This window comes from Desmodus rotundus, chromosome 1 (assembly GCF_022682495.2).
Source record: "Desmodus rotundus isolate HL8 chromosome 1, HLdesRot8A.1, whole genome shotgun sequence".
Taxonomy (NCBI): Eukaryota; Metazoa; Chordata; class Mammalia; order Chiroptera; family Phyllostomidae; genus Desmodus; species Desmodus rotundus.
Genome location: NC_071387.1, coordinates 11,676,550 through 11,964,907, shown reverse-complemented (window position 1 = coordinate 11,964,907; position 288,358 = coordinate 11,676,550). Strand labels below are relative to the sequence as shown.

General features: G+C 46.6%; 2 protein-coding genes across 3 annotated transcripts in view; both read right to left on the bottom strand.

Moving 5' to 3' along the window:
• Positions 1-65,566: 65,566 nt before the first annotated feature.
• Positions 65,567-233,133, bottom strand: CDK5RAP2 (CDK5 regulatory subunit associated protein 2). Of its 2 annotated transcripts, XM_024562182.3 has the most exons (37): positions 232,907-233,133; positions 223,457-223,524; positions 220,363-220,430; positions 209,170-209,280; positions 205,630-205,706; positions 198,873-198,996; positions 196,118-196,272; positions 192,560-192,722; positions 191,386-191,439; positions 190,424-190,543; positions 188,660-188,752; positions 181,254-181,472; positions 163,194-163,370; positions 159,738-159,878; positions 151,665-151,762; positions 146,145-146,275; positions 144,501-144,610; positions 142,332-142,460; positions 137,626-137,721; positions 135,554-135,741; positions 125,844-126,273; positions 119,632-119,863; positions 110,815-111,391; positions 108,879-109,111; positions 99,706-99,754; positions 96,893-97,065; positions 91,862-91,981; positions 87,832-87,948; positions 85,740-85,929; positions 84,580-84,701; positions 83,274-83,519; positions 80,561-80,638; positions 79,359-79,624; positions 76,837-76,980; positions 70,489-70,615; positions 66,066-66,112; positions 65,567-65,658 (listed from the first exon to the last, which is right to left on the bottom strand). In XM_024562182.3, exons 1-37 carry the CDS (start codon positions 232,960-232,962, stop codon positions 65,602-65,604), a joined length of 5,586 nt encoding a protein of 1,861 aa, XP_024417950.2. In that variant the 5' UTR covers positions 232,963-233,133; the 3' UTR covers positions 65,567-65,601. The 2 variants fall into 2 exon arrangements, with proteins under 2 accessions (XP_024417950.2, XP_045052714.2); XM_045196779.2 differs by lacking the exons at positions 159,738-159,878; positions 163,194-163,370.
• A 12,101-nt stretch (positions 233,134-245,234) lies between these two features.
• Positions 245,235-288,358, bottom strand: part of MEGF9 (multiple EGF like domains 9) — a 91,126-nt gene continuing 48,002 nt past the window's right edge. Inside the window, exons 3-6 of the mRNA XM_053921219.2 lie at positions 268,140-268,279; positions 253,573-253,716; positions 252,770-253,039; positions 245,235-250,974 (exon numbers count right to left, since the gene is read on the bottom strand). Coding sequence (XP_053777194.1) covers positions 250,523-250,974; positions 252,770-253,039; positions 253,573-253,716; positions 268,140-268,279 — 1,006 coding nt within the window. The 3' untranslated portion in view covers positions 245,235-250,522. The remainder of the gene's footprint in view (positions 250,975-252,769; positions 253,040-253,572; positions 253,717-268,139; positions 268,280-288,358) is intronic.

Here is a 288,358-nt window from a genome sequence, read left to right as displayed (position 1 = left end):
ACTTATTCATACAACCCGTGCATCTAAAGCAATTAGAAGTCTTTTAAGGAAGGTTAAGTTGGAGGGTCCAAGAAATTTGACAACGTCCTTATGAAAAACATTCTTCCCATCTCCTTGGGTAGATCAGACTTCATGAATTCCATCCACGTACGTCAGAGCCACCGAGGTCAGCTCTAATGTCACCCACTCCTCTGTCCTCGAGCTCCTCCCGGCACACCACTTCATGCATCTTTTATCGCCACCTTAACACCTTTATAAAATATTGATTGCTCGTTCCCATGACCCAGCCGAGGGCCCCCAAGTGAGCTTGAGTGCTAATGTCTGGGGTTTGGGGCACGTCACAGATGACAGAAGCCACTGGAGTGGGGGACTAGGAAGACCTGTAGCCCCAGCACGGAAGAAATACCTGGGAGTTAAATGAACACCGTGTTTACTAATAAGAGAATGAGGCTCTGGGCGGAGGGCCCATGAGAAGGGAGATGAGACAGAAAGGTCGGGAGGAAGGAAGAGGAAGTACAGAAGTTGATGGCGGGGCCAGGCTGAGAGCTGGATGGATCGGCAGCCCCATTTGCTGTTAAATTTAATGGGCTGTAGGGCTGATTGCTCAATCTATAAAATGAGCTATTAATTTGCTGTTCTAACAGGATGGGACCTATCTTATGCAAATTGATTTGAAAGCCAGCATCAATTCTAAGAGAATGGGTCAGACCTCTCCACGCCAAAAGTTTTGCAGACCTTCTTCTCGGTGGGTGCTCAGTCTGCTTGATGTTATGCTGAGGGAAGGCCCCTGAAGTCAGAGGACCTGGGTCCCTTGAGGGTAGGCCTATATCTGTTCTGTTCACCCCTGTGTCCCCAGCACCCAGCACAGTACCTGGTACCTGAAAGAACGAATGTGTGAACTCCAGTGGTCGATCTGCCGCAGCTCTGTATGTGACTTCGGGCCAGTTACTGCCCTTCGCTCAGCCTCTGGCTCCCCCATCTATAAAGGGGAGGGTCTGGACCAAGTGTTTTCATGGGAGCTCCACCGTCCAGGTCAACAGTGAGTTCCGGGCACGGCCTGCAGGCGCTGCGAGTCTCTGAGATATGAGAGGGACAGGCTGGGAGACGGCGGACAGGCCTCCATGGAACTGTCTTCAAGAACAGGGTCTGCTGACCCAGGTTTCAGGGAGCCATGGCCTGAGAAGCCTCACCTCCCATCTTGCTCTCATGCTGACTTGCTGGGAAACAGTCACTTTTCTTCCATGTGAATGATGACTTTGACCTCACAGGCTGTGGGGAAGTTCAAGCTGAAACAATGGAAGAAAAACAATTTTGGTTTTAAAACCAAAATGTTCTACGAGCCCGTCGGGTGAAGGAGAGTGGGTTTTGGGGACCATGCGATCAGGGTTCATATCCCAGCTCCACCCCATGCCAGATGTGCAAATTTGGGCAATAACTGAACCTCTCCAAGCCTCCGTTTGCACATCAGTAAGTCCAGAATAATAATTCCTACCTCCCAGGGTCGTGGGGAGAATTAAATGAAATGCAGTGTGTACAGCGTCTGGTACCATGATGCCTGAGTACTACAGGACTGGGTACACAATTTGCAGGACCCAGAGAAAAATGAAAATTCAGGGTCCCCCGGTTCAAAAATTATTACGAGTTTTAAGGTGTGATCGCAGAGCATTAAAGTGCAGGACCCCTCGTGGTGCAGAGCCCCTTGTGACTCCAGGGGTCACACACTTGAACCCAACCCTGCCGGCACGTAATAGTTGTGATCCGTGGGGCTCTTCTCTACCTCAGCCCCACCCTCCTGGGAATATATAAATAGGGTTTGGAAAGTTTTGTTAGAAGGAACTCACTATTATTATTCCTGAGGCAGCTTCACTTTTCCTCGTCTGAGCAGAGCCGACTCACCCATCCTGACAGACATTGGATAAAGGTGGAAAGAAATCAACTTTCTGGCTGCTGGCAAATGCTGTGGCCAGAGTAACAGGTTTACAGAATAAGCCAGGAACCACAACAGGGGAGACGTGACCAGCAGTGTTGTCCCGCACGTGGCAGGAAACTTGGAGCAGCTGTGATCCTCGTTCCTGAACCTTTGGTGGCTCCTCCTGCAGCACCTTCAAGGTGAAGTTTATCATCCCTAGCAGAGCATTCAAGGCCCTCCATGGTCTGATTTTCCAACTGGCTTCCCCTGTTCCCTATTGTGGTGCTTCAGTTAAAGCTCTTTTCTCATTGTCCTCATGTGTTCCAACATTCCTTCCCACCTTCACTTTGTTCTCTCAGCTTCTACCTCCTGGGATGCACGTCCCCCATTTCTCAGCCGCATAAAAACTTTTCCCAGTCTGAGCTCACATTCCACCACTTCCAGGAGGCACTGCCAAAGAGTCTCCAGGACATGGAGACTGGATGAGTTAGCTTTTGCTGCAGTAATAAGCAATCCTGAAATCTCAATGCCTCATGAGTATAAACGTGTGTTTCTTGCAGGTGAGCTCTGTGTGTCTGTCTGCTGTTTTGCTCCATGCGTTTTCTCATTCGGGCACCCAGGTGGAGGAACAGCACTTGTCGGGGATGAGCCATGTGACATGGTTTTCATGGCAGAGAATAGGTGTGCACAAGAGGCAGAGCCAAATCACAGGAGTGTCTTTAAAGCTGCTGCTCGGACATGGTGGCCCACACATTCCATTGGCCAAAGAAAGGCACATGGCCAAGCCCAAAGTGAATCGGGTGGGAAAGGGCACTTCACCTAAGGAAAGCATTGCAAGAAAGGGAGTGATTGTGAGCAAATCACACAATGTGCTCAGCAATCAGAGAGCTGATTATCTGATTCAAATACTTCTGTTCTGAATCCCAGTTCTTCCGATTTTTTGTTGAGTATGCTCAGGCAAGTTCCTAAACCTCCTGCTCACAACTTCAGGATCTGCAAACACAGGGAAATAAGACCTCGTTTAAAGGCGCCTAAGAGGGATTGAAAAAGGTAGTGGCTGTAACATGTTTAGCACAGTCTTGGGACACGGTAAGCACTCGTGAATGATGTTTTTATCAACAGCATTTTTTAAATTCATTTTTACTGATTTCCTATTCACTCCTTTGTCCATTTTTCCTTCCTTTGTTCTACATCCATTTCCGTTGCACCCTCTGGCATCCACCTGACTCTCCACCACACTTGCCTCAGTCCTGAGGAACTTGGGCTCCACTGGTAAGTCCTGCAGTCCCCAAACCGAGGCTCGGTGGGCATCTCCAGTCACCCCCCAACTGCACACACAACCCCAGCCTTGCAGGAGAGCCCCGAAGGCTTTCCCCTCTTGGTCTGCTTCTATTTCAATCTAAGGAACCCAAGCAGGATCAGTCGAGGAAAGGAATGGAGGCACATCAAACTTTAATTAGTTTCCTGAAGTTAAAATTGCTTTCACGGGAGGAAGGAATAAGGTAGGGGACGTTGAGACTGAAAAAGAGGAAAAAGAAAAGGAAAATATGGTCATAGGGAGCAGGAGGAGATTCTCCCTTGAGGCTGAAATAAACTGCATTTTGCTAGAAAGGCTGCAAATGGCACCTGATTCCGCTCAGGGATTGTCTTTGTAAATCACTCAGCTTTTCAAACGAAAGAGAAGAAGGGGGTGTGGGGGGCCTGAGCTGGATGGTGATTTAGGTCTCAGCCCCAAACAGGGGAGCAGACAGTTCCCTTAAGAATGAATGAGAAAACAAGCCCAGGCACTTGCTCTCCCACAAATTCCTCCAGCATCTCCCAGACAGTTTGATTTAATAGGAAACCCACAAATCCCAGCTCTGCCTTTACCATCTGTGCAGCCTTAGGCAATCCGCTCCCCTGCTGTGAGTCTCAGTTTCCTCCAGTGATGGGAGGCAGCGGCAGGACCACACTCCCAGGGCTGTAGGGACAAGGAGACAGGAACCTGTGTGCCTGGGACAGAGTGGCCACAGAGCGGGTGTTAGTTCCCTTTCCCTCACTGTGTAGAGAAGGCAACTCTGCTTGCTTCAGAGAGAGAGAGAGGCAGAAAAAGAGAGAGCTGTGTTATAAGAAATTGGCTCACACAAGTATAGAGGCTGACGAGTCCCACAATCTGTCATCGAAAAGCCGGAGACCCAGGAAAGCTGACAATGTGTTTCCAGACATAAGACCAGCGGGCCCAAGACCCGGGAAGAGCTAATGTTTCAGTTTGTGTCTTAAGGCAGAAAAACCCTCCTGTCCCACCTTGAAGGCAGTCAGCCCAGAATAATCCCCCCTTACTCACAAGAGGGTCACTGTCTCATTCCATGTAGGCCTTCGACTGATTGAACGAGGCCCACCCACATCGAGGAGGGCAATCTGGTTTACTCAGTCAACTGATTCAAATGTTGAAATCATCCAAAAACACCCTAACGGAAACAGCCAGTATAATGTTTGGCCAAATACCTGGGCATCCTGTGGCCCAGTCAGGCTGACACATAAAATTAACCATCACAATTCCAAAGACTGTTCTCTGATGCCAAGAACTTCTAAGACGAGACACTTCTAAGACACTGCCACATCTTTCACAGAAGTAATCGCCATCTGATTACTTCCTATCTGAATCTCAGCAAGTGAAACCCAGGCAGCACAGCACCATAGTCATGTGCTGCGAGTCACTCCCTGAGCCTGTTTCCCGCTCTGTGAAAAGGAGACATCAATGTCTCTGGCACCAACCAGATGCTGGCAAGGGTGAAAAGGAAGAATGTGGTATGCGTGTGTGTGAGGAACAACTGTGGGGTACACATATATGCAGGGAAAATCGGGGCATGGCCCCTGCACCAACTGTAGCAGTGGGTATGCATTCAGCTGCAAGGAACAGAGTAAGTCAATGAGCAAATACTTGAGTCCTAAAATTATGGAATCATCTCACATGACAAGAACCTGGATTTAGGCCCAGCATTGGCTTATTTAGAAGCTCAGTGGCATCAGCACACCGAATCACCCCCTCCACGGTTCTCAGAGCCTTCCTGTTGGGCTCTTCAAAAGGGCTGATGTAGCCCACAGTCCTCACAGGACAGAAGTGGGAAGGAGGTAACGAGAGTGGAAAGCACTTTCTCCTCCTTCCTATCTCTCTTAAGACAGGAAAACCTTTCTCAAAATCTCCAGCAGACTTCCCCTCGCATCTCATTCCCATGACCTTTGCCAAGAAGCACAGTATCTCCGTGAGGATCTTGCACCAGTCCTGATGTATGCCCTGATGCTGGGCACGTGGCCCCCAGCCAAAATCGAGACTCCATCACAAGAAATAAAAGGGGAAGTGTGGGTGAGCGGCCCACAGTGCCCACCTTGCTTTCCAGCCGGGCGTCAGCTAAGAGCAGCAAGTCAGTTCGAGGCAGTGTCAGCAAGGCTACGAAAACAAACCGGACGGGGTGGGAGGAGAAAGTTCATCCCCAGACCACACGAGCTATTTTTTGTTTAAGAAATATGTCTCCATCTTGAGCCAAAATGGCCTCAAAAAGCATCATGCCTCAAGGAAAAAAAAAAAGTGAAGGCAGTGCGAGCTAAGGAGAATCTGGTTTCAGCAACAAGAGGCCCCTCTGAAGTGATATCAGGATGATATCATATGATCATCGAACAGGCTTTTGGGGGTGGGGGGAGTTGTATTCTCAGTAGTAAATAGTGCTTTATTATTAATCCCTTTACTTTGCTCTAAAAGGAATGTCTTATTAATTTTGTATTATGCTTACTTAGTTTTGCTATTTGCTCATGAATAGTTTATCTTTTGTTCATAAACTTGGAGAATCTGGAGTTCCTGCTTCCCTCATTTCTGAATCAAGTATCCACATTCTTTGAGCTATTTTTTTCCTAGACTCTTCGATCATCAGCTGTCAAGCTTCTGACACCTGTTTGCCCCTGAGCAGTACTCACAAAATAGAGGTAAATCTCTGGCAAAAATCGGTAAGGCCGAGTAAAAAGCTGGTGCTCATAGTAGGTGCTGAAAAAGTGTTTGTTGAATTAACTAATTCGCAATCAACTACAGATGCAGTAAATAAACTGCAGCAGAAATATGGCATCTCCCTCAGTTCCTCCCTGGAGCAGGCCTTAGATCTGGTCGCTCGGTTCCCGCTGTGTGTAAGGAGCTCTGCTCAGTGCTGGTCCTCACCAGGCACCTGGCGGGGGTGGGACATGCAGACTAACCCATCCATCCACCCCCTCACCTTCTCTAAGACAGAACCTGCACTGGGCCCGGGGCGGGGGGCGGGGGGGGGGGGGCGATTGAACATAGCCTCAGCAGGGTGAATCAGTGCTGGAAACAAAAGTGATACAAAGAGGTAACTGTCAGCAAAGAGAGAAAGAAGCGTCCTGAGAAAAGGCAGTAGATTGAGTGCTTGGGTGTATGGGCTCTGGTGTCCTATGCTTGCTGAGTCTCTGCACCACCACTGGCTTGCTGGGTGGCCTTCTGTAAGGCACTGAGCCTCTCTGTGCCAACTCATGGAAGGAATTAAACAGGAAATGCACACAAAGTGTTTAGCACAGGACCTAGCCCAGAGCAAGGTCTCTAGACATACGAGTTCTTTTCATTATTATCGGGAAGGTCAGAGGACAGAGATGTGGGCGGGGTAGGGCTGAGCTGCAGTGGGAGCGGAGGTTTGCCAGGCAGGGCGCTGGGGGCACTAGGGAGGGTGCAGGCAGGGGCAGAAGAGTGGGAGAGCACAAGGGGTGTTTAGCAAACTGCAAGGGTCTGGGGGTGAATGGAGATGGGGCTGAGCAGGATGGCTAACTAAAATGCTGAGTTAACACCACAATGGGTGGCCCCCCCACCCAGGCCAGCACTGCAGGACCTAAAGCAGGGAGACACCAGGCAGCAAGGGGGCAGTGAGAAACCCCTGACAAGGGAGGAGTCCTTTGTAAATGGGTTCAGGAGTGATTGTGGCCACAGGAGGAAGCAGCCCCACTAGGTTGTGGGCAGATAAAAGAGGAAAGACCCTGATCACTTCCACTCTTCCTTCTGGGTCACCGTTGTCCTGGGACACACAGTGCCTCTCCTACACCTTCAGGGACTTGCACCTGAGGCCCAGGAACCCTCAGGAGTAAAGTCAGGAATACCCTGGAGCCCTGTCTGAGGAAGGCTGAGAAAAACAGGGGCAGGAGCAGACCCTCAGGCAGCCCTTTCCCACCTCGTCTCATCCACACCTGGCGCTGGGGATGTGGCCAAAGGAGGACCCACTCCAGATGCTGCTTTTCTCTGGAGCAAACAGTGACACTTCGCCATGACACCTTCCGGGTGGCACGAGGGTGACTGGCTAAGGCTTTACGATGTGATGACCTGTCCACCTCCCCACCCTGCCCCCTGAGCCCCCCTGGGCCTGGAGCTGGGCTTCCCCCACACACGTGGCCTGACTCCAGCCCACCTCCCTCGGGAAAATACATGTACAGGGAAACACGACTCCAAATTTAAAAGCACAGCTAAACTGAGAGAAGGAAAAAACAAAAACAAAAAAACAGCACCCTGGAATACGAGTTCCCTCAAGAAGCAGAAATATGAGACCAGAAGGAATAAGAATGTAAAATTAGCCTAGTCAACATATAAAGGAAGATAAAGGGAGATATTAACAATGTAAAACATGAACAACAAAACAAAAATTAAAGGAACAAGTAGAAATATTGCATGTACAAAACAGAATCGCTTATATTATGAAGAGAGTGGTTGGGATAAATAGCAGAAGAATGAATTAGTCAATGGGGGGAAAAATGATGGAGAAAATTTCCCCAAGGAAAAAGAATTAACGAATTAATTACTCAATTAAAGGAAAACAACTAACCGAACTGGGGAGATGCTCAAGGGCACAGCCCTGCAACTAGCCCATGAATGAGGCCCGAGACCCGATGCACAGCGTGGAGACTGAGGACAACGGTACTGCGTCACACACTTCAAAGTTGCGAAGAGACTACCTCCTAATTGATCCCGCCCTGAAAAAGAAACGATCGTCACGCGTCATGATAGCACTGTAATCCTCTTGCAATATATAAATGTGTCAAACCAACGAGTCATCAACCATAACGTACACAATGTTATGTCAATTATATCTCAAAAAAAAAAAAAAACAAGGAAAGGAAGAAAGGCGGGAGTGGGGAGGGGGAGAGAGGGAGGGAGGCTGGTCCAGACGGAAGGGAAAGGTGAAAGCATTGACATCTAGACAGGAGATCCAGAAAAAAAGACATGAAAATGCAGACAGAAAAAGGAGTTGAGAGAATAATGGAGATAAATGTCCTGCGGTTTAAAAAAGAGAGAAAGAATTCAGAAGGAAAGGGCTGAGAGAAGCCAAGAGGTGAGGAAACCCTACCCCAGGCGCCTCGTGGTGAAATGTGAGGGGTGTCCCAGATGAAGGGGAAAGCAGGAGGAAGCCAAGATGAGCTGCAGGGAGTGGAGAGAAAAACTCCGGGTTCCAGACCTAAGTCTGACCCGCGCCTCCCACCAGTCCCCAGAGGAGAGAGCCCCACCCTCTGCTTTATGGTCTCATAGAACCCCGTGGTTCTCCTTCAAGTTGAAGTTTGTCAGGCTGGTGTCTTCAGTGATTACTAATTTCAAGTCTCCTTCTCCACCGTAAGCATCACAAGGGCAGCGACTCCAGGTCTTTGTGCCCTGGGGCGTGTTGAACACACATGGTTGCCACTGAGTGCCTACTTGTTGATTGGACACCATGAGTGTCTCACTGCCCAGTGACTATTTCCTGCCCATCTCCTTCCATGTGGGCCTGGCCTGCTTGACTGTCCCTGACATCACAGCTGACTGTGGCCACCCCCTCCCCATCAGAAGACTAGACCCAGCCTCCCCCAGCCCCATGGAATCAGACAGACGGTCCACATCAGGAATCTGCTCCTGCTCCCGCCGTCCCCTCCCCAGCTGCACACTCACTCTCCCTGCCCAGTCTCAGTACTGAACTTCACAGCTGCAACACGTGCCTAAACCTGAATCAGAGGAAGGAACAGACTTGCCACGGTCACATGGCACCAGGGTGAGGACCTCAGGTCCCCTGATCCCACACCAGGATGCTCTGTCCTGCTCCACGTTGCCTTCAAAGGACACCCATGAATGCAAGTTTTCCAAACGAGGCCACCTTAAAGCTCTAGGTCTGGGCAGTGAGGGAGCCCAGAAGCTCAGGAAGCCAGACAACCGGGTCTGTCCTCTTCGCATCACCCCTGTGGCGTCGGTTCTACAGTCAGACGGGCCGAGGCTCCTGTCGAGTTCTGCCACTGACTCGCTGCATGACCCTCAGCAATTCTCTCTCTCTCTGAGCTTTAGAATCCTCCTCTCTGAAGGGCAGGTATTACTCCCCGAGTCCCAGGTGTGAGGACAAAAGCAGAGCATGCGTGTAAATACGTAGCACCATCCACGGCACACAGGAGGCATTCATTAAATGTACCTCCCCGGCCAGCTTTCTTCCCATGGCTCCATGGGTAATTCCAGGAGCACCAAGATCATGGCTCGCTAGCTCATCATTGCGTCTCCACGCAGTGTTGTAGGTGTGGGAAGTGCCCAGTAGATATTTGTAGAGTGAGTGGGTGGATGGATGGGTGGATGGACAAAGGAATGAGCAAATGAATGAGTTTTCCATTCATTATGCTGAGGAATTGATGGGAGGTGTTAGGTTAAATGATAGCCTTTGTTCGTGTAGAATAAGTCACTAAAATGAGGCAAAGGAATCCTTTCTGTCATAGTACCAAACTCAAAACAATCCTCACCCAGGAATCTATTGGGCCAAGCTCTCTGTGTCGGGAAAATGCTCAAATTCTCAGGAGAAGAGTAGTCTGTTATGTCACATAATCTCAGCCTCTAATACTTAACATTATAAGCTCTGCTAATAACTCCAGGTCACTTGTCTGGGGAAGAAAGATAAGGATTTGAAAATGATGCATATTAGCATATGTAATCTACTGCCCAATATTGTTGACTCCAAGACCAAGGTATTTTAATTCATTCCCCCCACCCCCCACTTGCTCTCTGACAACAGTTGTTTCAGGAGATATAAATGGAGAGGGATGATTGCTATATGGTTCTATTCCTGGCACTTTATGTCTTTCCACGTAGAGCTGGTTTCCGCACATATTACCAAGATAAGACCCTTCCCTGGAGGGAGAAAACTTTATGGAACTAAGTATGAGCAATAAGATCCCAACATTTAAGTCTGAGCTCTCCTGGTGATCTGCTGTGTGGCTTCCTGCATACTGTGTAAGTTCTCAAGGCCCACTCATTCACTCATTCCCTGCCTCCTTCCACCCCCTCAATCCATGATAATTTATCCCTGGACTATAGAGGCATCTTTCGCAGCAGATTCAAGACAGCTGTTAATTCTTTGACCCTCGTCCAATCAAGAGGTGAGCTGTGTGTGCCCTCCCCTTGCACCTGAGCACACTCTGTGGCTGCTTGGACCAACAGAACACAACAGAAGTGGTGCTGCGCCAGTTTTCAGGCCCAGCTTTAGGAAACCAGCAGCTTCTACTTCTTGGAACTGGGACTGCTTTCTCTTGGAGCTCTGAACATCCTGGAAAGAAGTCCAACTTCCCTGAAGCCACCAAGCTGAAGATAATACATGCAGGTGTTGTTGCCACCGTCCCAGCTGAGCCCAGCCGTCCAGCACTCACCCCTCTGGGCAGCGGACATGTGAGGGAAGGAGCACCTTGGAGGTGGACCCTCCAGCCCTGCTGCCCCGGCAGATGCCACATTGTTCAGTGACTAACTGCCCAGCTAAACCTTTCCCCAATTCCTGACTCAAGTATCACTAGCAAAATAAAATGTTTGCATTAAGCCACTAAGTTTTGGAGCAGATTGTTACACAGTGACCGATGACCAAAACATCTTTGCTACAGGGAAGGACTCAGTGTACTGGGATTCAGTCTCAGCCGTATTTGTTCATTTGGGGGACTCGTGTCTGTGGAAAAATCCAGAGAGAAAAGAGCACCTGGAAAGAAGGGGCTGATCAGACTTGAACAATGCAAACAAGAGGAAATACAAATAGCTAGTAAATACTATAATACGTATTTATTTGACCACACTACCAATGAAAGAAATGCAACACGAAATAAGATGGTATGAAGTAGGTATTTGCACCTCCCCAAGTAGCAAAGTTTCTGTTTAATGGTAACAGCCTAGGCTGCTGGAGGCTGGTAGGGCACGGAGTGTCTTCATAGGCTGCTGGGAAGGGTAGAAATTGGGCATGATATGCCCAGAAAGCAAATTGACCAGTAAGTTTTCGATCTGGGTATCTCTCTTGGAAAAATAATCTGACACGTAGAAAAAGATTTATGCACAAAGTATCTTCATCACAGTATCACTCCTAGTAGTAAAATATCCTGGGTAAAAACAACTTAAATGTGGGATTTGGGGGAATGGCTAAGTAAATTGAACTGCCCACACAAGATGGAATAGCACGCCACTATTATAAACGATGCGTATGAAGTGTCCTTAACGACACAGAAAAATGCTTAATGCTGTAACATTAAGTCAAAGAGCAAGCGAGAAAAAGGTTATAAAGTATGATTTCAACTACTTTGAAAAGCATAAACGGGCTGGAAGAAGATTTAATAAAATGTTACTAGTGTTTTATCTATGAGTGGCGGAATTATGAGTGGTTATTTTTCTTATGTATTCTTCACTGTGTTTTCAATGTGGGGAAGGCATCGCTTCTACAATCTGACTTTTTTCAATAACAAAATGGATGGTCAACAGTGGTTAATCATCAGTCCACTCTGAGAAGCATGAAAATGGAGATGGGTGTTGGGAGGGGTTTTTTGAGAGGTGTGGGGGAGTCCCTGGAATTGAAAACTTGAGCTAATACAGACCTTTCAGGGTGAAGTTTAATTCTGCCCTTGTCTGCGATGGAAACAATGTTTGCTGGGTGCGTGAACCGGGTAAACACAAAGTCTGCTTCCCCAGCGGGACTTGATTCGAGCAGTTAACCCCACATCATTCCCCAGAAGCAGCCCTGGGCTCCCCGCCCGAGAACACTGTGAAACTAACTGCCACTGAGCACATGGAAATAGCTCAGAATCCAAGTAAACTGTCCTCAGACTCAAAGTGACGGAATCCTTGGATTTCAGACCCCAGGAACCTGCTTCTGTGGCCACTTGGGCGCCTGTTTTTTGGCTTTCACTTGGTGTTTATGAAGAAAGGAATGAGAAAGCAGAGCTCCTTAAGGACTTAGAATGAGAAAGTGTTGGGGCCAGAGGAAATTTCAAGCTCACAGTTCTAGTTCAAAGCTTTGTTGCACTAGTGGTAAACAGAGGCACAGGGAGGTAAGGTACTTTGCACAAGGTCCACCAGTGAGCCAGTGCGGAGGTGGGACTGCAACCCAGGGCTCCTGACACTCGCTGTACCACTTCTCGGTACGACCTTCCCCTGGGCCTCGGCGGCATCGACTTGGTGGGTCACATTCAGCTTCTTTCTGTTTCTTCGATTGTTTCTTGTCTGTATCTCTCCCTGAGGGCATGGGCCTTGTTTACCTGGTACACAGAGGGTACTAAATAAATATCTATTAAATGGGTGGGTGGATGGATGGACAGATGGATGGTTAGATCAACATGAAAACGGAAGGACAGATGTATGGACAACCTGCGACAGATTTGTATCATGGAAAGGCCATGGTTTCAGGAGCCATGTTGACCTGAGGTCAAATCCCAGCACCGCCACTTACTGGTTATATAGCCTCAAGCAGGTCATTCAACCCCTCCAAGTCTCAGATGCAGGCGGGGGGGGGGGGGGCGTTATTCCTCAACAGGGTTTCTGAGAGTTCATTGAGATAATACATATGGTATCTAAAAGTTTTTGCCAAAGTCCTGACACTTCAGTACTTGCTGATTAATTGTTATCTTCCCTTCTCCAGCTCGTGAAACCAAGTCTGAGTCATAGCTATTGTCTCCTGAGTCTTAACATGATGACACCCGTCTTGTTTGACTTCCAATGCCCATGTGTGACGAACTCATCTAAGTATGATGAGAAAACACCTTCACACATTATGTCCACCAAAATAGGAGAGCAAGAGTCAGGTCCACCCAGAGGAATTAATTAAGCATCTATTAGGTGGCCAGGTTGATGCTATGATTAGGGAGGACACGAAGAAGAACAAGGTGTGGTCTTCATGGTCAGGTTGTACAGAGGAGGAAGCCATACGTGTTCAGCCAATGAGGATGTCTATGCCTCCAAGGCTCCCCAGGTCAGAGGGGGGGTGACAATGGCCCCACAGCAGGCATAGATGGTTATAAGGCAAGAGCTGCAGCCCTGCTCAAAATCTTCCCACGTGTACAGACATCCCCACCGACTCAAACTCAGGCCTCCTGGCTGAGATGCAGCATCTGCCATCTCTGCCTCAGACACTCTGGGTCCTAGCACGTGGATTCTCCTGCCTCCAGATTGAGTGGTGATGGCAACACTCACAGAGCTTCAAAAAAGAGAGAGTCCCCGGTGTGATGAAGGAGTTAAGGATATCTCCTGGGAGAGGTGACCATTGGTGTAGGACAAGGGTGGCACAAACTCGCCACTGGTGCCTCCACGCGCCCCCCCTCATCCCATCGATCACAGAACACATCCCCACTGAGCTCAGGATTCACTCAGGCCTACCACCATCACCAGCAGATCAGACTGGCAGGTCCGAGGATACTTCCTTGTCACCCCGAACCAATCACTGATCTGGGGTAAGATGTGAGAGGCAGCACGATGCAATAACAGAAGTCAGACAGGCCTGGGTGTTGCTTCTAATTTTCCCACCAACCTGTGATGCGGCATTAGCTGTGTCCATTTAATCAGGAAATAGTCCCTCTCTGGGCCCCAGTTACATATTTCTCTAACAAACATTTTAAACACTTACTCTATGTCAGACACTCTTCTAAGCATTTTATCCATTTTAGCTCATTTGTTCACAGCCACCGGCTAAGGTGGATGCTATTATTATTCTCGTTTTACAGATGAGGAAATTTGGACACAGAAAGGCTGAGCAGCTTTCCCAAGATTGAACAGCTAAGAAGTGGTGGAGAAATGACTCAGATCCTGTTCTTAACCCATATCCTGTGATTCTTTAGCTCCTGTACCTGAAAAGGGAGTCTTTGAGATGACCCAGGAAAGGCAGCTATGAGAATTAAGTGAAGTGAGACAATGCAAGAAAAGAGAGCAAAAGCGAACCAAGTACAAGGAAGCTCGTCAACAAAGCTAAAGGTTGGCTCTATGGTTGCCCTAAATTAACCACATCCTGGTCTATAATGCAAATCTGAACAAATTTCAAGAACTAAAATTCATGTGGACAAAGTGCTCTGAACACAGTGAAAATAAGTTAGATATTAACAGCAAAACAAAAAGATTGCTAGAAAAGTCTCTCTACTTTGAAATAAGGAAATATATTTTTAAATAACTCTCATGCCAAAGAAGAAACAACATTGGAAATTGGAAAATATTTTAACTAAGTGATAATGAAAATACTACCTTTCAAAATTTATGGGAAAATTGTAGCTTTAATTGCATAGATTAGAAAAGAAAAAGGTTGAAAGCAATGACCTAAGCTTTCATCTCAAGGAGGTAGGAAAAAAAACAGCCAAATAAAACCAAAGGAAGCAGGAGAGAGGAAATAAAGAACAGAAATTAATGGAAGAAAACAGAGTACAACAGAGTTGATTAATAAAGCCAGAAGTCGATTCTTTGAAGACTGTTCATATTGATAAACCCCTGGCAAACTGACTGAGGAATAAGAGAGAGCGAGAGAACACTAATAACCAATATCTAATGTCAGGAGTGACAAGGGGAACATCACTATGAGGAGTGGTGTTCCCAGGATTATATAGAAATTCAAAACATAATAAGAGGCTTTAGGCCAATAAATTTGAAAATATAATCAAAACTGACAAATTCTTAGAAAAACACATCCTACTAAAATTGACACCAGAGGAAAAATAGTCTGATTACTATCTCGTATCTATCAAAGAAATTGAATTCATAAGGGAAACCTTCCCACAAAGAAAACTCCAGGGTCCTCCAAGTGGCTTCACTAATGAACTCTACCCAGTACTTAAGGCGGAATGCCACTTACACACACTCCCCTGGAGAATAGAAGCTCCACTCCCCTCATTTTACTTTATAAGACCAGCATCATCTTGATACCAAAACCTGAAAAATAAATTAGAAGAAAATGACAGACTAATTTCTCTCATGAACCCAGATGCAGAAATCCTCTGCCAAACATCGACAAGCAGCATTTACTGAACTGGTTGATCCTTTTCCCTCGTCCGAGGCATCTCAGAACAGCCAGGTCCTTCACGGCACCCGAAACTCAGAATTAGGGGTAAAATGAGTTCCCTTTTTTCTATGAGGAAGCTGGGGGCCCTGGAGTATCAGAGATGCCATATTCGATATTCCTGAGTGAATGGAGAAAGAAAGAAAGAGAGTGAATGGACTGAGGGACACCCTGTGTTGTTTATGGGAAAGGGAAGCGCCTGCTTTCAAAAGTCATCTGCTCTTGGTTTAATTCAGCCTGAGAGAGGACACCGTGTAACTGGAAGAAACAGGCGGAACTCGTCCAACAAGCTTCCTAGGAGCCTTGACATCTTTGTGGTTTAAAAGCGGGAGGAGTCAGCAGGAAAGGAGTAAGGAAGGAGACTTCAGGATTCAGCATTTCCATATCTGATAATGGACTCTAAGAGCCTGGGTTATAATGGAATCTAATACCCACGCACCCTCCCACCTTTTTTCTCTACCTAAACAGAAAAATGCCTCTACTCATGGCAGAGTGAATGAAATGGTCTCGTCCCTTCTGAGCTCGTCAACTGCTGAGATAATCAGGGTCCTGTTGGAGAGAAATGAGGGCCATACTCTGACCCACTCCCTACTCCTCTGCTCTGAGCTCTGGTAAGACCGGCACAGAGTCAGTCTCTATGGGAGTTCGTGGAGACATTCACGGTAATTGAGAGAATGGTAGTGGAGGGGGGAGCTTCTAAGACAGAGGGTCCCACCTTCTTCTTCCCTTTGGGAGTGGTTTGCCCAAGGTCACTGGGAATGAAGAGCCGGGCCCTTGCCACCCCTCCAGCCACTATCCAGGGGCCTGTGTTATAAAGGACACAGGCAGACCTCCCACGTTCAGTTCGTCAACAACGTCATTGATTAAACAGATTTTTCCACCTTTCTTTCTACCTCCTCTCCCATCCTGAAGTGGGAGAGGTCACAAGGACTCCTCTGAGCCTCCTCCGTCCCCCTCACTTTCCATTCATTCATTCACACGTACATGCTGCAAGCACTCACCTGGCTAGCTGACGTGCAAAGGGCACACTTTGGGGCTCTGCCACTTATGGTCAAGTCACTTCCCTCCCTCTGAGCTGTGTTCTCACCGGTAAACGGTAAACGGGGCTGACTTGAAACACCAAACCTGAGGGGAAGTAAGGATTAACTGTGAACGTACTTATAAAACCAATGCGGTAGTGACTGGTATTTAATTCGTGGTTAATACACGCTCATTTATGTCCTTCCTATGTACAGGCACTGGGATGACAATGGTGAGTCTGACATTTGTCCCTGACATCGAGAAGCTCAAGATATAAGAGGGGAGATGAACTGTATACAGGGGAGGGGCGAAGGACAGCCCATCGGTGTACAATGTCCCCGAGGGCTAGGAGAGGATGGACAAGAGAGGAAGACCTGAGCTGCCCAGGTCGGAGGCAGGAGAGGGGTGGTTCTGCTCATCAGAGGGTCCCACTGAGGGGGTACAGCAGAGCCTGAAGCTGGAGAAGCCTTTGGACCAGCCCCTGGGAGGTCCTGAATTCCAGGCTTCAAGTCTGGGTCACATTCTGGATGAACCATGATGTAAAAGGCGGGTGATGAGAGCCGCTTAGGATCTGCTGCCCCTGAGTCTCTTGGGCCACAGCTTCCCTTCTTCCTGGACTCAGAGTTTACGGTCAGAATGCTGGAGGATCTCTGGTTGCCTTGCTCTCATTTTGAATCCTTAACCCACCATCCTTCCCAGAGTTTTGACTCCTCAGTTCCCCAGGGATAATGACTCTCGGCTGTATGTCACCACCAAAGGGTCTGGCCCAGGGAGGTGAATGGGGCCAAGAATGTGCTCACAAAACTCAGTGCCAGGCTCTTCCTGGGGCCCCAGACCAGAGGCCCACGCAAAACGTCCTCCTGGTGCCCCCATTTTCCTCACCCCTCCCCAGCCAATGCATCAGGAGGACCTGCTGAACCCCACTCCTACATGGGGTTCAAACCCAGCTGCTCCTCTCCCTCACCAGTGCCTCTCTGCTGGCCCAGATCCCAGAGTTCTACCCTCACCACACCCTTGTGTCAAGGTCTTCAATGGCTCCCCACTGTCCTAGGACAAGCTGCAGACTCCTCTCCCTGGCCTTCCAGATTCTCCAGCCACCAGAAGAGGAGAGAAGCATTGAACAGATCTCCCTCACAGCCCCCAGAAGGAACCCACCCTGGCGACACTGTGACCTTGGACTTCTGGCCTCCAGAGTGTGAGACAACACGTTTCTGTTGTTCAAGCTGCCTGGTTTGTGGCCCTTTGTCAAGGTGGCCCTAGCAAACTGATAACCCATCAAGTCCTAATCAGACATCGGAGCTCATCTTAGAGATCCTTCCTCCAGGAAGTCTTCCCTGACCCCTATGTCCCCAGAGCATCCTGTCCTTCCTCATATGGTAGCACCCATCACGGTCCCTGCATGGGTGCTTGTCTCTTTCCCCAGCCAGCGTGAGCACCTCGAGAGCAGGTCACCATTGGTCTGGTCTCCACTGTGCTCCATAGCCCAGCATTCTACCCAGGGCAGGTAAGACTATGTTTCTTGGATGGATGGATGGATGGATGGATGGATGGACTGATGGATGGATGGATGAATGAATGAATGAATGAGCAGAGGCTACTGGGAGATAATATATCCAGAGAGGGATGACCAGAAACTCAAAAATCAGTGTCCACAAATGTGTGGGAGCCGCAGGCTACACCGGAGCAGCTCTGAAAGCTCACAGCAGCTGGGGTGGGAGCCTTGTTCCGTCAGACAGACCCTGGCTTGGCTCAGGGTGAGCTCTGGAGAACAGCACAAAGCAGTTTCCTAGGCCATGGGAGGGCGTGGGAAGATGGAGCAGGGGTCTGCCAGGAGCCAACTCCTGAAGGCCGGGGACCTCTGAGAGCTGGGTGTGCTGCTGGGTCCCCCTTGTGCTTAGAAATCTCCAGCACGTCCTGATCTCCAAACCAGAAAGAGGTGCCCCCTGGGCGCCCCCCCAGGGTTCCCTCATGTGTGGGTGCACTCACGCTCAGTGCTGCGACCTGCTTGCTCACCACCCTCTCTCTGTCTCTCTTTTCTTTCCGTGCAATCTTTGGCTGATGACACCAGAACATCAGTTCTGTCAAATGTCCCACAGTCTGAATTTTGCTGATCCGAAGCTGAGCTTTGAATTCAGAAGAAGCCAGTGTGGCCAGACCAAAAAAGTCAGGAGGAATTGTCAAGACGAGAGAAGTGGCCAGGTGCCAGGTCGCACGGGGCTTCAGCTCCATGGGGACTCTGGACTTTACCCAGAGAGGAGGGATTTCCAGCAGACGAATGTCAGGTGGCTATGGGCAGAGCTGGTGTCCCGAAACACGCAGATGCTCTGGAAACCCCTCTGGGTGCACACTTCTGCTCCTGGGCAGCAGAATCCTCGAGGTGGGGAACTTGGCAGGACTTAACTGCCTAGCTTCGTCAACAAAATACTGCCAAGAAAGAAAACAGAGATGGGGAGGGAACCTGCAGATGGAAATAAAGTGAAGCCACATATCAACTTACAGCCACGTGCGGTCCCAATTCAACCCTCAAACCAGAAGCAGGCGGGGAGAAGAGGACACAGTGAAGACTTGATATATTAAGGAGTTATTGTTAATGTCAGTGAGGTGAGCTCACAGTGTTTGTTTTTTTCTAGTTCTTATCTTTTAGAAATACAGTCTGAAGTATTTAGAGATGACATCACTCTCTTTAGCACACAGCTTGACTGTTGGTGTGCTGTGTGACATCCGAGAGGCACTTCAACTGTCTGAGTCTGTTTCTTTATCGTTATAAAGGGCATTTTTACAATCTTCAGAGGGACGGTATTGTGCTAAGTGAGTAAACAGGTCAGGGAAAGACAAGTACCGTGTGATTTCACTTACATGTGGAATCTAATGAACAAAATGAACTAAGAAACAAAACAGAAACAGACTCACAGATACAGAGAACAGGGCAGCTGTCAGAGGGGATAGTGGAGCTGGGGGAAATAGGTGAAGGAATTAAGAAAAGAAAAACTTCATAAAATACAGACCACAGTGTGGTGACTGCCAGAAGGAAAGGCAGGTGGGGGCAGGTGGAAGAGGGTAAAGGGGGGGTAAGTGGTGACGGAAGGAGACTTGACTTTGGGCGGTGAACACACAATGCAACACACAAATTGATGTAACATAAAGTCGTACACTTGAAACCTATGTAATTTCATTAACCAATGTAACCCCGATAAATTCAATAAAAATACATACATGTATGCAACGGGAAAGTGCCTGGCACGTGGTGGGCTCTCAGCAAATAAATGGCAGGGGTTATGGAGACCCGTGGCAGCCTGGGGGACGTCTCATTGCCCTGGCAGCCCCTGGGACAGCCTGGAGGGGTCTCAGAAGATGAAGGAATCTGAATTTCCAAGGTGTACCTGCCGATCTCTCTCCAGAGCAGATTCCATCCCCAGGGTAGCCCCAGGCCAAGGCCGGATGAGCCTCACTCTCAGAAGGTAGAGGCAGGGAGGTGGGGTCAGCTCCTTAGCTCCCCAGAGCCCCGTACAGAGCCTCAGGGCATAGTGCATGTCCCCAGGCTGGGCAGGGCAAGGACATTCCTGAGCAGAGGGTTTCCCATGGCCTTGGGGACTGCTCTGCCCTGTCCCTTTTTGGTCATCTTGCTAATCAGAGAGTCCCCCCAGGGTTTTAACCATTTCTCAGAATGGTCTTTGATTAAAATCTGAAAACCAAGCCAGATTCACAGGAGACAGAAACCTCAGCCACTACCTTAGGGAACACAGTTTAATTCATTTTGAACCAGGGAAAGGTGGCCCCACAGGTGGGCTTTGACCCGGGCCGTACTGGTGTCTTCCAGCACCTTCCACGCACCAGGCCTATGAATGACCTTCTCTAACTTGTTTTGCATGGGTCAGTGGTCTTTCTATGAGCCCCTCTCTCCTTGGAGCCGCTAAAGTCCAAACAGAACCCAGGCTTTTGCTCCCTGAGCCTGGACCTCAATCCACTGCTCATCGACCCTGACCGTTACCATTCCACAACAGTCAGACGGGACTGTCCCCAAAGCCAGCAGCATTAACACTTCTCTTCTCCCACCACCCATGTCCTTACAGCACTCACCACAGGGCACAACAATAAGCAACGCCCACGCCTACCTCCCCCCACCCACTACCACGTCTTTGAAGGGATTTTTACAAATGAAAAATGTCAAAGGAAAACCGGGATGGTGGTGGCCTGTGAGAAGTTGGAGGATCTGCGGTGGAGCAAACGAATCATAACAGTAATAATCGCAAAGGTTGTGTGCCTCCCACTTCTGGGGCATGGGGCCAGGTCTTTGGCCTTGGGAATCTCACCCTTGAGCTGCCTTGTGCTACAGATGCGGACACCAAGGCTTTGTATTAAAGACATTCCTCCTCCTGCACCAACGCTCCCACCAGAGACGGAAGCAAGAGCCAGCGTTTAGTTAGGGGCACAGCTGACCACGCAGTCCCCTTCTCTGATGCCATCCCAGAACAAACCAGCAAGCTGGAAGGAAACCAACTTCCATCAGGGGACCTGCCGTGGTCTCACTAATTCTCTTGCCTAAGCGGGTAGCAGCTGCCTTTTTTTTTTTTTTTTTAATTGTTAGACACACGTTGATTTTGATATGATACATACAACGTGTTGTTTAGATTTTAGTCTTACGATTTTAATCCACCAAATTGTTATGTAGAGGCACCCTGAAAAAAATAATCTTGAGAGCTAATTTTAAAAACTCCCTTGTGATTTAAACTCCTACAAGAAAAGAACTAATTGTGAGTTTTAAATGTCTTAGCCCTACTCCCTTTTCCTCCCTCATCAAAAAAGAAAATGCTTCTAAAGTGCAAGCTTTGAGAATGCGAGGTCTATTGGGAGCACAGCTGTTGTGTGGGGCTGCGTCAGTCCCATTTGCAGGTGAAGAGAGCGGCAGCAGGCTGGGTGACCACATAGGGTCCCCACTGAGGTGCGTGCGAAAGTAAGATCATCTCTAGCATATCCCTAGGAGCAGAACTCCTGGATTCCTCAGAAAACTAAAAGTAGGTACACCATACAACCCAGTCATCTACTTCTGAGTATTCACCCACAGAAACACGAACAGTAATTCGAAAAGGTACGCACACCCCGTGCCCGTTGCCGCATTATTCGCAATGGCGGCGATATGGACGCCACGCAGGTGTCCGTCAATAGATGAGTGGGTGAAGAGACGTGGTGCATTTACACAGTGGAGTACTACTCAGCCAGAAAAAAGAACGAAATCTTGCCATTCGTGACAACTTGGATGGGTCTAGAGGGTGTCCCGCTAAGTGAAAAAAGTCATACTGTATGACATACTATATGGTTTCACTTACATGCAGAATCTGAAAACAAAATAAAACAAGCAAACCAAACAAAAACAGACTCATAGAAACAGAGACTGAAGGGATGTTTACTAGGGGGGGGCGCGTGGAAATGGGTGGAAAGGGGACAGGGAATGTAGCTAATAATGTTGTAATAAGTCCACGCAGTGACAGACGGTTACTAGAATTAGTGGGGTGATCACATGGTAAGGCATAAAAATGTCAAATTGCTATATTGTACACCCAAAACTAATATAACCAATATAAAATTGTATACCAACTACACTTAAATAAAAAATAAAGTAAAAAAAGGAAAGAAATAGAATTCCTGGGCGTATGAGACATCGCAAATTCCCCACGTAAATCAATGCACCACTACACGACCGACAACGTAAGTTTTCCAGCTTCCCCATTCCTGTTTAATATATGCCAATCGAAATGCATGAAAAGCAAGTTCGCTTTTACCGTAGATCTTATTTCTCTAGTTATAAGTGAGGCTGAGTGTCTTTTCAGATATTTATTCCTTTTTTTTTTTTTTTTTCTGGAGAGAGCTTGTTAATACCCTTTGTCCATGTTTCTCTTTCGCTCTTCCATTGGAATCTCTGAGAACTTTTATTAATACGGAAACTTTCTCTGTGTCACTTGCTGCAGATGTGTCTGCCAGTTAAACGTTTGCCTTTGAGCCTGTTTGTGGCGCTCTTGCCGCACAGAAATATTTGAAGTTGTGCGAAATCCGTTTGTCTGTCTGTTTTGGCTTTATGATTGTCTGCGATGTTTAGAGCCCTGGCCCATCCAATGTTCTTCCCATTCCACCCCCATCCACTTCTGGTGTCTACGGTTTCCTAATGTACATTTAAATCTTCGTTGAATTGCAGACTTACTCTGACTTAGTGAGTGAAGTAGGGATGTAGTTTGCCCCGCCCGCTGCCACGAATGGCCGGTTGGGCGGCCTCACTCACGGCAGGGACTGCAGGAAAAACCCCTTTGGCGATGTCTGCACAGCGGGCACTTAAACCGTTTGAGAAGAAACTAGAAAGAACCTTAAGAGCTCCCTGGGAGAGGCTGTGGAGAGGACACGTAGTCCCCAGAGAGGACACAGACTATGGCACCAGGTTGCTTTTTTCTCAATACCAAGTCACGTCTCCACCCCAAATCAGCCCACGTCATTAAGTCGGGCCCACCCCACGTGGGCCCAGGGCAGTTTACATGGGTTTTGCTTGGCCTTGCATGTTGCCTTCCCTTCTGCAGACATGTCTGACATTCACGGCTTCTATTAACTAAGAAGATGGGGGGAGCAGAAGCGGGAGTGGGAGATGAGGGGGAGACAGAAAGATCTTTTCTGGAGGGAAAGAAACGCCACTCACGGGACAGCGCCAGGCGTCAGCGTCGCAGGGACCCCTGGGATGGGGCAAATTAAGCAAATGTTCCCGCGAGGAGCTGTCTCTGGGCAAAGTCCTGTGATGGTAAATCTGGCTTGAGTGGCAGCCCCGTTAACAAACTGGGGAGGAGATTGATGTCCTTCCGCGGTCGGGGGCAGGTACCCGGTGAAGAGCTCTTTCAGGCCGGCAGCGTCACCGGATAAATATGTATCACTGGCTTCTGGAGTGAGTTACGCTTTCACTCTCCTCCTGGTACCTGGGATGTAGAGAAGGCATTTGTCTGGTCTTTGTGGCAGGGGTGACAGCTATGGCAACGTGGTCACACAGGGGCGATAGCTGCCTGGCAGATAAATCAGGCGCCGGGAACAAACCAGTTGTAATCAATTTGATTTTGGGGGGTGAAAGTCCTCCCCCTATGCGGAGCAGGTCTTCCCTCTACTGAAGTGTTTGCGGGTGTTGCTTCCTCCAGCCTGTGGGGTCTCAGGATGAAGTGGCCTGGAGGCATCTGTCCCCATGCGTCACACACGGCACCATCTGCCTTGCCCACGAGAGTGTGAGCTCTTTGAGGACAGATCCCTGTCCCATGCCTCTGTGTCCCCATCTTGAGCACCCAGGCAACCATTGTCTGTTCATTGAAATGAACAAAGAAGCCAAGGCTGAAATTTGCCCTCCACCAGCGGAGGAAGAGACACTGACCTAAAAGCGCTGAGCACAAGGGATTTCCCTTTGGCGGTCTCTTTCACATGGCCCGTGACTTCAGTGCCTGGGGCTCACTTCTTCTCATTCTCTTCCCTGTCATCAGGCAAGTTCAGCACCTTCTGGGCTTTCTGCCTGACCACTGGATGCCACATCTCCATCTGCAGGCCAGACCATTCTCCTGGGCTCCAGGCCTGTGTATCCAGCCTTCTTGAGGGCACGTCAAACTCAGCCTGGCCGAAGAGGAGCTTAGCATCTGCCCCCTTCTCCCCGTGTCCTTCATCTCAGCCAGTGACACGTCACTGTCTCCGCTGCTCAAGTCAGAAACCCAGCTGTCGTTCTTGACTCCTCCCTACCGTAACCTGATGTCCAGCGTGAGTGGATTCTAGCAAGAAGCTAGATTTTTGTTTGGGCGGCATGAGTCCTGATTGGGCATTCGTCAGAGCTCACGTCGATGGGGTTTAATTTTCCCCGTAGGCTGACAGAGTGGACTTGGCAAGAATGACAAATAACTGTGACTCCATCCATCTCCATAGAAGGAAAGAGAGGGCTGCACCGGCTGAGTGTTTCTAAGCCAGCTCCATAGATCTCTTTGCAGGCAGGCAGGAAACCCTCTCACTCTGAGAAGGGCTGTGGACCTCCCCTCTGCTTCCTAAGGCAGGCTCCCAGCAGGGATCCTTCCAGCGTTAAGTGCTCCCTCACTACCGAGGGCTGGAAACCAAAAGGTAACCCTGAGAAGGAACCAAAGGGAAGGAGTGAGGGAGGGAGGGAGGGATGTCCCACACGATATCTTTTGGAAAATTTGAGCACTGCCCATTGGGGTCAGTGGGCACGCAGACAGAGAGTTTCCTGAACCCCTTCCTCTTCTCGCAAGGGAAGCTCATCCAGCCAGCACGGAGGTTACGATGCACAGCGGCTTTGGAGCGGGCAGACTTGGGTCAAACCCCAGTTCCACTGCTCACACACTGTGGAAACTTGAGCAAGCCATTGCATCTCTCTGAGCGTCAATTTCCTCCTCAGCAAAATGGGCAAAGGCCCCACCTCACAGAGCTGCTGTGGAGTTAGTGCGGTCATAGATGGGTAAGTCCTCAGCCCCATAGCGGACACGTAGTATTCAGCTGGTACTGGGCTCGTGGTAACGGCTTGTGGATGATCAAGGTCATTCTTTCGCTTTGAAATCTAAGTCCTTCCAGTCCTTGAAAGAATTCTCGAATCCCCTTCTCCCTGAAACTTTCTCGGATCATCAGACAAGGAGCTGGCCCCTTCTTGGAACCCCAGGCACAGCCTGGAACGGGGAGGCCATGGTGCATCAGGGCCCTCGCAGAGCTCAAACGCCCTCTCCACCATGCAGTCCCCCACTGTGTGAAGTCAGCAAACAATTTCACGTTTCTGAAGCTCAGCTTTCTCCTCTAGACATCAGAAATAATATTTCCTACCTCCACTGCGGGCATTGAGCGTGGGAAAAGTGAAGGAGGGAGGGAGGGAGGGAAGAGAGAGGGACGGGAGAGGAAATGGAGGGAAGGAGGGGTGAGAGAGGAAGAAAGGAGGGAGGTGTGAAGACAAAACTTCCCTGCGATACGAAAGAGTGAAGGAATGATGAATGAACGAACGAACTTCATTCCTCCCTGCCACCCTCAGGGCCCACAAGCCATCCTCCGCTGGCCTGTGTGGCAGGACGCCTGTGCCACATCTGTATCGTGAAATCCGGAGAGAGATTTCACGTCCCCCCCTACAGCCCCGTTTTCAATAAGTGAAACTTGTTGAAAAGCCCACTGCCCCCAGAAACAGTGCCATCAGACAAAGGGCCCACACTTGCTCCCATTTGTGGATATTAATAATACATGGCAAAAAGCTGCCGCTTTATTTTATTTTGTCCTCCATGTCAAGCTCTTTAAATCAAATATTTAGGGAGGGAATATTTACCCGCGCGTCCTCGAGGAAGCATTTCTGGTCTTAAAGACAAACATACACCACAGCGACCGAGGGCTGACACACACAGCGGGGTCTAATTCCTTTAGTTCTCACCCTGCGAGGGGCCACTACCAGCATCCCCACTTCACAGATAAGGAAACTGAGGCTCAGAGAGGTGCAGTGAACTTCCGCAAGGTTAGGCAGCCGTCAAGCAGAAGGGCAGGGATTCAAACCCCGCAGGCCGAGGCAGGGCTCCCACCTCACTGTCCTGCCCGGAGCCCAGGCTCTATGCAGGGCGGAGGCTGAGGGCAAAGGCCAGTGGGCATTATCCAGCTGTGCATGAGTGCCCACCTGGCTGGAGGGCAAGCAGGGGCATGAAGAAAACGGGACAAGCGGAAGCCCTGAGTTGAGGGCGCATCTAACCCATTTGCAGAAAGGAAAGAAGCTGCGGCCACAGCTTGGGAAGCTAGAGGGAGGCCTGAGAGCGGAGAAGGAGACTCATGGGGCCAATTGGGGATCTTGGAGTTTATCAGAGTGTCCCCAGAGGCATAGGAGGGACTGGAGAATCACAGAGCCCTACAGTGACCGGCATCATGTTTTAGGACAATCACTCAAGAGGAAAGCACACACCCTGAGTGGGTCCTCAATGCCCGATGTCCAGCGCTAAGCCAGGGGCAAAGGGTGCAGAAAAGAGGGTGCCACGGGCCCTTCTCTTGAGAAGGGCCAGCAACCAGTACTTACTGGGCCCTTGCTCTGTGTCAGGCACTGAGCTGGGCTCTACATGGTCACACCCTTACAGGCTGGCTGTTAAGTTCCCACTGTATGCAGAGCACTGAGGCCCAGGGAGGTCCAAGGAGCCAGTGAAGCAAACACAAAATGGCCAAGCATTATGCATTTACTGAGCACTTTAGGAAGTTCCAGTCACTAGGCCAGCACATTCACAATGCGTGTACGTTTTCAGTAAATTAAATCCTCTCAACCACCCTGTGCAGAAGAAATCACTGTCCCCATGCTACAGATGAGGAAACTGAGGCGCAGAGAGGTTAGGCAACTTGCTCAAATTCACACAGCCGGCAAGGGGCAGAGCGTGGTCTTTCTTAGCCATCATGTCTCACAGCCTCCTCTGCTCACTCCCCACTGCAACCAGGAGCATCCAGGGACCGTGGGGAGTAAAAGGGGAGGTGCTTAACCAGGCTGATGAGGTCTGAGCCAGGCATTAATGAGCAGGAGGTGTTTTCCTGGCAGAGAAGGAGGGAAAGAGTATCCCATGTGCTTGACAGCATCCAGGGCAGTCAAGTGCATCAAGGGTCCGGGATGTCAGCAGTGCAGGGAATGTGGTAGGAAGTGAGATCGGAGAGGAGCTGGGGCAGAACCTGAAGGATATGGAATGCCAGCTAGGGAGCTACGGCTCTACCTGCAGGCAATGGGAGGCCGTCCAAGGGGCCGATGTGTTCACGTGGTGTTCAGGGGAGCATTTGGAAGGCTTCGGGGAGGATGGGTTGGAGTAGAGGAAGAACAGCAGCCAGGACATTGGTGAGGATGATCATGACTTTGATGAATCCCTCCCCCCCCCATTTACTGAGCACCTACTATGCCAGCTACTGTACATACTTCTTCTCTGGTGTTTACTACACCAGTGAAGGCAGGTGTTCTCGTCCCCCTTGTATGAATGGGGAAGTGGGCTATGGGAGGGCCTGCCCAGGGAAGGTCCCCTCCCTGATAGCAAATTAAAGCTGCTTCCCTCTCCCCTCCCAGGTCAGCCTCCCCAGTGACCTGTGACCAGCCCTGTCATCCTTCCGAGAGACCAAGAACTAACAGGGATCTTTGTACCTTCACATCGGCCCTCCAGGATCCCTCCTGCTTGCCTACTACTGCCACCCCACTCTGGGCTCTGGGAAAGACTCCCGGACAGTGTTCTGCCTGCTGAGTTCATCAAAAGGAAACAGATAACTGTGAATCCTGGGCTTGCAGCCCCCGTGGCTTCCCTGCTCCCAACTCCCATCCTGGACTCTCTAAACAATTACTTCCAGGCACATTAGCGGCCTGGAGCTAAATGCTGAAGTGTGTGTTTCCTGCTCAGAGGGGTGGGTTATCGCTGACTCTGCAAGTGTTGCTCTAAGTGCTTGAGAGCTGCGGAGGGGCCTTGGCTGAGAGAGGACCAGCCCACCCCCATGCAGCTCAGGGCCCCCATACTTAAAGAGCAGGAGCAACCAGGGAGAGGGGCTCCTGCTTAAATGCATTTTTAAAAGGCAATCTCTACAACACCAGACAATCTCTGCAAGCCACAGCTGACAGAGGGGTGGCCCCAGAAGGAAGTGGGCCCAGTTAATGGAAAGAGTAGCAATTGGAGTGAGGAGCAGAATGGAAATTGTGGAAGAATGCCAAGACCCTATGTTTATTCACGGGATTTAGGCATTTCAGAGGGCTCCCAGGTCTAAGTGACCCCACAGGGCCCACTCATGTCCACAAACATTTAGTAAGAATCTGGCTGGATGTCAAGGTCACACAGGTGGCTGCCAGGATCACCTTGCAGCTTCCAGGGTCAAATGACACAAAGCCCGACCCTCACCTCACCTGGCATATCAGAGACCCTAAATCACCTGCAGCCTCCCTATGGGCTTCCTGGATGAGGAACTTCCATTCCTCCGGGTCAGCTGGGCCCCCGGTGCCTGTTTCTGCTGTGACAACTCCGCTGACTCAGAGAAAGCACCATCCCTTTTCCGTGCTGTGGCACCCACACTGGACACACCCTGACCCCTCTCCCTTCCCCACCAGCACTCCTGCCCCACAGCCATTGTTGAGGGCGTCTTGGCAACTGACAAAACTCCCACCACCCTCCTGCATCTCCATCCAAGGCACCAGCCTGTCTTCCTGTGTCTTCCGATCCCCGTTTCTCTCTCCAGCCTCCTCTCACCCCACCCACCCTCTAGCACCCTGAGATCCAGCCACTCTGATTCTTCACTTCATTAAAGGCATCACATTCCTTCCTGCCTCAGGGCCTTTGCACAAGCGGTTTGCTCTGTCTGTGTTGCTCCTACTTGCCCCAGGGAAGGACTCCTACTCAGGTCTCAGCACACTCGTCCCTGCTCAGTAAAGATTTTTGTGATGCCCCAACCTAACCATCACCAGTACATTCTCGTCCTCATTACCCCTGCGTTTTATGGCACATGTCACACTTTACACATGTGTGCATTGTGTGTGAATGGCAAACTCTCCCTCCAGACTGCAAGCTTTGTTGGGACTGGGATTGAATGTCTAGCAAACGGTCAAAAAATATTAGTTGGAAAAAAAAAAGTGCAAGTTGAGTGAATGAATTGAGGGTGTGACTAACATACAGACATAGTTTAAGAGGAGTGATGAGTATCTCTGTCCTGTCGGTGGAGGCTGTGGAGAGAAGGCAATTCCTAGGCAGGGTGTTGAGGTACAAAAACGTGTCCACCAGAGGGCTCAGACCAGAGGGAGGGGAGAGGGAGGACAGCTGAGGGGCACAGAGCAGAAGGGTGTCTGCAGAATCACATATGATTTCATCGGTCTAGGGAGTTAATGTAAGGGGACAAGGGCTTGGGATGAGGCTGGGAAGATGAGCAGGAAATGAGGTTAGAACTTAAGCACAGGGTACTAGGGAGCCATTGAAGGGTTGTGAGCAGGAGAGTGGTGTAATAGAAGCTTATTTTAGAATCAGGATGCTGGTGCCAGTGGGGAGGGAAGTGGCCCAGGTGGTTTGCCGTCAGGGCAGCAATGTGACGGTTGTCACTGTCACGGAGGCAGTAGGTACTGAGGTGACTGGGGAGTGTGCACTGAAATGAGGGCTCACCCAGGAGGATAGGCTTGTGGGGGCTGGGGGGAGTTGATCACCCACATGGAGGTGTCCGTAAGGCCGCAGGGTCTGTGATCAGGGGCACCAGGGAGGCACCCAGGCCAGAGGCGCCAGTTTTGGAGGACAGCTTGGAGGTGGCACAAGCATATGGATGAGAGGGCCCAGGAAGAATGGCTGGAGGGATACAAGCTCCTGAGCTCCTTCCAGCCCTGACAGTCAGTGATTTCACGAGAGCTGGGAGCTTTACGCGCGAGGGGAAGGGGAGGAGTAGAGTTCATGCTCTCGGCTCCCGACATTGGAGCCGGAGGGAGTCGGAGAGATGGGAAAGGGCTTATTATCCCTCACGTCCTGGCAGCGGGTGTCACTCAGGTTGGCATCTGATTGCCAGCACTAATGAAATGGCATGCCTGTGGCCAGGCAGCCTGTAATCAGGGCCTTGCAAGGCTGAGCTGGGCCGCCAAAGACCTCTGGTTCTGTCCCCAGAAACCCAGTAGGTTGAAGCCTGGTGTGTCTTCAGGGGCACGTAACTGGTCTTCTGTGACATGGACATTTGTCCCAGAGGCTGGCTTTTATAGGCACATAGAATAGGGAAATGTTCACCAACAAAGGTTTAGTATCTGTTTCACTCAGGACAAGCAAAGAACCAGAATGCTCAGCCTGGGGAAGAGGTAGCCACAAACCCCAGGAAGCCTCCTGGGCCAGGAAGCAAATACGATCTGGGAGTGATGGTAGTGAGCTCCCCGTCACTGGGAGTGAGATACAGCGACAACTCAAATCTTGAAGAAGGGGCAGAACAAGGTGACTCTTGAGGCCCGTTTGGACCATAGAGTCTAAGACTTTGTAATTCATGTGCAAAGCTTTCTCTGGGTACCCATTCTCACAAATCACATTCCCAAAGTCCAGAAAGTTCTAACATCTCACCTCAAACCCCCTGGTTACAGTCTCAGCTACGTGTGGCCATAATTGCTCCTGAAACTTCAACCTAGAACCCGTTTCTTCGGGGCCCCAAAGATTCTGTAAGCAATGCCATTCTCTGCAGCAGGAGCCTTTGCCCTTTTGCGCCTGAGCCAACCCCAGCCAACACCAATACAGACATCTCTCCCAATTGCCTTAGTCCAACATGGTAAAACAGAGACCCACAGAAGGCAAGGGGCTTGGGCCAAGGTCACCTGAGGGTCGGTGGGGCTGAGGCCTTCAGAGCCCTGCCCAGGGTTTTCCCCCTGACTCCAATAACAGAGAAGGTCAACGCCAGGGACGGCTGTGGCTCTTCCTTCCTGTGTAAGGAAGAATGAGGGCTTCCTTAGACAGTGTAGGACTGGAGGCATCTTTTCTTAATTTAGAAAAAGTTACATAAGTTGGCCCCGAGTGCTCCCAGAAGGGCGTTGGGCCTGAAGCTATTTCCTCCTCCCAGAAATCCCCTGCCAGCCCTGGGTTACCTGCCTGATAAGCCCCAGAGTTGGCTGAATCGAAAATAGGGCATTATTAGGGAAAAAAACCCAGTAAGTTTGACATACTGTTTAAGTAAAATGCATGCAAGTTCTAGAAGACCCACGCTCCCAAAACTAACCAGATTTGTCAATATTAAAAACCATCTCCGTAAGGATAAAAAAAGTAGTTGCCTCTGGCGAGTACAATTGTGGGAGCCCTATCGCTTTTCCTTTTCAATTATTTTCTTTATCAATCATATCATTTTATTGTAAAGCATGTCCATGTTTTATTTTTATGGAACATTCAATTATTAAAATAGTAACTAATACATATGTAAATGATTATATATTTATCATACATTAGATATATGTACTTGGATACATTAAATATACAATATGTATATATTTGGAAAGTCCTAATTTTATGGCAGGGGAGTCATATAAGTTACTTGTGTTCTCTGTTTCATTTTTGCAAGCCTTGGCAAAGCGCTTGTGCGGTGGCCTTTCCCTAGATTATCGTCAAGCAAAGGCATGTTTTTTTCTGGGTCTGTTCTACAGAACTCTGCATTAAACAGACCTCTTTTGTCCCTGATTTGAAAATTTTGAAAACTTGGAGTATAACCGTCAAGCTCCAAAATCACAAAAGATAGCGAGGAAAGCTGCAATGGCTGAGGAATTCCTGTGCGAGAGAATGCACGCCTACACTCTCACCCACAGACGGAGGGACCTCCGCCCCTTCACTCTGGAACTTCCCAGACTGAGACTGACCTCGGCATTCAAGGCCCTGCTGGGAGTGGTTGGTGCTCAGGGCCTCTGACGTCTGGCCCCCACCTGCTTCGGAAACGTATCACTTGCTTAAGTGTTTCACGCGCCTCCTTCCAGCTAAATGCACCTTCTCCTCTAGAACGTCATCTCCTCACACCCTCACACATCCAAATCCTTCAAGATGAGCCATAATAATAAAAATAGCCAATAAGTTGAGCAGTTCCTAGGTGCACGAGGGTGCCTTCAGGGACTTTAAAGTAGCAAGCATTTACTGAATGATTCATATATAAGAAGTTCTTTGTATCTGTTTTTATTTAATCTGCACAGCTATCCTACAAGGCCCAGCTCAAGAAACGAGCTAAGTAACTTGCCCAGGGTCCCTCGGCCAGTCAGAGTGAAGGCAGCACATGAGCCAGACAGTTCAGCACCGGCCACACGCCGCTACGACGCTGCACCGGGTTCTGGGGAGGCAGTTGGTGCACCGTGGAAAGGCGAGGAACATCTCCAAAGGTTCAATGGAGAGTTACTATATGACCCAGCAGCTCCACTCCTAGATACATATCCAGGAGAAATGAAAACATAGGTCGACACAGACACTTGTACATAAATGTTTATTTAGAGCAGCTCTGTCCTCAGTAGCCCCAAGGTGGAAGCAACCACAATGTTCCTCAGCAGACGAATGGATAAACAAATGTGTGTGTATACAATCGGATGTCACTCAGTCCCAAAAAGAAGGGAAGTGCTGATACATGGGTGAACCTCGGGAGCATTCTGCTAAGTGGAAGAACCAAACCCGAAAGCTCTTGGCAGGTTGTCAATAGTACCGGAGGCTTAGCTTGTGTGCACGCGTGGGGTCAGGCCGTTTACGGGGAATCTCGGCAACTTCTGCTTAATTTTGCTATGAACCTCTAAGTGCTCTAAAACAATAAAGTCTTTTTTTTTCAATTTTTATTGTTATTCAATTACAGTTGTATGCCTTTTCTCCCCTTCCCTCCCCAACAATAAAGTCTTTAAAAAAAAAAATACACCCTGTATTGGTTTGTTAGGGCTGCTGTACCATAATAACACACACTGAAGCTTAAACCACAGAAATTTATTCTCTTTCAGTTCCGGGAGTTAGAAAGAAGCCTGAGGTCGAGGTGTCACGGGGCGGTGGGGGGTGGGTTTCTTCCGAGACTCTCTCCTTGGCTGGTAGACAGCTTGGCCGTTCTCGGCCCTGTGTCTTCACACGGTCACCCCTCTGCACGTGTCTGTGTGCTAACCTCCCCTTATGAGGACACCAGGCATGTTGGCTGAGGACCCGCCATAAAGACTTCAATTTTACTTAATTTCCTCTTTAGAGACCTCCAAATACAGTCACACTCTGAGGAAGTGAGGGTTAGGACTTGAACACAGGACTGTGGAGGGACACAGTTCCGCCACAGCACTCATACAGGGTAGGATCCCTTCTACACACGATAACCAGAATAGACAAATCCAGAGACAGAAAGCAGATTCGTGGTCGCCAAGGGACAGGGGAGGGGAAATGCGAGGGATTGGTTAATGGGCACAGGGCTTCCTTTTGGGGTGATAAAAACGGTTTGAAACTGGAGCGAGGCGGTGGTTGCTCAGCATCGTGAAGGCACCCAATGCCACCGAATCACGCAGTTTAAATGGTTAATTGTGTGTTATGTGAACTGCACCTATTATTTTTACGCTAAAAATAAAAAAAGTCTATTAACATCAGCTTCTCTCGAGACTTCCCCTTACCCTGTCTCGCTCCCAGCCAAGCTTGGAGGTGTCGCCATCTCCTCACCCAGGAGACGTCAGGAGTCTGGGGGCTTATAAAGCCCTGAGCTTTCCTAAGTGTGACCTAAGAGGAAGTCAGTTTTACCAAACAGACAGAGAAATGGCTCCAATTCCAGGAGAAGGGAGACAAAGGCAGTGTTCCCCACCGATTATCAGTCCAAAGAACCCACAGCTGTGGCTGCGTGACTGGCTGTGTGACTGAGGCAGGCCAGGTGTGAAGCTTGTTCCTCTGTTCTGGGCCCCGCGTCCACCCGCAGCAGGGAAGGACGCTCAGAGCAGTGACAATGAACCCTGCCTTGTTGGCCAGGGAATGTTGCTCACAGGAAGGGCCATCGACGCGGAGTCATCAGGAGCAGGGAGACCTTGTCCAGGGGAAGAGTTCAGGGACACACAGAACTTAGAAGGCACAGCAGCCAGCTGCCTCTCTCTCCAGGTCCCAGGTGGCTGGAGCAGCCTCTGTCCACCTGGGACGTTGTCAGTCATAAAGGTGGAGACAAGGGACACCATCATGGCAGACCACGTGCTGGTGTCTGACATTTCTTCCCTGATGTCTCACACATCGCTTCTCCTCCATTTATTGGCTAGAATAAGTCCCATGGCCAATCCTGATGAAAATGGGAGAGAACAGGAGAAGCACATACAGACGAGTGATGGTTTAATCCCTCCAACAAACTGAGCCAGGGTCTGGGGACAGGCTCAAAGTCTGCACTTCCCACAGTCCCCACAGCCCACACAGGACTCCATCATTCTTTCCCAGAGGCAGGAGATCATCAGGGTGGGACCACTGGAGCTCGAGACACCGACCCAGCATCAGACGGGCCGACACGTAACTGTGGGACCAGCATCCTTCCCAAGGTGAATTCATAATAAACGAACAATAAACATTCCACTGAAATCTTTAAATGGATAGAGGAGTTTAATTATAGCAATTTAATATTCAGAAGCAAATGCGGCTTTTATACAATTACAGGAAAGCAACTTTTAATTAACTTTGGAAACTTTCCTTTGCTTGGAAAATCTAATTAAAAATACTTGGGGAACTATTAACATAACACAAGATTGAGGAAGGGGGTAAAAACAATATTGGGAAAGTAAGAGAAAGGCACAGGAAAGGTGCCAGTGGTAAGTTGGGTCACCTAAGTTGTCCCAGGCATTCAACAGTCTGTGTCCCTCCCCAAGCTCTCCGGATATCAAGGAGCGATTTTCCCAACAGGAGCTCTCTGGGATTCCTCCAAAGACTGCAGTCTGAGCAGGGCTCTGCCTTTTCTTCTTCTGCCTTGGGGACTCCCCATCTCTGATGGGAGGAATACAGGGTGGGGGGTGTGGTTACACTAGGGCCAGAGGGAATTTCAGAAGGGACAGGACACAGTAAAATGTTAGCTTCTGTTGGGAGGCACAGCAGAGCAGTGTCTGTTGGGTTTCCAACGGACCTACTCCTCGTGCGCCCAGGGGATGAGAGGGGGTAGTGTGGTCCACGATGCCACGACCCCACAGAAGCCGCAGCACCGGAGGCTGCAAGTATGAGATATATAATCCAGAACGCTGGCCCCGCCTCAGATCTGAAGGGGCATTTGAACACAATGCCCAGGTGATCTGTGTACCCCGTGAAGTCTGAGAGGCACTCGTGTTGGCCATAGTGACCTCCAAGAGTGATCTGCCAACAACCTGCTTGGGGATTTCTTGAGGACCCCGGGCCCCACCCCAAACCTAGTGAACCAGAACCCCTGGAGATGGGGCTCAGGAACCCACGTTTCAGAGTCACGTGATTCTAACTCAACAGAACCCCAAGCTTGAGGTCAGGACGCCCGACCTCCCCCTCCTGGCCGAGGAGCCCCTCCACCATCCTGGGCCTCAGTTTCCTCCTCTGTGAAACGAGAGAGCGGTGCTGCCTTGCACACGGGCTGAGTGTCCACTGAGCACGAGGACGCGGGCTAGGAGAGATGCTGAGGACAGCGTCATCCTCGGCTGGAGCCTCTGAAGCCAGAGAGCCAGCGGGGGTTAAGGCCACCATTCTAATCTGGTCCCACCTCTAACTCACTTCACAACCGCAGGCAAATCAGGCCACCCTCTCGGGTCTCCATTTCTCAATTTTCTCAACTTTCTCAACAACCGGGCAGAAAGTTGTAAACTGCAGGAACACCGGAGATCTAGGTCAAGATTCCCTGGGCCGCTGGAATCTGCCATTTTACACAACTGTCCTCCAGGTGGACCCCACCTTCCCAGGTGAACACAGGCAGAGGCAGAAGGGGTCTCTGACAGGGCTCGTGACAGGCCCAGGGGGAGGGCTCTAAGAGAGAAGGGACTAGTCCTCTCCATGTTACAGAAACATGGCTTTCCTAGTAAGCTCCTTCTGAAACTCTAAAATCAAAACAAAAAAGACAACAAACAAAATTGATTCTAAGGTGGCTGTGCATCCCCAGCCCCCCTGGCCGGGTGCCTGCCCACCAGCAGTTCCAGACATAACTTGCTGACCCAGATTTCTGAACCCAAGGGCCTCGACAGGGTGTGCGGGCAGAGCAGTCGGGAGGAACTTTAATGTTACACTGACCCCCTGTGGAAGTCAGAGGTGGCAGCTGCTGCTCCCACCAGGAGCACCCCCCCATCCTGGCCCCACCCCATCCTTCCCACCTGGCCCTGTCCACAGCAGCCCCAGGCCCTCTTGGGCAGGGCCACCCACCAGCTGCCACCTCTGAGAAAGAGACCCCTGCATCCCAGGGAACTCCTGCCAAGGTCAGACAGAGGACAGAGGGAGGGGGCATGACACCCACCCCCTACTCAACTCCCCCACCCCAGGCTCCAGCCTGATGGCCCCGCTCAGGCTAAACAAGCGCCATCTCTTGCCTGGATGTTGCTACTATCTTCTTGGTGGATTCCCAGCCCCCCAGAGCCATCACCTTCCAGAGTGAAGCCTTTGTTCATTCATGTGAGCCCCGGCCGGGCATGGCCTTCTCCCATCAAGGCCTTCCATTTCTCCAGCCATTCATGAACTGTTCCACTGGCCCTACATGGCAAACACTCCAAGACTCATACGCAAGCCAAGGGGAACTGCCCTCTGCACTCCAGGCAGTAGGAGAAGCTGCAGGGAGTAGATGACACCATGACCCATAAGGTATCTGTGGAAGTGCAGTGGAGGGCTCAGGAATCAGAGAAGTCTTCCTGGAGGAGGTGGTGTCTAAACCATAACCCAAAAGATAAGGAGGCATCAGCTGAGTGAAGGAAGGAAGGAGATAGAGCCAAGCAGAGGGAACACCCAGGGAGGTGAGAAAGAGAGGAGCTGAGTTGTGGAACCCAGGAAAAGGCAGTCTGGCTGGACCAGAGAAAGGGAGGGGGCACAGAAAGCCTAACAGGAATGGGGAAATGACATCCTCAGAAAACTCCAGTCCATGCTGAGAACAGACTGAGTAGGAGGGGACTAAACCAGAGGTAGGAAGACCAGCAAGTGTCTACTGTGGACCGGGCACTGCCCTCAGCACCTGACACGTTTATCGATGCATTTCCTCCTCCCCAGAAGCCAAACAAGGAGGGGCTGCTGTAACATTACTTTCCAGAGGAGGACGCTGAGGCCCAGAGGGTTTAAGCAACAATTCCAAGGTCACATCACAGCAAAGATTCTGAGTGAGGGGGAAAGAGGCAGCCAGCCTCAAGGAACAGAGGCAGAGCATGCCAGGGCTGTGGGACAGGGTGCAGGGTCCCAGGAGCCCTGGCTTTGGTACAGTGAGACCTGGGGAGACTCTCCTGCTCTGCCATTCTGTAGCTAGACGAGCTCAGGCAGAGCTCTGACGTCTCCTCTCAGTTTTCACAGATGCCCAGTGGACAAGATGAGACTCATCGGCAAATCCCTCCTGGGCATAAGCAGGAGGAGAGCCTGAGCCAGAGGAGGCACTGCCTGTGAGGGCGCCTTCCCTCCCCTCCCCCGTGGGGGCGGGGCAGTCTGCTGAGCCCTGCGGGCTCACAAGCTCCAACAGTGCAGAGTGCCTGCCCCTGCCCTGTCACTCCTCCCAGCCTCACTTCATTCCCCATGCAGGGGACACCATAACTAGCACTTACAAATCTCCCTCTTGTGTGTAACAAAGAGGATGTCATGAGGGGTGTTGTTCTCTCCCTGAGATGCAGGAGTGGCTCTCTTAGCCTTTCAGGGAGAGCTATGGCTTCTGCGGGCAACAGTAAACAAGTTGTAGATGCTCCTTTCCCTCTTTGCTTTGGCTGCTGGGGAGCTCGGGGCCATGTTTAAGTCTAATTGCCCAGCCCTGTCGGTTTCCTAGTACTCACTGAGAGGGTGCAATGTGGAGGCCCTTTGCACAAATGCACACATGTGCTCTATACATTTAAGGGAAGAAACCTCCCGTAGGTATATCTTATGTTGCTGCACCTGTTTACTCCTAGGCCCAATTCCCTTACTATTTTTCCCCTCAATGTAAAAGTACATGCCACCCGAAATTGCACCCTTCGGATATAAATATTTATATGAACATTTTGGTGCACAGCCTTCCAGATGAGTATGAGATGCAAGTATCATTTTATAAAAATGAGATTCTGTAATTGACTCAACTATATGTCATGGATAGCATTGCATGTCAATGACTGTAAATCCACATGACTGCCCAGTATACCATAATATGAATTACCATTATTTATTTAGCCAGATCCCCATTCCGGCGCATTTAGGTTATTTCTCATTTTGGCAATTATACAGCAAGCGGCCGTGGAATTTCCGGTGCAATTATTTTCCCCATTTGTGTGCTGTTCTTCTGATGAAAAATTCTTAGCAGTGATCTTTTTTGTTTTTAATCAGACAGTAGTCTTTACATTTTTGTAAGATTGGTAAATCCTCTGGGGCCAAGAAGAAAAACGTTTATAAAATACAATAAGTGATGGCATGTTTATCCATTCAGCATACCAATGGAGTATTAGATGGCTGTAAAAAGGAGTGGAGTACTGATACACGTTACGTTGTATCAGTAATGGATAAACCTTGAAAACGCTGCACTGAGTGGAAGCAGCCAGTCACCAAAGACCACACATTGTGTGGTTCCATTTCTATAAAGTGTCCATACTAGGCAAGTCCACAGAGACAGAGAGTGGACTGGCGGTTGCCTGGGACTGTGAAGGATGCGGTTTGGAGGGTGACATCTCAAAAGTAATGGGTTTTCTTCAGAGAAGATGAAAATGTTCAACAATTGATGGGGTGATGGTGGCAAAACTGTGAATACGATTCAATTGCGCCATTGAACTGTCACTTCAAATGGGTAAATTGCATGGTATATATATATAAATCAAGCTATTGCAAAAGATAAAATAAAATGCTGTGAACAGATCCCTAGGAGCCTGAGAGGAGACAAGAGGCTGCAAGAGGACGGGGTGGGGACAGAGCTGACACCACGGGGCTGTTCATCCCAGGGAAGAAACCACAGGAGCAGGGTCTCAGCCCCCGGCCCAAGGCAGGGGCAATGGTGGTGGAAGACTCTGCAGAGTTTTGGGGGGACACAAGAGACATTTGCATGGCCTCTCTCCAGTCCAGACTGTGTCCTCAACCCCATGTTCCCAAGCAGCTGGCTCCCACCAGCTACGACGGTCTGTAACGCAGACAGAGCCCTCTGTGGCACTCACATTGTCATCCACAGACAGCTCGAAACTCTCTGATTATAACCAGCTTTTATCATTTCCCGAGCAAACCTACTCCCTAAAATTTCCTAGTCAAAGCCAGGAAGCAACAAAGGGAAAAGAGGAAGAGAGAAAGCGCCCCCAGGAAGGGTGGGAGGAGGAAGTAGCCCAGTTAAGGCCCACTTTTCACCCTGATTTTATGGGGCTGGATCTTTGGGGTCTCTGGAGGGGTCCCCTCAGTGGGCCACAGGTAAGACCAATAACCCACCACAGATGGCATCAGCTTCCAGGTGCCTGGCTGAGAAATGAGCCAAAGGGATTCCGCCACCTGGGCTCCAATAGCCAGGGGCCTGGGGAAGGGGGCATTTGGCCACCACAAGCTACCAGGTGGCCCCCAACATTCAACAATCTCCCTCCTTTCCTGTCACCATCCAAAAGACCTTCCCCACAGACCAGCCAGTCCACTGGAGTCAGGCCAGAGCTCCAATCCCATATCCTAGCTCCAAGACCCTGAACAAGGGGCTCTCCTCTCGATGAACCTCAGTTTCCTCATCTATAAAATGGGGGTGGTGCCCACAATCTGCATTTTCTTTATTATCCTAGGAGATGTCAAGATCAAGTGAGCCACTGGAAAAGATGAAGGGGATTGGGGCAGCAGTGCCTATACCCCAGAGTGACTGCTCCAGAATTTCTGTGGACACATGGAGAAATACAGATTCCTGGGCCCCCTTAAAAGACAAATGGTTCATTGGATAGAGGGTGGGGCCTAGGAATCTGTATTTGGAAAAAGCTACTCTGTACTTATAATGGGTGGACAGGCACAGGGAACCTCTGCTTTACACATCGACATGGCGTGGCCTCTCTGTGGGGCAAAGGAAGTAGTGCTGGTCAGCCACGGCGGGAGCTGCTCTCAGCTAGGCCAGGTACGTTCCCTTCCCGAGTCTCTGTTTCCTCACCTGGACGGTGGGGATCCCCCCATCTTTCAGGCTTGGTAGGTGAAGGATGTGAAGTATTCAGCACACAGTGAGCCATCAATCAATGGTAGCTGTTACATTTTTTATTAGTTTATAATTTTTATTATTATTAGATACTCAGAACATTCAGATAACTTAGAACCTAAAAACCACCCATTTTTATGTTTTCGCCTGAAATTTTTTTCTTTTTTCAATCCCAAAAGGCATGCATTCCCAGAAATGCACATTCATTGTGAAAATGCAAGCCATCTAGGTGTGGTGAACCCAGCACTTATAATTTGGGGCCTAGTTTGCTGGACATTTCTCTATAAACAGGGATAAACATATACGTAACCGCCATTTCCCACACACCCACAAATGGCATCCCGCATTGTAGTCCTGCTGAAACTGGCTTTTTTCCCCACTCAGCAACCTCTCGGGGGCCTCTTTCCACACCAGTCAGTATATTGATCTATTGACCTAAAAGCTAAAAAGTATTCATTTACACGGGTGCACCAGGAAGTATTTAACTCGGCGCCTTCCGATGGGCATTGAGGTAGTTTCTGATCATCCGCTCTTAAAAACAAAGCTCCGTGCCCATCTTTGGGCATCGTTCTTGAACTTCAGGGTAAGCAATCCTGGGAAGCCACCCTGTGCCTGGTGCCAAATACTTAAAATACACTTATCTCTTTAAACCTCACCACATATTCTGCCAGATTTGACAGATGAAGAGACTGAGACTGGGCGTTTCAAGTCCCATGTAGGTGGTAAAGGGCAGAGCAGGATGAAGCCTGTGGGAGATTGAAGTTGGGCTGCCTCCCTGTCTCCCTCTTCTTTTGTAGATCCTTCCACACTGACTCTGGGCATGGCCTTACCACTTACTTTAGCCAATGAGACACATGCAAGCAGAAACCTGAAGAAGTATTTGCATGCTTCTGCTTCTCCCTTGTTCTGCCATGAGAACAAGCTCAGGCTCATTGGCCAGAGAGTAAACAAAATGTGAAGCATCCCATCCAAGTCCATCTTAGACCAGCCAGCCCCAGCCCCTTGCCAGCAGACCTAAGATACAAGAGCAAGCCCAGCCAAGGTTAGCTGACTCAGCCCAAATCAGCAGAACAGCATAGGTGACCTGAGACGCTTGAAAAAGAAGGAAGAGTTTGTATTTTAAGCCACTGCGTTTTGGTATGATTTGTTATGCAGCCATAACTAACTGATACAAAGCCAAACTCTGATTCACAAGCCCTACTATCCCCACAACCTCACTGCCTTTGTTAGGGGTCAAAGCCCTACATTCAGTCCACGTACAACACTGTGCTGACAGATCTGGAGGTCCAAGACGAAAGAAGATATGGCCCTGCCACTGCAAAACTGACAGTCCAGTGAGAAAGAACCTGGCAAATTGTTACAGATGAGGAAAGAGAGACTAGAGATGGTCCAGTGTCACTGAGCCCAGGAGCTGCAGGACGGGGACTAGGCTCCAGGCCCCTGTTCTTTCTTCACAGATAAAACCTGGGGTTCAGAGGGGCTTTCTTCATGATCACACAGCACTTTAGTGACAAAGAGAAACCCCAGGCCTCCTGACCCTAAACCTAGAGTTCCGGGGGCCACTCAAAACTTAGAGCAGAATTGAGTGCCAACAAAAGTCATGTGCCCAGGTCTCACCCCAGACTACACCTGGCAGCACCCCAGGGACAGCCTGTTCCCAATTTAGGGAGTCAAGTCGAAGAGCTTCAGTTCTGTCTGAGGGCATTAACTGCTAATTTATATTTGCGGCCCTGTGTGCAGTTTTTATGCATCCTTAAATACCAAAACATAATTACCAATGTCAATACATAATGTTTATTTCTTTCAGAACCGACATTTTAATTTTCCTGAGCAGGCGGGAAAAATGATATGCATAAAAATAATGACAAATATTAAAATTCTCCCAAATAAGGGAGTGAGATCACCCGCATAATCCTAAATTTAAATGCATTCACGATCACAGCCATATTAAAGGTCTGATAAGCCAAATTAGGTTCCATGTAAGCATAATTAATCTTCTTTTTCAATGAAGATATTACAAGGGCGTTAATTTGAATCCCAAAGGCCTTTGGGAAATTAAATTATATAGATAAAGCAAATATTTGACCTTTTGCAGATAATTACTTTTTTTTTTTTAAATCACAATGCAAATGAACAGCAAGTAAACCTTGGGTGTTACGGGGCCCTGCCGAGATAAAGTTTATAAATATTCAGTGGGAGAAGACCAGGTACTGCACTCTATTCGGTCTCCCAGCTTTTCCTTTCAGATTTGGAAACATAAAACTCCAGCCAGGGGCCCTGGTGTTTATTAACAAATAATTGAATGGAATTGGCCAGTGCTGATTATGTCAAATTTGCAAATTACGCAGTATCATTTATAGGTCATTAAATTTCAAATGACACAGAGCAATGGGGCTACAGGGATGATCCCAGAGCCATCCTTATAGTGGAGCTGATGATTATCCAGGTGAGTGTCTCGCCATTGGAATGGCACTTCTGTCATCTGCAAGTCAGGGTCCTGGGTCCTCAGGCAGGATGGGAAAGAGGAACTTGAATCGGTGTCACAGCCCTTCTCCTGAAGCAACCTGGTGGCATCCAAGAATGCACAGGGGCCTGGGGCCCAGATCTGGTCCTGCAGCTCATGGGCCAAGTGACCCTGGACCATCTCCTGCCTCGGTTTCCTCAACAGTCGATGAGCAGGACCACACCCACGGTCATCACACTGAGACCATGAAATGAGATCAAGATTCTGAGCGCTAATGCCTAAGGCCCTTCGGAGCTGGACAGACCCGTGTTTGTGTGTGGCTCCCACCCCAGCTCTGATGATGACCAGGTCCCCTGAGTTTTCCCATCTGAAAAATGGGTCTCTAGTACCGCCTTCCCTTCCTGAGGTTCTTGTGATGGTTAAATAAGAAAGGGTTTATGAGGAGCCTTGCAGAGAGGATGAGGGTCAGAGGGCTAAAGTCACTTCCCCAGGTTCCCAAATAGAGAGCAGCCAAGGTGACCCCGCCCCTCCCCAACTTCAGAGCAGAGTCTCTGGGCCCTAAGCCACACTGCAGGGGTCTGAGTCCCCAGCACGGCCAACATTACAGAATGGTATCTATCTCAGTTTCCTTTTAAGACTGAGCTTGTCCACAGCTACAGGACACAGAGACGTTCAGATGTTCAGATATGAGTTCACCACTACCTAGTGCTTCCAAAACAAAACAAAACAAAACAATACAAAAGGGCAGACTCATGGAGAAATGGCAAAAAGAGAATAATGATGCTGTGCAGTGACAGGCCAGAGCAGAGTGACCAGCTTTGCCTGGGGAAATGGATGGCTAGGCTTTCAGAGGGGACATTTTGAGTGGGCTTTGAAGGATGGGTAGGAGGTCACCAGGTAGAGCAGGAGAGAAGGGACATTCCTAGCACAGGAAACAGAAGGAGCAAAGAGAGGGAGGTGCATGGAGCGAGTGCTGGGGGTCTCGGAGTTCTCCGAAGGCCCTAGTCATCACTCCTCATGTGACTCCCTCAGTCCAGAATGCTACTGCCAGGTGCTTGGCCTCCCCCTTGGATCCACAGGGACTGGCGGGATCAGAGCTGAGCAGAGGAACACATTCTGCCAACAACGCTATTTGCCATCATGCTTCACACTCGAGGCACCACCCAAAGGCCTCGCGCAGGTGCTGGAGGAAAAGAGGCTGTGGGCTTACAGACGTCACATAGTGAAGCTCCCAGATCCTCGCCCTTCCCACAGCCCCAGCCAGGCCAGGCCAGAGGCCAAAGCTCCCAAAAGTGTGTGCAGCGGGAGACATTTAAACAACCAGATATAAAGTCATTTTCCCCATCATAATCACCCTGGAGTTTTCAATCTTTCTGATGAGAGCAGAATTGAATCTGGCCAGGCAAAATTGAATTTGTACATTTCCTAATCATACAGTCTTCAAACACTGAACGTCTAGTCCCAAGTGGTCTTCTGTGAGCTGGAAGGAGAGGGGAGACATCCTTATTGACGAGAAGGGAGTGACAACTCAGAGCCTGGAGTAGTGGTGATGGATCAGCTGGGTCCCAAATGAAAGTCAGGGCCTTCCCAGGTTCCAGGAGGAGGGCCTCCCTCCCCAGGCCTGGGGGAAGAGGGATCCACCTGCCAGGGAAATTTGATGTCCCCATGATTTGGGGCAGTTCCCAGGCCTTTCAGGCTGGCAGGGTTATCTACAGCAGGAGATATTTCTTATGCTTCAAGTCACTAATCAACCGTTTATTGCCAGGTGGGCTCCACAGCCAAGAACAGAACTTACATCAAACCTTAGACTGGCCTCACACCCTCCCCAGGGTCCCCGCTGCCCCGCCTCCTAAGGGTGGTCCTCCTGCAGCCTCTCCTCGCACTGAATGCACTTCCTGGTGGTTCACCCTGCCCCTCAGCTTTGGTTACTATCTCCACCACAGCTCTATCTCCTGAGCTTCAAACCCAAGGATCCAGTAGCCCTCTGGGTACCTTCATTCAGATGTCCAAGATGCCTCTACTCCCACACAGCCCAATGGAAGTCAGCCTCTTCATTTATTGAGAGAACCAAAGCCAATGAGAATGAAGGAAAACCCCACGCCGGGCACTGTTGTGTCTAAACACATGCATATTCCATTTAGCTCTCTTAACAATCCTCTGGGGAAGAACTGGTGGTAGGCCTGTCTTACAGATGCAGAGACGGTTTGCCTTCCTCTGTGTACGAGTCTTTGGAAGAGTAGCTAATCCATGGGCCACAGCTCTGTAGACACTGTTCTGTTGCTTCAGAGGGTACCTGAAGCCCCGACTTGTTTTGTGCTGGGTCATCTCTTAGACGTTTTGCTTCTTCCTGCCTGGATCCTTGCATGTGATTTGCTTTTACCTTTTTCCTTATTCAACACATGAACCAGGATCTGTCCAAGCGTTGGTCTTCCCCTGGCTCAGCCAGGAAGGAGGGGCCTTTTTGACCTGCACAGTCTGTCTTTAATTTCTGCCGTGGTACCAACCGTCCTGTTTCTCCTCAAGAACTGCCGTAATATCTCCAATTGCCCCATCTTTTCTGCCTTTATCTTTTTCTTCTGGCTTCCAAGGGAGCTTTTCAAGAGTGTCTGCCACATCACTGATTTGATTTCCCTTGAAGTCGATTCCACTGCCGATGCTTCCAGGAATGCTGGAATGATTCTATCGCCTTTCGGGTCCTTCGCAAATCTTCCTTACCTCATCCACCTCTCTCTATGTTTCACCGAGGAATCTGTTTATCTCAGCTTCCTCTACTTATAACTTTCTGCTCTAATTTCATTAAAGCCACCCTTCTCCTTGCACTCACACGAGGGTCCTTACAAGATGCTAAAATTTGCTTCTGGATCCAGAGAAAACACTGTTCAGAGGTCTAGTCATCCTCTGAGTCTTGAACAATATTCTCATTCAGTTATTCAGCAATATTTTTTCAGAGGTCCCAAGTCATTTCTCAAAGAAAAATACAAAACCACGCTGATTTATTCACCAAATATTTACTAAGAGTCATTATGTCCCAAGCACTACAAAGAATGTCGGTAAGGCCATTAGTAGCTCCTGGCTACCTCTGGTCCAGAGAAGCCGGAAATGTGTTTCTCCTTGGTCTAGGGGGAAGCTCAGCGGGGGCAGGGACCAGGTCTGTCTTCTGCACCTGCCACGGGCCTGCCAGAGCCCTGCGGATGGACCACTGGATCCTGAACAGGACCCGAAAATGCTCATCACTCAGAGGAGGCAAAGAGTTACCCTGGCTGGCCCTTCTCAGGTCTGGGTTTGCACGACCAGTTCCCAGGAGATCCATGCATCTTCTCCATGACAAAGTCAGCTCTCCTCCTGGGCCCTCCTCCCACCGGTTGAGACAGAGACCTGCCACAGAGTTGAGAACCCCGGGGCCTGCAGTGCAGAGCGGAAACTGAGAGCAGCTGGCACCAAAGTTGAGCATGTGAGAGACAAAAGCAATAGGGGCTGAAAGAAGAGGACCTGCACATTGGGGGGGGAGGGGCATTATTCAGCCCACCACAGCTTTCAAGTTCTAAGAAAAAGTGTTTTTTATCCCAGGGTTCTATACAAGGCCAAATTATCAAACCAGGGAGAGAACAAAGTAAAGATATTTTATGATTCCTAAGAACTCAGAATATTTACCACTCTGTACCCAAATTTAAAAACCTGTATATTGAGATGCTTCGACAACAAAATAACAATAATAATTTTAAAAATATTTTCAACAACAAAAGACAAACAACCTAATTTTAAAAATAGGCAAAGCACTTGGACAGATGCTTCTCCAAAGAGGATGCACAATGGCCAATAAGCATATGAAAAGGTGGGAGCATCATTCGTCATTGCGGAAATGCAAATAAAAACTGGAGTTACCACTTCATACCAAATAGGGTGACATGCACGTGTCATGAACCTTGACAATATCAGAATAATTATTTAACAAGACTCGGAGGGTGGGCAGGAGCCATGGAAGAAAGTGTAAATATACTGATTTTTAAATTTTTTCATAGCCATGATCAATACTTACAGTTCAAAAAGAAATCAATCAAGAAATAGCACAGTGTTAAAAGTTACAAAATCAGTAGAATTCAGAATGATACCATAACTACAAAATTCAGTAGGGGAAAGGAGATATGGAAGGCAATAAAGTACACTGAATTCCTCATCTTTCTTAGCAGGAGGAAACAGGTACTGTCTAAAGGACGTAAGTTAAAAGAATAGAATTATAAGAGACTTCTGGCCAAGATGGAAGCATAAGTAGATGCACTTTGCCTCCTCACACAACCAAAAGAAGGACAACAACAAATTTAAAAACAAGAAACAACCAGAACTGCCAGAATATCAAACTGTATGGAAGTCAGACAACCAAGTAGTTAAAGAAGAAACATTCAACCAGATGGGTAGGAGGGGCAGAGACGGGCAGCCAGGTGGAGAGGATCCATGGCAAGGCAGCAGCCAAAGGACCAGGTGGTCCCACATTTTGTGCAGATAAAATGGGAGGAATAACTAGGGAGCAACACAGACCGCACAACCCAGGGTTCCAATGTGGGGAAATAAAGCCTCAAAACCTCTGACTGAAAAAACCTGTGGGGGTTGAGGCAGTGGGAGAAACTCCCAGCCTCATGGGAGAGTTCATCGGAGAGACCAACAGGGTCCTAGAACGTACACAAACACACCTACCTGGGAATCAGCTCCAGAAGGGCCCAATTTGATTGTGGGTAGCGGGGGAAGTGACTGAAAGCCAGCAGAGCAGAGCAAGAGGCACTGTTCCCTCTCAGACCCCTCCGCCACGTACAGCATCAAACGTGCAACGTGGGTTGCCCCGCCCTGGTGAATACCTAAGGCTCCTCCCCTTACAACATAACAGGCATGCCGAGAGAAAAAACATCACCCAAATGAAAGAACAGATCAAAGCTCCAGAAAAAATACACCTAAGCGACGAAAAGATAGCTAACCTACCAGATGCAGAGTTCAAAACACTGGTAATCAGGATGCTCACAGAAATGGATGAGTATGGTCGCAAAATGGAGGAAAAAGTGAAGGCTATGCAAAGTGAAATAAAGGAAAATGTACAGGGAACCAACAGTGATGAGAAGGAAACTGGGGCTCAAATCAACTATTTGGAACAGAATGAAGAAATAAGCATTCAACCAGAACAGAATGAAGAAACAATTCAAAAAAATGAGGAGAGGCTTAGGAACCTCTGGGACAACTTTAAACATTCCAATATCTGATCCATAGGGGTGCAAGAAGGAGAAGAGGAAGAGCAAGAAATGGACAACTTATTTGAAAAAATAATGAAGGAGAAATTCCCCAATCTCGCAAAGGAAATAGACTTCCAGAAAGTCCAGGAAGCTCAGAGAGTCCCAAAGAAGTTGGACCCAAGGAAGCACACACAAAGGCACATCATAATTAAGTTACCCAAGATTAAAGATGAGAGAATCTTTCTTAAAAGCAGCAAGAGAAAAGGAGACAGTTACCTACAAAGGAGTTCCCATAAGACTATCAGCTGATTTCTTGAAAGAAACCTTGCAAGGAAGAAGGGACTGGAAAGAAGTATTCCAAGTCATTCCTACATTCAAGATTACTCTACCCAGCAAAGCTATCATTTAGAATGGACAGGCAGATAAAGTGCTTCCCAGATAAGGTCAAATTAAAGAGCTCATCATCACCAAGCCCTAATTGTATGAAATGATAAAGGGACTTATCTAAGAAGAAGAAGATCAAAAATACAAACTGTACAATGACAACAAACTCATAACTATCAACAACCAAACCTAAAAAAAAAAAGTAAGCAAACAACTAGAACAGGAACAGATTCACAGAAATGGAGGTCACATGGAGGGTTATTAGTGGGGAGGAGGAGGGAGAAGAATGGGATACAGGGAATAAGTAGCATAAATGGTAGGCACAAAATAGGGCGAGGTTAAGAATAGTATACAAAATGGGGAAGCCAAAGAACTTATATGTACGACCCATGGACATGAAATCAGGTTGGGGAATGCTAGTGGGAGGGTGGGTACAGGGCAGAGAGGAATAAAGGGGAGAAAAAATGGGACAACTGTAATAGCATAATCAATAATATATGTTTAAAAATAAAAAACAGAATTAAATATTTATAACTTCAATTGTTGGTAGACCTCTGTTTTTTTCTGAGGACAGATTCCCTCTTTCCTTGGGGACGACCCACTGTGTGGTGGTTCAAGTGGGGCTTGCCTGTCCCTTTGACAACGGACATATGACACAGCCTGACCAATCAGAACCTTCCCCGGAATTTTTTGACCAGCACTCTTGGGGAAGATGCTGACTTTCAGCCAGGGCTGTCGGGTTGGGAGAATGCGGATCCGGGCTTTTCTGTGTCCCTCCTCTTGTAGCTTGGCATGTGACCAGGTATAGGCTGCAGTAAAACAGAGCTGACGGCAGAGTCCCTCACGTGGCTGCAGCCTGTGTCACTCTTCTGATTTGTTAGTTTGGTGGATTGCCCTTTTGCTTTAAAATAAATAAAGTGAAATATGGAACATTGGAAGATCTTTCTTTAAGTGAACTTTAAGGCTAATAATAAAGAACGTTTTCAGGTGCCCTGGGCAGCCGTTTGGCCCCGGTGCTGTGCTGACGGCAGGTGCTAACCCAGGCCGTCCTCCAGGAGGCAGTGGGGTCCCCAGAACTGAAAAGGAGCTAGAACAGCACGTGTGAGGACCCGAGAGTTTTCAGGATGGAGTCGCAGAGGTTACTCGGTGGCCAGGACACCGCCCAGCGGGTAACGGTCATGGCAAGAACTTGGCATTTGGACGGCCGAAGTCTAAACCCTGCCATCAGGAGCTGGGCAACTTGGACATGATTCCCAGCCATGCTGACCTTAGCTTCCTTGTCCCCCAAGGAAGCTAGTAAAAATGTCTATCCCATGGGGTTGTTGAGATGGCAAAACAGTGAATGAAAGGTACTGTATAAACCATTCCAAGCTTTGATTTTTTTAATATATAATCTTTATTACGTTTTTCCATTACCATTTAGTCCCTTTACACCCCCTTCCCCCCACAGCAATCCCCACCCTGTTGTCCACGGCCATGTTTTCCTTTTTGCTCAATCCCTGCTCCCCCTCACCTCCCCTGCCCCAACCCCACCAGTTGTCATCTGTTCTCCATCTATGACAAGCTTTATTTTTGATGATGATTCGTTAAGTCCCTGAGTTGGTCTGATAAACTGATTCGAGGTTCTCTGACCACAAATGGCACCCCTGATTCCACCCAACAACCCCATCAATTCGGTGAGGGTGAGAGAGTATGAGTGAGTTCCTGCAGCCTCTTCCAACTCCCTCGGCCACCAGAGGTCACTCAACTGGAATTGTCCTCATTTTCTCCTGCTCTCCTGCCTCTTCCTGCAAGGTGCCTCACCCTCATGACCAGCCCTTCTTTTTACTCTACTTGGCTTTTATAAATGCCACCCTCATGAAGGCGCAGAGGAGGCCTTTCAGGTAGTAAAATAGGACTTGGGTGTTCGGTGCCTCTGGAGACCCGAGGACGGCTCTACACTAAGTATCACGTACCATGGGGTGTTGGGTTCCTTCTATGAACTCTTACATGTTCTTTTCCTTACTCTGAAAGTAATGTTATTCCTTATAATTTTTTACTGTAAGTATCATAAGTAATATTGCTTATTGCAGGAAATACAGAAAAAGACAAAGAAGGAAATAAAAGTCACCCACAAGGCCACAATGAAGATTTAAACCCTGTTAACATTTTGGTGGACTTTCTTCCATCTGTTTTACTAACACCCTAGAAATCCTATCAGAGGTTGTGTTAGGGGGTCGGTGACTCGGGATGTGAAAGGACTCACAAAGAGAAGACAGTGCAGAGAGTAAAGGCTTATTTTTACTTTCCAAAGGGAGGGAGTGGGCTCGGTGTGGAGATGCGCACCAGCCCTGACTGAGGGGTGGGGGCTGGGGGCTTTTATGGGGTGATGCAGCGGTCCTAGAGCAGGAGGTTTCAGTGGGGCTGCAGCTTGTTTCGATGTCATCTTCGGGTGCAGGGCTGGTGGTCACTGGGGTCTGGTGTGTCCTGTTCCGTGGGTTCGGAGCCTCTGCACCTTCAGGGCGCTTCCAGTAATGTCCTAGTCCTGAGGGTAAAGGCTCGTAAAACAATTAGGGTCCGTCATGCTTTATGGGGTCCAGCCAGCTCCGGGGAAGAGAGCCTGAGAAAGTGGCTTTTGTCCTATTATATTGTACGTTGCTTTTTCCATTCAATATTATATTGTTAGCATATCCCCATTTCATTAAAAATTCTGTTTAAAAATGTTTTTACCAGCATGACACTCCAGGACACCAAAATCTATTTAGTCAAGTTCCCGTTATTGAATGTTTTAGAAACATCTAGTTTTACTACTAATCTCTCAGCCTAAACCTCTTTTATCTGCTCAGTGAGAGACTTTAACCATGTGTATGCATTGTCCTAACTGACGGGTTGGCCTCGGTTCCCCGGAACACATCCAGGACACCAGGTGGCCGGACCTGAGAGGCGCCACTGCCACCCACACACAGGACAGTCCCCTTCCCCAAAGGCAGCCTGTTTTGCAGGCCTCCTGCCTGTCCTTTCCTCTGACCCCCACTCAGGGCTATGACGGTGTCCCCTGCCTCACCTCCCCCCACACACACTGAGTTTGTATCTCTGAGAGCAGAGGCAGGGGTCTCAGCTGTGCCCTTCCAGGAGGTCTGAGCTCCTTATGCAAATAAGTCTCTCCCCTTCGGCCCCCCTCGCACCAGAAAGTAAATGTGTAGTTTTCTAAACCACAAAAGTAAATGGCTGTCTTACACCCACCTCTGTGTTTCCTGACTCTGCGTCGGCATCACTGGGGTCCCCCCATCACCCCCTGCGAGGGGAGGGGGCACAGAGGTTAGAGGCCTGAGACATCCGGGAGCCAGCACCCACCCTTCAGGCCAGGACATGGGGCTCACGTGGAGACTGGTCGGCATTGCTGCACATTCATGCCATTTCTCACCAGCTGGTGCCCCGTCCAGCTCCCACCGGGCATGGCCACTGTGTCCCATTATTCCAGAGTCCAGGCTAGGAAAGATGAGGCCTGCGGTATAGCTGCAGCCCTGCCACCAACATGCTGTGTGTCCTTGGGAAATGACCTCCCCCTCTCTGGGCTGTGGGGAAGGCAGGGGCCAGAGGAGGTGACCAGATGGTCTTCAAAGGCCCTCCTGAGTCAAGTGATGGGGCTGGAGCCCCACAGACAGCACTCTACCTGCAGAGCACAGCTCCCCAGGGCCACACAGAGGCCGAGCGGGGCCACCAGCTTCCTCTTCCTCAGACTTTCCCTCAAGGGCTCTGTGGATGAGCTTTAGCAAGCTCCTGAGCAAAGGGGTAGGCCTGAGGCCAAAAGGTGGGGGAGAGAAAGGAATCTCCCCTTCCTGAGAGGAACACGGGGCTCCATGAGGCTGCCTGCTGGTGGCTGTGTGAGGTCATGGAGGAGAAACTGTCTCAGAAAGTTGTATCCTTGGCAAAAGGCCAGGGGCCTGCTTGGAGGGGCTCCTGCTGTCCAGCCGTGGACAGGGTGAGCGCCTGGGCAAGTAATGAGCAACCCACTGCAACCCACTGAGCAAAGTAAAAAGTCGTGTCGTCTGCACAGGCATAAGTAAGAGAAAGTGACATAAGTAAGTGTAAGTTTGACGAGGAATGGGATATTTGCAGCTTCGAAGCACCTCCCCCACAAGATAATTACAAAGACTAATTACAAAGGTAAAACCAGTAACATTACAGCTAATGTCACTGTAAGTGACTTACAACGACAGCAACTTACGGACACCATGATCGAGTGATCACCATAACGTCAGCAGCAATGAAACCTCATCTGCCGAGTTGCAGTGAGAAAATGCAGCGTCCCACTGGGGTGTTCCCTCTAAAACGCACAGCCTGGATCTGACCATTAGGAAACGTCAGACAAGCCCAAACCGAGGGACAGTCCAGAAAACAACTTCAAATGTCAAGGTCACAAAAGTGGAGGTGAGCGAGAAACTGTTCCAGGCTGAAGGAAATTAAAGAGGCATTTCTGTAACTACGCGCACCACATAGGGCACCGGCCCTGGATCCTTTCGCTACCAAGGACACTATTGGGACGTTCAGGGAAACTCGGGTGGGGTCTGAGGTTTGACGGTAGCATGTGTCAGGGTGGATTTCCCAAGTGTGATGGTGGCAGCCTTAGCGTGGTCCCCAGTGCCCCTCACCTCCTGTATTCACCTGATTGTAAGTAATCCCCTCCCCTTGAGTGAGAATACGGTAGAAGAAATGGGATGTCACTTCCGAGGTTAGGTTCTAAAAAGACTGTGGCCCCTTTTTCTTTCAGTCTCTGTCCCTCCTTCTTCTCGCTCCACACTGCATATTATGAGCAGCCCCATGAAGAGGATCCCCTGTCCTGGTGAGAATCTGAGGCCCCCAGCCCAACAGCCCGTGGGGACTTGAAGAACCAGCACCACCCGAGCGAGCTTAGAAGTGGATCCTTCAGACCCAGTCCTGTCTGGAGGTGAGTGTGGCCCTTGCCACAGCTGAACCAGCTCTCAAAGAGTCAAAAGTATCCAGAATGCTGAGCCAGAACCATCCAGCTAAGCTGCGCCTGTGAGACAATAAATACCTGGTGTTTTAAGCTGCTGACCCCAGGGGTCGTTTGTTACGCGGCCGCAGATAGCTGACGCAGTCCTGCTGGGGTTATGTAGGAGAGTGTCCGTGTTTGTAGGCAATAAACACTGATGTATCTGGGGGGGGGGGGGGCGGGCATCAGATAGGGGGTTATTCTCAAATGGCTTAGGGATAAAGAGTTCTTTGTACTGTATCTGCGAGTTTTCTGTAACTTTAAGAATGTTTCAAACTTACATTTATTTTCTTTAAAAGTAATGTGCCCAGTGGACATGAGGGGAGTTCCAGGTCAGTACCCAGGGTACAAGGAAGCATACTGGGGGGACTTGAGATATTGTGGTGTCTCTCGAGACCAAGCCACCCCTGCCTTTGACCCTGAGTGACTTCCTGTTGTCCTCAGGATGAAGTCACTCTCCTGGGCCCGGTAGTCACCCTCCACCCTGCGTGTTGCTCTGCTCTCAGTGACTTCCAGACCACGCACTTTCTAGCAGATCCCAGACCACGCTGTCCCCCCTCTGTGCTTCTGTCTTCTGCCTGGCAGGCCCCCCCCTTCTTTCCTGGGAAGCCCCAGTAACCCCCTAAGACCAGGAGTCACCTGCTCCACATCCCCCAGCTCCTTCTCCCTCCCCGTGGACAGCACAGCACACAGCACGTTACAGGGAGGGTCTGCCTCCTCCCTCTGACCATGAGCCCAGCGAGGCCAGAGGCTCCACCCGATTCCCTGCGGACACTCAGCACCCAACCCCAGGCGGGGCCCCAGTGCACAGCGGGTGCTCAGTTCCGAGGGCCCGAGTGCCTGACTGGGGATGATTGTGGGAGCCCCACAGCCACACTCATGGGTCCCCAGAAGTGGTCTCCTCCCTGCGGTGACCCTCAGCCCCCAGTGGCGCCTTAGGAAGGCCCCCAGGGAATTTCAGGCTCCATCAAAGGAGCAATTTGCGTGTCAGGCCCGTTAATGAGTCCCTGAACAGAGGGATTAATTACTGTGTGTCGAAATTAGACTTCTCCCTTCCTTCGAGATGCATCTCCTTTTTATTCTTAATTAATTTTTAAAATTACGACGTCAGTGTGAAGTCCAATTTATTTCACTTTTGGCATCATTTCTCTGATAAGCAATCTCACCCAATGCCGGGTGCCCCCTCGGGGCCAGTTTGTCACACGGACTGTCACTTCAAGGGGCTATGGCCCACTGGAGTGGGCACCAGGGGCCTCAGATGAGCCGCTGAGAACTGAGCCCACCCCTCCAACACACTGCTGAGGGCCCATCCAGGCCTCACCGGCTGCCCTCCCATGAGCTTATCCCTCCCTGTGTCCCAGGGTCAGCAGAGGGGCCGCCCTGGGCAGCGGCCTTGGGAACGCACAGCCACACAGTGCTTCATGCACATGGTCACTGTGCCTACGATATCCCTGCTGGGGCAGAACCTGTCACCCCGTTTTACTAATGAGGAGACTGACGCTCCTGGAGGAGAAATGGCCGGGACAGGTTGGAAGAGAGGATCCCATGCCCGTGCCTGTCCACTTCCCCTCCCTCTCTACCCACCCCCCACCCCTGGGTGCCTTACCATTACCTTCCTCTGTCCTAAGCTCCAAAGGTCCTTCTTTTGCCTCTGTAACTTGTTTCCTAAGCCCATTTCTTCTAAGGCTCACTTCTTCTACCTCTGTGACTTTCTAAATAAACTTTGTCTTACAGTTTGAATCTTAGCTCTGAATTCTTTCCAGCCAGAACTCAAGCACAGAGGTTGCAGAACCAAGGTCCAGTCTGACACCCCCGGTCTCACGCCTGGTGCCACTGCCGCTGTCACCAGAACTACAGAAATAATTAAAACTGGGGAACAACAATGGTGACCAGGGAATAACTGGGCAGAGTAATTCAGGGGACTTCTCTGAGGCAGTGCCCTGAGCAGGGACTTGGGACATGCATCCCCTTCGGGCTGGCTGCGTGGGGAGCCTGAGGACAGGCATGGGGGTAGTGTTAGTGTGGGGGGTGGGGGGGAGCTGCAAACACAAAATGCCAGTTCTGGAGACTGCAAGTCCAAACTCAAGGTGCCCTCGGGGCCGTGCTCCGTGTGGGACTCTGGGTCAAATTGGTCCTTGCCCCTTCTAGCTCCTAGTGGCTAGCATCCTCCGCATTCCTCAGCTTGCAGCTGCCACACTCCACTTCTCTGTTGTCACACGGCCATCTCCCTACCTGTTACTGGGTCTTCACTTGCTGTTCTCCCGCCATGCCTCTTCCTCTTTATAAGGACACCAGTTAGAGTGGGCTAAGGGCCCGCCCTATTCCAGAATGACCTCATCTCAACTAGTTATGTCTGCAGTGACCCTATGTCTGCTAAGGTCCCATTCTGAGATGCTAGTTATCAGGGCTTCAACGTGTCTTTTTTGCGGGGGACACAGTCCAACCCAAACCGGAGGTCTCACCTCCCAGAGACACACTGGATGACCTTGGGTGGCCCCCCAAAGACGCCCCTTCAGTTTCTTCTCTGGGCCTCCGCCTGACCTCCTGTAAAACGGAGGGGCTGGTGTGCCGCTGTGGGCGGCTGCGGGTGCTTCTCAGGGTCCTTTTGGAGAGACCGCTAGCTTCTCACTGCACTCTCTGCTCTCCAGCACAGCAGCGTGAGGACAGGAGCGCAGACGATTCCAAACTGTATCTTCACCATGAAACAAATATTTTGAAAAGCCTTTTGATGTCACTTGAATGGAGTGAGGAAAACACTGTTCAACCCCCCGCATTTTTAATTTCATCCCCTTTGCTATTTTTTCCTCTCCTTTAAAGCTTGTGTTTGCTTTCATGTTACACGTTATTTATTTGGTTGCTTGTCAATTAGTGTCTATTCTCCAAGAGACAAGCACATTAGCAGCTGCGGAGATGGGAATTAAAATTTGCAGCCCAGTGGGTGTTACCGAAGGCTTGCCTACCCGACTGAGAAAACAGCGCCTCTTTGTCATTTCAAAAGATGACCTTCCTCTCCTTTCTTCCTGTTCCTGGCTCCCGATTTAATTCCAACGGCCTCTTCCAGGGGTCTGAGGGGGAGCTTTGTCAAATGCACAAAGGAAGGCGCGGCAGCTGTTAGCAGCAGCCTTTGATGACTGTCAGTGTGAAGCAGGAGTCGCTGGATTTGAACAGCGTGCTTTAAATGGCCAGTCCGGGGCCCTAACCCAGCCCGTAGGACCAGACACACCTTCCTCCTAAAGTTCAGCAAACAGTTCACGAAGTGACAAGTGGTGGAAACAAAGGACCCCGCTCCAGTACCAGCTCCTCGATTTACTGGGTCTGTGTCCCTGAGCAAGTGCATCAGCCTCGCTGAGATCTACTTCCTGCTCTGCAAAATGGGAGAATTGAAACCATCTGTGCAGGCTGGTCGTGAAAACCGAGATCGTGGGTGTAGGGCTTTGCAAACTCAGCTTCAACACGACTCTCCCATGGGTCTGAGGTGTTCACCCGCAGGAGTTAACCACGTGGCCAGGAGGGCTTTGGAGGAATGGAGATCGAGGATGGGTGCCCCCAGGGCTGAGACCTGGCTGGGATCTGACCACTGTGCTCCCCAAGGCTGCAGGCAGAAGTTGGAGGGACCATGAGACCCCACCTAAGCAGGGGGTTGCAGAGCCCAATGACCAGGCGGATAACCGAGGAGCTGGAGGCCAGCATCTTCCTGTGCTCGGTCCCCAACATGCTGCTGCACAGATCCATCCCGGAGGAGCCAGGATGACTTCCGCTCCTTCACTGGAAGCTCAGCGAACACCTGCTTCCATCACAGGCCCCTCTGAACGGCCCTTTGCTCTGCCCTGCACTCCTGGGAGCGGGAGAGATTCCCTCGGCAGCTCCCATGGGGAGACACAAGCCCGAGGGAACAGACGCCTCAGTGTGATTCTGATTAGATCCCACAACACAGTGCCTGCCTGCGACTTACTGTCCTCTCACTGCAAGAATCCAGGGGCCAGAAGGCGGCCCTCCCAGGATCCCCCCTTCAGTGAGGGGCCAGGACAAGGAGCCGACCTAAGTCCTAGCTCCCGGCCCCCACACACCTGCTGCGTGACCTCGGGCCGTTCTTGCCTCTCTGAATCGGTTCTTAGAGCACAAAATACAAGGAGATGAAGTTACATTCACAGGACAGTTGCTGGGAGGTTTTGCAGTGAAAGAATTTACTTAAAACACTGTCAAAACAGGGATGTGGGCAGCAAAGATGGCTAAATGGTGACCAGGGAATAACTGGGCAGAGTAAAAAAGGGAACTTCTCTGAGGCAGGGCCCTGAGCAGGGACTTGGGACACGCGTCCCCCTTGGGGATGACAACGATGATGGCAATGACAGACTGAGGGAAAGACAGACTTCGTTATCTGACACACTGCAGGCAGGACACCAAGGGGCTCCCTCTATTCTCTCACATTCTCACTGGGGGGCCACGCCCTAGCCCTGTGGGGAAGCCAGAGGGAGGCTGCTAAGTCAGAGCACACTCTCCTCTGCTCCGGACCCTGCAGCATCTAACACCTCACCAAAGTCAAGGCCAGGCCCTATTGTCCTCTGGGCTCCTCTCCTGACACTCACCCCTCAGTCATGCACCCCCAGAACCCTTAGTAGGACAAAAGCCACTTTCTCAGGCCCTCTTTCCCAGAGCTGCCTGGACTCCATAAAGCATGCTGACCCTAATTGTTTTACGAGCCTTTACCCTCAGGACTAGAACATTACTGGAAGCGCCCTGAAGGTGCAGAGGCTCCAGGACTTACGACACAGGACACACCAGACCCCAGTGACCACCAGCCCTGCACCCGAAGATGACACAGAAACAAGCTGCAGCCCCACTGAAACCTCCTGCTCTAGGACCGCTGCATCACCCCATAAAAGCCCCCAGCCCTCACCCCTCAGGGCTGGTGCAGTGCCTATCTCCACACCCAGCCCCCTCCCTCCCTTGGGAAAGTAAAAACAAGCCCTACTCTCTGTACTTTCTTCTCTTTGTGAATTCTTTTACGGCCCATGTCACTCACCACCCTAGCAAACCCGACCTTCTCGCTGCCCCTCCAGCACCCCGGCTCCCTCCTGTCTCCCATGCTGGGCCAGCAGCTGTCCCCCTGGCCTGGGACACCCTCGCCCTGGTATCTCCTTCCCCCGCTCCTTCCTCTTTCCTGCTCTGCTCATATCGCCCTCTCCCCAGGCCCTGTCTGCGGTTGAACCCTGCAGTGTGGACTTCCCCAGGCCCCTGCTCGGCTCTCCTTTCCTCCTTTCCTATCGGCTCTAGCACATTCACCCGCCCACAGAGGAAGTCGTTGGTTTCTTTATTATGTCCTCTCACTGCTGAAACCTAAGCGGGTCTTTGTTTTGTCCACTGATGTGTCCCAAGGGCCCAGAACAGTGCCAAGCACATAGTTGGAGCTCTAAGTATCCCGCAGATGAGGAGGCCTGAGCCCCAGAAGGCCAGCGAGGTGCAGGCAGAGGATCAGGGGGAAGCTGTTCTTGCCTCACTCCATGCATCAGGGGCCCCACGGGTACCTGTGGAAAGAGGGAATCCTGTGCCTCACCACAAACCCCCCACACCTCAGCCTCCAGGGTCGGGTCTCCCATCTGGATGAGGGACATGTCCCTGAGGTCCCAGGTCCAAGGCAGCCAGGGTCAAAAAGAGCCAATTCAGTATGACCACGGGTAAGAGTGTGCCAATCCCAGCTCCACCCCCAAACTTGGGGCATGATCTTGGACAAGCACTTTCCCATCTGGACAACAAAGGCTTTGGGCCACTGGTTTTCAAAGGGGGGAGGGTCCCTTAGAGCCCCAGTGTTCGGGGGAAGGGCCCCAGGTGGGGGTGGGAGGTAGTCAGTGGTGAGGACCCTGGGCAGCCCATCTCGGCCTCACACAGGCTGACCCCCCCTGTCTGCCTTGTGTATGTGCTTCCCCATGAGGTTCTTTTTGAAGAAAAGCTTCCAATTCCCAAAAACATTTGGGGACCACAGGCAAAACGATGGCTGGGACTCGGGAGACAGATAAAGTGTTGCCAGTGCCCGACCTTGGGCAGACACCTCGCCCCTCAAGGTCTCCCTTTCCCCATCTGTCTAAAGCGGGTTGGACCGAATGACACCATAATGCCCCCCAACTCAGAAGCTCAGGGACTCCAGGGGACACAGCATGAGGCAGCGTGGGAAGTGGGTAAAGACAGGGAGACGGTGTCTGCAGATGGACAATTGTCACCACACAATATAACACTCTAATGGCAGAACCTTTTACATGAGAATAGACATTATGGAGCACAGTTCCATCAAATGAATATAATAGACTTGTTTTATATTACAATGCACACTGTAATTACACATTTCAATAATTCTTTCAATGCATTACATAGAAGTGTTCTGATGTAATGGAGTCCATATATAACAACTCACCTAAGGGGAGGACGCTGCAGGTGGTGGCAGGTGACCGAGGGGCCTGCCAGCCGGCAGGGAGAACCATAATCTCCTCCTGCCCACGGTCACATGGCTTCTGACCCGGGGAAGGACGCTCTGGCCAGGACTCTCTCCACAGCTTCCACCTGTCCCTCCAACCCCCGCAGTCCCCCTACACACCGTCCCTACCTTCTCTGTGTCTCTTCCCTGCCTGCTGCCCTCCCATGGCTTCCCTGTCCCCAAAGAGGCCCACCTGTCTCATGCTGACACCTGAGGCCCAGCCAACCTCTGCAGCCCGTGTCCTCCCGGTCACTGTCCAGATTCTCAGGAACGGCCAGGTGGGTAGACCGCTCACAGGCTTTTACCAGGCTGTGAGGACCCACCCTCCCACCTCTCCAGCACAGAAATTCCCAGCCAACCGTCACCACTCACCAGGACACCCGCTGCAGGCTCCGCCCCCACCCACCTCCAAAGCCGGTTAGGAGCCTCTTTTCTGGGTGCCCTTGTTGCCGTAATTGACCACAGACATAACACAGTTAACTGTGTGATTGCCTCTCCCCACCAAGTATGGCAGTTCTGGGCGAAGGTGGGTGCTGGAAGATGCTGAATTCGGTCACTGATTATCTCTCAACCCTTCCTATGCTGAGTGCCCACGCTCCAACCCCCTTCCACCCCCCCAAGTCACACACATACTCATGCACACGGGCTCCAGCCACTGGCTTTCCCCACCAGGGGGCCTTGTAGCCTGGCCACCCTGTCTCTGACCCCCGGCCCTGCCATCACTCTGGAGAAGCCAGGGTGGCCCTGATCTCTATCTCCACTGGGTCTGCCACCACCAGCCCACCAGTGCCACCAATGAGCGGGGACCACATGTTGTTCTGTTTGGAAGAAAGTAGCATTAATGTAAATAGAGGATATTTTTGAAGCTGAAAACCTGTAATTAAGCTTTCGTGTGAATGCCTGTTAACAATGACGTGACTATGGTATTTGCGTGGGAAGGTGGTTGGTAACCATTGCGACTGTATTAACATCGTGTCCAAGTCGATAAGGGGTGAGCCGGGGGCGCCCCATGCTGCCCCCTGGGGCTAGGCTGGGGCAGAGGCTTCTCCAAGGACCGAGTCAAATCGACAGAGCTGGAAGGGTCCTGGGAAACCAGGACAGGGACCTACGAGGAGACAGCTAGAGGTAGCTCCAACGCCTGTCTCTTACTGAGGTTGGAGAGGCTGATGCCTAGAGAGTGGCAGAGACTGGCCGAGCCAGGGACAGGGCTGGGCTTTGGATGTGGTGGCGGGAAGCCCCCAGGAAGGCTGCCAGCAGGAGCAGACACTGGGGTGCAGACCGCGGCCAGCCTGCCCAGGCCTTCTCGGCACTCGGCATCCTGAACTGTGCTCGCCTGAAACGCTGGGATGGGGCCTGGGGGCTGCAGCCTGCTGATGGCTTGCCTGAATCCAGCTCCCCGGCCCACTGCCCTGGGATTTTGGGAAGTTTCCTCTGCAGCCCAGTCCTTCACCTGAAAAACTGCAGCGTCTCCCCCAGTGGGCTGTAACACGACTGCATGTGATGTCACAGGAGCTGCTGGCTCAGAAACTAGTCTTCCCCATTGACGTTACCACCGGGGTTCTCCCCGCCCCGTCTGAGTTCTCCCAGAAGGAGGTGAGAGAAGCTCTGGGGAGTTCGGAGAGGGAAGATACTTGCTGCTCGGAGGTGGGCACCAGGGCCGGCATGGTGAGCAAAGCACATCGGGCCGTGCCCTCACAGGCCTGCCGGCTAGTGATGGGAAAGGCCTGACCAATGAAATCACACTCGCACAATCCAAAGTCACAACAGCGGCCAAGTGCCGGCGAGGAGGACATCACGCTGCGCGCATGTAATACGGGCTTCTGACTGGAAGACATCTCTGAGGCGTAAGCAGGAACCAACCAGCAAGAGAAGCAAGAGATGCCAGGGAAGTAGATGGGAAGATGCAAGGCAGGGAAGCCTGGGCAAAGGCCCTGTGGCCAAAAAGGAAAGCCCCATGAGAGGGGGGTAGGTGGGGGAAAATAAGGAACAGCGGGGACTCGGCATACTACCTGCAGGTCACGCTAAGTGCGAGGGGAAGCAGTCGACATTTTAAACAAGGAGATAACACGATCAGCTTTGCATTTTATAGGTACGCTCTAGCGCTGGTTTGAGGACACTGGAGAGGGTAGGGGTGGATGTGGAGAGGCCAGCTGGGACGCCGGTATAGCAAGTGGTCCAGGTGAGAGACCTGGACTAAGGTGGTGATGAAGAAGCAATGGCCATGCTCATGGATGGGACAGGGGGAGGGAGGAGGTGGTGTCGGGGGTGACTCCAGTATAAGCTGCTGGCTGGGGGCAGAACCCCCACTGAGAGGAACGAACAAGCAAACCCCAGGGATCTGGCCAATGTCTGGGCCTCACAGCCGCCTTTTTCTTCCCACATCACAGCCTCGCAGCGGAAATGAGACTAGGTTCTATTAGAGCCCCGGAAAGCCGCAGCAAGGCCCTGGGTCTCTGGTCCCACTCCAGCCCCCCAGCTGCCCCCTGCACCTGCCGCCCAGCAGAGCGAGTTGGGAAGGCCCCATCTGCAGCAAGAGGTAAACACGTCTGGCCCTGAAGGCAGAGTCCCGGGCTTCTCGGGAGACTGGATGAGTAATTTTGATAATTGAATTTTTGAGTTAGACTTAAAATGTGGCCAAGATTGAAGAGGCAATTTGGCAGGGTCAGGAGCCCCCAGGCAGGTTTCTCTGCCTCCACAATGCTGAGAACTTATTAACAAGATCACTCTTTCTCCTGTCCGCAGCCCCATTTACAAGCGATTCTCAGGGCCGCCGTGCCCAGCAATTCAATTGTGGGTCTCCGGGCCCCTGCTCCGGCCACCCAGAGACGTTTTGTCCGAAAGGTACGGTGAGAAAACTTGGGAGGACTGCAGTTTGGGGAACAGACAGCCTTTCAGGGAGACAGAATAATCCAGAGGACAGGACAATTTACAGAGCAGGTCCTGACAGACTCATGTTCAAGTCCTGGCTCCAGCACTTACTAAGGTGACTCTCCATCCGTTTTCTCATTTGTAAAATGGACAGGACGGTGCAGATTAATTGAGACAGTGAACAGTGGGGCCACTGCTGAGCAGGTGGGCGGCAGGGCAGCCTGGAGGGGCGAGAGTTTTACCCTTTGGACTCAGACAGGGAACTGGGCAGGTGGGCCCCCCTGGGGGCCGGGCGAGGTGGAGGCCCTGCACCTCTCTGCCCCTCCTTCTCTCTGTATATTCCGCCCCTGCAGCTGCTCCTCTCAGGTGCAGCACCAGCTCTGTGGACACAGGTGGTGATTAATTTCACCAACCGGAAACTGACCCTTTTTCTGATTACTGCTTCAGAGCCCCCTGAATTCAGCTGCTGGTAAAATTAACTCACCAGGGACAATGGAGCCTTTTCCAAGGTCCAAATTGTCCTTATTTGCGGAGTTTGTTCTTGGCCTTAATCCAGCCCAAACAGGGCTGCTCCTCCACCTCCCAGCGGAGGGAGGGCCTTCACTAGTCCAAGGCTGGGAATATTTCACACAACACTAAACTGGGGGATAAAAATGTCCTTTGCCTTGGATTGCTATGTTCCTGAAAAGCTATGAGTGACTGAGGCAAGTGGCCGACTGGACGCCCAGAGTGACTCCTCCCCAGGCCCTGCTCTCAGGCAACCGTAGGGGCCTGGAATGTATCAGATCAAGTGTATCTGCCCTCACAGACCTTCGAGCCCACACCCTTGCCAATGACCAAGTTCGGCTCCCAGGGGCTGTGCACTGACCCTGTAACAGGCAATATGCTCACAACCGCCAGTGAAGGAGGCAGATCGCTCCCCTGTGGGTACATGTGAACCGGGGTCTGATGTCCAAGCCCTACCTGAGCTCTAACCACTGTCCTGTACGACCCACCCTATCTGCCGCCCAAAACACTTGCGTGTGTGCTCATCAACCATGAGAACATAAAATAGCGCTTTGAAAACTTCCTCAAGACCAGTCACTGGGAGACACGGAGTAAGAGTCATTCCTTTTCGGAAAGGGTTTGGCTACTTCCACTTTTGAGGCTCACACACCGATCAGGACTGGGCCGAAGGCTGGTTCCCATTTTATAGGTGTCTAGACGGATGACAGGAGCACGTGACTTGGGATTAGAAGCCAGGCCTCCTGCTCCCTCCACAGAACCACGTGGAGCCATCCAGGCCACAGATCAGAGCTCCCACTAAGGAATCCAGGTGTGACTTCCAGAGAAAGGAGCTGCCACGTGACTTTATGCCTGAACCTGAGTTTTCACACAGTGGAATGTATTAAGGTCCATCTGTGCAAACACTTCTCATGAGAGAGCTCAGGTGACAGGGACCCAAACAGACTGGGTCCTTCCTGCCACTTACCCCGCCCCTCACCTGATGGCAAACAGGCAGAAAGGGGGGTGGGGATGAGGCCGGCTCCCCGACTCCCAGCCTGGCTTTTGCTCCTCTGCTCCCTACGTCTCCAGCCAATGCAATCATGTCACCTCAAGTCACTGTCATGTTTAGGGAGCTGCAGGGGCACCAGCAGAGAGCACTTTGGGGTTTAGGACAGGAGGGATCAAGCCCCAGCAATGCCTCACAAAGGTAGGGGCCTTGGACAAGTCACTCAGCTGTGCTGTGAATACAGGCCTGGCCCAGACCGTCCGTCAGTGAGGTCATGGACTAAGGAAGTAGTGGACCAAGTTATGGAGCCATCATGTTGCTCAGCCACTACAGCAGGGGATGGCCTCAGGAGGCCCATCCAAAGCTGGCTAGAAGAGAGGGAGTGTCTTGGCCAAGGCTGGGAAGGGCACCTTTGTGAGCTGAAGACAGCTCAGTTTGCCAGGACTGCGAAGGGTGTGGACGTGAGATGAGGGAGCCGGGGTGCCACAGGGCAGACCTGGGCTGCTGCATTAGGAGCTCAAGTGAAGCCACTCTCATGTTCAGAGCAGGCACCATGCCACTGGTCAATGGCACCATGTGACTCCAGTGTGGGGGGCCCGACTCAAGAAACACGATGGAAGAGGAACGAGGAAGGAGCCCAGTGACAGCAAGAGGTAAAGGGACCAGAGACTAGGATCTCCAGGAGGTAGCAGCAGAGGGGACCAGGGATGAGCTGATGGGCAGGTGGCAATGGTCAGAGGGCAGAATGTCAGAGTGAGTAACTGCAGAGGGAGGGCAAACTGAAGGGTCAGCCAAATGGATGCTGAGGTCCCCAGAATGATGGCAGAAATGGGCCCACAGAGGGAGACTGAGTCAGGGTTCAAAATGCTGCACAGACGAGGCCCATGGGCCTGGCTATCGCAGGCACCCAGGGGGTGGGTGCAGGGCTGAGGCCAAAGAGCGCAGCAGGGCAAGCAGCATCAGGTCAAGGCGCGGCTGTTGGCGCCTCTCAGGGCCACCCAGCCAGTCCAGAGCCTCGTCTGCCAACAGGGCCGAGCTCCACCCTGTCAGTTCCTCGGAACATCAGGAAGCTCAGGGCAAAGATGCAGCACAATTAAACAGGAAGGTCAGGGACAGGGCTGCAGCACACGCAGCGGGCAGCGATGAGGACAGTGCAGCGGAAAGGTCACGGTCATCGTGAGGACACCACAATGCCAAGCCCCCCCTGCAGCCTCCCTGGTCTTTCCCCTGGTGGGAACAGCACCACCTTGGGGGGCCGCTCTAGGATGCCAGGTGCACATGCCAGGTGCAGACACCAGGTGTCTCAGCCATGCCATGTGGCGTCATTCCTCTCCACACCCCTGACTGGAATCAGCAGAGACCATGGGCCACATCGGAGGGCCGCCCCCAAGACCCCAGCCTGCCCCACTTGGCTGTTTGGGACCTGGGCTTTGAGGCCGCACACAAAGTAAATGCATCACCAAGCTGAAACAAATCACTCACGTGAATTTTCAACACAGGGCTGGCTGGGCAGGAAGGAAAACCGGGTGAACGTGAGGCCCAGAGGTGTGTGGTGGGGACGCCCCGCTCCATGGGGTGCCCAGAGGCAACAGGCCCAGCGCCCGGATGCCCGAGGCCTGTTCAACAGCTCGCTGCAGAGCGCCCGGGCCTTGATTGACAGCAGCCCTTAAACCGACTTTAGGACAGAAAACGTGAAGAAGAAAAACAGATTTCCTCTGAGCAGACAGCTCATTTCCCCCAGTAAGCAGGAACACGCTTGGAACAGAGGGAGCGGAGAACCACAGCTTTATTGTCTGAGAGCTCTCAGGAGCCTGGTCTGCTGGGGCTGGCTGCTCCTGGGTGGGCGCCCCCGGGCCTCAGCTAGGAAAAGAGGAGAACAAGGAGAATTTTAGGTCCACGGAGGGGTCTGAGGTAAGAGTTAAAGGTGGCATTTTATTCTGAAACTGCTATCAAAGGCACTGTTTGCTCAGTAACTATCTGTGGAACCAAGTGACAATGAGATCACACTGTACTCGTTTATTAAAAAATACGTATTAAATGCCTGCCACATGCCAGGCACTATTCACCGTGTTTCTCACCGGTAAAAACCGCACCCGCGCTTAGGAACCAGAACCACGGACACCACGGCGTGACTCAACGAGAGCTGCTGTGCAAGCGGCAGGACACTTCGAGCGCTGGGGGCCCCGGGCCCTGTTTCCCTCCTGCCCTGCACCCCCCATGCCCCACTCCAAACGGCTTCCAGTGAAAGACACTCAAAGGGGCTTTACCTCCAGGTTCCCTCTGGCCTTCCGAAGGATTTTGTGGGTTACGACCACTGAGGAAAGAACGGAGAAGGGGATGATTAGATACAGAGGCCCAGGAAGACAGCGCAAAGCCGGGTGCAGGGAGGAGGAGCCCCCTGGAACCCGAATGGTTCAGACAAGCCTGAAGCACTCAGGCCAGAGAGAGGTGTGGAGGGCACACCCCAGGACCAAATAATCCATCAGAGAGGGTGAACCAGAGGTGCCTCTTCAAGACACCATGCAAAGCCACAGCCTCCCAGCGACACCAGAGGCAGAGCAGAGGGTGCAATGCCATGTTTTAGACAAACCTGAGGCTATGAAGGCCAGCTGGATGCTCAGGTGTGCCCCGGGCTCACCTCTACGGGCCCAGGAGGGCAACAATGCAGAGCCGGGAGAGGCCTGCGCCTGGCTAGCATCTTGTATGCTTTGGTTGCTGGGAAGGGGGTGTGTCCCACTCCAAGCAAACCCGTGTGAAGGCCAAGCCAAGGGTCAAGGGCAGTACTGTGAAGTCGAACTTGATCCTAGTAGCACTTGGAGCAGGTTCCTAATGTCCTGGGAGGGCGAACTCTAGCATTTTTCCTCCTTAGCTGCCCTTGAGTTGGCAGAGGAGCCCAACACAGTTCCCAAGCAAGTCATGTTCTTCCAGGACAGGAGGGCGTTGCGGGGCTGACCGCCAAGGGGCCCTCAGACCTGGCACTCTGAGCTGTGCACGGGCAGACAGCTAGTGTATTGGGACCCACAGGAGGGACAGCCCACCTTTTGGGGCCGCAACTGTGGAGTCGGGTGCTTCTTCCCTCCGGCTTTCTCTTCACCAACGCAAATGCCAGCAGCAGGGATGCCGCCAAAGAACAGCTCCATGCCTGGTCAGGGGTCTGCTCTGAACAGGGCTTGGGGAGGGCCAGGGAATCGGGCTGCTCCCCGGAAAGGCGGCACAGGCTCCCGGAACGGGGCCACTGGCCAGTGGCACCCAAGGCTGAAACAGACTCCCCGTCAACTCATTTCAGCAGAGGCGCCACGCAGTGGCCTTGAGAAAATACTTATTCTTGCCTCACAGAAATGTCTGCCTGGCAATAACGAAGCTGGTTTGCATCTGTGACACCAGGGAAAGGACAGAGAGTGGCAACAAGAATTTCAGAGACACCGCTGCTTCTCTGCACCTCCCCCAATCCCACACTGCAGGCCAGTTCTACCCTGGGCCCAGGGGTATGTTTTGGGGTGTCCCAAATCCCTGGGAGCTATGTGCAAATCTGTGTGTGTGTGTGTGTGTGTGTGTGTGTGTGTGTGGACATATGCATCTTTCCGAAGATCACACTTCTCCTGAGAGCCTCCAACGACTGAGTATCATAGCCGTGAAGGTTAAAATCATGGAACATTGAAAGAACGCAACTCCCAGTGGAAGAGCAGAGGCTCACCTGGCCCGCTGGAAGGGCGCCCACATCTGAGGGGCTCCGCTTGCCTTCCCTGTGCATGGAAACCCCTGCTGCTGTGAGAAGCCCGAGGGACAGAGGGGTAAAGGGCGCGTCCCAAGTCCAGGCTTGCCCAGCACAGAGTGACTGGAACCCAGGTCTGTCCTGCCCAGTGCGGGCTCCTTCTGAGTTAGCAGAGTGCTGGCAAGGACGCCGCCACCCAGTGGTGTCCAGCTGGTGACAACTGTGACCTTGGTGACTACCCCAGCCCCGAGCAGCAGGTCCCGTCCCAGAGGCTGAAAGTGAAGCCAGTGATTCCAGGTCACACAGCCAGGGAGTGTCGAAGTCCTCGGGTCTCAGGGTGACAGTCTTTCCTTCCTTTCCCCTTCAGACTGGGAGGAGATGCAGTGTCCATCTTGTCCCTAGCAGAGAACAGGCCTAGGCCCGTGCTCCTCCTGTCAGCATGCAGGGAAGGGTCAGGAGGGGACACTATGCCAACTTTCACATAGTCACTCAGTGCCAGGAGCAGGCCTGTGAGGCCGGCAGGGTTTGAGCACCTCCCGAGGCCCTGATCCATTGGGATGAGCTGCAGAGCCTGGGCAGGAAAGCCGCAGCCCAGGTCTGCCACCAGCTGCATGACCCCGGGCACTCCTCTCCTGGCACTGAGCCGCACACCTGCTCTGTGACAGGCCTCAGAGACACAGAGATGGGTGACACCGTCTGAGCGTGGGAGATGCTGTGACACATCTGGGGTTTTTCACACTAGTCATGGTTTACCACCTCCACACGCGGGGTTCGGCCTGACCCACTGGGACAGAGGAGGCAGAGGACGATGTCTGTTGAGCTTCTACTCTGTCCCAGGAAGAGTACAGTGAAGTTAAGGCGTCACTCCCACCCGATGAGGAAACTTATAAAGCTGTGTTCAGAACCGAGGCCTGCCTGGTGGGTATGAGTCCTTCGGAATTACTGTCTCCAATCGGAGATGGCGAATCTGAAGTTCAGAGAGTTGAAGTCACTTATTCCGGTCACACAGGAGAGCAGAGATCTGAATTTGCTCACTGATGATTCCACACTCACCGACCTTTGCATCTGCACGGTAGCTCACCTGCCTGCACCTACCGCCCACTTCCGAAAGGGGCTCACCCGTGAGCGGGGCTCACTGGATGTGCCCTGACTTGTTCGGGGCTGCTGAGGGGGTGTCGACACAGCGAGTTCCAACTCCCTGGACTTGGGGGACGAGCAAAAGCACAACTTCCTGGCCCCTGCTGCTCCAGGAGGCGACCCAAACATGCCACAGCCACCTCACACATGACCACCACTGACACTGTGTCCCCTCAGTGCTCCTTTGCTTGCGGTGACATGAACCCCTGGGCTAGAACCTCAGAGACACCCACCACTCTGCTGGGCTGCTGCCTAGATTAATCTCTCTGAAAGCTCCTCTCTCCTCTCCACAGCGCTGTGTCGGCCCCATCAGGCCGCTCCCCTGGGGGACTGCCACTGCCCCCGAAGAGGTCTCCCCACCTCCCAGCCCCTCCATGCTGAGCCACGGGACCTTCTCACACACAGTGGACCATGTCAATCCCTGCTGCTCCTCCCTGAGTCCGGCCCACAGCCCTTTGTGCTCTGGCTGCTTATCCCTCTCCCTCCATCGCTCATAGCAGAAGCCTTGGGGTGCCCTAACTGTGTCCCTCAACACTCAGCTCTTGCCCGTGAGGCTCCCTGCCAGGGTCCTGGTCCCGCCCCTAACTCCTACTCACTCCTCAATACCCAGTTGAAGCACGTCTCCGCTGCCTGGGATGCAGATTCACCATCCCGCAGCTCATTCTCGTGCCACCCCCATTAAGTCAAAGCTCCCCCTGGCAAAACTGCCGCACTCACCTCTGTCCCAGCACCTGGCACGGGAGCACAGAGCAGGACCCAGTGCCTGCTAGTGACTAAGCATCTCTCTTTGCAGTTCCAACTCTGCCAGTCTCACAGTCTGTTTTCAGAAGGCTCCTAACGGAGCTACGGAGAACTCCTACTTGACATACTCTATGTTCTGCACTTCTCGAAAATGCCCCAGAAACGCTGGACTTTGATAAGAGGGTGCAGAAGACAGCGAGGAAAGGAAAGCGCCACGGTCAGCACTTCTGCTAAGACAGGGAGATGGCAGGCTGACAGCCCGAGGCTGGGCCGAGGCTGTGCTGCCAGGGGGCTCCGGAAGAAACTCAGCAGCTGCCTCTAAACACACAGGGCTAACGAGAGCTGAGGGTCCACAGTGGGGACACACAGCTGCTCCCAACAATCTCTGAAGCTGCCAGATCAGGGCTGGGGTGGACCTCACAGAGTTATTTCAAGACTCTCCCTCCTTGAGTCTTGTATCTGTCTGAAAAGTGTTTCTCAAACCTGCCCCCCCTCTGGATGCCCACTGTCTGACCAACGAAACAGCTGCTCCTCACCAGCCTTTCCTGTACACAGATGTAACAGGCTGATGCTCTGCTCGGAGAACTAGACACCCGAGCCTGCCGCCTTGGACCTTCTGTGATGCAGCCCTGTCCCCCAGGCCCCTCCTGCCTCCAGCGGCCACTTACAGCTCTTAGTCCAACAACATGAAGTGTTGATGGTTTTGTGCACGTAAATCCTTATTTCCTTGCTCTCCGCCTTTGTCTGCACTGTTCTGTTCCCACCTGACCAATGCCCACTCCTCCTAGGACACAGTGACACCTGCCCCACTCCCACCTTAGTGCTTGCTCCCTAAGAGCCTGCCCGTGTTCCCATGCACATGCCACACTGGCCCCCAATGAGGTGACAGTCCCTGCACAGTGGCCCCTCCACTGAAGTCTGGTAAGTGAATTCATTTGTCTGTGTGGGTCCGCAAGGATGAGGTATGAAAGGAAACCCACAAATAGGAGGCGTGACGACGAATGGTCCGGGTTCCCAAGAGGGTGGTCCAGGGCTGGCGTTTTAGTCCCCAGAGGTAGGAAGTGGTCAGCCATGGCGGCCACCCCTGACTGCTCACTTACACTGATCAAAGATGACTTTTTCCTGGTGCTTGCTCAGCTGCAAAAGCTTCACGGTGTTCTGCAACTTCTTTTCCTGTTCAAATAATTTTGTATGCAGTTTGGTGATCTCTGCCTTCATTTCTCCAATCTAAAGAAAAGAGGAATTAGAAAACTGAACAGAGAATAAAAAACCATCCTACCACATAGGCAGAATTATTAAAAAACCATATGAAGATGCTCACCCTGACTAACAGAAGATATCTGAGTAAAAACTAGGAGCTATTTTCTGCCAGTCCGATTGGCAAAAACAGGCAAAATCCAGCGACGGTGAGAGTGTGGAGAAGCTCTCTCAGGACTGCTGGTGGCCCAGGGGGAACAAGTGGCCCGGTGAGGGTTACCAAATGGTAAAATGCGCTTAGCCCTCTGACCCAGAGATTCTGCCTGTGGCATTTACCGCCAAGGAACACTACAAGCACGAGAACATGCCTGTGCTGGAGGATGTTCACCTCGGCAGTGCTCACCGCAGGAAAAAATAAACTACCTGCTTTGTTTCAATAAGCATGGAGCTAAATAGATCACGGTACTCACACACAGTGGAATAATTCTGCAGCTATTAAAAATGATATTGTAGAGCTCTATTTACTGACATTGAGAGATGATAATAACTAGTGACAAAGAGCCCAGAACAGCTACTGTATATGAGGCATTCTGGTTTCATGAAATTGAACACGTATCTCTGTATCCACAGATGGGTGTATCAAGATGTCTACAAAAAACTGGTGACAGAGAAATGTCATCAAAATATTGATAGTGATTATCCCCAAGAAATGTGATTCATAATGTTTTGTTTTCATTTTTAAAAATTTATCAGAATTGATTGACTTTTTAAACAAAAGCTACAATGCTGATTTTTTTAAATTGTTAAATCTTAAGAAGAGATAGAAAAGTATTATTAGGAGAGTGTGATCCATTAGGGGAGCCGATTTTGACCGTTTGGAGGCAAGGAGAGCACAGAGCGGCCGCAAAACCAGAGACCCCAGTCCTCTGAGGTGAAGTGTGCACACCAAGGAGGCCTCTTACCAGTCTCCTCCGAACTCGTCCAAGGGCTCAAGGACACTCCCTGCTCCTAAACTAGCCACCCACAAGGTGCCCTGCAGGGACGGCCCTCCGCCACGTGGAAACACCCCCGCTCCCGAGAGGGGAGCTGCTCACAGTCAGTTACGGCAGGTCCTGGAGTAAAGAACGTCACTTCGTTCTAACGCTGATGAGGTGCCGTGGGCACTTACCTCCTGTTAGTATCAATTAATCTACAGTAAAAATGGTTTCGTTCTAGGTCATTTCGCTGAAAAGTCACATAGTCGATGTTAAGTGAGGACTTACTGTATGTGATTTCATTGAGTATTAAGTAGACCTGTGAAATGTGGATGAAGAGAGAACTGGTTGTATGAAAACTAACATAAGCCTCAGGAAAGCCGTGATAAAGGCAAGTCACTAAAAAACACATTACTGGCAAATTAGGTGTGGGTGAGTCAACTACAAAAGTTGTGGGAAGAACATGGTCTGGAGGAATTCTACATTCAAATTGCTTTTCATGTGTCTAAGTTTTTTCTTCATCTTAAAGAAACAGAAATTGGAAGTGACAGACATACATTATGGATGTAATTTATGAGAGAAAATGCAGACCTCCACACAGCAGACTCGTATTCAAAGAAAAGGCTCTGGCCCTACATCAAAAGAATGGCAAATGAATGTACATTTAACTGTTTTAAATTAAACTAAAATGTTTAAGGTATGTATCAATTTTTTACTCCCTGCTTTAACCTACTTTTAGGATTAAACAATTGTGTCAGCTACAAGGGCTTCAACTGTTCTCCCAAAATACCCTAATGTAAACATCAGGTGTTCTCTGACTTTCTTCGTCCTGCTAAGAGCCCCTGCGATTTGTGTTCTGGCCATGGCTTTAAGGGCCGCACATGCTAGGACAGTCAGTCCCTCCATACACAGAGCCCGAGTCCCTTCCAATCTGCAAAGCAGGGATGCTCCCGACCCATCGCTCCACCACAGCAGAGTGAGACTCACACAAGGTGATGCCTGAAGGCAGGGAGGGGGATCATGTGGCCCTGCCCAGTCAACCTCTATTCTGCCTTGCCACCCTCTCATCCTCTCTCTAAAGTCAGCTCAGGCATCACCTACTCCAGGAAGCTTTCTTTGAGACTCTCCCCCAGGAGTCTAGGTTGGCTTCTGCTCCTTTGGGTGCCCTCTGTGCGTGATGCTTCCCCTGCACTGCCCATCTCACGCTGGGTGGTAACTGGTCCTTCAGTCGTTTGCTTGCCCTCCTAGACCACATGCTGCCTGAGGGCAGAAAACTCAGTTCTTCCTTCTGACCACCAGCGCCTGGCACAGAATAGGAGCTGTGAGACCGGCTGCCAATGGGGAGCGGGGGGTTAGCTGTCACCTGCACTCTGAAAACACACTGTGCACATTCTATCCAGCACTCAAACAAGGAATTTAGATTATTATGCGTCTGCTATCCCTCTGAACTGAAGTCTTCACTTTCACAGGACGACTACGCCGTGGTGGAAACAGCAGGGTTCGACAGCCCCGTTAGTCACTTGCAGCTGCCGTGATGATGCGGCAAGGGAGCTTCAGTCCGGGCTTCCAGAAAACAGGAACGATCAAGATGGAACTCTCGGGAGGCTACTGTCAGGGAGAAAGTGAGATGCCGAGTGTAGAGCAGAGAGCCGCACTCCCGGGAGGAGCTGGACAGAGCCCGCCTTCCTCAAGGCCTCGGAGCTGAGCCCTGAGCCGAAAAACGCAGGCCGCCCAAGAGGTCTCAGCTTCCCCGCGAGCGTCCACCCGACTCTGGAGCCGGGGTGTTTTCTGTAGTTGTTGCGTTTGTTTTCTTTTTCGAATGAAGATACTCGAACATTTACCAAAGTAGAAAGAACGGGACAACGGACCACCAAGGTACCCAGGAATTATCAAATCGTGGCCAAAGCTGTTCCATCAACATCCTCACTCTAAAATTACTTCCAAAATTGATCCTAGAAGCCAATCATATTTCATCCATAAAACATTTCAGTATATAGCTCTAGAAAAAACGATTCTTTTGAAAAACCACACACAGTATAATCACCACAACTCGATCACAATGACCACCTCCTATCACCAAATACAGGACACGTTTCCCTGACTGCATCATAATTTTATTTTTTTTAGCAACTGGTTTGATTCTAATTAAATTGGTGTGCAAATAAACACCACGTTTTGCATCTGATCGAAGTGTCTCTTAAATTTCTTTTGAGCCAGTGGCTCCCTGAGTCGCCGGTGGGACTTGCGAAAAGAGAATGCGGGGCCACTCCCAGACTCTTTGATTCCGTGGGTCTGGGATGAGGTCCCAAAATCTGCCTTTGCAGCCAGTTTCCAGAAGTGCTGATGCTGCTGGTCGAGGAGCCACAGTTTGAGAACCACTGCAAACCTGCGAGTCTGCCTCCCCTCTTCCCCTTTTCCCAGGATAAAAATAGTTCGCAGCTCATATTGTACATTTCCTGCCCCACACCTCGAATCAAGCCGTTTCTCCACGGGCTCCTAGTACCTTTTAGTGGGAAAAGATATGTAGAAACCATAAGTTGGCACTAGAGGTGCTCACTGTTCTGGTTTGAACACTTTTAAAAAGCCTTTTAAGTAGAGAGAACTTGTAAATTTTTTTTAATAGTAACTACATCATGAGTTGATACTGATATTTCCAATTCAAATTAAGGATTGCATGAATTTTACTTCTTTGATTTTTGATTTACTTTATCTCTTCTCTGACAGCAAAAAAATTCAACATACTTATTTGTTTTATCTTATAATAGAAATATAGTAGTTTTATAACAGCAATACCAGTATTATTACTAGCAATTTAATCACTGAAAACAGCTAAAAATGTTCTTGCAGCTCTGTCTGCCCTCGGAGTGTCTCCACGAGGGATAGTACACCGCCGAGTTACTGTTAGGGAGTGTCTCCTCTGCGTGGTGATGCCTCCGGTACTACACACACTACGGTTTGTTCACTGCATCTTGCTATGAATCTTTAGGAATAGCTTTTTTTCTCATTTGATTTATTTTTATTTATAATTATGTAAAGCACTTACATGATTTCAAAGTCAAATTTACAAAACAAGGGCCACTCACAGAAAGCTACCTTCTACCCTGCCCTTCTGCCCTCCTCCTTCCCACCCTTACAGGTAGCCTGCATTTTTTATCAGTTATCCTTCCCTTTAAAACATGTATAAATGAACACGTGAATACATGTGTAACCCCCCGCAACTTTCTTGGACAAACTGCAGTGTACGGTCACACTTCCCAGAGCAGGCCATGGGACTGCAGGGGGCAGTGTATGAAATGTGAAAGGCAAATCAATGAATGACAGAGAAAACACTAGGAGTAAAAAGCCACTGGGGTTGCTGGTGAAAACTTGGAAATCTGATTCACACACATTTCACACCAAGGAAAAGGCACTGCGTGGAACACAGGCAGGGACAGAACAGTGGCCAGAGGCGATCTGACAACACACAGGGGTCTGTTTGCACCAGCAACCGTATCAGAGCGTCTCGAAGGTCCTTTCTGTGGCTCTAACATTCTAAGATGCTAAAGTGAGCATCATCGGCTTCCCAAGAAAGCCTCGGAAAGACGGGATGAATCATCGCAAGCACCAACCAGTCCCCGGACCAATTCGCTAGTGGGGGAGGTTCGTGTGAGTATGATCTGCACTTACACGCGCACACAGACACACTCGGAGTAAGAACTGCACTCCGTCTATTTAACAGACATCACTGTGTACTGAGGACAAAAACACTGCATTGCGGGTAAATTGTTTAGTTCAGACACATTGTGCTTTAAAAATCATGGGGACAAAGGTTTGACTATGGAAGGAAATTATTCATTGATTCATTTAAAAACATAAACAAATTAGACTTGGCCCCTCACTGAAAGTAGAGGAAGGCAGACATTAAACAAACAAATATGTAATTATAATTTGTGCTAGGAGCGTGCTGAACAAAAGCTATGACTGAGTGAACAGGGAGCCCTTTCTGACTTTGAAGAAACATGCAAGCTGAGATTTGAAAGGCCAGGAGCCAGCCAGCTGGGAGGCAGGCGGGGGACAGGTAGTAGAACATCTGTGTCATCTAAACCTGAGACGGAAAAGAGCTCAGTGGGTCAGAAGGAAAGGCCAATGCGGGCTGGATGCCAACGGGCCACCTTCCCTCTGACATTCCCTCTCCCATGCCAGGCCCCACCAGCAAAGCGTGGTTTTCCTGTGCCAGGATTGGTGGCATACGTCCCAAGCTGAGTACACCCAAACTTGCTCCGCAGGATCCCAGAGGGAATCTGCGGACAGAACAGGCCCCTTAGACCCTTCCACAGAGAGAGCTGCTTCCCTGCTCCGGCTCCCCCACGGCTGACAGACCTGAGCTATCACAGGGTGGAGGGGGGGGCGGTAATCAGCTGAGTGCTGACAGGAAACGCACATTCCCTGCTGCCTTCCTGCCGGCGGGCTGCAAGAATTTGAAGGTTAGAGGAATGAAGGGGGAAACATCTGTCAGGCCACCCAGCAAAGAGGCCCAACGCCTCCTTAACCTGCGCGCTCTTGCTTCCAGGGCAGTTCACCACCAGAGGGGGCGCTCACCTGTCACGATGCACGGTCCCCGCAGACAAAAACCACTCGGCACTGCCTGACTCCTGACTGGTGCCATGAGACAGGGGACAAGGATGGGTGCGCGAGCGACTGTTCTCAACTCAGTCACATTCACCTTACTAGGAAGTCGAGCTTTTAGGGAAGTTTCAATGGTTTTATAACAAATGATTTTCACCGATTTTTAAAAAGCAGTGTCTAAGTAGTTAAAACAGACTTGAAGGAGGCCCACTAAATACCATGCTGAAAGTGAACAAAAGGCATCAGACGTCCGAGAAAAGCATCTGAACTGAAAGAGACTTTGAGTAGAAGGGAACGAGCTGGCTGGTAGGGACAAGCTGGGACCCAAAACCCATAAAACCAAGGTTTATCCTTTGGGTTGAGACACTTGCGCTTTCACGCCAGCTCTGTAACCTCCAGCTCTCAGTGTCCTCATGTGTGGAATGAAAATGGGATGTCCCTCAACACAGACGTCCTGAAAGTGGGGGTGGGGCAGGGTGAGGGCAGCAGGGGCGCTGGGGTTGAGGGGGAGCACACAGGGACCAGCCAGCACGGTGCCTGGCACGTGGCTCTTAACAAACACGGCACCTTCCCTGTCTCCACCCCTCCACCCCAGCACAGTCCCCATACTGAGCACCCACCCCACTGGAGACTGAGACACAAGCCCTAGTGGCTTCCTTGAGCACCACCCACCTGTTCACAGTGAAGTGTGCACTGGCCACTGGTGGGGAGTGAGACCCTCCAGAGAAGCGTCAGCAACCTCGCAGCCTCTTCCAGGACCAGCTTGGCTCTGCTCACGCCGGAGACAAACCTGCTTGGGGGCGCCAGGTGTAGACCCTGCGTGGGGGGACGAGAAGGTTGTTACGTGCAGTCTTGAAAAAGACCATGGACAAGCCAGCTTTAACGGGCGGCATAAATCTCCAGACCACAGGGCTCATGTTCCACACGCTGAGCAAGAGCCTGGGGCCACACAACACCAATTTATTGTTCGTAAAGACGGGTGAATTACAGATTATGAGAGAATTTCGGTGGTGATTTTAGCCCAGTCAATAACCATGATTAATAACCACCTGCATTAACTGTGTTTATGATGCCAAGAAGAGGAAGCATGGGGGGACCACTCTCACCACCTCTCGGGTTGGCAAGCACGCCAACAGCAAGTGAGGCAACATGGACGCCCCGATCTCCGCCGCCCCCGACGGCTCTGCTGGCAGGAGCCAGCTCACACTGGGGATGCCAAGGGCAGGAGAAAGCAAGGAACAGGTACCAGAGAGGGGGAAACCCAAAACACATTTTTAAAAGATAAAGGAGCATTGTCTTCAAAATAAAGTAAATACAAAATAAAACAATACACCCCTTCTGACTATCAAATTGGCAAAAACACCATTTATAACTACAAATGCACAGTGAAGACAAAGGTGCAGTGACATCACAATACTTCTGGAAAGTGATGTCGCAAGAGTCACCACAGGAGCCCTGGAGAGTCCACCACCTTCGAGTGTCTAATTCCACACTTGGGAACTCGTCTCTGACAAACTAACCAAAGACACGACCAGCGATGGGTTTACAAGGACCATCACAGCTGAAATATCCAACAGCCAGGTGAAACAGTAAATAAGTCCACATTAGCTTACTTTTCAGCCATAAAAGTCAAGTTCTAGAAACATAGTGAGGGAGACAGGTGGACTATATTAAATGTTAATACAATGTGAACTGAAAGTCAACATACGGAATTCACATATGTTGGAATCAGTTTAGCTTTATGAATGAGCTGAAAGTATATTATCAAAATTTTAAGTGTTAAGTGTGGTATTTTGATAGATTTTGTTTTCATGATTCTCTGGTTTCCAATTTTTGTACAATAAAGATTATAATCACAGAAGAACAATAATCTTACTAGTATTTATTGATTCATCCAACAAATATTTACCACATGTCTATGCCAAGCCAGGCCCTAAGCTAGGCAGTGGACATAGAATCTTGAGCAAAACAGACGCTACCCCTGCTCCCCTAGAGCTTATTATCCAGTGAAGTACAGAATGCAAAACTGACCTTTGCAATGTAACAGTAAAACAAAAAAGGCAGAATAGGTATCAGGAAGCAGGGGGCTCAAGTAGCCTCAGGAAGGACCCAAGAAGAGGGACCAGTAGAATTTGGGCCCAGTCTGGGGGAAAAAAGGAAATCTCAAGCACCTGGGACATGAGTCCTCAGAAAAAAGGTAACTTTAACTGAGAAAGATTTTGGTAGGATGAAGCAGGAAGAAGGGGTAGCTAAAAGGCACTGAGGGGTATCAGAGGGCATCGGGGGCCGGGCTAGAGGTGGGCTGTGGCTGGCAAGCAGGACACAGCAGGCAGCCCAGGCCGAAGGCGGCAGGGCACCCTGGGGGACCTGGGGATGACGGTGGAAGGGAGGCAGCAGGCCTGCGAATGAGAAGTCCCTGGTGCCCAAACTGCTCCTGGGGCCACGTGGAATCTCTGCCCAGGGGAGTGAGGGGACAAACAGCGTTCTTCAGGAAGCTGAGTCGTGACAGAGAGAGGGCCTTGAAGGGCAGAGAACTGAGTTCCAATCTCGTGGCTCCAAGTCACTGCACCCCAGCTCTGTGTGGCAGGAATGACATCGCCCACTCCCAGGGTTGTTCTGGGGCGGGAAAAAACTCCACCTGAAAAGCTGCTCTGCAAGGAGAGATGGCAGCGCCAGCAATCTTGAGGGGGTGGGGTCATCTCACACCAGCAGGCTCAGCAGAGCTGCTGAGAAGCTGCTGTGTGGCTGCTGCCCGCTGTATGAGGTGCACAACTCGCTATCTCACTCACAGCAGCTCGAGCCTGTGCAGAGGCCTGGGTGGGTGACGGCTAGGTGACTAGGCAGGGGACCGATAAACACAATGAAGGACGGAAGGGCAGAAGGATGGATGGAAGACTGGACAGAAAGAGGGAGACGTAGGGCAGATCCCAGGGAAGTGATGGCAGGCAGATCCCAGGGAAGCGACGGCAGGGATGCAGGGTATCAGCCTCGACAAGTGTCCCTCCCACAGGAAAGAGCACCAGTCCCCCAGACTGGACCGACTTCTCAGCTCAAGTGGGCAACACTTCCAGAATCCCCGTTTTAGGGCCTGACCGAGGACACTCACGCCCCTTGTCCCCGAGCACCCTCAGCCGACGCATCCATCCCTGCCCCCAGTGAGCCCTGTCTCCCTCCAGCTGTGTGTGTCAGGTTACCTTTGTTCCCAGCTCTTGACTCGAGGGGCTGGGAGCCTCTTGGATCTGAATGTCCATCTCAGCAAGGAGCTTCTGGCCCTGGCCAATATGCTGACACAGGGCATCGTAGTCCTCCATCAGGCCCAGGACGTGGCAGCCACTCTTGCTGGCCCACAGTTGGTGGCCAGGGACCAGCCGAGACATGCACAGGGCGCTGGTGGTGGAGCTGCCACTGTCACAGGAGAGGGAGTCCACGTCATTTCTAGAGAGTGGGGGAGTCTCCGAAGCTACAGAATGAGAGGGAAGATGTCAGATCTATTGGGGGCAGCACTCCGTTCCAAGAGCTGCGTTCAACCACGCTGAAGCCAGCCAGGAGGGCTGAGAGCGGCTCTTGGTCTGTACATCACCCCACGCTGGGCTTCTGCACCTTGTGGGAGACGCTCAGTTCAATTCAACCAACACTTATCAGGTCAGGCACCCACTCTGCAGGAGACCCCGATTCACACAGATGAATCAAGCGAGTGCCTGCACTCCAAGAGCCCATGGTCTGCTCAGAGTACAGACACCATGTGGGAGGTGGAACAGCACAACTGTGAAGAGCCGGGGCTCAGAGTTAAAAATAAATCAAGTCTCTGTGTGGGAAGGGAGGTCAGGGAAGAAGCAACAGTTGAGGTGGGTTGAACGTGTAGCAAAAATTTATGCTAAACAGAGGTAAAAAGCCTGTTGCTTTTCCCTTTGGATCCAAGTATGTCTGGATAAGTAATTCTGACTGGGGAGGCCAGTGAAGTCTGCACTCACGGTGAGCGTGGAGGGAGCAGCAGGACGCTCACTGGCAGAGAGCGGACACGGGTGCTCTGGCAGGGAGGGAGGGGAGGGAACACATCTGCAGGGTGGTGACCCATCTGGACAAGATCACGAGGGCACAGGGACAAGGCTGGACAGGTAGCACTGAGGCTGGCTGCTGGAGGGCCTTGAAAGCCACTGGAAGGTGTCACACTTTACTCAACAGAGACCCGATGACGTCACTGAGGTTGGTAATACCCAGGAACAAACTAGCTGGCTTGGAGTAGGAGATCACCAGCTGGAGATGCTGAGAACTTGAAACCCCAAACCCTGCCAAACACCCGGCTAAGCCGAGACCAGGGACCTCCTTCTCTGCCACCTAAAAAGCCCCGCTGGTGACCCCCAGCCTGCTGTTGTCAGCCCAGACTCCTGCTCTGTACCTGATCTCAGGGCCACCGCCTGGGTGGAGTCGAACAGATCACCCGAATTGTCAATGGCCACGGGACATCTGTCACCATCTACAAAATGCAAAACAAGAGAAGGAAAACGAACTGTCAAAAGTTTTAGTTTCACAGAGAGACCTGAAGAGTAGGGTCAAGTACCCAACACACGAACATTCCTTCACACCCGTGCTGGCACCTCTCCTGCCAGGCCCAGTGCAGGCCACGGGGTAAGAGTGAGCCGGCCCAGTCCCTCCCGGGGAGGACCCTCCTGTCCAGACAGGTAAACAGGCGGTTTTCCTCCGGGGTGGTCAGGGCTAAGCGAGGGAGGCCCGGGGCTGTGGGAGCTCAGGGGAGGAGTGCTAGCCCCGGGCAGGGTAGCAGGGGAAGCGAAATGCAGGCAGAGGAACAGCACATACAAAGACACTGAGCAGTGAGCTGTCACGACACCCCCAGGGGGCATGAAGCTGCTCAACAGCTGAGCCCAGGGAGCCAGGCCAGGACTGTGAGGACTGTGGGGAACCACTTAGGGTGGTAGGGGCAGGGCAGTGTCCGGCTGAGATCTGAGCTCTGGACTGCCGGAGTGAGTCTGCAGGCTGCTGTAGGAACCCAAGCAAGAGAGAAAACAGGATTTGGGAGTAGGATTTGGGAGGTGATGCATTTGAAACAACATAAGGAGGCGAAATCAGTGAGATGCTGTCTGTACAAGATGACCCGTGACTTCTGATTCAGAAACCACTTTCACTTAGGAGTGTAGTAAGTAGTTTGGTGAGCAGGATGGCAGTGTAATTCTGATTTCCTGGAAGACGAGACCAAGGCAGAGAGAGAGAGAGAGAGAGAGAGAGAGAGAGGTGGCCTGCCTAGCACCACCCAGAGTGCGCTGGCAGAGAGAGAACCGTCCAGGCCTCAGGATGCCCCACCCAGCTCCTCCTGCCCAGGCACCTCCGGAGGGTGCACTGTGACTCCTGAAAGGTATCACTTTCTGCCCAAAACAGCAGTCTTCCCAGCAGAACTTTCCAAAGGGGGCACACAAATCCAGTCCCAAAAGGTCTTCTGCAAAGGGAACGAGGCTGCTGCCTAGACACGGCTCTGTCACTCGCAGAAAGCAGAGAGTGTTTCACTGAGGCAGCCACGTGATTCCTGACAACCTCGGGGTGCCCCCTGTGAGGCCCACGCAGGGCTGACCCCGCTCCAGTCTCAGCAGCAGCCACAGGCTGTTCGGTGGCCTCCTCGCTCCAGCCACCCAACTCCCCTTCCTGGGCACCCCAGGCATGGGACTATCTCCTGCTGCAGTCTGCCCGAGCCCGCCCCCAGGGTCTGCGGGGCCCCTCTCAAAGGCCTAAGAAGGGAGACATCTGCGTGTGAAATGGTAATGCGCACCGCTGATGTACATCCCAGGCAGGAGGCGGCACTGTGGCCCCTTCGGGCCCCTTGAGACTCTCCTAGTAGAATTTTATCCTAAGAATTCTGTTTACCAGCCAAAAGCATATTTACACCAATGTCTAATAAAGCTCCAAATCAGAGACCAGTCTAATAATCACCAGGGTCATGGTTTGGTGGCCGACAATAGTCTGCAAACAATAATCAGAAAGCCCACGGGAAGGGAGGGGAAAACGTGTGATGAGAGATTGGGCAAAAACAAAAAAAGGACACAGAATGGCACAAAACCCACTCTGAACAATGTAAACTCATGCCCACACCTGGGAAATGTAGACTAGAATGGAGGAAAGTGTGCCAAGTAAGAAATTGTGTTTTCGTAGATCATGAAGGATTTTTCCCACTTTGTTTCATGTGGTCACATCATCTTTTTGGTTAAAAACTTAAAATCCTTATAAGGAGAAACCAATGAGCCAACCACCACAAGCTCTAAAGCAGGCTGACTGGATCCTCTTTAAGAGATGTTCATTTTTTAAACTAAAGGCAACAGACATAATCTCCAGCCCAAGTAAAGACAGGCCAAACCCTCACAACACGTGTTTATAAAACACGTTGGCATTCTCTGTCCCACTGGAGAGGCTGGTGAACCCCGGGCACCCAAGGGTCTGGGAGGGCAGGTGGGGCTTCGGGGACAGCTTGGGACTCAGAGCTCAAAAACGATTTCTAGCTCCAGCTCTGTCACCGACTCATTGTGCCACTTTGGGCGGCTCTCTGGGTCTTAGTTCCTCCACCCAGAGCAAAGAGGACGGCCTGCCCGACTGCTGTGAGCCTGGCCCTCTGCTGGGCAGATGGCAGAGGACTGAGCCCAGTCTTGTCCCCTTTTGCCACCCTAAACAGCCTCTGCAGGGCTAGACAATAAACCCACAAGCACGTGCAAAACAGAACCAGTTTCCCGACTACCAGGATGCTTTTCAGATTCAGAAAAACACTGACGGCCAGGACAAGAGGTTTAAATTCTTTCAAAGGCAGGAAGAGGGACTGGATTTTCGGCAGTGGAGGGATGTGGGCAGGACTGAATGGATGGGAGGAAGCAAGACCGGAGGCAATGAGGGCAGCTGGAAGCCCAAACTCCACTCTCCTGAGAACCAGGAGGCCCCAGACAGAGATTACACCATTTTGCCAAAGGTGACAGCTAATTAGCGGTCAGGGTACAGTATGTCTGCTGTCAATGGAAAGACACCTCTGTGAGCAAGGGCCCCACGTGCAGGAGCTCACGCGTCCCACACAGACGCACAGGGCTGCCTCCTCTAACAGTAAGGAGAGCTGGGGGCAGTACCGTGCTGGGCTGGCTGAGGGGGTTCGGGCATGGGCAGGGTCTGGAGAGCCAAAGCGAGAGCTGCGTCTGGGGCCTTCCTCTCGCCATTCGCCAGCTGCTCCTCAAGCCTGCCCTGCAGCGTGCTGTTGGTTTTGATGCTTCTTTCCAGCTGTGTCCGCAGAGCCCGGATCTCTGTCAGCAAGTCACGCAGGTCGCCGAGAGGGTCCTGCCCCTTCCAGGCTTCTCCTGACACCTCTGCTCTGGACTCTGCAAACACGTGCAAAGGGAAGCCTTGACATCTCCTTCCACCAAAGGGTCAGCCATCGAAGGAGCTCGACAGAGTTTTAAACCCGCCACCACCATCACCCACCCTTCCCTTCCTAAGAACTAGGTACAATTTAAAATAACAACTTGACTTTAAAAACAAAAATATTGGCAGGCTTAATTGCTGCTATTCCACAGGCTAAATAAGAGCTGGAAATTAATTTTCACTTCTGGCCATAAAAGCCCAGCAAATTGCACACCAAACCCCGAAATTATGTCTGGTAGTAATAAAATCTATTTGGGTGGAATTATAGAATGAAAGGGGCTGATTTTAAGAGCCAGAGTGTATTAAAAAGGCACAACAGCAAGAATAAGAAAAGCAACTTGAAGAGAAAATAAAAGCTGGGAGGTGACCTTTTTCTTGATAAACTTTCAATAGGGAGAAACCATCTGGAAAATTAGTTTAAGAAAAAACCCACCACACCTCAAAACTGATTCTAAAACATCTGAGTTTACAGTTGAGTCTCTCTGAGGGTATAGAGAAGACCGGGGCCAACACCCGCCTCTGCAGCGATGCCCAGTGTGGAGTGGGAGCTCCACAAACATATGCTGATTGAATGGGCAAAAAGAAACACATACGGACAAGAAAATTATAATACAAGTCCTATCTTGAGTGCCTGCTATGTGCTAGGTGCTATGCAAGGATGCATTTAATAAATTACCTCATTTAATTTTCATAACAATCTACAGAACAGGTATCAGTAGGCATGTTTTCTAGAGGGAGAAGCAGGCCCAGAGGGGTGAGATCACCTGCCGAAAGCCACAGAGCCAGGCACCAAGCCAGTGGAAACCCAGACCTCAGCTGGCCTGCCTCCTGAGCCTTCCATGTTCCCTGCAGCTCCTTTGGAAGAAGCTTGCTGCAAAATATACCTACTGTGCCCAGGAGGTACGTGTGGGGTTAGATGACAGCATTTCAGGAAGGAGCGCTGGACCCTGTTTGGGTGAGCGGACAGCCCCAGACACAGAGAGGCTGAGAGAGGCCTCGGCCCAGAGCGCCCCGCACCTCTGGGAATCCTGTGCTCCTCGTCCAGCTTCTCATACACCTTCAGCTCCACTCGCAGGGACTGGAGCACCTTGTCGTTCTGTGAGAGCAGCTGCTGCCTCCACTTCACCTCCTCCTGCACCCTGCAAAGGGCCCGGCACCCGGGGGAGGAGAAGTTAATTCCAACTTTTGGAGGGACTCAGTCATACCCCACGGGCTAGCCAATTCCACCCTCAAGCTAGAAGAGTGTGGACAAGGTGACAAGTGTGGTTATGAATTCCAGTCACAGCCACCACTTCCCAAGTGCCCCTCTGAGCCCAGCCATTTACACACATCATCTCCTGAAATCTTCAGAGACACCTGAAAAGGGACATGCTAACCCTCAACTCAGAGAGGAGGCAGTGAAGCTCCAAGGCTACGTCTTCCCCAGGGTGCACCGCCCCACTGAGGAGCCAGGACTGTGTGATAGCAAAGTCACTGATGTTGCTGAATCACTGCACCACCCCGGGAGACCGAGCATGATGTCCGTCACTCTAAAAGAGCCGGCCGCTCTAGAGTGCCGACAGGAAGACGGAAGACATGGGGGACAAGACAGTGTCTAAGGGGAAACTGCAAAGAGCAGTTGGTACAGCCCCTTTAAAACTGAAGTCAGATTCGTGCCCTCCTCAACTCAGAATCTTCCCCAACCTCACTGGGTCACTCAGAGCAAAAACCAAAGTCTTTGCCATGTGACAAGGTCCTGTGTGATCCTGCACCCGGCCACCTCTCTGCCCTCGCCCCCACCTCAGCCTCTTCCCTGACTGCACCGGTCTCTCTGCTCTGGCCTGCGGAGGCCAAGGACACACGCCTCAGGGCCTGCACCCTTTGCTCTGACAACGACCTTCCTTCCTCGAGAAACCACAGAGCTCAAGCCCGCACTTCTCGAAGGGCATCTCTGCAGAGGCCTCCCCTGCCCCGCCCTGGAAAAACACCCACAGCCTGCCCCCAGGCCCCACCCTCCTTCCTCCAGTGATCTCTCTCCCCAGGAGTTTTATCCCTGCCTGATGTTCTACATGTTGGGGCGCTTGTCATCTCACTGCCAGCCCTATGCACTGGGGGGCGGACGTGCCCTGTTCCATGGCCACAGCTCAGCGCGAGGACCCCGGCAGAGCCCCCAGGACACAGGTGCGCCAGGCAGCTACCTGCTCAGCTCACTGCGGCCGTCACAGAGCTCCTGCAGCAGCTGCTGGCTGTGCCTCTGCTGCTGGCCCACCTCCTGCTGCAGCCTTTCGTTCTCCGCCTTCACACAGGCGAACTGGAGCTGGAGGTGCTCGAGGTCCGCAGCCTTCCTGGAGAGGGACTCTCGTAATTTTTCGTTCTCCTTCTGTTTATCTGAAAACACAAAACGCACCACTGAGAAGAGACACCATTTGTTTTTTCCAACCTTATTACGCAAATACAGCACTTCAGCTCGAGCTCTCCAAGAATACAAAAGAGAATGAGATTTAATCTGGCATTTATGATTCTGGCATTCCAATTATCTTACACATTTTGGGCAGATAAATCTGTCAACATCAAGGCTACAGATTAAACGTCACTGGGATGAAATGGCCCTGTTTAATTTTCTATTAAATAATGGGCTGTGCAAACCTAGTTACTTTGCTTTCACAGAGCAAATAGTGGGGAGAAATTACATACAGAGGCAAGAAACAGGCGGCAGATTCTGGCACTGGGTGTTGGAAAAGTCCGCAGCCTCCCTGCCGCCAGGCCAGCGGGGCCGGGAAGATGGCAGCCTGGGGCCCATCCACTCCCAGGCCCTGAGGGCAGCACCTCCCCTGAGGAATGAGGTTCGCCCCCAGGCAGAGTGCCGTGTTCCAGCGCTCTCCCACTTACTGCCTCTGCAGCCTTGAGTGTGTTTCCTCAGTTCTCTGTGCCTCAGTTTCCTCATCTGTGCCAGTGTGAGGATTAGCCAGGCAACTATAGGCACGGGGCTTCACAGGCACACTGAAGGCTATAAGCTCCCCACAGTGCGGGCTGCTGGCAGAGCTGGTAACAGCTAACTGCAGGCATCACACGAAGATCTTCACGTGTGCCATTTTATTTACCCTTCATCACAAACCTCCAAGGTAGGTACTAGTCTTCTCCCCACTTTCCAGACAGGAGAGTAAGGAGCGAAGAGGCTAAGAGTCTCCCCGAGATCACACAGCCAACAAGTGGCAGGGCCAGGGCTCACACCCGGGTTTCCCGACTCCTCTCAACCTTGACACAGTGACTTCCGAGCGAGTTTTCTCCGCCCCCCGACTCCAGCCCACTCAGCTTCACAGAACTCCTGACTGGTCTACACTCGCCCGCTCTCTAACCCCCAGACCTCTGCCTGCTCTCTTCTACTGAAAAGGTCCTGGCTCTTCTAAATCTTAGGCACCTTGGTTAATCCGTACTTACCCTTCCAGACCCCACTTCTGAAGCCCAGCCTTCCCTGAGTCGGGATGCCGTCTCTGGAGTCCTCCAGCTCCCTGAGACGGCCTCTACTGTAAAGGCTGGTCCTCAGGTTGGCCTGCTGTGGGCAGCCCGGCTGGGTCTCCCATCAGACCAGCTCTGTTCAGACTTCTGTTCAGAAGCTACCCAGGCCCTGACATAGAACTGGAGCTGGGGGTGTTTGCTGGATGAATGAATGACCTGCAGAAGCCCAAATTTCATCTCTCAAACCAAAACCTCTAGGGAGAGCGGCCCAAGCTCCAGCTCCACCACCTTCTAGCCCCGTGACCACTGTGCAGTCGATGCCTTAGGCCTGTTTCTGACCAGTAAAGCAGGACTAATACTGGTCATCCTGCGAACACTGTAAGTACTGAGAGGTACAGTAAGTGAAAGCTCCTGGGGGGCTAAGCTCCAAACAGAAGGAATTAAGAAAAGGGGTCTTTATGAGAAACACTGGAAAAACGTTCCTGACGGTAGGAAATCTGACTGAGATGTGACTGTAAACATTGCCGGGGCCTCCTCTCCCCCACTGCGAAGACGAGAGAGGGGCGGCTTGTATGGAGGGGTGGGTGGCGAGCAAAGAAAGTAACGTGCACTGAGGTGGAGGGCTTTACAGGGTCTGATTGTCACAGCAGCCCAATGAGGTACGGCAGTCCTATTTACAGCTAAGAATGCTGAGGTCCAGGGGGTCACGTGACCCACCCAAAGTCACAGGGCCAAGGGCGTGAACCCCGGTCAGTCGGACTCCAGCGCCTGCCTTCTTCCCAGCCCTCCAAAGGCTGCGGCCCCCCCGCTGTAAGTGCCTCCTCCCGTGCTCACCTCTGGATCCTCTGGCAAGCACTGCATTGAGGGCCTGGTTCTGCTTCCTCAGGAAACGAATTTCTGACGTCAGGGAATTATGCAGCTCTGACCCACAAACAAAAGTGTTTGAAGAACCTATAAAAACACACACAGTGATGCATGCAGAATCTCCAGGTCAGTATAGAAGTTTCTAGATAATAGCTTTAAATAATGAGGAAACACCACACACCCTGAAAATCACTCCGGTGAACTACACATGGTGTTACCAGAGTCCAGAGGAAGTAAGAGTGAGCTGGAGAGAGGAGAGGAGACGGGGCTTCCCCGCATCTTACCTGTCCTGAGGGTGAACACAGGAGGAGACTGGGGCTGGGGTGGGGTGAGCAACAGTCTTCACCTCCACAAACCTCTCGCCAGAGGTCCAAACCCATACACCCGGCAGCCTGCGGGACCTCGCCCTGTCCACAGAGCTGAAGCGGAACTCCTCACCTTTCCTCCCTCGTCCTTCCAAACCTGCTCTCTCTCCATCTCCTAGCCTGCTGCCTGCTGATGGTAACGCCACTCTCCTTAACCCCAGCTAGAAACCTGGGGGCCACACCCCCTCCACTGCCCAGTCACACAACAACAACTGCCGAGTCTTGCCCCCAAATTCCTGGATGCTGGTCCCCTTTGCTGCCCCGATAGTTCAGGCCTTATCACCTTGCCCCCTGACCACCCTGCCAATGAGCTCGTCATCCTAAACACAGTCCGTTCCTGTTACTCTCTGCTCAGAACCATGTGATGGCCCAGCGCCATGAGAAGCAAACGAAACCACCAGACACCAGGGCAAACCTCAGAGCACCATTGCTCAGCTCCAACCTCCTGCCAAATGCCGGCAAACGGGGCCACTTCTGGGTCCCAACTGTACTGTGTGGTCACACATCTCCCTAACTTTGGGGAATGAGGTATTCCCTTCGCCCAGAAAGCCTGCCCCCTTCTTCCCCTGTCAAAAATCACACTTGTCTTTCCACTTGTAGCTTAAACTCACTGCCTCCAAGTGAACACTAACGATCAGGGCCTGAGGCTTGGCAGACTGGGTCTGAGGTCACTTACCAACTCCAAGCAGTTTCCTCATCTGCAAATACCTCCCCCGGCTGTGGTCTATCTCTTTAAACCCTATCCCTTCCTCTGGCCGGACACCTCCCTTGACACTTCATCCCAACACTCCCTGTCCTCTGAGCCTTCTACGTCTGCTCGCAGGTAAAGTTTCTGTCCACAGCTACCCCCTGCAGAGTACAGCTGGAGTACAGGTGCCTTCTCCCTGTAGGGGGACGTGCTTTCCCCTGGGTTCCCACAGGGGCTGACTCTACTACACCACAGAGCCGAATGCCGGCCTCCTCCCCCTCAGCTTCCAGTGCAGCTAGACCAGGCCACGTGCTGCTTCCCGGTGAGACTGGCTGGGAAGCCTGTTGGGGGCTTCTGGGAGATTTCCCACCCAGAGAAAAGAGGACAGGGAGAAGCCACACCCCCTTCCCTCCCATGCTCTGGACACTGTCCCGAGAAGCTATGACACTTATGGCTACTGCAGTCTTCACAGGCATTAACCCTGCCTTGGACTGCCTGCCTCTGGATTTGCTTTGTGAGAAAGCGTAAACCTCCATTGTTTACACCGGCTAGTACTCACACTTGGTTATCTGTAGCTGAAGGCATCCCGGCACTCAACTGATTACCTGCAGTATCCCAACCCCGGTAAGGCAGGTGTGGCATCGGTCTCCCAGAGCCCACGTTCACACTTCCCACTCCGCAGCACCCTTTTGCTCACACTCGTGATTCACCTGCCACAATGTCGTACAGATTTTACTCCACATACGTCTCTCCTCACCGGCTTCGTCCACTCTCCCTGTGAATTCTGGTGTCTTTTCAGAGACAGCTGGTTTGAACCATGGCTCTGGCTTTTTAATAGCTGCATGACCTAAGGCAAGTCACAGAACTGCCCTAAGTCTCCATTAGCTCAACAGAAACATGGAAGTTATTGTTACTGCAGTTACCGTTTGTATTAATGTCACGACTGCTGATAGGCTGGAGCCAAAACAGAACTGAGAGCAATCTGGATGAACAGGAGACATTCTAGAGAAGTCTATTATGACCACAGCTAAGGTGGTCACTTTTCAAAGGAACAGTCAGGCCAAAGAGCAGCTCCTGACGAAGCCTGAGCCAGCAGCAGGGGCCACGTCTGATGCGGGGAGGCCAGTCTGTTCCCTGACCGCCATCACTATAAGCCCGTGTAACTGGTGACAGCTGGCAGATCCGGCACATGAGAGGACAGCTTTCAACAGCAGCCCACCTCGGCGTTACAAGGGGCCATGCCTTTTGCACACCCGCTCCCAGGGGGCCCCTTCACAGCAGGGGGAGGCACAGCCACGTCTATTTCTTTGTCTCTTCACAAGCCCCGACAACACGGGGAGAAGAGCGTGTCTTCCCACCAGCGTGAGTCCTTTATGAATGCCTCTTTGTAAATCTTCCCGTCAAAGTGAATTACTCTCCAGAGCGATTGCCTGCTCCATTATAGCTGGTGGCCATTTGAGCCCCCAAATAACTCTGTAATTGGATTTGCCAGGGAAAATGTAAAACAGAATGAATCTAATTCAGGCATTACCAAGAGTGAATGTGAAGGGCCCAGGCGTGTATTTCTTTCCTGTGTTTGATATGACTAATAACTCAGATTAATAAATTTCCCTGGGGGTGAGAGCGGAGGACGCAGGGTGGGGGGTGTGGAGGCAGAGGGAGAAATGGAACCCTCCCGAGCCAAAGAGCAGCACGCACAGCACTCTGGGAAGGCATCCTTCTGGGCTGATGGCTACGATGGGCTGGAGCGGAACGAGAACTGAACCAGGGGTCCAAAGATTCGAGCGCTGCCATTGAGTGCATCTTTCCAGCACTTAGTATCTTTGCAGGGCTTTGCAGTGTCAAACTAGTAATGTTACACAAGATACGACAGTAAGATAAAACTGACAGCGGTGAGGAAAACCAGCATTTACTGAGGGGAGCACTGAGCGAGGCCTCACACACGCTGCCTTATTTAATCTCGGTGACTCTCAGAAGCTAATTAAGCCTGGGAGAGGTGGGGGGACTCGCCCAGAGTCACGAAGCTAATAAACGGAGGAGCTGGGATCCACTCTCAGGCAGTCCAGTCCCCAAAAATCTCAGGCTCTTCCTCGTGCCCAAAGCTGCTCTCAAATCACATCATTCATGGAATGAGGACACTCTCATTGTTCGAAGAAAAAAGGGGGACAGAATAGTGTTGCAAGGTATCCTATACCTTTGGGATAAGTGAGGAAGGGAAAAGAACATATATTTGTTTTTACATTAAAAAAACACTGTTTAAGGATCCTAGCAAAAGTGGGAAGAGAGAGGGGTAATAGCACGGATGGGTGCAGATGGAGGTATGAATTTTTGAATCACGTGAATGTCTTATCTACGGAAAAAAATACAAATTTTAAAATTCTTCATGGAAGAATATTCCATTGAGCCTTAACTGTGGCTACCTACTCAACACCACTGGTGACCTTCTGACTGGCATGGGAGATTTACCAGGCTGCTAAAACGCTAATATTTTTATAATCCATTATTAACAAAAAGACAAAACACTGCTTTGTTTTGTTTTAAAACACCTCTCTATTTCTCCACAGCTGCCAGAGGCAATGAGGAGCTGACCACAACTCGGGGAGTCAGAGGCTGGCAGGCTTCTCCAATGATGGGAAATCCACATCGATGCCACAACCGCTGCGCCAGGGCCTGCGGGCACTCTACCTACGTTAGCTCACGTATTCTCACCACAACAGGACAACGTGGGAATCCCTGTTCCTACTTTGGAGACAAATCACTACAACTGGGAGTCAGCCAGGTTATGTGAGGGCACCCTGGAGGTAAGCGGCAAAGTCGGGATTTGAACTGAAATCTCTCTGGCCACGAGTCCAATCCTCTTCGCAATACATGGAATGCTTATCCCGGCCAACGCACCACAAAGGAAGCACTCACCGGCTTGCACTGGCTTTGGGAAGGTCCTTCTTACCTTGATCGAATTCGGACCCTTGCCGTTCCAGCTGTCTCCGTAGCTTCTCATTTGTCTTGATAGATTCTTCCAAACGTTTTCTCAAACTTCGAATTTCTTGTATATGTTCCATTAGTAGGTCTGCAGGAAGGACATTTTTAGTTGGAAGTCTGAAGCCACTAACAAAGTGAGTAATTTCTAGACTATGGGGTGATGTTGAGATTCCAACGGTCCTGGATGGATTGAGATAGTTGGTGATGGCGATTCCCCCCAGGCCCGTGTGGGGAGGCCCAGCCGCTGCCCACAGGCACGGCTCTGAAACACTCTCTGCAGCCTCCACGAGGAGGGTACGTTACATCCTGGAGAAAGATTATATTCCATACAACTTTAATGCTAGCTCTAATGCAGCCCTTTATTCCTGTGAATGTCAAATATTAGTTTAAAATCTTCCATATGTGAAACGAACATCACTTTCAAGTCTGCTTGAATTGCCTGAGAGTTGATTAAACTCCCCTCATCATGAATCCAGATACTCTCAGGACTAAGTCTTTGAAAGGAATGCCGTCCATGTATCACTTAACTAATTTCAGACTTAAAAACAAAACAAAACAGTCATCTCAATGTTAGTGAGAATGGTGAGAAGGGCACTCTCAAGAATACACCCTGTCGGCATAAGTATAAATATATACACACACACACATATATATAAAGATTTTTATCATTGGTCTTAGAAAGAAAGGTTCTTCCCAATGTCGTTTACCGAAAAAAGACTACTTCTGGGAGTTTGTTTAAAGAGGTCCCCAGAGATGCTGACAACCACTTGCTAGAATGCATGAAAATGTTCTTTTTGGCACTGTATATGATAGTAAAAACTGAAAAAACTCAAAGTATTAAATAAATTGTATTACATCCATTATGATGTAGTATCACATAGCTATTAAAATTATATTATGAAGACCCTCAAAAAGCTTTCCATGCTCAGACTTCTGTCTCTGTTCTTCTTGTTTGCTTAGTTCTTTTTTTTTCATTTTTTTATTGTTATTCAAGTACAGTTGTCCCCATTTTCCTGCCACCACTTTCTCCTGCCCCACCCCTCCCACCCTCAATTCTACCCTCCTTTGGCTTTGTCCATGAGTCCTTTATACGTGTTCCTTGACAACCCTTCCTCTTCTTCCCCCCCAGGGGGATGTGGGAGAATAGGTGAACAGGTGAGGGGATTAAGAGGTACAATAGGCAGTTACAGAACAGCCATGGGAATGCAAAGTACGGTACAGGAAATGGAGCAGCCAAAGAACTTACATGCATGACCCATGGACATGAGCAACGGTGAGGGGATTGCCTGAGGGAGGGAGGGTGCTGGGTGGAGGGGGGAATAGGGGGAAAAACTGGGACAACTGTAATACCATAATCAATAAAATATAATTTAAAAAATTGTATTATGAAGACCCTAATAATATCATAGAAAAATATACATACAAAATGGGTTGTCAGCACAATCATAACTCTATTTAAACATCTGCAGACAGGAAAGACACATATACACAAAGAAAGAAAATACACCTAAATATTCACAGAGATTGCATTTGGGTAGTAGATTTTAGGTCTTTCAAAATTTCTGTATCCATCTTAATATTATCTTTAATAATACAGTATATAAAAATTTTAATTTTCCTTATTTTCCAAAATCAGCATATATATTTTTATATTTATTTTATATTTTTATTTTTTAGCCTCTACCAAACTTTACTTTAACAAAGAAAGAAACATAGTCCCCACCTAGAGGTAGGTTTCTAGAATCAGTGTTTAAAGCAGAGTCACATGAAGTATCCAAAGGCAAAAACTAATGTCTTTAATTCATCAATTAGGGTACACTCAGTATATCTTAATAATGTTTACTTTAAAACATTATACTAATGCTATGACCCAGTTTTAATTCCTCCAAAATGACTTTCATTTAAAAGCAGTACAATATTACAGATCTTTTCCTAATTAAATAGTAATTTCGCCATGAATCTGAATGTTTATGAGATGACTTCATCCCCAAACCCTCAGCTATCTGCTACTAATGCCGCGAGTGTGGCAAGTCATTTGCCGGAATGTCTGACTGAGGCACCGCTGCAGCCCTGACGGAGGCACCGAAGGACCGTCTGCCGTGGACTCTAGCACATCCCGCACCTGCCGCTCCTGCCTCGCTGCTCTGCGCACCTGCCAGCGGCCAGTCAGGTCGGAGTGAACCAGGAACTTATCTGCTCTGTCTGCAGCCTTGCTTGCTGGTTTGTCCACGTCACACGCTGCTGGCTCTCGGGAACAATGCTCACCAGCCATCGGTCCAAGTCACCTTCCACGGAGCCTGGCCGGGAGCTGGAATCACCACTTGGGCTTAAGGAAACATTCCCAGTCGAACTGGACACCACGTATTAATTATGCAGCCCTCACCAAGGCAAAGGAAACACTATATTCGCCTTTACAAAGTGAGAGAAAAATATCCGTCCCTCTCACGATAAATACCCTCTGACAATGCTAACTCTTTAAAACCATAAATCCTGTTAAGAAGCAACCACCAGAACACTGTGTTCACCTTTTGCCTAGAAATTCCAATTTAGAGAATCTAGGTTAAGAAAATACTCCCCAAATAAGGGGAAAGCTCCATGTTCAAGGATATTCCCTACAGTGCTGTTCAAAACCGTGAAGTTCTAGAAAGGACTTCAATGTTCAGCAACAGGGAACAAGAAAAACTGCAGTTCAGACATTCAACGAACTAATCTAAAAACGCTAACGATGATGTTGTGTAACACGTCAGAAAGTTTGAGATACAATGTTAGTGAAAAAGGAAAAACACAAAATTCTCTCTCTATTCAGAGTATAAATGTGACAAAAGGAAAACACGGATGCAAAGACGAAAAGCCTGAAGACACACAAACCGAGAAAGCAAAGAGCGGGTTTATCGGGCGGCTCCGGTGAGCTCTCTCCCCGCACCGGAAAAAGCCCGGTAACCCACCAGGAAGGCACGACAGGCCCACGGCCCTGGGCCCTCAGAGGAATCAGAAATAAAAGATGCCTGAATGGTTCTGCACGGAAAATAAACAGAGGCTAGGGTGGTAGACAAGGTGGAGGCTAGAAAAAAGAGGGGCAGGCAAGAGGAGAAACTGGGACGTGCCCGGTACCCCAGCAGGAGGTTCTGAAGAACAGGGATCTCCAATGCCAGTGAGCGGGCCTGCTGGCCTGTGAATCCAGCCCCTCCAGTTCCGCACCCTCGGCCAAGTCTGCTCCTCCCAGCTGGGGGCGACTGGACAAAAGAAGGTGAAGGAATTAGCTAAAGAACATATATGCATAGCCCATGGACACAGACAACAGTGTGGTGAAGGCCTGGGGTGGGGGGGAGGGGGCTGGGTGGAGGTGGGCAAAGATGGGGGAGTGGGGAATGGAGGACATCGTTAATAGTGTCAACAATAAAAAAAACTTAAATTCTGCTCTGCAGCGCTGGCGACGAAACAATTCATGGTCTGACCTAAATTAGAGAAGGCAGATCATACTTAGAAACTCACAGAAATCACAGAGGACACGGCCAGAAATCCAAAGAAAGCAAATGTAGGCAACCAGCCACTGGACTCAGCTGAGACCTGAGTTATGTCAAATGGGTGCCTGTCAGGCTCTAGGTATGTTTTCAAACTGTGCTCCTCAGGGCCCCTGGGTGTCCCAGAGGAGCCTGAGAGGCCACCTGGGGAGAAAGCCTCCACTCGTCTCTCTTTCATACTGGAGCTATATCGAAAGGCTCATCTGAAAAAAAAAAGGGAGGGCAGTGTTGCTAAAAAAAGATTTAAAGTTTCTGAAAACCGTTGTTCCATGTAATCAGGGGTCAACGGAGGACTTAAGCAAGGAGGTGCCAGTGTCTGCCCTGTGCTCTGAGTCCGCTCTGGACACCTCGCACGGAACCCACCAGAAGAGAGACCAGAAGATGTTGGCTGAGGTCCAGAGTCTATTCCAGGGGCCAGAAAACCAGGGCCTCTGGGTCAAATACACCCACGCCTGTTTTGGCAAAGAAAGTTTTACTGGACCCAACCCCATCATTTGTTTACATGCTATCAGTGGCTCCTTTGTGTTTCGGCACCAGGATTTCGTACAGAGAAGACCAGATGCTCTGCAGAGCTTAAAATACAGCTCCAGCAGAAGTAACACCACTGAGCGTGATCGGAAGGGTACGTCAGTGTCTCGCACCAGACGGACAGCTATTTGAACATTTCACCTAAAATGTCATATGGTGTGCTTAAGTGTGATGGTTATGTTACAGAATTACATGCTTATGATGTTGTAATAAAAGATTTTTAGGTGATAAAAGGGGGACGTTATTTGTGCCAGACCCTGTGTTTACTATCTGGCCTTTTCCAGGGAGTGCTGATCCCTGGTCTCTCTGTTCTGGTCTATACTATTCCTTGAACTTCTAAAATACCCTACCTCACACCCCAACAGAAGGTAATAAAGACTGCCCATACAGAAGGGGTAAAGGGCAGCTTAGGGGCAGGCGGGGGCTTGGGAGGCTGGTTCTGCCAACTGAGCCCATGGCTCCATGGACAGAGGCAGGACAAGGGGCTGACCCACAGACCAAGGGTTGAACAGAAGAGAAGCGTGGAAGATTTCTACAATAACATAATGTCCAAAGGGGTTTAGGTCCTCTCTGAAGAGTCTTCGAAGTGCCCCTGCCTGAGGAAGGGTTTGAAAGAAACGAACAACAATTAACCAGAGTTGGAACTGACACGTAAGCTCAGCACTTCCCAGCCCGCCACTGTCGGAAGCGCGAGGGAATGGCAAGTCACACAACAAGTCATCACCAAAAACTAAAGATGACTTTCCCCGACCAGCAGCACTTTCAACCACCATAGCTTTCCCCAGTGACAATGACACTCTGAACGACCCGCTGTGGCCCTCACAGGATCTCCTTTCATCAGAGAAATATTCAAATGTCACTACACTCTGCTTACTAAGGCAAGATGACAAATCGTTGTTCAGACCAGGGAACCTTGGCTATGTTGAAATGCTTCGTAAAGCTTAGCTTACCTTGAGAGAAATTGTTTGCCGTGACCGAAGTCTTCTCGGTCTCGCTGTCTTGCTTCTGGTCTCGTGAGCAGGAGGACTTTTCCGATGTGTCACCATCCGACAGCGCGTCGGAGGCTGAAGGCTCAGGAGACTCAGGTGGGATATGCTGATCGGTTAAGCTGTCTTCCTCAACCCTTGACCATCGGGATTGGGAAAGAAATCACGTTCCACACTAAGATCCCAGCCAGGACCCTGAGCGAAGAACACTTCGGACCCTGGGCTCTTTGCAACTCCCCCATATTTGCACTGGTGCTTGGGAGCCCCTTTGTTCCTCTAGAGCTTTTCTTAGCAAGGGCATTCTAAAACCAAAACAGGCTCAGTGGGCTTGAGTCTGGAGCCAGTGAAGAAGAGGAAGCCACCATCTGGCTTCCAGGGGAGACCCGAGAGAGGGCATCAGCCAGCGGCAGCTGTTTACCAAATGCCGGTGCCACGCCAGGCATTTTAGATGCAGTATCTTACTTGGTCCTCGCAGAACCACTTTGAAGTAGGGAGCATGACCCTCGCTTAGAGTTGGGGAGACTGAGGCTCATCATAAACTTGCCCATTGTCTCACAGCTTCCAAGCGACAGAGCTCGTATTTGAGCCAGGGTCTGTCTGCCTTCGAGGCCCCAGGAGAGTGTGGGAGGCCAACCCAAACCCATGAAGTGGTCTTATGGAGCTTAAAAACCTCAGGCCCCTGGCGGTCCCCCAGCAGGTCCCAATATCGTCGTCCTGGCAATCATCTGGTTATTAACCTGCATTTCCCAAGGGCGACCTAAGCCGGGAGGAAAAACGTCCTGAACTCTGTGAAAAGCCCATGTGACTCTCCATTATAGATAAGCTCCTTAATTTAAGCTCTTTTTTTTCTCCCACTTTTCCTATTACTTCTTGTCTCATTATTCATAAGCTCAGACAAGAGCAAAGGACTCCAAAGCTGCAACGCATTCATTAACAGGTAAACACCAGATGCAACTTTGCTCAGACAGCATGATGGATGCATGGGCTTGCTGCTGCCTTGCAAAAGTGCCGAATGGGCCAAGGACACCCATTTAATTAGCTTAGGAGTGACCCGTGTGAGTGCTAAACCTGCAGCTGAAAAAGGTACAGCAGAGGAAAGAAACAGACCTGTCAGAGGTGGAAGGGGTGACACATGGCTGAGGAGGCTGCTCCCTGCTGCAGTCCAAGCCATTCTCCGAGAACCACCACCCCCTTTCAAAGCTGCGAATCTGACACGTCTTGTCCCAACTTCCCCTCCTTCAAAGACTCCCCTCTTCCCACAGAACAGAGTTCGGGCTCTGGCCCTGCCCAGCCAGGTCCTGCCTGCCTCTCTAGCCGTGACCCTCACATTCCGTGCACCTGCCACACTGCTCCTAGGGGTGATGTCTCCCCAGTCTGGAGCGGGGACACTCACCAGACAGCCCCAGCCCCCACTCTCAGCCTTGAGATCCCAGCAAAGACTGTGTCCAGTCTGGGAGGCCTTCCTTGCCCTCCCCACTGCCTGCCAATGGATGTGACCTGTTATTTTAAGGACGGAAGTGGAGGGGTGAACTGGGAACACTGCAGCAGGAGAGGAGTGTTTCTTCTAAAGCTACAGAAGCCTTGATAAAAAATGCCCTCGAGAGACTGTGACCACTTCCCTGACTGCTCCCTCTAATGATGCTGGTGGCTTTCATGATGCCAATAAAAACTAAACTTCTGCACCCCAGACTGGTCTCTATTTCTTTATTTTACCCCCAGGAGGCCAAAGGGCTGCCATCCCAAAGAGAAGGGAAGCGCCCATAGCACTTACAGCATTCAGAGCCTTTAACAAGTAAACAGAGCAAGGCAAGACCTTGACATTTGCAGTTGGCCATAGAGACAAGCTAAGAAAGTATGCAACCGCTTTATCCTGGGAATGTCTTCTGAATTCCAACTACATGCCAGGTACTGGGGCTGGAGCAGGTATAAAGGCATTAAAAACACAGTGTTTGCCCTCCAAAGGCAATGTCAATAACAGCAACAGCTCAGGTACTAGAGTGCCATACAACAGGCTCAAGTTCAAATCCCACCTCTGCATCTTAATGGCAAGTATGCAACTATGTCCCTCAGGCTCCTCTTCCAAAAATGAGACTATTGCTCACCTTATAGGGTCAGAAATATTGAATGTGAATACCCAATTAATGCCAGCTCCTTTCCTCTCTCAAGGAATTCTGGGGGCCAAATATAAATGCAGCAAGCATGACACAACCATGTGGTAAGTTCTGTAATGTAATTATGTGCCAAGTGCTATAGGAAGAATAACTGATCCTGGGATGCACTGGAGAGACGGGGTGCCAGGAGCAGCCAGGTTCATGTCCTGTGAACTGGCTCCGGAGAAGGGCTTTCAAACTACAAGAGGAAGAAGGCAGAGTGTGCGTGCAGCTGCGCCAAGTCACGGCCTGGAGAATGAGTCAGAGGAGACTGAAGCTGGGGTTATCTGGTGGAGAGGAAAGACGGGTCAGACTGAGAAGGGCCTCAAAGGTCAGGCTAGGGAGTCTGGCATTTATGCTGTAGGTAACCAGGTGCCAACAGGAGGATGTGTCGTCTGAGTCATATCACCTGACAGAGAAACGCCACAGGTAACCTAAACAACTGAATGAAGGGGCACGATATGCGGCATGAACCCTTGGTTCTGTGTGGCCATTCTCAGCTTCCTAGGTGTTTCTGCTTTAGGTATAAGAAGCGGGACTAACAGAGTGGGAGGGAGCCAGACAACTAGAACAGCTGGCAGACAATCCAGACCCACGAAGTCTTCCGAAGGAGCGCTGTGCACTCACCTCTCCGTCAGTTCATTCTGGGTGCTCATTTCCACTCCACCTGATTTCCCTGGAAGCAGAAATAACATTAAGAAGAAGGAAAACATTTTCAAAGAGTGTTCCCAAGTAATTTCTCGCTCCTACGTTTGCACAGGCACTATTCCATTTGTTGAACCACTCTTTCTAACAACCCCGGGTATTTAAAGTAGGATTACCAAGAACACAATTCGGACTACAGACTCCCCATCGCTCACTCTAGTAGGAAGGTGGCAGCGCTGAAGCTAAAAGCAATGACAAGGCGCAGCAGGGAGCAGGCTCTCTGTCCTTCTCTAACCTCTGACACTAACGGACACAGGCTCCCTACAGGAAACGGGCGCCAAGAGCAAGAGAAGGGGCACCACCCTCTGGGTGCCCACTACACACGGGCTGCAGGGTTGCCTTGCATTATTTTTCTGTGCACTTTGGCGTGGGTGGCAGGGTATCGTGATTTAATTTTCCATTTCTTACTTTACTGTAAGCATTTCTCTTACTAAATTTGCTTTTGAAACCTCGTTCTTAATGACCACATTAATATTCTATGGTAGACATACACATACCACAATTTTGCCAGTCCTATTTTGACATTTAGGTCATCTCCAATTTTTCACTTTTATAAAAATAAATGAAACAAACATCTTTGTGCATGCGGCTTTATCTGCATTTAAATGATTTCCTTAGGAAAGGCTCTCAGAAGAGGGATTACTAGGAAAGGAGTACAGTTGAAAAAGCCAGTGTCTGCAACAGGGGAAATGACGGAAAGAAATGACAAAACAAAGCACAGCTGGGCAAAAGGTCCTCCTCTCGCTCCTGCGCGTCCTCATGTGCTGTCTGAAAGGCAGCACGGGAGCCGGGATTTCAAAGAGACTAACAACTTTGTTTGAAAAACACTTCAGAGCCCTGGAAATTGCAGCCTGGGATGAGCTCTTTGAAGAAACGAACGTGTGGCTAAAGAGAAAAACAAACCCTTCTAGAGCCGCACTTGAAAAATGAGACTATAATTAAACGACACCCCACACAGCATTTTCAAAACTACTCCTGAAAGAGAAGTTCTCAACTGCCAGAGCCCACAGGGAAAGATCACTGGAGACTCGCACATTTGCCTTGTGCCTCCTGGTTCCCACTGATGAGCCCCACCGCCCCCCAAGACAGCCACTGGGCCCGGAGTCAGTGCCCGGAGTCAGTGCGGTGCAGCCAGTGCTTGGGAGTCACCCTCCCCTGCAGGGTCCTGTCAGCACCTGCGATGAGTCAGACAGACCTGAGCAACCAGGGGCCAGTCCCTGAGGACGGTTCTTTAACATTCTCCATCTCCTCAGGCCTCAAAACAACCCTCCAGGCGCAGGGTCGGCATCTCCCTTTCCTAACAAAGAAGTGGCGTCCAGGAGTTTCATGTTTCCACTCTCTCACACTGCCCACACACTCAGGAGGTGTAATGTTTCCACTCTCACACTGCACATACACTCTCGCCTACTTTCCTGCATGCCCTGGTTCCCGAGGGACGCGGAGACATGGCTGCTGCCAGCTCGACCACACACCGATGTCTCCCTCCTCGGGCTCACATCCTGCAATGATGTGACTATTGTGGCTCCGTGGAAGGCAGAAGGGAGTCGACAGGCCTCTCCCACAGTGGATGTTCTCCAGGGCACCACCTTTCTGTCCTCTACATTCCTCCTTAGGTGGGTGGGGAGAGAATGTGTATCTGATTGAGTCAGAATCCCAGACCCTGACTGCAAGTCCCAGACTGCGGGACCACCCAGATCAGGCAGGCACAGGAGCACACCCACAGGACAATGCAGACGGCACTTCTCATCTCACACCTGCACGGGGGCTCCTTACCAGCATTCCGCGGATGGCCAGATTTCGGCCCTACAGACACCATCTGCCACAGCCCAGCCTTCCAAAGAGCTTAGGCATTGCACACACACGGACCAGGCCAACAGTAATTCCCGCTTCACACTCACCACTGCCCTTCGGGGGCACAGATGCCCTCCTCAGGATTCGCGGGGCGGCAGGCCCTTGGTCTGGGGCAAGTTTTAGGCATTCCTAAACTGATCTTAAAACCATCAAAACCTCTCCTTGACTCCTAACCAAACCCATGACCACAGAAGGAAGGGTCCTGATGCTACCAGCAGCACGGGTTTCCTCCTCCTCAAATAGGAGACCCTTCGAGGAGCTCGTAATGACCCAACAACCGCATTCCACCCACTCCCCTATCACAGCAGTGCTCTTTAAAACCAAACGTAGAAACTGTTGTTGCGGGTGCACAGGGAGGGCGTCATGGCGGATGCACTGAATTTCGTGGTGGAAACTGCCTGCATACAGGTGACAAGGTACCATCTGTCAGGCTGGTCCAAGCGCTGAGGAAGGATGTCGTGAAAACACTGCTCCCATCTCTCAGGTAAACCGTACTGCTCTCCCTAAAAGCTGCGGGGCCGTGAGGGGACTTCGTCTTCCCAGAGAGAAGGGCATTTGGTTATCCAGTTCAGATTTGAACGAGCAGGAGAATTATCGTGCAGCAGAGGCTCGTACCCAGCAACCCACTCTCCACTTCCTCTCTGCACCGGTCCGTCCTGCACACCACCACCACTTACAAAGCCCCTTCGCAAACAGCACTCCCAGCCCAAATCCACGTCGCCCAGAACAAAGTTCAAATATCGGACAGAGCCTGTCATCTCCGACCGGCCCAAATGTCTCTCCCTTTCTGTCTCACAGTAACTCCTACTCAGGGGTACAGTGCTCCTCCTAGGTGCCTGTGCTAGACACTGGGGGCGCAGAGAGGAGGGCAGAGCCACCCTGCCCGAGGTGAGTTCACATGGGGGGTGGTGATGGACCCAAAGGCAATTACAACACAGGGCTGACACAAAGGGCAGTGTGGGAGGGCACACACACGGAGGAAACAAACACAACCCGGCCTGGACCATCGGGGACACAGCAGTGGAGGTGACAGCTGAGCTCTATCTTTGAGGCCGGAAAGCTCTGCTCTATAAAGATAAGAAGCAGCTAAGGGGCTATGTGGAGCCAGACCACAGGCAGAGACAGGGAGAAAAACCCTCCCTTTTCTCTGACAGCCTGGCTCACTGTGCTGACCCTAACGTGCATATCCCTCCTCCGCTCTTACTACCTCTCCCCAGCAACCATGAACCCCCCCCCCCCCCACTGTGAAGGCCAAGATCCAACACCCTTTCCTCCTGGAAGTCCTGCCTTCAGAGCTCAGAGGTGCCTCCCACCAGGCTCGCGTTGTGAGTGAGACAGGGCCAGGGGATTTCTCACCAAAGGGCACTCTGGAATAAGGCCCATACCACGTACAACCATCAGCACTGCCATCAAATCCTGACTGGGCGCTACCTGCCCTGCCCCTCCCTACGTTGCGGGCCAGAACAAGATAAGGCCCCATCTTCCAGGGGCTTACACTCTGAGGAAATAAAACATGTCCACAAGAAATCATTGCTGTGACCTCCTGAGCTCCCACCATTGGCCAGGCAACTCTGCAAAACAGGTGCTATTACCTCAGAGAGGAAGTCAATCCCTTAACCGTGAAAATGGGATCTGCGCTCAAGCCTGTTGGGCTCCAAAGCTTTTGTTCTTCCCACCCCAGCACCAGGCCTCCATCACAAGCCCAGAAGTGACTGTCATCTGTGAGCTACAAACGACCCAGAAGTAACTGGTTCCGCCAAGTCAGCTGTGACTTTGAGCAACTGATGTGCCTCTGTGAAGGCCAAGTTCCTCCTGTCAGCCAGGCTGTCCTGAGGACTGCGGCCCCAGCTCACAGGAACACTCAGGACGTGGAGCCACGCACGCGCGCTGAGCCGAAGCGCCAGGGTGCGCAGGAAAGCTTTCTGGAAGGTAGGCAGACTCTCCAGAAGTAGACTGGGAGGAAAAGCCTTCTAGAAAAGGGGTTGGTTTGAAGAGAGTCACAGAAGTGAGGAAAGGCAAGGCCTGACCCACAGGAACACTTGACCAGGACACCTCACAGGAGTGTGAGATGGACGGCACGGTGGCTGGGAGGTTCAGCTGCGGAAACAAACTGCCTGGGCTCAGATCCAGACTCTGCCCCTTCCTGTGTGACCCTCAGCAAGTTAATCAACCTCTCTGTCCCTCACTCATTAAATAAAGATGAATAATACCGCCTCGTAGGCTGAGAACAATGCCTGGCATATAAGAAACACTCGTTAGAGACCAGCCCTGCTCACTGTTTCTCCTTATCATCATCATCATCATCATCATCACTGAGAGGTCAGTGGGCTGGAAACGGTAAACTGCTGCGGTGGGCCTTAAAAGAAATGGGTGTGTCAGACCCAGCCCCGCAGGCGGAGAGCCAAGGGAAGGGACCCTGCAGCTGCCTTCTGCTGGTGGAGGGGGGAGGGGGGTTAAGTCCCAGGACACACAGGGAGCTCACTGAGGGAGGGATGCCCTCAGTCTTCTTTGTACCTTCCCCAGGGCTTACTCAAACACACTGAAGACCAACACCGCCACCCTGATTTATGCCAGTGGGCCTGGGAGGCACCCCGCACAAGGAAGTGGTGGGACCCTGAGACTGCAACACCAGCTCTTGACCTGTTTCGGGTCTCGCCTGTTTTAAGAAACCCGTTTTAAGAAATCCATTTTAGACCCTCACCCCAGAACAATGCACATACTCACAAAATCTGCTGGGGCCCTGTAAGCTCATCATTACAAGCATCGCAACACCACACTGTCATCCTACTTGTTGGGTTCAACCAATTACATATGAGCGAAGAAACAGCAAGGATATGCACAAAATACTCCAATACAGTGTTCATTACAATAACCGCAAACCGAGAACCTAAATGTCCATCTAATGGGGAATGATTAAATAACGACAGTACACGCACACAAAAGAATGCCCTGCGGCAACTACAACTTACGACGTAGATCAGCGTTTACTGTCTACAATTGAACAAAGGGAGAGACAGCAAACAGTCTACCACCAAAAAAATACAATATGTATTAAAAAGGCCTGAAAATATAAACTCCAGGGTGTTCATGTTTTGCTATATAAATGATGCAATTAACAGGAGGATTTGCTTATCTGTTATCCCACAATAAACACGTACTGCTTTGTATTAATAAAAAAAGACTATATTTAAATTTTTTAAGAATTCATGCTATGCAACTGCCTCCGATATCAAACTGCTTTGTGAGAAGCTCACTTCACAATTCAGGAGCCAGACCCCTTCGACGGCATCTAGGAAAGACCCAGCTGTGCTGCATTTCTTTTCCCAGAAAACAAGGCGCAGTGAGGCCCCTGAGACCTTCCTGCCTTTTGGAGAAGAAACTGAAGTCCTACGTTTGCGCTGTCTGCCAAGCCTGCAACACTTCTGCTTTGCAGGAAACAAAGAGTGAGACCTCCCTGGGCTTGTCAAGGTAAATAACTAAGAAATAAATCAAGGTGGGTGGCTGAACGCAGTGCCGGGCCCTCTCTCTCTCAGCCCCCACTGCCTAGAGCCTGGGTAGAGGGCTTGCAGAAGGAAGGAGACAGATGGAAAGCATCTTGCGCCTGGAAGATGAAGCTCCCTCCATCTTGAGGACTTGGTAATTTCTCCAATAATAAATGAAAACTAGCTTATTTGGAAAACCTTAGCCAGAAGGGCGCAGATTTCATAAAGCTGGGAAAAGTCAAGTGCTCCTGTGCCCTGGCAGCCCCCAAAGGTGCCGCAGACGCAGAACTAGAGAAATCAGTCTGCAACAGGCCTCACTGCTGGGCTCTTTCAAGAATCAGGAACGACAATCCCTGGGCCCAGAGGCCAAGCTGCCCCACGTTCTCTCTTGGAACTGAACTGAACACATGCGGACCTTCATGAACCGTCTGTACCACATGCATGAAGAGAGAAGAACTGAGGTCAAGTCCTGGTTCTGCCAAGTCAGCTGGGACTCGGAGCAACTGCCTTCCTCTGTGAGGGCAAGTGCCTCACGTCGGCCAGGCTGTCCTGAGGACTGCGGCCCCAGCTCCCGGGAACAGACACGAGGGAGCACCCCGGACGTGGAGCCACACCGTGTGCTGAGCAAACGCTTCCTGTCTGTTATTTAAGTTGACCCTTGCAACTCACAAAAGCAGCCTTAGAATTTGGGCTGAGAAGGGACTGGCCTGACTTACATTTGAAAGGATCCCTGACTATTGTGTGGAAATTGTGGTGGGACAAGGTGGAGGTGCGGACCCAGGGAGAAGAGGGGGTGTGGGGAAGAGCGGTGGCGATGGCAAACTGGAGCCCAGGTGGTGAAGACTGGTCCGATCTGGAATACAGTTTGAAGGGACATCTTCCAAGGGGCAGCCAGTGGGGTGGGTGGAGAACTGACTCATCAGCGTCATCTTAGGGGCCAAGGCAGGCAAGTCCAAGGGTCCCCATGTCCAAAAGTGCTATGCGTTTGAGTGAAATGCAGCCCGAAAACTGATCACTGGAATCAGCACGTGGAGGTAGTTAGTGACTCTGGCAAATGCCTCTGGATGTCTGAGGGCCCCATTCCGGTGGGTTTAAGAAAAGGTACAAAAATAAAGACTGCATAGAAGCAATTTAAAAGAATGAAAGTTATAACTTGGGAACCACCTTAGTGTTATTCATATTTAAAAAATGAAACTAAGTTAAATCAATAAGGATAGGGGAACCCTAAAATTAGGTACAAACAGAAACAAAATAATTAACTGTATTTCAAATGAATAACATAACAAGACTGTAGGAAAAAAATGAAACCAAATAACTAAATTCAATACCTGACTAAACACCCTTAGCCTAAAGACAAAAATTACTATAAACAAATCTTAACTCTTTTAGGTTTGTTTTTCACCGTGGTATGAGCGAAGTGATTCTGGAAGTCTGCGTCCATTACCGAATTACGCAAATGAGCAGACACGCCGATGCTGTGAGAGCCAGGAGAGGGACACGCAAGCACAGGAGCAAGAAGGGCAAGAAGGACCACACAGTGGGTCTGACTAGGAATTGGAGGTAGCATTGTGATTTTAAAATACACTACATATTTTTAAATGTACACACTTTTTATACACACACACACATATATATATAGTGTGTGTGTGCGTGAACATATCTCCCAGTGCTGCCTGCTAACGGGCCTAGAAACGGTGGCACAGCCACAGCAATACACACCGCCAGCACCAACTCCGAGTTCTTAAATGGCATTGCCCTTTAAAGTGAACCAGGGCTAATAGAGAGATGGCTGATTCAGGGGCAAGGACAGTATAAGATGAGCCTGGAACACCTGTTTTGTGCCAGAAAGAAAGAAAGTATCCCCGAAAAGATAGGAGACACATCAAAGGAACGGCCACCTGCCGATTCTGTAACAATCTGAGCATTGATATGAATAACAGAATGGATAATAAATAGTCCACTGGAAAAAGAAAGAATCTGCCCTGGCTGGTATGGCTCAGCGGATTGAGTGCCAGCCTGTGAACCGAAGGATCACCGGTTCGATTCCCAGTCGGAACACATGCCCGGGTTGTGGGCCAGGTTCCCAGCCGGGGATGTGGGAGAGGCAACCACACATCGATACCTTTCTCCCTCTCTTTCTCCCTCCCTTTACCTCTGTCTAAAAATAAATAAACAAATAAATAAAATAAAAAATAAAGATCTCCAAGTCAACACTGATAATAAACAAACAACAAATATATAAATAAAAGGAGGTAAAGGGAGAATCCATTCTTATATCAGATGCCACCTAATAATAAACAAAGGAGGAATGACACCACTAGAAAACAGTCACCATGCTGCCATCATAAGAACCACCCACCAATGGATGGTAAATCTCATGGGTAGGAGTTTGAAGAGCAGTGAGATGCAGTTACAAAGTATCCCCCATTGATGACTTTTACATTACACAGGGAAATACTGCAACTTACAGTGAAGAAACCCCATAGACACTACTTAACAAGTGATCACAGTTAATACCACCAAAAATGAGAAAAACAGCTATCGTGGGTCCCCTTAACAGGACGCCAGCAGAACACAGTCATTTGTGTAGTACTCCCACCAAAACCATGCGACTCATCTCATCTGATCATGAGGAAACAACAGATAACCCTGAACGGAGACTGGCCCAAACTCTTCAAAAATGTCACTGTCATGAAGGACAAAAGGTGAACTACTCCGGATTAAAAGGACACCACAGGAGCCACGACAACTGAGTGCAGTGTGGGGACTGGGTCAGGATCAGGACAAAACTCCCAGGGAAGACATTCTTGTTTTAATACTGTGTGATTCCGTTTACACGAAGTTCAAGAAGAGATGAGACTCATGTATGGAAAGTTCAGAACTGTGGTTGCCTGTGGGATCATAAAGGACATTCTTGGATCAGCTAGTGAAATTTGACTACAGACTATATATTAGAAAATGCCATTTCCTGATTTTGATAATTGTGGTTAAGTAAGAGAATGGCCTTGGTCTGAGTATCTAGGCGGACTGACGGACACGTATTCATCAATCCACTCTCACAGGGTTAGGAAAAAAATTAATGTGTGTGTGCACATGTATGTGTGTGTGTATAAAGAGAGAGAGAGAATGATAAAAATGACAAAGCAATGTGGCAAAATACCAACCACTGACAAAGCTGCAAGAAGGGTACATGGAAGTTCTGTGTTGCAGCCTCAGAAAATTGCAAATTATTTTTTAAAACATTTTAATGCAGTAATATTTATTAAATTAGTAATATTAATTAAAGCAGCTAGCATATAGCAAATGGTTAGCAAAGGTTTTCTTTCATCCTTCCTCTGACCACCTCTGACTCTCAAATGTATTTTCTAACCAATAAAAGTTCTGTTCATTTTGGTTTGTTTGTTGTTATCAATATTTAAAACTCATGAGTTTTCAGCCCCCCCAAAAAAATCCCAACTGCCACCTGCTCTCGAAACCATGGGGACCAGCCACAGTGTGGCAGGTACTGAGGGGCAGCCCCTCTCAGCTGGCTTCTCTGTGCCTTACCAACCCCACCCCCGGAGGCAGCTCACGAACCCAGGTTTGGGGCAGTGGCACGGTCACTGGAAGGCGGCAGCAGCCACTGTGGCCTTGCTGTCACCTCATCAAAGCAGAGGGCGGAAGGTAAGTAGGGCCAAGGAGCTGGTTCCTCCTGGGCCCTCCAAGAAGTCCTGGGTCAATCACTGATATGTCTTAGGACTCGAAGGGCCTCGCCCCACTTACCACTGAGAAACAGCTTTTCCAATTTCTCCAGCAGCTCGGCACACTGACTCAGCTGTTCCCGGAAGCCCGCGGCCACGTAGCAGTCCACGTCGCTGGCCTGCAGCAGCTCCTCGAACGCCTTAATCATGGTGCTCATGTGTTGACGACAAATGACACAGATGTCACGGCTGTCCTTAATCTGCTGCCGCTGAAGGGAGAGCTCCCTGGCTTGGGACTGCACTAATGAACTGTATCTGAGAAAAGGGGGGGAAGAAAGTGCTCGTACCATTTTAGAATTGAATTTTTGTGACCTTAACGTTAATTGGAAAAATGACAAGAGCACAATTTTTAAAAGCCTGCAGCTGTACAACTATATATACTTTTAGAAAAATTGAAACTGTACAAGGTCACTCCTTCGATTTCAAAATAGCCAACAAAGGTTCTTCTGCAATATTTTTAACCTTATGAAGCCCCCAATTAAAGTAAGATTGGCAAGGACTCAGGAGAACAATCAGTTTCCATACACTCTTCAAAAATCTTATTCCGAATTGTAGAAACAAGTGCCCAAGGGTCAGGGAACCTACCACAAATTCTCGAGAAGAGCAACAAAAGAAACTGTAGGCAGGAAAGCAAAGATGGGACTCCCTACCCTCAGCAGAAGCACCAGGGAGTGATCAGAATCCTCACTACCATTTACGGAGAGGCTACGACCTGTCAGTCATTGGAGCAGGGGATTTCTATACGACATCCGATCCTACCAGTCTTCCAACAAACGTGTGAACCTCCCCTTTCACAGACAAAGAAACTGACTCAGAGATCGCAGTTAGTTAAACAGTGAAGATTTTGGATTCAAACAAGCCCGTGCTCTGTTAAGCACTAGTACCTCCTGACACCGTACCGTGGCTTCCTATGCAGCCCTCAGGCATTGGGAGGCACTGCGAAAAACACAGGTTAAGGAAACCCTGGCTCACAGACACCGTGGCCGCAGTAGGCTGGCTCTAGAGTGGCTTGGCAGAGACAGTGACCCCACAGTTCAACGTGTTCCCCTGTCCCTGAAATGATGACAGTGTGTGCGACTGGTGACCCCTGGCTCCAAGGATGCACACTCAGTCACATGACGGCAGGACCGCAGGTGGGGGCCAGGCAAACGGATGAGAAGGAACCAAGTACCAGAGAGGGATGGTGTGGGCCTGGCCGCAGGTGACGGCTCTGTGAATTTCCACAGGCAATTCAAGGTCACCCCTTCAGGCTCAATTTCCTCATCTACAAAAGCACAGTTCATAGCACCTCCTCCTCGGGGGACTTTGAGGGTTAAATCAGAAAAGTGCCCAACTGAAGTTTAGACACAACTGCTTTTCACAGATACAAGCTTCCTTCAATCTCATCATTTGGGGAGTTTTGAAAAATTCACTCTGGCTCCTGACAATGTGTTTGTCTCAAATTAGTGACAAATGAAGGTCAGCTTTACAAATGATCGCATTTTTGCCCTATCTCATTAAGCAAAACTGTATGTATCTAGGCCCATAAAACACATCTTCATGACCCAAGAATTCTTCTCTTTCAACGCCAGCTTGTTTCTCTAAGATGACCTTAAAGGGCGAAGATATGAAAAATACTTCTACTCCTCCCCCTCACCTAGGACATTTTTCAGTTCTGCAACACAAGTAAAAACCAACAATGGCGGCCAGGAGTGAAGGCTGCCATTCAGCAAACATATCATACAAATCACCAAGTGATCGGTGTAAAACATTTACCCCGACTCCCCAACCACAGGAGGGCAGAATGGACACAAGACTATTCTCTGTGGCCTCACTTCTCAGCAGGGCCTCGCCAGGTGAACCAAGCCCCGAAGTCCACGCCCCATGCCGCGGCCCCTGTTAGATCACGGGCTCTGACCTAATGGCAGCAGAGGGAAACTGCAGGCGTAACAGTGGGAGAAGACACAGGTGGGATGTACCTTGAGGGCGAGAGATCTCTGAACTTATTCTGAAGGTTATGGATCTCACTGAAAAGTTCCATGTTCAAATTCCGCTCCTTCTGCAGCTCACAACCCCGCTCTCCTCGCTGCTGTTCGAGGCTCCCCAGCATCCCACTGTCAAGCATCTCCGGGGCCGGCGGACAGAGGATTTTCATGTGTTTCACATAACGTACTTGGTGCAAACTCGAAAAGGTCATTTCCTCTTTGTCAGTACCACCCTTGGGCTTGTTGGAGCCATCCTGGTCCCCTTCTGTCCCACACAAAACTGTGATAATGGCCTCACTGCACCGGGAGTGCTTCTGAAGCTGAAATAGGAAATTCCGGTAGCCCTCAAGCTCAGTTTCCAAGTCACAGATTTTCTGTTTTAAGTTTTCTGTGTCATTTGATGGACCGATGTTCTCAGACTGATCGGTTCCAATGGCACTGACTTTAGTGGAAAGCTGACTCTTAGAACCCCGGTAAGGAGCTACTGAAGTTGGGCCCCAAAAATCTTCAGAAGGATTCTCTTTGCACGTTGGCAACATGGCAAGGCCACTGGGCTGGTCAATTTCGGAGTCTGAAAATCAAACACATTTAAGTCAGTATCTCCTTTGCTGAAATCCACCCCCTCTGCCCTTCCTCACAGACACCACCAAGCAGAGACCACTGCAAGAGCCTCCCTGACTGCCAGCTTCCCTCTCGGTCCACCCCCTTCCTCAGAGCAACTGTCTTACAGAAGTGAGTTTAACCATGGCAACCACCCTCCTACCACCAAACACTGATCAGTATCCTCACTATATTGAGGACCAAATCCAAACTCCCTCTCATGGCATCTGAAACTCTCCAGGATCTAGTTCCAAGCAATCTTTTCTGGAACATCCTCTGGCACCACCCATGGCGATTCCCTGCTTCCCATAATTCCCCCCACACACCAGGCTGGTTCACGCCTCCATGCTTTTGCACGTGCGTTTTCCTCTGCCTGGGATACACTCAGCCCATCTGCTCCACTCCTACTCAATGAACTCCTACTCATCCTTTGACACCCAGATCTAATTCCCTTCCTCTGCAAGTCCCTCTCCAAACTATGCAAAACAGTCCCTCCCATCTGTGCTTGCACAGCCCCTTACATATATTACCCAGGACAAATGTACTACATGCTGAGTGCTCGTGTAGGAATTACAATTGGCTCTTTAAATTTATTTACGTAGCAATCAGTTATTTGGATTCTCTCCCTCCCTGGCCTTTCACCTTTACGTTCTCAGTGCCTAGTACAGTACCTAGGCACTGGTACAGGACCTAGCTGGACCAGAAGTCATTGAAGGTCTGATAAATACTGAGGACCGAGGGAAGTACAATTAAAGAGCAGTAATTCTACAATCCACACAGGCGCGTCGTCTTCTCATAACCATATCTACCAGCTTCTAGGAGATGCCACGGAGCCCCTGCAGCGAGCTGTTGCACCGGCTCACAACCCTTCCAGGACCCATTTCCTTACAGCTGCTTTAAATCCCCAGGGATGCGGCCATACTCGTCTGAGAGGCAGAGTGGGGCTGCGGAAACATATGGCTTTGAAGCCAAAGGGAAGTTGGGTCATACCCAGCTTTGCCATTTGCTGGCTGCACACCCTTAGGCAAGTGACCTGCTATCCCAGAGCCTCAGTTTCCCTAGAGATGCCTCATATATATGCTGCTGTGAGGCTTCAAGCTCAGGCCCGAGTGCAGAGCTTCTGTCCTTAACCACGTGCCACACTGCCTGCTGTGCAGGGAAAGCCCAGCTCAACATAAAGAGTGGTCTGAATACTTAAAACGCAGCAAAATTTAAGAAAAACCCATCTCTGAAGTCAAACAGACGTGGTGTCAAACTCTGCCTCTGCCACCTACTTCCATGCCACTTAGTTATGTGAACTTCGGCAAGTTACTTAACCCCTCTGAGCCTCAGTAGCTTCATGTGCACAATGGAGAGAACACCAGTCACTAAGAAGGGCTGTGTTTGTTTGTTTTTAGGATCAAATGGGACAATATGTGCAAAAAGGTACCAGTTCTGGTACAAAGTAGAGAAGAAACCCAACTAACACTAACACCCTTTGCTTCTCTGAAACTGTTCGAAGATGGGGGAGGGCGCCTATCACAGGAGGCCTTCCAGTGCAGGCTATGGACTTGGAAAATGCCGTGGGTTGGGCGCGATGCCTGAAGCAATGTCTCAGGAAGAAAAGCCCCCCAAAATCCTTGCCGGACTGTAAACTCCAATTTCTGGGTTCTGCAACTGCTCCTTACGGCTCTTAAACCCGTTCTTGTTTCTCTGCTCACAATGAAAATACCATGAAATAAACCTTTTTATTTTAGAAAGCAGCTGCTACCTGACCTAAAGGAAATCTTCTTAACGCAGCATTCTTACTGTACAAACTCGGTTCTAGTCGCTGGCCTCTGAGGTCCTCCAGGGTGGAGACCGCCTCATTCATCTCTGTGTCCCCAGTGCCTGCCACAGGGCCTGGGGCAGAGAAGGGACTCAGGAGTTACTGCTGGCTGAGTGAGGAGGAGAGAGACAGAGGGAGGGCTCTCACCAAGGCTCTGTTCCCCAGTGCATCACCCTCCCAGACAAGGAAATAGCTTTGCTCTAACAACCGTATGATAATGGAATTTCACGGCAAGGAGCAATGTTCACTCGTGAGAATGAAGATCAGTTCTGATGAGTTTTGTTAAGTAATCATGAGGCAGAGACAAATACAAGAGCCACACAAATGTCCTTCTGCAACAGAGACGAAGGCTGGCCCTGATGTTTATTACCCCCATGCTCACCGCTCCCCCAGAATGGTCGGGAGGGTGTGCACGCTCTTGTTCACGCCACTTTAAACTTCCACTTCCAACTCTGCTCCTCCAGGACAGCAACCCTAACATTCCGACACTCGACACTCACAATTTTGACTCCAGAAGTGTCCCTAACCTACAGCAAGGTGTGATTTAGCAGAGGTAAGGGTCTGACTTCCAGGCTCCAAGGCCACCACACAGCAAGTCTCAAAGCCCCGCACTGGCACGGCAAGGCGGCTGTGCTACTCACTGCTCAGTGGCCCTCGGTGAAGTTCCGAAGGAGCTGCTGCCACTTTTCATTTAAAAGTCACTGCCCGGAGGGTGTGGGGGAGGGAGGACTGCACACCCGCCCACGGAGTGAACCTGCATGTTTGGGAGGCCCCAGGACACACAGCTCTGTGCCAGGCCCTGGCCCAGGCTCCCAGCACCTCCCATGCTGCCCACTTGGTCTTCCTAACCACCTGTGAGGCACCACTAGTGTCCTCATTCCACAGAAGAGGAAACTGAGGCTTAGAGAGAGAAGAACCTGCCCGAGGTTCAGGGCGAGTAAGCAGCACAGCCCCCACCGAAGCTGGCAGCACACTCCCACACTCTGAATGCCGCGTCCCTCCTGCAACCAGGGTCTGTCTCCGGTACCAGGGGTGCAGGAGCAAGGAGCGACATTCCTCAGCCCTCACTGGGGAGGCCAATAACGTCTCCGAAATCCCCTTCATTCATTCATCTCCCACGTGTCCACTGGGGGCTACTGAAGAAGAAATGGCAGGGACGGCTTCAGGCACAGCGCCCAGCGTTGCAGAGTGCAGCCACTGAGCAAGTCAGTTCAAGACCCAACTATGGGAGAGGGGAGGGGCTGGTGGGAGTGTCTAAACAACTAGGGGATTCAGGAAGGCCTTGCCTGAAGTGACATCTAAGCGAGGCCTGAAGGAAGACTGAGGCATCAGCTAGGCAAGAATTAAAGGGGGAAATTCAGCAGAGGCAGAACCATGTGTAAAGGACCATTTATTTGCATTATAGGAAACACTGCAGTTCTAGAACTTTCTACAACTCAGCTAAGGCGCACTTTATGACCTGGTAGAGTGGCTTCTGTCCTCAAAGCCCAGAACACTCAGAGCACATGACCACATTTTCACCGCAGCGAGTAGAGGCACTGGGAAAGCAGACACCATTGGGGCAGGGCTCGTAACTGGTAATTTCCCCAGGGACGGGTATTCTCACAGCCACCCCATTACAAATTGAGGATTCCTGAAGACAGTTGTTTCTTACAGATTAGTGGTGATTTTTTTTTAAATAAAGGAGGGGGGAGATCTAAGGTAAAATAAAAATATAAGCATTGGTTTACACTGATTGAATGGGAACATGAATATTGTTATATTATCCTTCGTGCTTATCTCTATGTTTATAATAGTTTGTAATTTTAAGAAAAGAGATACAACTTACCTGGGGCCTCACTCACATCTCTGTACCTTTCCCACTGACTTGCCCAACAAACCCCACAAAACAGGTGTCAGCTCAGGCTCACCTCTGACCCTTTCTCCCAGGAGGCCAGAGGCCAACTACGTACACCAAACAATGGCCAGCACCACGGAGAATGCCGGCTGACCACGGGGCGGCCATCTGGAGAGCACACTGTGTCCTTCTGGGCTGAACCGCCGGCACCCAGCCCGATGCCCCGGAGAAGAGTGTCAGACAAATGGACTGGCCAACTCCGACAGATGTCCCACTGGGCCCTGACCCATCCACCTCCTTACCAGCTGGGTGACCTGGGACCCGTTCTTTTTAAAAACCTCAGCTTCCTCGTATGTTAAATGGGAATGATGATGATGCCTTAAGATGGCTGCTGCAGAGCTTAGTAATAATTTTTAGATAGAACAGCCCAAATGGTGCCTGGCACACAGTAGGTGCTCAATACACAGAGGGGTTGAATGCTGAGTGGTCTCGTAGCTGGTTTGCTGATCATTGTCATTGTCCCTTCCCTCATTTCTCCAGACACAGGGCGTGGTTTTAATTCCTGTTTGCTCTCCTGGTAGGCTGCTCCCACAAGGGGTGGGGTATAGGCATTCACGAAGAGAACAAAAAATAAATAAAAACATAGCCTTGAAACTTAGCCAAACAACTGAGAAGAACACAAAGATACAACAGGGAAATAAAAACACTGGGGAGGCAAAATGCAATTTATAAGATAAAATTAATCTATCGAGCTGCCATAACAGGACATAAAAAGCATAAATATACTGCAGCTTGTCTGAAATGGTTTAAGTCCAGGCTCTCAAAAAACTATAAGTGAGAAAATGAATTCTATAGACTCATGCTCACCTCTCCCAAGAGAGAGGCCCCAGCATCTTCTGGACAACTGTGGAAGAAAGTACCACTTGGTTGAGGCACCCTGAGGTCTGAGCAAGAAGTAAAAACATTGTTAAGCCCTGGCCAGGTGGCTCAATTGGTTGGAGCATCATCCCATACACCAAAAAGGTTGCAGGTTCGATCCCCAGTCAGGGCATGTAGGAGAGGCAACCAATCAGAATGTTCCTCTCTCTCTCTCTCATCTTTTCCCTATCTCTCTAAAAATCAACAAACATACTTTGAGCAAGGATTAATTTTAAAAAATCGTTAAGTGCAAATGGCAAGCCCTCAGCAAAGGGCCAGGGTGTCTGTTTGGCTAAGTCACCTTTACCATAAAAATCTTTCCTCTCTGAAGTGTCCTCACCTCCTGACCCACACTGATTTAATTATTAACTCCCACCCCACAAGACAGGAAGTCCTCAGAAGGCAGACTCTCCTTCATTCCTCTCTCGGTCTTCTACACCCAGTGTGTGAGACCAGGGACACAGCAAGCGCTCAGGGACATTCGCTACACAGGTGAAGAGATGCCAGCTTGGGGTGGGTGGGTGGATGGAGAGAAGGGAGAGGAGGGAGGAAGGGAAGAGCAATCTTGCCAGAGGCCAACTTATCTTGAAACTGCAACTATGGTAAACCCAAGAAAGAACCTAAAATAAATGGAAAACACCCTGGCTATATAGCTCATCATAAAATCCATAAGCAAAGTACCATACACTAGCTTTATGAAACAGGAAAGGACGCAGGCTTTGAAATCAGGTAGGCTGCTTCAAACCTAACTCGGGAAATTAGTGACTGCAGCCAAGCCACTTTACCTCTGAAACCTCCGCCTTGGCGATGAACAGGGATAATTACTGCGCCCACCTCCAAAGGGCTGCTAAGGGGATTCAACTAGATGGTGTATCAGAGTGCACAGTAGGGCTGAGCAAACAACAGGTGCTGGTTTCTCATGGCCCTGGGAGGGCTCCCAGGCTCCCAGTTATCATCTCCCGTCCTCAAACCACTGAAAATCCCCTAGACCATGGGTGTCAAACTCATTTTCACCAGGGGCCACATCAGCCTCCCGGTTGCCTTCAAAGGGCCACCATAACTTTAGGACTGTATAAATCCCAAATGTAACTACTCCTTAACTGTTAAGGAACTGAAATTACATTCAGCCCTTTGAAGGCAACTGCAAAGCTGATATGGCCCCCGGTGAAAATGAGTTTGACACCCCTGCCCTAAACGATGCCATCTTCCCACCTCAGTAGGCAAACCCTTCACTGGCAAAATCCCAAACAAATTCCCTCTCCTCCCTGCACAGTCTTTTCTCCCCCAGAGTGCTCCTCCCACGCCTCCCCATCAGGACTGTTTCTTTCCCACATCTCCTACACCGTGGGCCTGGGGTGGAAGTGCCTTTGCTCTTCACTGGCACTTCCACAACATTCTCTCTTCCCTAAACACTCGGGCGTTGAGACTCATGCGGTCAGACTATACCACCGAGGCAGTCACCCACAGTCACCTGACTCTGTGACAATGTGGCTCTAAGTGCCCTGCAGCTCTAATCCCTCAGAGCTGCCTGTTCTTGCTGCTGGCAGCTGCTGTCCCCCATGCTCTCTCTGGAACCCGTGCCAGGCAGGCCCAGCCCTCCACTGAAACAGTTCCCTTCACAGTCACCAAGCACTCCCGCGGTGCTCAACCCCAAGGCCAGCCCTCAGTCCTTGTCTCACCTGTCTTATTGGCACTTTCCACACAGCTAGTCTGCTCTTTGCTCAGCGTCGGGCCCGCACCCTCTCGTGGCTCCCCTCCACCTGCACCTTCTCAGATGCCCCTGCAGCTGCTCCTTCTCAGTCCAACCTCCATTTAGTAGAGAACCCCACTCGTAGTTCCTGGAGCCACTCCCTATGTCTCCAAATTGTATAGCTTCAAATACCAGGGGTATATCGATTATTTCCTATGTTCTGAGCTATAGTCCAGACCTCCCCCCATGCTCCAGATGCATCAACCTCCAGCTGCCAACCTGACATCCCCACTGGGATGGCCAACAGGCATCTCACCTAAGTCCGGAACCGGACCCCTAGGGCCTGCCTCTCCTGCCGGCTTTCCCATTCACTGCGTGACAACTCCGTCCTTCCAGCGGCTCATATTAAAGTGGTCCTTTAATGGAGAGCAGTTTGCCTACTTTTCTTAAAAGCCAAATAATAAATGTTCTAGACTTTGGGAGCCACAGGGTCTCTACCGCAACCACTCCACTCTGCCATCGTAGTGCAAAAGCAGTCCCAGGCAATATGCCAATGACTGAGTATGGCTGCGTTCCAACAAAACTTTACAAATAGGCCGCAGTTTACAAGTCCCTGCTTTATAGCTCAAGTCAGATCACATCACTCTGCTGCTCAAAACCCTCCAGCAGTTTCCAGACCTACCTGGGGTGACAGACAGAGGCCTGGAAGAGCCTGCGAATCCCTGCTCCACCTGCCACCTCCCGGACCTCTTCCATCTCCCACCTTCTCACTCCAGCCATATAATGACCTCCTTCCTATTCATCCAACTTGTAAGTTCAAAGTAACATCGGGGACTTTGCCCTTGTTCCTTCTACCAAGAAGGAACATCTCAAGAAGAGCAATCCACTCACCCCCCCCCACCCCCGCTTTCCATTTAAATGCCGTCTCATGAGGGATGCTCCCTAGAACATTCCATGTGCATTAGCAAACACTACCCCCATTCCACATCATCCCCGCCTTACATTCCCCACAGCACTTATCTCACGCATCCTTTATCTGCGTACTGGCTCAGTCTTTCTCCCCTGACAAGAAGGTAAGCTAGACCCAGACGTCATCTGATTTGTTCACTCCTATCTCCCCAGTGACTAAAGCAGAGCTTGGCTCACAGGAGGATTTAATAAACACTTTCTGAACAGATAAATAAAAGATTATTGCTATTGTTCTTACTATTCCTAAAAGATGAGATTGTGTTGCTCTCATCTGCTTATAACAGATGTTCAAAACCAGGAGTTGACCTAAGTACCTCTGTGGACTCATGAATCCTCTCGGAAGGAGGTGCCCTTGTTCTGTGCGAGGCCCTCCCCTTTCTTCGGCGGCATAAGGGGCAGCAGTCCCAAATCGCCGAGAGCCAGTGCCCCACCCTAGAGGACCCACCTGAGGTGCTCCCTCCAAGTGTGTTTCGACCCAGGGGCTCTCTGTTTTGGGAGCTCCCAGGAGAGCACAGGCAGCAGATTCAAAGTGGGTAGGCAGGCTGGTCATTTGTAGAGCAAGACGTAAGGTCAGTAGGGCTTGGAATTAGCCCTGGACATTCCAAAGAACCCAGCAAAGAGGACTTTCAGATGCCCCATGCCATATGCCTGAGGCTTCCACAGACCAAGCTGGAAAAAAGGCCCAGGTTCAAGCCCTCACAATGCGGGCTCCTGCAGACAACCCCAAGTGAAGGGAGCAGTGACCTCGAAAGACCTGTGAGCACTGTAAGTCCCCGGTATCCAGCTTCCAGAAGAAAGTGAAAACAATAGATTCATTTTCCTGATTGTTTCCCTGGATTGTATATTTGTCAAGAGTCAAGATTAATCACTGCAATTCATAAAATTTATACTCCAACTTACTGCAATTCTGAACAACAAGGCTGACATTTCAAGCAGTTCTATCGGGTCGTTCATCTAACTTGCAGAGAATACATTTTTCTAGGTGCTTACCTTTCAGGAGCGTTTTGTCTGGCACTGGGCTCTCTTCCATCATTGCTTCAGCCAGAATTAACTTTTGGTGAAGTTGCTTATTGCGAATTTTAAATTCCTTCAGCTCCCCCTGCAGCGCCAAGATCTGGCCCTGCAGCTGGGCAACCACCTCCTGTGGGGCAGGGAGCCAATACGCACTTCCTAAAGACTGGGATGGTTTTATCAGGATGGGCAAGCGGGACTTCTTAGCCTCCTGAAAACACACACATAGACAGCAGTGAACACACTTCCTTTGGTTACACAGTCAACAGGCTCATGCCAATCTTTTTTAAAATTATGTTTTAGTGATTACGCTATTACAGTTATCCTGATTTTTCCCCCTTTCCCGCACTCCACCCAGAACCCCCACTCCCTCGGGCAATCCCCCCACCATGTTCATGCCCATGGGTGGTGCATGTAAGTTCTCTGGCTACTCCATTCCGTATACTGTACTTTACATCCCCATGGCTATTCTGTAATTATTTGTACTTCTTAATCCCCTCACCTGTTCACCTGTTCCCTCACACCCCCTCCTATCTGGCAACCATCAAAATGCTCTCTGTATCTATGATTCTGTCTCTGTTCTTATTTGCTTAGTTTGTTTTTTAGATTCAATTGTTGATAAATATGTATTTGTTGCATTTTTTGTTTACAGTTTAATCTTCTTTTTCTTAAATAAGCCCCTTTAACATATCATATAATAATGGTTTGGTGATGATGAACTCCTTTAGTTTTTTCTTGTCTGGGAAACTCTTTATCTGCCCTTCGATTCTAAATGATAGCTTTTCTGGGTACAGCAATCTTGGCTGTAGGTCCCTGCTTTTCATGACTCTGAATGTTTCTTGCCAATCCCTTCTAGTCTGCAACGTTTCTTCAGAGAAATCAGCTAACAGACTTATGGGAATTCCCCTGTAGGTAACTAACTGCTTTTCTCTTGCTGCTTTTCAGATTCTCTCTTTAGCTTTAATCTTTAGCATTGTAATTATGATGTCTTGGAGTGGGCCTCTTTGCATCCATCTTGTTTGGGACACTCTGTGCTTCCTGGACTTGTCTCATGCCAATCTTATAAAACAGAATGCAAACCTCCGTCCAGACTTCTGGTTCCTATACTGGCATCGATGTTTGCTTCCCAATCTACAGAGCTTATATCTTGGCAAGCCCCTCCGCTGCTTGGCAAGTGCCAAGCTTCCCCTCCCTGACCCCCTCTTGGCTCTGGCCCACTGTCCCTCTGGACATTCTAGATGTTCCATATATGGCAGTCTTTTTTCCAACACAATCTTCTGGGAAACATTTTCTTCCTCCTTGTCTATTTCCTCATTCCCCACCCATTCCTCAAACTGAGCCAGTCTGCCTCACACCCCTGCTAGTCTACCAGAACCACCTCCTACTAAAGTGTTCAGTGGCTACTGAGTCACTAATCCATGAAACATTCCCCAGGCTCAGAGCTCCTGACCCGCCTGTCCCAGGCATCTTCATTTTCAACAGCTCACAGGCACTCAAAGTCAATCGAAAACTCAACTCTTCAGTTCCATCACCGACGTCCCCAAAGCTGCGCCACTTCTGCAGTCTCTGTCTTGGTGAATCATACCACCGTCAGTTTACGGCAAACCCAGCATGTGGGAGTCCTTTTTAAACTTTCCTTTATACTCGTCACACGCTTTCATCCCTCACCAAGTTCCATTCATTCCAATTCCCAAGTTGTCTCTGAATTCTTTCAACTCTCCTCATTCTCCACTGCCACCACCCAACCCCAAGATGCTCTCGCCAGGCTGCGGCCACAGCCTCCTGAATGGTCCCAACACTCACCCTTGCCCTTTCTAGTCCACTCTCCATACTGCAGCAGAAAGGGCAAACCTACCATTCATCTCCTCGGCTTACACTAGTTTAACTGCTTCCCAGTTCCCTGTGACGAGGTCAGTCCTGACCACAACCACAGCCCACGCTGTGCAGGACCTGCAGCCTGTTACTGCCCCTTCCCATCTTTCCCCAACTGCCAAATACTCCCCTTCCATCAGTTCTTCAAAATGCTAGCGTCCTGCCACCTCCGAGCCTTGGCACATGCTGTCTCCTCCGCCCAGGACACTCTTTCTTGCACATCCCCCATTTCACCCACGACTCCCAATACATCCATTATGACTCTGTTCAGATGTGCCCAGCTCAGGAAAGTGAGCCTTAATTCCCAAGACCAGGTCAGCTCTGCCAGGTCACTGCTCCCTACAGCTCTCCTGGGAGAACATTAGTGCCACTGTAATTAAATGCCTATGCAATTCTTGCTCTTTGTCTAGCTGCTGCAAGACAGGGTTCGGGGACTCTGCATCTCTTGGTCACACTCTACCCACAGCTTCCAGTACAAGAACTGGTACACAGTAGGTACTCCACAATGACTGTGGAATGAACAAGCAAGCAGTAACTTAAGAGGCCAAATGAGGGTGTCTTTCCAGTGAGGGAATTTTAAACATACTCAAACACTGAGGAGAGAGACTGAATCTAGGCATATATAAAAAATATTAAAACTCAATAATAAAAACACAAATAACTCAGTTAAAAGATCTATCAAAGGATCTGACAGACATTTCTCAAGAAGAGATACACGTAAGGCCAATAAGCACATGAAGAGATGGAGATGCTCAACATCGTTCGTCGTCAGGGGGACGTAAATCAAACAGCAGTGAAAACAGTGCCACTTCCTACTCATTAGGACAACTATAGTAAGAAAGATAATAAAGTGTTAGCCAAGATGTGGAGAAACTGGAACCCTCCTACCTTGCTGGTGAAAATGTAAACTAGGAGCCGATGCTTTAGAAAACAGGCTGGTAGTTCCTCAAAAAGTTAAACATAGATTTATTCTATGACCCAGCAATTCCACTCCTAGGCACATACTCAGGAGAAATTACATTGCGTGTACTCACCAAAACTTGCACCTGAAAAGTTCACAGCAACATTATTCATAATACCCAAAGACTGGAAACAGTCCGAGTGTCTACCAACTAATAAACGGACAAATCACATGTACCATATCCATACAATGGACTGTCTGGCAATAAAAATCAATGAAGTAATGTTACAGATTAAAACACGGAGGAACCTTGAAAACGTTATGCTGAATGGAAGATCACATAGTATACGAACTATCCAGAACAGGCAGATGTATAGAGACGGAGAGGAGGTGGTCAGTGGCTGCCTACAAAGTAGGGTGGGCGGGGGGTGGGGTTGGGGCAACGGAAGTGACTGCCATTGGGTTCAGGGTTTCTTCTGGAACTATGAACATGTTCTAAAATTGATTACAATAACGGTTGCTCAACTCTACAAATACATTTTTAAAAACCTACTACATCGTGCCCTTTCAATAAATAAATTGTATGATATGTGAATTATATCTACACACAGTATTTTTAAGTGGTAGAAAAGGAACCTGAGGAGAACAGGAAACATTTGGGACCCTGGGAATGAGGAAATCAGCAAGGCCTCTCAGGAACGAAAGAAGAGGGAAAACCCCTTCTTGCATGTTCTAGGATATAAAATGCCTTCAAGCACATTCTTCCAGAACCCTCAAGTAAACTGTATTCCCCGAGTTCACAGGATAATCAAAGTTATTGCCTATTTTCCAGACAAAGAACAGAGATGTCAAAAAACCAGTCAATGTTATAAACAAGGTTTGACGGTTGGAACCTAAACCAGCTCTTCAGAATCTATTGCCCAATAAGAAAAGTGAGGCACTTGCAGCCCTGAAATTCCAGGGAAGAGGAGAGGACAAGTTCAAGGACAAGAACACTTATGGTGGTGAAAGGGACCCCTTGGGAGGAGGTGGATGCCTCATCAGAAAAGACTGGAAAATAACAGTCATTTGCTTGGTCCTCTGTCTCCTCCAATCTTTATTCTTGGATCCAAATCTGTGTGTCAGATGGCAGCAGAAACATATCTCCAAGTGCACAAATGCCAAAGCCAATTTCAGGCTAGAAGACTGCCGTCAGTCAACCTAATGCCGGTTCTAAAATAACACCCCAGAAAATGCTACCTTATGGATGCTGAACAGATTCCCACCTACCACCTTATTAAAGATGTCATAATGGAACTTCTCACTTGGCAATGGAAGGGGAACAAGGAGGCACACACACTGAGCTCCTACATGTATAAGGCGCTTACCACACATGACCCCATTTATTCATCATGCCAGCCTTGGGCTCTAGGTCACGCTGATCCCATTCAAGCCCCTGGGAAAGGCTGGGTGATCTACCCGAGGACTCCAAGTAGCTAAATGGCCAGGCCCGATGCAAACACAGTTATAGCTGTAAAGTCCACCCTCTTGCCCCTCAAACTAAACAACCAGAAGTATATCCATCTCCTTGTTCCACTGTGGGGCTGCAGTGATGATCTTTTTAACAGGATACCAGAGTTTTGGCTTAAGCCTTAGGATTAATGAAGCACTGACTAACCAAAGACCACAAAGAAAATCATTAAGTTTTCTTCTACTCTGCACAGAATGGAGGCCACAAGGGTGGTAAAAGGGCTCCTCTCTTCCTGAGAAAGGCAGTCTTGTAATACCCCTGTCTACGTCTAAAACAGGGCCTCAGTTTATTCCCCTCCTCCTCCTCCTAACAGCTGAGTCACTGTGGACAATTTTCTGAGCCTTTCACAGCCTTCACTCTTTCCCAAGTAAAATGTAGGTAATAACTACCTAACTCATATGCTTGTTGAAAAGGATAAACAAGGTATCTAGCATAATCCTGGCACACAGAACAGATGCTAAAAAATAAGCACACTTACCTTTCTTTTGAAGACACAAGCAAAAACGATAATTCCAAATGCAAAATAGTGTGTCAATATATCTGGGGAAATTAGGTTCATTCAATTATCTAAACTTCCTGAACATAGAATGATATCTCCCATACAAATGGGCGGGGGGGATTCTAGTTTTCCTAACACATACGTAGAAACTAAAGGAGAAGGGGAAGAGGACAGCATTTCTATTCTAGCCAAACTGCATCTCAAGAACCATTAATATAATGGCAGTGTCTACATATATATATATGTATATATTTGTCTCTACTGATCTCTTTAGAAAACCTTTTCTATAAATTACAGTTTTGGTGCATATTTTAAAACAATCAAAAGCAATTTTGCTAATGAGCTATCTAACTGTCTTTGCAATGCACAAAAGCAGTAATTTGGTGGTCAGAAAATAAACTTATTCTCCATTCTGATGCGGTAAAGTGGTGTATACAGTTCATTTCTCAGACACGAAACACCCATCACAAACAAGAACACCAAGAGCCACCACTAGAGCGCTATCAGAAACACAACCTATTTCCTTCTCTACCAGAACTCTCACATCTCCCTGCCATGGGGATTCCCGACCCCAACCCCTCCTCCCAGCGGGACTTCAGCAAAAGGCCCAATCAAACACTGCCAGGAGAGTTGGCTTTTAATAAGCTGGTATATTTGATTGTATTTGAGGAGAAACTTAGAGACAGCATCTTGGTGGAAAGAAAATGCATACATTCACTCAACAAAACCAGGCCCTACCACTTCAGGCCAGCATGGGCTGGAGGGTGGCTTGACCCAGGGAAAGGGCGTGGCCGTGCACACAGGCACAGTGAGGGTCCCGCTCGGCCCCTTTACTGCAGGCAAACCACAGGCCCTCAGGATCTGGCTTCCTCAGCTCCAGTTAGTAAGGATCACAGGATGCACACACAGGCCACAGAACAGGACCTCTCAGACACACAGTTTGCTCAAACTAAAACCTAGCTTCTCGTCCCCACCCCTAAAATCTGGTTATTACAATTTTATTGCATCCCGCAAAGGTAAATGTCCAGCAATAGGTGAGAATTATATAAATTTAGGCTCATTCCACATAGCGCAGGTGTTTACAGCCATTATGAGGAGACGGGCCCGACTGCATAACAGGAGAGAGAAAGCTACAGACAGAGGCACACACGTGACTATTTTTAGGAGGAAAGCACGTAAGTGTCAAGGTGGAGAGATCAATACGACAGGGCTGGGATGGGGGAGGAGAGATGGGGAAAGGGCAGTCACACTTTCGGGAAGGTTAGGACGGATGCACACCTCTAAGTAGAGGCCAGGGTAAGTGCAGGCAGAAGAGGATGCGGGTTTTATACAAACCCAGTTTTAGACAAACCTGGGAGATTTTGTAAGTCTTTTGTTTGTACAAAATAAGTAGCATATGGAAAACTCACTCTGTCAGTCCCACGGAAGGAGGAAGGGGGAGCGGCCTGTCGCCCTGGCATCCCACCCAAGTTCTCGGGCTGATGCTCAGTGCTGAATGCTGCATCTGTTGGTGTCTCTTCCCAAGCTTCCCTCCTGCCTTCGTGCTTGAATCCGAGCGTGTCGCCTTCCATGGCCGTGGTCTGCACTGAGGCATCTTTCAGCTCCACCTTGGCCGGCTCAGCAGCCTTCACCAGCTGGGCTCCCCAAGGCGACTTCAGGTCACCATAGGGCTTGGAAAATGAGTTGGCTTGAAGGAACTGTCCGAGTTCACCTCTTAGCTGAACAGCCATCTGCTTAAGTGTCTTCTCAGGTTTCCCATCAGGGTGTTCGGAAACTGCCTGCTCTGGCAAGCGTATTCGTTCCAGAAGCAGTTCACGCAGCCCTTTCAGAAGGTCAGGCCTGTTTCACCAAAAGGGAAAGAAGTGGCAGAACTAAGCCTTCTGCTCTGGCCTTGTTCCCCATGCAGTTTCCCAGGTTTTCCTCACGACTGGCCCAGGTTCTGTTTAAACTAAACACAGGGAGTGCCTGCCCCATGTCAGAAACCACATCAAGTATTTGATCCCATGTCACCTCACAACCACACAAGGTAGGTACTACCATGTCTATTTCATGCAGAAAAAGAGGAGAATTAATTTGACACAAGCAACACAGCAAATGAGGGGGCCATGTGGCTGTCTGGATGCAGGCTGGACCTAAGAAAGGAACAAACAGGGTCACAAAGTACTCATGACAACTGCAAGGTCCCCCTGCTCCCCTGGCCCTATTCCTGCATCCAGGGGGAAATGTGGCTTTGGATGAAGCTGGCCAGCCTGGTGGATCCATCAGTGATCTGGTCACAGTGCAGAATCGGTGCTCAGTAACTAGGTATTGAATAAAGGGATATTATAAACTGCTCTTAATCAAAAGAGCAGTGGTTCTAAAATGTGACAAAAATGGACTCAAATTCTACCTGCGATTCTTTGAAAGTAAGGTAAGTCTTCCTCCACAGGACAGCTCTGAGGGTTAAAGGAGAGAGTGTATGAACAGCAGATGTTTTTCACGCCCCTTGCCATATGCCCAGGGCCTCGCTTGGACTGTAGCTACAGCTGTGTGGGCAGCTCACACAGACAGGCCCACCCCGAGCACTCCATGCTCGCTCCGCTGCCATGGGACCTTTCCCAGAGCCCTCTGAGCCAGCCAGCAGGGCAGCGGGGAGTGTGGGCCGGTGAGTACCTGAGGGACACCCTCAAGCAATGAAGGAAGAGAGCCATTGATTAAACACCCCAGGCTCCCATCTTTGGAGGGACAACATTAAGGCACAGTCTGTGCCGTCCCTCAGAGGGTACCCACTAGGACCGAGCCCCAGCTGCCCACAGCAGTAGCGAGAACGATAAGGTGCCCTCATTGGCTTTGCCTTAATTTCTATCTTCCTCTCCCCGCTTCCTCCTTCCTACTCCCTGGAATCAGCATTTCAAATAAACCACCTGCACCCAAGTCCTTATCTCAGGCTCTGCTTTCCCGGGAACTCAGATTAAGCCAGCATGTAAAAGACCATGGAGTAGTTAGAGAAGAATCCTTACAATGGGCACTGGGGGTGCAGAACTGCCTGCAAGGAGTTAGCCTGCTGGTCGAGACAGGCATGTACACAAGTTACTCCTCCACAGGGTAAAGAGAAACATGGTACCCTGCAAGTGTGGCAGGGTTACAGAACAACAGCTCCAGCGTCCCGACTGGGTGGCGGGAAGAATGTCAGAAAAGGACTGTAGAGTCAACAGGCCACACAGGGGAAAGGAAAATGGACGAGCCTCAGCATGGAAAACAGTATGAGCACAGTCAAGACACCCTGGAGACTGAGGCAGGGGAGGAGCCAGCCACGCTAAGGAAAGAGGAGCCGCTGCAAGGCTCTGTGCGAGGGAGAGGCACGGCCACACGGGGCGTAAGGAACGAATGGAGAAGTTTCCTGTCCAGAAGGTGGCATCAGTCAGCACACACAGGAGCTGCTCCCACTGTTCTACACGCGTGCAAGGACAGCAAAAATGTTTCATGGTGCACTACAGGATTCAAAATCAAGATAAAACTTATCCAAAGGTCAGAAACAGTAGAGACCCAAAGTTAGGAGAAAGAGGCATTTGCAGAAAGCAGTGGGGCCAGAAATTCAACTCCCATGGTAGAAGGAGAACTATGCAAATTTCATAAACCCTCGAAAGCCAGGTGGAGGCAAGACCGCCAGAGAGAGAGGAGTAAGGGTAGGGGACGGAGCAGGGCTGTTACACAGGCAAAACAAGCTTGCCAGCAGAATCCACTCCTGTGAAAGATAACACACCAAGTGAGAGCTCACACTCAAGAAAATAGAAATAACAAAGCAATCTGAACATTTTACAACAAGCATGTTTAAATCATCTAAAAATATAAGAGAAAAAGAAATTCATAAAAAAAGAAGAGGTTATGAAATTGAGATAGCAAATGATGAAAAGAGGAAGTGGAGGGGCAAGGACAGTGAGAGAGGCTGGAAAGCTGTGGCTACCTTCCGGCGGAAAGAAGCTGCAGGGCAGGATGAGACGGGGGCAGTCAGGGGAGCAGTGGGGACAGGACAGGCCCCCAGAGGTGCTGGGTCTCTCTTTGTTCTCCCTGCAGTTTCTCCTGCCTGCCCTACTTGCAGACCCATGTGGGCTAGCCAGACCGCCCCGACCAGCCCCTGCGGCACACCCTGAGCCTCCCTCACTCTGGGTCTGTGCCACAGCTAGCAGGGACAGGAGCCCTGTGCCACCTGTCCCACTGAGCCCTCTCAGGGCAGGGCGGGTCTCATACCTGGATTCCGGCCATCTAGCCCGGGGGCAGAGTCAATTCAATTCAAATGAAACAGCTCCCGCACACCAAAACAGAGTAAAAAATGAAATTATAAAAACAAAATTAAAATGTCTGGTACGTTTTTCACTTCTAATATGAAATCATTTAGACTACACAAACCATCTTAAAATTCAGCAAACCCAGACTATTAGAAATATTTCTGGTGTTTTAAGCATGTTAAGCTAAATTTTCCTTCCCTCTCCTTCCCTTAATATAGATTAAAAATAATGACAATCGCTATCCAGCTAGCCAAAGGAGCACCATTACTCACAACCAAACAACACACAATAAAACCCAGGAAAAAGACTTTTACAAATGGGTAGTAAAAGGTGGTGAAAGAGGCCATTATAATACACTAAAGTGGTGTGCTGTTAAATAAAATATTTCAAGTGTTCCTTTGCTAGAAACGTGAACAGTAGATTCATTAAGCTGCCACTATAACCGGGACCTTTTTAATGGTCCAGTCCAAGGGTCTTGTCAGAGCCCGAACATTGTTTATGTGCCCCCCGGGCATCCTGTCACACAGAAGGTGTGAGGGGAAAGGAACTGAGGTTTATGAAGCACTTACCGGTGTCAGATCCTTTAAATACACTAACTGCATTTAGCCCTCAGAGTAAGACTGCAAGACAGGGACTAATATGAGGCCCATTTTACAGATGAAGATATGGGCTCGTAAAGATCCAAGAGCTCTAGCAAAGCACAGAGCAAGGACTGGAACTCGGGCCTTCCTGACTCCAAAGCAGCACGGCGCTACCCAGTTTTCTAAACACGTCTTCTGCTAGAACGTTGAGCTCTTCACTGCACAGTCAAGTACTTATTGAGCACCCCCCATTTGTCACTTACAGCAGCGGCAATGCACAGCAAAGAGGAATCACGGAGCTTACACATCATTAAGGAGCAGGCAGAAAGACAGACAGACATTCACGCAGTGTCAGCAATAGTAAGTACTGAGAAGTAAGGGAGGGAAGAAAGGAAGGAGGAAGTCCTGAGGCAGTGAGTAGAAGCTGAGTTTCTTTGGACGGAGTGGTCAGGAGAGGCCTCTGCAGAGCCGATACCCACTTTTTTCCTTCCATTCTCACTTTATCTCATTCCTAGGGTGTCATACCCTTCACTCCACTTATCAAGGCCAGTGACCATCTCCAAGTTGTGAAGTTCAGTGGCCAGCGTCAGCCTCCCAGCAGCAGCAGCTGGCCACTCTCTGTGGCCTTCTGTTCACTCCTCTCCCTCCCTGCTTGCTTCTGCACCACCGGCCTCATGTATGCCCAGGACAAGAGCATTCCAACTGGAGAGAACGGCTACAGCCAAGGCCCCGAGATGAGAACAGGCTGGGCCATTTGAGGAACAGAAAGAAGGCCAAGGCCGTGTAGCTGGGGCGCAGTGAACAAGACAGGCAGGCGATAAAGACAGAGAAATAGGCAGAGCCGGGCCAGGAAGCTCTGATCTCACTGTAAGGGCTACAGAAATCCACTGTAGAGTCTCAAGTGTGGAAGAGCCATAACCTGATCTAATTTTTAAAAAGATCCCTCTGGCTGCTCTGTGGTGAATGGACTGTAGAGGAGGCTGTGCTGTGGGAGTCCGGGCAAGACTAGTAGAAGAGATGTGAAGTGGCTGAATCGGGGGCCCACACTGAATGTGGGACCAACAGCACCTCCTGACGAACACGGGGATTGTGGAAACTGGGCTTTTGGCTACGCCGGTCAGATAGACACAGTGCTGCTGACTGACCTGAGGGAGCCATGAGTGGGGAGTTTGGCCTTGGACAGATGAACGCTGGCGCGTCCGTCTACGAGACAGCTAGGTGGAGAGGTCAAGCAGACGGCTGACTGTATGCTTTGGAGAAGGTCTGGGCTGTGGGCATAAATTTTGAAGTCCCAAAGCATACTCTAAAGCCACGGGAGAGGGAAGACATAGAGACACGGGCTAAGGACACAGCTCTGGGACACTCCGACATCCAAAAGGCAGCAAAGGAGACTAAGGAGAGGCCAGTGAGGCAGAAGCAAGCAGGGAGGGAGAGTCGTGAACAGAAGGCCACAGAGAGTGGCCAGCTGCTGCTGCTGGGAGGCTGACGCTGGCCACTGAACTTCACAACTTGGAGATGGTCACTGGCCTCGATAAGTGGAGTGAAGGGTATGACACCCTAGGAATGAGATAATGAGAGAATGGAAGGAAAGAAAATGGACACAGCGAATAGGAACGGTTCTTCCAAGAAATCTTGCCTTTCATCAAAAAACTGTGGTACATATATACACAATGGAATTCTACGCAGCAGAAAGAAAGGAGGAGCTCCAACCCTTTGCGACAGCATGGATGGAACTGGAGAGCATTATACTAAATGAAATAAGCCAGGCAGTGAAAGACAAATACCATATGATCTCACCTATAAGTAGAACCTAATCAATAAAACAAACAAGCAAGCAAAATATAATCCAAGACATTGAAATTAAAAACAAACTGACAGTAACCAGAGGGGAGGTGGGAGGGAATAATGGGAGGAAAAAGGGGGAAGAGTTGTCAAGGAACATCTATAAAGGACACATGGACAAAACCAAAGCAGGGGTAGGATCGAGGGTGGGAGGTGGGGATGGCTGGGATGGGGGGAGTGATGGGGGGAAAATGGAGACAACTGTACCTGAACAACAGTGAAAGAAATAAAAATTTAAAAATATATAAATAAAATCTTTTTTAAAAATATAAAAAAAAAATAAATAAATAAGAACATTTATTTGTGAAGATAAAAAAAAAGAGAAATCTTGCCTTTCGTGGGAATAAGGAAATGGGCCAGTGGCTGGAGGGAAATGGGGGAGGAGAGGGGGCAGGAGGAACCTCTCTCAAACGGTTGGTGTAAATGCATGCCTTATGCTAATGGAAATGATTGAGTTACTAATGATGCAGAAAAGAGAGGGCGCCCCAAGAGGATAGGAACTTGTGAATCCCAGGGGGAGGGCTGGTCTTGAATAGGAGCAAGATATTTGTTTCTTCCCTTCTGACCGCAGACAGTCAGTCAGTGGATGTGGAGGCAAATAAGCTGGTCGCTGTGGTAGGAAAGGAGAAATAGCTTGAGTTCATTGTTTGTTTTTTCAATCAGGTATAAGGCAGGGTCACCAGTCAGGCAAGGGAGGAGAGAAGTTGCAAAAAACAGTCTTCTGCTGGGCAATGCTGAATGCTCATTTTGAAATTATGATGATAATTTGATGTCATACGATTGCAAGTCACATGAGTAGAGGCCCAAGACAAGGTCTTAAGAAAGGGCTGGATGCAACACATGAACAGGGGTTACCCATGCCCTGGGGAGGGAGAGCTCAATCTCTGCATATGCAAAGGCTCTGAAATAGGCAGTCAGCTCATTCTGGGGCCTGAACGCAGCACGGAAACCAAGAACAGCGTGAACGGAGCCGAAAGACAGGGTCGCCAGATCACACTAACAGGGCCCAGCAGGCCATGTTCACGATTTTGATCCCAGAAAAAGTGGAGAGCCTCTGAAGAGTTTTAGGCAGAGAACTACTCTGGAAGTATCGTCAAAAACAGACTGGAAGGGACACGGGGGGGCTGCAGGGGCCTAGTTAGGACTGCTGCAGTGATGCCAGAGCACTCTGACGGAGCTAAGGATGGGCACGAGGCAGCAGGGATAGTGAGAAGTGTGTCAATTAAGAACTATGTAAAAGACAGACATGAGTTTGGGAGATGAAGAAAAGGGGAGAGTCAAGGAGGTCCTGTCTAGAGCCCACAGATCTAGTCCCTCTTTGGCACCCCCAGGCTCTTGTCTAGTCTGCTCCCCACAGCCGACACACGCCGTCCCTCCAGCTTTATCTGCTCAATTCTAAACTTCTCTGGACCTCTCGCCAGTGCCTCTCTCTGGTGCTGCCTTACGTGTCCCTCAACCATGCCCAGCAGGGCAGACTCAGATTTTCTAGGAGTTAGCTTCCCCATTTCTGCTACATAGAGCTCAAGACTGTTACTGGCTTTCAAAAAAAAATAATGCCCCAGGGCTACCTTTTTAGATTTTTAGATATCAAATTTCACACCTAATTTTAGGCTACAAAGACCAAAACATTAGGTGATAACATCCTAAACCGTGTCCTCTTGGGTGGGGGGCCAAAACGAATTGGAAGCACAACACAGGGAGCACCACAGGAGAGGGGGAGCGGCCAGGCAGCACCTGTACCGATCCTTTCACCCCACATGCAGCGAATATATTGCTCTAGTTGGTCAAGTGCAAGACTAGTTAGGCTAAGGTAACTACTGGACAAGTTGCTTCCTTATTCCACCCTGGCGGACGGGCAAGTTGAATCAGAGCCGTCCAGGGACCCAGCTCGTCTGCCAGCACCTTAAGCCTTAGGGTGGGTGGCTAGAAGGTGGGGGAGCACAAAAGCTGAAGGGAAGTCTCAGGCCACACTGATTACAGCTCTGCACTGGGGTTAGCAGACATGGCTCAGCAATGAGGCATAAATCACGGGCTGGCCACTGTCTTGCATATGGTATAAATGTCACCTGAGGGTAATGGGAAAGGGTAGGAGTAATTGGCAGGGCACAGTGTAAGCAGTAATATCACTAAAACCCCACCTCATGCTAACCTCGATCTATACTATATATCTATTATTTCACTTAATCCTCAGAAGATGCCTATGGGGTAGATGAGCACCATCACCCCAACCTCACAGATGAGGAAACCAAGATGGGGATGGTCTAGATGACAGAGCTGGACCAGAGAAGAGGTCTGTCTGTCCGACTCCACAACTCTGCTTTTTCTAGTGCACCAAAACCACCTGGCTTCTGGGGAGTATTCCCAGACCGAAGATGGGGTTTCTCTGACCAGTCAGAATCCTGGTCATCCCAAGGAGTCTTTTTATTTACTATCATTATTATTTACTGATTTTTTAGAGAGAGACAGAAACACCAATTTGTTGCTCCACTTATTTAGGCATTCATTGGTTGATTCTTGAATGTGCCCTGACCGGGGATCAGGCCCCCAACCTTGGCGTATTGGGACAAGGCTCTAACAACTGAACTACCCGCCAGGGCACCAAGGAGTCTTTTTTAAAAGACTACTCCAGAAAAGTCTCCAATGGCTCCACCACTGACTAGCTAAGGAAGTGTCAGCTCCCCAAAGTCAGCTCCCACAGTGAAAAAGGAGATCACCAGCAGCAGGCAAGGCTGGTGTGAGGTTAAATGTGATCGACAGGCATTTTACCACATGTGCCCACCTGGGCCCTAGCACAGGGTAGTGTGCCAGAAAGGGGCACAGGTCCCAGTCGGGACTTCAGGAAGGCCCCGAAAGCCAGGACCCCTCTGTCATGGAACTCGATGGCACACTCTCAGTGACAGCTGACATGATTAGGGCAGCAGATTTGGGCCAGCGTACAAAAGCCTTCTCTAATCCTAGAACTGGCCAGCAATGGCCTGGAAACGTCTAGAACCTATAGAGAACAGGTAACTAAATTACACAACATGAGCTTGCTGCAGGGTGTTGGCCCCTAGAGTGCTTTCTTTAAAAATATAACTAGGTCTCAATTTTTTAAAAATCAAGAGATTTAGAATATAATTTTTAGGCTTCTGCTGGAAGTCTGGAAGCTCTGAGCCCACGTGTTTGCAGGACAACAACCAGTGGGGCTGAGAAGCTCCTGCCCACAAGGAGGGAGCACTCACATCCAAGTCATCCCACTCCACCCATGCCCACTGGACTTTCCCCAGCTCACATCACCCAGGAACATTCTAGGTGGTCCTGAGAGAGAGAGAGAGAGAGAGAGAGAGAGAGAGAGAGAGAAAGAAAAAGAGAGAAAGAGAGAAAGAGAGAAAGAGAGAGAGAGAGAGAGAGAGAGAGAGAGATGCATCTTCTAACTCTGATGTAACATTTGGGACTCTGACGTTGACTGTAGTCACTTAACTCCCTGTGATAATAAACCAGAACAGACACTGGGCGTGTCTCCCAAGAGGACTCAGGATAGAAAAATTTTAGACTGATGTTGGAGTTGGGGAAGGGTTAGTTTGCATGTGCTCACAACAACAGAACACTTTCATCCTTCTTTTTTTTTAAGCTAAAGAAATGCCTCTGAGGCTTAGTCCACCAATGATACAGAAACAGTAGGGTCTCTGGCTGTTGCCAAGAGTCATAGGCAGTGGTTTCTGTTCCATTTCCCCATCTACACTGGAAGAGAATGAAAACATTTACTGAACACACCACAGGCCAGCTATTTGCCTACAGAGGACTTGGTCTTACTCCACACAGCACGCCCAAGGAGTGGTCGGAGAGTCTGAGGCACTAAGCAATGAAGGCCCAGCTCTTTCTGGCTCCAAAGCCAAGCAACTGTCCACGAGCCAGAGAGAATGTGAAAGGGGGGATACTGGCTCCTAAAGGGTTAATTTTAAAAACATAAATATACCAACTGTTTCTCCATTTCTGTTTTAAGAAAAACACCCTGTAGTATTTCCTCATGTAAGAACGACTCCCAGCAGATACAATGAGAGGAGGATTTTAGTTCAAGCTCAACATAAAACAGCAATCACAACTACAATGGTAGTTTTTAAGCTGCTGCAGAACTGGAAGAAATTTCACTGGGGCTGGTTCCTCTTGCTGACACCCAGACAGCCCTTTCCGGGGCTCGTAGGACTAATTCTAAAGGGAAGATGCTTTCTCCTCTTTATAATGGGCTTGTGTGAGGCCTCACTGAAGCCCCCTCACAGCCACTAGCATGCGGCCTAATTGCTTAATTGCATGACTGGCAAGATTCCTTCCAAGTCTTTTCAGGAGCTCGCTCAGGTACATTACACAGCACCACCATCTACATCCATTTAGTAAAATGAGTTTGTTCTCCCCTCAAACTACAGGAACAGGGCAACACCTGAGCCCCAAGTCTACCTCGGTTCCAGTAACAACGTGGCCTTCTCGTTGAAGAAAGGGGCAAGCAGGTTCACGAGCTCGCCTTCCGCCAGACTCTGGTCTTCAGGACGGCCAGGTATGTGGGCTCCATTGTGGTCTAAAATACTGGAATCTGTGAGCCTTAAGTATCCATTTTTGCAGCCCTCTTTGGAACCGTCCTCAATAATCTGTAAAACATCAAAGTATCTGGTCAAATAATGGACTCTGGAGGAGGGGAGGGGGCATATGGAGGAGAGAGAAAGGATGGAGAGAGAGTGAGTGAGTGAGCACCAGTGAACCTGGGAGAAAATGAGAGGGGGAGGAGGGGGGGAGGGACCCGGCGCATGGGGCCACACACACTCTCTTCATAGCAGGGAGGCGCTCTGGTAAGAGCACAAAGATGTTCACATCAGTTTCCTCCTCTATAAAAATGGGGACAGTAATGCCGCCTCCCGAGGTGACTATGAGAACAGAATGAGAAGACTGACTCACCTACGTGTGTGGGGCTCAGGGTCTCACCCACTGTGGCATGTCCCCCACCCCACAGCCCACTCTTAACAAGCTGCTCCTGACAAGGGCACAGAACCCATTCCATTAACAATGCTTTTGGCATTTATAGGCACGTTTGCGATATAGCCTCCCTGTTATATAGCGGAGAGCCAACTGGCTCCCAATTAATGTAACTTTGATTTGTCTCATTAGGAAAGTGGAGAGTTCCCAATTCCCATGGAGATGTTATTTACAGATCCAACTTCTTAGGTCCCCAAGGGTCCCAGAGGAGTGGTGCCAGGGAAGCGTCTAGTTACAGCCTGCGCTGAGTGCGTCTGGAGGTGCTGCAATTAGCATTCCTGCCCCTCCTTCCCAAAGCTGTAAATTTCTTCTGCCAACCCATAAATAACTCCCTGTGACTCCATCACTGCTGGTGATACATGCACTAGCCATCACACTCCTCTCTCCACACTTGTAAAATGATTAAGATTTTAAATGGAAGACAAGACCTACACAAATGAGCTGTTATTTATAGGATCTTATTTGCCACCAACCTAGTTATTAAATCCATCTAAATAAGCAACCTTCCAAGAAGGAAAAGTCTAGAATGTAATAAGAAAAATAGTAATTGCTATCATTTACTGAGCACTTAGTACATGCCCTTCTATTTAAATATCACAGCAATTCTAACAAGAAGTATTATCATCTTCAGTGATGGGGAAATTCAGGCTTAGGGGTTAAGTAAAGGTGAACCAAGGTCACAGAGATAGTGACCAAGACTCACAATCAGATCTCATTGCAAAGCCTTCACTTTTAAGTGCTTTGCTCTCTACATTTCAGCTACGTAACTATCTACATTTTAATGATCTCCCGTTCATCATCACAAACTTGAACACCTCGAAGGCCACAAATGTCAAATCTGCAGCCTCCTATCTCTCACTACATCCCAATCTTTAGGGTCCTTTTCAAATTTGGAGAGAGTGCTTGCTCCAAATGCCCGGGACCAGTGTGACTGGAGGCACACTCTATGTGCACAGACGCCAATTCTCATCAGTGCCCAGATGATGCTAAGCTGGGCTCCAGATAAAGAGACTGCAGAGGGCCCCCGAGAAGGGGAGTTTGGTTTTATCGGTGGCTCCTTATGCTGCAAGCCAATGACCTGTGAGCTTTCAACAGTCCAGAAAGAAGGGCTCTTGTCCCAACAAATGTCACTGAGTTACTCTGCGCCTTGGATGAACCATCCCCTCATAGGCCTCAGTCTCCAACGCAAATAATGAATGGGTCAGGTGAGATCTCTAAAGGTCTGTCCAGGCCCCGTATCCAGTGCCCGTATTCTCCTATCGAAGCCCTGCTTTTATTTGCAAGTATATGTTTGTTTGCTGTTTTCATGACTGGCTCTCCCAGCCAGTCTGTAACTTCTGAGAAGGAAGAGACCTAGTCTCTTTATTCTCCACAGGCACCGTAGCAGGCACTCAGTACAGGCAGAATGAACAGAAAAGCCACCGGACTCACCCCGGACAAGAAGACAGGCTTGGGCACAGAGAGGGGCTGACAGAATGAGGAGTTAACTGCCATGTTCCTACCTTGTTACTCTGCTCCGAATGCTGGCCACTCAGGAAATCGTTCTCGTCATCCTTGCCAATTCTGATCATGTCCCCGTCCTCCTTGCTGGCTGGAAGCTACATGGTGCATGGAATGGTGTGAAAATGCAACCCAAAAAAAGATGCAGCATGAATATGTATGAATAAGTCAGCGATGACTTTTTTTTTAAATAATGCGAAACAAAAAAACAAACCAAAAAAGAGGCAGAAACAAATGGCAAAGCCATGAAATAAAATTAACTGAAGTTAGAGCTGCTAGTTTGGGCAGATCACACACAGCTGCCTGGGCCCAGGCATCATTCCAGGACAGACTCCCAAGAAATAACTTAGGCTATCTCCACCACCTTGCGGGGCCCTCCCTGAGCCGCTATGAATTGAATATACTGTCTGTTGTGCTGCTGACTTTCCTGCCATTGCTAAATTCACTCTCAGATCATATAAAAGTAACAAGATGTTGGAAAACAGCTATTGATGGAATTGAAAATATCAACCAGCGAGAAAGCGGTAATGAAACTTACGGTGTGCCTGACCCAGGCACCACTCCTCCTGTTTCGCACGGGACATCAGCCTCTCTTTGGACTGTCACACTTCTGCGATGGACGGCAGTCCCAGCCAACACTGTCATTTTGCTGACAAAAAGTCCTCCTTGCTAATGAAGAGTGTCAGGCTTCCCTGATGATAACTTCATGTTTTGAAAATGAAGGACAGTTATTTATGAAAAGTGCCTAAACCCCTAACGCTTTCAATAAGTGTACGTCCTAGAGGTTCTGCATTCTGCAGAGTGGACAGTACCAAGCTGTCAAGAGGGCCAAACCTCAGCTCCCTGGAAGAGGGAGAATTCTGGTCACGGGACACCTGCACTGACCGAGTTAAAAAGAGGAAAACTCGGCCACACCCAGGAGGGAATCAGTCAAAGCTGTTCCAGTAACTACACCAAACCCCATCCCACCCAAGGGTTAAAAACCCCAACTAGGTGCTGAGTCACTTGCTGGGCATGTTGTACACAAGAGATGTCTGGGGTGCTATTGCCACAGTTTTATTCTATGAGTTCCTGCATTTAGTCAATCACCCCCATAATTCTCCCAGGCCAATTTAAATTTTTCTGATCTTCCTTTTAGAGGAAACCCTGGTTTTGGAAGAAGAAAAGCAAAGCACAGCAAACTGAATCAGAAAAGTCATTTTATAGAAAACTTCCCAGGATCAGAACATATTCAATCTACCACATCCAAATCTGCAATAAGGATCAACCAGAACTGGTGATCACAAATCAGACCTTACTATACTAATTACAAAGCAGTAAGTAGACTACATATGCATAAGTATACTTATTAAGCGTAAAAGTTTCTAAACATAGGCGAGGAACCCTCTCCCGCTATGGGTTTCTTCCCTCATTATTAAAACTTTCTCAGGGATATAGATCAACCAGAGCTATTAAACTTGTTAGTGAGAGTATAAAATGTTCAACCACTATGGAAAAAATACTGGAATTTTTAATGAAACTAATAACACTGGGACCCAGGAATTCCATTCCTAGGTATTCACCGAGAGAGCTGGAAACCTGTGGCCACACAAACATTTATGTATGAATGTTCATATGAGCTTTTACCACAACACCCAACACTGGAAACGACCCACATGCCCACCGAGAGCAGAATGAGTAAACGAACTGTAGAACCTTCATACGCTGGAACACTACTGAGCAAGAAAAAGGAATAAACTGCGGATTCATGTGACGACATGGGTGAGTCTCAAACACATGCGGAGGGAGAAAGTGCCACACAAACGAAAACACCCTTTATGGTTCCATCTACATAAAGGTCCGGAACAGGCAAAACTGACCCATGGCAGAATAAAATTAGAGAAGCGGACAGGGGTGAGGGTGGGAGTGGACTAGAAGGGACATGATCTTGGTAAGGATTTGGGTTACACAGGTAACCCAGACTTGCAAAACTGAGCAAATGCAGACTTACAATTTCTTCATTTCTTTGTGTGCAAATTCAACCTTAAAAGAAAAAGTAACTATAAAACATATTCAAGTTAAAGATGAGTGTGTTGAAGTGTTTATGGGGAAGTACACTGCTGCTTGTGTATTAAAACTTATCGCAAAGGTAAGTAAGATGCAGTGACGGTGGACAGGTGGAACACGCGAGCACAGGATCTAGGTGGAGAGACGTCCCTGGCTCCTGTCTGCTCAGATCACTCCTGAATGTCAACCACGTTTTCCTCAAATACATGAATTAACCACCAGTAAATAAATATAAGGAAATAACGGGCCACCTCCTGAGAGATTTCAAGTGCACTTTAAAACAAAAGCATGCCTGTTCTTGGTCGTCCGTTTTTCGGCTGGTTTGGAAGTGAACGGCCCCCCACGCAGGGAGCGAGCAGCGTGCAGCCACCAGGGGGAGTCCACGCTGCAGCTGCCACGTTGAAGCTAACCCTGAGAAACTGTTATCAAGGGCCTCCTGCTATTTACACCCTTTTGTCAAATTAAAAGATGTAGGAGGAGGGTATATAAAAATAAACGATAGGCCTATTTTATACCTATTATCTATTTGTACTTTTGAGCTAGTAACTACATGTCTGGAAATAGAGTCTAAGGAAAAAAGAATCCTAAGCCCAGAGAAAGATTTGGGTCCAAAAACAATCACAGGTAAATGTAAAATCACGAATTGCTGGAAACAACCCTCCATGTTCAACAACAGTGAGGCAGTTGGTGACATTTCAGCACATTCATAAGATCGCGTAAGATGCTACGACCAAACAGAGATTGGAAAAAACAAAAAACAAAACTGTACATGTGTCCTGCGGGTATACATGTGTTCATACACACAGACAGGAAACGACTCCAAAATGCTAGTTACCCAGGAGTATTTTAAAGTGACAGGATTAGGCGTAACTTCTTTCCTCCCTTTCCTAAGTATTAGGTAATGCTGTGGGTTAATTAAATATCAGACAAAAAATACCAAATTTTAAAATCACAAGATATATTTGCTTTGGACAAGCATGTCCAGTGTGTTCCTGCCTCCCATCTCACCAAAGAGAACCACGGCCACTCCACAGCAGGCGGCCACCCCTCCTCGCCCCTAACAACATCTCCCCCACCGTGGCTCCTGTTTGGGAACATCACCCCTCCCAGGCGGACGGCCCTCCCCGGCGGATCGTCCCGTGAACTGTGCTACAAAGGACAAGGCTATTCACAGTGAACACCCGGTTGAACACAATCTGACAAATGACTCAATCTGAATCGGTTGGTGTTAAGATCTCAAGAGTGGGAGGGGGAAAAAGCCTCTGTTCTCCAAAGGACACAATGGGACATTAACAGATTTTTTTCAAAGGGCAAATGAACAAACAACTCACCATTTATGACTCAAATGAAGTAGGTGAAGAATGAGCTGCTTATTAAAAATGCTGCCTTGGAGAAAATAAGCCAAGAGACTTCTTTCTCCCTAAATGGACTGCAGATATTCTTGGATTTGAAAATTATCTGGAGCCCTGGAGGCTTAGATCAATAACAGTCCCTCTCTCAAAGACAGCAGATGGCCAGGGCGCAGCACGAATACCTTTGAGCATTTCCCACTCTGAAGGGGGGAGGAGACAGCTTAAAGCTGACAAATTTCCCCCCAGAAATGAGGTGGCAAGGAGAATTCCATTCACCTGGCATGCCAGGCTGACTTCCAGACAACTCTAACCACGAAGACCCCAGGGGCCCGAGCACAAACGGGTCCCCCTGCGTTTCAAGGTGAGAAGGGTGCCAGTCGTCTGACCCAGCGACCGGGTGCAGGGAGCAAGGCTCTGCAAGCAGGAGAGTTTGGCCAAGTTAGGGGCTAAAGGGAGGAAATAACAAACTCTTCCTCACTGTCCCAGCTTCAGGGTCCTTCTAGTGTACAGCTCTGGCCGAGAACAGAGAAAATCGGATACAACACGTCACAAGGATGAGCAGAGACCAGAAGCTATCAGAGTGAAGAAGGCTTCGCTGGGTCAGAACCGAGAGAAGGGGCTCTCGCCCTCACAGCACAAGCCCAGTGAACCAGCGCCCTGCAGAGACGCCGGGATTCCACCTCTCAAAGCCCTGCCGAACTTCTCAGTACTGGCCGTGGTGAATTCCCACGCTCCCGAACCTGGACGTGCGGGCTGATGGGACACTGGCTGCTGAGTTCCTGCCGTGTCCCCTGCACGTGGCAGAGTGCAGGAGCGCCTGGGCGTGTGTGCGAAGGAACAACACACGTCCGGTCAAATCCAGAAGTCCAGATGCCGTGAGTGAGAAGATGCACCAAATTCAGAGGATTAACACAAAAAGCAAATGAGAATTGTATTTCCTTGTTTGTCTCTCGATGTTAATGAATTCACTAATGTTGCATCTACCCACCCAAATTATCTGGGTGATCTGGCAATTCTCCAGACCCCTCTGTGACCACACAGTCTTCCAGACGCGCCATCTGCAGCACAGGTCCCAGGGCCGGACTTGGAGTCAAAAGCGTCACAACACATCAACTGTGCCCACGCGGACGTGACCCAAACGTGAGGGAGCCTGCAGACGCTACAGCTACAGGCCCGGGGGACCCTCAAAAGCCCAACCACAGCCAAGGGAATTTCCATAGCGACTCCCCAGGATAGAAGCAGTCTTGAGAAATTTGGGGGGTTATTTTTTTTTGGTAATTAGCACATGACAACAAGAATGTTTTTCTTACCTCTGTTTGTTGTGTTGACTCAAGTCGGCCATCCCCTTGGAAGCCCAAGCAGGAGAGATCAAAAATGGTTTTCTTCAGGTGCTGGTTGTCTGTGTAGAGTTCCTTCACTAGTTGTATGAGGTCGCTGACCTAGGAGATAAGAGCAGAGAGAAGACTAGAGAGAGAGCCACAGGCAGACTTCAGCTTCCCAGGGCCACAGACCTCCCTGCCTTTAGCACCACAGCCATGGCAAACCAGGCGGCCTGATTCCAGTCTTCCGGCTACCCTGGGCATGGTGGAAAAACTACCAGCCTGCCTGTACATGAGTCCCAGAGCCAGCACTTCAAGGCAAAGAGACCCTGGGCAAGCTGTCCAAGCTAAGCCTGCAGCTCATCTGTGCAATGGGTCACTGTGGCAACTGGACGTGATCACGGTCACAGTGCACTGACGTCCTTGGTACAGTCCAATGACAGCTAATTCTCTCTCTCTCGTACTTGAGACCCTCAGTGAAAACTGCCCCAGAATGAAGTTTCTGAAACTGTCGGAGCCTTATTTTACAGCATCACCTTCTTTGTACCTTATCTAGCAATATCAGTAATAATAACAGTCTTTAATTACAAAACAATTTATAGCTACTAAAATATTCCTACAAGCTTTAGTCAATCATTCTTTACAAAAGTCTTGAGGAGGTGGGTGGGCTAGTATGACTCTCCCCACTTTACAACGAAGAGTCTGAGATACAAGAAGTTCATTGCCCAAGGTCCCCCAGCTGGGGATGTCTGGAGAATTCCATGGCATCTAACAGCACAGTGTCTAGCCATGTGGGAAAGGGCCACCGCCACAGGGGCACAGCCAGGCCCGGGGTGGAGATCTGGGGACCACCAGCCCAGTGCTCCTCCTTGAGGTGCAAGTCTTACGAGGGCAGGTACATAAGCAAGACACCACCTTTGTCCCCGGCAAGTTTCCCAATGGCCAGTAATTTTCCAAAGCCTTCTTAACATGGCATCAGTAGCCCCTCAAGGGAAGGGGAAACCCCACCCAGACTGACTACCCGTAGCAGATGTCCACAATACACCAAAGCATGAATGCAACTGAACCCGGCCCTGAAGGTTACAGCGGGAAATGCGGGACGTTCTGATTCTGTAAACACTGAGTGCCAACCAAGCGAATGACCTCCTGCCCTTAACACAGCCATGGCAGGTACTCGCAGCAGCTATTCATTCTCTTTACCTTCAGAAATTAAATGCCTCAATGCTCTGTGCTTTACTCCGCCCAAAATACTAAAATTTTTATAGTTCTCCTTTCTATTTCTTACTTTTGTACCTCACACCGACTATTTTCTCTTTTGCTGCCGAGAAAACTGCCTACCCAGACAAACTCCTATTCATCCTTCGAAACCCACTTCAGGCCTCACTTCTGTGGAGAAGCTTTCTCTCATAAAACGGCACTCCCCAACCCCGGCAGTTCAGCTCTCCTCGGCCACCCCTCTACCGCGCACGTCTGCCTGTCACAGCGACCCCGGCCCTCCACGGTGCAGTTCCCTATCTACGTGTCTGTCCACTCTATCGGAATGCGAATTACTCCAAGATGGAAGCTGAACCTGCCGTACACGTATGATACCTTTACAGTAAAGCAGGCTCCTCTGAGCACACACTTCCTATGCTCATCAATGGCTCTTAGAACCTTGAAATACTAAACCACTGTAACCACACCAACGAACAAGAGTGAAAAACCTTTTCAGCTTTAGAAAAGATTTATGGATCAAACCTGGACATTTATTCTTACAAAAAGCATCTATTAACTCCCACTACGTGTGCCAGGTACCGGAAAATCTGAAATAAATAAGATACAGTCACTACGATGTTCACAGCCTGGCAGAGGATGTAGAGAAACACCCAGACGAGTGCCAACCCGCTGGGAAGGGAATCGCTGTGACTGGCACAAGAAGAGAGGCGATCGCCTGTGGGGGGGAAAGGGGGCGACCTCCACGTGGAGGGGCTGGAGGGCGTCTGCTAAAGAAGATCGTACCTGGGCTGAGTGCTCAAGCCTGAGAAGCAGTGCATCAGACACGGGGAGGGTGGAGCAGAGGGAAGAAAGGAGAGACGAGGGGGCTGAGAATCTCACACCTCTAATTAGGAACCCAAGAGACAACAAAGGGCCAGCAAAGCACTGAAAGTGGCGGGCCAATACCTTTTTCTTAAGTTCTTCTTGAGAAAAATGCTCCACCTGAAACGGACTGCGCTCTTCAAGGCAAATACTCAGATAAGATGTTTGATCACTGTAAAACGAAAACGGTTCTTCTGCCAAAAAAAAAAGTGGGGGGAGGAGAAAAAGAAAATCAGAAATAGGTCCTTCCAAGGCCAATCCCAGTGCAGCCCACCTCAGGCAGCTTGAATTGGGTGCGGGTGGGGGCTGGCGGCGCAGCAGCACACACAGGGAGTCTAACCTTTGGAGCGGAAGTAATTTTCCCTTCTTTCTCTACAGGCTGATATCTCAAAGTACAGTTTCATCAGGGGCTGTGTAAGCTTTCACTGTAGCCAATTCTGAATTATAATTTGCATATCGAGTGCTGTGCCTGGAGACCATTCTGAGTGGCACAAGAAAATGGTGATTTGAGTTTATGTAAGGGAGTGATTCCGTCCAGGTGGGAATACTGGAAAAGTAGATGTGACCCTCAAGGGAGGAACTCAGGGAATTAAGTACCTGATGTGTTTTTAGTGGCCCCACAGCCCTCCATGGGAGCGAGCACAGCAAGTGCAGAGACTGCCTGCTAGGACTCATACCAGAGAACTGAGTCACCCCCTACGTAAGGGACCGCTCCCCCTGCAGCCAAGGTCACATCCGAATGGGGGGGGAAGACGCAGGGGAGGGGAAGGCTGTTAACAGACTGAGGCATGTCCACAAACATGACCTCATGTATTAACACATGTGGGTAAGAGCTGATACATCTAATGTACTAGAAAGAACTAAACTTCAAAGGAAGATGTCCTGGCTCCTGTCTGGGTAAATGAACCCTCACCTCCACCCCTGAGCCTCAGTGTCTTCATCTGAAGATGAAGCAGCAATCTCACCCCCACGTGTCTATAAAATGAAATCAACATCTCTACCTAATGGGATGACTGTCAGAATCAGGGGTGAGCAGTTAGGTGCCTGGTGCTGTGCTTTACACACAGTACTTGCTCAAGAAATGTCAACCTAACACTATCACATAGGTCTGCCATGTGCGCCAGGCCAGAGGTACAGAGAGGAAGAAGATTCCGGCCCAGACTCTAAGGGGCTCAGGCTCGAGGAAGGGAGAGGGCCGATACTACCGTGACAGGCACCGCGATGCCCGCACCACAGGGCCCTCACCTTGCAGCCCTGAGTGAGTCCACTTGGGGCGGAGACGATGCAAAAAGCAGCGTTCCACCATGAAGCAGCAATCTTACCCCCCGTGTCTGCAGCCTGGGCTCTCTGCACGGGGTGCAGTGGTAGGCAGAGCCCAGATGTCTGGGGCACCAGGGCTGTTTCCCAGAGAAAGGGGGCTGCAAGGTTCCACGGTTCCTGGAGCTGTGAGTACCAAATGCTACAGAAGAGAGCAGAGGCCGCAGGGGAGCAATGCACAGCAGACCTCTGCAGAATTAACACAGCTTGCTGGGCATCCTACAGTGACGGCCAAAGCCAGAAGCACTCAGACTGAGAGGGCCAACACCGTCACGGCCACCATGGAAAGGATCCCCAGATGAAGTCCTGGGGGTGCCCCCTGTCCCACTGGACTTTAGGATTCCCTTAATGCCCAGCCAAGGCCCTCCAAGTGGAAAAACCAAAGGGAAATACACACGAGACAGCCTGTACCTTCCCGCCTCCGAATTTCGCTGATCTGCTCCTCCAGCGTCTTTTTCAAATTCCGGTAGGCGAGCACGTCCCGCTCCAGCTGCCTCCGCAGGGCCAAGATGCTGTTTAACTCAGCCTGCAGGTTGTGGGCACTTGGTAAAGCAAGACACCAGAAATTTTAAAACAGACCTGTTTGTGCTCAAAGATGCAAAACCGCGCCAGCCTTCCCTTTGATTTTTACATCATCCGCAGTTAATTTCTGGTTATAAATGTAAGTATGTTGATTACAGAAAATTTAAAATGTAAGACAGACGTATAAAGAAAACAAAAATTACCACGATCCTACCACCAGTTAGCACATGGCAGACTGTACTCCCGCCCCATCTTTTTCCCTGAGTAGTTTCACAACACTGAAATAATAGTGGATGTACAATGCAATGCTAAACTGTGCATTCCTCACTGAACTACTCCCCTGCATTTTGGGAATTATTTGCAAACACCATTTTTTGACTATATGACATTAACAGGTGATGTCCCACCATTTACTTTAACTCACTCCTGTCAGTGCACATCGAGATCATTTCCCAGATTTTGCTACAGATGTAATTAAGTACAAACGGTTTAATGCACAGAGTGTTTCTCTGCCTGGAAGATACCTGTGAGAGCTTGGGTATAAAAGGGGCAGCTCTCCAGAGCCTGGCTGTCACCTGGCACCCAGGTGTCAGAAAGAGGAGACAAGAGAGAACGTCTGTTGTGTCACCCCAAAAAGCCGTGGCACTGGAGTCGGGGTGAGGGGCAGGAAGGAAGAGAAGAAAAGAACGAGGAGTGAGTCCATAAAGGAAGGGATGGAAGGACCAATTTAGGGACCAAGAGAAACACAAATAGAGACTGCAAAGGGCTTTATTTTGGGCCGGGGTGCCAAGTGTCACTGTAGAGTCACTGTGACGCGGTGCTGAGCCTCACGGAGTGCACCCCGGAACCCAGAGGAGGCCGTGGAAACGCACACCTCCCGGAACCAGCGTGGGTCTTGGGGAGGACTGTCCGACAGCATCTTCCCGAGGAAAGCGTTCAGTAGCTGGGCTAACACAGAAGCTGCCAGGGGGAGGTGCCGACCAGACATTTACACTGTGGCTAACACACTGAAGAACTGAGGTCTTAATTTTTTTTTAATTTAGATTTAAATAGTCACATGGCTAGTGGCTACTGATTGGGCCATGCAGGACCACAAGGGTGTGCCCACGGCAGGGACCTGAACTGCTGGTTACCAGCTCTCAGAGGGGCAGAAACGCTCACTGCCATCGGAAAAACAACCCGTGCTTCACCGAACTCTGTGCTGAAAGCCTTGTTTCACACTCAGGTTAGTTTCATGAGCCAAACTCCCAGCAGTGCAATTAGCGGGTCAAACTACAGGACCATTTTTGAGACTATCAAAACACAGTAACAAATCAGGAAGCCTTCCTTTTTTAGACACCAAGAAATACACCAGTCCCTGTCCAGCATCTGACCTCCGCTTCCCCACGAGGGTCCATCAACACCTTGAAATGGCGGCTCTTTATGTGGCTTTTTCTAGGGAGAGGGCCCATCAGCTTTCAACAGATTTTTCAAAAGGGGTCCATCCCCCCAACAGGTAAGAGCTGCTGCTCTAAATGTGTGCTACAGACTCAAGCCTCACTTCTCCTTCAGAAATTTCCTCCAGCTCCATCCACTGGCCTGCACACATAAATCGACATATATCGGAAGGAAAATAAGCCATTATGTCTAATCTTCTATGCTCGCTGCTTCGACGATGGCTCATTGTGAAGCCAGCTTCTTGCAAAGGAAGGGGCCCCACCAGCCACTTGCACCCACTTCCACTTCAAGGCAATCATAACGGCCAATTTGTAAGGCTGATGGAAATCCCTCCAGAGGTGTCACAGCACAGCACTCGCTCGGATGCGGTCGGGCTGCAGACACATTCAACCACAAAAAAAAAAAAGAAGATTGTTTTAGCAAAGCTCCGGAGATGCGGGCTAGGAAAGCTAACGGCTTCATCCCTCTTCCACTCTCCACCAGGGCAAAAAGGGCACAGCTGCTGCACCCTGTCTGTCATTTTCATCTCCCCAACCCCAGAGCCCTTTCACAGTGGGGGGCGTTAGAGGGGCAAAAGAAGCGAAGGTAGCAAAAGCCCTGTCCGTGCCTCTTCCTGGATGTGAGGGGGGAGGAGGCGGAAACAAGGAGCCCCGGAGAACAAGCTCCAAAAGGCAAACCACCACCGACTAGCTCCATGACCTCAGGCCTTAGTCCGAATGTCCTCCTCTGTAAAATGGGGTAGTATCTTTCCTTCAAGATTGTTTTGAGGATTAAATGAGATGTTACATGGGAAAGAACACCTAACATATACTAGATGCTGAAACACACATCATTTCCTTCCTTCCATATATCCTAAAAACTCCTGAACAGAAGATAATATTTATAAGCCAAACGTTCTGATTCTCATGAGCTGTAACAGTGAGTCTCGTCTGGAGACGACTGAGGCACCCAGTGAACAAGGGGCAACACTGGTGGCTGCCACACCTGGGGCAGGGAAGGTGCTGGCGGCATGCACTGGAGAAAGTCAGAGACGTTGCTGAACATCCAACAAGGCACACAGGGCAGCCCCTCCTAACAAAAAGTTACCCAGCCCCACGTCCCAACAGTGCTGAGGGAGAGCAGCCTGGGTCACTGGGAAGTGGGGACCCCACTAGTTCGCAAGATGAGGCATGTCTGTGACAGGGCCTCGGCTCAGGAGCCAGGGAGATCTGAGCTCTGGTGGTTCCCAACTACAGACGCTTGGACAACACCCTGAACACCGCCGACAGCAGACTTCCTCTCCTAAAAACGGGACAAAGCCACTGACTTCTAAATGTTGCTGTGAGGAATAAATAAGTAAAGGGGAAAGAGCCAGGCACACCATTGCCCACGATCCCTGACCTCCCTTCCCAACCTTAGTCGTAAGTACAGCGGCATACATCTCCAGAGACATGCCCTCTGCTGCCAGCTTCCAGGGAGCCAGCAATGCTGATGTTACCAACAGGCACACCACCTGCCTTGGCCCACAACTCTGCCCCCTGCCCATGGCAAGGACTGAGGATTCAGAAACCCCGAACAACTGAGTCTATGCGTACGGGGATACTGAGGCATACAGAAGCTTTTCATGTTGTACTCTTACTGGGTTACCATGTGTTGAATGTTTACATGTGCCAGGCAATATTAGGGCTTCACACACTGTCATCTATTTTCAAAACCACCCTACAAGGTAGAGAGGCTGGCAGGGAGGTAAACAGGCAGGTAGGTAGGCAGGTAGGGAGGTAAGTAGAGAGGTAGGTCAGCCAATCTCAATTGTAAAAACACACATGCTGAGGCTCAGAGGGAAAGGTGATTCAGCCCAGAACTCAGAGCTGCTGAGTGGCAGAGCTGGGGTGTGGACCCAGGTCTGTCTTACCCTAAAGGTGTTTCCACTCTAAGATGAACAGGAAAACTTGTAAGCATCTTTGTCAGTCACAGCACTGACCTGTCTTGGTCTCATCCCACAGGTTTTGGTTTAATCCATAAACCCGAGGATATGTTTATTGGTTTGAGAGAGAGAGAGAGAGAGAGAGAGAGAGAGAGAGAGAGAGAGAGAGAGAGAGAGACACAAACATCGACGGGAGAGAGACAAACATCAACGGGAGAGAGAAACACCATTCAGTTGCCTCCCGCACATGCCTCAACCAGCAACTGAACCCACAACCAGGTGTGTGCCCTGACTGAGGATTGAACCTGCGACCTTTTGGTGCATGGGACGATGTTCCAACCAACTGAGCCACCCGGCCAAGGCCCATCCTACATTTTTATACATTAGGAAAGAGCCTGTGAAACTCAGAGCCACCCATGATGCTGAGGCAGCTGACATCAACGTACTCCCCCACAGGGCCTGTCAGCACCCAGAATCAGATCCAACCTGCACCCGGAGGAGCGGCAGCCCCACCACTCTGCCCGTCCCTCTCTGAGTTCCCCAGCATTACTCAACCCCTTCCCCATGTGAAAATGACTAGAAGCCGAGGCTTCTGGAAAATGCTCACTTTCTCAGAGTGATGCCTACTTTTCATCTTCTCTAAACTCATTTTAGATTTAAAAATATGAAAATTATCTCATAACTTAGAAGATGGGGGAGGGGGATTCATCCAATGAACATTTCCAAGTGCCTGCTCCATACCAGTCCCCGTGAGAGGCACTGGAAACAGAGATGAGCGAGACGGGACCCCTGCCCCAAGGCAGAGCTCATGGTCCAGACAAGGGCACCTGGGGCCACTTTCCTGGAGATTGCTGTGGGCCTCCTGACAAGGGTAACCCTCAAGATGAACCTCGAGGGCCCGTGGGAGACAAAGAGGGTGCGGGAACCCATGTGAAGGCAGGGGCAGGAGAGCACGTGGCCCAGGGAGACATATCATGAAGACATTAGGGCTAGAGTGAAGGGCGTAAGAGAAGGAGCAATGAAGGGTGATTTTTTTCTTTTTCAAATTTTTATTATGAAAAATTTCAGCCATATACAAAAGAAAACAAACTGTAATGTAATGAGCCCCTCTTCCACCAACCACGCCCCAGACCTAACAACCAGGGAGCCGTGGCCGACCTTGTTCCACAGCACTCCCGCCCACTTCCTCTGCTCCTACACCGCTTTGCAATGAACCCCAGACACCACTCCTTTCACCTGTAACTATCCCAGGGTGTAGAGAGATGGATTTTTAATATTAGAAATCACAGAGGCCACCCCTGTATTTACAGATGGGCAAACAAAGAGGCCCAGAGGTGGCCGCTTGCCTGTAGGCAAAGGGCAAGGGCTAGAAGGAGACCATTAGCCGTAATCAACTGTCTTACCACACCTCACAGGCACCAAATCATCTCAGCCATTCTGGAAAGACCCAAGTCACTTGAGTCACAGCGTTCTGTCACTCATCACTTGTGTGACTCTGGACAACCTCTCTCATGGAAAATGGCTTTATGGAAAATAGGAGTTAACGGTATCACTTATGTCACAGACAGCTATGAGGATCACTTGAGTTAATACACAGAAGCACTTTCTAAATCAATAATAAAGTATTACAAAAATCTGAGTGATTATGATTAGATATTTTTACCCCGAGTGTGTTGTCAAATGTCAGACAATTCTTTTTTGTTCTTTATTTATTGATTTTAGAGAGAGGAAGAGGGGGAGAGAGTGAGAGAGTCGCACCGATCTGTTGTTGCCCCCACCCGTGCACTTGGTGGCTGAGTCTTGTGTGTGCCCTGGCCAGGGATCGAACCCACAGCCTTGGCACATCAGGACAATGCTCTAATCAACTGAGCTGCCCATCCAGGGCAGAAGTCTGACAATCCTTGATAGAAAACAGGTACATCTGATCTAAACAAGGCAATCATCATCCAAGAACTTTAAACTTCCTAAGCAAACTTTGCTGCCTTGGAGACAAGAACATTTATTCAAAATGTGTGTGTGCGCGAGTGTTCACACTCCCGTGCGTGTGACGTCCAGACAGAAACCCTTACCTGTCTGAGTCCTGCAGAGATTTGACCAGGTGGGCATAGATGTCCTGCTCTTTCTTTAAGACCTGAATCAGCTCTTCATAGTCTAATTGTTGCTTTTCCTGGAAATGACAATGGACATCTGACATTAAGAGGAGAATTTTAAAAGAGCACATCCTTACATTATGCAAATACAGGTGGGTTTCTAAACCCAAACGAAGGTGATCGTGAGCGCCAGGCTCTGGATCAGGCCACAGTCAGAGAGCACCACCTGCAGGCGGCCTGGGGGATGACTGACTGTCCATCTCGCCGCAGAGTAACGCTGAGAGCTGTGCTCCCAACACTGAGTAGCTGCCACAGAAGAACCATCATAGCTACCTGATTCGTCCATCATGGAAGAGCCACCCCAGGAGCTTCTGGCCATCGTTTTCACAACACTACAAACAACGCCTTTCCACATTCGTTCTTTCTCCAAACAAAAAAATTCCTAAACCAAAACCTGGCAGGTATGAGGGACAAGGGACTTCACGTAGAAGAGGTCAAGTGTGCCGCGCTTTACAGGAGTCCTGAACAGTGATGATAGAGATCTGAGGAGGACCTCTGTCACCTAGCAGCTACATGACCTCGGTAACCAGCCTAACGAACCTCTGTGAGGTTTAGTCTCCTCATTTATAAAATGGGGATGTCATTTTGTGAATTAGCACTCACAAAGGTGAATTTTTTTTTTTTAAGTTCAAAATATGGTTCTGCTACTTAGCAGTTCTGGGACCTCAGGAAGTTACTGAATGAAGCCTTGATATTCCTACCTGCCCAATGGTGGGCAATAACCACCACCTCCTGGAGTTACGGAGCAGGGGAGTTACATGTGTTCTGTGAGGGACCAGGGATCCCAAGAGAAATGGCCGACGCCAATACCGGGGTGAGAAAATCAAGGACCACACAAGGGATGTCTACAGCACTGTGTCATGCCGGAAAGATGGAACTGCTTACAGAATGATGGAGCGTGTCGTCGGGACAGGGGACCCAGCCTGAAAAGGCCAACTCTGGAGTAATCTGAGCAACAAAATAAACAACAGTAACAGGTTACAACCTATTTAATAAAATATGAATTCATATTTGAATTCATATTCATATTGATATGAATAAATAGGAAGAAGAGTAGGCTTTTCTTTACAGAAGAATAACAACTACTAAACGTAGAAAGAATGATGAAATTAGAAAACTCACTATTTACCAACCATGGTGGGAATTAACAAGTCAGCCGAAAAATAAAAAAGGAAACTGGCAGGTGAAAGTTTAAAGATCGAGATATGTACACAGATTCAAAACACCCCCCTGACAAACAGTACTTACTAATTACGAAGGAAAAAAGAATAACTCTATAGTCGAGACACCTGGCAGACACTACCTTCACAAGGTTGTCAAAGCCAGTGACCAGCAATGGGACAAATGGAAATCACATGCCATCAGACAGGACACAACGGAACACAGCATCGCCCCTGTGCCACTCCTACCGAAGACGCCGAGCCCGAACGCAGTCAAGAGCCCAGACTTAAGAACTCCCTGCAGTGTGACAGGCCTGGATTCAGCCACATTGATCAAGGCACCGAGGCCATAAAAGCCAAGGAAGGACAGAGGAACGGTTCCCACTGGAGACTAAAGAACCAAGATAAACGCAGCACATGACCCCGACCTGGATCCTGCGCTACAAGGGCCTTTATGGGGCACTAGTGAGACCTGAATGAGCCTGAGGACTGGAAGGTGGCAAAGTGCCCCTGCCAACTCCCTCTTGTGAGGGCTGTGCTGTATCACACAGGAGAGTGTCCTCGCCTACGAAAAACACACACTGAAGTGTCCAGAGGTGACAGGGCTTCACACAGACAGCTCACACTCCGATGGCTCAGGAAAAGTAAAATCCTTTATTCTTTAAGTAGCCTATAAATTTGAAGTTATTTCAAAATAAGAAGAAAACGTGCCCTGGCCTGGAGGCTCAGTTGGTTGGAGCATCATCCTGTATACCAAAAGGTTCCAGGTTCGATTCCCAGTCAGGGCACATACCTAGGTTTGCAGGTCTGATCTCTGGTTGGGGTGTGTACAGGAGGCAACCAATCAATGTTTCTCTCTCCCATCAATGTTTCCGTCTCTCTCTCTCTCAAATCAATAAATATATCCTCGGGTGAGGATTTAAAAAAAAAAGAAGAGGAAAATGTTAAAATAAATGAAGCTAATGGGTGCAGAAAACCTAGCTCAGTGCCTAGCACAGACTAAATGTTCTCCAAACGCTGGGAGGGAGACACTCAGCTAATGAAGAGACTTGAGCTGCCGGCAGCCTTTGTATTTCACATTAACTTATGCTTTTTCCTAGAGTTGAAATACTCCCTAGGACAGGGGTTCTTAACTGAAATTAAAACTCAGGGGCTGCGTGAGTATGAGTAGGAACAGGGGAAAGAAGTTACAGCTTTATCTTCACTCACCTCTAACTGGAATTCAGCATTCCCTTCAGTTATGACGTGACAAAGTACTGCTATTGCCACGCACCACAGTAGTTTTAATATTTCCCTGTGACTTTGTCACCAAAAGAAACCGTTTGTATATGTTGTGGTTACCTCAAAATGTGTATTCCTGTCACCACTCCAAAACTTCAGCAGTCACCACGCTCACCCCTCGATCTTGTTACTTAACACAGTACCATTTTTATTCTTTCTAAATATTTCAATAACCAAATTTTAAAATAATTGGTTTCCTTTTTAATCCTGTGCATATATTTTATGCACTTACGTATTTTTCCAGGGAAGAGGCCCTTGGCTTTAGCCGACTGCCAAAGGGAAGCTGAGAGCAAACCTCAGTTAGGCCCCCTGACTTCAGGGACTACCCCCACGAGTCTCGCCCTGAACAACGCAAGGTGAGGGTGCCACCTGTCGATAGGAGGTTTAAATGCTGAACCACCAGTCTGGCTGCGGGAAGCTCGTCACCAAGACTGCTAGAAGCGACAGGCCCCTCTGAAACTCTGCCGTGTGTCACTGTACAAGGAGTGCCCAGTGCCTCCCGTGCCCAGCAACAGTGTCACGGGGACGCTCTCAGCTCTGGGGCAGAATTCAAGCGGACAGCAAGACGATGAGGCCATCGAGTCCTTAGCACGTCTGCCACGACCCCAAGTGCTTTGCTGGCATTTTCTCCTTCAAACCTCACAACCCATGGGCTCAGATGGCACGACTCTCCCCATTCTGGTGAGGAGGGATCGGGGGCACAGAGGACCAGCAGTGTGCCCAAGGTCAGGGCAATGAGGCGGGGGCAGACCCTGCCAAGCTCCAAGTGCACCTGTCAATGTCCCCTAATGGATACAAAGCACCAGGTGCTTGAAAAAGGTAACGTCACCACTGTCAGCCACATAAAAACCAGCCAGCAGTGACAAAGAAAATAAGGAAACTTAACTGCTTCTTGAGCACCTACCATGAGAGGCAGTGATGATTAAGAGTGTGACCTTGAAGAAGTTACTCAAACTCTCTGTGCTTCAATATCCTCACCTATACATGGAGGTAATAACCCTACATCTCATGGAGTTCTTGGGGAGATTAACTGAGTCAGTCTACACAAAGTTCTCAGCATGATGCCTGGCACGGAGTCAACACGTGGTAAACAGCCATTAACTACGGAATTCCTGCGCTCCGGCGCTATGTTCGGTACTTTTACATGGATCACCCTAATCACAACAACCCAGGAAGGTATGTAAGTCTTCCCATTTTTCAGATGAGGAGACTGATTCTCTGACAGGAGAGGTTAACTTGATGAGTCCGTTCAGCTAACAAATGGCAGTCAGAATTTGTGCGAGATACGTAACTTCAAAGCCGACTCAGAAAGGCTAGCAAAAAAGACAGACAAAAATGGAGTTCTGGTGGATGGAGCAGACTCCAGGTGTGAAATGTATGTGCCCAGTGAATCACTCCTGACCCCGGGGGCCCTGCACCTTACCTGGATCAGTGTGGGCTGAGCTTCAGGCTGAGAGGCCCACCCACTGCAATGTCAGGGCCTGGGTGCCTGGCTCAGCACCCTGCTCCCCTTCTTTCTGGAAGCTATTTCAAACCTTCACCAGGTTTCTCAGGTCACCGCTCTCCTTGGCCCCCACCTGCCAGCTGACCACACCCACACTTGCTTCCCTCCCATCCTCCCATCTCTGTGAACTGAAACCCCCTTCACCTGAAATCCAGGAGGAAACACCTCACCTCTTCTGAGACCACCACCATCAGTCACCCCTCTCCACGGACACATTCCAGGCACCTTGCAGGATCTGCCCAGGCCAATCTCCTGGCAGGAAGCCGTCGAGGGCAGAGAGATGCTCTCCCTCTTGGCACCCCCATGGCACCCTGGTTCACCTTCACGTCCAAGCTGGTGGTGCCCCAGCCACCGTTTACGGGTCTGGGGGTCTTACAGGCAGGACAGTGTCTGGCCCAGATCAAGCGCAGCCACCATACCTGCTGATTTGATGATTAAATAGCTAAGAGGGATACAGGGACCCATATGAATCTTAAGAGCAGAGATTCCTGCGGATAGTTTGCATAATGGCAGTCGGAGTGAGTCAACATCTTCCTAGAAGCAAACTGCCCACCCTTGTAAAATAAATGAACTCTCCAGAGTCATTTGGGTCCCCTTTCATCAATCACCTGTTCCCCTGCATTGAATCACGCCCATTGGAATGAAGTCATTTGGCTCCGTCAGCAGAGCTGACAAAGCAGTGGGTCTCCTCCACACAGGGGCAGAGGGCAGTAAGGAGAAGCACCTCTGAGCAGGAGCACCCAACCCTCACCCTCCAGCCTGTCCCTCCAACCCAGACCGGAGGCCATTCATCCCACAGAAGGCTTAGGATCGCCACGCATCTCCTGTGTCTGACTCTGCAGTGTGTTCTCCGCCGCCCGAGAGTGACCGCCAGCTCACCACCATCCCCCGGCCCCATCTGAGAACTAAAACACAGGGGTGAGTCCATGGACGATCCCTCTCTCTTCTGCGAACCAGCCCCTGGGTCCACACGAGACTAGCCCGATTCTCCCCAGGCATTTAGAAATTTAAACTGAGACACCGGAAGTCTGGGAGTTGCTGGGTGTGACTCATGTCAAAGACAGCGCTGGGGCGGAGAGCTTCTGCATCCGTTACCGCAGCTTCACGCTCCCCCAGGCACGGCTGCACGACTCTCCCTCAGCGTCAGCAGCAGCCCCCAGCACGCTCCCAGTGAACACTCCCTTTCACCGCTCTTTTGCTCAAACTACTCAATGTTGGATTCTATAGCTGGCAACCAAAAGTAGCTTAACTATCACACTTACATTATTTCTAATCCTTTCAGGAAATAAGCATGGAACTCCCCATTTTACAGATTAGGAAGGTGAGTTTCAGAGAGATCAAGCGACTAGCACAAAGTCACAGAGCTAAGAAGAACCAGAACTGACATTCCAAGAGCAAAGCCAGGGATTCTCCACTCTACCACAGTTTCCCTAGTGACCTGAAGGAACCACATGCAACGTGTTGACCACAATCTGAAGAGGCAGCAACACGTAAAGAGAAAACTGAATGGCTCTCTTCTCAATAATCAGGGCAGTTCAGTGGCCTGGTAGATGGATGGTGTCTATCTTGGTACCCACGTCACAGCTCTGCAACAAAGACATTTTCTTTAATACTCAGGAACTTCAGCAGCGATGCCCCAACCATGTCAACAGCCGGGCTCTGAATCTCTGGCTGCAGCAAGTTAAATACGGTCGGTGTGTTTTCCTCGCTGTCTTCAATGCCCCATCATCCAGAGTTAATTCTCAGAATCATACAATGATTAGAAGGAAAACAGGCTGCCCAGAGTTGATGAGGACACGTCGCAGCCTCAAGTTCTTTGTAGAAATGGGCAGAGGATAAAACCTGAGTCAACACAAAATGGTCAAGGGCATGGCAGAAGAAATCCACATTTCCTACGAAGAAACAACTGCTACTCTGGAAGCACGCCTGTGCGGGCGAGGGGGGAGGGGCTGGTGACTTGGGGCTGCAGGCTCCAACAGCCGGATTCCTTAAACTGACACCTAGAAATGTACAATTCCTCAATGACCATGTATAGTCCTGGATCCACAATTTGCAATTAGTCTTGAGGAACAAAATTAAAACCTGTGCTAAAACACTGAGGAAGTCTGCACAGTGATTTACACATCATCAGGACCTAAGTACAATGGAAACGGCGTGAGGTGGCTCTACCCCTGCGGCTGTGAAAGTTCAGAGGCCACCCAGTGAAAACCACTGAACACAAAGTGTGCAGACCACCAAGCTGGCACGGTTACATTCTAAAACACGCAGCCTGTTCAACAGGTTCATAAACATTTTATGCAGCATTTATACACTTTTTACATGACTAACGCATGATTCAAAATAGCAAACTTTAACTAGATGTATTCAAATTAGTGACAATCTGTCCACCTAAAACATCTGATGGGGCACTGTCTTGTTTTAAAACAGACTGTGCCTTGGTACAGGTTACTGGTACGCCAACACCCAACTAAATATGGTCGAAATCAAGTATCTAATGCACATAAATTAGAATCACAAATTATCAGCCCTGTAAGATTTAGTTACAGGACTTACCCAAGGAAGTGACAGAGCCAAGAGAGGAATCCAGGCCTCCATCCAGACTTCTGGCCTGGCCCCAGGGCTCCCCACTAGTCTCTGTTGACACTCTCATTCCAGAGACACAGAAAAATGCACATCTGTAAATGGTCAGAGTTCAGAAAGAGCCCCTACTCTTCCCCAGTGAGGCCCAGTGAGGCTGATACTAAGCCGATGATGCACAGTGCAGGGGCCAGTGCTGGTGCTAAAATGCTTAAGTACCGCTACACTGGTTGTAAACTAACCCCTGACCCATCCACCCCAATGCCCAGCGGCCCTGGCCCCTCCCTGTAGACTCCTACAGGTCTCTCCAAGACCCAGTAACCACAGGGTTGGTCCCTGGCACACAAGCAGGCCTCCAGGACCCTGCTCCAGCCCTACTGCCTGGGTCTGTTCCAGAAGCTGGGCCAGTGCTGCACCCGTTAATTATTTGAAGACTCACCCTTTGCAAAACCACAAGTCATGATCACAGCCATTCATCAGAGAACTAATTTGTGTAAGAGTTCTCTGTCCTGAATGTATGAACCTGATTAAAGGCAAGTTTAGAAAAAAAACAAAACCTGGCCTACCGTGAACATCTTTCCTTTCCCATATCTGGCTGCCAAGGTGCATTTTATTTGAACTGGGGGTCAGAACAATCTCTACGCATCTCTCACAAAGCAACAGTCATTCATTCACTCAACAAACACTTACTAGCCAGGCACTGGGCTAGACAGTGGAATTCAAACCTGAGTGCCAGTTCTCTGCCTCGGAGGTGCCTGCCCATGGTGCAGGGGCACGAGTAAGGAGAAGGCAGAAATGTGGGCCCGGTCATGTCAACACAACAATTAAGTGCTGCGATGGATGGGTATGCAAAGCGCTGCACACCAGGGAGGAAGAGAAGACATCACTACTAAGCAGGTTCAGGGAGGGTGTCACAGAGAAGGTGACACTAGAGTGGCATTAGGGATGTTCAGGAGTCACCAGGTAAACAAGGAAGCAAAAGGCACTCCACACAGACGGAACAGCACGCATGAAGGCACAGAGAGGCACTAAGATGGCGTTTCCGGAATCCTGTGCGAGAAGCTGGCTGTGGGCAGTGAGGACGGGGACTGAAAGAAAGCGAGACTGGAGAGAGAACTTGGGGCCAGAGAAGGAAAGGCCTGCTGTGCCTTTTCTCATGTGCATTTGAACAGAAAAATGTTCTTAACACTCGAGATTACATAGTTCTCGAGAGGCGAACCCCGGGAGAGCAAATGTGCGGCTCATCTCTTAAGGAGCCGAGACTTCCGTTCGCTGCGCAGTGCAAACACGATGCTCAGCTGCGGGGTCCTAATCTCCAAGTTGGGGAGACTCAGACCCATCCGCTCGCCTGCTGTAAACTCAATTACAGCAAGAAGGCGTTTGAGGCTCTCTAGATCAAAGGAATTACCAAACGTGTGTCAGAAAAGAATATGAATTCGCACGTGAACGCCCAGTTTCAGGGAAGCTTACCTCAGAGAAGATGATTTTGCTGCCTGGTGACTGTTGAGAAGAGCACTTTTCTGCTATGGAGTCTTCACTCCTGCACTTGAGATCCTCCACAGTCATTAAATAACGATTCTGCTGTATTGCTTCTGAATCTTCATTGAATTTCTAAAGAAACAAAGCAAATCGTAAGGAAGTTTTCACCAAGAAAAAAAATATTAAGAGATCGTCCCATCTCTTTAAGAGAAGATACTTTTTTTTCCTTCACAACACCTGTATGTCCTCTAAGTAACTTCCGTCATCCCAAAATACTGGCAAACACTGGCTCTCCAGTTGTGTGTTATTACAACCAGAAGGGCAGCGTGCTGGCACGGTGGCAGCCATTACGAACCTTCCTTCTCGCCACCACGGTGACGGCCTCCCAGCAGGTGTGCAGGACAAAGGCCAGGCTCTGGCCCCGGGGAACTGGGCTCCAATCCTGAGTCCCCTTTGACCAGGGGTGACCCCTGTGTCTGTTTCCTATCCCACAGGGTTGGATTAGGGAGATTGTGTATCACAACCCAACAAAGCTTAGTTTCTCTTGAAACATTACACATTTGACAAAACTTGAACCAGTTGTATCTGTGAGGAGACTGACTTCTGGGAAGAGAAAGGCAAGACGGCAAACACTGCTTCGGGGTCTGGTCACACGTGACAAACTCCTTCGTGATGATACACAATACAGCTGCCCTCCCTGACTCCTTCAGCAGATCAGACATCTGACACCGTGACGGACTGGAGGCCATTTCTCTGGTCCTGTGCCCAAGTTCAAGCATGGAATCCATCCCTAACTATTTGAACAGCTGGTAACTCCTGCACTAGGTTCCTGCACTCTCGGTCAGAAATTCAGGACAGAACCGCATCTCATTCCTCAGCACCGACCAAAATTAATTCGTCTTGTCAAATTGGTCAAAGAAATTAGGTGAACGCAAATGAAAAAGCAGCAGAGACAAATTTTTATAAAAACCCACTGACCTGTAACAGGGAGAACTAGGAATCAAATAACCAACAGTGAATTTCTAGAACTGCCATCATACTGTTGTGTTTGAGTTACACATTTTAGTTTTATTTTTCAAATGTCCAATTATACATACACATTGTTAGCAGTGTTGTAAGGCTTAGGTGGAAAACAGCCGCCCCTACATCTCCACGTCCACCTCCGAGTCCCACTCCCAGAAAATAACTTCCGACTCTACAGCCATCTGGGCTCTTTACTTCCGTGTTTCTGTATCTGTTCCTACCCCCACATTTCTTGACATCTTACGGTTAAATTTTATCTCTTGGCTCCTCTCACAGTTTAAAAATTTAGCTCTTACATCATCTGCCCCCAACATTTTCCTAATAGTCATATCACAATTTTAGCTAAATCAGCATTCAGCATTCACCTTACTATGGCCACTCAAATACTGCTCACGGCTCAGCCACACGCACAGAGCTCCATGATTACATTTCATTTTCAATTCTGTGCTTTTCTTGGAATTAGTAACAACTGCTCTGTTCTGTTTATTTACTTACTTCACAAAACTAAATCATGTACTTAAATTTACCTCCAAACCCTCTAAAAGAACTTAAAATTTCCTCTAGATGGAGTCAGATGTGTCAGGTGGAAGGCAGATGATTTCAGGCACCGAATGTCTGAAAATGCCTTTACTCTGCCCTCACTCTCGCTAGCAGCGCTGCTGAGGACAGAGTGCCGGATGGGAAATCACTCTTCCTCAAAAATCCGGAGGCTCTGCGCTCCTGCCTCTGGCTCCCAGTGTTTCTGCTGAGGACTCTGCACGTGGCCCATATTTTCCTCCCTCTAGAAGCCTTTCGGATGCTGGGTTTACCCGTTTTCTGATACTTCACAAAGACACGCCTCGGGCTATAGGTCTTGTTCATTTGTTGTGCTAGCAACTGAGCGGGCCCCTTCGATGCAGAGCCCTCTGCCTTCCGTTTCGGAAATAGCCCATTACTGTGAACATGGTCTCCCCTCTGCTCTGCCTGTTCGCTCTTTCTGGAACCCCTGTTCCGTACATATCGGAGCTCTTCAATCAAGCTTCTAATTTCCTCTTTTCTCTCCCACCTTTCCACCTTGTTGCTTGTTTAATTCTATTTTCTGCAAGACTTACTCTTTATCTTCCAACTTCTCTAACTCTTCTATTAAACTTTTTATATCTATAATCATACTTCCAATTTCCATAGGCCGTCCTTTTCCAAATATCTTCTTTATCAGAGCCTGACCTCATTCATTATCTAAAGATGTCAGCGTTGACTTTGTCGCACTGTACATTTTTCTTCCCATCCTCCACTGTTTCTATTTCCTCTGTGTAGCTCTGTTCTGTTTCAGTCTTTGCCTTTCCTCCTAGACGCCTTCCTCCTGTGTGACGGACTCAAGCCATCCAACCATTTCTACGTGTGAAAGTGCTCAGAAGCTCTGTGAGTGTGGAAAGGGCACATCACACTGGCAGCCTCGCTGATACGACCAGGTGGGGACCCAGCAGCTGTGTCAGAGGACCCCCAACTGTCGGCCTCTTTCAGCCTTTTCCTCTCTCAGAGGAACCCACAGCTGGGAATACATACTCTGTCCCCGCCACTATGATTTCTGATGCACCCAGTGACCCCCCGGACGAGAGCTTCTCTGAGTTGAGGTCACCAGAGAGTAGAGCTCCCATTTCCTGCTAGTGGAGAGAACAAGGTCACTGAGCTGCCCAGCATTCCAGCCCAATCTCCTGTTTACTAAGGCACCACAAACCTCCACTGCCTGCGGAGCCTTTCTGGGTTCTGTAGGGTAAATCAGCTTCTTCTTAGCTTTTCATCCCAAAGCATGTAGCAGCAATGTGGATAAAGTGGAATCCTAGGTAGTTACCACCTGCCCATTCACTTATTATCCAGACAGAAACCTGCCATAATACTCCCCTTGCCCCAGGGCTGTGGGTTTATACCTTTTCACCCCTCACTGCCATGTCAATGAGGCTTTGGCAGGAGCAGAGTTAAACACCCATGTTGAGTCCGTGACAGTCGCTGTAACTCTGAGCTGAATCAAACCCGAGCGAACAAGAACAGTCTTTCAAAGACAGAGAGGAGCAGTCAGAGGAAAAAGTCCAGAGGAGTGAAAGGGCACAGCAGCAGTGAGGAACAGCAAGGACCATGGCAGACGTGCTCAGGCCGGGCACCAGAGCAACAGGGGTCAGGGCTTGAACAGGGTCTGCTGCTTCCCAGTCAGGTGACCCAGGAAAATGTCCTTCCGTCTGCTGTGCTTCCCCTGTTCCAAACTTACCTCCCTGGTGCTGAAGCCCAAATGACACACAGAAAGCTCTGAAGGGCTCTGATATACAGAAATGAAGTCTGTAATCATTTTTGCCAGCTTTGTTTCTACAGAAATGTTCCTGCAAAAGAGTTAAAAAAAAAAAAAAACCTACACCAACTCAAAATTTAAATACAAAAAAAAATTTGGGGGGGTACCTGAAGAAGCAAGTCCTTGTCATTTTGATGGATACTTTCTGTTAAATGTTTGATCATCTGCTCTTGACTGTGTAATTTTTTATTACTTTCACTCAACAGACTCTTGTAACGATTCTCCACTGCTTTCTCTCTCTCATTCACTTCGTTGTGTAATTTCTCAACTTCATTTCTAAGGTCCTACCAGAAGAAAAAGAAGAAAATGAAATATACTTGACAAAAATTTCAAAGTGACAACCTCTCACCTGTTTACCTTACTGCTAGAAAGAGAGCAAGCTAGTAGATATAGTTAACAAATGTGCACTTCCTTCTCATTTAAAGTCCATAAAAGCCAACTTTAAAAATAATCGGAAATTTGGAAAAAGCTTTACGCACAGATGTTATCACATTACTTATAATAGTGAAAAACCAGAAAGAAAGTAAATATCCAACAATAGGGAATTAACTATAAAATGATTATGATATGAAAAATGCTTAATTATGACAAGCAAACAGGATACTATACACTATAATACCGCATGTTTTCTAAATGTTCACAGCTGTGGGGACCCACCAACTACTAACAGCATACCTAAGCACAGGGGTTATGGGTAATTTTCAATTGATTTTTAATTTTTTATTTTTCTGAGTTTCTAAAATCTCTAAATAAGCTTGTAAGAATTTCAAAATAAAAAATACTCTTAAATCATGGCATTTACAATAACATGAAAACGCTCATGTTATAATGTTAAGGGAAAAAACAGAACACAGAACACTGATGTAACTACCTCAAAATGTGTACTACTTGTAATACTGAAGCACTTGTAATACTGTAGCAGTGAAGGGCGGAAACAACCCAAATGCCCACCACTAGAGGAATGAAGGATGGTACGTACTCACAAGAGCGAACTCGGAAGCTATCAAGGAAAAGGAACGATTTCTCTCTGTATAAATGTACTGCCCTAAAGTAATCTTTACAATACATTGCTTCAGGGGAGAAGGGGGAAGGGGACAGATCCCAGGAGAAATAAAATAAAAGTATGTACAGCATACTGCCATTTATTTGACCATAAAATAAATTAAATGGTTGCCTATTAGGAAAAAGAAGATAGAAGGGACAGAGACAGACAGTAGAACTCATTTTATAGATGTTACTTTGAAACCATTAAAATGATTAAGTATTTTAAAAATAAAATTAAATCCCCTAAAACTGAAAGCAGAACCAAAAAAAAACCAAAACAAAACGAATCTGTGTATTGAGTTGACTGGTTAGCCAAACTAAAAGAAATTATTTCCATAACTTTAAAGCAGAGTTATTGTGCATTCCTAATGGGACATTTCTCTAAGAGGGACTGTCACAAAAAAAATCTTAAACTATTTTTAGTATCATGTTGTAAGAAATACTATTATCATTGTTATTATGAAACTGTGTGTATATATTTATTAAGTCATTATAAATGTCATAGAAACCAAGATTTTAAGCCTAAGAGAAAACAAATACAAAGTAAAAGAAGTTAAAACATGTAATTCTAAATTTGAATTGGAAATATCAACGTAAACTTATATTTTCTGTTATTTCCTTCCGTTAGTGAAAAAGCCTAGGATCATTACCATCCCTAGCATCCCAACTGCAGTCTCTAAATACTATTTCCCACAAAAAGAACCAGGATGCTTTAAAGCAGTGGTTCTCAAAGCGTAGTCCCCAGAACAAGGTTATCAGCACCACCTAGGACGTGCAAACAATGGATGGGTCCCCAACCCATACCCATCAAATCAGAAATTCTGCAGGGAAATAGGGCCCTTTGATCCGTGTTTTAATAAGCCCTCCTAGTGATTCCAACGCACACTAAAGTTTGCCTTATGGGAAGGGGAGTTTCCAGACCTGGGGCAGCAACGCATATGTGAGCCCAGGCACCTTCTCACGTCAGAAAGGAAGGAAGCCATCAAAGACTCAACGTTCATGTCTAAAGAACAGAGGAGTCAACTTGAGTAAACCTTTCCACTGTCCAAAGACAATGAGCCCATCAAGGACAACAACAACACATAAAAACACATTAAAATGTCTAAAATCTGAGTTCATAGTAATAATAAAACAAAAAAACCTTCAATCACTGTACTAGGCAGAATAATGTTTAATGTAAACATTAAAGATGTTTACATCGTAATTCCCAGAATCTGTGAATACACTAAATTATGTGGCAAATGCAATCAAAGTTGCAGGTGAAATTAAGTTTACTTGTCAGCTGACCTTAAAATAGAGAGGTTAACCAGTTGTGTCCGCTATAATTACAAAGATCCGTAAACGTGGAAGAGGGAAGCACGAAAAAGACATCAGCCTTTACTGGCTTTGAAGAAGGGTCGCGGGTCTAGAGGTGCAGGCAGCCTCTAGAAGCTGGAAAAGGCAAGGAAATGGATTTTCCCAGAGCCTTCAGAAGGAATGCAGCCCTGCTGACACCTTGGTTTTGGCCCAGTGAGGCCCATTTCAGACTTCTGATGTCCAGAAAAACAAAGTAAATTTGTGTTGCTAGGCCATCAAGGCCGTGGTAATTTGTTAGAGCAGCAACGGGAAACTTAATACAGGCAGTGACCTTTGGAGGATTCTAGTGAATTCCTTATTTTGTCTTCCCTGTGTGAACTGCACCCCAGGGTAACTAAGTAGATGATGAAAAATAAGTTTTTCTTTACAGAAGTAATAAGCTATAAATGAAGAAGGAATGAGATTAAATTATCACCATTTTGCAAGTGGTCATCAATGGTGAGTAACATAGCATCACAAAAACAGGAACTACCAAATATTCTATACCTCCTACGAATTGCCAAAAAATTAAACCTGAATTTGATCATGCATCTTAATCTAACTACCAATTTACCAGAAAGTCAGCAGAGAACAAGTTCAATGACATTAGAAAACACAATCAGCAAAATCCAGAATAAAGGACTATAAAGAACAAATGACCCAACTTATTCAACAAGTAAATTACGTACACGGAAGAAGAAAAACAAAACAAAACAAGGAGGGAGAACCTACGGATTAAATAATAATTAAGAAAGTTAGGGAAGGATAGTATGAACCCATGGATTCACACTGATTCCACAGGGTTCATTCCAGCCTTCTCTCTCTCTCTCTCTCTCTCTCTCTCTCTCTCTCTCTCTCTCTCTCTCACACACACACACACACACACACACAGAGCTGGACATGGAAATAAGTACAGATGCGTGTGTGCATGTGCACACAGACATACATATACAGTACTTCCGAGCTCTGCACACTGACAGGGCCTAGAAGTAACGAAACCCAGTAGCAATGAAGACACCTGTCATTTGGAGCTTGCTTTCTAAGCATCACTCTCCAATAAAGACACAAGGCATCCTTGGAAATGCGGCTGATTCTGGGGCTGGGGTAGGGAAAACACAAGATGAGTCCAGGGCAACTCTGATCCTAGAGAGTAAGGAAGTGCTCAGAAAATGATGGGGCCTGTTGAAAAGGCCCAGGAATCTACCTGAAGGAGCTCCCAGTGGCCAAATCTGGGACAGTGTGAGCAATGAAAAGAAATCAAGATATTAGTGGCTTACAACCTACAGACTGAAGCAAATACCCATTAGTCCTTACTGATACAAATAACTATGTAATAAATAAATGCAGGAGAAGGGACAGTAGAGCTACAACTAAAAAGTGTAGAAGAAATCATGGGAACAGAAAATCAACATTAGGTAAATATTTACCACTATAATTGTAGTATTAATGTTGCAGGTATCATCAATGGATACTAAGATTCTTGCAAGTATGATGCGAAACAAGATATTTACAAAGTTTCATAGTATCTCACCACAAAATACTTGTCACAAAGGGAAAAAATGGTAACTTTATTGTGGAAAAACTCAGGAGCCCTGCCCCCACCCCCCACCCAGCCACCAAGCGATCAACACTAACCTCTCCAGTCATAAGACAGGCCGACCTTACGCACCTCCAGATACTACGCGATGAGAAGGGCACATCACATCTGTGCTGTTATCAAAAACGCATGCCCTCGATGTTATCATGAGAAACATCAGACAAGCCCAAAGTAAGGGACATTCGCAAAATAACTGACCAGTGAGACGTGACGGATTAAGGCAATGTGGATCCTGGACTGAATCCTGGACCAGAAAAGGGGCATTAACGGGAAAACTGGCAAAATTCAAGGAGTCTATAGGTAATAGTATTGGATTGGTGTTAATTCCTGGCTTTGATGAGTGTTCCACAGTTACATAAAATGGCAACATTAGGAGAAGCTGGGTGAAGGTCATATGAGAACCCTCTGTATTAATTTAAGATCTTTCCTCTATGTCTAAAATTACTTCAAAATAAAAAGCTTTATAAAAGAGTTATGTCAATCAATGTGATGTGCATGTACCTTATCTGGATCATGATTTGAGCAAACTGTGTAAAATAAGTTTTACATGAGACAATCAGGGAAATCTAACCATTAACTGGTTATTTGGTAATATTAAAAGGTTATTTACCTTTCTGAAGTGAAAATGGTATTTCTTTTAAAAAATACTGAAAAGCTGACAAATATGTCTGAGAATTGCTTAAAACACTTCAGTGCTGAGCAGCAGCTGGGGAAGGGTACCGATGGAACAACGTTAGCTGCTTGCTGAAGCTGGGTGGCAAGTACAGAGAGGTTCATTCTCTCTCATTTTGTGTGTATGTGAAATCTTCCACATAAAGCAGTTGTGGTTTTTTAAGCACTAATTAAAACCCTGGAAAAATACCAAACCACAAGATTATAAATGATTTTTTAATGATATTACCTTTTTCTCTATTTTTAAAATATTTTATACTAAGCGTAGACTATATTCATAATGGAGCATAAACATTTTTAAAGTGACATTTTAAAAAAAGAAACAAAGAAACTACCTTAAAAAGTAAATGTTAATTTTTCTCTTGGGCAAACAGATGATGATAAGATTGCTTTAAACCTTAATCCAAAACAACTGGACCAAGAACCTCCTATCAGTAAATGTCAGTAAATAGAAATTCAATTCTAGAGGGAGGAAAGAAGGGTCTTTGACATTGTACAAAGAATACTAAAGCAACATTAGCAGACTCTGAAGTTGGAAACAAGACCAGTGCCATGCGAACAAATTAAACCATTTTCACACTGTGGACGTTCCCATCGGCCCTCGTCCATCTGCAGCCATCATTTTTACACAATTTTAACTAGTTTGAACTTGTTCCCATTTTACTTTATTTATTCCATTACACCACAACCTTCAAACAGCACACACAACATTAAGTAATCACACAACTGAAGAACAAGTATAAAACAAAAAGTTTAAAAGTACAAACTCAAGAAAATAGTTATTAAAAAAAAAAAAAAAAGTAGAGGATGAGAAAGGCCTGTGGAGCTGGTACACCTGAGCTTACCACTGGGCTTTCCTCGTCTTCCTCACCCTCCTTATCCAATGGGAAGTCAAGATGTGGTCGCCAGGTGAAAGATACGTGATCTTCATATATCTCCATTTTAATGAGTGTATAGTATTTCCCCACTGTCTCCAGATAACACATCAAAGAACAGCTCTGTGCATGAAGCAGGTTTTATGTTTCTGACTTTTGATTTGCTTTCCGCTGGCACTGATATTTTCTCAAATGCTCTCTAGTTTAATTGGTATGAAACAGTTCTTTGCGAGAAAGAGCCTGAATTTGCGTTCTTTGATTGCCACCCTGTCTCCACATACCTGACTACTGTCTGGACGTCCCCTTGTGCAAACGGGTCGTAATAAAAACACTTTCCAGGATGACTGATGAAAAGCGCATCTCTCAGGAATCACCCACACTGTGCATACACAAGCACACGCAAACTCCTTGTTTCCTGTGTCAGAAAAGCCACCAGGACACAGTCCATCTGTCGGACTAATGCTGCTACAGAAGACCTAGATTATGGGGATTCACCCTTCAAGTCTTCCTTTCTTTTTTGCCTTCCTGACTGTGCTTTGCAAGCTGTTGCTGATGAGAATGAGAACATGCACCAGTGCAGAGGAGCTGCTGCGGCGGAGCAGTGCGCAGCGGAGTGAGGAGGACCTGGGAGCTCCCACGCCTGAGTCCTGCTGGTAATAAAAGCTACTGTGTGTCAAATGGCTACCACTGTTCCAGGCACTGTGCAAGGCACTTTCCTATTAACCCACATATCTCGGGCCTTTCTCCGCTTGGACCCCCATCACCTGGCTGACCTCCTCTCCTGCTGCTCTCCCCTCATCTTGTTCTGCTCTGGCAACCCTCACTTCCATGCTGTTTCTCTTACATGCCCTGCACACTCCCAACTCAAGATCTCTCTGCCTGGAAAGTGCCTCAGACCTGCTTCCTCATCTCTATCAAGTCTGTGCTCAAATGTCATCTCTCAGTCCAGTCCTCCCTGACCATCCCTCCTGAAATAAACACTAGCCCCCCACAACCTCGCTCTCTGTATGCCTTCCCTTCTTTACTCTTCCTGATAGCATCTTCTAATAGAGCGCTAAATTTATGGATTTCGTGTATAGTCTCCCCCACGAGAATGTAAGCTCCACCAGGGTAGGTATTTTGTGTATTTTGTTTCCTGCTGTATCTCCAGCACCTAGAATGGTACCTGGCACATAGTAGGCAGTCATGGCAAAATAAAGATAGCCATAAACTCACTGACTTTCTTTTTATCAAGGGGCTGTGGAGTCTATGTCCCCTCCTATAGCTATAACCTGGGCAATACAGTGACTTCTGTGACCAACAGAATATAGCAGAAGTGACACTGTGCCAGTTTCTAAGCCCAGAATTTTAAAAAATTGGCAGCTTCCAACTCTTGTCTCTTGCAACACTCTCTGTCAGCCCTGTCACCAGCTAAGGAAGTATGGCCACCTTAACACAGCTGAAAATCCCAGGGGTGCTGGGCTCTCCGGCCATTCCCAAAAAGGAACCAGACATGTGACTGAGGAGTCACGGACCCTCCAGATCAGCCCATTTTCCAGCTGAATGCCATGAGGGACCTGGACCACATGGGGCCCACCTAGCTGAGCCCCACCCAAACCCCTGATCCACAAAAATCATGAGATGTAATAAAATGATTATTGTTTTAAGACACCAACTTTTGGGGTCATTTGTTATGCAGCAATAGATAACCAGAACACAGCTAATAATTACCTGTTGGTTGGCTGGCTGGCTGGCTGGCTGGATAAGGTAGGTAGGGTAGCTCCCATTTTATGAATGAGGAAACAGGCTCCCAAACGTAATTTATCCCAGGCCACAGGAACTAAGTAAGGGACAGCACCTGCCTGATCAGAGGTGCCTCTGATTACAAGACTCACACTTCACTCCCACACCATGACAAGGGTTTGGATTTCTTTTGCAGTGATCCAATACACTGCACAGTCGTCTGACTCTCGCTTCTGAAACCCCTTCCTGAGAAACTGGCGAGAGAAGAGGAACCATACAATTTGTGTGAAGCCATTTAGGTACATCTTTAAATTCACAGTAACTAGCCTACCATCCAAGAAGATGACGCCGACTTTTACATTTTAAAATGTTTATTTATTATGCTAAATAAAGCATTTGCACAGTTCACATGCACATAATTACGGGTCCACTTACATCATTTCCCAGATTCAGTTCCTTCCTTTATACAAGCACCCATCAAACCATATTTCGATGTCTGGTTCAAGTTAGTGTGTGTGTGTATGTGTGTGTAGTAATGACTTATTCCATTCTCCATTTTACTTGCTTATAAATTTTAATTCTGCTACCTAGGTTAAGAACTTCTTCCAAGCTTTAAGTAAGAAAGACGATTAATGTGTCCCATTTCTTCCACATGTCCCTCAACCTAGCAGAGTTGACAACATGAAAATGACCTGTTCAGAATCCCACAAAGGACATGTAGTTCTGTCATTCCTAAGATTCGTAGTTCTTAGCCTGACATCCACTGAGCGGACCCCTGGGAACCTATGCAAATTTGTGTGTGTGTATGTTTTAGGGGTAGAGGGCACTCAAGCATAAATCAGGGTTAAGGACACCAAAGAGGATAAACCATTTCTCTTATTATAAGCATTAGTAACAGAAACTACTCCTTGCAGAGCAGCAGCTATGAGCCAAGCATGGGCTGAAGCATTTTACATAAAACATCTCTAACCCCACCGACTGCCTACTTGGTAAGTGTTATTCGTCTTAGGTTTACAGAAAGGCAAGTATGGCTCACAGAGGTTGAGAGGTTTTCGCAAAGCTTTACAAGTAAGCTGTAGTGCTGAAATTCAGGCTCAAGACAGTTTGACCCCAACCTCTGTGCTCTTTCCACCCAACTGCAGTGCTAAGCCCAAACACACATAAAACCACTCTGTGGCACGGCCTTCCCCGGTCAGTAAGTTCAATACCCTGCGCTAACGTTGCAGTTTCTCAAGAACTCAGAATTGGCAGAATACCCAGCCTGAGAGCAGGGCTCCTGCTAATGAGTGGGGTGGGACCAAGGATCTTGGACCTTCTTTGAAGAGCAGTCAGAGGGCTGGAAGTAGAACCACTGCCGGGAGGGGAAATGTGTGCTCAGGTGGCCTTGGGCAGGAGCAGCTGCCATGGCAACACAACAACAGCCACGGGCTCTCCTGCTCAGCACCAGCAGGGTACTAATAAATGTTTAGGGGCAGCACGGAGATGGCATGTCTCACCTGAGCAAAACAATCAGAACTGGAAATTGATAATCTTGTGGGGTCTCCCAAACCTCCTTCAACATTCCAGGGCTATGGAGACAGGCAGACCTAGCCTTGCATTCTGGCTTTACCACTAAAAATCTGTGTGGCTAAAGACAGATAATTTAAATCTTTATGACCATTTCCTTTACAGTAAATGGGAATAATAACACAAACTCCTAGGGTCCCTGGAGAGTTCGTTGAGGGGATGCAAGATGGGTGCCCGGCACAGAAGCAGGTGTACAGGAAATGATACTGGGTCACCTCCCCTTCTCACCACACATATCCTCAGGCTGACCTCCACGCCCAGGTTTCCTCGTGTGGCCACCACATCACCATCCATCCAGCCACAAGGTTCAGCTCTTCCCCCTCCCTCCCACACACGCCTTGTCATCCAGCGGGTCCCCCAGGCCTGAGGGTACAGCACATCCTCCTTGCAGAGCACGTGAGTCATGAGCAGTGAGGATCTGGTGTTTTCACACGGGCGCCAGCGCCCAGATCCTGCCCGGCCAGCCGCCCCTACCACCCAGAGCTCTCAGAGGAGCAGGACGCAAGAAATCATCGCAGACTAAACTCTCGTACCCAAAGCAGGGCTTCCTGACAAAACTGAGTTGCCTGCTTGTGTTTTGTGAATGGGGAGGGTACATGCAGCTTAAGGGAGTCACCAACAGAGGCCAGGACGGGCTGGGTCTGCAGCTAGAAAGCAAAAGAATCTGGAACTTAGGTTGTTGCCAGTGAATATCCCAGACTCTGAATAACCAGGTGAGCCGGTCCTCTTCCCTTGAGGAGGTGTTAGAAAGGCTGAGGTAGTGGGGGAGGTGAGGCGAGTGGCCCTCCCTGCACACTCAACCCCTCCTCTCCCTCGCCTCACTGCCACTGCCCTCTTCAGAACTGGGCTCTCATCTGGTCAACCGCAACAGCTTCCTCACCGGTCTCCTGTCTCTGGCTTCACCCCCCAAATCCCATGCACACCCTGGATCACCACACCGCTGTCCAGAACCTGCCAGTAACTCCGGGGTGACCGCAGAACGAGGCTACCTGAACCAGCAGTCACTCCAGGCTCCTGCCCGCAGGCTCCAGCTTGCCCTTCAGTCTTACCTCATTATCACTCTCCAGACCCCATGCCTGTGCCCACCCAGTCTCCTCCAACCAGAAAAATAAAGTTCCCCCAGTTCGGCCTGCAGACAGCATGATGATCTTGTAAGGGCCAACCCAAGGGCCACCTCTCCCACAAAGCCCTCCCTGACTACACTGCCCTCAGCAATCACCCTTCAAAAACACCATCACCTGAAAACACCACCCCATCACTTACCTCTCACAACCCTACAAAGCAGAAGATCTGATTACACCCACTTACCAGTCAGAAAACTGAAGTTTGAAATGCTCAAGCAACTTAACCGAAGTACAAGGTGCTAGAATCAGGATTTAAAATCAGGTCTATTTGTGTGTTCTTTTCACGAAACTAGTGGTTTTCAAACCGAGCTTAAGCTCTAGGACCAGCAATGCTCGAGCCTTGCCGACTCTCCATATCAACGAGCCACACGCTCCTACAGAAGCTGACTCAGTCAACTCGGGGAAGAGCACGGGTATTTGCATTTGATTTTAGTGGAAGAAGCCCTGGGTGCACCTGTCTCAGTTGCTTCCGAACACAGGGACAAAGGGGAGAAGTTCAGAAACCCCTTCCCTACACCCGCCAGCTGTAAAGTGAGTGCCCCACAGCCAGGTCTGTGGGGCATCAACCGAGTAGCCGGGATTTCCACCCTCATGGGCGATTTTCCTTTAAGATTCGTAGGTACACTCTCCGCCAACAAGGAGCTGAGCGGTGTCTTTGCATATCAGGGCTCTTTTAGTGTAGACCGCTTTTTAAAAAGTGGATTATTTGAAAAATAAAATACCCCTATAATCTTAGAATCACATTAGAAATGAAGAGCCAGGCCCTCGTCCCTCCCTCTCCAGTCACCAAGTCCGTTTTATCTCTGGCCAGACGGAGAATGAGAAGGTTCTCATCCATCACATTTCCACCTTATCAGGTTTCACTGGGAGAAAGCTTGTCAAAGTGTTCGGTGGTTACCTTTAAATATACAAAGGAGACTCTCCAAAATCTTAATGCGGTAGAGGAACTCAGTGCTGTACGAGCTCCCAGAATTAGCATGAGACAGCGGTGCTCCAGCCCCGTTCTGGGGAGCCGCAAGGCTGCTGAGGGCTGCGGCAGAAGCAGGACATGCGGGAGGCGGGGAGTGCCAGGCCTCCACTGCCCTTCACCCTGAGCAGCTCTACTTTCATGTATTTTTCTCTCCAGAAGAGTTCATTTGAACAAAGAATCCACATGCTTAAAAAAAATAAACAGGCAAGCAGAAGCCACTGGAATGAGACAGCCCTTGTCACGGAGAACAGACAAACGCGCGTCACCGGCTGTGAGGACTGCCAGGTTCTGAGCAAGGAGCTCACTGCAGCTTTCACCAGAAAGCTGGGAATAATCACAAAGGAAAGGAAGTTGTGCGGGGTCAAGGCCCAGCTGAGTCACGTAACAGCGGCCAGGCACCAGGTGAGGCACCACACCTCTCTGAAACCCCACCTGGAGGATGCAATGGAACCGCAGTGGCTCCTTCAGGCCCAGGCCTTGCGCAGGCCTTCCCTCTACCAGGAATGCATTTGCACCTCCCGTCTCCTCCAAGTCTCGGCTCAAATCCACCTCCTCTGTGAAGCTTTCCCTCTCTCCCCTCCCTCTTAGCACAGCTCCTGCCTCTGTGCTCCCGGAGTGTGTGGGCCATCCCGCTACCAGCACCTTCCATGCTATATTTTAATTACCTCTTTGTCTGTGTCTCTATATATTTCTCTACTACACTGCTTCAGAGACTGTGTCTGATTTGATTCTGTACTGTACTCCCAGAGCCCAGGACAGAACCTGGCACAGAAATTATAAAATAAGAACCAGGTATCAGGGAAAGCCTTTCTGTTTGTGCCCCCAAAAGACTAGCGCAATTTCATAAACTGCACTAGTTTATGATGGGAATGGCCTTTTAAACCGGCTGCCCCAGCAGCCCCAGGTGCAAGGCACTGAGATACTCATGAGTCTGTCGCCCTGGAAGGACTCTGGCTCCCTCCCTAGAGGGACCAACCAGCTGGAAGGAGCAGACAAGCACCCCCTTCGGAGGGGAGGTGAGTGTCGGTCCAGGAAGAAATGTGCAGCTGCGTTGACTTGCCTGGTGAAAGAGCAGACCGCGTCTACTAGTCATGGCCTCCGTTAGATTCTAGCAGGCAGTGGCTAGTCATGCAAAGTCCCACGCCCGCACTTGCCTCACACTGAAAAACGGGAGAGGAGGAAACAAGAGAAGGAATGCAATACGCTGAACATCTACCTCTACATGCCCAGAACCACAGCAGGCGTCTTCTCAGGCAGCACATTTTATTCTTCATTTATTTAATCCTAAAGTAGATATGACCAATCCCATTTTAAGGAAGAAAACGTTAGTTTCGAGAGGTTAAATAGCTGACTTAGAGGCTTAAAATTAAGCACCCGCTGAAGCTGAGGTTCCAAATCAAGTCCAGCACTGTTTTCCACTACCTGCTAAAACCCCGAAGTCTCTAGCTGCCGAGGGGGCAGCCTCAGCACCCTCATGGAAACAACTCCCGTCCACCGATCACTTATGACGCACCGGTATGAGGCTACGTGATATAATCCCTACCACCAGCCTGTCTCTCTGACCAGACACAGACCCTGTGGTTTGGAGAGGCACCGCTGGCTCCCAGTCCGACGGCCCCCCAGGGACAGGGCCGGCAGTCAGATCCGGCTGGACTGCACAGCCCCTGCGTTGAGCATCTCCTATGACAAACTGGAACATGCAGAGACAGAACTTCTTCCAACACAGGACGTTTATACTGCGTCTGACTCTACAAGGATGCCAACCTGAAATCTTTACACCTGACAAAAACAAACCAAACGAGGTAAGGAGAGCTTGGACCCCAGGGAAAAATCATATGCCTCAGGTCTGTGGTCTCAGTCCCCACCAGCCAGCCCACAGACACCATCTCCGAGTGCCACGTTTCGATGGCAGTTTAGCATGATATGTTCTGCATGCTGTCGCCATCTCATGCAGAGCCATCCATCAACAAGCACGCGTGAGAACCAGAGGGGTTCAGGCTGAACTACCCTGAAATTAAACCCGCTCCTGTCAAAGCACACGGGATTAGTGGCTGGGTGACAGGTACAACTTTAATTACATTTTTGGGCTTTCGCCAGCAAATGCATCCCCACAGAGCTAAGTGCCCAGGTACTGAAGCACATGCTTGTCAGAGTAGCAGATGACAGGTCTCGTAACAGATGAGAGCATTATGAGACAGTTTGTGGAATAAAGCTACACTGGTGTCTCACACACATTGCTTCCAAAGGAGAGGAAAAGACCAGGACTTGCTCCCCTCCCCGACATCCCCGAACAGCACACAGAACGCTGAACCAGAGACAGCAAATCTAAAGTAAAGATGTGCCGCTCTCTCTCGCCTTCATCAAACGCACGCATGCACACACAGGACGCACAAGCACGCACACACGGAAAGGAGAGTCATGCCTCTGGAGCCAAACAAGCATCAAAGTCAGAGGTGTGAGGGCGAGGGTGTGGAACCCGAGCAGCACTCCCGTCAGGCCGCAGAAGCTAGGACCCCTCAAACATCACAGCAGGACACGGACTCGGGAGCAGTGGGGGGTTCTTGTTTGCTTTTGCAAAGCCTCCCGAATTTCCTCAAAGGGCTATGGGTCCTTCTGGTGGCACGGAGGTGTAATACAATGAAGGGAATCTATCTGTGAGACCCTCACTTTTTGACCTTTCTTATAGAAAGTCTTCCAAAGTAAAAACCAAACCTGTATTCATCAGAGCCTACCCACTGTGCCTGCACCACTGCAAGTACTCAATAAATGTCCCTTGATTAAACAAATGAACACACTGCAAATTACAACGCATGCTGAGTCGACTGGCAGCGGGTCACCGCAATCACAGGCAATTAAAACAAACGTGAGAAACGGCTCTCCTGGCCCAACTTGTCCGCGTTCACACACAATCAGACACGGTGAATGCATTTGCCTCTGTCCAAGCTGCATCTTCAGACAGGCATTGTCTGCCTCTGAAATGCTTAAAAGCAGGCACAATGAGACTGCAGTAAATGTTGCCGGCATGAGCAAAGGATGGTTTGATCACATCCAGAGAGAACCACTGGTTTCCATCAGAAAGAAGTCAGGGAATGCTGTAAAACTGAGTACTGCTTGATGGGGACCACTGCAAAGGCTTCGAGTCGGGCGCCTCTGTAAACAGGGCGACAGTACTCCCCACCAATTCTGTAGTTGTCTGAGAAACGAGAATAATGGGAAACAGCAGGACACTGTGCCAGGGACTGAAAACCCGAACTTAATGCTTACAAGCTCACCGGCTTGGATGACACTCATCTGGCCCTGTGCAAAACTGCTTTTACTGAATGGGCCATTGTCAAAGCCTCTGTGTACCACTGCTCAGAGGACGCTTCATAAAACGCACCAGAGGCAACGCTTCCCTCAGGCCTGAGTTCTGGCAAAAGCTGTGCTTTAATCAGCGCGTTCATCTCACAGACACCGGGGCCCCTGTGACTGCATCTCCCTTTTCGCCCCGGCTGCCAGGGGCGGCCAGTGGAATGCTAAGTCCCCTCTGCGGGGCTGCGACGGGTGTCACACCTGCGTTTCTACTTACTCACTGGCTCCATTTCACCAGTCCCCCTTCTTTTTCTTAGACCCTAATGCCTTTATCTTTATTTTTGATTTCATTTACTTTCATGACTCTCCATAAACTTCTGAGAATGTTTTTAAGACAGCAAAAGAAATGTTACAATTTTTAAAGCTTCAAATAACCAGGACACTTCAAGTTGGGTGTTCTTACCTTGCGTCCCCCAAACACACACTCTCATGCCTCTGTGCCTCCCCCTTCCCTACCAAACCCCTCTCCTCCCCCTTGCCTACGCAGTACCCTTAAACTCAAGCTTCATAACCAGTTCCAAAGTTACTTTCCCCAGAGGCCTGCTCTGACCCTGCGGGGCGCTCCCGTGCGGCTGTTTGTATCTCTGTCGTGGAGCCGCCCCATGCCAAGTCGAGGGCCTGCTGAGTATGTGAGTGGGTCCTTCCCTTTGCCAGGACAGAAACACTAAAAGGTCTGGTTTTCTGTTTGTTTGTTTGTTTCAATCCAAAAGCAACAGCAGTAGCAGCTGGTGAGTGCGCGGCTCTAGTTAATAGAAGAGCCTGGTTAACAGAACGAGCTGACCAGACATGCCCGCCCGGGGGTTATGCTCTTCCTCTGCACGCACCCTAGCACCGCAAGGTGAAAATACTCCCCCATCACGTTTCCCCACACCCTGCACCAGCCAGTGACCCCAAGATCTGGTGTAAAACATTCCTATGATGGGGAGAAAATGCAGACAACTGTAACTGAACAACAATACAATAATTAAAAAAAAAAAAGCCACTCCTATGAGATGGGCACAGCCAAATTCTTAGAGTGTAACCAGAAGGTAAATGGAGCTACCTCTGTGATACAATACATACGCACAAAGAAAGAAACCGCGGCCCTATCACCTTGCCAGAAACACATACATGGCCCGATGTGGACAAGCAGTCGTGAGATGCTGGAAGCCGAGTCGCAGGCACGCTCACGCAAGGGAAACATCTGGAGTGCACAAAGCAGCGCTTTCTCTGGGTAACGGCACATCCCCTGCAAACACGTGGTTCTAGGGCAAGCTGACAATGGTGATGGTGCACAAGCACACTGCTGACAAAGGACAATGGGTATGTGACCCAGGCTGGGCCTCTCAGCACCTCCCCCCTCGGGCCATCCTGACCAGGACACAGCGGGGGTGCGTCAGGGAGTGTAGCCCTCCTTCCTCTCTGTACTGCACTGGAGATACGTGACCCCAGCAGGGCGGCAGGGGTGGCCCCGCTACCTGGCACTGGAGGAACTGGGTGCAAGACAAAGTAGCTGCTCTCGGAGGGACAGAGACGGGGCCAGGCAGTGTCCCAGTCACTCTCCTTCTAGCAGTTTAGTTACAAGGCAACAAATGTCCCTTTTTGCCTAAGAATACAGCTTTTTGATCAACAGCAGCCCAAAACTGTTTTAGAAACACCATGTTAACATGAAGAAGTGAATTACGGAACCAACACTATGTAACAACAGAGCGGGACAGGTAAATAAATGACAGCACACCCCCCTGATGGAATTATCTAGCAGCTATTTACTGCCAGAAGTTACAATGTAAAAGAAATTACATATTTTATATATGAATATGTGTGTGTGTATATATCTATATAACCTATATGTATTCCCCCATTCAAATTTTATTGAATATTTTTATGATGACAGTGAAGGAGAAAGGGGACCAAATTTGAAACTAGATTTTTAAAAAACCCTGTTATCCCACAGGTTTTGTTAACCTAAAAAATTGTGAGGGATACAAAAACTGGCTATGAAAACTGCACCTCTATGAAAGGGGCCTCTGGCCAGTCCTGTCCTACGTCACCAACAAAGGCACCCCACGCAAACCTCACTCCTTCCCATCAATTCAAGCACCACCTCCTCCTGGAAGGGTTCCATGACTACGTCATCCTACCAGGACCTTCTGCACTGACTGCTACGTTAATTAGCTCTGGGTCTCAAACTGCTCTGCATTTTGTCCCGTGTAGCATTTTCAAGTCTCTCAGAAAGCGAAAACTTTCAGACGCCATGCCTTGTGTCTCCGTCAGCATCGAAACCAGGCCCGTTTAGTATTTAACAACCCTGAATAAATACAGGGGCAGGTCTTCTAACCAATTGGAATAAACTGGTACTCTCTAATATTGCTGCGGCAACATAAACGAGACCAGCCTTTTAGACAAATAATTTGGCAGCCTGATTAACTAGCATAAAATATTTGTACCACCTGACCAGTGATCTCATGTCTCAGAATCTATATAGGGATTTCAAGAGAAAACGCCTCTTGACCAAAGATACCCACGGCAGCATTATTGAAACAGTCACAATGTCCGACAGAGCAGAAAAGCACTAAGTAAATCATGTGAAATCTATTTGTAGTGAGGAGTACGTACCATTCAACATCATCACTCTGGAGTCTACACAACACAGGGAGATAGACACCATGTTAGAGGAAGTGACCTGGGGCCATGTCTGTGATAGAAGAAATGACGTGGGGAGATGCCCCCTGCGACCGAAGAACGCGGACAGGATTTAGCCTCTGATTAGACAGGGGGCCCAGCTGCACCAGGACTGAAGGGTGATGCCGGAAAACAGAGTTACTTTGTTAGAGCGGTAGAAGGGTAGGTGACAATTTCTTATGTCTCTAAATTTCCACTACTGCTCTCTTGCTCATTAAAGTTTCTGTTAAACTACACAGACACTGTATTTCAATTCTGTCACCAGCATCACCGCCAATACGGTAACCCACGAGTGAGGATTTCCGCATGCCTACTGACAGCAGCCACCAGAGAACGGACCTCTGACACCTGGAGCTCTCTTCTGGGCTCCCTGCTCCAGTGGCTCTTCCTGCCTCAGCCTCCTGTGCAGTAACTCCAGTAACTGAGTGCCCGTGACCAGAGGGTCAGCTGCCACTACACTCAGACCCCACCCTAGCTGTCGACTCTAAGGCCTATCTAAAGGGATGTGACTCTCGGGGTGCTGAATACTTAGGTTGAAATACAATAAAAACTGTAAAAGGTCAATTATTCTCTTCCTGCCAACTTCAAAGGAAATTCTTTAATGCTAACATTCAACGCTGAATAGAGTAATCTTAAAAAAAATCACTCATATAGGGAACCATGGTATAAGCTTTCTGGAGAACAATTTTGAGTATATCTCTAAAACAGCCTTAAAGTACTCACATTCTTTCACCCAGTAATTGTATCTCTATCGGGAAAAAAATAGTGGATAAATATTTGTGTACAAGGATGTTAGCGACAGCACTCGTTATTTATAAGGCCAAAAAAGTGTAACGACCTAAATGCCCTACAATGAGGGACTAGTTAAATAAACTGTAGCACATCCAAGGGATGAAATATTATGCTTGCTTGCACCAAAAAAAACCCGTGTTTTTGAAGAACATTGATAAATGGCAACACATCAAAGAGAGATTGTAGAATTAAAAAAATTGATACAAAAATGCATTTTCAGCTTAATACCAATAATGCCTGGGGAGGGGGGAGGGGGAAGAGGGTATAAAAGGACAAAAACATCAACTAGTTAAGCATCGACTGCTCATTTCGAGGTGATCAGATGAGTGAAGTATTTTCTTCTTTACATTTTTCAGATTTTTCTAAGTTTTCTGCAGTGAATCTCCCTAAAACCAGACACAGCATAACAGCCCCCACCACAGCACTGCCTGCTACTCCAGAGGGAACAGGGTGCTCACGTGGATGGTGCCGTCGCCTCTGCTCTTCTCTCGATGGGCTGCCTGCAAGTCCTTCTCCAGCCTCTCCTTCTCCTGCTGCAAGTCGCTCAGCTCCTGGGTGACCTTCTTAATGTTCCTACGCAGTCTGTGGTTCTCCGCACTCTTGGTGAGGTTCTCTGAGTGCAGCGCAGCCAAAAGGGCTGCCTTTTCTGACAGAGCAGCTTCAGAATCTGCAGACCCCTAGAAGAGGAGGTGGAGAGGGGAGATAACTAATTTTCACAGCTCATTAAACAAACCAAGAAATCTGTGCTCCTTTTCACCGTGGGGTAGAACATTCAGGACCCAGAGCACAAATAATATCGAGATTTTGAAATTACTCAGGGAAATGTTTACGTTATGACATTGATGTTAAAGGGAAGGGAGGAAGCTACAATTGTGTAAAAAAAGATTTTAAGACTAGAAGGAAAAGCACAAAATGTTAACAATAACTGTCTTTCATGAGGTGGGAATATACTTGACATTTTTCCTTCACTTCTGTGTATTTTCAAATGTCCCAAGGTTAGAGAGCACATAATGTTTATAATAATTTTTTTAGAAAACAATTTATTTTAAAAAGGCAGAAGCAACAGCTTCATTAGAAAAGCAGACATGGGTTCAAGCACTGGCGACGTGTATCCACATTAGAATGGCTCGAATGCAGTGTCAGAGGGAGGAAAAACGTGGTAAGTAAGCATGGTAGCCCCACGGCCACCGACAACCTCTGCAGAGCCCAGGGGCTGAGTAGGTCGAGTACATTTTTATCTCATTAGCACACAGTTTACTAAAGGAATTACACATGTGATTATCAAGCACGTGAAAAAATGCCGTAACTCACCAATAACCAAAAACGGCAAAATAAAACAAGCTTTCACTTATCAAGTGTGTTTATGAGAATATCCAGCACTGGAGAGCTTACTGTGAAATGACACAATTAACATTCACTTTTCAAGAACTAACCAAGAATCTAGAAGCCAGGAAATATGCTGGCAGGAATGTAAATCAACATAACTTTGATGGACAGATTATATGTATCAAGTATGTGTGTATCACATAAACATATTCACACTCATCCCAATAATTCCATTCCCAGAATTCAATCTCAGGGGAAGAACCCAAAATATAGGAGGCCGGGAGCCTTATACACAGTGTCACTCATCGCAGGATCACTTAAACAGTGAAAAATAAGAAACCACCTAAATGTGCAAGAATATGAAAATGGGTATAATATATGATAACCTACCAATGAAATCTTACAACTGTATTTACAGAGTTGATAATACAAGAATGTTTCTAAGCCACAATGTCATTGAAAAAATAAAAAACCAAATTATAGAGTTCCGGCCACGATGGAGACATAGGTGGAAACCCTTCGCTTCCTCGCACAACCAAAAGGAGGGTAACAACCAATCTAAAATCAATAAACAACCAGAAGTGCCAGAAAATCAAACTGCATGGAATTCTGACAACCACGGAAATAAACAGTCACACAGAACAACCAGACCAGTAAGAGAGAAACCACAGCATGGTGAGAGAGAAACAGGCTGCACGGGAGGGGCTGACTGGACGGGAAACTGAGACTCAGAGCTGACTGTGGACTATGGCAGTTGCCTCGGTGGGAGAAACTCCCAGTCTCACACAGGAGTTCACTGAAAAGTGGGCTAGAGGCGACCAGGCGAGCTGCATCGTCCCTCTCTGGCCCCTCCCCCACAGACATAGCAGCAAGGAGGGTTGCCCTGCCCTGGTGAATACCTAAGGTCCCGCCCCCTTACAACTTATCAGGGGCCCCAAGACAAAGAAATAGGTACCAAATGAAAGAACAGAGCAAAACCTCAGAAAGAGAGCTAAGCAATGAGGAGATTGCCAACCTATCTGATGGAGAGAGTTCAAAGTCCTGGTAATCAAAATGCTCACAGAACTGATTGAGCTTGGTCAAAAAATGAAAGCATAAATGAAAGGTACCCAAAGTGAAATTAAGCAAAATATTCAGGGAACCAACAGTGACAGGAAGGAAACCAGGATTCAAAGCAATGATTTGGAACAAAAGAAAAAAAAGAAAAAAATAAACATCTAACTGGATCAGAATGAAGAAACAAGAATTCAAAAAAGCAAAGAGAGTCTTACAAACCTCTAGGACAACCTGAAACATTCCAATATCTGGATTATAGAGGTACCAGAAAAAGAAGAACAGCAAGAAATTGAAAACTTATTTGAACAAATAATGAAGGAAAACTTCCCCAATCTGGCGAAGGAAGTAGACTTTTAGGAATTCCAGGAAGCCCAGAGTCCCAAAGAAGTTGGACCCAAAGAGGAACACACTAAGGCGCATCATCAAGTTACCCAAGATTAAAGATAAAGAGAGAAGCTTAAAAGCAACAAGAGAAAAGGAAAGAGTTACCTACAAAGGAGTACCCGTAAGGCTATCAGTTGATTTCTCAAAAGAGACCTTACGGGCAAGAAGGGGCTAGAAAGAAGTATTTGAAGTCATGAAAGGCAAGGACCTACATCCAAGAATACTCTATCCAGCAAAGTTATCATTTAGAATGAAAGGGAAGATAAAGTGCTTTCCAGACAAGGTCAAGTTAAAGGAGTTCATCATCACCAAGCCATTATTAATATGAAATGTTAAAGGGACTTATCTAAGAAAAGGAAGATCAAAAATATGAATAGTAAAATTACAACAAACTCACAACTATCAACAAATGAACCTAAAAAAATAAAGAAAAACAACAAAAACAAAAACTAAGCAAACAACTAGAACAGGAACAGAATCAGAGAAATGGACATCACATGGAGGGATTTCAGTGGGGAGGGGGAAGGGAGGAATGGGAGGAGAGGTACAGGGAAGAAGAAGCATAATTAGTAGGCATTAAATAGATGGGGAGAGGTCAAAAATGGTGTAGGAAACAGAGGACTCAAAGAACTTATATGTACAACCCATGGATATGAACTAAGAGGTGGGGAGGAATGCTGGAGGGTTGGGGGGGTGCAGGGTTGAGGAGGGATAGAGGGGGGAAATTGGGAAAACTGTAATAGCATAATCAATAAAATATACTTACAAAAAAACACAAATTATAAATGACCTAAAAAATAAAATGCATGCATATAAGCCTAGAAAGAAAATATCAAAATGTTAATAGTGTTTGGGTGATTTCCTGGTTTCCTTCTTTCCTTCTTCCCAATCTTCCAGAAAAAAGAAATTAAAGCATATATAATACTTATAATCAGGAGAAAACATACTTATTTTTTTTTTTAAATCTGTTCTTTGAATTAGACTGAGGGTCACAATTAAAAATTCCAAAGCAAAGAACACCTGAGCTGTCAGGTCACAACTCCAACTGTGGAGTAAAGGGGCTGCCCCAGCTTCTTGGCCTTCCCAGAAATCGGTCTTGCCTCCATGGACAGGTAAGTAAGTCTTCACTGTTCAGGAGAGGGGGCTACAACCTAGTGAACGTGGGGGCGGGACAGGGTGGGGATGGGGGCCCTGCTCTCCATGGGCCCCCTGCTGCCCAGACATCTGGTCCCATGTTGACCCAACTGCTACTTAGGACACAGCAGCAGAGACTGAGGGAGAAAACCATTCAAATTTCAGAGTAGGTTGTATGGAAGCTGCTAGTTTGGTTTCCTTTAAAATTTAAAATAAATAAAAGGAAGTGGGAAACCTAGGTCACAGGCCCAAAAGGAAAAAGTATCTGAGGCAGTGCTTATTTAAATAAACTGAAAAAAATAACAGAAAATAAGCGATGATTGGGAAAATGCTCATCATGAACAATGTTCATAGTTAGCTTTTATTAATCACTGATGATATATGCAGAGCCAAAATAGGCACTTTTACACACAGTAATCTCTGCTTCTCTACAAGGCCAGCCCTACTGGGTACACACTACTACCCCTATTTGAGTAGCTGAGGCTCAGCACTGCCAAATGACTCGTGTGTCATCAGACCGTACGTGATTAAACAGGGAATTCAAATGACTGCAGAGTCTACGTTCTTTCCGCTGCTTCGCACGTTCCACCGCAGATTCCGATTAACACCAACAAACCACCAAGAATCAAAACAAGCACTGAATTCAAGGGCAGATGGCTAGAGGCAGGAACACATCTCATTCAACACAGACAGGCGATGGTCATCACCACACTAACAGTTACAAAGTGAGGGAAGTTCATGGGATTGTCACACAACTGATGACGAAGCTTCTTCAACAATCCAAGCTCAAAGAATTCAAATTCATGCATTCTACTTACTCCACAAAAACTCTTTCCCTATTAAATTTCCTTTAAGTGCCCTTTGGAAAACTTCTTCAGAGTTTTTCACCTTTCCCCCATGCCCCGCTGCCATTTGAATCCCATCTCCGCAGTTAGATGCCTCCAAACAATGGCAAGCATTCGGCCCAAGCACACAAGGTCAGAAACTGAAGGCCAAACACAACATTAAACAAGTCATTCTTCCCCACGGGGCAGAAACAAGATGTGTTTGCTACAGACAGAGCCGGAAAGCTCCGAGTTAAAGGGCCAGTGCGAGCTGAGTGACACAGGCAAAGGCGACTTCTCTGAAGCTCAGTTTCCTCATCTGTGAAAGTGACAGCCTCCGGTTCACGTGGCTGTTGTGAAGAGTGAATGTCACACAAGTTCCGTCTCAGTGGGTGCAGGGTAAACAGTAAACCGAGTTCCTCTTCCCGCCGTTTACTCCGCTACCTTTCACTCCCACTCAAAGATCGCGTGGAGCTTCCCCAAGCTGAAAGCTATGTGTGTACCACCACTAGCAGAGAATCTGAGAACCAGACCGAAGTAACTGCTATATTTCTATGGCAGAAGATATTCCATCCAACCTGAGGGCAAGTTTACAACATGCACGGAGCTCGAATGTCTTGCCCCAGGTCACACAGTTCACGAAGGGCAGAGTCACGGCTCAAATCCGTGCCCCACACCATGTTCTTCCCAGTGAAAATAACATGGCACCTGTATCCAACGGACTGAAGGCAGCCGTTTAAAGTTTGTTTAAAAAGCACAGATACACACGCACACGCGTGCTTGTCAAACTGCTCCAGTCTACTGCGTGTGAGTCCACAACTATCTAAAAATTGCAATTATAAAAAGAGACTGGGCAGACCCGTTTTTACTGCCATAGCAAAAATACTAGATGGAAAAAATGATAGCACACTGTATATACTATAATCCCACTGAATTTTTCAAAGATTTTATGTGTGCATGTAGAAACATGCACTGAAAGAGTCAAGGTGTTAATGGTGAACACCTTTAGATGTGAGATTATCGATGACTTTTATCAACCCTTTCCACTCTCTTAATTTCTGCATAAATTTTCTACAATGAGCACTTGTACGATACTTTTATAGCCAAGCAGGGGGGGGAGGAGGGATAATGCCATCTCCAATGTGAACGCGTATTTTTAAATGGGTGCAGCCAGCCCACATGGAAGCCATCACAGAGGCACACGTGTGACTGGCTCTGACGTCACTGAACTGTGACAACTGCTCCAGGGGTCTGAACGTCACTGGATGTTGCTTCGGCGTCAGGCTTGAGGCCGACCCCGTGAGCTCTGGCTATGCTACTCACGCTGCAATTAGTTCCAATCACGTGAGATCCCTAAAAGGTCCCGATGAGCGAGAGAAAATGCATTTTCAAGTGTGCCTTATAATGAAACGACCAGCGTAAGAATCCTGTGTGTGCTGACTCGCTCACACTCAGAATAGTGGAAAGACCACAGACTGGAGTCGGGCTTACGTTCAAGTCCTGACAACCTGTCAAACGGGTCAACCCGCTACCTTCACAGGTAAGAAGTAAATGGCACTCTCGGAATAGCCAACCAGGCGTGAAAAACCTGGGCTCCGCACGGCGCGACAAGAAACCCCGCCAATACTGTGCATGACCTCAGCAGTCGCTCTGAGAGTCGGGCAGGACTGCGGGGTATCCATCTCATACATGTGTGTGTACCCCTGATAACATTTAAGTGTGTGACACTACCCATTTCTTTCATTCTGATATTCGAAAATGTCAGAACGCTTATAAGGATGCCTGGTGTCTCTGCTTGTGAACCTCCAATGTTACTTTTTTTCTCAAGCAATGGGAAACATGAACGGTTTTCCTAAAAACAGCTTTTAAAGCTTGCCATTTTCTAAGAGAGGGGAAACAAAGCCTCAGAGAAAAGTGTAACCTCAGCTCCACTTCACCAACCACTGTCGGACGGCGGGGAGGGCCCGTCTCAGGCCCCACAAGCAGAGGGCTGTTTATGTTCCCAGTGCACCAGGATTTCCACCGAATGTCCTCAATTCCTCTGACTGTGAATCAAAGCTCCGCAAAAGATAAGGCATGAGGTATGAATCTTAGGGTTCAAACAGTCTCAAATTAGATTTAAATTTAACTCTGCCTTGTAACTAAAAACCCAGGTGACGGCACGGAAGGGAAGAGCTCAGGCAGTATGGACTTACTCAGGTAACAGAGCTTTATTCATGAGGTTACTAGTAACAGGTGCACACTGTCTAGGGAAACTAGACGCATGCGAAGAAAGTGTTAAAATAATGAATAACACAGAACTGCAATTAGCAAGAGAAAAGGAAGATCGAGAGATGACCAGCAGGGGCCCTTGCAGCACAATCCTGGGGGAAGAGAAGAAAAGGCAGGTCAAATCACCAAGGCCTGGGACAGAAAGCCGGCAGGGAGCAAGCGGGACTGAAGAAGCCAGGGGAGGGGAGCTGGGGGGTAACCGATGAAAACACAGGCTGGGGAGTGAGAACGGCTCTGGGGTCAAACTCTATCACTTACCACTTTTGCAGCCCTGAGCACGTTACCTGAACCTCTGAGCCTGGATTTCCGCAGCAGTACAAGGATATTAGCAGCGACTATGTCACGGAGCTGCCATGCAGACTCGTTGAGCTAATCTGTGACAGCACTTAGCACAGGGTTTGGCACACGGTATGGACTTAATAAACGCCAACTATGGTTAGCAATCACTACACTGAAATCCTGGGCCAGCCGCTTGCTAGCTGTGGGACAGTGAATAAAATAAGCGGCCTATCTTCACTGAGCTTCAAAAACCCCACGGATACAAGCAGGATAAATGTCTTCCCCACAGGATTGTACCGACAAAGTAAGACAATCCACACGTTTTGCAGTCTCCTACCTGCACAAAGTAAACTCAGCACTCCTAACTGAGGGGGGTTGTCACCATTATCAATATTATTACCATTATCATATTGACCAGGGGGCTGGAGAAGCACCCAAAACTGGTAGAGAATTTCCTTGAACTAGAGAGAGAGAGAGAGTTCTGCCATTAAAGACGGCTGAGTTTCCTCGGCTCCTTTCAGCTGCTGAGTCCTGACCTCACCAGGAGTAAGGATCAAAGAGTCACCACTTCAACCAAAGTGAAACCTTACCTGGAATTTCTGCGTCTGGGTTTCCTGGTGGGCCTCTTGGGCTTTAGCAAAGGCAGCATTGAGCTCTTCGATTTCGGAGGTAAGTTCTTCAACCTGGGTAAAAATAAGGACTAGCAGCCAAGTATGCAACTGGGCTCCTATCTCTGGGTGGCCCAACTGCTTTAACTGCTGAACTCTGCTTATAATCAAGGTCTTTGTCATCAGGCCCAGAAGAACCTCTTTCATGCAAGAGATTCCCTCAGCTGTAAAACGCAGATACCACCACTCAGCCAACCACAGCGTTGCTGGGTTGAACGAGGTAATGTGCAGAGGTGCTAAAACAATGCCTGGCTCATACTGTTACTGTCGCTATCATTGTTGTCCCTACAGATGACCTGCCCAACGCCCTAGCCTGGCTACCCCCACATGCCCCGGTCAGCCACCAACTACCATGGCCACACCCTGCACTTTGCTGACATCCAGAACTGCTCCACCACATATGGTCACTGACTTCAGCTGGGCCCCGAACTCCCAACACAATACGAATTATAGCTACTAATACTGTGAAGCAGCTCTCGGCTGCGTCGGACAGCCTTTCTGAAGTAGGTGGCTCTCACCTTGGCTGCTGGTCTGCTGCCTCCATTGTCGCCCTCCTATGACCCACTCCCCAGATCTAGGCAGAGACCTCACTAAAATGCACATGTGATCACTCGCGTACCACTAAGAGCCTTCAGAGGAGTGCCCCCCAAGCAGCAAAACGTGAATAGTCCCACCACCCCCAGCTGGCCCCGGGCAACCTGTCCAGCTTCGTCTCTCTTCACTTAAGTTCTGCACTTGATGCTCTGACCACCTCAAGCTGCTTCTGCTTCCACAAAACCATATCGGGCTCTCACTCTACTGAATGCCCTGACCAGTGTTCCCCCCTGGGTATGAAATGGCCTCCTCTCCCGTCTCCCTTCCCAGCTCATCCTTTAAGACCCAGCTCAGACATCTCCCCCTCCAAGTTCCACCCACCCCCTTCCCGAATACACAGCCTAAGCTGGATTAGGTCCCCTTCACTCCACCCCCACAGCCCCCTGAACATCCCATCACAACCTTTCTCTCTGCCTTTCTTCCCCACTAGGCCTGTGAGCAGAGTCAGGCTTTCTCCTCTGTCACTGTGCCAAGCACAGTTACTGAGACCCAAGAGACTGCTAAACCCATGAAAGGAAAACAGCACGGGATCACTGGGCCACCACCTTGGGTCCCACGGACCACAGCGCACGTAACTATCTGACTACCTGGGCCTTACTCCTCGAAACTCCTTTATCTCAGTGTTCTGCTGTCTTTCAAAGGATTAGACCCGCACTGTCCAATACAGTAGCCACCAGCTCCCTGTGGCTGCTGAGCACTTGGCCTTGGTTAATCTGAGTTGAGATGTGCTGTAAGGGTATCTGGACTTCCTATTTTTAAAAATGTTAAATACTTCATTATTACTTTTGTTCTATTGATTAGATGTTGAAATGATACTATTTGTCATATATATTAGTAAAGTTAAGTTCACTTGCTTCTTTTTACTTCTTTTGATGTGACTTTAAAAAAATTAAAATTACACCTGTAACTCACATACTTGTATTGTGATTTACACACCAAAAGAACTTCTAATTGACCAAAGGACCCCTGCCCTCTCTCTACAGTCATCTCAGCTCTCTTGTAAACTTTTCACGTAGAGCTAAGCATCCAGGGCAGGACAAGTCAGTCCCAGAAGCTGACAAAGAAAACCTCGCTTGGGTGTGTCAGACATACCTCTTTTTCCTTTGACTTCAACGCCACGGCGAGGCCCTGAATGGCTTTATCCCTCTTTAAACTATTTTTCTTCTCTGTAGCAATTTCTCTTTCCTTCTCTCTCAGGTCCTCCTGAAGTGCCTAAATTAGATTAGAAAAAGATCCACTAAGGTGGTGTGTTCCAACCGAAATGCACTGTAAATATATCTTTAAGAGCACACTCAAATGCAGTTACTCTATCTTATTCCTGTCAGCCTGTGATTAATGCTTCCAAGTCGAGCTGAACGCAGTGGCATCGGCTCCGAGTTGCTGTGCTACCGCTCACGGCAACAGGGCTGGGTGAAAGGAAGGGGATCGGATCAGCTAAGACGATGACAGCTATTCCTACAGGAAGGACGGCAATGCCTTCTGGAATTTGAATACAGTCACATCAGAGTCTTTGAAACCATACCAGGTTATTTGGGGGAAATAACAGATCATTAATTTCATTCCTTAATGCTACAAAAGCTAGCAGAGAAGTCGGTCTGACGGAGACAGAACATATACACTTACAGCGTGAGTTCCTTTCTAAAGATAATCACTGCTGCCTCCCTCCCGGCTGCCGTGAGGATCAAAGGAGATCACGGACGTGCAAGTACTTTCTAAGCTGGCAGGTGCTATCAAACACCAGCCGCTGGCACTGAGGGGCCGCGGAGCAATGGCTGTGCACTCAGACTGCTGTACCCGCTCCCAGCTGCGTGACCTTGGAGAAGGGCCCTCGCTGCTCTGAGCCTCACGTGCCACATCTGCAAGATGGGAACGCCCGCTTCACAGAGTTTTTACAAAGACTGAGAAACCCTCTCCATAGTGCCTCAAGCTTGGCTGGCAGACAGTAGCATGCAACGAGTGACAGCTAATGTCACACGGAATTATCTCTTGCACTCAGAATAAAGCAAGAGCCTAGGATAAATCTTCAACACGTTTTTAAAATTGCATCATCATACCTGGATCCTCTCTTCAAAGCGATTTCTCTCTGTCTGGCGCTCCATTTGTGCAGCCTATGAAAAGGCATTAATTGGTGACCAGAAGAGACCCACAATCCAATAGCTTCCCCAGGACAATTAGAATGAGCACCTCATTTACTTGCTGTTCCTCCTGCCGTGGAACTCATGAAAGCAAGTGTCCGCTCCTGTCCCACCCGAGTGAAGAAAAATGCAGATGAGCCACCCACCTTCATGGACCACCAGCCCCACAGAGAGTAAACCCAGGAGCTGCTGGACAATGAAAAAAGACAGAGCTGAGGAAGTAAGACAGGGTTCTAAGGGGCAGGGGACGGAGGCTGATGACAGCCAGACACTAACTGGTGAGGCTTCACTGCTGTGTCCAGGACAAAGGAGACGCTGCTCACAAAGAAATCAAGACTTTGCACGAGCATTCAGAACATCCTCACGAGTGTGGCTCCTAAGGAGAACATCCACACGCAGCAGCCACCGTGGTCCAACAAGAACGGGGAGGTCTGGACCAGGCCTACCTGCACTTCCAGGTCCTGCCCACCCTCTTCAAAAGAGTTCGTCGTGGAGGCCGCCTAGTGTGGGGAGAGGTCCAGGGAGGCTTTTGGGTCAGTACTATTAACCCACCTCTTGGAGCCTAGGAAAATATAACAACTCCTCTGAGCTGAGCCTGTTTCTAAACTCGACGAGGGACTGTGATCCCTACCCTGCAAGGGTGGCCAGGATTCATTGAGGCGGCGCGCTGAATCCCTCTGTGAGCTGCAGCCCAGTACAGGTTAGTGCCCTGCCCCTATTGCCTCTAAGTTTCAGACCACAGTTGGCCTTCAGCCTGCCTCTAGCCAGAAAAGGTAAACCGGGTAAGTACCACAATGTTACCCTAAGAAAACCCGCAGGTGAAAATAAAGCCCCTGGGCCACAATCAATTAACACACAGTAAAAGAGAGGCATGCAGGTATAGACTGATTTTTTAACCAACTGTATGGACACAAGACTGGAAGGGAGAGAAGATGCCAGGCCCCTGGCAGAGGAAGTTTCTGCCCACTCCTCAGCTGACAGGGGGAGCACTGAGAAGCAGCCTGTGGGTGAGCCGTGGGGACTGACTGAGCATCCCGTTTCCCTAGGTCTCGTCTGCTCATTAAAGTCCCCCCTCCGTGTCCTGCCGCCTCACCTCGGTTTCTCTCTCCTTTTCCTCCTGCAGAGCAGCAGAAAGTCCTCGGAGCTCTGCCGATGACACATTCTCATCAGGAGACACCATCTGAGATCTCTCCTCTTTAAGGCACTGAATTAAAGCTTCTTTGCTCTTCAAAGACAGCTTCAACTCCTCAATCAGCCTAAAAGAGAACAAAATTTAAATATTAATTCTAAGCTGTTCTCTTAGCTCAGTGGAGCAAGAGGGGGTCAGAAAAGGGGCCAGACATCTTCAAAGTAGACATGTCCAATGGGTGAACGCGAATGAAGTCGCATTTTGCAGGTCAGGGATTAAGGGCCAGAATTCGTGGGACATTAACTGTGCCCTCACCTCCAGCCTGGCTCGGGTCGACCCGGCCTCCCGGCTGCCAGGCTGCGGTCTGGCTGAGTCGCACCCCTGCTCAGCCGTCCAACAGCCCCCCCCCCCGACAGCAGTGGGTTACTGATGTTTTTGGCCAAGAAGTCTTCTCTCCAGAAGAAATCTGGCACTGAAGGTACACAAACATGACCAATAAAGCAGAACTATTCTGGTAAACGTGGGGGGAAGGGAGGGTGTCTGTCTAAGGCTTCTCAGGTCGAAGGTTAAAATACACTGTCCTCCAAGATAAAAGCCAAACTCCTCAGCAAGACGGTCGAGCTCTCAGGGCCTACGTCAGAGAGGCCACAGTGCAGTTCTCTCCAGAGGCCAGGCCAGCTGGGCCGCCACACCTGCGTTCACACGACTCCCTGTGCCCAGAACGTCCTTCACGACTCTACTCCCACCTCCACCTGACAAACGCCCACAAGCCTGCCAGGCCTAGTTAGGCATTATTCTCCTCAGGGAATCCTTGCCAGTGGACGCCCCCAGACCCCCTCAGGTAGAGCTGAACACATCCTTCTCAAGGCCACCAAATTACCTCTGTCAACTGTTCCCTGACAATGGCCAAATTATTTCAGCTCTCTCAGCCTGCATTTCCTCAGCTATAAAATGGGGGTAACTTGCTTATGTGGAATGGAGATAAGCTATTTAAAACAGCCCTACACAGCTCCAGGCATATGGCAGAACTCAACAAATGACGGTTGCTATAATTATTACTTTTCTTTTTAGCACTTGATGATTAGCATTCTGTCCAAGGACACTAAGAAGAGTGTTTCTAGCTAGGCCTAAAAAGCAACTTACTCTGGTAGAAAGAGGACAGACTCCCGGGGTAAAGGTGGGGAGAGAGCGCTAAAAGCAGTTACAGCACCTGGCAACGCACTGGGGCACCGTCTGAACATTCCTGTCTCCCGACAGTGACAGTGCTGGGGTGAGGAGGTGGGCCTTTGGGAGAAGACGAGGTCATGAGGGCGGAGCTCCCATGGATGGGGGTGGCGTCTTATCAGCCAAGCTCCAGAGACATCCCCTGCCCCTTCTACCAGGTGGCAACACAATGAGAAACAGGACCTGAAATGGGGCCCTCACCTGACCACGCTGGCACCCTGATCTTGGACTTGCAGCGTCCCAAATAAACTTCTGTAAGACATAAATTTCTATTGTTCACAAACGACCCGGTGTGTGGAATTTTGCTATGGCTCCAAACGGACTAAGACGACTGGATACAGAGGGAACTGGCGGCACCAGTACAAGGTCCCCAAAACTAGGAAAGAGGAGTAAGAGTGCCCTCTAGGGGCTCAACTCTGAAATCATCATAGAGTCAACTGGAGAGGCAGAAGTCATCGAACTGTACATAAAATGGATGTGTTGCGTGTGTGCAACTCACACCCCAACGGAACTGATTTTTAGTTCAACGGAAGCAAGTCCTACGAGGGGTGGCCATGAGTGGGGCAGGCCTGCGGGGCTGTGGCCAAGCAGGAGCACCAGGCCCACCTAAGAGGGCAGCAGCTCCAGCAACACCGTAGCCCAGTCCTCCCACACCTCCCAGGTTTTCAAGAGCATCTGGAAATCCAGACTCTTACATAAATTAGATTTTTTTTAATATTAGCAACTAGTTAAACTTCAAAAACAATCAGATAAAACGTATCTGTTAGCCAAACTTGACCTGCTGCGCCCTCACTGTCAGCTGCCCTAAAGATACAATAAGCTTTAAGGTCTGATTGAAGGAAAACAAGCAGCTACCACATGTACCTTCGAAAAGTGTTGTGGGGGCCCGGAAACACATCCCTGTGAGGGCCCTGCCCAAAGCCTGGTCAGACCATGGGGCAGATGTGAACCCACCTCGCCACGGCATGACCGAGGGAGGACCCTTATTCCAATTCTGTGCTTAGCACTCACCTTCTGATACCGATTTAGCTTCCCAGACAGGCCTGCCTTCAGGGAGGAAACACAGTGCTCCTCGTCCCAGGAGAGTTCCACCAGGGCGGGCCTCTCCCTGAGCGAGCAGGGGCCCAGAGTGGGCATCTGGCGGCTGCTTTGGTCTCTGGGATGTGGCTGGGGCACACCTACCCCCAGGCCAGACACATTTGCAGTTCTGACAAATCAGCTTCTGTGCCCATCCAGCCAGACTGATGAGAAACCCCAGGAAGACAAAGCCTTTAGCAAGGCCCTGACCAGACTACCAACATCCATGGAGACCCCACCGCTTGGACCAGCAAATACTCAGTAAGCATTAACCCTTCCCAAATCCCCTTTTCCAAAAAGATAAGAACCCAAGTTTCTGCACTCTCCTCTACAATGACCTTGAAATGAGCTGGGCCCCACACCCTTGCGTGTGCCACTCCCTCGAGAGGCAAGGCTAATTCATCAACTCCCAGCATCCTCCTCTGACAAGCCGTCCCTGCCCCACACCTAGGCAGAGCACAGAACCCGGAACTTACCTGCAGCAGCAATCCATTTTTACGTCTGCCCCCCCACCCCCACACACACACACACTTGGGAACTCCACATAAGGGGGACAGTGCTCATCTCTGCATTCCCAGCACCCAGCGCCGCCATGCTCAGTGGTTGGTTCATGAATGAAACCTTAGTTCCTCTAACTCAGGCCTTAACCCACAGGCCCAATCTCAACTCTCCCGGTGGGTGCCCACAATCCCTCAACCCAGCATGTCCCAACTGAAGGCTCATCTTCCCACTCCCTCTACCCAAAAACATCTTTCTCCCTTCACCCCCCAAACTCAGCAAACTGCACTACCATCCCACCATGGCTTGTCTGGGTGAGGAGTGACTCTGCAGCCTTTTCCCTGAGCTGCAAATCCAATCAGCCACCAAGCCCTTCGAGCTAGCAAGTGCTTCCACCTTCTACCATACCTCTCTCTCTTGTCCCGTGGTTCTGTCTCCTCAATCCTGTCACCATCAAGATTAAGGGAAAAAGGGAAATCAAGATTGTCTTTCCCTTTTTCCTTTGGCTACCAGGAAGCTTACAGCCAAAACTGAATGCTAAATTTAGTATCTGAGTAGAAAGATCCAGCATGAATTTCTATCTACTACCTCTATCTCTCTCTCCTCACAGTCCTAGTTTTCTTACCGTGGTAACAGGGAGGGAAGGAAGGGGAAAGTAGGGACAATTCTTTCCCCTTGCTGCCAGACAAATGACTGTCAGGTATCACAGGGACAGAGCCAGACCTGTCTTTCTCCTCCAGGACCAGAGCCATGTCCATGTTCCCCTCGCGCATCTTCTTCATCTCCAAAAGCTTGTTTTCCAAGCTCAGCCGCAGAGCCTTCTCCGTCTCTGTCCCTGCAAAGGCCTTTTTCAGTTCCGCTTGGGCAGCTTTCACATCCTAGAGTTAAATTAAATGCATGTGATGCAATTTTTCAATACAATTGGGAACACTTTGAAAGGAAATTGGATTAAAATATAAATATTTATGACTTTTTCTCTGGCACATTTCCCCCCCTGAATTGTACTACACATGGGGAGAGTCGGTGATAAATACATTTGCCAGCCATCTTTCCTTCTCGTATCCTGAAGAGTAATAGGCATTTCCAATGGAAAAGACTCAACTCTGTAAGAACTGTTTTGGTTTTGAAAAATCAGATCAATATTTACAGCTCAATGAGAACAAGGAGAAATGCGCATCTCAATACCTAAACATACATAAATTTCAAAGATTCACCATAATCTCCACACAAATTCATCCCACACCCCACCGCCCCCTCACCAGTATTTCTTAAGATAATGACTACACAGTCCTCAAGTACATTTTCCCTATCTCCAAAGTGATTTACTTAGGTGGTGGAAAACTCTACGTTCTTCCAGAGCGCTCAGAGAAAGCAACAAGGAAATCATCTAAGTCGTGCAGGCAGGGTCCTGTTAGGGGAAAAGGCCCTGGTGCTCAGGAAAGTGACCTGGCAGTAGCCAGGCATCTCCGACTATTCACGCCAACTGCCTCTGATTACACCACACACATAAAAGTCAAGTCCTACTGTTCAAAACCCAGCTCCCACTTATTTGCTGTGTGACCTTGGGTAGTCACTTAACCTCTCTGAGCCCCAGCTTCCCAACTTATACAACAGGGATAACAACCATCGTGTCCGAGAATTGTTGTGAGACCTGTCAAATGCCTGCTGCGTCACAGGAAACTCAGACAAATGTGGCTTCCTCTCCTTCCTTTCCATCCAGTGCCTCCCCCAACACTGTCTCCCCGAGAGGCCTGCCTGTCAATCTCAGTGGTAGCTAGGAAAAATCATTTCCCAATTTGCTAAGACCAAACAACAAACCCTCTTATTTACTGAGAGCTGACTCCATGGCAGGCTCTGTTTATAAATGCTACCTTTGATCCTCACTCCCCCTAAAAAGTGACAGACTGCACAGTTTAGAACGCAGGCTCTGCAGCCAGACCTCGGGGCATTTTCTGCCTGTGTCACCTTAAGCAAGTGACTCAGCCACTCTGTGCCGGCATCATCGTGTTTTTCTTTTTGTTGTTAGAGGGTGATTAAAGCATTTACCTCCCAGGTTTGTTGAGGGGATTACCCAAGTCGGTGTGGGCAAAACGCTGAGCAGGGTGCCTCACACGTGGTAAGCCCCTGATAAATGGCTAGTCGTACTGCATTACATTACAATGACTATAACAAGGCAGGTGGCGCTAGCCTCATTTTACAGAGGGAGAGGCAGAGGCTCAGGGAAGGCAAATGCTTTATCCAAGGTGACAAAGCTAGTAAGTGACAGAGCAGGGATTCCGGTGTCGGTTGCACAGGAACCTGAAAACATTGGGGAGCACTTACTGGGAAAAATAAGATGAATGAACAAGATGAGGTAAAGTGTCTGAACAGTCCCACGATCATCCTGACTAAAATTCAGAGCTTGGACGCAGAGACCCTTCTTGGGCTCAGCGTGGTCCCACCCAGCTCCACCACTTACGACCAGGACTGCTTTCTCACCCTCTCCGAGCCCCTTTCCTCACCCACGTGATCAACCTGGTATCTCCACACCCCGTGAAGAGGACCCAAGAGCTAACCTGAACGTCCTGACTAGAAAAGACCACTGTAATAAGCTGCACAACACAGCACTTAAATGTATCCACTCCTTCTATCAGAAGTGCTTTTTGCTACTACTTCGCCTCCTATCTGCTGAGAAGAATCAGGGTTGCAGAGACAGAAAATGAGATGAAAGAAGAGACTCCAAAGACCAAGGATTCAGTAACTGGTTTGCTCAATACTAGCTTTAAGTGGAGGAAACTTTTTTTAACACCTAGGAGCCAGGCTTTCCTAACCAAGAAACATCCTCACTCCCATCAGTCACCCAACTGAGAATCAGGAGGAGGAGGTGCTACACACAGTGCCTCCCTGAAAAGAGGCGTTCGATCAATGCTGGTGGGATGGCGCATGGAGGCTGGACACTGGGGACGGTGGCATGGAGGGATGGAGGCTGGACACTGCAGACGGTGACATGGAGGGATGGAGGCTGGACGCTGGGGACAGCATGCATGGACACACAATGGCCCACAAGTCAGAAAGTCCGGTTCCAGCCTTAGCTAATGATGGGCGAGTCACTTTCCTTCTCTGGGCCTCAGTTTCCACTTCAGTGAAAGAAAGGACTGAACTAGAGAACAGGAAGAGTGGTGCAGCAAGAACGCAGGGTTTAAAATCAGCAGTCACACATCTAAATGCAGGATTAAACTGCGATTGGCTAGTATTTCTCTCCATGCCTCAGTGTCCTCACCTACAGGAATGAGACAATAATGGCCAGTTTGCAGGGTGTATGGGTATAAATTCTCTCCATCAAGCGCCTGGAATGGGGCTGGAAGCACAGAGATGCTCAGTGAGGACAGCTGTCGTGTCTGCGGAAATTCTGACAGTTACGAGGGAAAAAACCACAATTCTACCCACTCAGTTATTGACCCACTGAAAGAAACCGTCCTCCTCAGGTTTCCAGACTTGCCTCTTCTAAAAGGAGTATCCTTTTGGTCAGGAGCTCCTCGACCTGCTTCACCTTCTTCTGAGCGTCCTCCTTCACCCGCCGAACTTCAGTGCCGCCCCCTTCGGCGAGGCTCTCAACTGCTTTGCTGCAAAAGGAGGCAAATAAGGGCAACAGTCAGGTGGTGATCGCAATCACCCCGAGAGACAAGGAAAACTCCCACAGGCCTGTTATTTTAAATAATATTTGTAACTCAAAAAACACTGATATGATATATAAATGTACCAATATCAAATTAACAGGTTGTGTACCTTAAAATTACAATGTTAAATGTCCATGATGTGTCAATAAAAATATACGTTATTTAGCCCTGGCAGGGCAGATGAGTTAGTTAGAGCATCATCCCTATATACCAAGGTTGTAGGTTCAATCCCTGTTCAGGGCATATAAAAAAAGCATCCAATGACCCTGGCCAGTGTGGCTCAGTTGGTTGGAGCACCATTCCATTGCCAAAAGGTTGCAGGTTTGATTCCCAGTCAGGGCACAGACCTAGGATGCAAGTTTGATTGCCAGTTGGGGTGCTGATGGGAGACAATCGATTGATGTTTTTCTCACATTGATGTCTCTTCCCCACCCCCCTTCCTCTCTCTCAAAATCAATCAACATATCCTCAGTTGAGGATTAAGGAAAAATGTTTTTTTGGTGTTCTTTTTTTAAAGATTTTATTTATTTATTTTCAGAGAGGGAAAGGGAGGGAGAAAGAGAGAGAGAGAAACATCAGTTTGTCATCTCTTGCACACCCCCAACCAGGGACCAGCAGGCAACTCAGGCATGTGCCCTGATTGGGAATCAAACCGGTGACCTTCTGGTTCACAGGCCAGTGCTCAATCCACTAACCACACCAGCCAGGGCAGGAAAAATGTTTTAAAAAAATACATACTATTTTAAAATAAAGTAAGAATCATTTATAATCTCACCACTCAGGACAGCTAAGTTAACATTTTAGTGTACAGCCTTTGAGGCGTTTTCTACAAAAATGCAATCATACAGTACACATCTGTGATCTGATTTTATTGCTTAACACACTATAAACATCCTTTTGTGTCAATAAATATAAATTAATCTTTAAAGGCTACATATTAATTTGCTGTATGTAATATACTATATTAAATCAACCCCTATTTTAAAAATGTTTAGATTACTTCTGATTTTACACATTTGGCCGATAATACTTAAGAAGCTCTGGGAACAGTGGTCATTACAAAGTATTCGACAAATGTCAGAGTTATTGTATATCGTTATAAGCAATGGGATGATGAAAGCCTCATATGTATACTATCCAGGGATTTCCCTCAGGTCAATTCCTAGAAAGAGAATCACTAAGTCAAAGTGTAAATACTCTTTTAAGACTTCTCTGACAGTTACTGCCCAGTTTCTCACCAAGAAACTCGCAACAACGTACACCTCCACCAGCAGCAGGGAAGGCGGAAGCTGGTCTGACAAGCCACTGTACAAGGAAACAGTGTGAAACAAAAGTGAACCTGAGGAAGTGCCACGGAGTTGCAGGCTTCATCTTCTGCCAGCTGGAGGGGAAGCATTTTAACCGCAGCCCAACTCTGTGAGCACTGGCTACCACTTAGGGCGTGAGGAGGGGACCAGGCAAGCGGCCCACACTCCGTGCTACTGGAACATAAAACGCAGAGCTCCCCTGTCGCTGTGGCACCATGGGTCACTCTCTCCGCGTGACAGGCAGTGGTGGGGATGCTACACTGAAATCAGACGCAGGACCACAATCACCGACGCCTTTCATTTTGGTTCTCCCCAGAAGAAAAAGAGTCGGGTACGAATTTGTGAGACGCACCCAAAGCAGTTCTCAGCAGATTTCTGAAATCACTGTAGGTTTCCTGAAGGCAGAATAACATAAGGGAAATGGCTCCACCTAAAGCTGGCTTCTCAGAATCTATTCGCCACCAGCCTCTCAAGCCCTGCTTGAGGGGTGTGTAAGACTTCCCCAACCAAGAGCCACGCAATCAGACACACACATGCACCGGCCATGTGAATCTGTGACCGAGAACAATGGAAAGTCAAGAGGGCCATTCTTCCTGCCCAAGTCTCAAACACAAACTGCCTGCAAATAAAGACTTTATTCATATCGTGCTCCTTCCACCAGTGAGCCTTCAGAAGGCCCTAGTGCCCTGATATCATTTGAATGGAATTCAGTGTGAACAACTGGAAAGCAAGCACAGGGGCTCTGCAGCTGAACAGACCTGCTTCCAAATTTTTACTCTATTACGTCTTCCGTGTCACTATGGGTGGATTACCTCTTACACCTCGGTTTCCTCATTAGAAAATGAGGTGACCACCTCTTAGAACGCATGTGCTAACATGTGCGGCGGCCACAGAACGGTGCTCCTTCCTCTGATCTGAGTGCTGCAAGACAGCCTGTTGTCCCAGAGGCCAGGGCAGTGCCTGCCCCTGCGGAGATGCTCTGAGCGGCCTCACTCCACCCCCGGCTGGTGTCTGAGCTGAGAAAGGCTCAGCCGCTGGCCAGAACTGAAGTGGCCATCACTGCCACTTCCCGATTAATGCCACAAAGTGTCCTGAGCCCACTCCCTCAGCTCATTTCTTGACTAAAACTGTCTGGAGTTCACACAGTCATCTCTGTCACTTCTCAAGAGGTCACGCTATATGGCTGCCAAGAACTCTGGACTAGAAGCTTCTCCTTCATGAGCTTTGGATACAGAATTTTCCAGTCCTGAATTTCCTCAAACCACCTCAAATGTTTTAGCCCTTGGGCCTTCTAGAGCCTCCTCTAGAAAATGGCTCGCTCACCTCCGCTCCACCCAGCGAGTGCAAATCCACCGGCTCCCTCCTACCCGCCCAGATCAAACCTCTGTGTTATAAAGTCAGCCTCACATACATTATCAAGAGGCCGACTACAATTTTTAACAAGATCTGGCATTATTCAGTTTGTTTGCATTTTAGTTATACCAATAAAATATACTCCCAATAATAAATGTTCCAACTTTTCATTTATCATCTTCGTATTTTACAGTTACTGTAGCAATAAAATTTATACTCAGCGTATGGTGCAATTTTCCTCTACTAATGGAATTATTATTTTTGTTTGTGTTTTAAAGCTACAGAAATAAAATTTACTCCCGACAATATGTCTGCTTTTGTTTTTAATGTCCCCTCCTGGTAACTGATGAATAGAACAACGGAAAGTCAGTGAACACAGCGGTTTACTTCACAGCAAGGGAGCATGGGCTGCAGAGCCAGAGCAGCGCCAGCTCTGCCACCAGCTTGGACCGGCTCCCCCGCTCCTCTAGGCCTGAGTTAACTCTTTGCTCAAATGGGAGTAGAGGCTGCCTCGCGTAACTGCCGTAAAATCAAACTGACGTGATAAAGCATGTCAAGTACCGGGCACAGGGTTAGAGGCTAAGAAGGTTCACAATATAAACGTTAGTTCCCTCTCTTTCCTTCCTTACAGAATCTGGTCCCACAGACGAGACAGACAGCAAGACCTCAGGAGAGGAAAGGCAGAGAGAAACTGGTCCAACCCAGCTCTCCGCACGAACCTTCTATAAACACCACCCTCTCTACTCTTCTTAACCATCAACATTTCCTCTTGGTTCTTTCCATTCCAATTATAGTTCTTTAGGGAAAAGCAGGGGCTTTTCCCATATCTCCTGTCCACCCAAAAAAGAAACAACGATAAAACTCAAAAAGGAAGTGGAGGGCATTACTAAAAAGACATTTTTCCATCAACAGGTATGCACCACACACACTGCTAGGTGCGGGCAGTCAGAGGCAAAGGGAGAGGCATACTGCCCAGGTCAGCAGCAGACGGTGTGCAGATTCCGTGGCAGATGATCCACACAAAGGCCCTACGAGGCAGGAACAGCCGAGAAGCCAGGGCTCGGAGGCCACAGTCTCACCTACTGGCAGAGCCAGCCCAGAGCTCCTGCCCTCTCCACCGCCCTGTACTCCGCTAAGGAAGAGGCTCTTGGCTAAGGGGATGCCCAGTCATGTTGAAGAAATGAGAAACACATGTGAAAACAAAAAAAGAATATGAAACCTCGCGCTGGACCAGAAGTCACAAACTTGAAGTCTACTCCCAGCTCTGATCTCTCTGGCTGAGTGGTTTTAGTCACAGCCCTTCCCTTCTCCAAACCTAAATTCTCTCTGCTCTGAAATGAGGTTTTCCTCGAGATCTGAAGAACTTGCAGGGTAATGATGGACTGCAAACAGATATAAAAGTGTTTTATAAACTGAAAAGTGCTGCACGCAAGTGGGATTGTCACTACATGCCAGAGAAGTTGGCGGAAAGACAGGTGTGGGCTTCCACGTGTGATCCAACAGGAGGCGCTATGCAGGGTGGCGACAGGAAAGACGCTGGGGCCAAGAAGGGCTGAAAGGGGAAGAGGACTGCCAGGGCACAGTCCAAGCAGCGGGAACAGGGACGCTTCTAGATCTACGAACTGTGTTTGAGATAAAACACTGGTGGGGAGCAAGCTGGAGCAGCTGAGTCACTGTGAACGTTCTCAGACAGAGCTCCCAATCTTGACCCCTAACCTATCCCCGACAGCTCCCTTCCCGTCCTGTTGATTCTGCTTCCTCAGTGTCTTTGCAACCCACCCATCCATCTCTGTCACCTACACTTCTGGACCAGCCTCCTAACTGGATCCCCGGCTTCCACTCCTGCTCCCTCTGCAAAACACTTCCCACTCTGCACCCAGAGTGACCTTTTAGAAAACAAAACTCTGATTGTGTCGGCTGCTTAAAACCCATGACTACTTTCTCTTTCATCTTAGGGTGAAGACCAAAATCTCTAACGAGGCCTCCAGACCCTGAAAGACAGGCCAAGCCCCCTAGCCTTCTCCTACATCCTCCATCCTGCACGTTCCTTTCCCCTTCAGCACTTTCCACCACCCCTTCACCTGGCTACTCCCACCTACCCCTCCACCCCGCCACCCCCCGACCCCCGATCTCATCTCAAACGCTACCTCCTCAGGGCCCCTTCCCTGCTACAGACCTATATTGTATGTCTATTCCCACTGCTACAAACTCCCACAGCTCCCTTTATTTTTCCCACAGCTCTTCTCCCAAGTTGTATTGAGATACAAATATAGTTCGTCACCCCCACTAGAACGTAAGCCCCATGTGTCTGTCTGGATCACCACTGCATCCCCAGGATCTGAGCCCTGTGCAGCACAGCACAGCCGTTCAATAAATACATTCTTGATAAACTAATAATAAGATCAGACCCGAAGGGTCTCGAACGCTAGTCTGGGCGGTTTGGAGCGTCCATGCACGCAAACATGCACGCAAGCCCCCGGAGCTCTCAGCCCTGCATGCTGGTACTGAGGAGTGCACGTCGCCTTGGTGAGTCTGGGCTCCCGTGCGGACATGCTTGACTAAAAGCAAGTCCTGCTCAAGACGTGCAGCAGGTAGAACCCGGACCAAGTTCTATCACTGACGTCCAGGCTTGGTAAAGTACGTTTGACTCCCTGCCTGGAGAATAATGAATGACATGCTTCTGGAAGAAAAACCAAAAACAAAAACAAAAACTTGTCATTCCAGTTTATTCATTTATTCATTCATTCACTCAGAAAATGCCATGTGTGCAAGGTCAAGTGGGACCTGGGAACCTGTAGCCTACTCAGAGCTAACAGCAGCTGCTGTGAGCTCTGTGGCAACAAAAGGAATTACATGGCCCCGCCCAGGGCAGTGCAGCTGCGTCCTAGGCTGCGGACTCCTGTACCTGGCCCCACGTCCAGCAGAAACTCTACTGCCGTGACAAATGAAGCATTTCCACATAGGCTTTCAGCTCGATCCTGGCACGGTCAACCCTGGGAAGTCTTATTCCACTCTCACCCACCGAAACTCAGCACACTCCGGTATCCCCACTGTACCCACAAACTACCATTGCACCTCCATTGCACTTGGTTCGTATGGTGAGTTGCCACCGGTCTCTGATGAGCTCTTGAAGTAAGGGAATAACATCTCTTTTCAAGAACATGTGTAGCATGAGTAATTACGTCATAAATGTTTATGAAAGAATAAATAACCGACTGAGTCACAGGTTATATTCTCTGAACTGTGCTTGTTGTTCAAGAAATAATTAATTAAAACAATAGTTTTCAAATGCTCTTTAAGCAAAACAGAGAGAAAAACGAGCTACTGTGGCAGAAGCCCCATCCTCTGCCCTGCTGCCTCACCTCCCACAGGAGTCCCTCAGGGCCCCTTTACCCCCTAGGACTTTTACAGCAATGAGTGAGCTGAGGACATACTTAAAAAATCTGGATGGATCTCACAAATACGTCGTTGAGGAAAGGGACCAGACACAAAAGGGTGCGTGCATAGTGTGTGATTCTATTTCTATCAGGTTCAAAAATGGGCATAACTAAGCAATGGGGATACCACTAGTCAGCAAAGGCACCATCTTTGCGGGAGAAGGGCAGGTTCTGGGAGCACAAAGGGACTCTCTTGGGGGCTGGTGATGTGCTGGTTTCTGATCAAGACAGTGACCCACAGGTGTCTCTGCTTAGTGAAAATTCATCCTGCTGTACGTGTAAGATCTGCTCATTTTCCCATAAACGGTAAAAGTTTGTTGAAACATAATTAAATAAAAATGAAACCTCCTGGGGGTCCTCCAGGCCCAGCTGGAGGACAAGTGGGTTGCACAGCACAAGGTTCTATTTTACAGACCCACTTGGCCACCCCCACGGGAGCCCTGGGCAACCCACGAGCTCGTGACAGGACGACGGGTACTCACGAGGCTTTGATGAGCAGCTGCTCTCTCTCCTGGAGCTCCCGCTTCAGACTCTCTACTTCCACCTTGAGCTCGATATTCTTCCAGACGAGATTAGGGAAGAAAAGAAACAGTGTAAAACTACAGGCCACACTGTGTCTACTGCGGGGGAAACCGCTTTCCGCGCGGACCCACTACGCCATGGTTGTAATAGGCAGCCGTTAGATTCAAAACCTCATTAGCCCCAGGGCACAGGGAAAAGGGAATTATTAAACACTGGTGGTCTCAAAAGAAAGCCCCAGATTTCTCAAGACTTGGAACAATTATGTAAATTTTCCAAGCTTCTAACAGCCAGAGCATTCAAACATCGAGGCATAAATGTCATACAAGAGAGGCCGATTTAAAAACTGTTTGCCTTCCACCAGGCAAATTTACAGGCAATTCTGCAGTTTGTTTTTTCCATTCCAAGGCAATTGCTTCTGGGTGTTCACCATCATACATGTGCTGGTTGCGGCAGTGGAAACATTTTACATCTTAAAAAAACAAACATGTGGACAGATAAATGGGAGGCCTCATCCCTGCCTGTCTCATTTCAATGTAAGATTTCAGGGAACTCACAAAAGAGCCACAATTGCACAGGGCGAGCTGTCTATTAGGGACACCACAGTGTTCACCAGCCAAATGTCTTCCTCTTAACTGACTAGGAGGAAGGGAGTCGCACATGGCCTTGGGCTCATAATTCACATGGGAATCCAAAGACAGAGTCTGTAGCAAGCGGATTGCAACATGAGACGGTGGGACAGTGGCTGGCTTCCCAAACCAGTCCGTAAATGTACCCCAGACAGAATATTAGATGAATTCACATTGTAGAAATGGGTCTGGGTGAAAAGTTCTCAAAGAACTGCTGCAATTCTAGGTTCTCTTTGAAATCTTGCTCCTGTTTTAATAATTCATACCAATTTTACATTCCACTCCATAATACATGAGTATTATTTTAAATAAAAATAACATTTCCAGTAAAATTTACAATCTCAGAGGACATGCCTCCCTCCTTTCAGCCAAGCAGCTCTGGAGGATCCCCACGTTGGGAAGTCAGATTGATAGGAAAGGCCATGGGCGTGGAACCAGGACATGGGTTCAAATTCTGCCTCCACTCTTCACCCAGTGGAAACCGCAGTAAGTCAGCAGATGCTCATTTATTCATTCCCTCCCTTCACGGACATTTACCGTCCCTGGGACAGGCCAGGCACGGGGCCGAGTACTGAGGACACTGGTAGGCCAGGCAGACACAGGCCCTGCCTCCACGCTAACGTCGAACAGGAAACTGGAAGTGGGAACCTGTAACTGTCCTCAGAAGCGCAAGTCCAGGAGGTGAGAAAGCAAGGTTTCACCTTTCAGGTCCCCCAAGTGACAAAGGAAAATCACAAAGCCCACCGACGAGGAGGATTTTAGGATAAGTGAGCTAACGAATGAGAAGAGCCTAAAGACCAGGCTCAGAATATGTTATTTTCTTCATCAAACAACAGGAACTAAAAGAAGTCACTTATGCGGCAGAACCTTTTCTAGGAGAAAGCGACCTTTGCACAAAGGACACTGAGTGACAGTGCACCGTGTCTTCAACAGCAGTTTTGGGAAAACCACAGAAACACCCTCCCAACCGACGGTTCCTCTCCAGCCCTCAGAAGAGCAAAGAGTGACAAAAGAGCTGATCTCTGACATTCTGAGTGCTTCACTTTCGGATGGCCCAGCTGGCACTCCAGCCCAGAAAATGTAACAGAACAGAGAGCTAACATGTCCACTGGACTATTTTTCGCAAGCCCAATACCTCAAATTATAAACTTAAATATGTGGTAATCATAATTTCTAAACCAAAAATCGAGGTACCTTATTAGTATAAAACAGATATCAGTATTAAAAAACAAAGAAGCTTTAACCACTATTAAGGAAAGACATCCGGATATTATTAGGGAAAACTGCAAGTTACAGAACAGAATATGCTTGCACTTACACAAGAAGGGGGCTTACGCACAGCCATTCACACACAGACTTGCCTGTGCTCACATAAAGCTTCCCTGCCTGAGGAACCAGTAATCTGGTTAGACCCAGGGGGCTAGGGGACGGGGGAGAAAGCCTTTTCAGTGTGCACCTTTTATGCTTTTTGATTTGGAATCAGGTACAACTACATGAAAACTTAAATTGCAATAAAAGTGCAATAAAATCAGGTCCTCTAATCAGACAAAGGAAGAGAACAGCTGAAACATCGTGGTACAATGAGGTAGGCAGACCTGGGTTCAAAACACACCTCACATAGCAGCTATGCCAGCAAGCAAGTCACTGACCTCCCCTGAGCTTTCGTTTCCTCTCCTGTGAGTGAGGGTCATCTCCACTGCAAAGGACTGTCTTGAGACTTAAATCAGGGTAGTGATGTTCAAAGGCCCAGGACAGGGCCTGACGCAGAGACAGCAATTAACACACTTTGGCTTCCTATCACCCTAGACGTTCTGAGATAGGTGGTAACTATACTTACATATAAAATGTTTTAGGCTATTGTCTTTTCTTTGAACATTTTATTTTATCCCCACTTCCTTCCAGAAAAGGGGATGTCCTCTTTGTCTTTCCCCCCTCACAACGAAGAAAGAAAAGTTGTGTCTTGAGGGACAGGAGAGCTTTTCATTTCTTGAAAAGGCTCAGAAGTACCATTCAGTCCAATCCCTCCTCAAGACAAGTCCATTCAAGTTCATCCACTGAAACTCAAGCAGAGTTCTTTCGCCTCCTTCAAAAGTTTCCACTGGTGTAAACTTCAGAAGAGAAAAAAATAGAATAATTCCCAGGCCTAGGGCTAATCTATTAGAGAAAGCAAAAAAATAGGCACTGAAATATTGCTTGTACTCATGTCTTTTCAAGAATGCCAAGGTCTTTTTTCAACTTTCAGAACCAAGGTTTGTTTTCAGGCAGCGGCCTCCAGGCCAAGACTTCATATGGAAATAGACTTTCTTCCTGACGCGATCAGCAAGCACAGAAGGCGTGCGGAGAAGCACACCGCAGAAACACTGACAACCCTAACTTGGGGCTGCCGGCGGAAGCCGCACTCAGACAACGGAGCTGTCCAGCACCGGCTGCACGCTGGGGGTGTTGTCTGTCATCACGCTTTAATCCACACTAACAGCCCTGTGCTGGAGGGATTATCACCTACCCCTGGGGCAAACCCAGAGAGCCAAAGTCACTTGCCTACAGTCACACAACTTACTTGGTAACAATGAGATTAAATTCCAAAGACATTCTACCATTTCACTGTGTTTGTCTCAATTATAAATAATTTTAAAAGGCAACTGAGTTACAGTAAATCAGAAGTCCAGTTTTAAGAAGAGAAAAAGACTCCCTTGTATCTCTTTGCTTAATGTTAAGGTCATCCTATTGTGTTTATACTCCCCATAATCAATTCAAATTAAATGAAAGCAGCTCTTTCTATTCATGCTTACTCTGAGAGCAAATATCAATCAAACTTCTGCTTGGAGGACGATGAGAAAAGGCATCAGGGATGGCAGCGAGAAGTGGGACACTTACAGTTTTACAGATGTGCTCCGTGGGGCCATCAAATTCCTGTTGCATTCTTTCCTCAAGGAAATAGATGCGAAGCTTTAGGTTAAAGTTTTCTTTCTTCAATTCAGTGATTTGCTGAAAAAATAAGCACAGGTGGATTATCAAAAGTAAAGGCATATCACCAACATTAATTCTCACAGCATCCCAGGCTACAATGGATTCATATGTTAAATGCTAGAGAAAGCTCACCTTTGCTACACCTGTACCGACCCAGAATTGAGTGGTTCCCTCTGACCAAATGTAGGACAATCTGAGCATCGGAATGAATAATGACGAAGTGAAGAAAGAATTCATGACTCCACACTGACAATAAGTAAAGGAAGAAAGGAAAAAAAAAAGAGAGGAATCTCTTCTTCACAGAAGAAACCCGGTGAGTAAATGTGGAAGAGGAACAGGGACAGAAAATCCACTGCACGCCCACCACAGAATGGTCGGCTCAGGTAAGGACCACCGATGCCAACAGAATCAGATGAACGATCGCGGGCAACCGGATGCCACACAGTCTCGAGGTAGCGCCCCCACAGATGGCTTGTCATTTCAAAAGGAAAAGGTACATTTAAAATTTAGAAAGCCAGCAGACACCACATTAATCAAGAGCACACACCGCTGTCCCGCGGGACGCACAGGGGATGGGTTCCAGGAACCCCCACGAAGACCACAATCAGTAGACCCTCTAGCCCCTTATATAAAAGGGTGTAGTATTTGAATATAACTTATATTTTAAAAAATACTTTCTATGGAAAAATGTCCATGGTTGGTCAAATCCAGATGCAAAAGACACAAATACAGAGGGTTGACTACATTTAGTATCACCCTGGTGGGACACACTGACATCTCGTGTCTCCTGAAATAAAACACTGAAAACAAACAATTTCACTTGAAACACTTCTGCCCACAACCTTTTACCTGAACCTAATCCAAAGCTGTCAATCAGACACATCCAAACTGAAGGACCTTCTGCAAAACAACAGACCTCAGCTCTTCAGAAATCTTACTGACAATCTTAAATTAAAAATGACTGGGGAATTCTTCTAAGTAAATGGAAGTACTAGAGGCACGACGACCAAGTGCAATGAAATCATACAGTGAATCTTGAATTTAAAAAAAAAGCTATGGGGGGATAACTGGCAAAATTTGAATAACAGCTTTACATTAGATAATAGTATTATGATTCTGCAGAATATCCTAAAGTACTTAAGGGTGTTATCAAAACATCTGCAACTCTCTAATGAGTGGGGAGGAAGGATTCCACCAAAAATACTATTAGGGCTAATACATGAATTCAGTAAATTTGCAGGATACAAGACTAATATTTGGAAATCTGTTGTGCTTCTATACACAAACAATGAACTACCAGAAAGAGCCATGAAGAAAACAACCCCATTTACAATTGCATCAAAAAGAATAAAATACCTAGGAATAAATTTGACTGAGGAGGCAAAAGACTTGTACTCTGAAAACTGAGCAAAACACAAATAAATGGACGGCTACACCATGCTCATGGATTAGAATAATTAATACTGTAAAAAGGTCCACATTACCCAAATCAATTGACAGATTTAATGCAATCCCTATCAAAATGCCAATGATATTTTTCACAGAACTAGAACAAAAAAAATCCTAAAATTTATATGGAACCACAAAAGACCCTGAATAATAGCCAAAACAATCTTGAGAAAGAACAAAATTGGAGGTGTCATCCTCCCAGATTTCAAACTATACTATAAAGCTACAGTAATCAAAACAGTATGGTATCAGCACAAAAACAAACACATAGATCAATGGAACAAAATAGAGAGCCCAGAAATAAACCCACACTTACATGGTCAATTAATCTATGACGAACGTGGCAAGGTAAAATTATATAACTTTTGGAAGAACACATAGGGAGAAATCTTTGGAACCTAGGGCTCAGCAGAGTTCTCAGATATAACACTGAAGGCATCGTCCATTACAGAAAAATTGTATTGCCCTGGCTGATGTAGCTCAGTGGATTGAGTGCAGGCCTGCAAAGCAAAGGGTCGAGGTTTGACTCCCAGTCAGGTCACACACCTGGGTTGCAGGCCAGGTCCCCAGCAGGGGGCGCACAAAAGGCAACCACACACTGATGTTTCTCTCCCCCTCTCTCTCCCTCTCTTGCCCTCTCTCTAAAATAAATAAATAATAAAATCTTTTAAAAAAAATGTTTATTAAATAAATTGGGTTTCATCAAATTTAAAACTTTTGCTCTCAAAAACAGTGTTAAGAGAATAAAAAGACAAGCCACACACTAGGCAAAATATTTGCAAATCACATATCCAACATAGCAACTGTAGCCAGAACACATAACTCTCAAAATGTAACTGTAAGAAAACAACCCAGCTTAAAAAAAACAAGAGATGCAAGATTTTAAAAGAAGTTTCACAGAAGATACACAGATGATAGATAAGCACAAGAAAAGATTTTCAACAACTTTAGCCATTAGGAAAATACAAATTAAAACTACAATGCACCTACTAGAATAGCTTTAAAAAATGTAATTGATAGTATCAAATGCTGCTGAAGCTGTGGAGCAAATGGAATTCGCATACTCTGCTGCTGAGAATGCAAATGGCATGACCACTCTGGATAACCATCTGGCAGCTTCTCACCCCAAAACTACACCCATCGTACGACTCGGTAAAGAAATGAAAACCTATGTTCACAAAAACCTGTGTGTAAATGCTTACTGCAGCTTCGCTGATGGCTACCAAAACAACAAGAACCCAGATGTCCTTCCGAGGACGGAAGGATAAACGGTGCACAGCCACGTGATGGGATAATGCTCAGCTACTGGGGTACACACGACGCCATGAATGCGTCTCAGAGACTCGGCACTGAGGGGAAGAGGCGAGCCTCAAAAGACTACACATGGTATGATTCCATTCATGTGACATCTGGAAAAAGCAAAATTATAGGGACAAAGGACAGAGCATAGCCACCAGAGGCTTAGGGTAAAGAGAGGGTCTGACCACAAAGAGATAACACATGGGGATATTCTGGCATTATGGAACCGCTCTACCATCTGATTGTGATGATGGTCACACCAAACTAGAACGGCGTGCACTATTTTTAAAAACTGTAATTACATATATGTGTATATGCATGTGTGTGTGTATCTTGATTATGACAGAGGTTACAAGAGGGTATACATTTGCCAAAACTCATCCAACACTTAAAGTTGGTAAATTCCATTTTATGTAAATTATATATCAATCAAGTTGAATTTAAAATAACTAAAATGAAACATAGCAAAATATTAACAGCTGAATATGTACACTAATACATTCCCACACATATATACTCATTGGTTTTTTTCAGCATTTTAAAAAGTAATTGCTAATAGCATATAATGCTCTCTTTATTAAACATACTTTTATGACTGGATAAAAAATGATAAGCTTTCTCTACATTGTGTTTGCAAACTGTCTGGCCCTGGCCCTCTTGTTAACAATTTTGTGGCTAACAAGAACAGCACAAGAAACAATTGGGAGGCTCATTAAATCCTCCTTTTGAATGTTTTAAGGAAACAGCGCATAAAACATTCATTCAAACAAAAACGTCCACCCTGCCAGCTGCACCCTATAAAGAGAAACCTTATTCTGTTACTCAGCTACCAATAAAGTATTTATGGAGCTTGCATAGAATGTCCACATTGTACATACTGTTACGATTCTTTGCACAACACTTGAAAGAATATTTGTCCTATTTATAGGTAAAGACATTTTCTTTAAAAACAGGAGAAAGGTAAATAAGCCTTGAGAAGGTCACTGGGAAGGCCAGACAGGCACTATCTTTACAATGACTCCGGTAGGGTTCTCTGCTGAGTGCCACCTCCCCCATAAAGTTTGCTCTGACAAGCCCAGCCGGCCGGACTGGACACCCTTCCAAATGTCTCCGTACACCCTCCACTCTCTTCTTCACAGCAGTTCCCACGCTGCACTGGACCAGTCCGTTATTGCCTTTCTACCCAAGCATCTCTCAGACATCAGGAACCACCTTCTGGTGCATTCTAGTCTAAAACGTGAGAGACTTATTAAATACCCAATGGCCAGATGGGTGAACAACCCACGTAGCAATTTCCTGAAGGCCGTGCGATGCAGGGAGGCATCAGCCGGACAGATCTGGTTCTTACCACTCGCCTTTCTTCCCCACCACTCTCAGACTAGAACCCCCCAGCTGCAGCCACAAAGCGCCACACATCTGGCTCCCACCCACCCCGTAGTCTCAACACGTACGTCCCCTCCCTTGCTCACAGTGTTCCAGCCTCACTGGCCTCCTTTCTGGTCCTCAGGTTAAGACCAGCCCCTGTCTGTCTACCCTGCCCTTCCTGCAGCACTTGTCGGGGTGGCTCAGTCTCATCCTTTCCCTCTTGGCTCAAATGTCACGAACTCAGAGGCCCTTCCTGACCGTCTGATCTAAAGTGGTCCCACCTCTACCACCTCCACCAAGTCACACTCCAACATATAATAACTCTTGTTTTCTTGCCAGAACTTTTCACAATCTGTATTCACCTCATTTACTGACACATTTATTATTTATTATGTTTATTATATGAATATAATCCACTTCTTAAAGGCATGGACCTTACTAACTCACGGCCCTTAGGTTTTAGCACAGTGCCTAGAACATAATAGATACTCAACATTTGTTAAATGAATGAAAATATTAATAAATAAATACAATCCAGACTACCTTACTAGCTGTATGACTTTAGTCAAGTTCACTTTACCTTATGCCTCAGTTCCTTTATCTATAAAAATGGGATTATAATAATGCCTATTTCAGAGAACTATTATAAGGATTAGAAGAAATTAATTTGAACATTTAGTATTGTGTCTAGCATACCATAAGAACTTAAACATATTTTTTTCAAATTTTATTTATTTATTTTTAGAGAAGGGGGAGGGAGGAAGAAAGAGAGAGAGAGAACGTCAAGGTGTGGCTGCCTCTCGCGCGCCCCCACGGGGGTTGTGGCCCATGACCCAGGCATGTACCTTGACTGGGAACTGAGTCGGTGACCTTTTGGTTCACAGGCCCGTGCTCAATCCACTGAGCCACATCAGCCAAGGCAGAACTTAAAACATATTAATATCCTTCTCATTTCTATTTCTCCCTTTAAGAGAAAAGGTTCAAAAAATGTTAAAAACTAAAGCTGGAAAAACTGAAAACAGCTTACCATACAGTAAGAATAAATACCTCAAAATGGAAAACCCACCAAACATGACTCAGAAGCCTAACGCTCAAAAGGAAGCTCTTGCAAGGGCTGTGCGTGCCACACTGCAGCCTCCAGGCCCAGCCAAGCGTCACTGTGGAGTTGCAGCCATCTGCAAAAGGAACCACCCCAACATGATCATGGGGCAGTACTCTTGGACACTGGCCGCCCCGCTCTGAAGAAGCTGCTACTCGGGCATTCTGGCTTCCTCCCACGCTCACGCCCTGTCAGAAGCCTTGCCTAGCCTAGAGCTCCACCAGAAAGGGGAGAAAAACAAAAACCAACAACGTGAAAAAGAATCAAGGCAACTCCAACCAGGCCCGCCTTAACTGAAACCTAAGCAAGGCACCTCGCTCTGGTGAATCACTGTCTACAGCTTGCAGGAACCGGGCCTCCAAAAGAGAAGCTCGCCCACCAGACCACCGTTTGCTGCCCGGCAGCAAGGGCTAGGAGCAAGGCCCGGGGTCAGCAGAGCAGACTGAGCCCACTGCTGCCACTTGCGGGCCGTGAGAAAATTGTTTAACATCTCTGCTGGCTCCTCCCTAAAATGAGGATGAAAACCAATCACCTCACAGGGCGTTGTGACAACAGCTGAAGCAGCAGCAGAGCCCAGCATTAGCAAGCAGCAAGCTAAGGCTGGCTTTCTAAAGGAATCCGCTTCCCCTTGAGCCTCTTTAAGCAGATCTTTGGGCCACCATCAACTTTGTGTCCTCTTTGAAAACCCAAACACTGTTAGACCACTCACCTGAACGCCACAAAAACCATGAACTCTGGCTGTTCAGAGTCAGTCTCTGGCAAATGACACTGCATGTACGATCCTGCCAGCAGCAGCCAAGTGAGTTAGTAAAGTGAGGACGACACTTTGGAATTAGTTGCTGATTCCAGTACTCCCCCTGGTGTCCCCAAATCATCAAGAAAGCTGTTCCTAAGCAAACATCTCCTTATTAACAATCGGTACTGTAGCAATAAGAGCATTTAAAAACTGAACCCAAACAATATTTGGAACTCAATAAAATCAATTTATGAAATCAACTCCTGATATATTCTTTGCAGCTTTCATTCATGAATATACATTCTTTATAAAATTATAAAATAAGTGAATTTGGATATTCTATTGCTTTCCCCTAATATCTTAAATTTTGTTGCAGAATTACACATAATTGTCACTTAAAATGACTGCACTCAACTCTGCTGACCTGATTCACTGTCAACTATTGCACATTTCTCTAGTGAGCATGCACCCAAAGGGTCTTGCAGAAAGCATTCGGGCTTTGCAATCAAAGAGACCAGGCTTGACTTTTGCCTGCTTTGAGTTTCTCAATCACACCAAGTTCATGGGCCAGTCATTTAATCTCTTCAATCTCAGCTTCCTCATCTGTGAAATACCTTCTTCACAAGCTTACTCCAAGACACCAAAGAGCCCTGGTCAGGTGGCTCGCTGGTTGGAACATCGTCCCATATACCAAAAGACTGCAGGTTCAATTCCCAGTCAGGGTATGTGCTAGGTTGTGGGTTCAACCCCCAGTTGGGGCACATAACAGGAGGCAACCGATTGATGTCCCTCTCTCTCTCTCCACAACCCCTGCCTCTCTCTCTATATATATATATTTTTTTTTTAAATCAATAAACATATCCTTGGGTGAGTATTCAAAAAAAAGAAGCCAAAGAAATAACAAATGTAAAACATAATTCCTTCATTCCCAATTCTTCACAATCAGACACAATGTGGCAACAAGCAACTTTGTTTCCTGAGGATAAATTTTCCCAAAATGGATTAGGGGCTCATGAGTAATACTTTTTTTATGACAAACCGGGCAGAGGGCGAGGGGGAAGGAGTTATTTATTCCCTGATAATAATAAGTAACTTGCAACATAAAGGTTACAGAGCAAATTTGAAGATGTAAACCTCCAGCCATTCCTCTGATAAAATACTAAATCTGACCAACTGCCTCAGCTGAGACCAACAATTTTCGACAAAAAGGAACAAGGTCCTAGACACAAGAACCCCAGCACCTAAGGGCAGGTGGGTGTGGGACAGGAGCAGCAGAATTCACCCTAAGAAAATAATCACATCACTGTAAAAAGATATGTGCACAAGGATTTCATCACTGCTTTGTTTGCAATAGTGAAAAATTAGACACAATTTGAAATGTCCCACAATAAAATATCATGTAAATTATGGTCCAATCCATCCCTTTTAATATGTCCTTATGAATTTTAGACAGTCATTGAATAACAGTGTCCATCTGTAGTATTAAGGGAAGGCGAAAGCTACCCCTGTCATTCTCTGTCCATAAGGTCATGGAAAAAGGCAGAATTAAGTCTTCTGCATGTGGACAAAGACTGCTACTGGACTGCCTGGATATGCTAACCAGATGCTGGGTCCACTAAGACAGGTCCCCACTGCAGAGCAAGCTGATTTGCCAACTTCTACCCTAAGGCCGGCCACAGAGGTGATTATACCCTCAGCTAATGAAGGTACTAGGCAATGGATTACCAGTTCAAAGACCCAAGAAGGCGTGTAGTTTTCACGTGTCAGAGCAAGGCCTTGCACAGAATAGCAGAGTGGAATAAAAAGGAGGCCCTGGCTGGTGTAGCTCAGTGGACGGAGCATGGGCCTGTGAACCAAAGAGTCACTGGTTTGATTCCCAGTCAGGGCACATTCCTGGGTTGCAAGCCATGACTCCAGTAAGGGGTGCACTAGAGGCAACCACACATTGATGTTTCACTCCCCCTCTTTCTCCCTCCTTTCCCCTCTCTCTAAAAATAAATAAATAAAATCTTAAAAAAAAAAAAAAAAAAAAAAAAGACTTCCTGGGCCAGGAGACCCAAGTTAGAAGCCTAAAGAAATCCCTCCCTAACTCTCTGGGCTTCAGAGTCCCCATGTGTCAAAAAAAAAAGGACTCCTAGCATTCCTCCAGCTCTGAAATTCTGACTCTCTTCTCAGCATCTTATGACCCTGTCCCTTAGCTCCAGAATCATCCCCTTCCCCACAAGGCCACACGCAGCTGCCCACACGCAGCTGCCTTTCGACTGATCACACGGCCCCCAGCCTTACTCCCTAGTTGCAGTCACCTAGTTGCAGTCACCGGTCTGGGGGGTCCAAAAATGTAATTCAGTCATTTCCCTCCCAGGCTAAAATCCATCATTGGCTCCCCTCACCTTCAGGGCAAAATCCAACAAAGCAGTGTAACATACCAGAGCTGACCCCTGCCCGCTTCAATGGCCTCACTGCTCTCAGGCACCCTCACACAGCCTCTCCGTTCCAGCCAAAGGGAACTTAGAGTTCTCTAAACTCATCACTCCCTACCATGCTTCTCTCTGCGTTCACACAGGTCAGTGATAGTGTCTAGACGCTCTCCCAGTCCTCTTGCCCTTGGCAAATCCGTCCTTGTCCCTGGTGACCCAACTCAAGAAACACCTCCTCCAGAGAGGCTTCCCAGAGTCCCCCGGGCCAGGTTCAGGGCCCCTCCTCTGTGCCCCACAGCACCCTGTATTTACCTCTGTCACTGCCCTATTTTCCTCTCCATCTCCCCAACTAGACTGTGAGCTTCTTCACAGGGAGACGCGCCTGCTATTAACCTAATGCAAATTCCCCAGCCCCTGGCACAGCACGGCACAGGGTATATATCTGAAAATATTTATTGATGAATGGATGGACTCTCAGCAAAACCAGAAGGAGGCCTATGTCTTGCTAGATGCTAGCTAATAGCCTCTGATTTTCAGACACCCGTTATCTGAGCCTAGAGGAAGAATCATGAATTTCCCCTTTAAATCAAAGGTATTCCAGCCTCCTCTTTAACACGTATGCTGACTGTAAAATTAGCATGAAATGCCAAAGGCATTTCCTATAAGCATCCTGCAGAAACCTCAGACCACCTCAACAGAGAGGTCATGCATTTGGGAGCTCAGGCCCGACGAAAATTTTCAGTCACTTATAAAGACCTTAAAGGGAAACACTGCGAACAGTGTGAATTTCAATTTCAACTGAAGTATTTGCTCTTGAAAGTGCTACAGTAAAAGATATTAATGCCATAAAAACCTAACAGCAGCCAAAGGACCACAGTCATAAAATGTTTTAGAAAAAGTCATAAATCCTAAAACATATCAGCATAGAAGGCTCTCCCTCGCCTTCAAGAAAAATAGTACTTAGGTCATCAAGGGCACATCTGGGCAAGGGAAACTCAAAGCACAAGCAGAGCAGGGAGAAAATTCACACTAACGAGCACACCAATAACAACAAGAAGGGGCAACAGCTGACACGCAGGATGGACTTGGCGTGTGCTCCATGCACGCCCACTCCTTCAGCCCTCCTAACGGCACCATGAGACACACACAACGCCCTGCCCGTTTTCGAGGGAAGGCAAGTACAGACTGGTTAAGTGACTGGCCCAAGGTCACCCGCGGACGTGGGTGAGCAGGCGGTCCGGCTCCAGAGGCTGTGGTCCTCGGGCAGCACTGACTCCCTGGAGAACAGCTTTGCCAGGTCACCTGGGCCTCAGCTTCTCCTACATGTAATACAGAGGGCGGATTCAACTCTCAGATTCCTCTCAGGTCAAAAGGCAGACACTAAAATGGGAAAAACAAAAACTGTAGGCTTCTACAAATTTCCTCCATCTAGAAATAAAATGCAAAACCGTGCCCTCCGCAACTGACCACTGCACCTCGCAGGGCTGCTCTGCTGCTGCTGCAGTGTGCTGGCAGAGGAAGCGCCTGGCGCGCCAGCGCCCGGCTCAGGGCAGCAGCTCAGGGAGCAGCAGCTGCTGTCGCTCTTACGATCAAACAGGAACAGCCACTTAATAGTAGAGCACGTTTTAATTATACACAATGTGAAATAATCAAATCTCACTCGTTTGCTGCCCCGGACCCCACAGCATAGATCAACTTGTACAGTCGAAATTATAACGACTCAAAGCTCAGAAATTACTTGTTTCCATTAAAGATCTGACAAGTCATTTCTTCAATTGGTCACTGGTGGTTTGCAGATAACTATTAGCAGTAATGAGTATCCTAAATTAAACGCAGAGACAGCACCGCTCCGTTCGGTAAAGACAACTGGGGAGAGAGACGCGCAATACGGGACGTCCTTCTCCCTGTGTCCTCCATCCTCTCTCTGATGAATAGCTCCCCTGTCCTCACAGTGCGGATTTCATTTGGTTGCAGATGAAGAAGGGTCTAATTCCTCCCATGATAAATGAGAGTGTTGAACAGATAACTTGTTAAAATGATTTGGAATTAGGAAAATAACCTTATTTTCCTGTTATTTGACAACAAGCGCCCTTCGCTAACAAATGAAAGACATCAGGCGCGGAACCCGAGTCTCTGGCCCAGTCATCCATCCTCGGACAATCACCGTGGCACTGGGTCCCGGCTGCTCGCGTTTCGCTCAACAGCCACAAAGAGGAAGCCTACAGAATGCCAGGAGTCGCCCCAATGTGGTGGGAAAAGTAATGGCTTTGGAGTCATTAAGAACCTGGATTCAAGTCCCAGCTCTGCCGCTAAAGTATCCTGTGATTCCTTATCTGTAGAATGGTGATAATACAAAATATATCACCACCTTGCAGCAGAGATTAAATGGGGACCATAAATAAGGTGCCTGACATTATAAGAAAGCCCTTGACAAATATGAGCTCCTCTCAACCGAGCAGTAAGGCCCTACCCTCGCATTCAGGACACAGAAACACTCTCCCCTAAGCAGGAAACTGCCGATCCTGTTAGGACCCGTGAGCGGCCCACGGCCTGAAGCGCCGACTGTGGGTGGTGTACGATCGCGCAGAGAAGGCCCACGGGACATGGCGTTCCTCCAGACTCGGGTGTTTTCCGGCTCAGACACTTGTTGAGAAGTACGGCTCCCTCCTGGGTCTGCTTAGACGGTGACAGTGAGCATGGATTTTTAGGGACAGAAACTTGGTATCTCCACTTACATTTTCGAAGTCTTTCATGTTCCGTGCTCTGGTGGGAGACACTGTTTCTTCTGACACTTTCGGGAGCACTGTAAAAAGGTAAAACAGACAGAACGTCACGGTATACAAATCGCCGGCATCCCCACTAGGTTGCAGAGCCCAGAGGAGAAAAAACATGAATACCTTCCACAGCATATTCTGCTGGTACTTCTGTCCATTGTGATTCACTGGCCTGACTCTAGGGAAAGCTCTAATCCATTAGATTGCAAAGATGTACAAGTTACTTAAACCAGCCCCAGTGTAATGAGTATGCATCAGAGAACGAAGCCAGAAAATGCACTGGGCACAGGGCAAGGCAGAACTGTCCTGACATGTACTTGCTCGCTGTTTGTCATAAAGTTGTTCTGCCAATGAGGACATCATCTCACATGTCAGCACCCGAAACAAAGTACATCTAACTGACCTGGCATCAGGGCTCACAACACTGTGAGGACACCAGACAACAAGTATTTTAGGTTTTGCAGGCCATATTTAAACCTAAAATCTGTTACAACATAGTAACACTAACTCTTCTGTTGAAGCACAAAAATAGCCACAGACAATTCATAAGCAAATAAAGAAGCTGTGCTCCAATAAAAGCTTATTTTCCAAAGCAGGCAGTGGGTCGGAAGCTGCTGATTGCTGCTATGGAATGATGAGACTTTGCCAAAACCCAAATTTTTCCACTGCTTCTTTAATTGAGAAACACCTATTACCTCCCTATTCTGTGCCAAGCACCATGATAGGCGCTGGGGAAACAGTGAGAGAGACACTGATCCAGGACCCCAGAGGTCCCCACTATAGTGGGCGAGACAGAGATGGACAGGGACTGTCACGCTGCACAAGGGGCCTGGCACTTCTCAGCTGGCGAGTAAATGCGTGCTCAGTGAATGAAAGCACTCTTCCAGCGGATACGCACAGAGGGCCTCTTCTCTGCCAGGCGTCGTTCTAAACGTGGCTATGTCAGGAAACAAAGCAAATGAATGGAGCTGATATTCCAGGGAATATCAATAAGCGGAAATAGACAATAAGCAAAATAATAGGGCAATTTCATAATACGTTACAATGTGATCGATGTGATGGAGAAAAACAAAGTGGACAAGAAGAAGAAATACCAAGGCTGGGGTAAGGAAGGCCATTTTGCATAAGGTGGTCAAACCAAGCAAGGTCTCGCTGAGAAGGTGACAGCTGGGCAAGAGCCTGAGGTGGGAGCACATCTAGTGGATCCGAGGACCAGCCGTGACACCCACGGACTAAGAGGGAGAGAACAGGAGGTAAACGAGGTGCTGGGGGGCAGACTGGGGACGGCCTCGTAGGCTCTTCCCCGGACTCCGAGGAGCCAACAGAGGATTCAGAGCTCAAGAGTAACGTGATCAGACTTGGTTTCTACGGGCTCCCTCTGGCTGCCCTGCTGAGGACAGACTGAAAGGCGCTTAGGAACAAGGAGACCAGTCAGGAGGATATGGGAATAATCTAGAGAAGAGATCTAGACCAGAGTGACATAGCGTGAGTCAGAATCAGACCAGAAGTGGACTAATTCTGGGTATTTTTTAAATAGCCAACAGAAATCAATGAAACAAAATGAAATGAAATATATACATTTCAGAGAGGAAAGCGAACCCAAGGCGGGTGGAGGAGAGCCAGGGAAGGCAGTGAGTTTCAAGCTAAGTCTGGAAGAGGCAGCAGGCAGATGAGGGGCAAAAGGCAAAGAAACTTCCCGCGCAAAGGCCCAGAGCTGGGAACGGGCATGGTGCTCTGAACCATTCAGCAGAAAGAGGTTCAGGAGCGGGGCAGGGGCAGCCTGGGCAGAGCCCTGCGCGCCAGGCTCAGGGCACACAGATTTGTGTTCCTGTTCTTCGCACAGGCCATGCTCAGTCACCTGTGCCTGTGTCCCTATCTAGGTCCTCCTCACTCTTCAAGTCTTGGCTCCCATATCAGTTTCCTGGGAAACTCTTGCCTGATCCCCCTCCTCCATTCACCAAGACAAATCTCCCTCTTACTCCCTCTCACCGCACCTGATACGTCTTCGCTCACTACATTCACCATGTGATTTATCGTATTAATTCTTTAATTGTCCTCTCAGCTTAACTGTAACCTGTTCAAGGCTGAATCCCAGTGCCCCGCCCAGAGCCTGGCATGAAATAGACGTGCACATGGGCCTACCAATTTTCTGCTTCTACCGTCTGTGGGCAGGAAGAGCAGAAACAAAAATTGTTGGATTCTGTGTTACACGTAAAAGTTAACATATTCTGAAGGAAAACCTAAGGGTAGCCTATAAGCTAAAGTATCCTCCAGAAATACACCTGTGACATGTCTATGACCTGCTCTAAAAATACCTTCCTTTTGCACATACTTCATCAGTTTGGAGAAGAGAATAAAACACAAGTCAAAATATCTCTACGATATTTCAACAAGTCAAACTACTAGCACTTCCACAGATACCGGCAATAGCCTGCACTTTTCTCAGAAACAAAAATTATGGAGAATGCAAAGCAGAAAGTCTCCTCATAACCCAACTTAACCGCAACAGACTGCTTATTTACTCAGCACCGTCTCCTGTGGTCTAACTAGCTATTTGTCTCCACAGGGCAGGCTCGTGTAGGAATGCTGGGCCTCTGCCGGCACATGGAATCCAGCAGCCTGCCAGGAGGGCCTTGGCACACCGAAGTTCAGACAGCAGCTCCCCTCGGCCTCCAGCCATTCAGCAGTGGGGACCAACAGGTCTTCTGTGCCTGACCTAGTCACCAGTCCCATGTCCGGCCTCTATGTAGTCACTCGGTTTAGCAAACACAGACTAAATCCCTACAAGCTTGGTAGCAAGAAGAAAAACTCATGAAATATGGCCTAAAGGACATCAATTCCTCCAGGCCAGTGTTTATGAGAGGAGGTGAGTAACAAATCAATACATATGTAAAATCCTGAGCACCTACTGTGGGTACCTCACAGGCCAGGGCAGGTTCTGGGCCTCAGAAATACCAGAGCTCCTTCCCAGGCCCCAGGCCTCAAGGCCCCCATGGACTGGTATCTGCTTCCCTTGTTCTTAATTTTAAAAAAAATGCCCAGTTTGGGTACTTACCACCATTTCCCAAACCAGCAATGGGGCTGATGCCTTCCGAGTCATCTGGTAACTTGGGAACGAGGCCACTAAGAGAGAATATATGCATAAGAGATGAGTGAGTGCTTGAACAACAGAGACTACTAAGACTGCCGAGACTGCACTTGGCAATCATCAGGCCGTGGCCAACCAGGGGCACACAGCTGAGCTACCTGGGAGGCAGCAGTGCAGAGGTTAAGAACTCAGGCTGTGGGGCGGAGTTCTGGCTGTATCACTTAACAGCTGAGTGACCTTCAGTAACGCCGGTCATTCATTCATTCATTCATTCATTCACTCATTCCCTGACTCATACATCAAGCTGTATGCCACACATGTGGCCGATGCAGAGGCAGTGTGCCATGTAAGTTTCTGAGTCTCACTTTCTTAATCTGTTACATGGGAATACCACCCTCTAGCTGTAAAGATTAAATGAGTTAATGTACATAAACGCAAAGCACACAGTAAACCCTCACTGAGCAGCATCTGTTGTCTTTGTCGTTACTAATATTAATATACCTATCACAACCAAAATCAAGCTTTTGAGAATCAGGCACCAATTCAGATGCTTTAAGACCATCAAACAAAAAAGCAAAATGTACTGATCCAAGAAGTGTTACTACGTGAAATACTGATACAAGAATAAGTTCCCTGAAGATCTGGAGACATTGTCAGAAAACTAAACCATAATAGGAGGAGTGGTTTAACACAAAAGACGCTACCCTGGATTCTACTCTAAGCTCTGCCACACACCCCTGCAGGCTTTGCTTCCATAATCTAGGAAAGGAGTAACTGACAATTAAACAGGACGCAAGTGCCCAGCAAGGTACCTGCATGTTGTGGGTACCCCAGAAACAGAAGCAAAACATCACTGTCAGCTGGAAGCACACAGTGCCTTATCATTGACAAAGGGTTTACCATCAGGAGAACCACCCAATTCCCTGAGGGTCCACGCACTTTTCAAAGGAGGGCGCTAAGACCCAGATAATTTCAGTGGCCTATCCAGAATAGCATGGTAGTTAGGTAGAGAATCAAGTCCAGAATCCCAGCCTTTTGCGTCTAATCCCCAATGGTGTGTCTCTGTCCCAAGCCGTATGTAAACTAGGAGTTGATGGAAGCTCAGCTTGACTTCTTGGCAATTTGCTCTTCCCATACTTCTAAATCTAAATCCATTCTGTTCCGAAGGCAATTCTGCCTGATCACCAAACTTAAAGCTGGCATGCACTGGCATTCACAATGAGTGCCAAGCAAAAAAAAAAAAAAAAAAAAAAAAAGATGGACATCATAAAATTCCAACATCAAGAGAATGATAACGTAAACTGTGTCTGCTATAAAGATAACAAGAAAAAAACTTATGTAGAATGTGCCCTCAATTCTAAAAAAACCACATATACACTAAAGTCACCTCTAATCCTTCTTGGAAGTTAGGTGGGCTATAAATGAAGACAAAGAAAATATTTAAAATCATCATTTGTGGAAATGAGAGATATTTTCCTCTTTTAATTTTCTATAATTCTCAATTTCCTCTAATAGGCATTATTAGAAGGACAAACTCCATTTTCCAAACTGAATTTTCTTAAAAATTAAAATCAAGTTCAATCACCACCTTTTGCAGATGGTGGCCCCAAGGCACACACCAGGTTACTGGTCAAGCTCAGCCTGCAGCCCAGTCTCTACATTCCCGACCCGGGTTTCTCCCCGCCACAGCCACTGAATGACTCCCACTGGCTGAAGTGGCCCATCAGTTACTCAAGCCAAGATCAATCGCAGTTGAAAACTACCTGGTAGGCAACTCCAAAGAATTTGGTCTTAGACAAGTGTCCTACAGGCAAATATTGAAGTATGAAAAATGACATTTGATTTCCCAACTCTCAGAAGAAACCACTACGTAACACAGAAATTCCTGTCTGGTTCCTGCCAAGTTTCCACTTGGGCTTTACACTTTTTTTTCCTAAAATTTATTTTTTTGATTTAATCTTTACTGTATTTTTTCCATATTCCCCTTACACCTGCCTGCCCCCAGCAATCACCACCCTGTTGTCCATGTCCCTGAGTCCTTTTTCCTCTTTGCTCTATCCCTCCACCCGCAACCTCCCCCCACCACTGTCATCTGCTATCTCTGAGTCTGTCTCCGTTTTGTCTGTTAGTTCAGTTTGTTCATTAGATTCCACATGTGAGTGAAATCATATGGTGTTTATCTTTATCTGACTGGCTTATTTCACTTAGCATAACGTTCTCCAGGTCCATCCATAAGGTCACAAAGAGTAAAATCTTCTTCTTTTTTAGAGCCACGTAGTACTCCATTGTATAAATGTCCCATAGCTGTTTCATCCACTATCTACTCATTTTTGACTGACTATAGTCATCTACCGATGGACGCCTTACCTGCTCACTTCTAAAATGCTATGACTCTGTCGTCTGCACACTGCCGTCCGTCACAGCCACCCCTCCAGCTCAAAGCAGCTCTCTCTTCCCATTCTGATCACTCATTTTTAGCCTGAGGACTAAGGCTGGGGATTCATGAAGCCTCACGAGATATCAAAACTATGCAAGCAAAAAAAGAGGACTTCGATATGGTTTTTATCATGGTACAGATGGGGGAGACTAAGGTCCAGAAAGGGAAAGGAACTTATTTGCTCAAAATCACAAAGCATTAGTGGCAAAGCTGAGACCAATCCAGCAAAATCCAGCACAGTCCTAACAAGCCTACCCTGCAGGACACCCACGCTGAGCAGGCACCGCACTCGGGACAGCACAGGGCAGGACAGGCTGCCTCCCGCTTAAGCCCCACCACAGCCCTTCTGTGGCGGGTGGCAGTTTTAAATGTTGCCATTTTTTTAAATCTTTAAGTGAGGAAAGAGAGGCCAAGAAGAGTTAATAAGCTGCAAAAGCCACACTGGCTGGATTTCAAACCCCATGCTCTTAACCTCTACCCCACCCTGGCACCCCTAACACCTTCCTCAAGGGGGCTGTGGTGAGGTCCGAATGGAGGCAGAGGATTTCCAGCACTCGCTGGCCACAGCGCAGGGCCACCGCAACCAATGTCTGCCAACTATTTGTTGAGTCACTAAACGGACACTCACCTGGGCTTCACCATCTCACCCTCCTGTCTTGCTCTCCGGCCACCCAACGGGAGCGATCTCTCTCTGGGTCTGTATGTGCAGCAACAGCTGTCCGTTCACACCACAGGGTCAACAAGGCCTAAGCATCTCATTGGTTCAGTGTCACTTTGAGGAAACAATTACACCAACCAGTACACTGTTGTTTGTCTCTCCACATTCACCATTCTATGTTATTTATCCTTAGGGAAGAAATATATAAATACCAAAATGCAGATAAGCCTCCAGCTCTCTTGGGCCCCTCCGCACTCCCATCTCGGCCCCTCCTGAGAGGCAACCACTGCTCTCAGCGAGACGTGTGTCCTTCCAGGCCTTCGTCTGGGTAGTCACGCAGACAGAACCACAGTTTTATTTTGTGGTTTAAAAATAAGTTAATGCAATCAAACTTCATAAATTATTCTGCAGCATCTTTTCTTCACTGAATGTGTCCTAAAGATATTTTCATGGCGGTACAAATGGATCTCCCTCAACAGTTTTAACTCCCACAAAGCATTCTAAAGCACTCTTCTCCAAAATGTATTGCCCACGACCCATAGAAGAAAACGTATTACCCTGAATTCTCGACATGTTTTCTATTCTGCTCCATTTTATAAAATTCTGATCGCAACCTGAGGAATCAGATTTCGTGAGCGGCTACAGGTCGCAGTCTGAAAGATGCTGTTGAAAGGGTCTGTATTTACACAACCTACTGGTGGTGATTCAACTTGTGTCCAAGTTTTCCTTCTACAAACAATGCTGTGCAGACATCCTCCCACAGCGCTCCTTGTGCACATGCATGAGGATTGCTTGTGGCTAGATAAAAAGTGGAACTGCTGGACCAAAACATATTCCTTTTTTTTTAAGATTTTATTTATTTATTTTTAGACAGAGGCAAAGGGAGAAGAACATCAATGTGTGATTGCCTCACGTGCGCCCCCTACTGGGGACCTGGCCTGCAACCCAGGCATGTGCCCTGACTGGGAATCACACCAGTGACCTTTTGGTTCAAAGGCCAGTGCTCAATCCACTGAGCCATGCCAGCCAGGGCCCAATTTTTTAATAGGCAAAGGATTTGAAAATATACAAATGGCTAATAAGCACATGAAAAAATACTCAACATCCTTAGTCATTAGGGAAATGCAAACCAGTACCACAGTGAGATACCATGCCACACCTCCATGGATGGCTACAAGAAAAAAGACAGACTGTTAATAACAAGTGTTGGTGAGGGTGTGGAGAAATAACAGCCCTCACATACTGCTGATCAGAACATAAAATGGTGCAGCCACTCTGGAAAAGAGTTAGTTCCTCAAAATGTTGAATATAGTGTTACCATAGGACCCAGCAATTCCACTCCCAAGTTTGTATCTAGAGAGAAATGAAAACATATGTCCGTACAAAAACTCGCATACAAATGTTCGTAACAATGTCATTCATAACAGCCAGAAAAGCAGAAACCACACAAATGTCACAAACAGACAAACGGATGAACACAAGTGGCCCGTGTACACACCAGACTACTATCAGCCACAGGAAGGAATGAGGCACTGACACAGGCTGCGACATGAGTCCACCTCACGAGGACAACACACGGCAAGAGCCCGTGTACACGGCACATCCAGAACAGGAAACTCCACAGACGAAAAGGAGACTGGTGATTGCCCAGGGCTGAGGTGGGGAGGGGGAGGAATGGAGAGTGTTATGGGCTAAATGGTGGGTTTCCCCAAAATTCATGCCGAAACCCTCCCCTCCTATGGGACAGTATTAGGAGTAGATGAGGAGTAGATGAGGAGTAGATTAGGAGTAGAGGAGGCCATCTCCTGAATGGGATGAGTGCCCCTGTAAGAGACAAGAGAGAGCTTGCTTCCTCTCTCTCCTCTCTTCCACGTGAGGGCACAATGAGAAGTCAGCCGTCTCCAGCCAGAGTAAGGGTCTCACCAGAACCTGACCGTGCTGCACCCTGATCCTGGACTTCCAACCTCTGGAACAATGAGAAAGAAGTTTCTGTTGTCTGTTAAGTCACAGTTTTACTTATTTGTTTGTTTGTTTGTTTGTTTGTTTTTTACAGCAGCCCAAGCTAAGACAGGGAGGAACTGCTAATGGGCATATTTTTTGGGTGATGAAAATATTCTAAAATTAAATTATGGTGATGGTTGCACAACTGTAAAAATACCGAAAAATCATTTAATAGTAATTTTAAATGGATGAACTTTATGACATATAAATTATATTTCAATAAAGCTATTAAAAAACCCACAGGCACATTTTTAAAGTTAATAGATGCCAAACTGTTCCAGAAAGACTGCACCAGTTGACACTCTACCTGCACTATTTCCGCGATTACAAAGCAGCATTTCACTACTAAATACGGGACTTACGTTTACGTGGTATTTGTCTTTTCAGACAGAGACTGAGCAAAACTGATTCATTTAACAAATATTTGTTGAGCCTTCACTATGTCCCAGACGTGGTCCTGGGTCTAGACACAGTGGGCCACAAGCCAGGCGCCCCCGCCCTCAGAGTTCACACGGGAGATGACGGGGGTGCTCTCCTCCCACCTCACATTCTAGCAGCACCCCTGGTCCCAGGTCAGCCTTCGCCGAAAATTTCATTCCACCACCCCCTTTCTCAACCTCCTTCTACAAAATTCCATGAAGGCACCTTTTGACTGATAGAGAACCAACTGTGTACAAACTTTTAGGAAAGTACAAACTTATCAGAAAACATTTCTTTTTTTGGTCTGCCCCTAAGCAGACAGCAAGCACTTAAGTGGCCACATAATGAGGGGACCTTCAGATGAATGAGCTGGGCCCAGGTCTTAGGAAGCTCACAGTCAGGGACAGGCAGAATCCTGGGCAAGAAACCAAAGCGACGGACCCCGGGTTGTGGGCACAGAGGAAACAGCGCACGGGAGTAGCAATGTAAGAGAAATAGCTAACACTCAACGCACTCCCGGTAGGTGCCAGGCTACACACAATTTCCATTCATCTTCACAGACACCCAGATAAAACAGACACTATTAGATAACAGCTACGCAGATAAAACCACCAAAGAGAAATTGAGGCTCAGAAGGGTTAAGGAAATCACTCAAGCAATATACTAGTAACTGGCTGAAGTGGGATTCAGATCCAGTCACCTGAGTACAAAGCCCAGGTCCTTTCAACACCCCCAGGCGGGGCTTTCTTCAGGCCCTCAGCCTGGGTGAGGTTCTTGGGGCCAGATCCTAAATCTCACCTGGCAGGAGCGCTTCGGGGCGCCCACAGGTGATCAGGTTTGGAGAGCATGACTCACACTAACCTAATTCAACAAAAGTCTAAGAAGAAACTGGACTCCAGTTTAGTCTCTAAAACTGGGGCTCGGAAATCATCAAGGAGTGCTCATATTAGCAGACGGTGAGGTGACTTTATTGTAGGGTTTTTCTCTTCCAGTTTGACCACCTACTAGAGAACCTATCTCTCGGGATATTTCTGCCAGTCTTTAAGGACCAGTTCAAGTACCAGCAGTTCTGTAAAACCCTCCCAGAATCCTCTCAGAACGGGTACTAGTTGGAAGGCAGGATGGGGTACTGAGAGCCAGGATCTGGGGTCGGGAGGCCTGGATTAAATCCTGGCTCAATCATGCGCTTTTTGTGGATCCCAGACCTGTTCATTCCCCATCTCTGAGCCGCAGTGTCCTCACCTATTAGGTCCTTACCTAACAAAGGGGGTAACAGTGCCAAAAGACAGCTATTTATTCAGGGACTTAACAAATAGTTACTGAGCCCCATTTATGAGCCAGATACCAGGTTAGGAAGTAGGGTTACAAAGACGATCAAAACGCAGCCCCTGCTCTCAAATGGGTCAGAGTCTAACCCGGGCGACGGACAGCACGCCTGCGCTGTCCCATACAGGAGTCGTAAGCCACATGGAGCTCCCGGGCACCTGATTAGGTTAATCCACACTGAGACGTACAGCAAGTGTACAATGCATACCGGACTTCAGAGACTCAGTAGGGTAAAAAAAAAAGGAATGCAAAATAATTTTAATAATTATTAATAATTTTTGTTGTTTACAAGTTAGAATGATAATATATGGAAATATTAAATTAAATAAAATATATTATTAAAGTTAACTTCACCTGTTTCTTTTAATTTTTTTTAATTTGGCTACTAGAAAATTTTAAATTACATCTGAGGCTCCAGTTATATTTCTGTTGGACAGCGCTAGTCAGCAAAATTCAGCGAGGTAAGTAAGGCCTGAGGTAGGGTCGGCGATGGACGGGGCAGCTAGGAGAGTACAGAGGGCCTGGGTGGGGGTGAGGGAATGTCAGTGGAGTCGTCCTGGCCATGACACCTAAACGGACAGCTGAAGAATAATAGGCATTAATAAGCAAAGCGGTGTAGTGAGGGCCGTCCAGGCAGCAAGAGCAGCAAGGGCACAGGCCGAGCAGTAAGAAAAAACTCATTCACGACAAAGAGTTTGGCAGCCAGGCAGAGTGAAGAGCCTGGGGAGGAGACAGGGTAGGAGAGGGAGGACGAAGCAGGCTAGGAATTAGATGGGGCCAGACTAGGAAGGACCTTGGAAGCCGTATTGAAGCATTTCATACGGAGTGTAGAAAGGAGCCAGGGAGGATCTGAAGCAGGTGAGTAAGACAGTCATTGCCAGGAACCTACGCAGCCCCTGGGTCCTGCAAAGTCCGGGAGCGGAGGGAAGGGAGAATACTTGATGACCTGCTGAGTTGCTACCCTGGGTCAGACACTGCGCTTAACCTTTTTAGGCTTGCCCACTTTACAGATGACGAAAACTGAAGCTCAGGGGCAAGTGACTTATCCAAGGTCACAGGACTGTTGAGTGACAGCACTGGGATTGAAACCCAGCTAGGACTGGCCAACTGGCACTGAGAGGAGAAAAGCAATCTGAGAAATAATGGAGTTAATCTTAATGGTAATGAGAAGCATTAAATACACAAAGCAGCAAACTGATGATCAGATTTACATTCTAAAAAGAACTTACTAGTCAAATGACAATATATGGAAATAGTGCATTAATATTAGAGACGTGAAGGAAAAAGAGGACAATTTGGGTGAGAGGTCACACCACAATATATCGGGGCAGTGGCAGTGAGATAAAGACCCACGAAGAACTACCACAGGACCCCATCGGGCAGGAGCTGCAAAGGGCCTTGCTCTGCCTTATACACAGTAGATTCGCAATAAACAAAGTACTATTTGTCCAAGTTTGCTCACTTGTCTCTGCCTGCTGTCCAGGCATAAATATTAACTGTGCCCATTTCACTCTTCAAGGCGTCCAGGTTTGCACAACAAATAATATGGTTACCCTTTCAGTTAGGGTCTGAAGAGCAGCAGCCTGTCCCTAGCAGACCTGGGTAAACACCACACGGTCTCAGCCGGACTCTCCTCCGCATCCTTCCAGGCTCCAACCAGGAGGCCCGGCCACCCAAAGGGCCCCAGCCCTGGAGCTGTGCAAAGCTCTGTCAGGCCTTCCCATCAGCAGAGACCCTGGCCCCACCAGCAATGTGGACTCCCGCAGCCTCTTGGAACAGGTCCATTGGGAGGCCACTCCCAGTCATTATTCCCTAATTTATATTACTATTGATGATGATGATGATGATGGTGATGGAGACAGCAACACAACCATTTTTTAGGCACTGATTATGTGCCGGGCACCACACTTGCCAAGCAAATGGCTGGACAAGCATCTTCTCCTTTAATCCTCACCCCAACTCTGCTGAGTGGCTTTTCCACCAGCCCCATTTCACAGGTGGGAAAGTAGGTCAAGCCATTCTACGAAGGTCACACAGCTAGCTAGTTTAAAGGACTGGATCTGAATCCAAATCTGTTCAATTCCAGCCAAGGTTCTTAATCACTGTGCTCCACTGCCTCAGTCTCACAGACACTATGTGACCCCCATAAGCAAAGTCTGGACAGAGCAACTGCACTCCCCGCACTGAAAGCAAACACCGAAACAGGAATGAACCATCAAGTACCCTCACGGCGCTGGCCCTCAACCAGCTCCCACTAATGGCCACACTCCAAGAGGTCCCCCTCCTCCCTCTCCTTTAGAGAATCCCTTACCTGTCCCTCACACCCTCTCCAAAGAATGCCCCAAAACAGGAAAGGCGAGTGTGGTGCCGGTCAGGACCCCCAGCCCTCCACACTCAATATCAGCTAGTGGGTCCCTTTAGGGACCCCCCGCAAAAAATCCCAACCCGCACACCTGCCTCTGTCCGGAAACCCTCAAACACCCTCAAGAACAAACCCCAATTATCCGCTGGAGCGAACTCTCATCAGCGGGAACCCCGTGCTTGTTACCACGAACCCCCAAATCCCGGGCCGCACCTGCAGCCGCTGAGCGTCCCGGGGAGGGTGACGTCCTCTTCCAACACCGAATCCATCACGGACACAGAGGAGGTGGTGGCATTGGTGTGGATGGTGGAGGCACCACTGGATCCCCCCCGCGGTAGAGACCCGCCCGACTCTCCAGGTCCCCGCCCCCTCCAATGCAGCCCTTGTTCGAACTCCGGCGGCGCCGCTGGAATTCAAACCGCAGCCGCCGCCATCTTTCCCGGCGCTTCTTCCTACGGAAACGAGGCGGAGTCAACGAGATGCGTGCTGTGAAGCCGGCCGGCCGGGACCCGAAGCCCGGCCGGGAAGCGCGGGTAGGCGCCATCTTAACTAAGGGCAGAACACCCGCCCTTGGGCCAGCAAGGCTAAGTAAAGACCGCCTGGCGGCCATATTTTGTGAGGGCAGTCCAGCCGAGGCCGGGGAAGGCTCCATCTTTGTTGAGGGCTAAAGCTGGCCGCGGTCCGTTAGTTTAAGCGGGAGTTGGGGATCTGGCCACTTACGGACCCTGAGAGTTCATAAATTGCTCTGTGCTTTCCAGGATAATGACCACGAACCTTACAGTCTGTTCTTCCAAAAGACTTGCTTCCTCCTTGACTTGAAATTCATCAGATAATCCTGTGCTGTCTCCCTTTAGAAAAATCCTACCTGTAGAAACCCAACTTAAGCAGTAATTTGCACACTTAATTTGAAACAAGCTCATTCCTATGAGCCTAGTGGTCAGCAACACTTACTCTCCAGACTCTCGTAGTGATCTTTTATTACCTTGAGGGCTCAAGTGCACTTAACAAAATAAACTGAGGCCGGGAGAGACAAAATGACTCTCCCAAAGTCACGCACAGGAAACCTATGAACTTCAGCCAGGTCCAGGGCGCCAGCCATCCGCGTCTGGACTCTGCAAAATCCCGCTGCCTTTCCTGAAGCACAGAGTCTTCACCAAACCTCTCGATAATTGGGGCAGAGCTTGGCCAGAGAACCCAACCTTTGTCTCCCCATCTCGAGGTTGCTCTACCTTCCTGCACAGGCTGTCAGAAGAGTCCTGGATGAAAACAACTTGAAAAGATGGGTAAGTGGGTTGATGGTGACTTTTCCTCTAATCATGTACAAGTCCACCCTCAGTCTCAGCTTTTCATTCTCCAATTTAAGTGTTACTTTCCAAAAGAGGCCTTCTCTAATCCTGTAACCTAAATCAAGCCCTTTCGTGTTTTTCCTCTGTGGCACTTAACCACATTTTGCAAGTATAGACTTCTGTGTGTGTGTGTGCGTATGTTCAGTGGTTTTTTTTGTTTGGGGGTGGGTTTTTTTTGGTTGTTTGTTTTTAATGTAGTCCTCTTGGAAGCTCCATGAGAACAGAGACTGTATTCTGAATTGTTTACTGTTATATCCCCATCACATCTCACAGTGCCTGCCACCCAACAGGTGTTTAAAAATATATGATGAATGATTAAATCAATCTGGAAAATGGGGCTAAAACCTATTCCTCAAGGATGTGAGGATGACCTGAGATGCCTATAATAGCTCAGTCAAATGGTTATCCATATTCACACTCTCTCTCCCCCCTCTGTGTGTGTGTGTGTTCCTGTGTTCGTGAAGCCTATAAAACTTGCCCCTGTGCCTGTCCCTCTTCCTTTTCCAGATCTTCAGCCACCTCCAGAATCAGCAATAAAATAACACCCTGAAAGACAGAGTGGGCAGGAACCATTTGGCTCCCGAGAAGGCGCAGTGCTTGAAGCCCCGGAGCCAACAGTTCTTGACAGTGCTAACTTCAACCAGTGAGATGAGTGTGTCCCAAAGCAAGGAAGCTGCTTCTGCCACTGACTCTCTGTGATCTTTGGCCAACCACTCCTCTTCTCTGGGCCTCAGTTGCTACACCTGTAAAATAAGAGGGTTGGACTGGATGGATGTCTCAGGACCTGACAGCTCTGAAGGCTATTTCTTGGTGTTTTTTTCAATGCTCCTGATGCACAACCAACCCTATTCTGGTGAGGGGGGCTGAGTTACAAATCATCACTTCTCAAAAATGAAGGAACTAACTTTCCATCCAGCAGATGAAACTCTTGAGAAAGGAAACAAGGAAGAGGACTTACCGTGACCTTCTGGAGTTAGGTCTACTATTACCCCCATGTCACTTACAGATGAGAATACTGAGGCCAAAAGAGGTAAAAAAAAATAATAACTTTCTCAAGGTCTCACAGCTGGTAAGTGGCAGAGCTGGGATTTGAGCTCAGGTCTCTCTGAACTCCAAGGCACTAATTGTCTCAGGCAGTCTGTCTTCCCTGCTTGTTTCTTTCTCCCCACTTTAGAATTTAGGGTTAAGAGGTGAGATCTACATCCAGACAACAGTATTTCATGGGTGTGTCAGCAGACTCCTTGGGCAACTGCTTCAAGGTGGCCATGAGGGGAATCTTAGTGAGGACAGTCTAATGGCGGGCCTGGGAGTCTAGGCACCTGAATTCTGACTCTGAGAGTCCTCTCACATCCTGTGACCTGCAGCCTCTTCTTGCTTCTCCTTGGTTTTCCCATGTGTAAAGCAGGGCAGACAATGCCGAGCTCACACAGTTGCATTATCTAATTAGACACTTTGGAAACTATAAAGAAATAAGAGCCTGTGAGGCATTCTTCTTATGATTAATCCATTGCCCCTTTCAAAAAGTTGGATCCTGTGCTAAACCCTTTAGTGACCCTGGGAACTGAAAATAGAATCAATCATACAAAGGATAGGCTATTTGGGAAGTTGTTTTTCCTGTTTTGATGGTCAGGGACAAAGCCCTCTGCCCCATCTCTGTCTTACCACTGCCTTTCTTTCTGCCAAGCCTAGAGGTGACGTCACTATCACCAGCTGTCTGGGCTATCTGGCGCCATCTCTTTGACAGCAGCCACCCAGCCACAAAGCTGGCATTATTATTTCCTTAGGCAAGGTCATATCCAATGGCTGTGAGGAAGTAGCTTGCAGCCAGATGTTTCTCATTAGGGTACAACTCTCCTGAAGTTTTAGCAGCTCAAGCATCTCATCAAGACACTTGGCCTGCCATCACTAGCAGCAAGAATACCTCTTTGTAGGATAAATACATACATATTGCTACTTTGCATTATTTTATACTATCCTCACAGCTCTGTGAAGTAGATTGGAATTATTGCCCTGCTCTACAGATGAGGAAACTAAGGCTCATAGAGAGGAGAGGTTTGCCAAAGGCCGCCTTTTCCCTTTCTTTCTTTTTTGACTTTTCATTTACAAATAACTGCAGACAGAAAAAAAAAACAGTTGCAAAAAATTCCCTGTATTGCCGTCACCCAGCATCATAAAATATTAACACCTTACATAGCCATAGCACAACTGCTAAGGTCTGCACAACTACAGACCTTATTGGAATTTAATCAGTTTCCCCATTAGTGCCCCTTTCCTGGCCCACTGCGTTTAGTTGTCCTGTCTCCTTACTGTCTGCTAATCTGTGACAGGTCCTTTGTCTTTGTCTCTTTCTTTCATGATATTGGCCTTTATAGAAGTTCTTGCCAGTTTTTTGATGGAATGTTTCTTAATTTGTGTTCATGTGGTGTTTCCTTATGAATACATTGAGATTATGCTCTTTTGGCAAGAATAACACAAAAGTGATGCTGTGCCTTTCTCAGGTTATCAGGACACAGATGATGTTAAGATGTCTCCTTAATGGGTGATGTTAACTCTAATCTCTTGATGAAGGTGTTATCTGCCAAGATTCTTCCTGATAAAATTACTATTTTCCTATAATTAATAAGAGTCTTGGGGGTGACAGTTGAGACTATGTAAATATCTTGTCTTTAATCAAACTTTCACCCACTAATTTTCTCATCTATTGATAATTCTTACCCAAAACAATTACTACAGTGGTATTTCCCAGCTGGTGATTTCCTATTTTTATCATGCCTTCTATATTTATTCTAATATAGTTGGAATACTAATGTGAGGAGGAGGTTTCACTTCTCCCCCATTTATTCAGTTGTTTATTTAAATCCACATGAACTTGTGGATATTTTCTTTATTTCATGGGTTATAATCTATTACTATCACTATTTCTTATGTTATACATTTGCCCTAGAGTTGGCCAAGTCGCCCTCTGAATACATAGATGTGTCAAGATTCAAACCCAGGCCTGCCTGGTCTCAAGGTCAGCACTTCTAGCACACCACCCCGCCCCCTTGCTCTGAAGAACTCTTCCCAGCAGGCCTTGCCCAATGCCCAGTGAGTGCCCACAGTCTCCTCCACAGCATGCTGGGTACTAAGCCAGTGCTGCCTTCTAGGCCCAACATCTAGCCCCAGGCTATGCACCTAATAGGTGCTCAAGGCCAGTTTGTCAAATTAACTCAAAGCCCTGACTTTTCTCAAGATGGGAAGAGGAGTGAGAAACGCCCCCTATTAAAGGGAACAACATGTGTATTACTGGGCTAGACAGGGTGACTCGCATCAACATGATGTCATCTTACACCTGCCAGTTTAACCTTCTGGGCTTACTTTCTTATCTGTAAACTCACTGGACTGCAACATAGATGCCCCCTGGTCACTGACATTTCATGAATAACTGATATGACTCTTTCTATGTGCCATGCATTGTGTTAGGACTTGACATTCCATCCTCACAATAACCCTATAAAACAGGGACCAAGTTTGCTCCACTTTACAGTTGACAAAACGGAGGCTCAGAGAGGCAGGGATTTGCCTGGCCACACAGCAGCTAAGTGGTAGAGCTGGGCGTCGAACCCGGATTTCAATTCAGTGCCCATGTTCTTCATCACTATGCCATAGTGCCTTTCACTGAGTCACTGCTATCCTGCCTTCAATGAACTCATTAAAATGCACGTAAGTAGTTATAAATCAAAATAAAACCTCTTAAGTACTTTATTGTCATAAGAAAAAATAACAGTAAGACTCTAGGGGCACACAGAGGAGAAACTGAGTCAGTCTGATTGAGGGGTTGGGGAAAGGTGTTTTACAGACAAGATCGGTGTCCTGCAAAAGCAGGATAGAAACCTGTACGCACCAGGTGGGCACCAGCGCCTCATTTTCTAAGGCCAGCAGAAGTAAAATAAAATCACTGTTCAATGTAACACTATTTACAAAGCCCGTGTCACATTCTTCATCCCTCCATGGTCTCTCACAACTCAGAGACAAGTTCCTTCATGGGTGAGGAAATTGAAGCTCAAGAGGAATGAACCAATTTTCCCAAAGTCATACAGCAATTTAGTGACAGAGAATAAAATGTGGGCCTCAATTCCCTAATCCCCCAAATCTGGCAATTCTGAACTTTTTAAAACTTACAGAAGGCCTGGATACGTTCCAAATCAAGATCTCCCTGCCTGGCCCTGGTCGGGGAGCTCAACTAGTTGGGGTATCACCCTGATACTCTAAGGTTGCGGGGTCAATATCTGGTCAGGGCACATACAAGAATCAACCAAAGAATGCATAAATAAGTGGAACAACAAATCTATCATCTATCTTTCTATCTATCTATCTATCTATCTATCTCTATCTCTCTCTCTCTCTCCTCATCAGCAAAGATAGAAAATGATCTCATTGCCTGAACTGATCATCCACAGTACCACGTCCGGATCCCCATGCATCTAAACACGGAGGCTGAATATGAGAGAGTTAATTCATTGGGGAAACTCTCCAAGGTGTCAGGAAGAGGTTTTCAGCACCCTTCCCAGCTGCACATTTGAATATCTAAACCAACAGTAGCTGTAGGCAAAGGGTAATTGAATTAATCAACTCTCTGGACCTTTTGCAGGTTAAAAAAAGCACTGAAGTCTTGATTATGACTTGCAGGAGAGGGTAGTAAACTTGCCTTTCGTCAGTTCCTAGGGAAGGGCCGCAAGGAAGTGGCAGCAGCACCTACTTCCCCAAACAGATGGATGTAAGGCTCTTTGCCTTTGCACGTGCCTTCCCCTCTGTGTGGCACGCCACCAGCGCTCTGGGCAGGTTGTGCCCTGCATGAGAGCGCCCAGCCAAAGGATGGGTGGAGGCTGAAATCCAGTCCATGCTCTGCTTCCCAAGCTGAGTCTGTTCCAAAGAAGGGGAATATTTTTCTAACTCACCCAAAGGAACTCTGTGCTAGTGGTTCTTATAGACGATAAAAATAGCTTTCCTTCCCCCCTTCTCCGTAACTCCCAGAGTTCCCCCAACCATGGTTTCAGAGAAAATTCTGGGACCCTGTCTGGAGAGCTGCCCAACTCCTGGACTTCCAGAACACCCTGGGCTTATCTCTTTTATTGCACTCACCCAGCTCTCTAATTGTTAACTCGACTGTCTCCGCTATTGGACTATGAGCTTCTTGAGAGCGGGACTTTTAAATCAATTTCATTGAGATATAATTTACATATAGTACAATGCATCCATTTTAAGTATACATTCTGATGAGTTTGGGTAAATATATATATCCATGTAAACACCACCACAGTCAAAATATAGAATAGTGGTCTCCAAAAGAACCTTCCAGGACGATGGAAATATTCTAAATCTGCACTATGCAATAGAGTTGAACCCTGGAGATATAATTGAGGAACTGAACTTTTTAAATTTTATCTTCATTAAATTTAAATAGCCATATGAGGATAGTGTCTACTGTATCAGCACAGATACAAAACATGCCCATCACCCCAAAAGTTCCCTTGTGACCCGGTCCCAGTCCATCTCCCTTCTGCCTCAGGAAACCACCGATCTACTTTCGGTCATTGAAGACCGGTCTTTTCTAGAGTCGCACATACCTGGAATCATACAGTAGGTGCTCTTTGGTGTCTGGCTTCTTTTGAGAGCAGGGACTTTTCATTCTGTATCCTAGGCACTCTATTATAGTGCCTGGCAGATAGTAGGTGTTTAATAAATGTTGGTGAAAGAATGAACTAATCCATCTTAATCAGAATTAATGATCCTATCCCAAACACTCTTTTCTCCCCACCTAAAAGAATACAAGAGGAAAAAGCCCCTCACACAGAACATTTAAGTCAATCTCTTGGATGTACCCACAGAAAACCTGAGACCTCGATGGGTTCAGTGGCCTGTCCCAGTTTACTGTAACAGTAAGTGTGTAAATGTGTAAGAGCACAGATTACAACCCAAATGTACAGGCCTCTGCTCGCCGCACTTCACAGTACGGTGGGCCCCCTTGTCCTCAGGCAGTTCGTTCAAGACCCCCAGGGGATGCCTGAAACCAGAGATAGTACCAAACTCTCTATATACTATTTTTTCTATACGTACATATATATCTAATGTATGCACAGTAAGAGATTAACCACAATAGTAATAGAACATAACAATTACAGGAGTGGGCAAAAGAAGGTTTACAGTTGTGATACAAATAAATGATATAATAATAATACAAGAATAAACTTTTTCACATACAACTGTAAACTGGCATTTGCCAACTCCCTGTATGACAAAATACTGTAATAGAAGATGTGAATATTCCCTCTCTCTGCCTCTTTCTCTTACAGCTGAGGTGGATACTAAGTGACTAATGGGCAGAAACATACAGCAAGGACATGCTGGACAAGGGCTAATTCACACCTGGGGTGGGACAGAGCAGCATGGGATGCGATTTCATCACTACTCAGAACAGCATAGCATTTAAAACTTATGAATCATTTATTTCTGGAATATTCCATTTAATGTTTTCACACTACAGCTGACCACAGGTAACTGAAACCACAGATAAGGGGGCACTGCTATGCCCACTCCCCAACGCCTCCCCCCAGGCAAACATGGCGACTCTCGTGACGCCCGTGGGGCCACAGGAATGCCCACCAGATGCCATGCTGCCTCCCTTAGCCTCCTGTGGGTGCCATACGGCCTCAGACCGCCCCTGAAAACACCAAAACAGCAGTAGTTTAACTCAGAAATGTATCTCATTTCATTCCAAATGTACCTAAAACTTAGGAGTAGCCACATTCCAATACTTATGAGAAAACGGGCCACCTGGTACCTGAGCCAATTCCCCACTCACTGTACTTTTCTGACGCTCTTATTGAAGATCTCTTAAATAAAAGGCAGAGTGGAAAGGAATTATCCCTCATGTACATATGGCATGTGCTGGGGTGCTTCACATGTAAGATTTCCTTTAACCTCAGTGCAACCCTAAGGGGTGGCACTGTGATTCCTTTACAGGGAAAGACAGTGGCATTAAAAGCCGTCATTAACTTGCGCAAGGTCTTGTGGTTGTAAAGCCTGCGCTGGAATCCGTATCCCTGTTTCCAAAGCTGATGCTCTCTGTACTGCAAGCTATTGTTTCTTAGAACTCAGCCAAAGAAGTTTTCTTTCTGTTTCTCCAGGATGCATCCTGTAATTAGATAGTAATAGCTAAGTGACCTGTGTTGTTGGTTGCTGGGAAACTTAGCTCAATTAATTAGGTGCCACTTGCTAATGTAACCGTTAGACCAGGGTTGCTGGTGTACTTCTGCCTCCAGTTTGGTATACTTAACTGACACTTTAACCCTTAATTAAATAGTTTAATGATCTATTTTAATACAACAAGGTGAGGTACAGATTAAGTCAGTGAAGTTAATTCTGTACACAGGACCACTACCTGACAACATTGCTGCCTTCTCATTTTTACTACAGGAAATTCAAAACGTCATGCTGCCAAACTCTGACCCTCGCTACAGAACTCAAAGGCCTCTCCATTCCACACGATTCCTTTGGGGATTAATGGCCCATTGGAGTCTATACAATTTGCTTAATTACCCCAAAATAATTATCTCAACTAAACAGAATCTTAATAGACAACCATTAATGTCTTTATCCTTGTCTGGAAGAATCTCATCTCTTGGTAAAAAATAGCTTCTTAAAATGAAGCTGGATAATCCCCTAGCTATGGTGACAAAAGATAACAATGGCTCATTTAGAAAATGTTCGGGGGGGAAATTGTAAAGCTGAAGTATAGCCTGTTGGTTCTGAAGCTACTGAAAATAAAGGCAGGAAGGGGAAGGCGCCAAAAGTATCCACATAGCAGACTAAGTGGCTTCCTACCCAGTCAGCACATGCCACAGAGTTTGAGCCTGTGCAGTCCAGTCTGGGCGCGATCTCTCTGCACTGAAGGAATGAGCTCCATCAGCACCATTCCACAGAAGGAAAGTTCGTGCTGTTTGTTCCTGGCATCGCTCAAAAACATCCCTACTTACAAGTGACTTTGGTGCTGCCCAGAATAACAGTGTATTTGTTTTTTGTGTTAGGATTGCTCTAATACACAGCCTACAAACTGCAGTACATGTCTTTGCCACATTCACCAGTGAAAAACTACAATACAGCAGGTTCAATCACTCATTCATTCCAAAATATGTATTGAGCTCTTTTTGGTACTGGGGCCTGTGCTTGGCCCTGGGATGAAAAGATGAAGACAGCCCCAGCCCTCAAACTGAACGGAGATAACTTAACAGTAGAGAGTCTCTCCTCCTCCTCCTTCTTCCTCGTCTTTTCTTCATCATGATCATCTTTATCATGAGTGACTGTTGGATAATGTTTTTTTCCTGCATATACTGAGGTGATTATCATATGATTTTTCTTTTTCAGTCTGTGTGAATTACATTGGTTTTCAAATATTACACCAATATTACATTCATGGGATAAACCCCAGATGGTCATGAAGTACTATCTTTTTAATATGTTGTTGTATTTAATTAGCTTAATTTTCTAATATGCCCTGCTGTTGTTGGGTGACTGCTCTATGTCAAGCAGGTCAAGCTGGTGGTAACGTTGTTCAAGTGTTGTATATCCTTACTGCTTTTCTGTCTCCTCATTCTGTACGTTACTGAGAGCGGGTTGCAATCTCCAGCTATAATTGTGGATTTGCCTATTTCTCTTTTCAGTACTAACAATTTTGCTTCATGTATTTTGCAGCTCTTACTATTAAGTGCATGAACATTCATGATTGCTATATCCTCCTGATGAATTTATTTTTTACCATTATGAAATAAATTTAGTGGGTTTGTTTTGTTTATTTAGTATAGATATCACCAAGTTATGGTATTTCCTTCCAAACATTTTCTATATTTTCCAACATAGTTGAAATCATTTTTAATCCACCAGTTTATATCATATTAAAATTTTTCACTATGATATGTCATATATATACCAAAGCATATGTGTATGTATAAACACAGAGAGTTTTTTAAAAAATACAATGGCCCTGGCCAGGTGGCTCAGTGGGTTGGAGCATCATCTCTGCACCAGAAGGTTGTGGGTTCCATCCCCGGTCAGGGCACACGTGGGAGGCAACCAATCAATGTTTCTCCCTCAGGTCGATGTTTCTCTCACACATTCCTCAGTAAGATAAGTATTGATACCTTTGGAATCATCTGTGCATCACCCTCTTCCTTCCAGAAAGTTATCTTTGCTTTTGTATCAGTCATTCCCTTATTTTTCTTTAGTTTCCCCACATATGTATATGCTTTTAAATAACATATTCCATTTCCCATTTTTGACCATTACATAAAAGCAATTATATTGTATACATTATGTTTTTGAGATTCACCTGTATTGATGTAGACAGTTGTAATTCATTCATTTTTTGACTACTGCATAAAGTTATGTTCAAAGGATATGGATAGACCATAACTTGTACATTCTTCGCCTGACAGACAGTTGGGGTGTTTCCAATTATTATTTTGCTGTAACAAATGATGCTTCAGTGAAGAATTTGAAACGTGGGTCCTGGTGTACACACGTAAGAGTTTCTCCAAACTATTGATATATACTAGAAGTAGGATTGCATGCACATGTTTAAAATGTCCTGTTTTTCTTCACTTTAATTCTGTTTTTAATCATTCTTCCTTATTCTTTTTTTTAGGGGGGCTGGTAAGGGAGGGGGAAACCAATGGAAAGAGACATCAATGTGAGAGAGAAACATGGATCAGTTGGCTCCCATATGCGCCCCGACTGGCGATCAAAATTACAACCCAGGCATGTGCCCTGACCAGAATTAAACCCACCACCCTTCGCTTTGAGGAATGACACCGAACCAGCTGAGCCACACCACTCTGGGCCTTGCTTATTCTACGTATTCTTCCTTTTTAATGACTGTGTTATCTCAACAAGTGTGTGCACTAAGCCATACAACATAATAGCACACACTCTGCTGTTGAACACCTAGAGTCCGTCTCTTTTTTTGAACTTTATATACAACTTTGGGAACAAACGTCATTTTTTTGCCCAGAAGTCTCTGCTTTTTAGGTCATTTCATTATAAGGCATTCCTAGAAGTGGATTTCTTGAATCAAGGCTGTACCAATTTTTATTCAGTGGGAGGGTTTTTATTGCTGAGATACACAGAGTAATCCCCATCCAGTTAGTTGTTAGTCCCTTAGGACTATAGATCCTTTGAAGACTATGACAAAGGTTATGGGCCTTTCTCCAGAAACACACACACACAATTGTTTGTATTCACAAACCAAACAACATACAATTTAAAGTTTCTCAGACCCTCTGATGCCCATTGGCTGACATCTCTATTAAATTAAAAATATCATCTTGCCCACTGAATGTGATATTTTATAATACTTGGCCAACTAAGTGCACACACCAACTCTGGTATCTGTCAAGCACCTTTTGTTTTAAACCCGCGTTTACTGAGCACATGTGCCAGCACTATGCCAAACAGGGGAATAAGTACCCCGGCTTCACGGAATAGTCTACTGGGGAAGACATGAAATAGCAAGTATTTACAATAAAAATATGTACAATAAGAGAAGTATTCATTGGACAAAATGGAGATACAAATTACAGATTGATGAGTTTTTTTTTTTAATCAGGGAGTTGCAAAGAATGAAGAAACATTCTCCCGAATGTTATGGATAGAAGAAACAGCAGCAGCAAAGGGAGAGAAACATATAACCTGGCATATATAGGAAACTAAATGAGTTTAACAGGACTGGGTCAGAATGGCAGTGAACAGGGCGGGATGAGGCTCTTCCTCACTTGGTCTAGCAACTGGGAAAAACAACATTGACATGTAAGACCTCAGCAGTTGGTCTGATAACACAAAGGAAACCACAAAAGAAGATTTCCTTCCAAATACTTCCTTTATTACCCAAACCTGCTCTTACTGCGTACAATGAAAACATTTGGACCGTTTTGTTCTGCAGCTATCTGAAGTTTGGTGTTCAACATACACGCTTGAAAACCTACCTATTGATACAAACTGGCAACACATTTTAAATTTAACATCATCCGATGGCTTTCATTTTCTAAATGGAAGTTTAGGAAGCCTGTACAGTGGTTATGACAATTTCTTCATCAACTTGCCTTGGAAAATTACTATAAATTATGATTTAACAATCACTGAGAATGTTACTTTTCAGCCCATCAGTTAACACTCCTGCTACTATCATATCATGAAAAACATTTTGTTATTTGAATTTTTAACTTTTAAGTGTAATTAAGCATACTTGTTACTTTGAAGGTACTGGTTTAATTCTAGTGAAGCATATGTAATTTTTAAAAACATTCATACTTCTGTTTCAAATGAATACAACCAATTTTGATAATGCAATCTAGTAAATGTCTCTGATAGATTTTCATCAAAAGTATGACTACAATACTTGTATAAAAGTAATATTTTCCTCTTGCTCTGGTAAATTTTAAGAATAATTGACTTTCTCTTGAAATTTTAATTTGCTTAGGTTTCTGCCATGCTTATTTTTCTGTTTTCTTAAAATAATACCCCATTCACGCACATCATAGATCTACATGTATAGGACCCTACGTATAAATTATAACGTGGGATTATAAATTAATAAAACTTGTTTTCTTGTATGAATAGAAAAAATAGAGTTTTAAAGTTTAAATATCAAGAACTGACATTGCATAAACCAGCTGCAGTTTACAAAGCTGTCAGCACAAAGAAACACCTTCGTTTTTCCTTTTTTCAAAGTACCTTTTGGGTCTCCAAATGGCATCCCATTCAACACCACTGAGCTTTGTCAAACAGAGATCTTCAAGGTCACCTTAAAATAATAAAAACATGTATTCTCATTACCAGTTATCTCATCAACTCATAGAACATGGCTGTGGCTCTTCAAATTTATACTAACAAAAGGAAATGTTTTACACGAATGAAAAAGGAATCCAAAAGGAGCAAATTTTTTCTATAACATTTCCATGGAAACCCCAATGGATCTGAGGGGACAAGCAAAAGTGCAAACAGGAATATATGTTAATATATGTTTTTTCCTCAGGGTGTGTTGTTTTTGATTTGTTCTAAGAGGGGGACACTTCCTCATGTGGCACTTTATTCCCAAGTGGAGAACATTCTATAAAGGAAATTTTTAAAACATAATGCATAGTGAACAAATGAAGGGTTCAAGATTTCACGATGTGGTTGGAAAAGAATGATCTGTGACACGTATCTAAAGACCTTCAACCATTCTGACCACGTAAAAAACAACGAATCTGCAATAGGTACAAATTATATACATTTATTTTTAATAATTTTAAATAACACTCTTGTATAAATTCTTTTATATATTCAAATCATACACCAATTTAGAAATGCATCATGAAGCCTAGTACAGCATAGGTATGAGAACACATTTGTAAAATTTGTGTTAGAATTTTAGTGACATAAATACAAGTTTAATGTTTCAGAAACATTCCCTAATTGCTTGGGCTGAAATTTAATGTATTACAGAGTGCTTGTGCCTAGCATTAAAATTTAACTTTAAATCATTTAGCTTTTGCATTGACGTAGTCTGCAGCCCTGGGCTCACAATCTAGGGCCGCTGTTGCAGTTACCACGTAAGATAGGCTCCCAACTGCCTCTGGAAAAACATCACTCAGCCACTGACATTTTAATGATCCATAACCTTTAGTCCATTGATATTACTTGACTTCTTCAGATGAATCAGCGTGTTCTTCCTGCTTTTCCATTGGCATAGTCACTGATTCAAGGTTAAAGAGAAAACTTGCATTAACCTTCCATTATTACTCCCCTGCACACATCAAACTCTTTAGCTTCCAAACTCCTTACTCTCAAGATCATAACAGACCAAAGGTTCTTCGTGGATGAGACCAGAAACGCTTTCCTTACTCTAACAGGTTACACTGGGTTGCTTTGTACTTCTTGGAACTTTTGTCAGGGAGCTTTCCTTCAGATGTGTAAATTCGGCTCCTACCTGTATACTTCAAAATGTATGAACCAGGGGATGTTCGTTACAAGTGGTGTTATGTTCACCACATGTCCCACAAAAACAATATGGGACTGAGGTAAATAATCTAATAACCCAATCCCAATGGAGGCTGTCAGGAGGAAGTACTGTTGTTTAGCTTTTTGCCTCCAAAATGACCAACTCAGCTGACCAAAATGAGCTTGGGGGTGAGTGAGTGTTGTTTCAATTGTCGATTTTCCTGGGAATATTGGGCTAGAAAATAGCCATATAATTTGACGCTTCTACAATTTCTCTCCTTCCCCCGAAAAATCTCTCCTTCCATTCCATGTCTGTTCTGTTCTCCTCTCCTAAAATTCAGGTATCCCTAAGAGTAACACATTAAGCCCATAGGACCTTAGCATAAATGAGGTTTAGTTTTTATTATCACTTTTCTCTATAACTGGAGAAATTCCATTAGTAGAGGTACGGAGGGAAAAATAAGATAAGACAGACATAATTAATACCACTACCTAGGGTATCTAACTGTCAGAAATGCTTAAGTGCTTGCTAAGATGAATTAATGATGACAAAGGTATCACTTAATAGCAGTATTTGTCATTTATCAATAAGATTCACACCGGTCTTATTTAAAAATAAACACATTTCTAATCTTTAGACTAAAAAGTCCAATATTAGTCTTTGTAAAGGACTGATGGGATACTTGTGCTAAACGCCCTCGGCCATGGGATCGTGCTTAGAGCAGTGACTAATTTATAATGCATTCCATGCCCGTTTCCTAGTCTGACTTTGGTGGTAGATCACTTCATGATTAACTTAAATTTTAAAGCAATATTATTTCCACCAGAAAAAAAGTGGAGGGCATGAAATAAAATTTTAAATGTTTAAGTCCTCAATTGTTTTCCATTGGGAAAAATTAAAAACATGATCTAGGACTGTCCATAAGTATTTAAAGGTAAACATTCTTTGTGATTCAATGTTTGCAATACCTTCTAAGGTCTGTTTCAAGGAATCTTTATATGCCCAGAATCTGGATTATTTGGCTTTGGCTCTTAGACCCCAATAAACACTCCTTTCGCTATTAGGTTAACTTCTGTTAATCAAATGTTTATTTTCGCCATCCTTAATCCCTGGCTTTGAGGGGGCAGGTATGCCACTTTGCACAATTCCTTAAAACTGTGCAGTGCACAGTTTACGCACATATGTGGCAGCCACTGGAGAAAGCAGGTTTTCTCTCCCTGTGTGGAAGGATTAGGTCACTTTAATGGAGCACGAACTGATATTTTCATATCACCAATACCAGCTTCAGATAGTAATCTTCTTGTGTTCTTTCCACAAAATCTTTCATAGCCGTTTGGCCCTGAATGGTACCTTGTCCTTAAAAAATTAGAAACATTCACAGATGGGACCCCTCTTCTCAGCCTTCTTGTGTCTGTGGCTAAGCAATCTCTGCATTAGCATATAGTTGAAATAATATGTGCTTCAGAGTTAGGAGTCCTAATTCCAAGCCTAATAATGACATATTGTGTAGCCTCAAACAAGACATTTAACCTCATCTATGACATGGGAACAGCAATTACTTCCTCGGAGGGCTGTGGTAAAGAACAAAAGAAACATATGGGAAGATGCTTTGCAACCTGCAAAGACCTATAGAAATATTAACTTATTTTAATGTAATATAACATAATGTAATGTCTACTCTCATGAGCAATGGCCAAATATCTGAAGCACCTTGGGTTACCAGAAGTAGATTATCCACCTGTACATCCTCCAGAGCATCATCTCCAAACCCTGAGAACAATTTAGTGGTCTTCTACAGAAGGACGGCCAAATTCCAGGTGTTCCTCTGGGGAAATCGGCAAAGTTGTCAACTTAGATTTCCTAGGTCTAGTAAGTTACTCTTTTTCTAACCACTTGACAGTTTGCTGTTCTAATAAATATATATAGTTGTCTTCTGGCTGCTTTTCCTGACTTCTTTAATCCACATCTGTCAATATCAAAATAGATGAGAGCAATAGCAGATGGCCTCAGGAAAAAAACTGCACCTAAAAACAAGGACTACCATATCCACGCAACTGCAGTGCCACCCCTAACTGGACAAGAAGACAGGCGAATTGTAGCACTGCAGAGAGACAGTACATACCTCATGGCATATGAGTGACAGGCTATGTTCCAATGCAGGAGATTTTTTCTTTTTGGTGGGGGTGGGAATAGAAATATTTCACAGGCATGAAAACCAAATGCCAAGTGATAGGATGGCTTTTCTTTTGAAACTAAAATATTTCTAATTCCTTTGGAAGACCATCTTTTACAGTAAAAAACACTTTTAATGAAGATATGTTCTACATTAATCTATATGAAATATAGAGAGTGGCTAGTGTCTAATTAGGTGAGTAGCTTGGAGAATACAGCCTGTGGCCCCGCTTACCAATCCCCGACTTCAAAATCTATTGCTTGAATCGATAATAAGTCAAAGAACAAACTCCACATTTAGAATGAGAAAGGGAAAGGAAGATTAGAAACATTCAACCTCTTATAAATTTCAACAATGTCCAAAGAGGGACTAAAAATGACTGATGCTCACCAGAGTCCCAGCTCTAGCAATACTGCCATCTATTTTACATTATTTTAACCAATCCCCATATTTTCTTTTTATGCCATTAACTTCTGTACAAATACATTCTAGATGATAAAATAAGACATGATTTTTTTTACAAATAGATACAAATACAATGCTTACCAGGTATACTACATTAACTATATACACCTTATTTCTCTAGAAGCAGGATTTTTTTTTTTAGACAATTTATCATTTACACTGAGACCCTAAGCAGGACTATATCAGCTTCCTGACCCCAGATGTTGCCTTCCTGTCTGTACCATTAGCTCATCCTGTATTTTAATGCTATCATTGAGCAAGAATTCTAGAAGGAAAAATCAAGCCCTTCTAAAGGCCTTCTTGGGACTTTTCTGCTCCTACTCTAGAAACAATCAAGATTGCTTATTGTGATATAGCCCAGACATCAGCTTTTCCTCACTGATGTCTTTTAGTACAGAAAAATGAATCCCATCCCTGACCGTCCTTTTTTAAAAAATCTTTCAGGAATGGAGATGAAGTCTTCTGGCAGTCCTCTCCTCCTCCACATCCTCATCCTGTTTCCGCTGGTTGAGTGAACACTCCCAAGGAGTCTATTTGGAGGTCAAAGTGGATTAGGGTTGCACTATGGAGTTCAGCCTTTCTATCCTCCCATGTGGTTTTATACAAAAATATACTTTACGTCAAGTCCCTTATCGACAGTGACTGCTTCGGATCTTTGTGGGAAAACTAAAAGTAATAGGCTAAGTGCATTATGAATTTGTACCTGAAAACTCCAATGCACTATATGCCTTTGCTTTCTCAGCAGATCCTACCCAGGCTCTGTCTGACCCGGGGGGCTGATGCTGTCTTAGCAAGCATGTGGTCTAACAATCCAGGAGAACGGTTCTAGCTCCTTAGGCTTTGTAGTTATGCATGGGTGTCGTCAGGGTGAGTTGCCCATTGGGAGCCACTTCGTTGCCATCGTCTTCCAACAACCCCGACACGTCTGCATTGGGAATGCTGTCGTGGTAGCTGCTGAAACTGATGTTGTCTTCTTTGAGCTCGATGGTCCAAAAGGGGGCATTGAGTTTCCGGTTTTGGTACTCCCGGTACATATAGACAGCCCCCACAAACCCCATCAGCAGCACCACCACAATGATGATGACGGTCAGGACGATGATGTGAAATTGGGTCCACGACACGTCAGCTACAGCTGACGTGCTGTTTTCAGCAGAGCTGACTGAAAAGATAGCTTGCAGGGTTGTGGGGGTAAGTGTACTATTTATAACAGGGGTGGGCACTGATGTGGTCAAAGAGGCATTGGGAACCAAAATGGTAGAACCTTCAGGTGTTGGAACAATAACTTCTGAAAATAAAAACAGAGAATGAAATGTAAAAGACAAAATTATCTAGTTTTAAGAAACAATAAAAAGAAATACATGGGAGTGGAAGTTGATATGGCATGTTGACATGATATTCTCCTTCAAGGTCATGCAAGTTAAAAATAATTTAAAGAGAAATATAGTGAAAAGAATCAGGGCCTAGAAATCTTGATTATTATATCTGTGGCTATTATTCAAAATGTATAATATCTATATTAAAATCTTTGGAAAAATTCTAATGTTGGAATTTTCCATCCTTCTTTACTCTTGGATAGAGTCACACAAATTCCTGCAAAGGCAATAAATATGTCACCACTGAGTTCTAAATCACTTGGTTAAAAGTGACAGGGATAGATGACAATTGAACTAAAATAAGTTCAACATGTCTGATGGCATTTCGTAAGGGCAAACTTCTGTTCAAAGGAGGCAAAAACAAAATAGAAAAAATTGTATTTCTGGATACTTCTAGATAACACAATTTAGATGTCCAAAATTGATGTCAGTCAAGAGAGAAAAGAGACTGCCTTTAACTCCATGTGTAGTAATTCTTCCTCTGTGTAGATTACAGCTACAATTAACATACCATGCTTTGTACTTCCAATGCAGCATAGCTCAGTGGAAATACCAAAGGCTCTGGAATTAAGTGGAATGGTGTGGTTATAGATAACTTAGTTAATTTTTTTAAAACTGAGGTTCCTCATCTATAAATGGGAATAATAATATATGCTTTGCAAAGTACTTGGGAAGGATTAAATGAGTTGACATACTATGTAATATTGTTATATTTAATGTTTACAGTACTTGCCACATAGTAGTCATTCAACAAAATGATTACTTCTATCATTATAATTAATCACCACAATCAGCCATATCAATTTATCCTAAAAAGAGGCATGTTTTACATTATTTAATAACTAATAAGAAAAATCATCACAGTCCTGACAGCTAAGTATATACAAGATATGCCTCCAAATGGGAAAGAGAACTGAGTGACAGGGCATCCAGGCCGGCGATCAGGTTCAACCTGAGTCTTTGAGCCTTGTTCACAACAGAACAAGGACATCCAGAAAACGGCGGCAGGACAACCCTGCCACAGGCAAAGGCTCCATCAGCCCAGTACTCAGCATCTGTCAGAATATCAGAGGGTGGTTTACAGAAAAACATGGTCTAATCTCTCTGTGACCTAATAAAGCCTGAACATTCTTAACTCATTCTGAATCTCTAATCATTAATTTGTATCTAAACCCTACTGAACCTCCCTGGAGGAAACATTTTGCCATGTGAATAACTTTTTCTTTTAAAAATCTAAAGGAATATTGTTAAGTATTTCCCCCATCACGCATGGGAAAAATTAGGCTCAAAGGTAGGACAGATGCTAGCATGAACTCTTGTTTCTCAGCTGGAACTTCTAACCAGATTATCGTCCCTATTTAAAAAGACCTTTGGTGATCACTGGAGGTGATGAGAATACAGGAAGCAAAGGATAAAAAAAAATGATAGGACTTTTAAATTATTAACATAAATATAAAGGTAGATGAAGAGAAAATGTGAAAACACTGCAGTGACTTGGTCTTGGTCCTCAAATTTCTGAAGTTGACTTTGGAGTATCAGGAGAGCAGCAGGAATGGAAGGAAATCTCTTTAGGCAATTATCTATCAACATCTATTTCCAGAAAACTTCTCTGCGGGATTGGAAGGTTTTATAAAGCTAAAGGCGGCTGTTCTGAAAATTTCAGTGCTAGGCTTAGATATTAAATGTACAACCTTAGGTGAAGTTTACCTTTCTTGATGCACTTTTCTTCGAGGTCTCGAACATAACCTTCTAGGCAGTTCTCACACCAAAACCCAGTGGTGTTATGGAGGCAGCTGATGCACTCACCACTCTCGGGCTTGCAAATCTTTGGAGTTTTAATTGGGTCCACGTGGCCATGACATTGGCACTTCATACAGATGCTGTCAGAATTGTAATAGCCATTTTCACATTTATTGCAGTTCTGGCCTGTATAACCTTCTTTACACTGGACACATTTAGGTTCCAATTCACCCAATTCTAAAACAGAGAGAACACCAAAATAATTTAGTAAAGTCTCAAGCTACAGTTGAAAATGTAAAACAACTACTAATTCTCAAAAGGGTTAAAACTTTCCCTACTACCTCCTCTCAAACTTAAGAGACACATGGAATCAAACGAAAAATCCACACCTTATTTATTAATTGTCCAATTTATTATGAAAATGATGGGGCTATCAGAGAGCCTATTCAGGTAGAAAACAAAAGAAATATGTTTACTTAAGAAATCTGAATAATTACAAGGGCTAGGCACTCACTGTTTCTATCCCTCACTCTTTAGTCACGACAGATGGAATACGGTTTTACTGACAACTTCCTCGTCCCTCCCTCAAGTGTCATTCCCCACAGCAGGTGGATCTGGCTGCAAATTTCTGGAAAGGGAAGCCTTTGCTGTTTTTATAACTCCCTGTCACCTACAGCACCCAGAACTTTGTTTATCAACACATGTTGTACCTATCGATAACTGATTCACGGCTTTTTCCTTTAAAAATAAAGATTTAGAGCAAGGCTTACTTAGGACACAACTGCCTGTAGACGTCACTGCTGAACAAGGGCAGCGAAGACATTCTGAAGTGGCCTCAGGACTCTGATAAAATCCTTCCTTGCATTCTTCACAGTGGTGCCCTTTGCTGTTCCCCTGGCAGTTTGAACATGCACCTAAAAGAAGCCAATTATTTTAAGAAGTTAAATCTTCACTCCAAAAGCACAGTAACTTTATATAAATCATATCTGCAACCAAAGACCTTAGGAGTCAATGAGAAAAAGTCCCCCAATAGAGATTGGACAGAGTTCGGCTTCTGCCCCATCTGACTTCTGCACTGTGAGTTTGGTTTCCCTGCTACACTGTAAACTCTTTAGGGAAGGGCGACCAGAGTTGCAGTAAGTCCTTGTTGATTGACTACTTACTGAAAGTAGGCCAAGAATTTGCAGAGAAAAAATAAAAACAACCTAAACTCATTAAAAGAAAATAGATAAACTGTACTATTTTAATCACCGGCATACTGCATTAAATAAGTGAACTAGACCTATACATTATGAACATGCACAAATCTTAAAAACAATGTTGGTTGAAAAAGCAAAATGATACATACAGAAGGAGAGTACTTACTTATTTTATAAAATTGTAAGAACCACACTAAACAATACTAAGCAGATAGATACACTAAGCAGATGGACACATACATATGTAGTAAAAAATTAAATGTAGATTGAGAGGGTGCAGGCAAATTGTATGCTCTGCTTGTCTCTGTGGAGGAGAAAAATGAGACCACGGAAGAAAACAGAGAGGACTCCAACTTTATCTGAAATTCTCTATTTCAAATATATAGCTATATAGGCATATGTACAACTTATTAAGCAAAATATAAAAATGTTTATATTTATTATTCTAGTTGCGGGTACATGGGTATTTGTTATATTGTACTCCATACATTTTCATATTTAAAAATTAAAAAAATAAAATGAAAACAAGAAAAGGAAAGAAGGCAAGCAAAGTTATGTGTTTTGTAATAATACTTTTTGGTACCCTGTTAGTAACTATATTCTACAGGCACTGAAGCAGCATAGTATCTGAAAATGAGAAATTAAAAAATGCAGTGTAATTTACATTTCTTCTTTAGGGGCCCACAGATACTCAAAGGGACACTCGGAACTATTACAGAAGGGATAAAAGTAAGCAAACTGTACATAAAAATCTAGGAATACAGTGAAATTTTACATGATAAGCTAAAATACAGTTAAATACAAAACTACTCATAGTTATTTTTAATTTCCTTACTAGTAAATATTTACAAGAAAGGGGAGAGAGGATGAGGTTATGAAATAAAATGCTCTGACAACTGGAGCAAGATTTGAAGAAACAAAAGAACAAAAATATTAACAAATATTAACATGTCAAATCTCAATTCTTTTTTATTGACATGAAATTGACATCCAATATCCTATTAGGTTCAGGGGTACACCACAGTTATTTGAAATTTATGATTCCCACAATAAGTCTAGTGACCATCTACCACCACAGAAAGTTACTACAACATTTAACTCTACTCCCTATGCTGTACGTTATGTCCCGGGACTTATTTATAACTGGGAGCCTGTACCTATTAATCTCCTTCACCTATTGACACCCCATAATCCCCTGTTTGTTTTTTCCCCTATTTCTAGTAACCCCAGTTTGTTTCCTGTTCCTACGAATCTGCTTCTGTTTTGTTTTGTTTATGTGTTTTGTTTTATTTTTGATTACACATATAAATGAGATCATATGGTATTTATCTTTCCTGTCTGACTTATTTCATTTAGCATAATGCCCTCTAGGTCCATCCATGTTGTTGGAAATGGCAAAATTTGATTTCCTTTATGGCTGAGTAATATTCCATTGTGTATGTATGTGTATGGGTGTGTATAAATATATATATATGTCCCAAATCTTCTCTCTATGCCATTTATCTATCGATGGACACTTACGTTGCTCACATATTTGACTATTGTAAATAATGCTAAAGTGAACACGGGGGGTGCATATCTCTCTTTCAATTAGTGTTTTCATATTCTTTGGATAAATACCCAGAAGTGAAATTGCCAGGTTATACAATAGTTCCATTTTTAATTTTTTAAGGAACCTCCATTTTATAATCTCATCGACACTGTACAAAGGTTTCCTTTTCTCCACATCCTTCACAGCACTTATTATTTTTTGTCATTTGGATAAGAGCTATTCTGACAGGTATGGAGGAATATCTCATTGTGGTTTTGATTTGCATTTCTCTGATGATTAGTGATGTTGAGCATCATTTCATATGCCTGTTGGCCATCTGTAAATCATCTTTAGAAAAATGTCTATTTAAGTCTTCTACCCATTTTTAAATCAGGTTGTGTTTTTTTATAATAAATTCTTTGTATATTTTTATAGTAAGTTCTTTGGATATTAAGCCCTTATCAAATGAATAATTTGAAAATATTTTCTCCCATTCAGTGGGTTGTCTTGCTTTGTTAATGGTTTCTTCCACTGTGCAAAAGCTTTTCTAGTGTGATGTAATCCTATTAGTTTATTTTTGTTTTTGTTGCCCTTGCTTGAAGAGAATTGTCCAAAAAAATAATGCTAAGGCTGATGTCAAAAAGCCTATTGTCTGTGTTTTCTCCTACAAGTTTTATAATTTCATGTCTTACATTCAAGCCTTTAAAGCATTTTGAATTTACTTGTGTATATGGTATGGTAGTGGTCCAGTTTTCATGTGGTCCAGTTTTCACAAGACCATTTATTGAAGAGACTGTCTTTGTCCCCATTTCCTCATCTGTCATAGATTAAATGCACATTTATGCATAGGTTTATTTCTGGGCTCTCTATTCTATTCTTTTGATCTATGTGTCTGTTTTCATGCCAGTATCATACTGTTTTGATTGCTATAGATTTATGGTATAGTTTGAAATCAGGGAGCATGATACCTCCAGCTTTGTTCTTATTTTCAAGATTGCTTTGGCTCTTTGAGGGCGTTTATAGTTCCATACAAATTTTAGGATTTTTTATTCTATTTTGGTGAAATGCCATTGGTATTTTGATAGGGGTTCACTGCATCTGTACATTGCTTTGGGTAGAGGTAGTATGGGCATTTTAATGATATTAATTCTTCCAATCCATGAGCAGGGGAGAACCAAGATGGCGGCGTAGGTAGACACACTGCGCCTCCTCGCACAACCAGAACTGACAGAAAATCGAATGGCAAGGGCGTCCGACACCAAGGAAATAAAAAATAAACATTCATCCAGACCAGTAGGAGGGGAGGAGACGGGCACCGGGGTGGAGAGGACTCTCGTGGCTGTGGCGGGACCGAGACTGGCGGAGTGTGGGACAAACGGGGCAGGCAGTCCGAGCACTAGCAGACCCTGCAGCCCCATATTCACGCAGATAAACCCAGAGGGCCGGACTCAGAGTGGTGGAGAGCGGTGCAGGCAGAGCACGGGTAGCACACCGTGGCCCCACATTCGCGCACAGATAAACCGGACTAACGGCGGGGAGCGAAGCAGACTGCGCAACCCAGGGCTCCAGCACAGGGAAATAAAGCCTCAAACCTCTGATTGAAAGCACCCGCGGGGGTTGGGGCAGCAGCAGGAGAGACTCCCAGCCTCACGGGAGAGGTCGTTGGAGAGACCCACAGGGGCCTAGAGTGTGCACAGGCCCATCCACTCGGGAACCAGCACCAGAGGGGCCCAGTTTGATTGTGGGTATCCGAGTGAAAGATTGAAATCCGGAGGAGAGTGAAGGGGGCGCCATTGCTCCCTCTCGGCCCCTCCCCCACGTACAGCGTCACAGCACAGCGACCAGCATTACCCCGCCCCCGGGGAACACCTAAGGCTCCGCCCCTTAAAGTAACAGACGCGCCAAGACAAAAAAAAAAAAAGAAAAAAAAAAAAGGCCCAAATGACAGAACACTTCAAAGCTCCAGAAAAAATACAACTAAGCGACGAAGAGATAGCCAGCCTATCGGATGCACAGTTCAAAACACTGGTTATCAAGATGCTCACAGACTTGGTTGAATCTGTTCGAAAACCAGATGAAAAAATGAAGCCTATGCTAAGAGAAACAAAGGAAAATGTACAGGGAACCAATAGTGATGCAAAGGAAACTGGGACTCAAATCAATGGTGTGGACCAGAAGGAAGAAAGAAACATCCAACCAGAAAAGAATGAAGAAACAAGAACTCGGAAAAATGAGGAGAGGCTTAGGAACCCCCAGGACATCTTGAAACATTCCAACATCCGAATTATAGGGGTGCCAGAAGGAGAAGAGGAAGAACAAAAAATTGAAAACTTATTTGAACAAATAATGAAGGAGAACTTCCCTAATCTGGCAAAGGAAATAGACTTCTGGGAAGTCCAGGAAGCTCAGAGAGTCCCAAAGAAGCTGGACCCAAGGAGGAACACACCAAGGCACATCATAATTACATTACCCAAGATTAAATGCAAGGACCTACATCCAAGATTACTGTATCCAGCAAAGCTATCATTTAGAATCAAAGGGAAGATAAAGTGCTTCTCAGATAAGGTCAAGTTAAAGAAGTTCATCATCACCAAACCCTTATTATATGAAATGTTAAAGAGAGTTACCTAAGAAAAAGAAGATCAAAAATAGGAACAGTAAAAATGACAGCAAACTCACAGTTATTAACGACCACACCTAAAATAAAAACAAGAGCAAACTAGGCAAACAACTAGAACAGGAACAGAACCATAGAGATGGAGATCACAGGGAGGGTTGTCAATAGGGGAATGGGAGGGGGAGAGAGGGGGGAAGGTACAGAGAATAAGTAGCATAGATGATAGGTGGAAAATAGACAGGGGGAGGGTAAGAATAGTGTAGGAAATGTAGAAGCCGAAGAACTTATAAGTATGACCCATGGACATGAACTATAGGGGGGGAATGTGGGAGGGAGCGGGTGGGCAGGATGGAGTGGAGTGGGGGGGGGGAATGGGACAACTGTAATAGCATAATCAATAAATATATTTTAAAAAGTATCTTTCCATTTATTTGTTCTTGTTCAATTTCTTTCATCAATGTCTTAACAGTTTTCAGAGTACAGGTCTTTCACCTCCTTGGTTAAATTTATTCCTAGGAATTTTATTCTTTTTGAAGCAATTGTAAATGGGAATTTTTCTTAATTTGTCTTCTGATAGCTCATTATTAGTAACCAATTTCTATATATTAATTTTATATCCTGTGACTTTACTGAATTCATTTATTAGTTCTAATAGTTTTCTTTTGTGTGCAGTCTTTAGGATTTTCTATATAGAGTATTACATGATCTGCAAATAGTGACAGTTTGACTTCGTTCTTTCCAATTTGGATGACTTTTTGTTTTTCTTGCAAATGATGTGGTTAGGACTTCCAATGCTATGTGGAATAAAAATGGCAAGGGTGGGCATTCTTGTCTTGTTTCTAATCTCAGAGGAAAAGCTTTCAGCTTTTTGCTCTTGAATAAGATGTTAGCTGTGGGGTTGTCATATATGGCCTTTGTTAAATTTTGTCAAATACTTTTTCTGCAGCTATTGAGATAACTATATGATTTTATCTTTCCTTTTGTTAATATGGCTTATTGCATTGATTGATTTGCAGATGTTGAACCATCCTTGCATCTCTGGAATAAATCCTACATGATCATGGTGCATGATCCTGTTAATGTATTTTTTAATTCGGTTTACTAATGTTTTGTTGAGAATTTTTGATCTATGTTCATCAGGGATACTGACCTGTAATTCTGTGTGTGTGGAAGTGAGTGGGTGGATCATGTCTTTCTCTGGTTTTGGCATCAGGGTAAAGAGTTCCTTCCTCTTCCGTTTTTGAGAATAATTTGTGATGGATAGGTATTAACTCTTCTTTAAATGTTTGGTAGAATTTACCTTTGAAGCCGTCTGGTCCTGGACTTCTGTTTTCTGGGAGTTTTTAAATTACTAATTCAATTTCATTACTTGTAATCTGTCTATTCAGGTTTTCTATTTCTTTGTGATTCAGTCTTGGAAGGTCATGTGTTTCTATGAATTATCCATTTCTTCTAGTTTTCCAATCAAATTTCAATTCTTAAGTTATTACAACAGGAAGCCCCAAAACTTCATAAGCTTATTAAGGGAAAGACATCTTCAAATATTATTATCTGAATATTTACATTTGAATTAAATCAAACTTGCATGTAAATATCATCACTTTTAATCATATACTTTTTAAGGCTTCATAGTGATAATATTGTCACATATACGACAATGTAGTATAGCTTCATACAACGATAAATACTTAAGGTATTGACTTCTTTCCAGATTTTCTTGTATTCTGATCACTTGAGATATATAGCTTTGTGACAAAAAAAAAAAAAAAAAGCCAAAAGGACACCCTAGGACACTCCAGATTTTGACTCTAAAAATAAAATAGTTTTAAATGTCAAAGTGTTCTATAGGTTGGAAAAGTCAAAATCTGCATTAGATATAAAATTTGTCTACTTGTTCTCTCTCTATTAAAAATGTCCAATGGAAATAATTTTTAAGGAAAAAAGTTCTGATTAAGTATTAAATTTCAATATATGAGGGGAGACACAAAAAACTGAAATTACCTTCTGGAGGGCAGGCCCCTTGCAGTACAGGCTTCCCTCACTAGGTGAGTGTTCTAGGAGCCTATCTGTAGCAGTATACCCGCTGGCATTGTTGTGAGAGGCTGCATTCAGCTTCTGTAAAATTTTTCTGAAGGCTATTCCAATGAGTTTGCCCATTTCATGATGGGTGATTTACAAGCACACCTGCCCACACAGTGCTGAGTGTTTAGCAGTTTTTGACCCAAAGCAGCATGACCCCCATTCACCCTCCCTATTCACCCCATCTCACTTCTGGAGTAACTTTTTTTTGTTTCCCCAATGAAAAAATTTCTCAAAGGGAAACGTTTTGCTGATGTGGAAGAAGTGAAACAAAAAACAACAGAAGCACTAAAAGGCATCAAAATCAAGGAGTTCAAAAACTGGTTTGAGCAGTGGAAAAAACATCTCAATAGGTGAATTGCATCAAATAGAGAGTAGTCTGAAGGAGAATGAAGTTTAAACGTGTAAGAATAAGTATATAATTTTTTATAGATAAATTCCAGGTTTTTTGGGTCCCCCTTCATAGGTACACCTCAAAAAAGTTAACAGTTCTATAACAGAATATAGATGTTTGGGGCAAGATGCATTCAAATGACGTGCCATTTGTAATATGGAAAGAAAAAGTCATGTTGCTACTCTTATTAAAAAATGGTAACTACATATACTTTCAAAACTTTGCTCCTGCAATACTACTGGGCCTACATGTTTAGTATTTGGAAGCTTTATACCATTCTAAATAAGACCCCCAAGCCTTTATCTTTGCTCCTATGACAATATAATTTCATTCTTTTAAGCCATTTATATTAGAACATTTAATTTTTTCCAGAAGGATTTCTTATTTCTATTTGTTTTAAGACATACCCTGCAATGAGAAGTAAGAAAAAATACCACTACATGGGAAATATGTTATCTCAAAAGTCAAGATGAAAACAAGATTAATACTAAAGCTCATCAGTTCTTTTTTTTCACTATTTAGAGAATACTTTATTAGTTTCTGTACTCAAACTTATGTAGATTAAGACCTTACATATTTAATACAGTGTGTTACCCCTGTACAAATGAAAAAAACTACATCGAACATTTCTAGACTAATATGGCTGTTAATTTCTATACTACACCTTAAAAAGAACATGTACCTGGAACACAGCTATACAGAAAGAATATGAATAAATTATACACAGACCAGACATAAATACACCAGAGTGCTAACAATAATTGTAAGAAGCAACATTCCCTTCACAGTTTTTTTTTCTGTCTAATTTTCAAATTTTCTCTGGTATACATCTATCACATTTATTTTTATTATCTTATTTTTTTCTTGTTACAAAATTAATACATCATAAAATATATAACATGCCTATTGTAAAATACTTCAAGAACTCCAGCAATTTTCAAATACTTCATGTAGAAATTTGAAGGTAGATTTAATAAAAATAAAGATTACAACCTTTAAAATCCACATACAGTAGAAAATAATAATGTGAATTTGCTTTTGTAACAGCTTACAATTCCTCTCCGGGAGGCAACACAGCGTAATGATACATTATTTAATGTCAGATCTGAGTTCCATTCCCAGTCAAACCTTTTACCACTTATGTGACCTTCAGCAAATAGGTTCTCAGGGTTTCACTTTTCTAAGCTGTTAAATGGGTTAATAATTCTTTAGCTAAGGATTTAGTGTAATGTAAGTATTTCAAAGAGTGAAAAACTATTCCTTATGATATAATATTTTCTCTTTATGCTTCAATTTCCTCATCTATAAATTAAGAGAGCTGAACTAGATGAGATCTAAGTTTCCTTTAAAATCAAAAATTTGAGGATCTTTCTTTTATGATAAATGATACATAAAAATTAACTTAAGTTTAATTTTGTTCATTATTCTCTGCCTGGAGCATCCCATATATAACAATACTGTCTTACAATTTACATTCTCTTTGCTAAAATATAGTCAAAGGAGTGGATCAAAATAAAAATAAAAAAAGGAAGCAATGAGTGTTTTCTGAAGATGACCTCATGCTCTTTGGCTAAGCATCAAGAAAATCTGGTAGTGGTAACCAAGAAAATAACTGGTCAAAGAAAAGAGTATAGGGCTTCTTTCCAACTAAATTCAGTGACAAAGCTTTGAAAACATAAATTGCCACCTGTAAAAAGACTTTTCTTTATTTATCTTGCCATTTCATGGTTTATATATAAACCTGTCAGAAATACAGGAAGGTACTGCATTGTAGAAATGCCTGATCCAGTGTACAGGACAGAAGGCAAACTTTAACCTGTCAAACAGAAAAAAGGCCAAGTCTACATGAACAAGGGAGAGAGTAACAAGAGATAAGGTTAAAGAGAAAGGCAAGGGCCAAAAAATGTTAAATTGTGTAGGCTGTGAAAAGAAGTTGGCATTTTATTCCAAGAGGGATGAGAAACCATTAAAGGGTTTAAGCATGGGTGTGATGTGATCAGGTTTTACATTTTACAATAAAAAGATCGCTCTGTTACATGGAGACTAGACTATGGTGGGGTGAGGCTTGGGGGTGAGAGGACAAAAGAGACCGTTCAGATGAGAGTGCCAAAGTAGTTCAGAGACACGACAGTGGCTTAGACAATGAGATGATAGCAATGAGATCATGAACAGATTCAGGGTGTTATGTCGAACGTCAAACTGGTAGAACTTGCTGATGGATTGGACATCTGCAGTAGGAAAAGAATCAAATATGACTGCTAGGCTTCTGGACTAGGCAGCTGGGTGAATGCGCCCGTCACCAAAGTGAAGAACACTGTGAGTAAAGCTGGCTTTACTTATAGGGTAAAATAAGGAGTTGTTTCGGATGTGTTAGGATTATGATGCCAATTAAAGCATTTAAGTGAAGATGTCAAATGCACTGTTAGATCTTTGACTGTGAAGATCAAGGAAGAAATGTAAATCTGGTAATTAACACAAGTGTGGATGACATTTAAAGTTAAATCCAGGGGACTAAATGAGATCATTTAGGGAGCATGTAAATGGAGAAGACAAGCATGCCGAGGACTGAGCTCTGAGGCTCTCCAATGTTTAGTAGGAGAACAGAGGAAGATGTAGCAGAGCCGGCTGAGGAGGGGGAAAAGCCGGAAAGTGCGATATCCTGAAGTGAAGAAAGTCATTGGGGAGTGAAGGAGTGGTCGGCTCAGTCGAGCTGCTACAGCCAAGTTACTCTCCACAGAACACTATGAATACATGAAGGAGCTCAATTCTTTAAAAGAAGTGTATCATATGAACATAAAGTTCTAGCTAAAAAAAAAAAAACAGTTCCCTCATCTCCATTTTAAGGAAAATGTGTTTTCAATAAAGAAAATCTAGAAAAACAGAGGAAGAGTAGAAAGAAAAAATAATTATCCTAAGAAATTTGCCACTAAGATTTTGAGTATTTTTCCTTGAAACCTTTTCATATATAAAGGTTTATATTTGCTTTTCAATAGTCCAAACATGTCCCACATGTCATTTTATACCCTGCTTCTTTCACCCTCTCTCTCACGTTGTTATACATCCATCTTTAAAATATTTTAATGGCAACATAAAAACAGTTACTATTTATTGATTGCTTATAATGAGCCAGGCACTGTATTAAGGGCTTTATAAATACAGGGTCTGGTAGAAGTAACGCCTGCATGAGTGTGGTTGGTAGGGTAATAATATGGGTGTAGTAATTTATGGTTTTAATTTGAACATTTCACCTAAAATGTCATATGGAGTGCTTGAGTGTGATAGTGTTATGTTACAGAATTACATGCTTATGATTTTGTAATAAAAGATTTTGTAATTACAAAGGGGCATTATTTGTGCTGGGTCCCATATACTGTATTGACTATTCACAACAATCTATTAGGCAATTATTGTTATTATCCCAAATTTCTTTAAAAAAAACAAAACAAAACAAAACAGGCTACCCTGGCCAGTATGGCTCAGTTGGTTGGAGTGTCCTCCAGTAAACCCAAAAGGTCACAGGTTTGATTCCTGGTCAGATCACATGCCTAGGTTGTAGGTTTGATCTCTGGTCGGGGCATATACAAGAGTCAATCAATGTTTCTCTCCCTCCCTCCCCCTCTCTCTAAAATCAGTAAGGATATCTTCAGGTGAGGATAAAAAAAAAAAACAGGCTAAGTAACTGACACATGTAAAGTCAAGATTTCACTTGCTGTGCTCTTAACTACATATTGCCTGGATAAAATGATTTGTTTCATTCCCTGTTATAAATAGGGTAGTCTAATTTTTTTAGAATTACAACTACTACTTTGATGTGCATCTTTGAACATGAAGCTTTTTATGAATTGAGAATTATTTCCTCAGAATAAATTCCTAGAAACAAAATTACTGAATCAAGGAAGTACTTTTAAGACTTTTGATACACATTGTGAAATTGCTTTCCAAAATGTTTTCCCAATATATCGTGTCACAAAAAGGTTACTTTAAAAATCTACTTCAACCTAAAATACAATACAAGGTATAGAAAAAAACTACACCAGGGGAAAAATAAGGACTATGAAAACGTCATAAATGGCCACCAGAGGGCATCCGAATCACAGCACTGTTGAAAAAAATCTCATTTAAGACAAAAGACTAATTTTATATTGAGCTTACAGTTTTAAATTGAGTATTGGCAGTCCTTCATGTTGGATTCTTTTATTATATTTCAAAACAGAGAAACCATTTATTTCTCTTATTACTAGCTGCTTTTAGAAATCATAATCATGAAAAGGATTTCTTTCGCCTTAAATTCTCCAGAGCAAGGACAGTTTGGGATTTATTTAACATTAAAGAGAGCTAGTTCATTGCTTCAAGGAAAATGAGAAGTGACAACCAGCAATGTAGACTCCTTCCTCATACTGCAGAAGATCGAAGGAGCAATTTAAATCAACTCAGTATGATGAAGCATTTCTGTCGTTACCCAGGATTGGAACTCATCTTTCCTCTGTATGTATTCCATTCACTTGTTCATTTATTCAACAAAAATGTAGTGAGTATTTATTATGTGCCAAGCTCCATGCTACAGATTGTATAAATGGTGAACAAAATGAAGGTGGAACTTACAATGAAGTGAATAAGCCACTTGTGACTCATAACCACAAATAAATATACAAACTGTGGTAAGTGCTATGAAAAAAACAGAAGTGTGTATGAGAGTGTATAATTGGGAATTGTCATTAATCCTGGATCATCAGGAACTGCTTTCTCGATAGGTAGGTAGGTAGGTAGGTAGGTAGATAGATAGATAGATAGATAGATAGATAGATAGATAGATAGATAGATAGATATTCCTTCCAGAGAGAGAGGAGGAAGGGAAAGAGAGAAACATTGATCGCTTCCCTCCCATACAGGCCCTGACTAGGAATCGAACCCACAACCTAGGCATGTGCCCTGACTAGGAATCAAACCCTGGACCCTTCAGTCCATGGGATGACACTCCAACCAGCTGAGGCACACCAGCCAGGGCTGGAAACTGCTTTCTAATGAAGTAACCTTTAACTAAAGGCCTAAAGAAGGATATGGTTTATTAAGGTAAAGGGTCCAGGGTTGGGAATAGGGGTGTATTAGAAAGGACATTCTAGGCAAAGAAAAGATCATGTATGAGAACCTTGGGACAAGGGACCACAGCTTGTTTCAGGAATAGAAGCCAGAATGATTGGATCACAGACAGTAAAGAACAAGAATAGTATAAGATAGAACTAGTAAGCAGGTATGGACCAGATCACATAATAGGGAAATAACCCATAATTTCTTCTAAATAAATCTGTTTCACCATAGAGTAGAGGACTAACATGAAGAATAAGCTTTCAAGACAGATTTTTCCAGGGTACTTTCATATTTTCAAATATTATGCTACCTTGCTCTCATAAAAACATTTGTATTTGTCAGATTAGTCCTGAATTTTTTGTTGGGGGAAAAAAGATTTCCAAGGAAGTCTCTCTAATCCTTACAGTTAGGAAAACTAAAGACAAGAAAAGTCCATTGTCTTTAGTTTTTGTATAGTTTGACTAAGTTTGCCTAAATGTGGTTTTCTTATTTTTTTACTACCTAGGGTTTGCTGAGCTTTTTGAATCTGTGGGTTGATATATTTTCATTAATTTGGAAAATTCTTGGCTATTATCTCTTCAGATATTTCTTCTACTCCAATCTCTCTCTCTCTTTCCTTTCTGAGCCTCCAATTATATTTATGTTAGACTTTTGGCTGTACCCTACATGTTTTTCCTGCTCTGTTCTTTCCATTGCATTTTTTAATCTCTATGTTTTAGTTTGGATATTTTTAATAAAGTGATATTTGAATCTATTATACTAACCTTGTCTCCACTGCATACAATCTGCTGTTAAACCCATGTAATAAGTTACTAATCTCATATGTTGTATTTTTTTTGCTCTTGATTGTCCTTTTGATTTTTTTATAGATTCTAATTCTCTTGAAATTTTGCCTCATTTCATCTATTTTGTCTGGTTTTCTTCTAGTTCCTTAAAATAATTAATTTTAGTTATTTTAATCATTGTATGCTGATGCTAATATGTAGATCACCTATGGGTCTCCTTCCATTGTTTTTCTCTTTATTATTTTCCTACTATTTATTATTTTCCTACTTCAGAACTATCTCAGTTTTTTTAAGATTTTATTTATTTTTAGACAGAGGGGAAAGGAGGGTGAAAGAGAGGGAGAGAAACATCAATGTATGGTTGCCTCTCCTGCACCCCTCACTGGGGACCTGGCCCACAACCCAGGCATGTGCCCTGACTGGGAATCAAACCAGCAACCCTTTGGTTCGCAGGCTGGCACTCAATCTGCTGAGCCATACCAGCCAGGACTCATATTTTTTATTGTATGCCACATACAGTTTATAAAAGAACCACAAATGACTCCCCTTTCCTGTGTTAGGCAAATACAATAGGAGGATCACCTCCATCCAATCAGAAATAGAAATGAGTTGAGGATGAACTGTATTTTCAGCATGAGTCAGTTCACCAATGGTTCATCACAGTCCTGGTCATGGCCCTCTAAGGCGTTTGACTTGAGAACCTAACAGGCCTGAGTCTCCTCAGCCCTGAAAGGACCGCAACAGATCCAGCACTTCCCTTTGCTGATTTGAGCCTAGGTCCCACTCCATGCACCTTCAAAATCTGGCAATGTCTTGAGAGAGAGAGATAGCTGTATGTTGTAGGAGGCCCTCTCTAAAGAGATTTTTCAATCCTTACCCAAGGACATCCTTATTGATTTTAGAGAGAGGGGAAGGAAGGGAGAGAAACATCAATGTGAGAGTGAAACATTGGTCGGTTGCCTCTTGTATGCACCCTGACTGGGGGCCAAATCCGCAGCCCAGGCATGTGCCCTGACAGGGAACCACACTTGCAACCTTTCAGTCTACAGGACAATGCTCTGAGCAACTGAACCACACTGGCCAGGGCTCTAAAGAGACTTTTGTCCCCTAAGCACCACAAGACTAAGATTTCTTTCCACCTTTCAGGCCAGCCTTCCATATCCTACACAGTCAGCTAAGGTCCTAAGAGAAAACAGGCCTTGTGTTTAGGGCTCCTCTAGTTTCCAATCCGTCCTACAAGCCCCAAATGACTGCCAAAAGCTCTTCTTGTATCTCTTTCCTCAAGAAGATTTCCTTGGCTTGGGCCAACCCTGCTCCTTAGCCTGTGCCCAGAATCAGCAAATGACCCCTGGAAAGGAAATGGCTATGATCATCAACTCACTTAGCAAGAGTTCTAGCCTTCGGAAATTTTAGTTCATATCATCCTTGTTTCCATAGCTCTCCAACCAATATAACTTTTGAAATGCATGTGGTGTTTTATTTTTCACATTGTTGTTGCAGGAGTTTGACTTGCTATAACTTATTATATCCCACTTAGAGGAGAAAGACCCTTATAAACTGTTTGGAAAAAATCAACCTATAGATAAAGGACCTCAAAATAAAAAGAACAATGGACTAATTACATAAAAAGGTAAGGAAAATGTGTACCTGTGAGGGCATCACAACTGGCAGACCGATTACTGCATTGGCAGGGTAAGCAGCCACTCTTACTAAAGTCATAATATCCATCTTGGCATCGATCACATGTAGAGCCGGTGACACCCACTTTACACTGGCATTTCCCAGAACTGCAAATAAAAGCAAAGACAATAAACAAAAGTAAATGACTTTGAAAATTTTGTTGCCTAACATCCCATCATATGATGATCTTAAAACATAGAAATTATTTCAAGTAGATTCTAGAAGTACTGAGTGATTTTTATTTTGAATATAATGAAAATTAAATAGTTTCATGACCATATAAATTCAATTAACATAGTAGTAACACTAATAATTTGTGACAATTAATCCTCTGCACTAAGGTAGTTTAATAAATGATAAAGGAGCCATGGAGAGAGAACATAAGTCCCAGTGCTTAGAAATCTTTGTTTACTAAGCAGCGGGGCATAGAGCTGATACTACTGCTACATCTCATTCCTGAATCACACTCCACAGTTCCATCAGCATCCACACTGCCCAAGCTGGAGGTGAAAAGCCCTCACCCAACTTAGCTTCTGGATGAAGAGTATGACGACCAGGATCTTAATGAATGTGTCAACCAACTTCCATTTAGCTGCTGGAAACAATATACTTTTCTACTTTAGGTACGAGTTATATTAATATATATTTGATAATAAAACTGGAATTCACAGTTATGTGAAATGACTATAATGACAACACCTGTCACTTTCTGGATTAAACCCATATAAAAATTCTAAAGTGTCAACTCAAAAGGACTAAAACTCTAACGTACAAAAATGGTTTATTTAGTATCCCATCACTTCCTATGAACCTATCTTCTCTTCTTAGATGTCCATTACATTAATATCACCTCTTTCCAATCAGTGAAACTTAAACATCCATTGCCAATTCCAAGTCCTCTCTGCCCCATATGCCCTCACAATCACTCACCCAAACCTGTGTAAATCACCACGTTCTGTTAAATTTCCCTTGGTATTATTTCCTCTACAAACATCTCTCTTAGAATGTCTTTCCTCCTCCACCTCTCAAAAAATTTCCTTTCAGGCTCATCTTTTTCTAAGAAAGTTTTCTCTGAGTAGTCTAAAGAGATCTTTTTGGCTTCCTAACTTCACATTCTCTGCACCATAAATTTTAACCTTAATTATAGTCTGTTCTGTATTCTTTCATATCTGTAACTCTTGTTTCTCTAGTTAATTTGTTAAAGACCTGAGGCACAGACTGTATCATACAGTTATTTTTTATTATCCTCAAGACGTAGCTCAAGCCTATGGATAGTGTAGTATAACTATTTTCATTTCATACATCTTACTTGGTAAGTTTGCTGAGTCCAGGAGCCATATCTTAGCCACCTTAATACCCTGATAGTCTCATATAGTACCTGGCCTGCTGTAAGCACTTAATATACACTTGACAAATAAATGCTCAATAAATATATACACTAAGTTTTAGAATCAAGTGCTGGAAGGGAAAAAGAGAGATGAAGGGCTAAACTAATTACTGGAATTCTCAGAAAAGCTAAAATTCTCTCCCTTTTTCCCAACAGTATAACCCTTCTTTATATGCTCATTCTGCACCTCAAATTTTTAGGCTTCATCTGAGTAGATTTTGGCATCAGTTTTGTTGGATCGGAGACAACCTAAGGTAGAACTGCTTTTCAATATAATTTTTTTAGAGATTTAGTTTCTAATAATGAGCCTCTATGGTGGTGTTCATTTTAGATCAGGAGCCCAAGCTTGGACTGTTAAATACTTACACAGACAGCTCTTACACATACCATCAGTCAAAGTAATCCCTACTACTTCCCATATTCCCATTTCTGTCATAAAAATAGAAGTTCTAAATTTGAGAGTTATTGGAACTTTGGATTGAACTTTGAAAAATGGAAGTATAACAACTTTCAACTGTGTATTTTACTTGTACCATACAAACCTAAGGATTTTTAAAAATATGTGAGATGTGCCTTTCTCTTCATCAGCACTCCCTGAACAAAATAATAAGGCTTTTGCCTTCTATTACTATAAAAGTATTTTGAGCAGCAGTTTATTCTCTCTCTCACTTATCATGGTTCTCTGCAGTATCTCAGGGTATGCCAAAAAGGAGTAGAAGAACAGTTCTACATGGAATACTTTTTAGAGCTTTCCTCAAACAAAACCAATCCAGAAGAGAAAGAAAGCCAAGCTCATGCAAGAGTCTTGTATCCTGAGAAGTAACCTATCAAAATCTGTATTTCTATCTTAAAGCTGCCTAGTGTATTGGGTTATTCAATTTCTTAACTAACAAAGAATTTTACAGAAAATGTAAAATGGAAGCATCTGAAAGCAGGCGTAATGATGAGTATGTTGATGATAAAAACAACGAGCCATCATTACTGAGGGACTATGTCAATAAGTATATATTCTCCCTAATCCTCAAAATAGCTCTGTTAGGGGAAGGTCATAATCCTTACCATATTATTGAGGAAATTCATAAAGGTTAAAGTTATTGTGTGCATCTAGTAATAATTTATACAAAGCCAGACCTTCCCATTATACAATGCTACCAGCCCTCCTTAAATTTGACCCTAAATTTGCCTGCCGAACAACTTGACACCCACGTGGGCATCAAGCCTCATTATGTAGATTGCAAGCACCACAATTCACCATATATTTAGGTTCTTACCCCAGTGAGCTGTTTCTGCCTTGCACAAAATAAACCCCCATCTCTTTTCTCACTGCTAGTAGATTTCAGATCTTCTGTGACAAAAGCTAAGGGGTCTTCCTGCTTGAAGAGAAATTGCAGCCTAGCAAAGTCCAAGTTTCTCAGAAGATACAAGCCCAACTATTTTGATGCTTAAAGCTTAATTAAAATCTGTACTTAGTATAGAAGATGAGCATTGTTTTTTAACAGTGACAGAAATTTATATTAGCAACCATATTTCTTAAGTAACTTTGCAAAAAATTTTAAAAGAAAAGAAAAAATACACCCATATACAGATATACAGTCTCACACAAGGACATCCCAAGGTACTTGAAGACCTGCTAAAGTAAATCTGTATTCACTAAATATGAAGCTCACGAATATCTTACGATTCAACGAGAAGGAACCAATCAACTTAAGTCTTGCAATCTTGCTATAGTGTCAGAAAACTATAAAGGATATAATGTATCTTTCAGAGAATGGCTAACATCATTTCATTAGCCAATTTTCAAAGCTTTTAAAATATTAACTAAAATATGCTTGTTTTTCATTGCTCTACAGACACTAGGTTATTCAGTATACAGAAGAAAAACAGTTACTTTTAATTACAGTGTTTGACCAACCCACCATGTATGAGAAAAAGGTATTATCTTGGAATACCTAATAATATAATACTAATAATTAATGTTATTGTTGATTCTTAATATATTAATAATGTAAGGTATAGTCAATGTTCTCAAAGTAGATGCTATTCTTTTTTATTTCAATCCTCACCTGAAGATACGCTTTTATTGATTTTTAGAGTGAGAGGAAGGGAGAGAGAAACATCGATTGGTTGTGTCCCGTACACACCCCAACCAGGAATCGAACCCACAATCTAGGTGTGTGCCCTGACCAGGGATCAAACCCACAACCTTTTGGTGTACAGGATGACACTCCAACAACTGAGCCACCCAGCCAGGGCACAGATGCTATTCTTGTAGGTGGACTTGCCCTTCATAATTCTTAAATCAGAAGACTGATTAAAGCAGGTATTTTTCTCCCTGGAGTATATGCCCCTTAGGTGATGGTTTTAAAAAATAATCCATGATGGCTTTATGAATCTTGATAAAGTAGTTGACTAGTCTAGATACCACGCTTTGCTTTTTTTGGGTAGACTTTAAAACAACAGGAAAGGAAGTACTCTTTTCTTTCTTTGTAAAAAATACACAGAATGGAGTGGGGAAGTTTAATTGTGAGGCTGCACTAGTAGGCTTTTCCACCATGTTACCATGGCCAAGCTCTGCATGTATAAGAATTAAATCACTCAGCAAATATAAAGCTTTCCCTGTGTGACTTCTTTTACAGAATAAAGGCTTTACAACACTCCCTTTCATAGTCTTCCTCTGTTAAAGACCATTGAATGCTTTTTGAAGCAAAGGTCAGTGATATAAATGCAGAGAAGAAAAAAAAAATAGGCCTGTTAACAAAAGACTTAGGCTTATCCATAGGTCTGAATGAAAGAACCAAAGACTCACATCTTTATATCTAGAGAGTAAGGGCAAAGAACTGGATTTTGAATAGAAGTCAGAAATCTATACCACTGAGATAAACTAACAGAGAATTTAACACAGAATTGCTCATCTGGTGTCACTCTTTATAGATATGACTTAGCTGGTAGTGAAGTACTAACATCGTATGGAGAATTTTATCAGAAAAAAAGAATACAGAATTAATTATAAAGGAAGCACAAGCCTTGTGGAACCAAGCTGCGCTAAGTATAACTAAGCATATACTACACATATCTTGAACTATCCTATATGGAATTCTCAGATTTTCTTATGGTGTCAGTGCTTAGAGACTTTATCACCTCATAGGTATGAGCGACTGTTACAAGGTTTGAATACTTAAAAATTATTCCTTAAAATGTAAATAAGTAATACATTTCTGGCATGAAGCTATTCATATTTCAAAAGGAAATTCAATGGTGTGCTATCTCGAGATGGGGTACATATTTATGTCATACAAGTACTAACTAAAATGTCCTTTTAAAGGTTCTGTTTTGTTTAAGATGGGTGGGTGGGGAGTCTTCAGATTTTCCATTATTTTATAATCACACTGACTAGGGTGGGAAGGGTGGAACACAGGAAGGGAGGTATCAGGGTCTATGGAAAATTCATAGCCTGAGGAGACAGAGAGAGACAGTTCAAATTCCAGCTCTGCTAGTTACTAGCTGGAATCTTGGACCCAGTATTCTCATTTGTAAAATGAAGACAATTATACCAAACTCTGCAGGGTACTTAGCAGTGTCTGGCACATACTCAGTACTCAAAAATGAAAGAAATATGGAGATAAGGACAATGATCTGAGAGCTTGAATTTTTCTCTATGAATTGTAAGAAAAATGGGTTAGAATCGCTCTTAGGCAAAGAAAGACAAGACTAAGTTATTTACTTTTCAAATTCTGTTACCAAACCTAGAAAAATGGCAAGAATTTATGGGGTAATTACTGGATTGGAGCAAAAATGTGGCTAGGAAAAGAAAGTACATCATGAACAAATTGGTAGAAAAGATTTTTGAAAAGATACTTCAAAACCGAGAAAGGAGCCCTGGCTGGGCGGCTCCGCTGGTTGAGTGTTGTCCTGTACACCAACAGATCACTGGTTCGGTCCCCCAGTCAGGGCACACGCAGGAAGCAATCGATGTTTCTCACATCATTGTTTCTCTCTATATCTCTGTCTCTCCCTCCCTTCCCCTCTCTCTAAAAATCAGTAAACATGTCCTTGGGTGAGGATAAAAAAATTAAGAAAGGAAAGGATCAGCAAAATCCTACATTAGGTAGAACTAATGCCAGCAAGACCTGATGTGCTCTTGTACCAACTTGCTAATTGATTTAACTTTTTTCCTAAATTGTCAAATGTCTTTCATGTCATATCAAAAACATTGTTTATTTTCTTTCTAAGATTTACAAGCTATAAAGTGTGTATATAGCAGACCTTTAGATATCATGTTATCAATTTTAACTCAAGCAGTCACAGAATAACCAAAGATACGGTTATAATTAGGGGAAATTAATTTATTCAGAAGTCTTGCTTTTCCTTCTTCCTCTTTCCTCAGATAGTTTACCTGTTGGCAGTCTGACATGAAAAGAACAAGAAACAGAAAAAATAGATAATTAAATGTATCAATTTTTTTCATATTCTTTTTTTAATAACTAAAAACAATTTAGTTTAGGAAGAGATTGAACGTACTAGTAAAATACAGTCTGAAATTACCAGTAAATTGTGGATAATATACCCTCTCGATAATTTAAAAATAATATTAAAAGACAGCTAGAGCTCTGACCAGTGTGGCTCAGTTGGTTGGACATGGTCCTGCAAAGTGAAAGATTGTTGGTTTGATTCCCAGTCTGGGCACAAGCCTGGATTGTGAGTTCAGTCCTAGTTGGGGAGCACACAAGAGACAACTGATAGACGTTTGTCTCTCACATCGATGTTTCTCTCCTTCTATTCTCAACTCCCTTACCCTCTCTCTAAAAAAATAAAATCTTTAAAAAAGACAGCTAGAAAAAGTCTTTCTGACCAGAAAAACCCTTTACATGGGAAAATAAACAAAATGAAAGTTATTAATAATTCTTAATTTCATGTTTATGTCACGGTAGTATAAAGTTAAAAATAGTTTCTCCTCTTCTGTTATGAAATAAACTCAATAATTAAGCATTTTGACAAAACACCACCTGCATTTAGTGTTCCTCTATCTTTCCACAATCATGGAAAAGGCCATTATGCAATGAGCAAAGCTCCATTTCTGGAGGGAAAGAAAAGATAGCTTTATTGTTGAAAACATTAGGCCATTATGCTAAACATTCCTTGTATTTTTTAGGGCAAATAGTCTAAAATATGTTTAGAGGAAATCCATATTCAGACAGAAACTTTTAATACTCAGAAAGGGTATTGACTCAGTACAAAAATATTCTTTAATAGCTGATCTTACCAAAATCAAATTTAAATGTCAGAAATTTAAATTTTATTTAAAAAGTCAGAAGTAAAACTTAATGGCAAAAAAATAAAAAGTGTCTTATTTCCCAAGCCACAACTTGGGAAAACCAAGTTAATTCAACTAGGAAAGTTATTTCTTACTTCCTTAACTTTTTTTTTAATGGAAGAAATACAGCCATAAGAATTCTTAAACCCACACAATTACTCCATTATTTGACTGGAGATTTCTGCATTTCAAAAGTTTATTCAGAAAAGAGAAAAAGTATGAAGTCCCAGTATCATTTTCTTGAAGAAAATGCTCCTCAAATATGTTAACATTTTTATTCTTTTGTAACCATTGTAAAAGATTTACGTAGTGAAGGGGTAATTATCAATACTTGATCTGTGCACATGCTGTGTTACAAAAATTAACTTGTAGTGCCTAGAATTTAGAACTAATTTTCTCACAGAAATGACAGCGTAAGTGGTGGCTTAGTTTCCAGAAGAGCAAACTAAAACCTGTTTAACTCAAAATGTTGATATTGACAAGTGCTGGGGACCAAGTCATGTGAATCCAAGTCCTAAGCCTTTGAGTTCTGAACCTTTAGTGGGCAGAATGGTCAGAAGGCAGTACCAACATTTATAGAGTTCCTACTATGGAGCTAAAAAGAAAATACATACCACAGTTTTTATATAAGCATTATTTAATTTAGTCCTTATAATAATTCTATGACATTCATTAGTCTCAGCTTTGCAACTTTCTAGCTGTTTGATTATTGTGGAAATTTTCACATCTGAAAAATAAGAATACTCTGTTTCAAAATATTGTGAAAAATAACTAAAATTACATATTTAAGTGTCTTCCAAATATTAGCAGCTCCATATTAGTAAAATATTAATATTCTCAATTTCCCTAATTGGTAGAGTTTCAGCAATGTAAATAGACTCAATTATTAAGGTCACACAACCAGAGGGTAATCAGAATTAGATCTTCTGCCTACTTGTACAATGTTTTTTTAATCTCTCTCATATGTTACAGATTACCTCTATGTACTTAATGAAAGCAAACCAGAAGGATTTAATGTACTCATCTTAATAGATCTGCAACGCTTCTAGACGAAGCTTCCTATGTTAATATTCTCCTGGCTCAATAGTTGCTCATTTAAGTATCCCCTCTGATGAATTGGACTTTAAAATAATTGCCAAAATTATGAGACATTGCTTCTGATCTATCTCAGTACAAACCTAAGATCTCGGAACTCAGTTCCCTACCAGTATCTAGCACTGCTTGCAAACGCCCCATATTCCAGCCAGTTTCCTTGCAAAGCTTCCCCCCACCCCCAACAGCTTTATTGATATAACCTTGCAAAGCTTTTTATGTCTTCATTCTTTAATTGTGAAATATATCATTCATTCAGAAGTAGAAAATTTTAGAGACAATATAATTTAAAGAAAAATAAACTCAACACTTTGGGTTTTTTTATAATGATTTTTATTGTATTTTTTCCATTACCATTTAATCCCCTTATACCTCCCTCCCCTCCCACCCCACGCCTGCAATCACCACACTGTTGTCCAGGAGTCTTTTTTCCTTTTTGCTCAATGACAGTTAAGGGGGTCTGGGGAGGGTAGGAGGTGGAAAAACTGAACTCAACACTTTGATACCCACCAGCAAGGCATTTAAAAAGCCCCTTAAGTGGTCCTCCTCAACTGCATCCCCTTCTCTTGCCCCCAAAACGAGTATTCATCATTCTTTTTTTAAGTATATTTTATTTATTATGCTATTAGAGTTGTCCCATTTTTTTCTCCCGTTTCTACCCCTCCACCCTGCACCCACCTCCCACCAGTATTCCCCCTCCATGAGTCATACATATAAGTTCTTTGGCTTCACCATTTCCTATACTATTCTTAACCTCCCCCTGTCTATTTTGTATCTACCAATTATGCTTCTAATTCCCTGTACTTCCCCCCCCCAATTATTACTCATTCTTTAGCTTTTTAAGAGTTTTACCATCTCGGTATGTATTATTAAAAATCATATCGTTCTGCCTGCTCTTAAACTTTATATTAATAAAAATGATTTTCTTTGATTTTATTCATTTTTTACTGCTGCATTATATTTCATTGCATGAAAATAACCATATTTACTTATTCATTCTTCTAGACATATGGGCTGTTTTCACTTGGTATTACGGATAATGCTTCTGTGATCGTTCTTCCGGTACACATGAGCATTCTTTTCTCTAGGGTGTATACCAAGGAATGGAACCAGCAGATAATAGAGTCTGTGCATGATCGACTTTGCTAAGCCATGCCTAACTGTTTCCCAAAGTAGCAGTAACAATTTACATTTCTATTACCAATGGAATAATGGTATCATTGCTCTATATCCTCACCAACACTTGACAGCATCAGCTTTAAATACTTTTGGCAATCTGGCAGCTTGAAGTGGTATTGAATGGTGGTTTTAAATTCCATTCTGCTGATAATTAATGAGATGGAACATGTTTTCATGTTTATTGACTATCTGAGCTTCCTCTTTTATGAAGAGTCTGCTCAAATAGTTTTTATTTAGTCTTTATTGTATTTTTTCTATTTCCTTTACATCCCCCTTCCCCCCAGCAATCACCCCACTGGTGTCCATGTCCATGAGTCCTTTTTCCTTTTTGCTCAATCCCTCTACCCCTAACCTGACCCCCTTAGCTGTCATCCTGCTCTCTCTCTCTGAGTCTGTCTCATTTTCCTTGTTAGTTCAGTTTCTTCATTAGATTCCACATACGAGTGAAATTATATGGTATTTGTCTTTCTCTGGCTAGCTTATTTCACTTAGCATAATGTTCACCAGGTCCATCCATACTGTCACAAAAGGTAAAATTTTCTTCTTTTTTACAGCTGAGTAGTATTCCATAGTGTAAATGTCCCACAGTTGTTTTATCCACTCATCTATTGACGGACACTTGGGCTGCTTCCATATCTTGGTGATTGTAAATAATGCTGCAATGAACATAGGGGTGCTTATGTTCTTTTGAATTAGTGTTTTGGTTCCTTCATATGTATTCCCAGAAGTGGGAGAGCTAGGTTGAAAGGCAGATACATTTTTAATTTTTTGAGGTATCTCCACACTTTCCACAGTGGGCGTACCAATCTGCATTCCCACCAACAGTGCAAAAGGGTTCCCCTTTCTCCACATCCTCAGCTAGCACTAGTTATTTGCTGATTTATTGATGATAGCCATTCTGACAGATGTGAGATGATACCTCATTGTGGTTTTACTTTGCATTTCTCTGATGATTAGTGACATTGAGCATTTTTTCATAAGCCTATTGGCTACCTGTATGTCCCATTTGGAGAAGTTTCTATTCAGGTCCTTTGCTCATTTTTTAATTGGGTTGTTTGGGTTTTTTTGCTGTTGAGTTGTGTAAATTCTTTATAAATTTTGGATTTTAACCCCTTATCAGATGTATCAGGAAATATGTTCTCCCATTCTGTGGGGTGTTTTTTTTATTTTGTTGATGATTTCCTTTGCTGGGCAACCAAATATTTTTGACATTGGTTTGTATATATTCTTTATTATTCCTAGAAAAGCAATCCTTTGTCAATTTAATGTGCTACAATTATCTTCTCTCAGTTTGTGGCTTTTCTTTCCACTCTTTTTAAAAGTATTATAAATTAGCAAAGTGTTAAGATAGGAGGAACTCTGGGGCTCTATCACCTGCATTCAAATCCTGACTTCATGACTTACAAGCCATATGACCTTAAGTAAATTTTACAAACCCTTTATGCCTCAGTTTGCACATGTGTAAAATGGAGAAAGTAATCTCTCTCAAAGGTTTGTTGTAAAGATTAGTTAATATGTGTTAATATGTGTTAATGCTAAGCATGTAGAACAATGCCTGACACATAACAAAAACCATGTAAGTATTGCTATTACATTAATACTATTGTTGAAGAAATCCTTCCCCAAATCAAGGTCATTAAGATGTTTCCTAAAAGCTTGTATGTTTTGCTTTTCATATTTAGGTCTTTAATCCATCCAAATTTTATTTTTATATGATATAAGTTAGAGGTTCGATCTCATTTTCTTTTTTATAGATAACCAAAGCTCTATCCAGCACAATTCATTGAAAAGTTCATCCTTTTATCCCTAAGCTTTAGTACCTCCTCTGCCATATGTCAAATATTTTTATGCACATATTTGTTTGTTTTTTTCTGGGTTTTCTTTTTTGTTCTATTTATCTATTGGCCCTGAGCAAATACCACAAACTTTAGCATGCATCAGAATCATCTGAAGGGCTTGTTATAGCACTGATTGCAGAGCCCTATCCCAGAATTTCTGAGTAAGCAGGTCTGGGGGTTGGGCCCAACTATCTACATTTCTAACCAATTCCCAGGTTATGCTGATATTAGTCTAAGCACCTTACTTGGAGAACCATTGCACTAAATTAACTTTTAAAATATCATTGTGTTTATTTCATTCTCTACTTTTTATACTCCTAGCCTTGATTGATAAAGGTGCTTAATTTCCACCTCTGGGCTTTTGCTAAACCCTTAGTCTGGTATCATTTCTGACCTAAGAAGAGGGTATTTAATGCAATCAACCTTAGTGATCTATCTGTCATTAAGCCCCATTTGCTACTGATTCCTTTGACCTTAGTCGCCTACATTTTCAATGGCTGAACTGCAGCCATTGTCCCTAGTTTCTTTTTTTTTTTTTTTTACTTTTTTTTTTAATATATTTATTGATTATGCTATTACAGTTGTCCCATTTCCCCCCCCTCCACTCCATCCTGCCCACCCCCCTCCCTCCCACATTCCCCCCCCCATAGTTCATGTCCATGGGTCATAAGTTCTTTGGCTTCTACATTTCCTACACTATTTTTACCCTCCCCCTGTCTATTTTCCACCTATCATCTATGCTACTTATTCTCTGTACCTTTACCCCCCTCTCCCCCTCCCACTCCCTTATTGACAACCCTCATGTTCTAGTTGTTTGCCTAGTTTGCTCTCGTTTTTGTTTTATGTGTGGCCGTTAATAACTGTGAGTTTGCTGTCATTTTTACTGTTCCAATTTTTGATCTTCTTTTTCTTAGGTAACTCCCTTTAACATTTCATATAATAAGGTCTTGGTGATGATGAGCTTCTTCAACTTGACCTTATCTGAGAAGCACTTTATCTTCCCTTCCATTCTAAATGATAGCTCTGCTGGATACAGTAATCTTGGATGTAGGTCCTTGCGTTTAATCTTGGTAATGTAATTATGATGTGCCTTGTTGTGTTCCTCCTTGGGTCCAGCTTCTTTGGGACTCTCTGAGCTTCCTGGACTTCCCAGAAGTCTATTTCCTTTGCCAGATCGGGGAAGTTCTCCATTATTTGTTCAAATAAGTTTTCAATTTTTTGTTCTTCCTCTTCTCCTTCTGGCACCCCTTTAATTCGGATGTTGGAATGTTTCAAGATGTCCTGGAGGTTCCTAAGCCTCTCCTCATTTTTCCAAGTTCTTGATTCTTCATTCTTTTCTGGTTGGATGTTTCTTTCTTCCTTCTGGTCCATACCATTGATTTGAGTCCCAGTTTCCTTCTCATCACTATTGGTTCCCTGTACATTTTCCTCTGTTTCTCTTAGCATAGGCTTCATTTTTTCATCTGTTTTTCTAACAGATTCAACCAAGTCTGTGAGCATATTGATAACCAGTGCTTTGAACTGTGCATCCGATAGGTTGGCTATCTCTTCGTCGCTTAGTTGTATTTTTTCAGGAGCTTTGAAGTGTTCTGTCATTTGGGCCATTTTTTTTTTTTGTTTGTCTTGGCGCGTCTGTTACTTTAAGGGGCGGAGCCTTAGGTGTTCACCGGGGCGGGGTAATGCTGGTCGCTGAGCTGTGATGCTGTACGTGGGGGAGGGGCCGAGTGGGAGCAATGGCGCCCGCCTCACTCTCCTCCGGATTTCAATCTTCCACTCCGATACCCACAATCAAACTGGGCCACTCTGGTGCTGGTTCCCGAGTAAGTGGGCCTGTGCACACTCTAGGCCCCTGTGGGTCTCTCCAACAACCTCTCCTGTGAGGCTGGGAGTCTCTCCTGTCGCCCCAACCCCCAGGGGCGCTTTCAATCAGAGGTTTGAGGCTTTATTTCCCCGAGCTGGAGCCCTGGGTTGCGCAGCGGTCTGCTTCGCTGCCCGCCGTTGGTCAGGTTTATCTGTGGGCGAATGTGGTGCCGCAAGGTGCTACCCGCCACTCTGCCTGCCCCACTCTCCGCCACTCTGAGTCCGGCCCTCTGGGTTTATCTGTGCAAATGTGGGACCGCAGGGTCTGCTAGTGCTCGGACTGCCTGCGCCATTTGTCCCACACTCCGCCAGTCTCAGTCCCGCCACAGCCACGCGAGTCCTCTCCACCCCGGTGCCCGTCTCCGCCCCTCCTACCAGTCTGGATGAATGATTATTTTCTGTTTCCTTGGTGTCAGTCCCCCTTGCTGTTCGATTCTCTGTCAGTTCTGGTTGTGCGAGGAGGCGCAGTGTGTCTACCTACGCCGCCATCTTGGTTCCCCCGTCCCTAGTTTCTTGATGCCTGGCTCCTGGTCCCAGTTGCTCTGCCTTCCTACTTCCCACCCAATGGCTAGGCCCATGACACTTGCTCTCAAATCTGTCACATGTCAAATGCCTGCCATTTGAGCCCTAGCAAGTTAGGTAGACTTAACTTTGATACTCATAATGTCCTAATTCCTGCTTTTCAAATGATTCTCTATGGATACTCTCATTACTTTATGTTGCCTTCTTCTATGTAATATTTGTTTTCCTTGTAGCCTAGATCTGACTTCTAGATTTATGTCTCCGTGGGCCAGTTCCCAGTGGATGAGTCATGACCACCCACACCCAGACCTGTGCTTACTTGAGACTCACATTGCCATATCTAAGCCTGATCATTCTATTTCAGGGTACAGTGGAGAAAGCCTTGGAGTCAGACAGACCTGGGCTCAAATCTAAGCTGTGCTATTTATTAGTTATGCCATATTGCTAACTCAGCCTCTAAGAACAAGACAGCTAAGCTGTTCTGAGAAGTCAGAGAGGTTAAATGTGTAAAACATCAAGCATAGAGGCTGAACAGTATTTGTTAATTTCCTTCTCTTCCTCCTGCTGCCTCTCCTGAATTGTGCAGCTTCCTTAGATAAACAGTTTGGTCAAGAAAGCAAATATATTTCTCTGCAAAACTTTTTCAAATACCTATAATATCTGTTCTACTGGACATTCTTTTCAACTGTAGAATTCATTAAAATCAATTGAAAACCAGCAAAAATAAAACTTAATTAAAGAAAGAGTCACAGTGTATGTGCTAGCAATTGGCAGAAGAGAGAGAAGGGATTCTATTATTGATACTGTAAGCCAATATTACCATGTTTGGCAGTGTGAAAAGAATGTCTGTGTCTTTCCTCCACAGTATTTAAAATAAAACTTCTTAAACTTGATGGTATCTCATATCCCTATGAGAATCTATTGAATGTTATTACGTGTTATAGACCACCTCCACAAAAATATGTACATATTCACCATTACATTTTATGTGCTTCTCTCTTGTTAGGTTAAGAACTCCTGACCTCGAACACAGGAGCATATACTAGCTCAGAACTGAAAACCATGGGAGTTTAATGTAACAGAGAGAAGATGGGATATGGTTTTGGAAGACCTAGAATTGACTCTTCTCACTCTGATATTTAATAGATATCCAAGCTTAAGCCCATCCTGTAACCTTTCAATTATTACTTCTTATCTATAATTTGATGGATCATCATCCTTATCTACTTATGGGGTTGTTCGAATCAAATCAGAAAAGGTAAAAGACAAAAGAATATTGTTAATTGTAAATGACTTTGTAATTATTAACATTCCCTGGAAAACTACTGAATTTATAAACACAGGAACAAGACTGAAAAAAACCAAATTATTGAAACACATGGGATAAATAATACCAGACAATTCACAATATATGAAGAACCAAAATAACAAAATTAACAGTTTTTAACCTACTCCTATATACTTTGAATGGCAAAATAATCACGGCCGAAGCACTTCTGTACCTTTTTAAAGGAATCTAGAGAAACTCCAAATCCACGTCTCTCTCTGGGATTGAAAAATTTAGATATTTTGAATGGAAATCAAATCCAAAAGGAAAAGAGATGTATAATCTCCTATTTCTCTCTCCACCCTCGAAACATTGCTATGAAAAAAACCCATCTTGAGATGGAAAAAGTTATGCTGATTTAATGTTCTTTCAAGGGACACAGAAGACAAAGCCTTCTTTGTGACAACAAGCATCCTTCTATTTTAGCCCAAGTCTAACATACGCTTCAGAAGCCCTTCTTTTAAAACTTTAGAGAGAAAAAATATTTAAAGCATTAAAATAGGCTATGAATTTGACTGAATATTCTAACCACAATGCCATACATCTAAAATGGCAGATATCTATGCCAGCGGAGTAAGTTTATTTCCTTATCCTGATTCCTCTTCCAGACCTAAGGCTAAGAATTATCACCAGAAACAACTCTGTCATCATAATAGATAGTAATACTACCCATATTCCCTTGACTAGCTGCTCCAAATAACAACGCTATTGAAATAATACTAGATTTAAAGAAAAGTTGTAAAGATAGTACAGATAGTTGTATATCATTCACCCAACTTCCTCTAATGTTAATTTCCCATATAACCATGGTATACTCATCAAAACTAAAAATTAACAGTGCTATAATATTATTAACTTACCTATAGAATTTATCCTCTAATTTTTATAATAATGTCCTTTTTCTGTTCCAGGGTCCAATCCTTATATGTGCTTCCCTTGTCTCCTTAGCCTCCTCCAATATGACAGTTTTTCAGTCTTTCCTTGTCTTTTATGATCTTGAAGCTTTTGAAGAGTACTGGTTAGATATTTTGTAAAATGTTCCTCAGTTGGAGTTTCTGTGATGTCCTGTCACAATCAGACTGAGGTTATAAATTGGGGGGAAGGCTATCACAGGGCAATGTGCACTTCTCATTGCATCTTATTAGGAACTACGTGAGAGCCATGTGACTAATTACTGATGATACGTTGATCACTCCAGTGATACTTGTTCATGCTAGGAATCTGTGTGTGTGGTAACTAAACTTAGCATGGTTATCATGTTTATTTGGAAAATAAGTAGAGGTTCAGCCACTCAATTAATAAACCCTGGGACCTACTGAAAGCAGTCTAGTCAGATGGGTGTTTATTTGAGTCTGTTTCTGCCATTTACTAGTTGTCTGTTTGGGGGAAAATTACTCAAATCTCAGTTTCTTCATTTGTAAAATTATACCATTTCAATCAGTTGTTATTTTATCCTTACAAGGTAGCTTATATAAAGCACTTAGCCTGGCACATAGTTAATATTCAATAAATGTTAATGCTGTTTAGTCTAAGGTAGATAGTGGTAGTAATAATGTTAGTAGTATTGGCCAAGTTGTGTGGCATTTTCATCTTAGAAGTCAAACTACAAATCAGAAAAAACACTATGTGTTTATAAGATTTTTAAGTATAGTAAAATGTCCTTTCAGGTAGATAGCTAACTAGAGATTAAATTTGTGGTTTCTTTCTTCTTTAGCAAGAGAAGTTTATAATTGCTTTGCCATTTGGGCAGTGATAGAAAATAACCTTGAAGTAGATCACCTAACTGGGTGAAGAATCATTTAAGTTAGGTTTCCCTTAAGTATGTAAGTATATAGTAAACAGGCCCCACTGTCCTTAGAGAAGACTTTAGCAAGAACTTTTGCGTTGGGGAAAAGGGGGGATTCTATAAAATGTCCTCAACCAGTACTCTTGGAGCTGGCTTACACACTGGGATGTGGCTGTATGTATAACCTGAACAAGATGATTATTAAGATCTATAACTTTGGAGCCCCAGTTTAGAGCATTTTTGAAAGAACTGGCACTAAGGGAGTGGGTTCATCCTCCCTCAAAATATTGTAGCTGCCAACAACTCTGGACCAATAAAACCTTCATTAGAATATTCAGCAAGCATCATGGATCAGGTTTTTCAGGGCCAGGCCTCAGCCCAGCAATTCCATGAAGGAGTGACAAACGACAGAATCAGTGAACTGATCAGAGTCACATTCCCTTAATATTTAGCATGAGAGGAGGATTGACTCCTAGAGTTATTGAAAATTAGTAATTAATTGGTGGAGAATAGGTTGCCTCAAAAGGAGGACACTGGATTTATGCTACTGAAGTATATGAATGTCAGAGTAATTAATGAAAAAGAAATAGGTATGCCTATATTTAAACCCTGTTTGTAGAAAAGTTTGTCAGTTATATAAGCTTTCAACTTCCCCATATCTATTATATTTGCTACTCCAATAGGCCTCTCTATAAAAATGAATAGTTTTTAAAACTCAAAAAATAAAGAGCCTTTGGATTTATTTTTAGCAACAGAAGAAGAACACAGGTGTGGGGACACTGCTTGACATTTAGCAGCAAGGCTTATGGGGAAATAAAAATGCCATAGGATACAGTGGCAGGAGCAACTACTGACACATAGGAAAGCAGATTCAATTCCTGGAGCCTACAACAAAGGAAGACTAGTAAGCATAGGGAGAGGGTACGGGCCTGAGAAGGCACCCTGGGACTGAGCAAATCCCTAAATTCAACTTAGAAATGCAAACTACCTTTAGATTTGTATGTATGTATTAATGCAAAAATCACAAACTTTGTAGAGAATTATGCACAGAAACACTGCTCTCATGGGGCACATCACCATTCTCACTATTCTCCATTCTCTCAATATTCTATCCATTCTTGCTATTACTGCTGTAATTTTGGCCCTCACCAGTTTCCATTCTGTCTCTAATCTCCCCCAATTTTCATCCAGCCATTCTACTACTGCTAGAATACGGCGCTGACCTTTCTTCTGCTTAGAAACTGCTTCGTGAATAAAATCCAAGTCATTTGTCTGGCCCTTAGGCCCTCTGTGACCCAGCTCCAGCAGGATTTGCCAAATTTATCTCCTCTGCCGCCACTCCTCTTCCATCTTACATCCTGTGTAAGCACATCTCTGAGACCTTAATCTTGCTGTTTCCTGTTCTGTAACCACTTTTCCCACTTCTGTCTAAATCCTTTCCTTTCATCAAAACTGAGGTCAAAACCTATCCTCCTCAATGAAATCATCTCTGATTTTTCCAGCTATAAGTGATATCTCCCAGTTTCCTAATCCCCTTAACATTTTATCTTTATGTTTTATGATGTGGGTCAGTTTTTATTTTGTGCCATATATACACACTAATATATATATTAATATTTTTTCTTAGACCAGAAGCTCTTTGGTCTTCCCATGGTCCTATTCATTTTGTATTTCCTACAAGGTCTATTAAAGTATCCTCCACAAAATTTGTTGAACAAATATACACCTTGGTACCAAATACTGCACTTGTATGAACTTGGTTATTTGTGCTATCAGTATATGCATAACTGCAGATTTGGGGGAGACTCTCGGAAGAAGCATCATGTTTTGATATTGTCAATAACAAAACTTTTACTTTAAGATAGTTCTATTAAAAATTTAAAACTGACATTAGAAGTGGCTCAGTAAAAATAAAACAAGTAGAAGAGTCTGCAACATGGTTTTAGGGAAAGTAATATGTTTGATCAACAGTAACTATATCAAGTCACTAAGACATGTTAATGTTCACCAAAGGTCACCAAGAGCTAGGGGGTAAAAGGTATTTTTTTCATTCATTTTACTAAAGCTGATATCTATTTAATCAGAAGACCAAGAGGGCAGATCATGAGCTGTATTGAATGAAGGATTTAAGACAGAAATGCATTGATAAACACACAGAACTTTCCAAACTATAATTATTTACATTTAAACTTCAGTGTATTCAGTGCCTTTTTCTGAACAAGCCCCTGTCTGGCCATTTATTAACATTAAAATTTTAGTCTAATTTGTTTTACTATAAACTTAACACAATACTTGGCATAATGTACTTAAAATAGCTCCCAAGACATGAACCATTTGGCACTGTACAAACATTTATTGAAACACATGGATCATGATAGGACAGACGCTGAGATCAATTGCCTGCTTTTGATCAACATGACTACCTTTTAAATATCTACCTTCAAGGAAAAACTTATTAAAGTGTACCAAAAAAAGGTAATTTAAACTGGAGATTGATGTAATTGCAAGAATAATAACAGAGATATAGAATAAAGTTATTTTAAAATAAAATTAAAACTATGAAAGTTTGTTCTGTTCTCCTCTAAAATAGCACCAAAAAAATGCTAGTTAAGATTTATTGACTTTGGTATACCATGTATATGCAACTGTCTACCAGACATCTCTATCTGAATGTCCCACAGTCATTTTAGAACGAACATGTCTGAAATCTAACATCATCATCATCTCATCCCTCCAACTTGCTTATCTACCTATATTCTTTATCCAGTTAATGGAATAACTCATGTGCCCAAGTCAGAAAGAAATATGGGAGTTATTTCTCTGTCTCTCCCTTTTTCTACACACACATCAACTACCTAGTCTTGTCGATTTTATCTTCCAAATATTTCTTACAGTGATTCTCTGCTCTCCAGATGCCAATGTCAATGTTTCCCATTCCCAATGCCAATGTCAATGCAGATCAGGCCTTTAATCTCTCTTGCTTGGATTGCTATATAGCCTTCTCACTGGTCTCCTTGCCTGAGTTCACTCTCTATATCCACCCAACTTCTGATAGAGTAATTCTTCTAAAAGCAAATCTGATGTCACTCCTTATTCAGTATTCTTCACTGGATAAAATAATTTGCATGGCATAGCAGGTCCTTTATGGTCTGCCCCTATTTATTCTTCACTCATTCACTTTGTTCATTCTTCAAGTATGTACTGAGTCTGCTTTGTGCCAGGCACTGTTCTAGGTGTTAGAAATACAACAGTAAACAGACAAAAGTCTCATCTCTTAGCATTCGCCACTCTCCTTCAACCCTTCCTCTCCACCATTACCAAGTATCCCTTGCCTTCTAGAAATAGCGAGCTATTTGCAATCTACTAAAGATGCCTCATTCTTTCATACAAACTTCTACTCATCCTTCAAGTCTCAATTTAGATGCAACTTCCTCTCTCAAGACCTCCATGAATTGCCCGTGTACTTCATGAATATTCATATTTTGTTTGCATTTCTATTTTTCCTCTGGCAGTAAGTTTCTTGAGCACAGGGATAATATCTTTGGACACATATTGGCAAACACAATGTCTTTATTAAATGAAATGAGTGAATAAAATGACAAAGCTTTCCTCAATTATTAATTATACCAACTGATCAAATAACTTTTTCTTGATCTCTCAAGAATTATAGGCAAAGTGATAAGTAAGAGTTTATACAAGCATCTATTATTCCCAATTATTACACAAGAGATGATTTTCAGAGCCCCATATAAACATGAGCTTTGGAGGTTTTGTCATCTTTCTGCTTGACATTTATTTCAGCATAAGTTAACTTTATGAGTAAAATTTTGCTCTCTGTCCTGGGCACAGTCCCATAATTAAAAGTGCAAAGCAGTAAATATTTC

Coding starts and splice junctions, on each gene's coding strand:
- CDK5RAP2 (XM_024562182.3), bottom strand. CDS start 232,962: ATGGATTCGGTGTTGGAAGAGGACGTCACCCTCCCCGGGACGCTCAGC. Junction 198,997..205,629: donor CAGCTGCTCATCAAAGCCTC/GTGAGTACCCGT, acceptor CTCCTTTTGCAG/CAAAGCAGTTGAGAGCCTCG. Junction 83,520..84,579: donor GGAGCACAGGATTCCCAGAG/GTGCGGGGCGCT, acceptor ACGTGTTTGCAG/AGTCCAGAGCAGAGGTGTCA.